Source organism: Pelophylax lessonae (genome assembly GCF_965119305.1).
Source record: "Pelophylax lessonae genome assembly, chromosome: 1".
Classification (NCBI taxonomy): Eukaryota; Metazoa; Chordata; class Amphibia; order Anura; family Ranidae; genus Pelophylax; species Pelophylax lessonae.
This window is the reverse complement of record NC_138768.1, coordinates 558,479,793-558,768,150: the sequence shown is the minus strand read 5'-3', so window position 1 is coordinate 558,768,150 and position 288,358 is coordinate 558,479,793. Positions and strand designations below refer to the sequence as shown.

Here is a 288,358-nt window from a genome sequence, read left to right as displayed (position 1 = left end):
AGGTAGTCCACAGATGGGCTTTAACTTTAGTTTTGGCATCGGTACTAGATTTGTAGGATCTATAACCTGCGGGACAGGTATAGCAGTCATCTCACCAATGAAACTCTGGGTGTTTTTACTGTAGTAGAAAATGGTACTAGATTTTCTTTTAGCTTCCAAGGGGGGTTTCTGTGAATTCATAGGGGAAGACTGCTGTCCCTGGATAGCAGACACCAGTGATAAGGTCCAAGCCCATATGGATAAGGTAACTTCATTGCAAGGCAGAGCCAGAGCTATAGCTAGCGAGGGTTGGAATCCTTTTAATGCTTTGGGAGGTTTTGGGGATTTTATTGTTCTCCATTGGATCTTGGTTGAAGGAAATAGGAGTATATATACTTATGTTCTTGTTTCTATTCCTCCTATACGATCCGGTTGTCTGGTCGACCGAGTCACCAAAGCCCGAGCAAATGACCTTGTCCTGATTGCTGAGACAAGACGCCCCAAGATTCCGCCCCTGCATCCAACGTCAAGGACCCCAGCCCGACCGCTGGTCAACGCATCCCATCATCTCATGCCCTCCCTCTGAAGTCATCTCCCGAAGAGCGGAACCCAAGTGTCGTTTCCTTTCAATGGATTGTTTTTACCCGTTATCTTTTTTCTTTTTATAAACTTTTTGAAATGGATTGTTTTTATGGTGAGAAGAACTGTTCTGTTTATTTGGAAGAAGAAGAAGAATATTCATCAAGGGACACATGGGAGCATATGACAAAGAGGAGGGGCTGTTGTGGAAATTTAATTGTGGACGTTTTCTTTAGTTAGATAGTCATAATGTCTCCCAGTGTCGGTTTTACCGATAATCGCTATTCACAGCGATTGTCGATTTAACTGTCATTGCAGGAAAGACTTGTTAGTGAAAACATTCCATTGGATGAGATGGCACAATACTAGTAGCAAAGAGAGTCCATCGCACAGATCTATATCCGCAATTCGGGGCCCCGTACTGCTGAGTTATGTTTGTGATATGGAAATTCTTATCATTTTACCAAGATTAATAGATGGCATCTTTTAGTCCCATTCGATCCGTGTGACTAAAACTGCTGCTATTATCTTATGCAGATAAAGCCTCATCGACTGGAACAGTTAGAATGGTCACTGTCATATTTGGTTTATATATGAATCATGTCTGATTACACCCACTAACAGGTATGAGTCCATGGTTATGGATTGACATCGGTGAACAGTAGGAAAGCCATGTGCTACAGTTGGGATTTCCTTTGTTCGGCCGTGTCCATTCATGGGCATCTACTCTACAGTTTCTATTGTACTTTTTGAATGTAGACATGTTCTGTGATTGGTGGTCTTGAAGCCACTCCCTGTAACACCCTTTTGTTAAATAAACCTACTGTGTCTTGAAGGAGTCAGTCACTCAGAGGAACCCTCCTGATAGCATCGAATTGACTACAGCAAGCGTGTCTGTTCATTTTCTTTGCTACCGAGCGCTCGCAAAACCTTATACAAAAGAGCTGTACATTTGTAACTTTCAGTACAAGGGTTTAATGGTGTTTGGTGCGTATTAATCTTGAGAGCACTGAGTGGGTTTCTATGCTCCAAGCCCTATTAATTTCCACGACACATTATACAGGCATGCAGCCTGGGTGTTTAGGAAAGGGAGAGCAGCTCATGCCTGTCAACAATAGGTGGATACCTTGCATGAGGGATGGCAAAGCCTTCTCTCCTTAAAATGCACCATATCCAAATGTTGAGGGACAATGGCCTCTTCCCTACATCTGGTACCCAAAAGGATGTGGGGTTTTGTGGAGGAGAGACTTACAGGAATCTGGAAACCCCATTTTATATTAATAGGGTCCCCAAATACCCCCCCCCCCCACAGGTGAATGATTACTAGGGAACATTAGTACCCCTTATTACTCACCCCTCCAAAAAAAGTGCAAATGTATATAAACAAACCAAAATTGTGAGAAAAGTGTTTAATATATTTATATACAAGCTGTAAACAGTACACCCCCTTTAAGTTCATGGTCAATCACATCAACCAGCAATGTACATTCATCATCAATCATGACAACTCGCAGCCACTATGATGACTGGCACAAATTACAACATCCCCAGCTTTGCAGTCAGTAAATACAGCGCAGGGCATCTGAGTAATGTAATTGATTAAATATGGTCAATGATGTTGCCTGAGATCTGTAGGTGCTTTTTTTGCACTGTAGCAGTTGGGAACTTGGGTGGCTGAATCGCAAACAGGCAGGGTTTGGGTCTAACGCAAAGCTTATCCCAATATCTGATTAAAACTGTCCTGCTGGTCAATTTTACACTGTGTATCCTCCTCAGTGTATTTATTTATTTATTGTAGCAAGACCCTAGCCCTGCTTTTTCTAATTGTTCTACTGCTGGCCAATTTCTCACTGCTGTGTCATCCATATGCTTATAGTATGTTTGCTTATAGTAAAACATTCACACAAATCTTTTTATCACATTATTGTTTTAAAAAGCCAGTATAAAGAAAACGTAGTGCTTAAAAAATCCTTTTGGGTTAAGCCAATCATTTGTTCTTTATCAATTCTTCACGGGCCACATAACTTGGGTGGTGGCAGGAGGTGAGTCCCTTGCCTACACCATTTGTGCTAAAGGGTGTTTCTCTTTCCCATTTCAAAAAGTTGAGAGGTATGGTAAATCTACTAGTGGTTGGCCAGAGAGGCATAAATATTTATAACCCATTTGATCTTCTTACACTATTGTAGCACCTAGTGTAGGTGGCTAGGGAAATTTCATTTTTGACTCCTTCTGTAATATAGGGAGCAGTAATTGTTTGGGGTGGTCTGTTTAGGAAAAGCTTGGAGTTTAATTGCTTCCCTCTGCCTCTGGAAGAAGCTTCATAATAACCAGTCTGAATTTTTTTCAGGTTCCAGCCTATCCCTAGAGAGGAGTGTCCAGAAGAGGGTTAGAATGGTGATAAATAGTCTGAAGCAATGGAAAGGTGAGTTCTTTCTACCCAGGAGGGTTCCAGATCTGGGGGAGCTGCTACCCTCAGACAGCCCATGGCCTGCACAGCTGCTCTAGAGGCCACAGTGGTGTCAGGCTGAAGCTGATTGCAGAACCTCACCACAAGGGATCTGGTCTTGAGAGGGACTATTTCACTTACTGGACTGTGTCTGGAGGAAGCTGAAAGGTAGCAGCTGTCCTGGAGCCTTGTCAGTATAGACCCTAAACTGATTGCTGTGACTGTGTAGTGTTCTGGAGCATGCAGTGGGCAGCAGCAGTTGAGCATCAGTGCAAGGTAACCAGATGCCAAACAGACCTGCCTCGTGGTCTTCAGTTGTGAGGCTGTAGACTGTCCAAACGCCCACAATTACTCAAGGACAATATTGTCCTCTAATCAATAAGAGCTAAGCGTTTTGCAGTAACCCATGCCCTGACCCCCTCTCCAAGTAAAGTTCTTTAAACAATAAATTACAAAAAGTCATCCCCTAGACTGATTAGTTACTTGGGGCAGGGTCCCTACAAGTTTATATAGATTTTAGATCTATTACGTGTGCCCCTCCATTTCCTATATTTTGGGCCACTATCACAGTGACTGAAGGAGATAAAAAAAAAAAACAATAAGCACAGGTAATCACATTTTCCTTCATGGCCTTTGCTTTTCTATGTGTTTGAATTTACAGTGTTGTAGGTTAGCCAACTTGCTGAATATTTAATGAAAATATAAGCCTAGGCCAGCATTAAAGATGAGTGGAAAAGTGATAGCTGTTGGACAAGTAATGCCAGAATGGAAGCTTTCAGTTACACTTATTGAGCTTCTCGTACCATCTATTCTTGTTTTCTTTATTTAGAGAGCGGGTTTTTGGAGGGTATACTTAAAGTAGAATAGTTGATTTAATTTTGTGTTCTTCGTATTGCTTTTTTTATGTGTGTGTGTGTGTACATTTGATTATTTTTCGTGTATTGTTGTTTTTTTTTATTGTTTGTTGCTTCTTTAAGCACAAAGGTTGTACAAGAATTATGTTAAACTATTACACTCCAATCTAGAGTATTTTAGCTTATTGACAAGCTTGCCACATGTGAAAAAAAGAACCAGCATCTTTACAACCACTGAATCACTGGGGTTTTTAGCATGGAGCAATTTTTGCTAAATGCGTAGGTACTAAATACCATTGAAAAAAAAAGTATAATTTATCTCCAGGGCAGACACATTTAGGGCTCTTTAAAATTGCAGTGCCTTCTAAAGAGCCATCCCTGTTTTCAGAGGGCATTTGACAGATGGTGAAGAGGTGTAATATCTCCTCCTCCTTACCTTATATATCCTTGTAATGCTGCACAACCACACCACAATCATGTGCATTACATATGTTTGCGGCATGGCCACATTGAAAACAATGGGCTAGTTTGACAAGTGACACTGCTTGCAAAACTCTGCACTCCAAGTTAATTCCCCAGTTGCTGCATGTGTACAGCCCTGTCCTGATGTCCAGGGTGGCAGTAAAATTATGGCTCAGCTGCTTGTTTTTAATGCTCCTTGGCCACCCATCTGAAGGAGCCCTTGGTGAACATGATTTTATTGTATTTCAGATCTGAATCACAATTCTTCTTTTAGAGAAGCATCCAGGTCTTGTTTCTAATTTCAAGTAGTTGATAAGTTATTGGTTATACATTATTGTAAAGTAAATAAGTTATGCCCCATATGTGGTTTATTAAGGTAAAAATAAAGGCAAAACTTGTTTTTCATTTTGGATAGAGTAAGGGAGGGCTATACCTCCTGTAAGGTTTTTTTTTTTTTTGCCTTTTATGTCCCATTGGGGATAATTCCCTTCACTTTCTTTCCCACAGCCAAAACAGGAAGTGAGAGGAAATCCCTCCAAAGTGCAGGAATCCCTAGTTGCCACCAGGGTCACCACCAGAACTAGTGTCCCCATTGAAACTCTTGTGGGGAAAACCTGAAATTTTGGACTTTCTTTCAATTTCACTATTGATGATAATGGTAAGCAAACTTACATGCCATATGGTTAACCTCCCTGGCGGTATGATTGTTTCCGATTTTAGGTGCTGAAAGCGGTACCATTATTTTGCATGTAATTCTTAAGGACGAGCAGCCCAAACCAACTATTTTCATATGATTTTTTTTTACTGTGCGTTCTTCTTTATAACATCTCGGGTATGATAAAGTTTGAAACACAAAATCATAAATTACAATATAATAAATAACTATAAAAAAGTTAATATATATATATATATATATATATATATATATATATAGTACAGTAAAACTGCAGGCAAGGGCACTGGGGTGCAAACTAATGTCAATTTATTTTATTTAGTAATGTAATCCAATAGGATTACAATACATCAGTGTGTTTGTGTGTTTTACTTTTCAAATTTGCCGCCGCTTCCACCCCCCTGCGATGTGACGCTCGCAGGGAACGGAAGCCGGGGCACAGAACATCAGGTGGAAGACCTGGCCGCCGTATGCTGCAGGAATAGATTACAGGATCCTGGGCACAAGGTAAGTAACCTCTCTTCCAGTATCCAGCGATGCTCCCTGGCGGTACCCCGAGTGTGGCTCGGGGTTACGGCTAATGGCACTGAAATTCCACCCCGAGCCACACTCAGGAATACCATGGACTGGCCCAATTTCAGTACATCTAAAGCTGCTCCCTCCCAACAGAAGTCAAACTAAAGCTTCTGATCAATGTATTCTGACAGCAGAGGAGTCTCACTATCAAAATACAATGGCACACGGGAGGATTCCTCCATCCACTTTGCATTGACTGGCTGATCAAAAACAAAAATGCTCTGTCTATGGCCAGCCTTAGTTAAGTTGAAAAATACACAATAAAAACAATCAATAAATAAATAAATACAGTAAATAAATTGAAAACCATCACATACTGAATCCTATACCTACAGTTGACCCAGAGGAAGGCAAAAAAAAAAAAAAAAACCCCTATAAAGCACAGAGGTGTTCAAATCCCATTCCACTCTGTCCAAAACCAAAGAAAAAAAGCCTTAGTTGTACCTTAAGCCAAGGGTCTCCAAACTTTGGTCCTCCAGTTGTTCAGGAACTACAATTCCCATCATGCCTAGTCATGTCTGTGAATGTCAAAGATTTACAATTCATTATGGGACATGTAGTTGGAGATCCATTCTTTAAGGCATTTAAGTTTAAAGGATGTGACACCCTGGTGATTTAAATCATTGAGTATCATTTGCTGAATGCAATAAAATTCAAGAGTTTAAAAACAGAGCACATGGGGATAATAGTGGCATGGTTTAATAATGACAAGCCATAAGGGGATTTAATTATAGTAATACAGTCCTATCAATGATGGGGACAAAAGAATTGCAATTTTGACAACACATAGGGTCACAAACACAGCTCACCAGGTCCCTGAGTCCCCTCTGTTACAGACTGCTGGCAGAGAAAGTCTCTCACAACTTATTTCCTTCACAGCTAATGCAAAGAGCTATAAAGAAAATGAGTAGTGAAGAAATTATTTTCGTGATAGTGGTGAGCACATATCAGCCTGTCCCGATCTGACAAAGGTCTGGACAGGTCGGCATTGCCTAATTTATTTTTAGAAGGGCTGCTTCCATTCCAGTCCACCATGTTGCCCAGGTGCTTCTGCCCCTCCCAGGCGTTTTCAGGAAAACAGTTCACTTGTACCCGTTTTAGTACAATCTTGCTTTATTAATGTTTTATACCATATGTTACATATAAAAAGCAATACGGAAAGTACCGTACAAAGGTGGTTCATTTGAAATCATTCACAATGGTAGAATGTACATTTAAAAAAAATACAAGACAGAAGGTATAATGTGGAAGTACTGCCCTCTCAGGTAATTTAGGGAGTACCTAGGAGTTAGACAGCCCAGGTCGGTTAAGGTCTGCCCACATCAGAAAACCATTGAAAAGGTACAACTATTCTGTTGTTAAGTGCAACCATTAATAGAAACAGGGTAGTTGATTATGTAATACTAGCTTCCAGTAGTGGGTAATGAGGTGACAGGAAATATACAATTTCAAGAGGAAAATAAAAAGGAAAGAGCCAGGGTTTAAACTGAAGGTTGCAGTCACTTCATCATGGCTGGTTGGAAGTTGAGAAGTGTCCTCCAGTATCCAATTCTGAAACACAGGAATAACAAAACATTGACCAGGAGGTCCAAGTAATTTTGAATTGCTCTTCCCTATCATTTTCCTGTACCAGCAAAAGTTCCAGGTCCTGTATGGTATGTTCAATTGCCCATTCCACAAGGGGTGGTATGGTGGTTGTTTTCCAAAAGTGTGGTATAACTGTTCAGGTTCAGCTAAGAAATGTTTTAGGACATCTTTTTTTGCTGTCTTTGGGATCTCCAAACTTCCGCCCTCCAGCTGTTGCGGAACTACATGTCTCATAGTTTGGAGACCTCTGGTATAGGGTAAGGATTTGCAACCAGAATGCATGGATAGAGGACAGTCCCACCATATATGAAGCATGGTGCCTTTGGTCCCAAGGCACCACCAATAGGTATCAGAGGCTGCTTGATTGAAGTGGTAAAGAACAGAGGGGCATCTATACCGCCTGGTTATAGGTTATAACCCTTTTTCTTAAATCTTGGGCACAAGCAATACTTTGTGGGTCAAGACGGATCACTTTTCACAGTCTGCAGGGACAATGGTGAGCTGTAGATGTTTATCCCAAGTCCGTGTATAGTGGGGAGGTCTGGATGTGCAGCAGCTAGGATAATGGAATCTAGTTGGGAAATAGTACGTGTTGGTGGATCTTTCTGGAATAGTAGGGATTTGAATGTTGTTGGTCCAGCATTGCTAACTTTTAGTGGATGGAGAGATTGAATGAAAGATAAGGTTTGTTGCCTCTGTAGTCATTGTAGGGGGGTAAGCAGGGGGCTACTAGGTGGGTCCGACTGGAAGACATGAGAAAGTCGTCTGTGGTCATGTTTTTTGTCACGTCTTTTTTTGTACTGGACTTTCCTCTTTATCTACCTATATTAATCTAAGTGCAGAGTAACAAACTTCAGAAAGAGAAAACAGTATTTTGTCAAGCAAATATTACAATAGGTAGCAGTTGCTGCCTGAGGGGAACATTATGACATTTTCTACCTCATTAATTTGAAGGTAGTGATACCTTGTGACCTCTTGCCTGCAGCTAAATAATCATTGGTAAAGGAGGCTCGGGCACTTAACGCCTGTCCTGTTCTCAGATTTACTGCAGAACAAATATCTCTTTCAGGCATTAACCAACTTCATGGAAGTGTAATGTTGAACAGCATCTCCCACACAATTAAAGTTAACTCAACCCTTTTATAGATTTACCTGTGGACTTTGTTTTTCAACTTTACACTGCAGCATTGATTTTGTGAAAACATTTCTATTACTTTATCTGGTTTTTATAGTTTCAAGCTTTTACACATTTAAAAACTACAAATGATACCTGCTAAAAAAAAACAATTCTTGTGTCCACAGCCATATGGAGGCGGACATAGCTATTGACTGCAAAAATGTTAACTGTGCATGTCTGCAGAGGGAGTATGTGGGTGGATTGACTCACCAGAAACCAGCTGCATAGTTAAAGAGTTTTCATGACATCACTACTGCATGCCCCCTAAAAAAAAAAAAAAAAATCAGACAGCTTAAAGCGGAAGTAAATCCATCGATTTATTAGCTTAAAAAAACAGTTACATTACCGCCATGCCGGAAATGCTATCTGTCACATTGGTTGTGCTCTCAACCAAACTGTCAAACCATCCAATGGCTGGTGTCATAACTGATCACATGTGCACAGTGATGGGAATAACGGGGTTAAAAGTAAACAGCATTACTAACGCCGTTACTTTTGTGGGTAACTAATTGATTACTTTTCCCTCCGCAGTAACGCCGTTCCCATTACTTAAAGCGGAGTTCCGGCCACGAAAAAACATTTTCAATAAAAATACCCCCGGGACAGTCAGGGCTAGTACATTCCACAATGGATAGCCTCTGTACTGTCCCAAGTCGCACTTACCTGCAAGAAGAAATACTTACCTTTAAAATGTCTTCTCCAGCGCTGCCATCTCGGATGTGGGCAGCTGAAGCCAGCGCGATCCTCTTCTGTGTCCTCTTCCGTGTCCTCTTCTCCCAGAATGCACCTGCACCGTCCCCGCTCGTCACTTCCGGTGCGGCGCCGCATTCCTCCACAGCTTCTGGGCATGCCCAGAAGCTGTTTAGCAGGGAATGAGATGCTGCACCGGAAGTGACGAGCGGGGCCAGTGCCGGCGCATTGATTCCTGGGAGCGATGACGTTCAGCTCCCAGGAATCATTGCAAACCGGAAGTGACGGCGCGGGCCGCGGCCGCTGAGGGAGGAAGTGGGAGAAAGGTGAGTATATTTTTCTACAATAACAAGGTAAGTAAAAAAAAAAAAATCGTAACTATCCATTTCTTTTTCAGATGACAAATAGGAAGCGGATGGCCACAAAATCGATTATGTCGATTTTGTGGCCGGAACTCCGCTTTAAGCGGTGTTACCGCAATTACATCTACCACCACTAGAGGGTAGTAGTGTAACTTCTCTCACTCCTCTATGACCCTGCCACTGTCCGCTCCTCGTGGTACTGGCCTGTGGAAAGAGACTGGAGTCTGGAGTTACAGCGCGCCAGCCAGCGCTCAGCAGGTACCCCGGCGATATATAAATATATATATAAATACCACCACTGTCCAGTCGTCCACAGGCTCAGCCACTGCACTCTGCACTGCAGTCAGGAGAAGGACAGTCACAGGAGGGACAGCAACACAGGAGGAGTCAGCCAGAGTACAGTCACAGACAGACAGACCCCAACAATGTGCCACACCACCACCAGCCACCACCCGCAGCCAGCAGGTACCAAAAAAACATAAAATACCACAGTCAGGATTCAGACCCCACCCGTGTGCCACAACACCACCAGCCACCACCCCCACCAGCCAGCAGGTACCAAAAAAAAAAAAAACCAACATAAAATACCACAGTCAGGACTGGAGTGGACTCAGGAGTTAGACTCAGGTCAGGTACCACCGTACCACACTGCCAGTACCCCCACCAGTGCCACACCACCAGCCAACACTGCCCACCACAACCAGTGCACCAGCACCACCAGTCCACCACCACCACCAGCAGCAGCTGGTACCACTAAGTAAAAAAAATAGAAAAAAAATAACACTTAGTCAGGAGCCACTCAGGAGGACTCAGGTCAGTTACCACTGTCAGTATCAGTGTACCACCACCACGCAGCCAACCGATACCACTCAGCGAATACCTACTAAGGTACCACTCAGCAAATACCCACTAAGGTACCACTCAGCAAATACCACTCGGTACCACTCAGCACATACCACTCAGGTACCCACTGCCAGTGTACCACGCATCCAGAATCACTCAGCAAATACCACTCAGGTACCAGTGCTACTCAGCAAGTACCACTCAGCAAATACCACTCAGGTACCAGTGTACCACAGAGGTACCACAGTGCCACTCTCAGCAAATACCACTCAGGTACCACTCAGCAAATACCACTCAGGTACCAGTGTACCACGCAGCCAGCCAGTACCACTCAGCAAATACCACTCAGGTACGGTACCAGTGTACCACGCAGGTACCACTCAGCAAATACCACTCAGGTACCAGTGTACCATGCAGTCAGCCAGTACCACTCAGCAAATACCACTCAGGTACCACCAGTACCACTCAGCAAAAACCACTCAGGTACCATACCAGTGTACCATGCAGGTACCACTCAGTATATACCACGCATACAAGGGGAATACAAGTTATTTGACATATTTGATTATTTTTTTAAAGTAATGCAATAGTTACTTTCCCTGGTAATTAGTTACTTTTTTTACTGATGTAATTCAGTTACTAACTCGGTTACTTTTTGGGAGAAGTAACTAGTAACTCTAACTAATTACTTTTTTTAAGTTACATGCCCAACACTGCATGTGCAGCATCATGGCAGTGGAAGTTTAAACATAGGCCAAGATGTCAGCTTCCTTGGCTGAAACCGCGGTAGGAGAGTTTACTTCAACTTTAAAGTGTATTTCCATTTTTGCAATCATAATAAAATAAGATCGATTTTTTTTTGCAAAAATTGCAGTTTACCTTTTAGAGACTTTCTGTTCTAGAACATCCAGCGCTGTAAAATCCTACTGGTTCTGTTTGTTTATGAGGGGGCTGGGCAGCTGTGTTAGCCATAATTAACAATGGCTGTATTGTTCAGGTAGATATCCTATATCAGTTATAACTAGATTTAAACATTGTCAGTTCTAACTGTAGCACCCTCCTAGCTAGGCTGCTAGGTAAATTTAGTTAGCGGTTCCACTGTAGTGAGCGGAGCAGCGATTTTTTTGGTCCGATCAGGAAGGGAGATTCAAATGATCAGTTGAATATTTATCAGGCCTCAACCAATCACTGGGGAGGTATATCCAGAAGGTGGCTGAGGAGGCGATAAATGTGCTGGGTAAAACCCTCCGAAGGTTAAAGAGGAAGTAAAGTAATTTTTTTTCTTTTTTGTTACCTGAAAAGTAAAGGCCTAATGTGCTAGTATGTATTGTAAACTAGCACATTATGTGACACTTACCTCGAAACAAAGCCCTCGTCGTCCTCGCTGGAGGCCGCATCCATCTTCACCCATCTTTCTTCCGGGTCCAGGGACTCTGGCTGTGCTACAGGCCAGAGCCATATGATGTCACGGCACAAGGCTCTGAAGAAACGGCATGGGCGGCCAATTCTTTAGAGCGCATGCGCTGATGACATCATCGGCGCAGTTGCACAGTTTATTATAGGCTTACCTATAGGTACAAACACACAAGGGGGGTTTACAACCACCTCAAGAGTTATAAAATACGCTGAAGTTTGGATTTTCCAAGATGAGATGGGCAGAAATGTTAATTAATCCTAATAAACAATTTACAATGGGGACTTATCTAAGAGGACATCTGCTTGTTTTTGCGATACCATTTAGCCTTGGGTAGGACATTTTATTTCCTACGTACTCCTAATGGGTTTAATTACCCTGTAAACCATGCACGGCAAAATGAAAATGATTTACAGCTTTACGATGGCTAATTCTAATTCTTATAATCTTCAAATGATTAATGTTAGCAGTCATTGAGATGAGAAGCAAACCCTGACAGAGTGCAGTGTTTTATGCCACACCTAGTGTCCAGACCCCAGTTAGTTTTTAACAGCTCTAGTAAATGCCTGTGTATTAGTCATCTGCTATGTAATGGCCATCAGAATGGTTTCTGCTATTCCTGAGTTGAGATAACAGTTCCTTTGATATTCCAGATCCTTGTAGAAATGTGACCTAAAGCGTTACTAAACCTACAACAGTAAAATCAGTCTGTATATGCAGTGGCGGTTTTAGGCACGGGCGAACGGGGCAGCCGCCCGGGGTGGCATTTTTTCATAACACGTGGGGGGCGGCATGCCCGGGCCGCGGACCGGTACCGGTCCGTGGATCAAATGGTACTGGACCGCCCGAGCCCCGTTCACCCATGCCTAAAACCGCCGCAGCCGAGCCGAGCCGAGGAGCAGAGCATTGCTCCCCCCCGAGCCCGCCCATTGTGTGACAATAGCAAAATATTGTCACACTGATCCTCCTCCTGGCCAATCAGGGAGCGGGTCCTCCCGCTTCCTGATTGGCCGAAAGGCAAACCCCACGCGCCATTGGCCGAGGAGGAGGCGCCGCGGGAGGACTGAAGAGACGTGAAGAGATGTGAGGTAAGTGCTGTGCACGGACGGGTCTCGCGGGGGGGGGGGGAACGCTGGCGCTCTGCATTGAAAAGTGGCACTGTGGCATGGCATCTCTACATTGAAAGGGGGCAATGCTGAGGCGCTCTGCATGAAAGGGGGCAATGCTGTGTCATCTCAACATTAAAGGGGGCATTGCTGTAGCGCTCAGCATTAAAGGTGGCATTGCTGTGGCACTCTGCATTAAAGGGGACATTGCTGTGGCGCTCTGCATTAAAGGGGGCATTTCTGTGGCGCTCTGCATGAAAGGGGGCATTGCTGTGGCGCTCCGCATTAAAGGGGGCATTGCTGTGGCGCTCTGCATTAAAGGGGGCATTGCTGTGGCGCTCTGCATTAAAGGGGGCATTGCTGTGGCGCTCTGCATTGAAAAGGGGCAATGCATTTATTGGGGGCAACAATGCTGTGGCACTCTGCATTTATTGGGGGCAACAATGCTGTGGCACTGTGCATTTATTGGGGGCAACAATGCTGTGGCACTGTGCATTTATTGGGGGCAACAATGCTGTGGCACTCTGCATTCATTGGGGGCAACAATGCTGTGGCACTGTGCATTTATTGGGGGCAACAATGCTGTGGCACTCTGCATTTATTGGGGGCAACAATGCTGTGGCACTCTGCATTTATTGGGGGCATTGCTGTGGCACTCTGCATTTATTGGGGGCAATGCTGTGGCACTCTGCATTTATTGGGGGCAATGCTGTGGCACTCTGCATTTATTGGGGGCAACAATGCTGTGGCACTCTGCATTTATTGGGGGCAACAATGCTGTGGCACTCTGCTTTTATTGGGGGCAACAATGCTGTGGCACTCTGCTTTTATTGGGGGCATTGCTGTGGCACTCTGCATTTATTGGGGGCAATGCTGTGGCACTCTGTATTTATTGGGGGCAATGCTGTGGCACTCTGCTTTTATTGGGGGCAACAATGCTGTGGCACTTTGCATTTATTGGGGGCATTGCTGTGGCACTCTGCATTTATTGGGGGCAATGCTGTGGCACTCTGCATTTATTGGGGGCAATGCTGTGGCACTCTGCATTTATTGTTATGTTGTCATGTTATTTATTTTTTTTTGGGGGGGCGCCGGGAGGGAGTCTTGCCCGGGTAGCAATTTAATGTAGAACCGCCACTGTGTATATGCAGTAACACATTCTTGTTATACTCACTGTGGAACCTAAGAGGTTACTCCTCTGCATTGTTTAAAAAGGCTGTTTGAGCCTGTCTTCTCTGATCCTCCCCTTCTTCAATTGTTACGGGGGGCCGGATTTAAAGAAACTGCAGCTTCAAACATCTATGACGTGTTTCAGTTTCGCCGCGTTCAAATCAATTAACTGGCGCTGCGGCGAATTGGCGAGTAAAACAGCAATAATGAATTCCGCCGTCAGCGGGATTCACTTACGATCGCGGCTTCGCCAATTCGCAAACTTATGTCTTCGTGCTTATAGCAGTTTCACATAGCGATGTGGGCTAGTGGATTAGTGCACACATCACATGTCTGTAATTCATCTCCCTCTGCTGTAGGTTCGAGGCTTACCATCTCCACCTACTTTTTTTATTTTCTTTTTTTGTTTATATTGCTAAAATGTAACGGATTACATCATATATATTGCTAAATAATGTTACACTCAGAAGTGCTTGCAAGCTTACACCATTTTAAGTGTTTTTTTGATCTTGTCTGTGTGTCGAATCGATCTTATGAAGGAAAGTACCAAAGGCAAGTGACCAAACCCCTACCCTACTTCAGGGCAAGATGAAACCTCACAATTTTACCATGGTCTTCTTCCCACATTCCATACAATGTTTAGTTCTTTAGCTATATGTGCTTTTTAGCCTTAACACACTCCTTTTTTTCCACCATACAGCTTTATTCTGCACAATAGCTAAGTGCTTTGCAACTTCACTGCAGTTCACAACGTCATGGGTTCAAATCACATCACTACACTTGGGATCTCTTTTCACTCTCATTTTTTTAAACAGTTTTTTTAAACTATCTTGAATTTGGGGGGGGAGGGGGGTGTCCTACCCAAATTTCAAGCACATCAATGGAAACAACACAATTTTGATTTTATGAGTGTGGTCCTAGTTTTATCGAGATGCAATTCTTTACATATTTACCATGGTTCTTACAATTTCTTGACCAATAAACATAGGTGTCTGATATTGGACTCTCTCCATATTTCAACAACACAGACCCTCATAGTCCAACACTACATTTGCCTCACACCTCAACACAACACTGTCACATCCCTACTCTACATTACAACCCCTCACATCACCAGTACAAGCAGCATGCAAAGTGCAAAACTCCGGCCTTGGCAGCTTAATGGGCCATACACTAACAATTTGTCTAGACTTTTTCCTGTAGACTTAACCAAACCATATAATATAAGCTCAAACCTCAACACTTTCAATTTGGATGCAATCAGGCAGGCCCTTGCACTACATAGAAAATGTCAATCTGAAGGATAAAGTCTTCTCTAAATCTTACAGTGTGGATGGCCCTTTTGTCTGTAGGCACCCACACAAAACAAAAAAACACATGTTCAATTCTAATGTATTTATTTATTTGAGAATGACAGCAGAAGGAGGGATGCAGCAAAAGAATATTGTCACTCTCCAGTCCGTGTGCCTTTACAGCGCCAGACCACGATCTTTGCTCCATGGCTACGGGATTCTGATGTCTTCCACAACTTCCGGCAGAGTTCAGAATCCATTCTGCACCTCTACCAGCTCATAGGGGACAGGCATGGCAAGGTTGCTGGTCAGCTTCCAAGCCACTTTCGAAGTTCCAGGGTGTTCATGTTGGTCATTGGCCATGTGCCTTACCAAATATCCACTGACCACAAAAGAAAATGAGTGGAGTCCATCAAGGTGGGTTTCTACCACCTACACCCGCAAGCAGTACCACTCCTGGAAAAATAAAACAAAGGATAAGACATTTCATAATGAAAATCACATCTTAATGCCTGTTTGCTTCATTCTGAACTTCATTTAATTTCGACATCACGAGTGAAATAACACATTTTATGCCAACTTACACAAACCAGAAATCATTAATGTAAACATTTGAATACACACCTGTGACGCCAGACAGCCCATCACCACAGGCTTCCCATGGTACGTGCCATGATTCCAAGATGTTGATGTTCTGGAAAATTACAACACCATAAGATACCAAGCAGCCGTTCATGTTATCAATAACTACACAGGTGGCATAGACACAAATAAACACCTGCCAGCTCTTCTCAGCCCTTTACACTATTCACAATACCAACATGTTTATGGTTAGAGGTGCATGTTTTTGCTCAAGTAACACAATTTTACCAATGTTGACTACACTTTATCTACAATGGCAAGTGTCATTGGCAGATGATAATCACCCTCTGTCTCCCTGTGAGTGGCACCTCTGCTAACTAGCTAATTAATACACATGCCCTATCTTGACCGGTTACAGTACTTACATGTAAAGTGGCTAGCAACCAGGGTATTCCGGGTGGCCATACCGGCAGCGGTGCTCCGCCGCCTGGGGGCCGCCGGCTGACGGACCTCTGGCTCCCTCTCCTCCGTCAGCTCCCAAGAATCATCCCGGGCAACGCACATGTTGTGCAACACGCAGCACGCCAGGATGATCTTGGAAGCCTTTGTAGGAGAGTACAGGAGTTCACCCCCAGGCCGGGCCAAGCAGAGAAACCGGGACTTGAGAAGACCTATGGTCAACTCAATGATACTCCGGCTTCTCCGCAAGGCCCTGTTGTAATTCCTCTCTGCTGGGCCCTGGGGGTACCTGATTGGAGCCATCAGCCACGTCAGCTGCGGGTAACCAGCATCCCCTGAAAAATAAGAAAAATATACATTAGTTCTTCCTATCATGTGACTTTAGATGACTCCTCAAAATGGGAGACAATTAGGCATTTTACTAAACAACCTGCTCGTCTGTTTGCAAAAAATCATATGAAACATCTCAACTCTGTCTAACTGCCTAAATCACTAATACAAATGGGAAAAAGGACACACAAAGTGGTGGGTTTCTCTTGCAAGTTCCAACTTGGCCCCTATTTTGTTCCTATTACATTAGCCTAGGTCTTACTTCTGGAATATATCTGCAACTAGAGTGAGGAAACCAATATTGACTCACTTATGCAAAGTACTTTGGGGATATGGCAATACCATTGGAATCATTTGTAGGTTTTCTTTGGGTGGCTAGAGGACACCATTTACACATTGGTTAACCACCTTCATTGGACTCAAAGACAACTTTGCAAATCTTTCTTTTGTGAGCTGCTAAGCTGCTGATCTGGTTGTGTGTGAACAGCCTGACAACTCCTAACACATCCATTTTAGGTAGGCTTTGCTTAAATCAGGGTGTACACCGATGTAGCTTATTCCTATGTCTATGTAATCTTACAGTTTATGTTGTTAAGACAAAATACTTTACCAATAAGCCACCCTTCGGGCATTTGTCCACTTTCAAACACCTCGTACAGAGTACTTGTTCTTAACATACTGGAATCATGGCACGACCCTGGGTGACCAGTGTTGACACTCATGATGCGCTGTTTGGCGTCACACACTAATTGGACGTTCACGGAGTGGTACTGCTTGCGGTTCCGGTATTCACTTTCGTGGCTCCTTGGGGGCCTAATGGCTATGTGGGTGCCATCGATTGCCCCTAGGATTTGCGGCATGTGTGCCCGCCGGTAGAAACCCAACTTGACTTCATTCCACTCATTTTCATTCTGTGGCCAGTGGATAAAATTGGGCACTATATCCACTATGGCATTAATGACCAACATGAACACCCTTGAAACTGTGGGCTGGCTAATGCCCATGATACTTCCCGAAGTGGCTTGGAAGCTGCCACGCCCTAAAATATACAAAGTGGCCAGCAATCTGGCCATGCCGGGCACCGCATGGCCGCGCTGTGTGTCCGGGTCAATTTTCTCTGCTATGAGCTGGTAGAGGTGTAGAATAGTTCCTCGCTCGAGCCGGAACTTCCTCCTGACATCAGAATCCCGCAGCTTGTCCAAATAGATCCTTGGAGCAAAAATGCGTGGCTGGCGAGGTAAGGGCACACGGACTGGAGGTGCTGCTGCTGGAGGTGCTGCTGCTGCTGCTGCTGCTGCAGCTTCCCCACCTTCTGCTGCCTCCTGTGCCAGGGCCTCCTCAAACAAGGCACCGATAAATGCCAGCATTGCACCATCTAATGCGTCTGGGATATCGTCCTCCATTTTGAACGCGCAAATTCGCGAATGCGCAGATATATATAGAAACGGCCGCTAATTATCACACCTGTGAGCCAGCTATAAAAGGAGCACATGGCCAATATGGCTGCTGGATGTTATAGATCGATGTTTCTTATGTGCTAGCAAGACCCTGTGACCCACAACCTACATTATCTGGAGGTAAGACAATTGTATCTCTCTCTCCCAAAAAAAAGGAAGGAGAGAATTTGTACTTATCTTGGGTGTGCTTAAGTTGTCTATGGTGAATCCCCTCCAACCCACAATAGCTTGGGAACCCCTCAAGTGTCTTTTAATCATTGGCAGTTGGCCCCATGTGCATGTGGTTTGGACATGTGTTTTCTCATGTTTGTTAAAGGTGTGCAGTCTAGATTTGGCATCTAAACCTGCCCCCTTACCTTCCCAGCTTCCAAAGACACCATTTTTGCTTTCCTGATAACTGTAATTTATTATGTGCACGTATGTAGGTCATGCGATTTCTCATGTATGTTTAATGTTTGCAGCCTCCTTTTGCCTATAAAGGATTACACCACCCCCCCTCCACCAAGTCTGTTTGTGCCATTAGGTAAGTGTTTGGAGGGCCTTGTGTGATTTGTACCCATATGCGTTTTCTTATGTGTTTTTTTTTTACATTTCTTTGCAGCCTCTTCTGCTCTTTGCCACCACCACCACCACCACCACTGTGTTTGTGCCATTAGGTAAGTGTTTGGAGGGCCTCGTGTGATTTGTACCCATATGCGTTTTCTTATGTGTTTTTTTTTTCCATTTCTTTGCAGCCTCTTCTGCTCTTTGCCACCACCACCACCACCACCACCACCACCACTGTGTTTGTGCCATTAGGTAAGTGTTTGGAGGGCCTCGTGTGATTTGTACCCATATGCGTTTTCTTATGTGTTTTTTTTTTCCATTTCTTTGCAGCCTCTTCTGCTCTTTGCCACCACCACCACCACCACCACCACCACCACCACTGTGTTTGTGCCATTAGGTAAGTGTTTGGAGGGCCTCGTGTGATTTGTACCCATATGCGTTTTCTTATGTGTTTTTTTTTTCCATTTCTTTGCAGCCTCTTCTGCTCTTTGCCACCACCACCACCACCACCACCACTGTGTTTGTGCCATTAGGTAAGTGTTTGGAGGGCCTCGTGTGATTTGTACCCATATGCGTTTTCTTATGTGTTTTTTTTTTCCATTTCTTTGCAACCTCTTCTGCTTTTTTTGCCACCACCACCACCACCGTGTTTGTGCCATTAGGTAAGTGTTTGGAGGGCCTCGTGTGATTTGTACCCATATGCGTTTTCTTATGTGTTTTTTTTTCCTTTTCTTTGCAGCCTCTTCTGCTCTTTGCCCACTACTACCACCACCACCACCACCAAGTCTGTTTGTGCCATTAGGTAAGTGTGTTCTGTAACTGTTCACTAATTATACTGTATATGAAGAGCAATCTGCAAATCCTGTTTTTTCTGTTTTCTCTTTTGTCATTTCAGATTTAGGAGTTTGGGGCTCTTTGCTGCTGCTGGACAGCCAGATTCTCTGCCCACCTCGTGCTCCCATGGCCCCACCCACTGGAAGGATGAGAAGGGGCAGGGTGGCCAGGGGGGCCAGGGGGGCCAGGGGGGGCAGGGGGGGCAGGGGGGGCAGGGTGGGCAGATCGTCTGGCTCTGGTGTGAGGGAGGCTCCAGCTGTATCCATGAGGGAGTCCACCATCCCCATCCCGGAGGAGGAAGCCGGGGGAGGTGTTAACACACCAAGTGGACAAGCTGGCTCTTCTGACAGTAGTCCTGGAGCGGGTCCGTCCACCAGAGTCAGCTTGTCCACATTACCCCGGCTTCCCCGTTTCACCCACAATCAGTGCTGTGCCCTGGTCCACGCCTATATGGCCAGATATCAGGCGATACATGGGACCAGGGCCGCGTCTTACTCAGTAACAGAGAAGAACAGATTGTGGGATGAAATCCGGGATGCTGTAAATGCACTGGGTGAAGCACCTCGCCACCGTGACAGTGTGCGGAAGAAGGTCAACGACATCTGTGGGTCCGTTCGGAAGAAGCTAATTGCATGGGCTGCGGAGGGTCTTTATGACCGTCAAGGTCGGCTGGATGAACGTGCACGAAGTTCTCTCTGGGATTATCAATTACCTTTCTTGAACATCATAGGACCCGATACCATCTTTCCCAGAGAGGACTTAGATTCGGATGCTTTGCACCGAGGTAGGATATTATCTTGGATGTCAATTGTGTGAGTTGTTTGGAAAAGATTAACTACTATCCTATGTGTGACATTAAGAGAATGTGATACTTGCCCTTCCAATTGTCCTTTTTTTGTTTTCCCCAACCTGCAATTTGTTCATCTGTAGCACGGATCTCAGCCCCTCCACAGCCCATGCAGCTTGGCGAACCAGACGGACTCACAGGTGTTGACATCAGTGCTGACCCTCCTCCTGGTAGGTCCAATATCATACTGTGCCAAACAATGTAGATGTTTTTTTTTTTCCAAGATAGCTCATATTGCTATGTCCTTTACAGAAGATCCGCAGCAGGGAACACACCCAGTGCAGCTAGGCCTGGAGGAAGGTGTTGGTATGTCTAGTCAAATAATGTTTTTTTGAATCTTATTAACCCCATTAACACACATGTTTTTTCTTAGGAAAGAGTGTTGCCTTTTAGATGTTTACCCTGCAAAACACAGTTGACAGCATTAATGGGTGCCGTCATTAGTAGGCAGACCAAGCCTTCTTAACCTTTGGGAGGGTTTAGCAAGTGTCCTATGAGCCCAGGAAAGCACTTTTGAATGTTTGGCCTCAATGCTTCATTCATGAAGCTAGGAGGGCAATCTGGCCATAATCATTACTGACTAAGGTTATGTACTAAACATGTTTTTTTTTTTTTTGTTTTTAAAAGAACATCAGGCCCCTCTTGACGTTGCAGCTGGAGTTGGATCAGGAGCTGGCGACGATTCTGCATCCAGTGCTGTGGTATGTGATATAAGGGAACAAGGTGCACATGTAACATTTCAATGGTAGCATTGATTTTGGACTAGATGTGGCTTACATTGTGTGTGTTAAATTAGTGCTATGACATTCTGACGATGCACCAGCACAACAAGAGTTCTATCTTGAACATCAGGGAATTATGTTATAATTTGGTGTGCCACTAATGTTCCAAAAACATCCAGGATCTTTAAAGTCCGGCCCGTCTTTGATTTTCCAGGTCCAAATTCATGGGTATCGTTTGGTTGGGTTGTCCTGTAGCCGATTGATGGCAAGATTTTAGACAACATACGTAGATGTATAAAGTCATTGGTGTAGTAACAGATTTACCAAAAGCATAAACAACCTACCACACCAGGGTTAATTGGGAACACCTTCATGTTGAATCTTTTTTGCCTTTGTCATATTAGTCATACCAATATAATATGTACCCATTATCAGAAGTGTTGCTAGCTTGGATAATCTTACAATGAACAAGTACTCATTAGAAGCACATCAAACTTTTCAACGTTCTGCTTGGGGTGTTAAGTTGTCAAACTAATCTGAAATATTTAGGCATGATGTTTGATAATGATTTGGTCTATTTCTTCTGCTTTCAGGTAGCCTTAGATGCAGAGGGATTGTCACCTACCCAACTTCGTCCATCTATGCTGGATGTAGCCGAGAGGCTGCTTGATGAGTATCAGGTCCAAAATGAGTTAAGGAGGCGTACTCAGCAATCTACTGAGGCAGTACGTCTGCTCGGGCTCATACAGGAATCTGTAGCAACAATGGTACAGGTTTACCAGGATATGTTACAGGTTCAACAGGATATGCGTAACAGCTTGGTAAGTTTAGCAGACCAGCATCAACGGGATCGGCAAAGTGTTGACACTCAGGTGCTGGCCACACGCCAATGCCTGTTTGGATCTGAAGATGCCCCATTGGCAGAGCCCTCCCAAACATCTCACTCACCTGCCACTGCAGGTTGTGGTAGTGGGAGGGTAATGCCAGTGTTGGCCACTTGTCAGGCAGCTGGGGATGGGACAATTCCTCCTGTAGCCACTCCTAGCACTTCACACTCCGTTTGGACTCCCACACCCCTCAATGAGCAATCCTCCTGCACAACCTCAATGCGCACTGGTTCCACAGTACCCCTTCCACCTGACTACATTCCCTCCACACCTTTATCACTTCACTCCTCCCCAGGCCGTTCTTCTTTTTTGTCACCAATGCGACATGTCGTTTGCCCCCGCACCGTGGACCACAACAAACAATCAACCACCACTCCCCACACATCTTCACAACCCTTGCACCACCAGCAGCATCAAATAGCCTTGGAGCAGCAACGATCCCATCTCATGGTAATGGCACACGTTGCCCAAATGCTTAGGCTGACCCCAGAGCAGATGACACTATTGGCAGAACATCTTCTGTCTGGGACATTTCCAACGTTCAACACCCTGCATCATCAGCAGCCTCAGACACAAGATATGATCCTAATGGGCCACTTGAGCACAACTCTACAGTTAACCCCAGACCAGATGGAACTATTGGCCCACCATTTGATGGCAGGAAACTTAACAGTGCTCACCACACTGCTTCAGGCACCACCACCAACTTGATTTTTTGTTTTTTTGTTTAATTTGGTTTAGTTTTGTTAATGATTTACATTGGCCAATTTGTTGGGCCATTTTTTTTTTTAATTTGAGGGTGGCACAATATGATTTATTATAGTGCTTCTTTTGGGGATGAAATAAAATTTTATGCAAAATGATTAGTTTGTGTTTGCTCTTTGGTTTTTTAGGAGTGTTGGTGGCCAAGTAATGGCCCTGGTTAATGTAGGCATTTATACACACGTGCTTCTCTATCTCCAAACATATGATTTCATGTAAATTTAGATAACTCAATGTTCACATAACGACCCAAGAAAAGGTCTCCCTTCAAATGTAGCTTCAAAACAAGTCTCAAGGCTAACATAAACCAAAGCCAACATACTAACAATTACAGACCACACCACTCAACTAAACAAATACAACACAAAAGACATTCGATGTGTACACCAAAAAGAAAACTTGGGTAATAAAATAAATGTTTTAATAACACATGTGGGTGTCTACCAACTGTAGCGTACAAAAAATATATTACAATATATAATAGAATGAACTAAATTGCCAATGTAACATTTGTGTTGCAAAGAGCAACATACTTAAATTTAATTTAGATAAACATTTTAAACATTTTTTATGTTTTGACATCATTTTTTGGAAGGTTTTCACAAAAACAATTCTTTTTTGTAAACATTTGTGGTTTTGTCGTTTGCCCTAAAAACAACAAGGCTTTTTTGTAAACATTTTTGTTTTTGTCGTTTGCCCTAAAAACAACAAGGCTTTTTTGTAAACATTTGTGGTTTTGTCGTTTGCCCTAAAAACAACAAGGCTTTTTTGTAAACATTTTTGGTTTAGTTTGTTACCAAAAACAACAAGGCTTTTTTGTAAACATTTTTGGTTTAGTTTGTTACCAAAAACAACAAGGCTTTTTTGTAAACATTTTTGGTTTAGTTTGTTACCAAGAACAACAAGGCTTTTTTGTAAACATTTTTGGTTTAGTTTGTTACCAAAATCAACAAGGCTTTTTTGTAAACATTTTTGGTTTAGTTTGTTACCAAAAACAACAAGGCTTTTTTGTAAACATTTTTGGTTTAGTTTGTTACCAAAAACAACAAGGCTTTTTTGTAAACATTTTTGGTTTAGTTTGTTACCAAAATCAACAAGGCTTTTTTGTAAACATTTTTGGTTTTTTCCGTTGCCAAAAACAACAAGGCTTTTTTGTAAACATTTTTGGTTTAGTTTGTTACCAAAAACAACAAGGCTTTTTTGTAAACATTTGTGGTTTTGTCGTTTGCCCTAAAAACAACAAGGCTTTTTTGTAAACATTTTTGGTTTAGTTTGTTACCAAAAACAACAAGGCTTTTTTGTAAACATGTTTGGTTTTTTCCGTTGCCAAAAACAACAAGGCTTTTTTGTAAACATTTTTGGTTTAGTTTGTTACCAAAATCAACAAGGCTTTTTTGTAAACATTTTTGGTTTAGTTTGTTACCAAAATCAACAAGGCTTTTTTGTAAACATTTTTGGTTTAGTTTGTTACCAAAAACAACAAGGCTTTTTTGTAAACATTTTTGGTTTAGTTTGTTACCAAAAACAACAAGGCTTTTTTGTAAACATTTTTGGTTTAGTTTGTTACCAAAATCAACAAGGCTTTTTTGTAAACATTTTTGGTTTAGTTTGTTACCAAAAACAACAAGGCTTTTTTGTAAACATTTTTGGTTTAGTTTGTTACCAAAAACAACAAGGCTTTTTTGTAAACATTTTTGGTTTAGTTTGTTACCAAAAACAAGGCTTTTTTGTAAACATTTTTGGTTTAGTTTGTTACCAAAAACAACAAGGCTTTTTTGTAAACATTTTTGGTTTAGTTTGTTACCAAAAACAACAAGGCTTTTTTGTAAACATTTTTGGTTTAGTTTGTTACCAAAAACAACAAGGCTTTTTTGTAAACATTTTTGGTTTAGTTTGTTACCAAAAACAACAAGGCTTTTTTGTAAACATTTTTGGTTTAGTTTGTTACCAAAAACAACAAGGCTTTTTTGTAAACATTTGTGGTTTTGTCGTTTGCCCTAAAAACAACAAGGCTTTTTTGTAAACATTTTTGGTTTAGTTTGTTACCAAAAACAACAAGGCTTTTTTGTAAACATTTTTGGTTTAGTTTGTTACCAAAAACAACAAGGCTTTTTTGTAAACATTTTTGGTTTAGTTTGTTACCAAAAACAACAAGGCTTTTTTGTAAACATTTTTGGTTTAGTTTGTTACCAAAAACAACAAGGCTTTTTTGTAAACATTTTTGGTTTAGTTTGTTACCAAAAACAACAAGGCTTTTTTGTAAACATTTTTGGTTTAGTTTGTTACCAAAAACAACAAGGCTTTTTTGTAAACATTTTTGGTTTAGTTTGTTACCAAAATCAACAAGGCTTTTTTGTAAACATTTTTGGTTTTTTCCGTTGCCAAAAACAACAAGGCTTTTTTGTAAACATTTTTGGTTTAGTTTGTTACCAAAAACAACAAGGCTTTTTTGTAAACATTTGTGGTTTTGTCGTTTGCCCTAAAAACAACAAGGCTTTTTTGTAAACATTTTTGGTTTAGTTTGTTACCAAAAACAACAAGGCTTTTTTGTAAACATTTTTGGTTTAGTTTGTTACCAAAAACAACAAGGCTTTTTTGTAAACATGTTTGGTTTTTTCCGTTGCCAAAAACAACAAGGCTTTTTTGTAAACATTTTTGGTTTAGTTTGTTACCAAAAACAACAAGGCTTTTTTGTAAACATTTTTGGTTTAGTTTGTTACCAAAAACAACAAGGCTTTTTTGTAAACATTTGTGGTTTTGTCGTTTGCCCTAAAAACAACAAGGCTTTTTTGTAAACATTTTTTTTTTTTGGTTGCCAAAAACAAGGCTTTTTTTGTTTTTTTTGTTTTTTTGGGTCCCAAAAAAAGGGTTTTTTTTTTAATTTTTATATTTTTTTTGGTTGCCAAAAACAAGGCTTTTTTTGTTTTTTTTTGTTTTTTTGGGTCCCAAAAAAAGGGTTTTTTTTTTATTTTTATATTTTTTTTGGTTGCCAAAAACAAGGCTTTTTTTGTTTTTTTTTTTGTTTTTTTGGGTCCCAAAAAATGGGTTTTTTTTTAATTTTTATATTTTTTTTGGTTGCCAAAAACAAGGCTTTTTTTGTTTTTTTTTGTTTTTTTGGGTCCCAAAAAAAGGGTTTTTTTTAAATTTTTATATTTTTTTTGGTTGCCAAAAACAAGGCTTTTTTTGTTTTTTTTTGTTTTTTTGGGTCCCAAAAAAAACAAGGCTTTTTTGTAAACATTTTTGGTTTAGTTTGTTACCAAAAACAACAAGGCTTTTTTGTAAACATTTGTGGTTTTGTCGTTTGCCCTAAAAACAACAAGGCTTTTTTGTAAACATTTTTGGTTTAGTTTGTTACCAAAAACAACAAGGCTTTTTTGTAAACATTTTTGGTTTAGTTTGTTACCAAAAACAACAAGGCTTTTTTGTAAACATTTTTGGTTTAGTTTGTTACCAAAAACAACAAGGCTTTTTTGTAAACATTTTTGGTTTAGTTTGTTACCAAAAACAACAAGGCTTTTTTGTAAACATTTTTGGTTTAGTTTGTTACCAAAAACAACAAGGCTTTTTTGTAAACATTTTTGGTTTAGTTTGTTACCAAAATCAACAAGGCTTTTTTGTAAACATTTTTGGTTTAGTTTGTTACCAAAAACAACAAGGCTTTTTTGTAAACATTTTTGGTTTAGTTTGTTACCAAAAACAACAAGGCTTTTTTGTAAACATTTTTGGTTTAGTTTGTTACCAAAAACAACAAGGCTTTTTTGTAAACATTTTTGGTTTAGTTTGTTACCAAAAACAACAAGGCTTTTTTGTAAACATTTTTGGTTTAGTTTGTTACCAAAAACAACAAGGCTTTTTTGTAAACATTTTTGGTTTAGTTTGTTACCAAAAACAACAAGGCTTTTTTGTAAACATTTGTGGTTTTGTCGTTTGCCCTAAAAACAACAAGGCTTTTTTGTAAACATTTTTGGTTTAGTTTGTTACCAAAAACAACAAGGCTTTTTTGTAAACATTTTTGGTTTAGTTTGTTACCAAAAACAACAAGGCTTTTTTGTAAACATTTTTGGTTTAGTTTGTTACCAAAAACAACAAGGCTTTTTTGTAAACATTTTTGGTTTAGTTTGTTACCAAAAACAACAAGGCTTTTTTGTAAACATTTTTGGTTTAGTTTGTTACCAAAATCAACAAGGCTTTTTTGTAAACATTTTTGGTTTTTTCCGTTGCCAAAAACAACAAGGCTTTTTTGTAAACATTTTTGGTTTAGTTTGTTACCAAAAACAACAAGGCTTTTTTGTAAACATTTGTGGTTTTGTCGTTTGCCCTAAAAACAACAAGGCTTTTTTGTAAACATTTTTGGTTTAGTTTGTTACCAAAAACAACAAGGCTTTTTTGTAAACATTTTTGGTTTAGTTTGTTACCAAAAACAACAAGGCTTTTTTGTAAACATGTTTGGTTTTTTCCGTTGCCAAAAACAACAAGGCTTTTTTGTAAACATTTTTGGTTTAGTTTGTTACCAAAAACAACAAGGCTTTTTTGTAAACATTTTTGGTTTAGTTTGTTACCAAAAACAACAAGGCTTTTTTGTAAACATTTGTGGTTTTGTCGTTTGCCCTAAAAACAACAAGGCTTTTTTGTAAACATTTTTTTTTTTGGTTGCCAAAAACAAGGCTTTTTTTGTTTTTTTTGTTTTTTTGGGTCCCAAAAAAAGGGTTTTTTTTTAATTTTTATATTTTTTTTGGTTGCCAAAAACAAGGCTTTTTTTGTTTTTTTTTGTTTTTTTGGGTCCCAAAAAAAGGGTTTTTTTTTAATTTTTATATTTTTTTTGGTTGCCAAAAACAAGGCTTTTTTTGTTTTTTTTTGTTTTTTTGGGTCCCAAAAAATGGGTTTTTTTTTAATTTTTATATTTTTTTTGGTTGCCAAAAACAAGGCTTTTTTTGTTTTTTTTTGTTTTTTTTGGGTCCCAAAAAAAGGGTTTTTTTTAAATTTTTATATTTTTTTTGGTTGCCAAAAACAAGGCTTTTTTTGTTTTTTTTTGTTTTTTTGGGTCCCAAAAAAAGGGTTTTTTTTTAATTTTTATATTTTTTTTGGTTGCCAAAAACAAGGCTTTTTTTGTTTTTTTTTGTTTTTTTGGGTCCCAAAAAAAGGGTTTTTTTTAAATTTTTATATTTTTTTTGGTTGCCAAAAACAAGGCTTTTTTTGTTTTTTTTTGTTTTTTTGGGTCCCAAAAAAAGGTTTTTTTTTAAATTTTTATATTTTTTTTGGTTGCCAAAAACAAGGCTTTTTTTGTTTTTTTTTGTTTTTTTGGGTCCCAAAAAAAAGGGGTTTTTTTTAAACTTTTTTTGATTTTTTTGTTAGATTTTTGTTTATAATGGGCAACAATTACAAATGTGACATTTCTTTGTGTTGCAACGTGCAACATAAGTAAACAAACAAAAAAAAAAAATACTAGGATCTTTTTAAAGGTGTGACATTCCTAACGAATGGCTCCTTAGGGTCTGGATCCACGCCACAAAGGTGTTCCAAATAGAGAATTCGGTCTCCGCACCACCTCATATAATCCAGGAGGACCTCGTAGGTGAGGTGGGTGTGCCCTGGGTAGAAAAAAACATGACAATTAGTTTTAGGCAAAATGATCCAAACAAGGATTGTAATTAATGTGCCTCAACAAATATGCTTAGGAGTCTATTGGTTGGCTTTTATCAACACTCTGAAGCAAATATGCTAAATTGCTGTTGTAAACCTTAAACTCAAACTTTCACAGCAAATTGTTCAAAAGGTTACATAAGATGGCTTGGAATGTTAGTAGCAGTTCCACCAAAGCTAAGTAAAATGCTTTTCTGCATGTAAACACAAGCAATGATTTTGAAGAATGTAAGGTGTTTTGGGTTCAATTGGTCAACACGATACATGTGCACACATTTATCTCTATCACCATTGGAATCTGTGGAGCGTTCTCTCTCCCTCTTACTGTCTATAGATTGAACCTGACACATAGTAGAGACTCACCCTTAGGAATTTTGAGGGCCAGTTCTGGACGGAGCAGATGTGTCTGCTCCCCTGATCTCCTTTCCGCCATCCCAGCTGTGTTAAGAGAGAAGAAAAAGTTTATCAACAAATGGACTCACGCTAACTGTAGGTTACGCAGTCATGAAAACGCTCTAACACCCACTCATTACCCCTCCACATTTCCCTGAAAGTTTTATTTAGACATTGATATGGTGGTGATGCAGATTTGTACAGTGCAAGCGTCATTCTTCTGGGTGAAGCTTGTAGCGTTAAGGATACGTACTCCCTGCTTTTGTGCTGATTGTGTTTTTCTGATGTTTTTGGTGCCTCAGCCCTGCCTGTTCTAAGTGTTGGAAACATATCATTTTGGGAGGGCTGCGGAAAACTAATCAGGTTAGACTTACACTCTCTAGGTTTTTGGGGACAAGAGAAATAACAATCCTCCTTTTTACATGGCCCCTGTACACACCTCTAGGCACCTCCCTCCTGTTGTTTGACCCCACAGCAGGCAGCTTGCTATGGAGGCACATGAGATGAAGCCAAGCACCCTGTGCCTGTTCAGGCACTAGGCTGTGAGCCAGCCTTGCCCCCCTCCCTTCCAATGGTCTCAATGATTAGGAGTGACAGCATCAGGAGGCAATATTGGCATGCTGTCACCTCAGTTAAGGAGGAGGGGGAGTCTGTTCCAGACAAGTATTAGTGCAAAAATTTGGACCGTAAAAAATGGTCCCAGTAAGTCTTAGGGGGAATATGCACACCTATCACTTGGAATACTAATGCATAGAATGCATTCACATAAAGAACCCGCTGCCTTTAGAACAACTTGAAGCCTGAGCGGGGACATACACAGTTAGCATTTCTCCACTTACTAAGTAGACACATTACTGGAAAAGCACACAACTTACCATCATCAGGTTTTTTTGGGGCCCCTGAAGTGGATGGCGTGGCTGGCTCTGGAGAAACTGCACAAAAAGAACACAAATTGTGAACTGGAATGTGGTACATTACCGAGGAAGAGTATTTATGAAAGATTGACAAACACACATTTTCAGTGTTGACTAAATCAGGACATGATTAAATTACAATGTCCCCTAAAAATTTACAAGTACAAAGCACACCATTTCCAATGTAGAGAAACTAACACCAATTTAGAATAGGGTGGCTTGAGATAACTTACAAAAGATAACATGTCCTGTAATGCTCCCCAAAACCACCTTTCAAACATGAAGGTTAAGCAAGAGTGTTTCATGACCAACCTTCCTGTCACATATAGCAAAACTACACTTGCTTTGACTCCAACTTAGATTATCCTAGATACACATCATCCTAGCACACACAATTCATGTGAGAATCTAATTTTAGGTACTTACAGACTAGTTCAGGGGAGCCTGGAGTGGGGGAGGATGGGGGAGACCCTACATGGGGGGATGGTGTCCCTTCATGGGGGGATGGCGTTGTATCTCCTAGAAACACAAAGACACAAATACAATCCTTGAACAAAAGCTATTTGATAAAGGCACACAGAAAGTAGTCTGGAAACATTGAAGGTAGTAGTTACAGTGGACTGGGTAAGCAGTGGCCCCTCTTCCCCAGTCCTCCACAACAAACATCCTCAATGTCAGCTGCTACAAAACCCCAATGTCAAAATATATATATTACAGCCCTTATATTTACCAGGACACATTGAACACACAAACACATGTAGAATACTTACTTCCCCTTTGAGGAGAGCCCAGGTCCTCATCCGAGTCGGACCAATTGGCCTCTTCTTGGCCAACAGTTTGTTCCTGGCCCGGATCCAGGCGACTTGGCCCTGCCTGAGGCTCCTCTCTTGCTGAAGTTACATCAACCACAAAAGAAAACAAAACAAACAATCATTCCTCCAAGTTCGACCTAATACACAACACACCAGCACATCCACATTACTTACAGGGGGCCTGAGAAGGCTGAGCCTCCACATCCTGATCACTGGTTTCTAAAATAAAAGAAAAACATTATATATTATTTATGGACACAAATAGGCAGTAACCTCTCATCATGCTAGCACCATACTCAATGCCCCTACAATTCAGAACATAGAAGTGCACTTACACCAATGAGATGCATTGACCATGTTTTAAAACAGGAGGGCACCATGCAAATTAAGCGGGCGCCTAAGGCCTCGCACCTACAGGGGCCTTGCGGCCAGTGGCGGAGCACCAACATTTCGAAGGGCGCAGTCAGGGAAATCTCCCAAGTAAAAGATTGCTTTCAATCCTCGGATCAAAAAGTTGCAGCAGTGTTCTGCAGTCCCTTCACTGCGTCTGCCAGGTGTCTGTTGTCCGCTGACACTTACTCCTCCTTCTCTGCCTGGGGATTGGCCGTCTGATCATGTTATCCTAAGATGTGGAGGAATCGGTAGGTGTGTACCTGCACCAGTAGGAAGTGACTGGCCGGTCAACTCACTCTGCTATCATCAGTTGTTGCTCTGGGAGGAGAGCTCCGCCCTGGACCCGGAACATACAGGTAACCAGGCCCAGACTTGATATTTTGCAGGCTGGTCATAGATTTGTTGTGTCCACTATGCAAAGTGGTTGAGTAGCCCCAGGGAAGTTGGAAGAGTCTGAAAATGGTTGGTGGAGGAGGAGGAGAAGAAGGCCCTGGGTGGCTGGGGGACAAGGAGAGGGCCCCTGGGGGTTTTCTAGAGGAGGAAAGATCCACAATGACGCCAGAGTCAATTGCCAAGGAAGAGAGTGGAGCTGAGCAAGTCCTGCCTATCTGACATGAAAGCCAAACATGGTGTAGATGGAGCCCTTTGCCCTACACAATGACAGCACCAGAGGTGGAAGGTGAGTGGTAGCGGGTCTTTGACATTATAGAGCATATGGACTCTGTCCATTATTGGTAGTTTTGTTTGGAGTTGTCCTTTAGATGTTTAACTGTGTTGTTTTTGACCCGAGCTGTGAGGGACTGAGGTATGACAGCCCACTATGCTGAGACTTATAGTGCCCTAGAATGTTGAGGACTGAGGAATCCTTAGTCCCTAACAGAGGGCACTACAAGTCTTAGCATAGCAGGCAGTATTTCCTCATTCCCCTACAGAGAGGATTACAAGTCCAAGCAGGTAGCCTTCTGCAGTGGGACTTGTTGTGCCCTTGACTGTGGTGGACTGAGGAAGGGAAGTGTAAGAGGGTCTCTGTAAGCTCAGATGTATGGGGGAGCTTTGGGGAACACAGAGTTCCCTTTTACACCAGAGTCCCCAGCTTCCCCCCTCAAATAATGGTTCCCAAACTCTCCTTATATCAGAGTCTTCACACTTCCCTCTTACAGTGTAGTAAGTCTGGAGACTCCGATGTAAAGGGGGCTCTGTAAAATGTGATTAGAGATTAGAAATTTCTATCATTTTTATTTTCTACTTACGATCCACAATTTTCAGCTGCTCAAATGGCTCGCTGCCTCTGATTGCGTATTGTAGTGTGGCCGTCCTCCTCCTCCCCTTCTTCACCAAAAGCACAAGAGGGTGCCGTCCGTCCGCTTTGGCTAGAAGCAGAAGAAAAAAAAGAAACATAAAAAATACGAATGTACATAGTAGTATTAAAGGTTGTGAAGAGACACTTGATGGAGGTAGGAAAGGTAGGAGCGAGAGGGAGGGGGGGGGGGGTGTTGGTATTAGTGTTGTTGCATAGCTAAACACATGTCCACCTACCCAAAAAATTGTAACCTATCTGGTCACATGTAATGTATATTTTTACTTACCGGAGATTTGCTCCACAGCCTTTAGCAGGAGCTTGGGTGAGCGCCTTTTGGCATCACTCCAGGCCCGCTGCAGATCCACTATATCAGGCAGGAACTGAAATCTCCGCTGCAGCCTCATCCGGAGACGACACATCATCTTGTGCTTTTGGTGAAGATGCGTATATACATTATCATACCCCCAGAGGAGGAGGAGCTGTGGAAAGAGCAGTGTATGTTTGAGTCCAAGTATGTCCAAAATAGTACAGTCTTCAAATAACATGCTAGGTCGTCTTTGAGATATTGTAGAACAAAGAATTCCATTTCTGGTGATACATATACATCGATGTCCAAATCTACCTCCATGACATAGGTTGCCCCACACTGGTGATTTCCTCTACATGATATAGCCATTTTCTCAATCGGCCTTTCATAACACACCCAGGGCCGCCATCAGGGGGGGACAGGCAGTCACTGTATTTACAACCTTATTGCTGTCCATTTAGCAGGGTGCAAGTAACTTTACACACATGTAGCATAGGTATCAACTTTTGTCACCATGTTAAAAGGACAGCAGTATGGGTAGCATTCCAGTGACTGTTATTAGTCCAGGCTCACTAAACTAGCCAATGCTTGGAAAAGCAAGCCATGCAGATTGCTTTTCAGGTCCCTTTTAACACGAGCTGTCTGATTGGGTGTGGCTGTTAATTTTTGACGCAGACCTGATAAGCCCCTCAATTCTCCTTTATGGAGTGTTATATGTAAATGGGATTGCTTCATTTGAGATGCAGATTTAAACTGTGTATGGCCAGGCTGAAGGTACCCAAGTTGATTGGTCGATCACCTGGAGGACAACGTACAACCAGTCTGTCAGATTTTACACACACTTATCGCTAGCATCTCTTGTAGCCACTATCAATAATCACTGTGTTTTCCTGGCAGGGGCAACACCAGGAGAACACAATGGCTCCGCAGGAGGGTTTCCCCTGTCTGTGTTGATGGTGGAATCAAGGCAAAATGTTTTTCCTGCAAGCCACGGGACAAACAAAGATAGTTTTTTAATTAATCCATGATTTTGCCAAAATGGAAAAAAAAAGATGTTTGCTTTGTATATTCTTAAGTTTGCTACATAACTAGAACATGTAACAGTGTTATATCATTGCAGGAGATTTCCCTTCACTTCCTGTCTTGGTGTCACCAGGACAGGAAGTGAGGGAATCTCCCGTGGGGATATAGCCAGCAATTCTTTCCTTTTATATATACTATGGACATTATAAGGCAACAATTGCAAGCTATTTCCCCACAGTGATATTCCCCTCACTTCCTGTCTTGGTGACACTAAGACAGGAAGTGAGGGAAAATCTCATGCAATGATATCACCCTACTAGAAATTGTAGTTCCGTCTAAAAAGTATACATAAAGTAAGCACTTGGTTTCCAAAGTGGCAAAATTATGGAGGAGTTAAAACCCCATAGTGTGATCGGGTAATCTGACGGTGTGTTCCTACACTCCTCAATGTGTCTGTTCATTAAGCTGTGCTGAATTATCCTTGATTCACAATTCCTGCAAGAGTTGCACATGGTATGTGGGAGATGCAAATTTAAGGTGGCATAATTATCCACACAATCACACATAATCCTTTTTAAAGGTCCCCAGCAGAATTTGATGGCATAGTGGTTCACAGCAGTGCCATCAGATTCCAGTTAGATCTGTAAATTAACAAAGCAATGTGATCTGGGGGTGTATTTAACTTGCAATGGACACCCCCATTCATTATCATATGGCAGTGTGAGATGGGTGTGTTGGGAATGTGATCCATTGAGACAAGTGATTATACACTCATGTGTTTCTTTTAGAGGTGATTTGTTCAAGGCAATCCTTTGAAGACATGACCATTCCAGATTTTTGTGATCACTGATTCCATCTCAGGTGAACCAATTAGCTGCTGTGTGCAGATCCAGCTTATGATGGTAAGAGTGTCAGACAAGACAAACGGTGCCGAGCTTGCAGTGTGTATGGATGTATGTAAGGCAATAATTTTTGGCATTATGCATTTAGGGAATATAATGTTTCTAATCTTGCATATATGAAAAGGGTCAATACATTTGTCTTTATCGAGACAGATTCCAAAGCGTCAGAGCAATCTGTCACAGATAATTGGGTTTCATTTTGTGTAAAAGTTGAAACGAATCAAATCTATCTATATACAGGCATAGCCCACTTTAAGTACACAATGGGACCAGGGCATGTATGTAAACTGAAAATGTACTTAAAGTGAAGCAATCCCTTTTTTCTTTTCTCGATGCATGAAAATACACCAGCTCCATTGTAAATTTTGGCCACATTGACATAGCCTTACTCCCAAACCATGTGGGAGCATGTTAAGGGGATCCAGGACTATGACATGATAGATTACCTAGGCAAGCTGGCCAGCCACAAAATGGATATGGTGTAGTCCTGGGTACCCTGTCGTTGCTCCCTAAGTTTGTTATCCCTGTCACTTATGGTTTGTGAGCAGTGTCATGGCAAGCTGAACAAGCTGTGTCCTTACTCACAATTGTATATAAAGTGAGTGTACTTAAAGCAGGGTATGCCTATCTATATCTATATAGAAAGTTCAGAGATGTGAACCTGTTCCCTATTATATACACTAATATATGGTATATAACATATTCTATAATGTATCTAATGTATATATATTGTATATAATATATACATAGTATATATATTGTCTAATATATATATTTTGTATAATATATATTTTTTATATACACATACATATATATATATATATATATATATATATATATATATATATATACACACATACATACATACATATACACACACACGTTCACACAGGTTCACATCTAGGAAGTTTCTATAACAGGAAGCTTCTAGATCACGTCTAATAGGCAGAAAGTGCATGCGCAGATCAGCAGACCAAAAGTTTCTTGCACACCCGCTAGATAAGTGACCCACCCATCCCCCATCCCGCACATTCACACCCCCTCCTTACCTTACACACAAATGCCACTATTTCGGCAGTAAACAGTGCAGGAGCCATGATGCACACTTAAGACAGGGCCTGGACAATTTCCGGAAACGTGTGCACGCACCAAAAGTTTCGTTTCCGGTTTCATGTATAAATGTGAGAACGCGGTTTTGTATATTCGCGAATTCGCGAATAGTGAACATACACAACCATTAAGCAGATTTAACTTAGAAAAAGAAATACAAATACATACATTTGTGGACACCAGAAAACTTTATTTAGACACATGAAGACATTTAAAAAAAAAATTGGAAACATGCTGTTTATTACATTTGTATTTTTGAAACAAAAACAACCTTTGTACAACATTTAGACCATATACATCGACAAAGAGCCCATAATCAACAGATGCATGTGCAGATTGACAGAATTATGTTAACAGCAATAAATACTTACAGAGAGTCAACACACAACACAGCCAAATCTCACCTCCATAAATAACAAAGGGCCAAAAATGTTACCCATAAAGCTTGTGACACACAAATATATTGGACCTCTTCGTAGGTCAAATCTTTCCTGATGTCTGAGTGAGCTATATATAATCCAAGCAAACACACCCAGAATGGTAACGCCCAGTCCAAAAATTAACTGTGTGTGTCCTGTGTGTTTTGGAGCATGCTCAGTTGCCAAAACAAGGGAAATAGAAATGAGGAATAGAAATGTATGTAGGTGTGTATAGTATATGTGAATTGAAAAAATTCTCTCTTGAAGTTTGCTAGTCATTATTTAGAATGTTTAGATACAGGAATACATACATATATATACAATTTCGTGAGAGAGAGAGAAATATATATTTAGGTAAACAATTGAAACACACCTTTTGGGATTTGGGAAGTGAGATTGTGACAATTGACCAGATATGTAAGCCAACAATCTGACTCATCACTCATGAACATCCCTAAATTTGGCGTGGCAATTATATCAGGCGTTCTTATGTGCATTTTGGCTGGCGTTTTCACAGGCGTTTTGACATGCATTTTTTGGGCAGGCATTGTTATATGAAATCACCTACAAAAGCCCCAAAAACAGACCACAAACACGTACATGTGAACGTAGCCCGTTTGGGGGCGTTTGAGGGGGATTTGTCCAGCTCAAGGATCAGCTCCCAAAACAGGCAAAAAATCCAATCCTATTCAGTTCAATGGCCCCTGTTCCCATGTGAGCATTTTGACGGCATGAGGAAAACACCCAACGCTCACTGAGAAATAGCACAATGATTAGGGAGTCTGCCTTCCTGCTGTAGGTTTGTAAGTTCGAATCCGGAAGGTGCCCTCTGTATGGGCAACACTTGGATATCTCCAATCCTCCAAATGTTGACATCATTAATTTTGTTCATGTTTGAAAAAGGCATGTGTATCAGCAAACTTTTAATCTAAAGACATGAACAAAATACAAAAGATGCCACATAAAGTCAATATGTAGCAATATTGTGAGCTAAAGCTCTATTTGTTTGTTGGGCATACTTTGCTAATTAGCCAAGTATAAGGGATATATATATATATACCTTCAGTTAAATGTGTAGTAAAATGGTAACACTTGGCCATACCCATATGGAAGAAAAGGTAGTATTTGCAATATATTTCTAAAAACATTCTTTGGAAACACATAAAATATTGTCAAAATTGTGACATTTCCTTGATATGTGTGAAATGCTAATAATCTTTCTTTGAAATATGTTTTACATCTATTTTTTTTCTATCTGACGACCAATTCCCCAATGTAATATTTTGTGGGTTTTTTCAGAGAATGTGGAGGTTCTATATAAACACTGTAGATTTGACTGCTATGATTTCGGAGTTAGCAGGAAAGGTGTATGGAATGTGATGGTGTTTACTAAAGGATCCCTTGTTGGAAGTGTGCATGTTTTTCCAATTCCGCCGGTTTTTGCCATTTTCTATGGGCGAGACAGCGGATTTGCAAGCGGTATTCAAAAAAAAAATTGACCCAAAATCGCGCTGGCGAAATTTTTTGAGCCAATTTGGCGTTGCGCATGCGCACATTCGCGAGTTCGCAGCTCGCGGCTGGAGGAGCTGTTTAACCTTTCCACACTTTCGCAGATATCTCTCTTTCTAAGTCAGTTTTTGAGATTTTTTAAACGCAAGTCATCTCCAAATTGACTTCCACACCTTCCACAGTGATTTGGGATTTTTGGGGGTACAGGGGAAAATTTGGCTAAACTTTAGTCGAGCTTTTAGCTGGCGTGGTTTTAAGTCGCGCTCTGACCATATTGCATCTTAATGAATCTCACACTAGGCGCTATTTTCCGCCCGCCGTTCTTTGAATGCCAATTTCAGACTTAAATAATCGCCGCTTCGCAAAATCACGCCGAAACGCCAATTCGCCGTACTATGAATCAGGCCCATAGTTACATAGTTACATAGTTACATAGTAGGTGAGGTTGAATAAAGAAAATAGTCCATCCAGTTCAACCTGTGTAGGTGTGTGTGGCTGTACTCATCTCACATACCCCTGAATGTTCTGATCCTTGAGATGTAAGTCTAAGAGTCTTTTGAAAGCCACCATACTACCCGCAGAAACCACCTCTTGTGGTAGAGAATTCCACAATCTTGTAGCCCTAACAGTAAAGAACCCCCCACGTTGCCTGTGGTTAAAACGCTTCTCCTCTAATCGCATTGTATGCCCTCGAGTCCTCATGCAATCCCTTCGAATGAACAGCTTTTTTTCTAAGCTGGGATCCCCATTAAGATATTTATAAATTGCTATCATGTCCCCCCTCAGACGTCTCTTCTCCAGGGAGAATAAATCGAGCGATTGTAGACGCTCTTCATAGTCAAGGTCCTCCAATCCCCTAATTAGTTTAGTTGCCCTTCTCTGGACTCTCTCCAGCTCCAACACATCCCTCCTGAGGACTGGCGACCAGAACTGGACAGAATACTCCAGATGCGGTCGGACCAGAGTTTTATAAAGTGGAAGGATTATAGTCTTATCTCTGGAATACATCCCTTTCTTTATGCATGCTAATATTCTGCTGGCTTTGGCAGCTGCCGCTTGACATTGCATGCTGTTGCCTAATCTATCATCAACCAAGACTCCCAGATCCTTCTCCATTTTTGATACCCCCAAGGGTTCCCCTCCTAACGTGTATTGTGTTTTTATGTTTTTAGTCCCCAAGTGCAAAACCTTACACTTCTCCACGTTAAACCTCATTTGCCATGTCGTTGCCCACTCTGTAATTTTGTCCAGGTCATTCTGTAGGATATCTGCTTCATGCTGTGCAGTTATTGCCCTGGCCAATTTTGTGTCATCTGCAAAAACTGATAACGCACTATTGTCCTCAATTTCTCTCACTATTGTCCTCAATTTCTCTCCTGATAGTACAGAGCCTCGGGCTCTCTGCACATGCTCAGTTTGATGTGTATTGCTAGAGAGTTTTTCTTTCTTTGGAGGGTGCATGTGATTGGCTCAGGGACAATCAGTACTGTCCAGACAGAAGGTCAGGAGTCAAAAAAGCCTCATAGAACAGTCAGAGGAGAATGAAAACTCCTCCTACAAGCTTTAACCAGACATTGATAGAAGTCACAAGACTGCTATATACTGCTGATGAGATAAGATATTTAGGAGTTTATATTTACTAAAACTATTGCATGTCCATGATCTGTGTACTGTGGGAGACCAGATATGGTGAATGCAGGCTCCTGGATTTAGTAACACTTTAAGTTAAAAGGCTATGGAGATGCACTCCTGGGATTATAGAAAGGAATTTGCAAGTGTTATGTGTCGCTATTCTACAAAACTGTCACGGCCCACCTAGGACTTATGAACAACATGGTTGCCTGGCCCCCCTCGTGAGCTGTTGGGGTGCCCAGTTTGCATTATCATCACATGTCTTTCTAATGAATGTCTATTATACAACACTGATAAACAATTAAACAAAAACGGTGCACTATTATTTTAAATGTCAATCTGACAACAAAGCAGTCATATGAAAAGCAATAAAATGCTAGTGAAAATTGTGTACTGTTCCTTTAAATCCAAAAGATATGATATACCTTTTAGGATTATTCTAGCTATAGCTGTGGCAACAGTAAAGTGCAAAGTGAAGACAAACATAAAAATTAAAAATACGTATATGAAGCAATCATTCAAACAAATCATAAATGTATATAAAGTCAATTAAAGAAGTGCCCAGAGTGCTCAGTGCTTCATAAACCAAATCAGCATAAAGGTGTTCCAAATGTGGCAAAAGTGCTCCAAAAAGTAAAAGGATGGTCACTTACCACAACACATGGATCTGCATTACAGAGATCTCAGACCTCTTGTATTGTATCTCCACAGCTGAAGTCTCACAAACAGCATGTCTCCAAAGTAAAATATCTCCTTGAATCGCTCACAGACGTAGCATATAAAAGATAGGGAGAAGCCTCATAGTGTAGCCAGTATGATGCATTTATTGTGAATATTAAAAACACACTTACAATGAGGCAGAGAACTCAAACATGTAAGTTGAGCCAGCCGTTGGATCACCCGTGCAGCCAGCACGAATAACGTCACATGTGCTCTCCACCCGACGCGTTTCCCCAAAAATGGCGTCTTCTGGGATTGGAGGATAGCACCTGTGACATCTTTGCAGCTAGCTGCAAGGGTGACACAACGGCTGGCTCAACTTACATGCTTGATTTCTCTGCCTCATTGTAAGTGTGTTTTTAAAATTCACAATAAATGTATCATACTGGCTACACTATGAGGCTTCTCCCTATCTTTTATATGCTACCTCTGTGAGGCACTTTGGGCACTTCTTTAATGGACTTTATATACATTTATGATTTGTTTAAAAGGTTTGCCTCATATATGTATTTTTAATTTTTACATTTGTCTGCACTTTACTGTTTCCATTGTGTTTAGCTAGATTAATCCTTAACAACTTCAGCTCCAGAAGGTTTTACCCCCTTAATGACCAGGCCATTTTTTGCGATATGGCACTGTGTTACTTTAACTGACAATTGCGCGTTACTGCGACGCTGTACCCAACTAAAATGTACGTCTTTTCTTTCCTACAAATAGAGCTTTCTTTTAGTGGTTTTTGATCACCTCTGCGATTTTTATTTTTTACGCTATAAACAAAAAAAGAACCACAATTTTGAAAAAAAAAAAAAAAACATTACTTTTTACTTTCTGCTATAAAACATTCCCAATAAAAACATTAAAAAAATCAAACGTTTTCATCAATTTAGGCCAATATGTATCCTGCTACATATTTTTGGTAAAAAAAAAAATCCTAATAAGTGTATATTGATTGGTTTGCACAAAAGTTATAGCATCTACAAACTATGGGATACATTTATGGACTTTTTATTTATTTTTACTAGTAATGGTGGCGATCAGCGTTTTTTAGCGGGACTGCGACATTGCGGCGGACAAATCTGACACTAAAGCCCCGTACACACGTACTGATCGTCGGCCGAACGATCGGCCGTCTTTTGTCCAGGGCTGTCGTGTCTGTTGAAAACTGCAAAAGACTGCACACAAATTTTGTCAGCCAACAACAGCCGACTGCAGAAGTGATGTCATGTGATGGCTAACTTTCCTTGTCTTTTTTCTTTTCTGAGCATGCCCAGTCTTGCTAATCTGCTGTCTGTCGGCCGAAATCTGTACTGACTGGCGAACAATCGGCCGTTCTGGTGACGGCCAACAAATATTTTAAAGTCTGCACGACAGATTCTGTTCGGCCAAAATGCGCTGTTGGCTGTCGGAAGCATCATACTAACAAGCCTACAATAGGCCGATCGGTCGGCGGCCGAATATTTGCGGCCGACAATCGGTACGTGTGTACGGGGCTTTAGTGACACTTTTTGGGGGCCAGGACACCAAAACAGTGATCGGTTCTAAAAAAAATGCACTGTTACTGTATAAATGACACTGGCAGGGAAGGGGTTAACACCAGGGGCAACCAAGGGGTTAAGTGTGCTTAGTAACTGTGGGGGGAGTGGATGCACTAGAGGAAAACAGAGATCTATGTTTCAGCATAGCTGAAACACAAGATCTCTCGTTTCCTCCCTGACAGAACAGCGGCCTGTCTTGTTTAAATAGGCAGACCGCCATTCTGTCATTCCGCTGAACGATCAGCCAGTCGAACCGCTGACTGGCGCGCCCCCGAAATCTCATGCACAAAATCACGTACATGTGCGTGATTTTGCGCAGCCAGGCTGTACTGCAGCATGCGGTCCGGAAGTGGTTAAAGGTATATCACATCTATTGGATTTAAAGGAACAGTACATTTTATTGCTTCCATATGACTGCTTTGATGTTGTCAGATTGCATTTTAAAAGAACAGCACACCTTTTTTGTTTAATTTTTTCAATCTATCCACATTTCCAGGATTTTTGGTTGCAGCAGTTCACATTACATACAGGGGTCTAGAGCAAATTTTTTTTTTTGTTTTTTTGATACAACACTGATACTCTGTTTAACACATTTAGAATTGATATTTATCTAAACCCAGAAACAAAATTTAAATATATGGCACTTTACCATGTGGTGGCTGCATTTGTGGCTGCATTTGTTTTCATTTTTCAGGCTATGGAAATTTTCAGCAAACAGAGAAATTACCTGGTAATCTTGCCAGAAATGCAGTGTCCCTGTCACTTCCTGTAAACTGAGCTAAATCCTCCATATATAAAAAAATAATTTACTCACCCCCATTCATTTGAGATGAACAAAGGTAGACGTGTTTGAAGAATATATTAGAAATGCATATCAGAGGTTACTTGTGTACAGATCTTCTACCGTCTACCATCTAAATTTGTAAATGCCTGTATATATATTAAGTATGCACTTCCTGCCCCGGGTCATTGGCTTTAAAACCCTGAAAGGAGGAAGTGGGGAGAGACAAAGTCTCAGCTACATGTTCTGTCCATGCTACTAAATCCTGGACCAGAAGAGACTATTATACACTACTAGGAAGGAGCTAAAGGGCTAAGGCTCAGAGTAGATAGACTGACTCTGAGTTCCAGTGACACACCACAGTTCCTGCCGGTGAGAAGTCCCATTCCAGGATTGTTGGACAACAGTTGGAGGAAGGCTACCCCTGTGACTGCTGATCTTGTCTTCAGGTCTACAACACAGATAAAAGCGCATCATCCTCAGGATTCTGCAACTGGACTTTGCTGCAACATTCATCTGGAGGTATCTCTATTAATAACTATATACTACATAACTGAGTATATGTGCATAATTCCACCAGGACCCCTATTGGGCCCTTTGCTGATAATATCTGTTTGATAACATCTGTTTGTACATTGAATGTATTTACTGTTAATAATCTTTTCTTCTAAAAATGTTTTCTCATAAAAAAAGTTTAGCACAATATTCTTCTTGGTAATTTCTCATAACCCCCCCCCCCCCTCAAAAGAGGGCTACACTTGTACAACTTAAGGATGGCTGGATCGGCTCTCCTCTATCTTTTGAGCCTTTCCACCTTCATATTTTGAGTCTTTATATTTGTCCTTTATTGTAATGGGGGGAGAAGGGGTTTCAATTACCAATAGAGGGACTGGAGTGCAGGGTCAACCTTTACTTTCAGGAAATCATAGTAGGCAGGTGAATAGGACCAATGCATCCTCTTTCATAAGCTACGAGCCCCATCTTGGGAGAGCCTGTGTTTAGTTTTGACACAGATCTCTCATGAGATTTTGGTGACCATTATGGGATGCAGATGTGCTATAAAAATAGAATGCAGATAGAAATAAGAACTTGTTTGTGCAGGGGCAGTTAAAGCTGGATTTCTACTCACTCTTTCAACCAGGACAGGTGAAGAAACTGGAGGTTCCTTTGTTATAGTCTCTTGTGTGTCCTGAACACCCAACTGCATAGAGTGGTTACTAGGGAAGCACATGATTTTAGGACACAGGGAGCATGCCTCAGCCCTACCGCCCACTCCTTCCTCACTGACTGTGATTTACACCAGTGGGAGGAGCCATTGGCCCCCACTGCTGCATCCCAGCCAATGAGGAGGGAGAGATCCAGGAGAGGAGAGGCTCTCGTGCACATCCCAGGATCATGATTGGGCTTATGTAAGTATTGGGGGGGGGGGGCTGAAGGTAATGCATGGGGATAAAAACCTTCAGCCCACTTTAAAGACTGGAAGCTCATAGGAGGCATTCTCTGGCAATTCCCAATTCTCTATAGGAACATAGAATTTGAGAGCTATATCTGTTAAACATACTTGAAGTTGTCAATCTACCTTACTGCCCTGAGATCTGTAAATTCTACTGGATAAAGATACATTTTTAGAAAATGAGCTGTCAGTATGTTCTTCTTGGGTTATACATATTCCAAAGCCAGTTACAATGTTGAGCAGCTTTTATCTACTTTTTTTTCCGTTTTTACTCTAGGCACGTCTGTGCAGTCCAAGCGCACCTGGTGTGAACAGGTCCTTAAACAATTTTTGTAAAATATTTACTTTAAAAAATAGTTAGTTCAGCTTAGTTTATTCATGTTTCATTTTAATTTCTTACATAATCATGGAAAATTTGAGTTAGCTGTTTGATGGACTGCAGTAGGTATTGATGTATGGGTAGATTATATAATCGGTTGTAGAATGTTTATTTAACTTTTTGCTTCCTGCTTTTTGTCAGCTTGTGATCTGCAAAGCCATGAGATTTGCTGCAAAGTTAAACACAGGCCAGTTAAGTTCCCACAATCAGTATTGCTGTTGGCCATGTTAATTTGCTAATTATTTCCATTACAGCTATTCTTCTGATTTATTTGACCATAAAAATGTGTAGCAGGACCACTTTTCTATTTTATGCTCTCTGGCAAGATAGCGTACTCTGCTAGTAAAAAAATGTATACAAGTGCAGAGTACATTTTCTGTTATACTTCACACAGTATATTTTGTGCAGTAAAAAACATGTTTCAGAATGTCTAGTTGAAAATCACATCTCTATACAAATAACAGTCCTTCAATAAAGTGTATTTAATGCCATAACTTTTTCTTTAGCTTTGGATAGTGTGGCAAAGTGTTAAGACCCTTGTCTATGACTCCATTGGGTAATTGGGGAGATTTGTATTATTTGTTCTGGAGAAAACTGTCAACAGTCTCTACAGACACAGACAGAAAATTAAAGGGTTTCAATAATTCCCCATTCTATCAAAAAAAAAGGTTTTGGATTTACATACACTTCTGAGTCAGGTTAAAGAAGACAATCTGGTGTTTGACTGTAAACATACAAAGAAAGATGGCACTGGCATATCCACAACTCAACAAGTAGCCCAGTTTATCTTTCCTAAATGGAAGGTTAAGTCCCCTGGTGCCCAAAGTGTGCCCTTTGGCACTTACTCTGTGGCCCTCAGGACCCCTGCAAACAGTATTCTGTGTTTTGGTGCTTACTTAAGCCGATAGAGTTAAAATACTCTTTATAATTTGTGGTTTGATTTTTTTCATACTCTCCTACGTCTGGCTGTCTATCCAATCCTCTGATCTTTTATTATGGATCTCTTATAATGTATGGATGTAATTGACCAAATATACCTAAAATCAAATATTAAAGTGATTGTAAAGTATTGTTTTTTCCTATAAAAATAATAAACACATTATATTTACCTCTTCTGTACAGTGGTTTTGCACAGGGCAGCCCAGATCCTCCTCTTCTCAGGTCCCTTTTCTGTGATCCTGGCCCCTCCCTCCTGTTGAGTGCCCCCACAGCAGGTAGCTTGCTATGGGGGCACCCAAGCTAAGTCACAGCTCCCTGTGTCCATTAACCACTTGACCTCCGCTCACATTGCTACTACTGCAGCAATGTGGCTCGTTATCGTCCAGCGACGTATAATCATTAATCAGAGTATAGCTTCAAGTCAAGTAAACTCCTGGGATATTGATCTGCTCAGTTAAGTAGCAGAGGGGGTTGTTAATCAGTTTCACCTGCATTGGTGCTAATGAAATTAACAACATAGGCACTAGATGGGCAACAATGAGACAACCTCCAAGACAGGAATGGTTTTACAGGTGGAGGGCACTGACTGACCTACTCATTTTTTTCTGACTGTTTTTCACTAGTTTTGAAATTGGTTAGGGTCAGTGTCAATACTGGTAGCATGAGGCGATACCTGGAACCTATAGAGGTTGCACAGACAGTCCAACTCCTTCAGGATGGCATATCAATACATGCTATTGCCAGAAGGTTTGCTGTGTCTCCCAGCAAGAGCATGAAGGAGATTCCAGGAGACAGGCAGTTACTCTAGGGGAGCTGGACAGGGTCGTAGAAGGCCCTTAACAGGACCCAGCAGGACCGGTATCTGCTCCTTTGTGCAAGGAGGAACAAGGTGAGCACTGCCAGAACCCTACAAAATGACCTCCAGCAGGCTATCGGTGCGAATGTCTCTGGCCAAACAATCAGAAACAGACTTCATGAGGGTGGCCTGAGGGCCTGACATCCTCTAGTTGGCGCGGTGCTCACTGCCTGGCACCGTGGAGCTCAATTAGCATTTGCCATTGAACACCAGAATTGGCAGGTCCACCACTGCCGCCCTTTGCTTTTACAGATGAGAGCAAGTTCACCCTGAGCACATGTGACAGACATGAAAGGGTCTGGAGAAGCCGTGGAGAATGTTATGCTGCCTGTAACATCGTCAGTGCCGGCCTTAGGTGTTCAGGCGCCCTGTGCGAGGTAATCCTGTGGCGCCCCCCCGGCGCATTTTCTTGTACCTTTTTTTGCACTTTATTTGACTTTTCTTTTTTATGATCACTTATAACTTAGCCCCCCTTACATCAGAGACCCTCACAGAGGCCCCACTTTACATCACAGACCCTCACAGAGCCCCCCTTAAATCAGAGACCCCCCATAGAACCCCCCTTAAATCAGAGTCCCCCCTTACATCAGAGACCTCCCCACACAGAGCTCCCTTTACATCAGAGACCCCCCCACAGAGCTTCCCTTACATCAGAGACCCCGCTACACAGAGCCCCCCTTACATAAGAGACCCCGCTACACATAGCCCCCCCACAGAGACCCCTTACATCAGAGTCCCCCCCCACACAGAGCCCCCTTACATCAGAGCCCCCCACACAAAGCTCCCCTTACATCAGAGCCCCCCACACAGAGCTCCCCTTACATCAGAGCATCCCACACAGAGATCCCCTTACATCAGAGACCCCCACAGAGTCCCCCTGCACAGAGCCCCCCTCACATCAGAGACCCCCACACAGAGCCCCCTCACATCAGAGACCCCCCTCACATCAGAGACCCCCCTCACAGAGCCCCCTCACTTCAGAGACCCCCACACAAAGCCCCCCTCACATCAGAGACCCCCACACACAGCCCCCCTCACATCAGTGACCCCCCCACACAAAGCCCCCCTCACATCAGAGACCCCCCGCACAAAGCCCCCCTCACATCAGAGGCCCCCCACACACAGAGCCCCCCTCACATCAGAGACCCCCACACAAGGTCCCCTTCACATCAGAGACCCCCCACACAAAGCCCCCCTCACATAACAGACCCCCCACACAAAGCCCCCCTCACACCAGAGACCCCCCACACAAAGCCCCCCTCACATCAGAGACCCCCACACAAAGCCCCCCTCACATCAGAGACCCCCCACACAAAGCCCCCCTCACATCAGAGACCCCTAACATCAGAGACCCCCCACACATAGCCCTCCTCACATCAGAGACCCCCACACAAAGCCCCCCTCACATCAGAGACCCCCCACACAAATCCCCCTCACATCAGAGACCCCCCCACACAAAGCCCCCTCACATCAGAGACCCCCCACACAAAGCCCCCCTAACATCAGAGACCCCCCCACACAAAGCCCCCCTCACATCAGAGACCCCCCACACAAAGCCCCCCTTACATCAGAGACCCCCTCACACAGAGCCCCCTCACATCAGAGACCCCCCACACAAAGCCCCCTTACATCAGAGACCCCCCACACAGAGCCCCCTCACATCAGAGAGCCCCCCCACACAGAGACACCCCTTACATTATTGTAGGAGAGAGACTTCACTTACCTCACGCTGTCTGCAGCTTCTTTCCCGCCCACACATTCCCAGGGAGTGTGGGCGGGGCTGGGCGGGAGGGGGAGGAGGAGGAGCTGACAATCTCTCTCCTCTGGCGTCCCTGCAGAGGAGGAGGAGGGATCAGTCAGCGGCGGCATCTCTGTGGCTGAGCTGTGTGTAGTACACAGCTCAGACTGCAGCAGTAGTAGACCGGGCACAGCTGCACAGCGGAAGGTAAGTGGCGACCGTGGCCTGTGTTAACCCTGTCCAGGCCGCGGTCGCCGCTTACCTCCCGCTGTGCGGCCTGATCTTCTGCGAGTTGTGATGGCCGCACGGTGCCCCTGTTGCCCATGGCGCCCTGTGCGGCCGCACAGCTCGCACACCCCAAAGGCCAGGCCCTGAACATCGTTCAGCATGACCAGTTTGGTGGTGGGTCGGCGATGGTCTGGAGAGGCATATCCATGGAGGTACACACACCCTCTACAAGCTAGACAATGGCACCTTGACTGCCATTAGGTATAAGGATGAAATCCTTGGACCCATTATCAGACCCTACGCTATAACATAATTTATTGAATCAAAAATGGGACATACAGTTTCAGTAAAATTGAGTGTAAACCTTCCACCTCACCACCGGTTATTTTTTTATAGGAATACTTCAGTTTCTGTGGCTCTTTTTGTTAACCGATATATATCTATACCCCTGTAACTCCATTATATGGCGCTTTTTGGGCTATTTTTCTCCTCAGTTGTCCAATTCTTTTTGTATGCTGACTTTTTGCCATTTGAGTTCCGCTCTTTGAAACTCATTTGAGCGAGTGGGTTCTTTTGTAGTTATTTCCAGTACATCGTTTACTTTCCTCCCCCTTTTTGTTTTTTGAGAGCTGGAGCAAGCAGAGGAGTGTATATAGACTGTATATAGGAAAGTTGTCCCTGAAGTTGTTATGAAGATAAGTGGGCATCCCATAATTTTCCAATCCTTATCCAAGTCCTAGACCCTCAACAAAACAAAAAAAAACAAAGTACCGGACTGTTTTCTGACTCTGGAGTAACTGTGAAAATATGGTGTGCCTGGCTGTGCAGGGTGGGGGGTCCCAGTTACTTGGGGCCCTTAAGGTGGTGCGCTACAAGCAAAAAAGACCACTTGTCACCATATTTTCTGTAAACACACTTTTCAGTCTTACTTATCAGCTTTAACCGCTTGCCGACCGCCGCACGACTATTTACTGCGGCGGTCAGCCCCTCACAGGCAGAGCGACGTAGTACTACGTCGCTAGCCTGTGAGGGTCTAGGGAGCGAGCGTGCGCCCCCGGAGGCGCGCTCCCACGCGGTCACGGACCCCCCCGCACGCGTGTGACCGGCGGACCCCATGTCTGCCGGTCACTCGGCGATCGTCGGTGGAGAGGGAGAAAGGCAGGCGGCTGATGTAAACAAGCCGCCTGTCATTCTCCCCTGTGTAGGAATAGTGATCATACGATTCTACTATGTAGGACCGTTGATCACTGTTCCTACACCTCAAGCCACATCCAATCCCAGTTAGAATCACGCCCCTAGGGACACACATAACCCCTCCCTCTCAAAAAGTTAACCCCTTCACTGCCAGTGTAATTTTACAGTAATAGTGCATATGTATAGCACTGATTACTGTAGAAATGTCACTGGTAACCCCAAAAGTGTCAAAAATGTCAGTCAAGGGTCCGATCTGTCCGCCGCAATGTCGCAGTACCGAAAAAAATCGCAGATCGCCGCCATTACACATTAAAAAAAAAAACAACAAAAATGACAAAAAACTTTCCCTTTGTTAGTAAACGCGATAACTTTTGCGCAAACCAATCAAAATACACTTTTTGCGATTTTTTTTATCAAACATATCTAGCATAAAACAAATTGGCCGAAAATGTTAAAAAATTTAGATTTTTACATTTTGTTGGGGGGGAATTTCATATAAAAAAATGTGAAAAATATTGTTATTTTTGCAAACTTTATGCTCTTTTTTTGTTTATAGCGCATGATCAAAAAATCGCACAGGTGATCAAATACCACCAAAAGAAAGCTCTATTTATGGGAAAAAAAGGACATCAAATTCGTTTAGGTACAGCGTCGCACGACCACGCAATTGTCCGTTAAAGTCACGCAGTGCCGAATCGCAAAATAGGCCCTGGTCAGGAAGGGGGTAAAATCTTCTGGGGCTTAAGTAGTTAAAGGATTCAAATAGTTTGCAAAACCCTGCTGCCTCCATTCTCACTGTCACATGCCATATTGCCTCTGGCTTGTTACAAATGAGCAAATCTGACATGAAGCCCAATAATGCATTGGTTCAACAACTCTAAATTGTTTGCATACTTGGTTAGACATGCAATATTAAAAAAATTGGAATGAGGAAGGAATATTGTGGTTTCATAGTTTACACATCAAAGAGATAAATAACCAGCTATTAACAATATATATAAACAAGCAAACTTTGAAAGTAATAATGTAAACCTAAATCTTCCTTTGAATGAGATTTTCCACATACCATCACTCCCATGAGTCTCGTGTGTGTGTGGGGATGGCATCAAGTGCTAGTAAATCTTCTGCAACAATAAAACTTCTCTAATGCCCCATACACACGTGCAGATTATCTGAAGACTTTTGTCTGCAGACTTACCAAAACCATATAATATAAGGTCAAACCTAAACACTTTCAATTTGTATGCAATCCGGTAGGCCCTTGCACTACATAGAAAACGTAAGTCTGCAGACAAAAGTCTGCAGATAATCTGCACGTGTGTATGGGGCATAAGAAGTCAATGTTATGCTTCACAAGATCAATGTTCATCTCCCTGTTGTGATCACTGACAATGAATTTTCTATCTGAAATAGCTCCTACTCCAGCCTAAAATGTAAAATTCACATATGCTCATTGCCTAATAGAAATTAAAAAAGATGTGTTAATGTGAACATCATCAAAAAAGAAAGAAACAGTGGTAATTGATCCTGCAATGACATAAACAAAGGAATTTATTCAACTAGCTCCTATAGGGTACAAAAAGGGGAAGCAGAATATACACTAAATTACCAAAAATATTGGGACGCTTGCCTTTACTCGCACAAAAACTTTAATGGCATCCCAGTCTGTAGGGTTCAATATTGAGTTGGCCCACCCTTTGGAGCTATACCAGTGACAACTTTTCTGGGAAGGCTGTCCATAAGGTTTAGGAGTGTGTCTATGGGAATGTTTGACCATTCTTCCAGAAGCACATTTGTGATGTTAGGCATTGATGTGGACAAGAAGGCCTGACTCGCAGTCTCCACCCTAATTTATCCCAAAGGTGTTCTATCAGCTTGAGGTCAGGACTCTGTGCAAGCCAGTCAAATTCCTCCACACCAAACTCGCTCATCCATGTCTTTATGGACCTTGCTTTGTGCACTGATGCGCAGTCATGTTGGAACAAGAAGGGGCCTTCCCCAAACTGTTCCCACAAAGTTGGGAGCATGAAATTGTCCAAAATGTCTTGGTATGCTGATGCCTTAAGAGTTACCTTCACTGGAACCAACCCCTGAAAAACAACCCCACATCATAATTCCCCCTCCACCAAATGATTTGGACCAGTTCACAAAGCAAGGTCCATAATATTTCCCAGACCTTTGTGGTAATATTGTGTGACATCAAAAATTGGAGCTGCCACTATTTTATTCTCTAGGGTCTGTGTGGGTTTTATGTAATTTTCAGGCCTAAAATTACTTTTTTTTAACATGTGTGCAAAAAAAAAAACAAAATGCATAAACGACCCTGGCAGCGAAAGGTTTAACCACTTTACCACCGGAGGATTTTGCTGTCTTCCGTCCAGGCCACTTTTTGCGATTCGGCGCTGTGCGACTTTAACTGACAATTGCGCGGTCGTGCGATGCCGTACCCAAACGAAATTTATGTCCTTTTTTTCCCACAAACAGAGCTTTCTTTTGGTGGTATTTGATCACCTGTGCGATTTTTACTTTTTGCGCTATAAACAAATAAAGAGCGTTTATTTTGAAAAAATAATATTTTTAACATTTTTTTATATGAAATTCCCCCCCAAAAAAATGTAAAAAACAATTTTTTTAAAAATTTTTGGCCAATTTGTTTTCTGCTACCTATGTTTGGTAAAAAAAATCACAATAAGTGTATTTTGATTGGTTTGCGCAAAAGTTATTGCGTTTACTAACTAAGGGAAAGATTTCTGTCATTTTTGGTGTTTTTTTTTTTTAACGCGTAATGGCGGCGATCTGCGATTTTTTTTGCGGGACTGCGACATTGCGGCGGACAGATCGGACCCTTGACTGACATTTTTGACACTTTTGGGGGTACCAGTGACATTACTGCAGTAATCAGTGCTATATATATGCACTGTTACTGTAAAAATGACACTGGCAGGGAAGGGGTTAATTTTATTGGAGAGGGAGGGGTTAATGTATGCCTGGTGCTTACTGACGTGTGGGGGGGGAGGGGACTGAGTGAGTCATGGACAGATCGGATGTCCAGCTATGCTGAACAGTCCGATCTGTCACTCCCTGTCACTATGGAGATCCGCCCGCTTGTGTTTACACAGGCGGGCGGATCTCCACACTAGATCCCCGACGATCGGGGGAAGAGCGGCGGCGATCGCCGCTGCTCCTCCCCTGGCCCGACTCCCGCTGTGACTGAAAACAGCGGGAGCAAGCCTCCGGCGGCGCGCAAGCGCCGCCCAGAAGGGGGAGTGTCTGACGACGTAGTACTACGTCGTCAGACGATAACGAGCCACTCTGCCGCAGTAATATTACTGTGGGCGGAGGTAAAGTGGTGAAAGGATAAGTTCATCTTCGGGAACATGAGACATGTTCCACCTATCTTTAGGGTGGAACATATAACATGTTTCCGTTCCTGCAGCCACATGGCTGTCTGACAGCAGTATGGGGAGAAGTTCCCCGTACCAGCTGTCACTTTTTGAAAAGAGAGTGGCCATGTGGGGCCCCGCCATTCATTCCTAGAGTTTTGTGAATGAATCAGCTACAAGTATCAACATCCTTTGCGGGTGTCGGATTGTAGTTCTCAATAAATAACCATGGCTGTTAAGAGCTGTGGTAGGTCTTTAAATTCTTCCCATCAGTGTGAAACTGCCTGCCCGTACAATTTTTGTGGCAAGGGGGAGGGGGGGGGTGGGGGAGTTGGGGGAGTTTATGGAGGCGGGGTTGTTACAGCCTGTCAACTCCCTTGTAGCTCAAATGTGCAGCGCTATATATATATATATATATATGTGTATATATATATATATATATATATATATATATATATATATATATATATATATATATATGTATATATATATATATATATATATATGTATATATATATATATATATATATATGTATATATATATATATATATATATATATATATATATATATACTGTGGGAGATTAGCTCAGTGGCGGGTATGGATGACCCCTTGGGGGGTTGCGTTTACACAGGGAGATAGCCGAGAAGTGGTTGCAAACAACAGTTTGGTTTATTCTTGCAATTCACTTCACACAAGTGCAAGCCTCAAAAACATCAAAATAAAAATAAAACACAAAATAAATCCTTGCCACTGTGGGCGGCTACCTTCTCACATACAGGAACCTACCTACGGAGTCTGTCTCCAACCTACTGTTGGGCAAACTTTGCTGATCCTACAGCAGACACTCAATAGTTCATGTTTTTTCTTCACACAACAAATGTCCATTGAACATGTCCCTTTTCCTCTTCACATTGAACATGTCCCTTTGCTTGTCTCTTCACATAGCAAACAGTTCATTTATTTCTTCCACATAAAAATAGTTAATTTTCTCACCTTGAGAAGTCTTCACACTTTTTACCCTCCTCGGCGCACATCGCTCCAGGAGGTCTTCTCCCATGCTCACACAGTGTCGGGAGGTACACATCTGACTGTCCTCCTCTCCCCAGCTTCACACAGCATCAGGAGGCAGCAATCCTTCTCCCAGGCTCACACAGCATCGGGAGGTACACATCTGACTGTCCTCCTCTCCCCAGCTTCACACAGCGTCAGGAGGCAGCAATCCTTCTCCCAGGCTCACACTGCGTCGGGAGGCACACATCTGACTGTCCTCCTCTCCCCAGCTCACACAGCGTCAGGAGGCAGCAATCCTTAGACTTCCTCTGGACAAATTATAGAGGCCTTAATTTCCTCATTCTGAACAGCTGAAGTCTGTTCAACGTCCTTAGACAGTTCTGGCTACCTCTGCAGCCGACACCCTATAGTAATTGGTGAATTTTCTAAACCAGGTGGAAATGTATCCACAGATTTACTTGACTTCCTGTCACAAAATATATATATATATAACCAGTCCAGGGGTATTTGGTTGTTTTGTGTTTTATTATAAATTAGGGATAGGAGAAGGGAATAGTAGGATACTCCAAGTTAACTATGCACAATGTTGCAGGACTTCTATCTTCATGTACAGCCAGGCTGTTGATTCACCCTGCCACTATTGAATTTGGGTTATGTCTCTTACCTAAGATAACTTGGTGAACTATAGGTTATCTTCAGGACACTCTCCTCAGCATCCTCTCTGTCTCCCTTGACTGCCAACACCTGTTCACTGACTACTCTACTCCTGGGATGAGCCTCTCTCATGTTAGGCCCCTTGATATAAGTCCTTGTACTCACGATACTGCTTTTCCAGGGTTGCCAGTGTCTCCCCTTTAGTCAGCTCTTTTGGACCTCTGGGTTCAGCTCCATTCCTCTGGCCCTCAGGACAACCTCCTGTGACCATGTGCCACTGCTACAGAGGAGGGGACAGCCACCCCCCTCCCCTCGGGACTCTGCTCTCCAGCCAAAGACCCCACAGCACATGTGCTACTGGCTTTTATACAGTGTCCCAGAATGCACTGAGGCAACTTGCCACTGCCAACCACCAGGACTGTATCAAAGCCTATGCATTCAATTGTCAGGTTTCCTCCCACTGTCTAACATGCCTCCCTATTGGACCAGTGTGAAACACTCTCTAGACACAATGAATCAGCCATCGGAGATTCTCCCTCTTGATTGGCTGAGACACAGCAGCGGCGCCATTGGCTCCAGCTGCAGTCAATCAAAGTCAGCTAGCCAATCAGGGGAGAGAGGGGGCTGGCCAAGTCAGGGTTCGGTGTCTGAATGAACACAGGGAGCAGTGACTCCGCTTGGGTGCCCTATAGCAATCTGTGAGGGCATTCAACAGGAGGGAGGGGCCAGGAGCAACGAAGAGGAGGATCTGGGCTGTTCTGTGCAAAACCAACTGTACAGAGGAGGTAAGTATGTTTGGTATTTTTATAGGAAAAAACAAGACTTTACAATCACTTTAAAGCACCTCACATTTAAATACAGTTTTGGTTAAAATTAATATTTTTTTATCAGGACAAGTAGATTGTCATGAGGGACAAGTAGATTGTTATGAGGGACAAGTAGATTGTCATGAGGGACAAGTAGATTGGGACCCTGATTTAGTCTCTTGGACAAGTAGTTTTTTAAAACATTTCCACACCCCTGGCTTATTGTTTGACAACCACAAAATAGTCCATTGCAAGAACATGGAGAACTCCCGCTCTGGATTGGAAATGACTAATAATAATATGACAGCTATTTTAAACTATAAAATTATACTTTTTGAAAAGGTCTGGTCCAGCTCTGCTTTTCACCACAGACATTTACACCTCTAATTCTCCTGACTGTTTTTGTCTGTCAAGCCTTACCCTTCCCAGCTGTCAATTCCTCTTAGTTTCTACTTCTTTCTTTTCCTTCATTCTTTCTGCTACTATTCCTATTGCTTTTCCCTCCTTTCCTTCCTAAATGCCCTAATAAATCATTTTCTGAATCAGGCGTCAAGTATGGCTGTTTCATGATGTTCGGCATCCTTTTAATGTGCTTCTTTGTTTTTTACAGTGCAATGTATTGATACGATCACATCTCACCGCGTTGATGTATGTCTTGTTCAGAACACAAAATCTTTAATAAGAACGATTGAACTGAAAAATACCAGTGCACTTCATGTAACTTGAGCTTCGTAGCTGTATATCTACACTGTAAGATCTTGCATGTCATTGCTGCCTGTTAGTCTCAAGAGATTTGGTTTGAGACTTTCAGTGCCGGTTCACACTGGTGCGATGTGGGGAACTCTGTGAATCCCCTGCAGGTTCCTGCATCGCACCCAACTCGCAGGCAGTTCACACCACTGGGAGTGTTAATACAAAGTTAATGACACCCCCAGATTAATCTGCATATCGCAGTGCGGACTGTCAATTCGGACAGGAATCAGATTGCATAGGTGTGAAAACCCATGCGATCCGATTGGTGCTGATCAAAAAAAGAGTCCTGTGCGAGTTGTGTCTGCCATGGCTGAATTGGCATCACACAGACATCGCATGTGATTTACAGAGCAGTGTGGTGCGAATCACATGTGATGTCTTACATCGCTATAGTGTGAACTGGCACTGAGACTGATTTCACTGCTGTTCTTCTCACTGTTTTCCTTGCTAAAAAATATTGTACAAGAGTGAACAGATCTCCCTGGTTCTGCTTCATTCTTTCTCTGAATCCGTGCTTTCTATACCTCTCATCGCTGTTTGATTATTTCTCCATCTGTCATCAGGCCACCAGTCATCAGGGGGGCAGCTTTGAAATGAGAAAACAAAGCAGGCTGCTTCACCATGATGGCTACCTCAACATAGGGATACTGTGTACAACAAAAAATAGCAAGCTACTTACAGTGCTTTGAAAAAGTATTCATACCCCTCGAAATTGAACACATTTTGTCATGTTGCAACCAAAAATGTAAATGTATTTTATTGGGATTTTATGTGATAGACCAACACAAAGTGGCACATAATTGTGAAGTGGAATGAAAATGATAAGTGGTTTTCAAAATTTTTTACAAATAAATATGCATTCACCCCCCCCCACCCCGAGTCAATACTTTGTAGAACCCCCTTTCGATGCAATTACAGTTGCGAGTCTTTTTGGGGGTGTCTCTGCCAGCTTTGCACGTCTAGAGAGTGACATTTGCGCCCATTCTTCTTTGCAAAATAGCTCAAGCTCTGTCAGATTGGATGGAGAGCATCTGTGAACTACAATTTTCAAGTCTTGCCACAGATTCTCAATTGGATTTAGGTCTGGACTTTGACTGGATCATTCTAGCACATGAATATGCTTTGATCTAACCTTTTAAATTATAGCTCTGGCTGTATGTTTAGGGTCGTTGTCATGCTGGAAAGTGAACCTCCGCCCCAGTCTCAAGTCTTTTGCAGACTCTAAGATTCTTCTTTTAAGATTACCCTGTATTTGGCTCCTTCGATCTTCCCATCAACTCTGACCAGCTTCCCTGTCCTTGGACTCACTGCTGAAGAAAAGCTTCCCCACAAGATGATGCTGCCACCACCATGTTTCACAATGGGGATGGTGAGTTCACGGTGATGTGCAGTGTTATTTTTCCACCACACAAAGCGTTTTGCTTTTAGGCCAAAAAGTTCACTCTCATCTGACCAGAGCACCATCTTCCATGCTTGCTGTGTACTCCACATGGCTTCTCACAAACTCTTCCATAAAGGCCAGATTCCTGGACTGCACGACTAATAGTTGTCCTGTGGACAGATTCTCCCACCCATGGGCATCCGCAGGTAGGGAGAATCCCCCTGGAATCTCAACTTCCCCTTTCAAGTGGTTGTTAAGCCACTTTATACCATCCTGTCTGGTCTGTTTAATAATCCTGTGTGCCTGTGTGTATGTGTTTTAAAAAAATAAGCCCAGTTTTCAGAGGGCTGAGCGCTGCTCACGTGATCCGTCGGCTCTCCTCTTACCGTCTGACAGCTGCCTGCAGTGGGCGGGACTGAGGATTCCTCACTGATGTCAGTAAGGAGGGGAGGAGGAGGGGAGGCTTATTTTTTTAAAAGAATTTTAAAGAATGGCTTATTTTTATAAAACACACAGGGGCACACAGGATTATTAAACATACTGTAGACAGGATATGAAACTTTAAATGAAACTACAGCAGCAGGAGGGGGGGGGCAAGCACTGTCAGAGGAGCAGACAGGCATGGAGAGAGGACAGAGGAGCACAGGAGGGCTGCGGATGACGGAGGCATGTAAACTGACCACAGTGTCAGGGCTCAGCGGCCATGGTATAGTGTGATCAGTTTAAAGAGGGAAGGACTTAGCCAGGCAGGATCAGCCAGGTATTTTAGGTGATAGAAGGGGCCAAATTACACAGCAAAGCACTGTGCTGTATAACATGCTTTAAGGGAACAGGATCATTTTTTTTTTTTTTAGGTTAACAAATGCTTTAGAAATAAATACTCAAAATAAGTATAATGATTAAGCTCCTCCCCTTCATGACATTGTTGAAAAAGTAAGTAGCATGGGTGACTTTAAAGTAATGCCCTCCCCCTCCTGGAAAAGGTGCTGCGGACGCCCATACTCCCACCTGAGCTGTGGATCTCTGCAGCTCCTCCACAGTTTTCATGGGCCTCTTGGCTGCTTCTCTTATAATTTCTCTCCTTGCCCAGTCAATCAGTTTAGGTGGACAACCATGTATTGGCAGGTTTTCAATTGTGCCATACTCTTTCCATTTCTGGATGATGGATTAACCACTTCAGCCCTGGAAGGTTTTACCCCCCTTAATGACTAGGCCATTTTTTGCGATACTGCACTGCATTGCTTTAACTGACAATTGCGCAGTTGTGCAACGCTGTACCCAAATAAAATATACTGTATTAGAATGTAAAAAATATTGTTTTTTTTTTTTTTCAAAATTGTCACTCTTTTTTAAAAAAAATTAAAAATGGCACAGGTGATCAAATACCACCAAAAGAAAGCTCTATTTGTGGGGAAAAAAGGACATAAATTTAATTTGGGTACAGCATCCCCACGACTGCGCAATTGTCCGTCAAAATAACGCAGTGCCGAATCGCAAAATATAGCCTGGTCAGGAATGGGGTAAAATCTTCCCGTCTTAAAGCGGTTAAAAATACGCTCATTGAGAATTTTTTTTGTCAAAGACATGTATCTAAATACATTTTGGCCTAAATATATGACAAAAATTGAATATATTGGATATTTTTTAACTGTCAAAGTGGAAAATGTCAATTTTTTTGCAAAATGTTCGCTCTTTTTTTATTAATATCGCAAAAAATGAAAAGCGGAGGTGATCAAATACCACCAAAGGAAAGCTCTGTTTGTGGGGTGAAAGATTGTATTAACATGCCTTATTACATTTCATATATATTTCAGCTTATGCCCATTCCATGATGAAATATGGGCCCTTGCATTTACATAGTAACGAGCTAGACTGACACCCATTCATCCACCTTGGACAGCAGCCAGCTGTATTTTGCATTTAGATGACATGTTAAACCACCTGTCCATTCATTCATTTGAACACTTGACAGTTGGACATTTTGCATAAGAGATTGCTGACGCCACCCATAAACAATTGACAATTGCTTACATTAACACATGACAACTGAATGCAGACGGGGCGACTCTCCGACAAAACACAGATTCAGATACGGGAACACCTCATATTGACACAGATGCATGGCGAAAGCAAAGGCCCTTTCATGTACTGTTCTGTCTGAGATGTGCTATTGTAAATTTGACTGATGAATTGTAAACCAGTTAAAGCAGTTTTTTCCCGCTTAAACGTGCCTTAAATAAGAGCTACACTTGCAATAAAATCAGTTGTGACTGCACTAAGTTTGAGTGCTATGTGTCGTCATAACTCCCGGCCGGACGAGAGGGAATTCACTATCGAGGGGGGTTAGCAACTGAAGGGCTGTATATTGCCTCCTGACGAGATCTGAGCTAACAGTTTTGGTGTCAGAAAAGTGGGATCTGCCAAAACACAGTATGGGGTAAGTAATTATATTTTTTATTATTATTATTACTACCCTATACTGTCAGAGCAGATAAACGGTACCCAGTTAACCGCTAATTTTAGCACCTCCCGGGAATCTGATATTCCCAAAGATGGGATCTGATACTCCAGGGCCTGAAGCTCCAAAGATAAGATGGGGTCTGATATCCCAGGGTTTGGAACCCGTTTACAAAGCAGTACTGTGTGTGATAGTGAATTCTCCCTCCAAAACTTGGATACAGGCATACCCCGCTTTAAGTACACTCACTTTACATACACTCGCGAGTAAGGACACAGCTTGGCATGACACTACTCCCGGTTTTTAACATTGGCGTCTATTGGAAATCTTGGTCAGCTTGACATGGCACTGCTCCCAAACCATAAGTGACAGGGATATCAAACTTGGGGAGCACCTAGAGGGGACCCAGGACTACAACTTATCCTTTTTGTGGCCGGCCAGCTTGCCTAGGTAATCTACCATGTCATAGTCCTGGATCCCCTTAACATGCTCTCCAAGCTTGGTGTCCTTATCACATGGTTTGGGAGCAATGCCATGTCAACCTGACCAAGATTTCCTATGGAGCTAGTGTATTTACATGCATTGAGAAATGAAAAAAGGTATTGCTTCACTTTAAGTACATTTTCGTTTTACATACATGCTCTGGTTCCATTGTGTACTTAAAAGTGGGGTATGCCTGTATATTGCTGTATAGACATTTAACTGTATTTTTAGTCGATATAAGATTGCATGCCATTGTATAGATGTATGTGGAGATTGTATGTGATATTAAGCTGAGCCTGAAGGTATACACTTGCCCACCAAGGATAGTTAGAAAATCATGAGTCGGGTATATATAAATCTGATTAGAAAGTAGCAGGAAACCACATAAGTTGGGAAACTAGGTTTTCCAATAGAGTCAAAATACTGACCTCACCACCCCTATATATATAAATATAAACCTTCAAACTCAGCTGATCTCACTTTGTATTCTGAGCTTAGATAATGGGAAATTCTCAAGGTAATCCCGAAAAAATGATGAAATTTACGTTTGGGAAATTGTATGAAAATTGTATCGTGTATGGGCAACCTTAGATCCATGAATCGTTATGTTGTGTTCGTTTTAACACTATTCCTAAAGGTGCTGTATCAGCAAAGCATTTCATAACACTGAATGAATATTGGTTGCATAATAATTTGTTTTGTGTTTATTACTTATGTTTTAAAGTGATGTGATTTTGCCACGGAAAAAGTAACAAATCCATACTATACTGGCCATTTTTTGCTTTTAGAAGCAAGGAAATATATATTTGGTGTGTAAAGTGTGACCTTAAGGACTAAAATTGTATTTCTATCCTTAAAAAATCGTAAGCAATTTTGAACTTTTATCATTAAGGTTTTGTGTCACCAACTTTTCTTTCTTTATCACTGACTTTTAAAAAAATATATATTTTCTAGTGCCTTTCTAGCAAACAAACCCCCCTCCCCCCCCTCTCCTGTCTGTGACACAGGTAACGGCAGAAGGGACTGTAAATAGTTGTATTGTCATACAAATTTAACTATCAGTTTTGCTTTGTAGAGAAAACCAGTTTTTGAGGAATGTTCCGAATGGGTGAGAAGAATGGTGATGGTGACGTATGGGTTCTTGTATAAATGGGAAATTGCAAATGTTTATTTTTGAGCTGCTCATTTTTTCAACCATGGTGAACAATAATAATTTTTTTCTTTAAGTTTATGGTATACCATAATAATATAAAAAATATATATATAGAAATCCACGTGGTAATAATTGATTTGACGTCAACAATTTTTGGTATTAGAGAAGTGCACTGTTAGGAAGGGAAATGTTTGACATGCTTACTGTATGCTAAATTCCTCTAACCGTTGGTTTATTTTTAGGAGGAAAGGTAAAATGTTTTGTTACTAAACCTTTCTTGATGCTTATTCCTCAGATAAGTGTAATTTGAGACTTTCAGAACGAACAATCACAGCCTTCAACGCCAATGGGAGTATTGCTTACAAATTGTTTTTTTTTCTGATTGATTAGACTGTTTTTATGGGTGTTAGAAAGTTTTTATTTATTGGGTGTCAGATATCTGATGTGTTCTAACTTGACATATATGAGCTGTGGCATTAATGAGGTGCTATGCTTTAGATAATTAAGCATCTCTGGTCTTTTTAAAGTTTTCTTTTAGTATATTGGTCTTAGAGAAAAAAAAAAAAATAGGATGGAAGTGGATGGCTTGTTGATAGTGTGCTAAGAATTATAATGAATTTATGCCAGCGTTACTACTTTGAGATGTTACTACTTTGATATTGTTAAAGATTTAAAATTTTAAGGTAACCTCCTGCGGTGAATTCAATTAGTTGATCTCTTTTCATTCTAAAGGTGACTCATTACCCAGGCTTTGCATATAAATGGTCCTTGAAGTCAGATCCTGTGTCTCCATGGCTATTTGTTTTCAATTTCCTGCTCTGTGTCACTGAGCAAACTGTGCAATCTCTTATAAATTTATGTTTGCATGAGTACTTACTTCTAGCTGTTTTGTGTGTCTCTATGTGTCCATGTACACAAGACAGCTTGAATTTCACTCCCTGCTGTTCAGTGATCACAGCATCTTAGCCATGCAAGGGATTCTCAGTTCTAGGTAGCTGCCTGCTTGGGTGAGTCAGAGGACTGCAATTTAACCCATCTCCACCTTTGGAGGAATACAAGGCAGTTCAACCCCTCCAAGGGCCCTCACCATTGTTGCATGCGTAGACATGCTGTGTTCTCCCAAAATAGTGCCATTAGGTATCCTTCCTGTTTTAAAATCACCTGCCTTCCTGTAGGCCCTAAACCCCAGTGCTGCGAGTAATTTCACTAGCATTTATTTTTGCTGCCTGCCTGTAGGCCAGAAGCCCAGTGGCGCAAAATACTCCTGCCATTCTTGTAAAACTTGTATTCTTGTCTCTGTACTTCCCTGCTATTCTTGCTAAAGTCAGAATGACTCCAGACCCGTCTCAACCCCATGAGTCCATTTATTCTCATATCTAGAGATTTTGCAAGAGGAATATGTGGCAGAATTAATTAATTGAAAAAATTAAACAGTGATTATGGTGATATCTCGCTCTCGTTTCCTTTGCCAACAGGTGAACCAACCCACACATTCAAGCCTGGAGACAGAGTCCTGGTGAAGGCCCCCCCTCCATAAGCTGACGTCGCTAGACCCACCCTATGGACCTCCTGCAATAGTTCAAGCAGTGACCAGAACAGTGGTATTGACAGACGACTCCCCGGTTTGGATCCACGCATCGCGACTGAAGGAAGCCCCACCCCTGGACCCCACGACAACTTATTGGAGATTGTGACGAGCACCAGACAAATTCCAGCTGGATCTAGACAGACGCATTGGTACAATGCCAACGGACACCCCTACTCCTGGAAGACTTTGCATTTGTGCGACAGTGGTACGCTTTGTAGCAAGCTGAGCACTAGTAGCCACTGTCTGGTTACTTGCAACATGTGCTCACCACCCGGTGAACCTCTCCTCATTTTGCCCTTGCTCACCCCAGGAAAAGAGAGAGACATGAGACATTCATGTCTCCACTTTACAGTCGAAGTCAAGCCGATTGGACACAAAGGACATTGTTTTTACGTTGTAGCCGCCAGGGACTTAGTCTGACCGCTCTGATGACGAGGGTTGAAAGGGAATTTTTTCCTCTCATTGAACGGGAGATTTATTTTTTGCCCTTTCCTGGAAAAGGCTTTAGGACATGTTGAAAAATCACATGCCATCGTCAACAGGTGGTATGTGCTGCCATGGTCTATTTGTAGTGACTTTATTGAAATAATATGGAGTTTGGATTTTTCAGGCCATGGATTCTTGCAAGCTATGACCCTCCCCATTGAACATGTCTGTTTTGATTTGATAGAATTCTAAGAAGTTATATCCCTATGTGCACACAACCAAGTCACCAGCCTACATACACCTTGGAATATAATGTCACCTGTTTTGTGCTAATCAGTTACCAATAATATGACATGCACTCATACAAACCCACAACCCAGGTCTGTCAAGAATGTCCAGCTAATTCATAGTTGGAGATATATCCCAGGAGGGCACATAGTGCTATTTAGAGACTCTAAGTGATCCCACCGTTATGAATAAAGTTGGGATCAAAGGTTGGGTTGAAAGATAGTATTAACATGCCTTATTACATTTCATATATATTTCAGCTTATGCCCATTCCATGATGAAATATGGGCCCTTGCATTTACATAGTAACGAGCTAGACTGACACCCATTCATCCACCTTGGACAGCAGCCAGCTGTATTTTGCATTTAGACGACATGTTAAACCACCTGTCCATTCATTCATTTGAACACTTGAAAGTTGGACATTTTGCATAAGAGATTGCTGACGCCACCCATAAACAATTGACAATTGCTTACATTAACACATGACAACTGAATGCAGACGGGGTGACTCTCCGACAAAACACAGATTCAGATACGGGAACACCTCATATTGACACAGATGCATGGCGAAAGCAAAGGCCCTTTCATGTACTGTTCTGTCTGAGATGTGCTATTGTTAATTTGACTGATGAATTGTAAACCAGTTAAAGCAGTTTTTTCCCGCTTAAACGTGCCTTAAATAAGAGCTACACTTGCAATAAAATCAGTTGTGACTGCACTAAGTTTGAGTGCTATGTGTCGTCATAACTCCCGGTTTGGACGAGAGGGAATTCACTATCGAGGGGGGTTAGCAACTGAAGGGCTGTATATTGCCTCCTGACGAGATCTGAGCTAACATGGGGAAAAAAAGGACGTAAATTTAGTTGGGGTACAGCATTGCATGACCGCGCAATTGTCAGTTAAATTTGCGCAGTGCCAATTGCAAAAAGTGGCCTGGATGTTAAGCAGGAAAATCCTCCGTTGGTAAAGTGGTTAAATAATATGCACTGTTACTGTATAAATGACACTGGCAGGGAAGGGGTTAACATCAGGGGGTGATCAAGGGGTTAAGTGTGCTCCTAGGGAATGCTTTGTAACTGTGGGGGGACTGGACTGACTATAGTAAGAGAGAGATCATGTGTTCCTACTATTCAAGAACACCGATCTCTCCCTTCCTGTCTGACAGAACAGCCGTCTGCCTTGTTTACATAGACAGATGGCTGTTCTGTCATTCTCCTTCACAATCGTCTTCACAATCAGGGGCGGCCACCGGACCCACAAACTGGCTCCCGCTGTGTCTAATCACAGCAGGAGCGTGGTTCCGGTGGCGCCCGCGTGCCCCCTAGAGCCCTAAAACAAAATCAGGTATATGTACGTGATTTTGTGCTTAAGGGCCACCCTGCCGCAGTATATGTACGTGGGGGCAGTCCTTAGGTGGTTAACAGTGCTCAGTGAGATGTTCAAAGCTTGGGATATTTTTTTATAACCTAACCCTGCTTTAAACTTCTCGACAACTTTATCCCTGACCTGTCAGGTGTGTTCCTTGGACTTTATGATGTTGTTTGTTCACTAAGGTTCTCTAACAAACCTCTGAGGGCTTCACAGGAACAGCTGTATTTATACTGAGATTAAATTACACACAGGTGGACTCTATTTACTAATTAGTTGACTTCTTAAGGCTATTGATTCTACTAGATTTTAGTTAGGGGTATCAGAGTAAAGGGAGCTAAATAAAAATGCACGCCACACTTTTTAGATATTTTTTTTTAAAAATTTGAAAGTCATTTTTCATTTTCCTTCCACTTCACAATTGTGTGCCACTTTGTGTTGATTTATCACATAAAATCCCAAGAAAATAAATTTACTTTTTTGGTTGTAACATGACAAAATGTGGAAAATTTCAAGGGGTATGTAATGGAATTTAGACCCTCACTGTGCTTGTGGACTTCCATCAGTATACAGCTTCCTCCCAGCCGTAAACATAGATACCAGACTTTCCCAGCCGCCCTACATACAAAGCTAGCCGACAACTTAGCTTGTACTGGAATGTCCTGTTTATTGAACAGTCACACAGAATTTATATACAGCATGGACTTCACCCTCCTGATCAGATTACCACACACAGGCCAGGGGTTGTCTGATTACATTATCATATGCAGATTAAATTGTTTACAGAAATAGAATTAACCTGAACTAATTATCTAGATATCTGGAGGTCATCAACATTTAACAATGGAACAGACAGACTTAACACAATCCAAATCACACCTCAATAGATAGACAATAGGGACAGTCTGCCAGTGACAGTCTGTCGGTCTCCTACATTGAAGTACATGGAATACACATCTAAAGCATTGCTTTGAGTAATTAGGAGTCACAGACTTCATGGCAACAGGCTATAGGTATCACAGTGTAAAGTGGAATCAAGTCTTCATATTTCTTGAGAGATATTGTTGATAAATATTACTCTCCCATTTGAAATTATCCAAACCATATTCTCAGTGTCCATTAAGTATCTGTCTTTCACTCCCAGTGACAGTGAGTACCGTCACAGGGTATGAATACTTTTTCAAGGCACTTTATATGGAAAAGATCCACTGCAGGGATTCTATAGTAATACTGGTGAATAGTCTTCTGCTTGCCTCTTTTTTTTTTTCCACATTTCAGGTTTTCTTCAAGGCATATGTATACCCAAAAGCCCAAAAAAAAAAAAAAGAATATATTGGAACTTACCAGCCCTTATATGTGGTGGCTGCCTTAGTTTAATTCCTATTTATTTTCATCTGGTAATCCTGTGAAGAAAGTATAAGTGGTGGGGCAAGCAGGGGATGCATTTAAAATTATGCTGTGTCCATAGAACAGTATTTAAGACCGCCAGTTGTGTCTTTAAAATGGATGGAGCACAGTCTCTGAACTCAGAGCCAGCATTGAAGGGAGCGGAAACAATCTCCAAACATGCAGGAAAACAAAGAGAACAGGCGCCTCTGAGTATAAACTGTGAATAATTTAATAGTAAAAAGAAACAATAAAAACTCACATAAAGATTAATCCTGTGAATAACATACTTTTTTCCCCAGGTGGCTATGTTCACTCATTCGCTGTATCTATGGAGGCAGCCATGGTTGCCACCTAGGCTAGACTTTTATTATCTGCATTTTTTCATCTCCACTACATGGTGTCCGATGATATTAGTAGTTTTATGAAGAAATACAAAATTTTTTATCTTCAGTTTAGCTCACAGCAAGTGACAGGAACACTGCATTTCTAGCAAAATAAACAGGTATTTTCTACTCGAAAAAGATGTAGTAATGCAGCCACCGCATCTTTGGTCTGGGTAAGGCACATATTATTTTTGCTTTGTTATTGTGCAAAGTTCTTATTTAAATAAAGTTCTCTTGGGTACAGGTTTAATTTGTCACATAAAAAAATAGAGAATATGGTGGAACAAGGAGGAGAGTAAATAAATACACAGAGAGCAAGGTAGTAGGGGAATACGAGAGGAAAACACGTGTATATTGCAGATGTGAGAGAATGTGCACAGTAAGGTAAACAATCAACAATTGAATCCAGCAGGACCCTAACAAAGTGAGAGGGCACAATAAAACCTAGCACTGTTGAGTTGGCACTCATTATTTGAATCTAGTTTAATCACTTCTGGATCGGAAGATTTTCCCCCTTAATGACCAGGCCATTTTTTGCGATTTTTGCGTTACTTTAACAGACAATTGTGTGGTCGTGCGACACTGTACCCAAAAAAATGAATGTCCTTTTTTCCCCACAAATAGAGCTTTCTTTTGGTGGTATTCGATCACCTGTGCGATTTTTATTTTTTGCGCTATAAACAAAAAAAGAGCGACAATTCTAAAAAAAAAAAAAACAATATTTTTCAATTTCTGCTATAAAAAAAAATAAAAAAATTAAAAATCTAATTTTTTCATCATTGTAGGCCAATTTATATTCTGCTACATATTTTTTGGTAAAACAAAATCCCAATAAGTGTATTTTGAGTGGTTTGCGCAAAAGTTATTGCGCCTACAAACTAGGGGAAAGATTTATGTAATTTTTATTTATTTGTTTATTTACTTTGTTTTACTAGTAATGGCAGCGATCTGCGATTTTTAGCGGGACTGTGACTTTATGGCAGACAGATCGGACCCCTAACTGACATTTGTGATGCTTTTGGGGGGACCAGTGACATTACTACAGTAATCAGTGCTAAAAATATGCACTGTTACTGTACTAATGACACTGGCAGGGAAGGGGTTAACCCAGGGACAATCAAAGGGTTAAATGTGAGCCTAGGGGAGTGTTTTCTAACTGTATGGGGTAGGGACTTATGGAATCAACACAGAGACCTGTGATCCTAAATAGGAGGAACACAGGCTCTCTGTGTTCATTCCAGAGAGAACAACAGTCTGCTGTGTTTACAACAGCAGACCATCGTTCTCTCGCTTTCCTGCTGCCTAATGGGGGCGGTCGCGCACCTCCTGCGGTGTGCGCGCACCCCTAGGGGCACTCCAGCGAACCGTCGTAAAGGTACGGTGGCTCGCGCAGCCAAGCCAGCTTGCCGCAGTATATCTGGGGTGGGCAGTTGGCAAGTGGTTAAGAATACTAAGGACCCAATACACCTACAGTATCTGTTCAGGTGTGTTGTGGTGATGAGTGTTACTGCAAGGCACCATAGCACACGATGCACTCATTAGTGTGTTGTGGTGCCAGTCATTTTCATTACTGCCATAGTGGTGCACTGCTCAATGTCTGGGTTTTTGTTTCTGTTATAGTGCATTTGCAGCCCATTCATTAGAATTGAATGCCTTGGAGTGAAACTAAACTTCAGAAGATACTCACCTCCTCCTTCCAGCAATTTAACGGTTACATTTCTTGCTCACAGCTGCCATTTTTATTTCCAGGCTACTTCTGTGTGCTGGGTCTCTGGCCTCTTCATTGGCTGGCAGGGATGGGTCAGTCATTCCAGCGCGGCCACTGTATGTGGAGAATACCCACTAAGCTGTGTATTAGCAGCTCAGTGTATATTCTGTAGAAGACTGTAAACAGGTAGGTAATTGTGTCCTACTGCGAAGGAGACATAGAATGTTTCTTCTGTAATAAAGAGCTGACTACTCACAATTCTAACATTTATATGTGTAGTTCCACTTAAATGAAACATGTTTACATATTATATTATGAATAAACCAATATTTGCCACGCTAAAAAGTGACACAATATATCAAAGTGCAAAAAAATATGAAACCCTATCATGTAATGTATCCAAAAATAAGTCCAATATAAAATGTAATAAACAAAATCTCACATGTGAAAACAGTCCAACTGAAGAAAGTGTCAAAGTCCCAAATTCATCCAAAATAGTGAAGAAATCAAAGATGTGATGTAGCATTCAATTCAGACTGGGAATTACCCAGGTGTGCCATGACAATAGAGTAAAATGGACTCTTACCAGAACACGTGGACCCTTTAACCACTTAAGCCCCGGAAGATTTTACCCCCTTCCTGACCAGGGCCTATTTTGCGATTCGGCACTGCGTGACTTTAACGGACAATTGCGCGGTCGTGCGACGCTGTACCCAAATGAAATTGACGTCCTTTTTTTCCCACAAACAGAGCTTTCTTTTGGTGGTATTTGATCACCTGTGCGATTTTTTTGATCATGTGCTATAAACAAAAAAAGAAGAGCGTCAATTTTGCAAAAATAACAATATTTTTCACATTTTTTTATATAAAATCCCCCCCCCCCCCCAAAAAAATTTAAAAATCAAAATTTTTTTAACATTTTAGGCCAATTTCTTTTCACATATGTTTGGTAAAAAAAAAATCGCAAAAAGCGTATTTTGATTGGTTTGCGCAAAAGTTATTGCGTTTACTAACTAAGGGAAAGATTTTTGTCATTTTTATTGTTTTTTTTTAACGGGTAATGGCGGCGATCTGCGATTTGTTTTGCGGGACTGTGACATTGCGGTGGACAGATCGGACCCTTGACTGACATTTTTGACACTTTTGGGTGTACCAGTGACATTACTACAGTAATCAGTTCTATACATATGCACTGTTACTGTAAAAATGACACTGGCAGGAAAGGGGTTAACTTTATTGGAGAGGGAGGGATTAAGTGTGTCCCTAGGGGCGTGCTCCTAATGCCCCGTACACACGTACCGATCGTCGGCCGTAAATATTCGGCCGACGACCGATCAGCCGATTGTATGCTTGTTAGTATGATGCTTCCGACAGCCGACAGCGCATTTTCGGCTGAACAGAATCTGTCGTGCAGGCATTAAAAATTTTGTTGGCCAACACCAGAACTGCCGATTGTTCGCTAGTCAGTACAGAATTCGGCCGACACACATCTACAAATTGGAACACGCATGATCGGAACCAAATAACGTCCCGGAAGAATATTCTCAAGTAAACTAAACATTTTATACAGAAAGAACTTTCGGCTCGCGGCAGTCCAAAAAATATGTGAAATGCGGAGCACATGCTCATCTTGAGAAATGTGAGAAGAAGGAAGATGCTGCTCATAATCCAATACTTTACAAATAAAAAGGCATGTGTTCTGTTATGATGAAGATAATGCTTTGTCTATTCTATATGTTGTATCAAATTTTAGAATTCAATATTTTAAACTCTTCACCATTATTTTTGTATTTTGACTGCAAAGATCTAACTATTGATATGTCCCTTTATTCTTTTATGAATTAATGTATAAAACATATATTGCTGGTTATGCACAATATTCAACATGTTAACAAATTAAGACATGCCATTTTGAATTTTCAAACTTATTTATTTTTGAAAATAAGAAAAACCAAACAGAAAACATTAATACTCTCCTTATTATAAAAATAAACATAAAAAAGGTCCATTTGGACTAATATAACTTATTAAATTAGAAACAGGGGTAAAATAAATAACAGGGTACAAAAATTATAATTGACTATAAGTATAGTCATGCTGCCATGAGGGCATATTGGCATCATGTTGCCCATATTGCCACTGACTGCCATGTGGCAGTTGGCGAGGTGGTGGCTGGTGTTGTGGAGGTGGAGGTGGAGGTGGAGGGCACGGGTGCTCATCGCACACGTGTGTCTGCTCCTTCAGGCAGCCCCTTTCGGCCTTATGCAGCACCTCCAATATAATTTTTTGAGCGTATTGGTGCTGTAGTAACTCCACTTGCCCTAATGTTTTGCCTGTCAAATTCCCAAAGGATTCATGGCCTTCAGGCTTTCTTCGGAGGGCTATGGTGGCCTCACTTATAAATTGGGTGGTGATCTCATCCACATGTTTAGTTTTTTGCCTCCGTTTGGCAGGAGGTTGAAATGAAACAGAGGGCTCCACAGCCTCATGGCTGCCACCTGCCTCCTCCTCAGTGATACTTCCCTGTTGATGAAATGAACAATTGATTAGAATGTTATAGTGTATATAAAAATTCATGTTTGTTATATTATTGTGAACAAATAGCAGACTTTACATACAGTGGCGTATCTAGGGTCTCCAGTGCCCTTGTTGAGGAGTTGTATTTGGCAACAACCCCCCCCCCCCCCAAGATCAATGTAAAAATATAACCACCAAAAAAAATCTAAAAGGGAATTAAAAGTTTCTGATTTGTCTCTTGTTTGCCCAGTGTAGAGCTCTCTAGTGGGCAATCATTGTCTCAGGTGTGAACAACAAGAAAGAGAGGGGTGAGAGATAGAGAGAGGGAGAGAAAGAGGGGGTGTGAGAGAGAGAGGAGGGGGGTTGCAGAGAGAGAGGGGCCTGAACTTGCAGAGGGCTTGATGTAGGGCATTGAGGGTGAAGCGGTGCAGGGAAACAGGAATAAGGAAGCCACCTGCCTTGCTGACCCGGAGTGAGAGACCAGAGACATGGAAGCAAGGATGGATGTATCATTTGCAGGAGCTGTTCGTTTGTTAGATTTCCAAAAAAAAGGTTGAGCCGGAGGAATGCTGAGGCTACAGCAGTGTTTGTAAGACCATGGGTGTGCTGGGGATGCAGCAGTGTTTGTAAGAGCGGAGGTGTGCTGAGGCTACAGCAGTGTTTGTTAAGACCGGGGGTGTGCTGGGGATGCAGTGAGAGGCAGTCTCAGTCTCCTGGTCTGTTGGCTCAGCTGCTCGCAATGTTTCACACCTGCATGAAGCTGCTCTCAATGTTTTACACCTGGATGAAGCTGCTCTCAATGTTTTAAACCTTGATGAAGCCGCATGCAAACTGGGGGTTCTGGGGTGTGCAGGCTGAGTGGAGCTTTTAAAAAACACTAAAACAATGCCAATGTGTTTGCGCCCCCCCCCTTGGCCTGCGCCCCTGGCGGTTGCCTGTCTTGCCAACCCCTTGCTATGCCCCTGTTTACATAAAGGGTCAATTATGGTTTTGCTTATAATTTTGTTACATGATCACATTTTTAGCAGACAATATATTGCGAAATGCCATACCTGAGTCAACGTCTCCTCCAGGATATCTTCCTCCTGGCTGGGCTCAACTGAGGCCTCTGCCGATGTAGAAGGCAGCGTTGAAAGGGATGGCCTGGATTCCTCAGTGTCTGCCAGGAATCGCAGGTTTTCAAAGTACCACAGCCGTGGTACAGGGACATCCTCTGCAGCAGCTCCAGGCCTTGTGGCTTTGTCAATTTTGTTAAGCTCACGTCTGTAAGCAGTCCTAATACTGTTTATTTTTTTTTTGATGTTCGTTATATCTGCCTTGGGATATACAGGCTTGTAGAAGGCCACTAGGTGTTGATAGGCCTCTTGCTTAATGTGCCTATTTTTGTAGGCTTTGGATTTTGTTTGCCACAAACAGGGCAGTTGTCTGTACTCCTCGATGAACTGTTGCAAAAACTCGTGGGTGGTGAAATTGTCCACCATAATGCAGTACAGTATATGCCTGCAAGACACAACACAACACAAAACATAGTAAAAGAGCATGTATTTTGTGACATAATAAAGATATTCCCAATAAAAGCTGTATAGGGCCAAAAACACCCGCTTTTGAATCAATAGTCGTACCTTTGTTTGTGGTGAAGAGTCGTGATTCGCCGATCGATCGTGCTCCAACAAACAATGTCTTCGATAGCGAATCGTCGACCGAAAGATCTGGCGTCCTTTAAATACAGCGCATGCGTCAATTCCCCCTCCAGTGGCTGGCTTGTGCAGGGGCGTGTACGTGCCGAAGATCAGGCTGCATGCGACACACATACACCTGAGGCCGTGGAAGAATCTTTGCCAAGAAAGAAACATGTCTCAAAGATCTGAGAGTTCAACAAGTGTGGGCCGAAGTGGTTGGGCCACCAAAAAACCAAAGCTACACCCATGACCAAGGGGGAAATGGTGGAGATGGTTGGAATATTTGAAAGGCAGGACTATGATGGCAGGTTGGATCATTATGAGAGGCCCAATGCCAGAAAAGACCGGATTCTGGACAAGGTGGTGGCCTGTTTAAACAGAAAGTATGGTGTGGACCGATCCAAAGACCATATTCGGAAAAGATGGTCTGATCTTAAACATCGTGAGCAAGAACAGCTTGGGCACATACATCGTATTCTGAAAAAAAGTATTTTTTTTTTTTAACATGCAATATGTTTTGGGTTAATTTGGTGTATGTTGTATTAACATGATAGATTATAATGTCTATATAAAAAGTACTATTACTAATTTTATTGGTCATGTCGTGATTAGATAGATCTATTGTTGATTTTTTGGTGTATTACATTAAAAGACAGGAAGCCATAGTTAAAAATATATGTATTGTATTGCAACGAATGTTCTTTCTTGTCACAAATTTTCTCTGCAAACATTCCAATTATTCACATATTATTATTCTAACCTTGAAATAGGAGAAAAAAGAAAATTAAAAGCTAAAGAATGGGAAAGGAGGAGGAGAGGTGCAGGGACTTTGGCAGCTCCATCTACAGTGGAGGAAGAAGCAGAGGACATGGGCCCAGATGCTGGCACAGATTCTCCAAAAGGTAATTGGTTCCTATGCACAGTCAAACATTAATGTACCATATTTTTCTGAGATAACCATGTACATGTCTTAATATTTGTTAATAAAATAGCTATCAAGCAGGGCACCATGTCCTAACAAATGTACCTCTTGTGACTTTTATTATATGCCACATTTTTTGTATTATGTAGATCAATACATTCTTCCCGAGTGCATAATGGTGGAGCCAACAAGTGTGCAGCCACCACAGCAACATGAAGGTTGGTAGGCACAGATTTTTGGGTAGTGGGATAATAGAAATATGTTTATTTGCAATGATTGTTTAACCTTATATTGTTATATTTCCTTAAAAATGTACATTGCAGATGTTCCCTCATGCGAGGATGTGTCATCTCCAGCCGGATCGGATGTTCAAACATCAGAAGAGAAATCTCAGGGCAACTTGACAAGCAGCCTTGCCAGCACATCTGCAACTGTTCAGGATCATGGAGCAAGTGTCGGGGAGCCAGTTGTGTGCCCACGTATGTTTTTTAATAATGATTTTTAAAGTGTATTTGTCATTTGCTGTATTTGATGTAATGCTTCAAAGGAACAACCTGTGTGTTCAATAATGTGAATCAGGTGTGCCAAGCTTTTTAAAATATTTGTCCATTATATAATCATATAGTGGAAATTCGTCATAATTTAGCTTCATTTGTGTAGATTTGTGACTATATGATTATATATTACACACATGATTAAATAGTTTTGTGCACCTGATTCACATTTTACATAAAACATATGTTTTTGACGTTTGCAGGTTTCTAGGCCCTTTGCACACGAGGCATGAGCTAAAACATGTGTCAAAGATTGTTTGGACGCCTGAAAAAGCAGCTGTAAATACGTGCTTTTAGTATTTTTTGGAATTAGCGTAATCGCACGTTTTGCCATGTTGCTTTTATCAGCATTATTTTCAGCCTCCATTTCTAAACAATAGTTCCCTATGGTAGCCTCTTTATTTGAATGGATGTTGCACCGTAAGTCGGATCAGGATGATCTGACTTGCAGGGCCACTTGCGCTGTGAGATTATTGAGGGGGAACTACACTCAAAAATTGGATAAACCGCCGTGGGTGTCCCCCCCAAGTTCCCAAGCAGGCCCTTTGTGTGTGGTATGGAGTTTGAGGGTAGGCAGGCCCACACCAAAAAGACGGCGTGGGTTACCCCCAAAATCCATACAAGACCCTTATCCAAGCATGCAGCTTGGCAGGCCAGGAAAGGGGAGGGGACGAGCAAGCGGACCAAACCCCCCCTGGACCACACCAGGACACATGCCCTCAACATGGGGGGGTCTTGTTGCTTTGGGCCAGGGGGGGGCTCTGCACCCCACAAACAAAAGCACCTTGCTCCCATGTTGATGAGGACAAGGGCCTCATCCCCACAACCCTGTCTGGTGGTTCTGGGGGGTCATGCGGCCAGGGGATTCATAGGAATTTGGAAGCACCCTTTAACAAGGGGTGGCCCCAGATCCCGGACCCCACTCCCTATGTGAATGGGTATGGGGTACATAGTACCCCTACACATTCACCCCATAAAAGGAAGTGTATGTGAATAACGACAGGAGACGTTTCTGAAATGTTCTTAAATATCTTCATCCGGTCTTCTCCACTCTGCTCTTTGGATCTTCTCCTCTCCACTCTTCTGCTGTCCAATCTTCTGCTCTTATGTTGTCTGCTCTTTTGCCCTAGGCTCTTCTTCTTCCTCCTGTCCTCCTCCGATGCTGTTGCCGTTGATTCTGCCCGTCTCTGCAGCTTAATATATATACATTACGGCCATGACCTCTCAATGATGTCATCATGCGTTCACACCCCTAATGAATATATATAGTAAGCTCCGGAGACCGGCAGAATCATCGGCAACAGCATCGGAGGAGGACAGGAGGAAGAAGAAGAGCCTAGGGCAAAAGAGCATAAGAACATTGTAGGTATTAACTCGAGAATAATTTAAGATAAAATGGACACCAAATGTTTCAATATTATGACCTCATGTAGGTGATTCACATTTACTATGTTTTTTTTTTATACAGATCATGTTTTACATAGTTGCACTCTTGCAAAATTGACAACTGAGGCTCTACAATGCTGCTCAGACCTTGAAAAAATTAAGGAGACTGCAACAGCATTACAGAATAAAATGCGAGACTTCGTGGACATGATTGGCAAATTTTAAACAAAAATTTTTAAACGTTTTATGTGTTTTTATTGGGATGTTCCTGTTTGTACCTAGGTTTTGTAAAAGCACTTTACAACACCCTAACCCTGTGAATGTTTTGTACTAAAAATTTTTTACATTCAACAATGTGTGTTAGATTCTTTATTTGACTTTCGTAGGGGGGCCCAGGTCTAAAGCTGTGTAAAGAAGCACAAAATGTATGATGGCTGTCCTATTCACATATTTGCATGTTAATGAAAGCAGTTTTGACACTGCCATATGCGAGATGCTGGGGGTGTCAATGAAATGTTAAAGACCCCCCCAGTTTTATCGCATATCACAGTGCGATCTGACATTTCGCACAGGATCAGATCACACAAGTGTGAACGACTGTGCGATCCAATCCTGATGCGGCTGAATAAATGCATCATGTGCGACTTTTGTGCGAGTGCAGTGCCAATTTAGCCATACAAACTGTTTGGCTGATTTTGCCCTGAACATCCGATCGCATGTAATAAAGGAGCAGTGCGCTCCAATATTACATGCGATCAGATGTGCAGTGTGAATTGAGCCATACACTTTGTATGGCTACATTCGCACTGAACCCGCACACAAGTCGCACATGACCCTTTATTTCTGCTGGATCTGGATTGGATCGCACAGTGCTTCACACTTGTGGAATACAATCCGGTGCTAAATGTAAGTGGCAGGTCACCCTTATGCGATGCAGGAAGGCTGCAAAGTCGCAGCCTTCCCGCATCGCATAAGTGTGACTCAACACTAGAGGTACTAGCACTACTAGGATTCAATATGGCACTGATATTGCCAGTAGCAATCAGTGTAGGGAGATCAGTGTAATCTATAGTGTATTGCTGGTTCTTTGGTCTAGTTCACTTTACATTACCTATATATAACACTTTGAGCTCAACAATGAGCAAGTTTCACATAACACTGACATATCCTAACATTGGTGGGCAGTGAGAAGGATGTCATAAATTAACACAACATAACAGGTGTAGGTACGTTGTTAATATCCTAATGTATTATAAAAAATATATAGTATGGGCACCTTCTGGACAATGACCACCAATGTAAGGTGACATTAGATGAACCTTGGGTGTGACCTAGTTCTCAATGTGAGAGGGTTTGTGGAAATTTAATGGGGTGCAGAAGGCCCTTGTATTTACACCACTGGGTAAAAAATAACACATGGCCATCATGACTTTGGATCAGCTGGGGAGAGACTACAGTAAAGAAACACACTGATGAATGTATTAACCCTTCTAAAGTCACACATATATAACACATGATTAACCCAAAAAATGATGTTTGGGATATGTGCCCAAATGATTAGAATCCACAATACAGAATCATTGCAATTTTGGTTTAATTTGTAGAAAAATATTATATCTCTGACATTTATCTTGTGTCTGGCAGATACTATAACATTAATGGGTGTCTGGCAGTGATTCCTGCCAGGACACAGCTCCTCTCCCCACAAAATATTCCAGATATTCCTGGCGGATCTGACGCGCTCTTTGTGATGCCAATCCGGAACGTCCAACTTCCATTGAGGTCATGGACTCCACTTGCTCACGGGGTTGTGCCTCTCCACTTGTCCCTGGCATAGCAGGGTCAGTATCCAGTTGCTGCATTACATAGTTGTCAGCATTCCTGCGTAGAAAGTTGTGTAAAATGCAGCAACAGAGGACCACGTGATCTACTTTGTAGAGTGCCAGGTGTATGGTCATCAGGAATATCCGGAACTGGTTGGCTATTATCCCGAAGGCATTCTCCACAACTCTGCGAGCTCTGGACAACCGGTAGTTTTAGATCCTTTGCCCGGGGGTGAGGTTCCTCTGAGGGTAGGGCTTCATAAGATGCTCCCCAAGCGCAAAAGCATCATCTGCAATAAAAACAAAGCTCATGCCCTCAATGGTTTGCTCCCTGGATGGCAAGTTCAGAGTGCCGTTATGAAGACGACGAGCGATCTCCGTCTGCTCAATAACTCCCCCATCCGAATTGCGGCCATTTTTGCCAATATCACAAAAGATAAACTCATAGTTAGCATTAACTATGGCTAGCATGACAATACTAAAAAAACCTTTATAATTATAAAAAAAATGAGCCGGAATTCAGAGGGGGGCAATGCGGACATGCTTCCCATCTATAGCACCCCCACAATTGGGAAAATTCCACTTTTCCAGAAATTGAGCAGAAATCTCCAGCCATTGCTCTGCGTTTGAAGGAAACTGTGGGGGGGGAAAAAAAAAACAAGATTTAGTGCTTGAGCACATCACATTATTAATTACACACACAGTTGTCTGTTAAATGCTTATGCAACTTTAATAAGATATAAACAACAGGAAGGCAATCGTTTGGATTTGGGGATGTAACATCTACATACATTTTTTTTACACCTCCTAATGTTATTATATTGTAACTCACCAGCTAGAGCAGGGATTCTCAAACTACGGACCTCCAGCTGTTGCAGAACTACACATCCCATGAGGCATTGTAAATCTCTGACATTCACAGACATGACTAGGCATGATGGGAATTGTAGTTCCTGAACAACTGGAGGGCCATAGTTTGAAGACCTCTGAGCTAGAGCTTTGGTATATGCTGACTTTTAGATTTAGCATGTGGGTGGGGGGACGGGTAAGTAAAACTGTGCATTTATACATCAATAAGGGCTTGTGGTCAGTGAAGGTTTTAACATCATTACATAAACATACACAATCATAGGTGGGAATGGAAGGACTGATGTGTTTAAGATAAATCATAAACTAGGTACTAAAACATTGGCCAAGGAATAATTGGTTCAGGGAAAGTCATAAAAGGACACAGATTCAATATACTGTTAACAGGCAATGCGTTTAGGGACACATAGGAGAGAATGCTGGGGTGGTTAGTGGGTAATTTTACAAATGGTTAAGATAATATACATCTTTACTACTATGTGCATGCGGACAGAGGGTAGTTACAAAATAATGGCCTCTGTAAATTGATGTACATCCAAAAACATCATAATTCGGGTGAGATGACTAATACATGTAATGTAATGTAAAAAATTAAACGTACCTTGATATAGTCCTTCTGCAAGACCTTGATGATAGCAGAGCAGGTCTCAGGGATGATGATACCAAGAGCTTGGGGGAGATGCCTGTGGTGAACTTGAGATCCTGATATTCTCCCTGTTGCATGATATCTCAAAGTCGCAATTAACCTTTGCTCAGGAGTAATTGCAACCCGCATACACATATCCTGCTTGATAATATAGGGGGACACCAGGGCAAGAAGACGGGGAAAGATGGGATCCGTCATCCTCAAATTATTCCTGAAGTCATCAGGATTATTTTCCTGGAGCTCCCTCAGCAAGGACATGTGGGAAAATTGATCACGGTTAAGCAACCAATTTTTCGTCCAGGAGGTCCGCTTCTTCTTTCTCTTGCTCATAACTCGCCTCAGAGCCAAAACTCCAACACTAACTACAGCAAGGGTCGAATCCTCGGTCTCCATAATAAATTCTCGAACGATGTCTCGGAAAATAGCGAAATGTCGTCAACCAAACAAATGCTACCGAAATCAGCGCGAGATGCCCAGAAGGGTCACGGCCAAACACTCACTTCCTCTTTTGTAGCGGCGGACGTGCGTCGAACGTGCGTTGAACATAGTGACGTCATTTTCTGTCGGCCGACAAAAGTCCAGGGCAAGTCTGGAGCACTTTTCAACAGACAACAACAGACACGACAGCCCTGGACAAAAGACGGCCGATCGCTCAGCCGACGATCGGTTCGTGTGTACGAGGCATAACTGTGATTGGATGTGGCTTGTGATGTAACAGCAGAGATCTACGTTCCTACATAGCAGGACCGTATGATCTCTGCTGTTAAACAGGGGAGAATGACAGGCTGGTTTGTTTACATTAGCCACCTGCCTTTTTCCCAGTGTAACCGACGATCGCGAGTGACCGACGGACATCGGGTCCGCCGCTCACACGCGCGGGGGGTCCTTGAGCGAGCGGGAGCAGGAGCGCGCCTCCAGCGGCGCGCGCTCGCTCCCTAGAGCCTCAAAGGCTAGCGACGAAGTACTACGTCACTTTGCCTGTGAGGGGCTGACTGCCGATGTAAATAGTCGTTAGGCAGTCGGCAAGTGGTTAATTACAAAGAGTCAAACAAACTTTATCTGTTAACAGGGCCGCTGATAGGGGGGGCACCACCGGTCCTCTTGTAGGGGCCCGAGCACACAGGGGGGCCCACACAGGGAGGGGGATTAGTGATGGACAACAAATACAGAACTCTTCCTCCGCGTGCTCTGGTAAGCGTCCAATTTATTCTTTTGCCGTGGCACACCTGGGTGATTCACAATCTGGATTGAATTCTATACCACATACAGTATTTGTTTCTTTACTATTTCGGATGGATTTGGGACTTTGACACTTTCTTCAGCTGGACTGTTTCACATATGAAGTTTTGTTCATTACATTTTATATTGGGCTTATTTTTGGACATATAAAATGATGGGGTTTAGGTTTATTTCATTTTTTTTTTTGCAATTTGATATTTTGTGTCACTTTTTAGAGTGACAAATATTGGTTTATTCACGGTTTACAATGTATCTGTTTGGTTTTTGCAAGCTGCTTCTTCTTAGATCTGCCAGCGTGATGCAGTATTTGCATGCTTACCATATTATACTATGCGCATTAACACAGCACAACAGAATGGCAAAGTATAAATAAACCCTTACTAGCACCAGGGTGTTAGTACTATACACTGTAACTGCTCTGTAATCTCTAAATTCAGGGAGGTGGAAGTATATAAAACAGAGTCATATAAGGTGGCAATATACAGGGGAATGGGCTCTGGATACCAGGAAAAGAACATGGTACATTAGACAATAGGCTATTTCTAGGCAATTTCACTTGTTAGCGGCTAGCAATATGGATTAAGACCACATGTTGTAAAAGGCCATTGAGATGTTAAGTGAATATTGTATACCTTAATCAAAGGCAAACATACGACCTGTTAAAGGTTAGTCCTGTCAAAACTGATATTTCACTGGCAGGTAAATTTTAAGTCGAACTGGGATTGCTACAGTTCCCAATAAAAGGTGATTCAAAGTGGTTATATACAGTATGGTCTAGTACTAAGATCATTTTTGGTGGGTCTTTAACCACTTAAGCCCCGGAAGATTTTACCCCCTTCCTGATCAGGGGGTATTTTGCGATTCGGCACTGCGTGACTTTAACGGACAATTGCGCGGTCGTATGATGCTGTACCTAAACGAATTTGACGTCCTTTTTTTCCCACAAACAGAGCTTTCTTTTGGTGGTATTTGATCACCTGTGCAATTTTTTGATCATGCGCTATAAACAAAAAAAAGCGACAATTTTGCAAAAATAACAATATTTTTCAAATTTTTTTTATGAAATTCCCCCCCAAAAAAATGTAAAAATCAAAACTATTTAACATTTTAGGCCAATTTGTTTTCTGCTACATATGTTTGGTAAAAAAAAATCGCAAAAAGCGTATTTTGATTGGTTTTTGCAAAAGTTATTGCGTTTATTAACTAAGGGAAAGATTTTTGTCATTTTTGTTGTTTTTTTTTAACGAGTAATGGCGGCGATCTGCGTTTTTTTTTTTTTGCGGGACTGCGACGGACAGATCGGACCCTTGACTGACATTTTTGACACTTTTGGGGGTACCAGTGACATTACTACAGTAATCAGTGCTATACCTATGCACTGTTACTGTAAAAATGACACTGGCAGGGAAGGGGTTAACTTTATTGGAGAAGGAGGGGTTAAGTGTGTCCCTAGGGGCATGCTTCTAACTGTGCAGGGATGTGGCTTTTCATGTAACAGCAGAGATCTACGATCCTACATAGCAGGACCGTATGATCTCTGCTGTTACACAAGGGAGTGTGACAGGAGGCTTTGTTTACACTTTCTCCCTCTGTAACTGACGATCGCGAGTGACCGGCGGACATCGGGTCCGCCGGTCACAAGCGCGGGGATCAGAGTGAGCGAGCGGGGGCGGGAGCGCGCCTCCGGCGGTGCGCGTTTGCCCCCTATTGGCTCGCAGGCGAGTGACGTACCCATACGTCACTTTGCCTGCACGGGGCTGACCGCCGCAGTATATGTACTTGCGGCGGTCGGCAAGCGGTAAAGTTGAACTCTAGGCAAACAGCTAAAGACGCCATTGACATTAATATTTAGGAACTGTTTTACTTGCTAAATTACAGTCTTTCTAGGCCTAAAACGTACACAGGTTGGTGAGTCGGTAAAGCTAGGCTTGCCACCTCCTTTTTTGCAGGAATGAAGGCAGGTCACCTCCCTGACCTGTGACTGGACAGTAACTGAACAGCAGAAGTCCATCCCACTATCACTCTGCTCTCTTCTCTTGGCAGCATATTTATTGTCAGCAAATGCCTATGCAGAACTAGGGATGATCGAACGGTTCGGGTCCACCATCGGTTCGGCCCGAACATTGGGTGTTCGAGGTTCGGCCGAATTTAGAACTTTTTGCCCAAAAAGTTCGGAATTCGGCAACCAGAACCGCCCAAAATGCAATGCTTCAGGAAATGGGCTTTAAAAGCCCGTGATTGGACCAGAACCATTAGCAAAAGCCAATTGAGGGGGCAGGAGAATGCTAGGAATGTGATTGGAGTGACTAGGGGGTCCCTAGACCAATCATTAGTGAATACGCCCCCCAGTATATAAGATCGCCCCCGCCATATTCCCAGCATTGTTATACTGGACATGGAAGAGAGTGGAAGCAGTTCTGTTAATTTTACTTTAAAAGTGTCATTTAGCTATTTTTAGTGTGAGGAAAGGGATATCTAGTGTAGTTAGAGTGCTCCTTTACACTTAAGTTAGCTTCAAAAATTTAGTTTCTGTAGGGAAAGTGTTAAGTGTCAGGGGACCGTAGTGTAGTGTAGGGTTAACTGACAGTGACTGCTATGGCAGGGTGACAAAACCCTTCCATAGCAGGGTGACCGCTATAGAGAAATGATCATTTCTCTGCTTCGGGACAGGTATGTGGCTTCTCACCAGCAAGCATTTTTTAATGCTGCAGGGGCTGCCACTGCCAGTGCTTTTTTGAGGACATGTTTGATGTCAGACATGACATCTGAATATGTGTATAGGGGGTATATATAGACATATATGTCTGAATATATACCCCTAGACATATATAGGTGTGATAGTAGCAGAAATAAATGCTTGCGCTAATGAAATCATTTACAGTAATATATTTCTGCTACTATCACACCTATATATGTCTAGGGGTATATATTCAGACATATATGCCTATATATACCCCCTATACACATGTTCAGATGTTTTGCCTGCCTCAAAAGAACCCCAAAAAATGCCAAAAAAACGCTAGTGTCAAAAAAAAAATGCCCAGGTGTGTTTTTGCTGGCATTTTTTGGGGGGTTTTGGAGGCAGGCAAAACATCAGAACTTGTGCACAGTACCACTATACACAAGTTCAGATGTTTTGCCTGCCTCAAAAGAACCCCAAAAAATGCCAAAAAAAACGCTAGCGTCAAAAAAAAAATGCCCAGGTGTGTTTTTGCTGGCATTTTTTGGGGGGTTTTGGAGGCAGGCAAAACATCAGAACTTGTGCACAGTACCACTATACACAAGTTCAGATGTTTTTCCTGACTGCAAAGAACCCAAAAAAATGCCTGCTATTAAACCGGCAAGGTGTTACAGCAGAGAAGCCATATTCCTGTGCTTAAAGTTTTCTAATACAAACAATCTTTTTTTTTATGGTTCTGGACATGCTACAGAGCTGAAACTTCACAGGTACACCTTTTAGACCCCCCAGACACAAAATCACACAAAAAAAAGTTCTTAAAAATTGTCATTTTTGATAAAAAAGCCAATTATTGAAAAATTTAAAAAAAAAAAAAAAGAGATTTGATTTTTACTTTGGATTTAGTATCTGGGGGGTCTAAAAAGTGTACATGTGAAGTTTCAGCTCTGTAGCATGTCCAGAACCCCCCAAAAATTAGCATTTTCTTATAATTTTTATTAGAACAGGAATACGGCTTCTCTACGGCGCTTTTTCTTGCATTTATCGGGCATTTTTGGAGGCAGGCATGACTTTTTTTGGATTTAGTGTCTGGGGGGTCTAAAAAGTGTACCTGTGAAGTTTCAGCTCTGTAGCATGTCCAGAACCAGAAAAAAAGATAATTTTTCAGTAGAGCAGGGATGGTGGGACCCCTCTTTTACACTTATATGATCTTTTTTTGGGGTTCTGGACATGCTACAGAGCTGAAACTTCACAGGTACACCTTTTAGACCCCCCAGACACAAAATCACACAAAAAAAGTTCTTAAAAATTGTCATTTTTGATAAAAAAAGCCAATTATTGAAAAATTAAAAAAAAAAAAAAAAAAGAGATTTTTTGATTTTTACTTTGGATTTAGTATCTGGGGGGTCTAAAAGGTGTACATGTGAAGTTTCAGCTCTGTAGCATGTCCAGAACCATAAAAAAAAAAGATCGTTTGTATTAGAAAACTTTAAGCACAGGAATATGGCTTCTCTGCTGTAACACCTTGCCGGTTTAATAGCAGGCATTTTTTTGGGTTCTTTGCAGTCAGGAAAAACATCTGAACTTGTGTATAGTGGTACTGTGCACAAGTTCTGATGTTTTGCCTGCCTCCAAAATCCCCAAAAAATGCCAGCAAAAACACACCTGGGCATTTTTTTTTTTTGACGCTAGCGTTTTTTTTGGCATTTTTTGGGGTTCTTTTGAGGCAGGCAAAACATCTGAACATGTGTATAGGGTGTATATATAGGCATATATGTCTGAATATATACCCCTAGACATATATAGGTGTGATAGTAGCAGAAATATATTACTGTAAATGATTTCATTAGCGCAAGCATTTATTTCTGCTACTATCACACCTATATATGTCTAGGGGTATATATTCAGACATATATGTCTATATATCCCCCCTATACACATGTTCAGATGTTTTGCCTGCCTCAAAAGAACCCCAAAAAATGCCAAAAAAAAACGCTAGCGTCAAAAAAAAAAATGCCCAGGTGTGTTTTTGCTGGCATTTTTTGGGGAATTTTGGAGGCAGGCAAAACATCAGAACTTGTGCACAGTACTACTATACACAAGTTCAGATGTTTTTCCTGACTGCAAAGAACCCAAAAAAATGCCTGCTATTAAACCGGCAAGGTGTTACAGCAGAGAAGCCATATTCCTGTGCTTAAAGTTTTCTAATACAAACGATCTTTTTTTTTCTGGTTCTGGACATGCTACAGAGCTGAAACTTCACATGCACACCTTTTAGACCCCCCAGATACTAAATCCAAAGTAAAAATCAAAAAATCTCTTTTTTTTTTTTTTTTTTAATTTTTCAATAATTGGCTTTTTTATCAAAAATGACAATTTTTAAGAACTTTTTTTGTGTGATTTTGTGTCTGGGGGGTCTAAAAGGTGTACCTGTGAAGTTTCAGCTCTGTAGCATGTCCAGAACCAGAAAAAAAGATCATATAGGTGTTAAAGTTAAAGGAGGCTCCCGAACCACATCCCTGTTCTACTGAAAAATTATCTTTTTTTTTTCATGGTTCTGGACATGCTACAGAGCTGAAACTTCACATGCACACCTTTTAGACCCCCCAGATACTAAATCCAAAGTAAAAATCAAAAAAATCTCTTTTTTTTTTTTTTTTTAATTTTTCAATAATTGGCTTTTTTATCAAAAATGACAATTTTTAAGAACTTTTTTTTGTGTGATTAATAGTTAATGGGGCATGACCCAGAACCCTAGGCACTTTTTAGGGGCATTTATTGGGTTTTAGGGCTTAAAAATGGTGTTTTTTGATTACAGAAGTTCGGGTCCCATTGATTTCAATGGGGTTCTGAAATCCGAACCGAACTTTCGTGAAGTTCGGGTGTTCTGGTCGAACCGAACTTTTCAAAAGTTCGATCATCCCTATGCAGAACATCTGACTGGCTCCTCAGATCATCCCCCCCACTCTCACCCCTGTTGTTGAACATGGGATTGCAAGAGCCTGATACCAGGCCACAACCAGGTACACTAGATGCTTTTACACTATTTGCTTTCGAAAACATTATTTTTGTTCATAAATACATTGTTGCATTAGATGATATTGTGACAGACCCAACCAGGACAGGGGCTTTTGGAGGGGACTACGGGGCACCCTCTTGCCTACTGACTATGGGCCTTGGCTTTTGAGGGGGTTGTATTTTTTTTTGGGAGGGGGGGGGGTTTGCCTAAGGGACCCTTGGAATGGCCTTGCTTCTGATTTGGGTCCGTTTCCCCCCAAAACACACACACTCTAGGAACCTAGGACCTGGATACAGATTTGGGGCCTTTGTGCCCAAATCAGTAATGACTGTTCACCCCCTCCTAGTTAGTGAGACAGATGTTAATATAATGAGCCCAAAACAACCTGATGCTGGGGTCTTCTGATATAATCTGTTTACTAAGATGTCTTTCTCCCATGGTATCATTTCCCCATTGTGTGCCTCCTAGGTGTGAATTCCCATTGTTAATTGAGTCACCTATAGTTTCTATCTGCTAATCCTTTTAGAGATTTGGACAGCACTAGGTCTTCTTACTGGGGAACTGGTGACAAACGGTTTGTCTAGATGACTAGTTAGCTTACTGTTTAATTTGATTACTGTTTCTGTTTATGTTGGCTGTTCCTTAGATATGTTAATCATCTTACTGTTTACAGTTTGCATAATGTGATCAAGCTCTTGATTATGTGTGGTATACAGTATGTGTGAGTTTTAAAATAAAGTGAGTTCCAATTTGCACTTAAGCTAGTATCATCTAGTCCTTGTGTGCAATTTTCAACTGTAATACCTGGTTCATGGTTCCAGATTGGAGGAAGCTGTATACTGACAGAAACACAGAACAGGAGTGCTAAGTGGTCCATCACAGACATTTTTATACCTACCAGGAGTTCAGCTTTAATTTGTATTATTCCCCCCCCCCCCAAAAAAAAATGTCTGTTTTCAATAATATGTACAGTTTTGTTTCCACCGAAGATGGCCTCTTGCTTGAAATTGTGTGCTCTCCCTATATCAGTGTAGGTTTCCCCTACGTGCTTTAGTGTCCTCCCACTATTCATATCCTGTAAACATTTAGTGTAGGTTCACATCTATGCAGGCTGCACTTGATGCATTTTTCAGGCACGTTTTTTGGTGTGTTTTGCATTTTTAAACCTTCGTTTTTGATGCGTTATTGCATGCAGTTTTCATTCATTTTGTGTTTACGTATTTTTTTTCTTTTTAAACACACTGTAAATACACTGTATATAGATGGTAGCTAAGGAGCCCCCCAGCTCCTGAACCATACCAGGCCACATGCCCTCAACATAACATCACTGGATGGCCAGGGAGCAGACACAACAGAGGTAGCCAGCATCGGAAGAAGACCGTTTTTAAAACAATTTTAGTGTGTCAGCCGCGGCGGAGGAAGACATCACAGAAGGGAGAAGAGGGAAAAGAAACCAATGGAGGGAGAAGACAGCTGAGGGATAAGAAACCACCGGAGGGAGAAGACAAGAGGAAGAAGACATGTTGGAACTACGATGGGGGACATTTTTAATTTTTAATAAAGGACTTGTCAAAAACACTACACTGCTTTTTTTTTGGTGAATGGTTAGGGGTACACTGTACCCCATACTCATTCACATGGGGGGGGGGATTCCGGGGGCCCCCTTTTTTAAAGGGGGCTTCCAGATTCCAATAAGCCCCCTGCCCACAGACCCCCCACAACCACTGCCCAGGATTGTCGGAAAGAGGTCCTTGTCCCCATTATTTTGGAGACAAGGTGCTTTTGTTGAGGACATGCAGCCTGGTATGCCAGGCTGCATGCTCGGATAAGTGGCTGGCATGGATTTATTTTCTTTACCTTGGCTTGCGGGTCACCCTTCAATCCATACAAGACCCGAAAAGCCTGGTATGGACCTGGGAGGGTGGACCCTGCGTCGTTTTTTTTTTACGATTTATTTTTTTGCCAGCATTTTTTTTTTTCACCTTTTGCTAAAGGGGAAAAAAATCAAAAAATGCTTAAAAAATTCACATCACTTGCTTTTCTGGTGCGACTTCATTGAAGTCTATTACACAAAAAACACGTTAAATAAAATGCACAGATGTGAATGTGAGCCATGTTGAATGGACTGTAGTGTGTTTCTGCAAACTGCATTAAAAAAACACATACGTGTGAACGTAGGGTCAGAGTCTATTCACATAAGCAATTAGCACACATTGCATATGGCAGCAGCAAGAATATGTGGATTCCTACATCTAGAAGGACAAGTGTGTGTGAAGAGCTGCGGCTGCTCAGCCCATAGAATGCAATGACAGGCTGACAGCAATCGCAGTTATTGATGACTGTTCGCTCAGACGGCAGTTAGTTGCAGTAATTGTGGCTGGATGCAAACAGAATGCATTCAGCTATGATGATTTGATAATCGCTGGTAATTCCTGGCCAGGGCTGGCCCAAGACATTGTGCTCCCTGGGTCCAAGAATTAATTGCTGCCCCCAACCAGCCCCCCCCAAAAAAAAAACTACCACGCCCACAAAAAGGCCCCCATCCATTTTTTTATATAAACATTTTGAAAATAATATATCCACTGTTATCTTCCTCCATAACTCATTACCGGGCCAGTCCACCAAACACCCACTGTCGGTTCTCAGTCCTCCTGTCACTCCTGTGTCTGCCACGCCCACCGCCCTAGAAGATCCAGCCCACCCTGGTGAGATGGAGTGCGCTGATGTCTGATGTCATTACACACACCACAATCTCGTGAGGGACGTTCCCCAGAGGAGACACTCCACCTCCTCATACTCATCAGATTGCACTATGAGCGGCAGTATTGATGGGGAAATGCCGCCCGTAACGCCCCGCAAACTGATAACACACAAAACCACTGGAAAAAAAAATCTTGGGAGTCAGTTTGCTGCCCCTCTCCAAGTGCTGCCTGGGTCCAATGTAGCCAGTGGGACCCATGGTAGGGAGGGCCCTCTTCCTGGCTGCAAAAAATAATCATGAAAAGCTGCAGCCACCATTAGCCTGTCATTGCATTGTCTGGGTTGAACAACGGCAGCTACCCTCACACACTTGTCATTCAAGATGCAGAAATCTACACATTTTTACTGCTGGAATACACAGTGTGTGCAAATCGCCCTTATAACTGTTCTAATCATATTAGACTGCAAGTTCCTTTGGGGACAAGAACTTCTATGAATGGTTCAATGTACTCTCTAGGGCTGTTTAATAGGTCAGCACTTTGTAAATGACTTAAATAAATAACTAAAATCTCATTAATGGAAAAATTCCTGGAAAAAAAACATGTTGATTACAAAAAATGGCATCAGTATTCAAATCTGTGTACAGCTTGTTATGTTAATACCCTTCTCATTTTAAGCTGCTAATGAATTTGATGTGGCTAAATTCCTACACTTTTAGCTTGCTGCACTAAGCAGCTTACAGAGACAATTGGAACATTACTAAGCCAACCAGGTCTGAACAGAGCTTGTAGGAAAATCAGTCTTCAACCACTGAGCATAATGTCAATATTTTATTAGTGCGCTATTTGTATCATTAACATCTGCCTGACAGGAAGCCATTCAAGGAACTGTTTACTTTTATTGTGTGGGATTCTGCTTTTATGGCTTGATTAAAAATGAAAACACAATAAGAGAAGGAGACAGGGAGGGAACAAAGTCACCAATTTGTATCTTTCTGATACTAAAAATGTCTATATTTGTTTGATAGATTGATTGTTATATGAATCACCGTTACGACGCTGTACCAAAACAAAAAAAAAAATGGATGTCCTTTTTTCCCACAAATAGAGCTTTCTTTTGGTGGTATTTGATCACCTTTGCGATTTTTATTTTTTGCGCTATAAACAAAAAAAGAGCGACAATTCTGAAAAAAAAAAACCACAAAACAATATTTTTCACATTTTGCTATATAACATTCCCAATAAAAAAAAAATGTAAAAATCAATTTTTTCATCATTTTAGGCCAATATGTATTCTGCTACATATTTTGGGTAATAAAAAATCCCAATAAGCATATTTTGATTGGTTTGTGTAAAAGTTATCGCGTCTACAAACTAGGGAAAAGATTTATGTCATTTTTATTTATTTTTACTAGTAATGGAGGTGATCTGCGATTTTTAGCAGGACTGCGACTTTGCAGCGGACAGATCGGACCCCTAACTGACATTTTTGACACTGTTGGATGAGATCAGTGACATTACTACAGTAATCAGTGCTAAAAATATGCACTGTAACTATACTAATGACACTGGCAGAGAAGAGGTTAACACCAGGGGTGATCAAAGAGTTAAGTGTGAGACTACGGGGTGTTTTCTCACTGTATAGGGGAGGAACTGGTGGAATCAACACAGAGACCTGTGATCCTAAATAGGAGGATCACAGGCGCTCTGTGTTCATTCCTGAGAGAACAACGGTCTGCTGTGTTTGCTGTGTCGTTTAGTGATGTCGCGAACCTAAAATTCGCGGTTCGCGAACGGCGAACGCGAACATCGGCAAATGTTCGCGAACCGGCGAACCGGGCGAACCGCCATAGACTTCAATAGGCAGGCGAATTTTAAAACACACAGGGACTCTTTCTGGCCACAATAGTGATGGAAAAGTTGTTTCAAGGGGACTAACACCTGGACTGTGGCATGCCGGAGAGGGATCACGCAAAAAAAAGTTCTTAAAAATTATAATTTTTTGATAGAGAGCCAATTATTGGAAAAATTAAAAAAAAATAAAAATAAAAAATTTCTTTGGATTTAGCATCTGGGGGGTCTAAAAAGTGTACCTGTGAAGTTTCAGCTCTGTAGCATGTCCAGAACCCCTAAAAAACAGCATTTTTCTTATATTTTCAGGAATATGGCTTCTCTGCGGCTGGCTTTTACTCTTGCAGGCATTTAGCGGGCATTTTTTTAGGCAGGCATGTCATTTTTTGTATTTAGTGTCTGGGGGGTCTAAAAAGTGTACCTGTCAATTTTCAGCTCTGTAGCATGTCCAGAACCCCTAACAAACAGCATTTTTCTTATATTTTCAGGAATATGGCTTCTCTGCGGCTGGCTTTTTCTCTTGCAGGCATTTAGCGGGCATTTTTTTAGGCAGGCATGTCATTTTTTGTATTTAGTGTCTGGGGGGTCACAAAAGTGTACCTGTCAAGTTTCAGATCTGTAGCATGTCCAGAACCCCTAAAAAACAGCATTTTTCTTATATTTTCAGGAATACGGCTTCTCTGCGGCTGGCTTTTTCTCTTGCAGGCATTTATCGGGCATTTTTTTAGGCAGGCATGTCATTTTTTGTATTTAGTGTCTGGGGGGTCACAAAAGTGTACCTGTCAAGTTTCAGATCTGTAGCATGTCCAGAACCCCTAAAAAACAGCATTTTTCTTATATTTTCAGGAATACGGCTTCTCTGCGGCTGTCTTTTTCTCTTGCAGGCATTTATCGGGCATTTTTTTAGGCAGGCATGTCATTTTTTGTATTTAGTGTCTGGGGGGTCACAAAAGTGTACCTGTCAAGTTTCAGATCTGTAGCATGTCCAGAACCCCTAAAAAACAGCATTTTTCTTATGATTTTTAGTAGAAAACTAATGCAGTGTCTTTCCAGCTGTCTTTTTTTCTTTCTGGCAAGCTGAAATATGATATGCCAAGGCAAACATGCCTATCAGTTGAGCTATGACACAGACAACACTGCACACATGGGGAAATATGTAAAACAAAAAACAGGAAAAGGAAATTAGGTGACGGTAACAAAACATGATATTGTGATTGGCCAAATAAAAAGTCACCTCGCGATGAGGTCGCGCCAAAGTCGCGCTAAGTCGCGCCAAAGTCGCACTGGAAGCGACGCTACTTTAGTGGTAGCGGCAGTGTAAACCAGCACTAAAACATCCAGTGTGTGAATACGATCAGGTATGATGTTTTATCGGTCAAGTAGTGTAAGGGTTACGCCCGTTGCCCGCTTCACAGTGACAGACCAAACTCTGACAGACCAAACTCCCCGTTTAACAGTCAGTCAGTCCATTTGCACAACCGCAAACTCCCAATTTGCACAAGGTTGGATACCAAGCTAGCCATGTCCCGTTCCTTGTCCTCACTGACATCATTGAAGGTCTCTTCCTCCACCCAGCCACATACAACACCAAGGGTCCCCGAAAGGTGAGAACAAGCCCCCTGGGACGCCTGCTGTGGCTGGTATTCCACCTCCTCAAAGCCACCTTCCTCCTCTGACTTCTCTTCTTCAGACTCCTCTCTCTGCGTTGCCACAGGTCCAGCAATTGACAACGACAAGGCTGCTTCTGGTGGTGATGAGGACCACAACTCTTCCTGTTCATGCTCATCTACAGCCTGATCCAGTACTCTTCGCAGGGCACGCTCCAGAAAAAACGCATATGGGATGAGGTCGATGATGTTGCCTTGGGTTCGACTGACCACCAGGGTTGTCATCTCCGCAAAAGGACGCATGAGCCTACAGCCATTGTTCATGAGCATTCAGTAACGCGGCCAAAAAATACCCAGCTCCGCAGAAAGAATGAAAGAAAATGATTGTTTTTTTTTATGAAAAATTATCCTGCGGATCGCTTTTGGTCTGTACACAATGAAGCAACGACCTTATCATCTGGGGTGTGCCAACACAATCCTAGAGGTGATCGCTTCATTGTGATACGCAAGCCCCTTCACCACGACAAGGTAACGATCACGAAGGGGAATTGACACATGTATGTGCCTTTTTTTTTGTTTTTTGTTTTTTTGCAGCCACAGTGTAGCACCAGAGGCCAGAAAAATTAGGCATGTACACATGCATGAAAAAGTAGGTATTGTTGCAGCCGCTGCTGTAGCAGCGGCCTGAAAAATTGAGGTTTTAAGGCAGAAAGTGCACTAAAACATTGCTGCTTGAACCGTAGTTGGTGGCGGAGACGTCACGTAAGTCATCCGGCATGCAGAGAATGATTATATACAGCAGCGTGTGGACCATTTTTAGGCCAAGGCATCTCAGTCATCACCAGGCCTTTTTTAGTCAAATGCATCCCCCACTGTCAGTCCCTTCGGGATCCATGCCTCATTCATCTTAATAAACGTGAGGTAATCAAGACTTTTTTGACCTAGGCGACTTCTCTTCTCAGTGACAATACCTCCTGCTGCGCTGAAGGTCCTTTCTGACAGCACACTTGAAGCGGGGCAGGCCAGAAGTTCAATGGCAAACTGGGATAGCTCAGGCCACAGGTCAAGCCTGCACACCCAGTAGTCAAGGGGTTCATCGCTCCTCAGAGTGTCGATATCTGCAGTTAAGGCAAGGTAGTCTGCTACCTGTCGGTCGAGTCGTTCTCTGAGGGTGGACCCCGAAGGGCTGTGGCGATGCATAGGACTAAAAAAGCTCCGCATGTCCTCCATCAACAAGACGTCTGTAAAGCGTCCTGTCCTTGCCGGCGTGGTTGTGGTGGTAGGAGGAGGATTACTTTCACCTCTTCCCCTGTTGGATTCCCGTTGTGCTGTGACATCACCCTTATACGCTGTGTAGAGCATAGTTTTTAACTTATTTTGTAGCTGCTGCATCCTTTGCGACTGCCGGTAATTGGGTAACATGTCACAGACTTTCTGCTTATACCGGGGGTCTAGTAGCGTGGCCACCCAGTACAGGTCGTTCTCCTTCAGCCTTTTTATACGAGGGTCTCTCAACAGGCATGACAGCATGAAAGACCCCATTTGGACAAGGTTGGATGCCGAGCTACTCATGTCCAATTCCTCGTCCTCACTGATGTCATTGAAGGTGTGTTCTTCCCCCCAGCCACGTACAACACCACGGGTACCAGATAGGTGACAACGAGCACCCTGGGATGCCTGCTGTGGTTGGTGTTCCTCCTCCTCAAAGCCACATTCCTCCTCTGACTCCTCTTCCTCACACTCCTCTTCCAGTGTTGCCGCAGGTCCAGCAATCGATGGTAAGGCTGTTTCTGGTGGTGGTGATGGTGACCACAACTCTTCCTCTTCCTCTTCACGCTCATCTACGGCCTGATCCAGCACTCTTCGCAGGGCACGCTCCAGGAAAAAAACATATGGGATGATGTCGCTGATGGTGCCTTCAGTGCGACTCACTAGGTTTGTCACCTCCTCAAAAGGACGCATGAGCCTACAGGCATTGCGCATGAGCGTCCAGTAGCGTGGCAAAAAAATACCCAGCTCCGCAGAGGCTGTCCTAGCACCCCGGTCATACAAATACTCGTTGACCGCTTTTTCTTGTTGGAGCAGGCGGTCGAACATTAGCAGTGTTGAATTCCAACGTGTCGGGCTGTCGCAAATCAAGCGCCTCACTGGCATGTTGTTTCGCCGCTGAATATCTGCAAAGTGCGCCATGGCCGTGTAGGAACGCCTGAAATGGCCACACACCTTCCTGGCCTGCTTGAGGACGTCCTGTAAGCCTGGGTACTTCTGCACAAAACGTTGCACAATCAGATTCAACACATGTGCCATGCACGGCACATGTGTCAACTTGCCCAAATTCAATGCCGCCAACAAATTGCTCCCGTTGTCACACACCACTTTGCCGATCTCCAGTTGGTGCGGGGTCAGCCACTGATCCACCTGTGCATTCAGGGCGGACAGTAGTGCTGGTCCGGTGTGACTCTCTGCTTTCAGGCAAGTCAACCCCAAGACAGCGTGACACTGTCGTATCCGGCATGTGGAATAGCCCCTGGGGAGCTGGGGGGGTGCAGTTGGTGTGGAGCAAGACGCAACAGCAGAAGAGGACTCAGCCGAGGAGGTTAGCAAAGAGGATGGAGTAGGAGGAGTAGAGGAGGTGGCAGCAGGCCTGCCTGCAAGTCGTGGCGGTGTCACCAACTCCTCTGCAGCAGAGCCACGCATTCCATGCTTGGCAGCCGCCAGCAGGTTTACCCAATGCGCAGTGTACGTTATATACCTGCCCTGACCGTGCTTTGCAGACCAGCTATCAGTGGTCAGATGGACCCTTGCCCCAACACTGTGTGCCAGACGTGACATGATTTCTTTTTCCACAATAGAGTACAGGTTGGGGATTGCCTTTTGTGAAAAATAATTTCGGCCGGGTACCTTCCACTGCGGTGTCCCAATAGCGACAAATTTTTTGAAGGCCTCAGACTCCACCAGCTTGTATGGTAAAAGCTGGCGGGCTAAGAGTTCCGACAAGCCAGCTGTCAGACGCCGGGCAAGGGGGTGACTCTGCGAGATTGGCTTTTTGCGCTCAAACATTTCCTTCACAGACACCTGACTGTGGGCAGGTGACGAGCAGGAACTGCTGAAGGTGAGAGGCGGAGGGGCGGGTTGTTGATAGGGGGCATGGAGGACAGCAGTGGTTGACGTGGCTGAAGATGCTGGACCAGGAGGAGGATGGTGGCTTTCAGTTTGTGTGCTGCTTTTACTCATGTGTTGATCCCATAGGCGTTTGTGATGTGAGATCATGTGCCTTCGCAAAGCAGTTGTACCTAGGTGGGTGTTGGACTTCCCACGACTCAGTTTCTTTTGGCACAGGTTACAAATGGCATCGCTGATATCAGAGGCAGACACACAAAAAAAATGCCACACTGCTGAGCTTTGCAAGGACGGCATTCTGGTGGTGGCAACAGCTTGCGTTGATTGGCGTGCTGTCTGGCTGACCCCGGGTGCCGAATCTACATGCTGTCTGACTGCGCCACTAGCTCCTTGCGATGACCTCCTCCCCCTGCTTCCAACTCGTCTCCTCCTCCTCTCTGTCTCCCCATCTGAACTTTCCCCCTCTTCTTCTGCTCTTCGAGCAGGCACCCAGGTGACATCCACAGACACATCGTCATCATCAGCCGCTTCACTTGACAACTCAGCAAAGGCAGCAGCAGCAGGTACAACATCATCATCATCACAATGTACGTCCATGTGTATAATGCTGCCTGACTGAGACATATCCCCGTTATCTACATCCTCTGGCACTAATAGTTGCGCATCACTTATTTCTTCAAACTGATGTGAAAATAACTCCTCTGACGGATCAAGTGAAGCGGCTGTGGTGCTAGTGTTGGTGGTGGTGCCGGCGGGCTGGCGAGTGGTAAATTGAGAGGTGCCCGAAGCTGAGCTGGAGGAGGATGGTGCATTAAGGTTCCGAGCGGAAGCTGTAGACGATTGGGTGTCCTGTGTAAGCCAGTCAACTATGGCCTCAGAATTTTTTGAGTTCAGGGGCTGTGGTGGCCTCTGAACACTGGGCATTATTCTAGAGCCTAAGGAAATCACAGCACCACGACCACGACGGCCCTTGCGGGGTGGCCTGCCTCTGCCTGTCATTTTTATTTTAATGTGTTGTTACTGTTGTACTATGAGTGCAAGCTGCTGTGCCACCTTATATATCAGTGGTGGGTGGGCAGTGGCACAGTACACTCTCTGTGGACCTGACAGCAGTCACTGGCACCCAGGCAACTGCAATTTAAAAAATATATATATTTTTTTTTACTTTGCAAGCTGCTGTGCCACCTTATATATCAGTGGTGGGTGGGCAGTGGCACAGTACACTCTCTGTGGACCTGACAGCAGTCACTGGCACCCAGACAACTGCAATTTAAAAAATATATATATATTTTTTTACTTTGCAAGCTGCTGTGCCACCTTATATATCAGTGGTGGGTGGGCAGTGGCACAGTACACTCTCTGTGGACCTGACAGCAGTCACTGGCACCCAGGCAACTGCAATTTAAAAAAATATATATATATTTTTTACTTTGCAAGCTGCTGTGCCACCTTATATATCAGTGGTGGGTGGGTGGGCAGTGGCACAGTACACTCTCTGTGGACCTGACAGCAGTCACTGGCACCCAGGCAACTGCAATTTAAAAAAATATATATATTTTTTTTACTTTGCAAGCTGCTGTGCCACCTTATATATCAGTGGTGGGTGGGCAGTGGCACAGTACACTCTCTGTGGACCTGACAGCAGTCACTGGCACCCAGGCAACTGCAATTTAAAAAAATATATATATTTTTTTTACTTTGCAAGCTGCTGTGCCACCTTATATATCAGTGGTGGGTGGGCACACAGTGGCACTGCAGTGGGCACAGTACACTCTGTGGACCTGACAGTCACTGGCAGCCCAGGCAACTGCAATAATAAAAAATATTTTTTTTTTCAATTTATTGCAACAAGATGCTGTGCCAACGTATATATATCAGTGGTGGGCAGTGCACTGCAGTGGGTACAGTGCACTCTGTGGACCTGACACAGCACTCACTGCAATTATGACAGAGAAAAAAAAAATATTTTTTAAAATGCCAGGTACTGTGCCTGTGCCACCCGAAATGAGTGTGGTGTGCACACAGTACAGTCTGTGGTAGGTCTGTGGCCTCTCACACACAGCGGGCAGGCAACTGCAGTGTACAATAGATATATATATATATATATATATATATAAAGAAAAAAATCTATTACCTTACCAGCCCTTGAAAGGGCTTTTGGGGACACTATATATATATATATATGTATATATATAAAAATAAAAAAATCCTCAATTACCAGCCCTTAAAAGGGCTTTTGGGGACACTAGATAGATATAGATATATATATATATGAAGAAACAACTCAATTACCAGCCCTTAAAAGGGCTTTTGGGGACGCTAGGTATATATATATATATATATATATAAAAAAAAAAAAAACACAAATACCAGCCCTTAGAAGGGCTTTTTGGGGTGCTGATATTACAGCAGTAGTGGACCAAGAACACTGCAAGACCAGGAACACTGACTAACTGTCCCTAGCTTAACAGCAGCAGCAGCAGCAGCAGCTCTCTCCCTATTCTCACTACACACACTGCTTCAGAATGATCTAAGATGGATGCTGCCCTTGCTTATTTATAGGAGGTGGGAGGGTGTGGGAGGGAGGTACGCTGATTGGCTGGAAATGTGTCTGCTGACTGTAAAGTTCAGGGTCAAAGTTTGCCTCAATGATGTCTTATGGGGGGCGGACCGAACATCGCATATGTTCGCCGGCAGCGGCGAACGCGAACAAGCTAAGTTCGCCGGGAACTGTTCGCCGGCGAACAGTTCTATACATCTCTAGTGTCGTTCTCTATCCACGGGGAGTGATCGTGGGTGACCGGTGTTCTATTAGATTTCCCTACCCAGTCAGATTTCCCTACCTACGTCATTTCCGACCCGACAATCCGATCTCCATGCCCCACACTGCGCTGGCCCGACAATGAGACAGTGGGCGTGCGCGTGTGGGTAGGGAATAGGATTGTCCCATTGTCGGCTCAGCGCAGTGTGTGCCATGGAGATCGGATGTATGTTTGTTATAAGAGATGCAGCTGCCCGATCCGTTGGTGTGCATGCGCCCGCTCATGCGCAGTAGGACTTTTGCCTCACCCCTTACGATGTTATAAAAATGTCCTACCTATACCGCGCATGCGCAGTAGGACGTGTGACGTGGTTACAGCTGGTGCATTATGAACCCGCACGGAAATTATGTAGGTAGGAAAATCTGACGGGGTAGGGTTTTCTGATAGAACACCGGCAGTAATCACGGCCGCCGGCCCCGTGGATCGGCTTCCCTGCTGCCTAATGGGGACGGACACACGCGTTCCCCCCAGGGGCGCTCACGTGAAGCGACGCACCCATACGTCTGTTCGCGCAGCCGAGCCAGCCTGCCGCAGTATATCTGCGATGGGTGGTTGGCAAGTGGTTAACATGGTTTCCTATGGCACATGTTCACATCTATGCGTTTTTTCAGCCGGTGCCTTTTTGAAAAGTGTTTGGAAACCATAAATATAGGGTCCAAGCCACAGTGCGTACAAGTTGTTACAAAACCAAACCAAAATAACTAAACAAAAGTGAAAGCAGGAGCAGAAACAGAAACTACATTGGTAACATAAAATGAATACATATTGATGGGTGAGACCCCGGTGTATCTGCTGGGAAGCAGCAGTGGCACAATCTCAGAATAATACACAAAAAGCCCCGCTGTCAGCAAGAACAGTGCACATGTTTAAAATTCTAAGGAAACTTCTAGGAGCCCGCAGTTAAAAAAATTAGGGAGGGGAGAGAGAAGGATAAAGTCTCCCGACTTCAGGCGACTTTTAAGTCGCCCGTGCAGCACGACTTCATTGCGGCTTGCAAACGACTTCTCATAATAGAAGTCAATGCAGGTCGCTCCGACTTCACCCAAAAATAGTGCAGGAACCTTTTTCTAAAAAGCTATAAGTAGGAAAGGAAGATGAGTAAAAGTGTCTGTCGTATTCTGTTAGGCCTCGGCGCACATCAGAGCATGAACGGGACTGCGCATGCGCAGTAGGACGTGTGACGCGGCTACAGCTGGTCCATGACAAACCCACACCGGAAAGGACGTAGGTAGGGAAATCTGATGGAGTAGGGTTTTCTGACAGAACACCGGTTCACACTACTCCGAATCAAAGTCACCCCGACTTCAGGCAACTTTGAAGTCGCCCGTGCAGCACGACTTCATTGCGGCTTGCAAACGACTTCTCATAATAGAAGTCAATGCAAGTCGCTCTGACTTCGCCCAAAAATAGTGCAGGAACCTTTTTCTAAGTCTCTAAGTCGGAGCGACTTGAGACGCTCTGATTAGAACAGTTCCATTGCACAGCATGGAGCGCTACTTGTCAGGCGAAAGTCGGAGTAGTGTGAGCTGGCTGTAATACTAATAACAATAAATAAATACAAAATCCTGCCCAAAACATACTGACCCTGACCTTGATGTTTGACCCTTACTTGACCCAAACGCTAACCTTGGCACTGACCTAGATCAAATGTTGATGTAGGTATATTTTCTTTATTTTTTATTAATATTCATAATTTTACACATTTTGTTTCTCTGCAACAAGAGAGAAAGATACATTGTATCTTTCTTCTCCATTCACAGAGAGATAGACACAGAGGCGGGCTGACTGATCACTGTGGTTAGTGATACCTGACAAGAACCTGTCGGCCTCAGCCGTGTCTGTTTCTTTCAGGAATAGACGTTGGTGTAGTAGTCGTCGCTTACCACTTGCATCACAGCCTCCTTCCCCTTCTGGAGTGTTCCGGTCTCGTCCCGCAGCTCCGACAAGGGTGTGTGTCCTGAGTGAAGTTTCCTGAAAAAGAAAGAGTTACATTTCTCACCTTTCTCAAGATTCTCCACCTTGGAACAGAAGACAAGGTGCCTGGATTCTTCCTCGAAGTGTCCTTTCAGGCTCTTCTTGGTGTCCTCCAGGTCCTGCCTAACATCCCAGCCGCAGTGGTGAACCAATTGAAAGCTACCACAGCGATCAGATGTTTTTCCTGGATCCCGATCGTTAGTACGGGACCCAGGGCACTCATTGAGACCCCGGTTTCTGTGCTGGGAGCGCGCTGTGAGGCACGCTCCCAGCACAAAGACAGATATGCATATATGCGTCCCCACGGCAAAAAGCTTAGTCCAGTGAGGCCAAATATATGTGTTATGTCGGGTGAAGGGGTTAAATCAGGAACATAATTAGTTTGTATGCATCTGTGGTTTTATAATGTATCCAGCACGCCCAAGTTGTGGTAAATGGTGAGCTTCTATTTTGGGCTGTCAGGATCAACTCCACCATCTCTTCTAGTCTGTTCAAATGAACAAACCATTCCTTTATGCTAGGAGACAAAGGGGTTGATTTACTAAAGGCAAATAGACTGTGCACTTTGCACCTAGAGCAGGGATTCTCAAACTACTGATCTCCAGCTGTTGCAGAACTACACATCCCATGAGGCATTGTAAAACTCTGATATTCACAGATATGAGTAGGCATGATGGGAATTGTAATCCCTGAACAACTGGAGGGCCATAGTTTGGAAACCCCTGCTCTAGAGCTTAGTAAATGAGCAGAAGCTCTGCTGATTTCCATCATCCAATCACGTGCAAGGAAAAATGCCGTTTTTTTTTTTTTGTCCTTGCACATGATTTAGTATTCTTTTCTAAACCTAGTTTTATAAGATCTGGAGCAACTCAACTTGCAGAGTGCAACTGCACTTTGTAAAGTGCACAGTGTATTTGCCTTTAGTAAATCAACCAAAAGTGTCCATCCAATGTACCTACATGCACAACTGTGCAGAGTTGATCATGTGGATCAATAAGGATTTCTTTGTATGTTTGCACCGAAAGGGCTGTTCTCTTCCACTTACATATCCTCTAAAATATTTCAATGGGGCGGCGCATGCCTCCTTTATTAAACAAATTTTTCACCGCTGAGATGTGTGCAGGCAGCCCATAGAAAGCGAATGGGAGCCCATTGGCTGCATGCCCTCACCCCCACCGCCAGATAAGACAGGCATATACAGGGAAAGCTGCATAGACCTGGATACGCATGCTCTATATCTAGGTCTTTGCACCTGTCCTGGTGTATCTGTCAAACTTGGCTGTGCAGGTGGGTCTCTACAGCTGATGCACTGACATTAAACTTCTAAAGGCCCGTACACACGTACCGATCGTCGGCCGACAGAACGTCCTACAAATGTTCGCGGCTGGCGTGTTTGTTGTTTGTCTGTTGAAAAGTGCTCAAAACTTGCCCAGGACATTTGTCTGCCGACAGAAAATGACGTCACTACGTTCCACGCACGTTCGCCGCTTCAAAAGAGGAAGTGAGTGTTTGGCCGTGACCCTTCTGGGCATCTCGCGCTGATTTCGGTAGCATTTGTTTGGTTGACGACATTTCGCTATTTTCCGAGACATCGTTCGAGAATTTATTATGGCGACCGTGAATTCGACCGTTGCTGTCGTTAGTGTTGGAGTTTTGGCTCTGAGACGACGTACGAGCAATAGGAAGAAGAAGCGGACCTCCTGGACGAAAAATTGGTTGCTTAACCGTGATCAATTTTCTCATATGTCCTTGCTGAGGGAGCTCCAGGAAAATAATCCTGATGACTTCAGGAATTATTTGAGGATGACGGATCCCATCTTTCACCGTCTTCTTGCCCTGGTGTCCCCCTATATTCTGAAGCAGGATACTTGTATGCGGCTTGCAATTACTCCTGAGCAAAGGTTAATTGCGACGTTGAGGTATCTTGCAACAGGGAGAAGCCTGCAGGATCTGAAGTTCACCACAGGCATCTCCCCCCAAGCACTTGGAGTCATCATCCCTGAGACCTGCTCTGCCATCATCAAGGTCTTGCAGAAGGACTATATCAAGGTATGTTTGATTTTTTACATTACATGTATTACTAGTTTCACCCGAATTATGATGTTTTTGGATGTACAGCAATTGACACAGGCCATTATTTGTAAACTACCCTCTGTCCGCATGCACATAGTAGTAAAGATGTAGATTATCTTAACCATTTGTAAAATTACCCACTAACCACCCCACCATTCTCTCCTATGTGTCCCTAAACACATTGCCTGTTAACAGTATGTCGAATTTTTAAAATTTTATTGCTTTCCCTCAAACAATTATTCCTTGGCCAATGTTTTAGTACCTAGTTTATGATTTATCTAAAATACATCAGTCCATCCATTCCCACCTATGATTGTGTATGTTTATGTAATGATGTTAAAACCTTCACTGACCACAAGCCCTTATTGATGTATAAATGCCCAGTTTTACTTACCCATCCCCCACCCACATGCTAAATCTCAAAGTCAGCATATACCAAAGCTCAAGCTCAGAGGTCTTCAAACTACGGCCCTCCAGTTGTTCACGAACTACAATTTCCATCATGCCTAGTCATGTCTGTGAATGTCAGAGAATTACAAGGCCTCATGGAATGTGTAGTTCTGCAACAGCTGGAGGGCCGTAGTTTGTAAATCTCAGCTCTAACTGGTGAGTATAATGGGCCATACACACTAGAAGATTGTCAGAACAATTTATCCTTCCGATTTACCAAAACCAAATAATATGAGGTCCAACAAACACTTTCAAATCCTATGAAATCTGGCAGGCCCTTGCACTACATAGAAAAGGTAAATCTGCACGAAAAAGTCTTCAGAGAATCTTATAGTGTGTATGGCCCTTTACAATATAAGAACAATAGGAGGTTGAAAATAAATGTATGTAGATGTTACATCCCCAAATCCAAACGTTTGCCTTCCTGTTGTTTATTTTTTTTAACAAGTTGCATAAGCATTTAACAGACAACTGTGTGTGTAATTAATAATGTGATGTGCTCAAGCACTAATTTTTTAAATTTTTTTTTTCCCCACAGTTTCCTTCAAACGCAGAGCAATGGCTGGAGATTTCTGATCAATTTCTGGAGAAGTGGAATTTTCCCAATTGTGGGGGTGCTATTGATGGGAAGCACGTCCGCATTGTCCCCCCTCTGAATTCCGGCACATTTTATTATAATTATAAAGGTTTTTTAGTATAGTCATGCTAGCCATAGTTAATGCAAACTATGAGTTTCTTTTTTTGGATATTGGCAAAAATGGCCGCAATTCAGATGGGGGAGTTATTGATCAGATGGAGTTCGCTCGTCGTCTAAAGAACGGCACTCTGAACCTGCCATCCAGGGAGCAAACTGTTGAGGGTATGAGCTTTGTGTTTATCGCCGATGAGGCTTTTGCGCTTGGGGAGCATCTCATGAAGCCCTACCCTCAGAGGAACCTCACCCCCGACCAAAGGATTTACAACTACCGGTTGTCCAGAGCTTGCAGAGTTGTGGAGAATGCCTTCGGGATAATGGCCAACCGGTTCCGGATATTCCTGACGTCCATAAACCTGGCACTGTACAAAGTGGATAATGTGGTCTTGTGTTGCTACATTTTGCACAACTTCCTACGCAGGAATGTACACAATTATGTTTTGCAGCAACTGGATACTGACCCTGCTATGCCAGGTACAAGTAGAGAGGCCCAACCTTCTGACCAAGTGGAGTCCATGACGTCAATGCAAGTTGGACGGTCAGCATTGGCATCACACAGGGCCCGTCAGATCCGCCAGGAATATCTGGACTATTTCGTGGGGAGAGGAGCTGTGTCCTGGCAGCAATCACTGTCACACACACATTAATCTTGTTAAAGATTTGACACACAAGATAAATGTCAGAGATATCTTATTTTTAAACACATTAAACCAAAATTGCAATGATTCTGTATTGTGGATTCTAATCATTTGGGCACATATGCCAAACATAATTATTTGGGTTAATCATGTGTTATATATGTGTGACTTTGGAAGGGTTAATACATTCATCAGTGTATTTCTTTACTGTAGTCTCTCACCAGCTGATCCAAAGTGATGATGGCCATGTGTTATTTTTGAGCCAGTGGTGTAAATACAAGGGCCTTCTGCACCCCACAAAATTTACACAAACCCTGTCACATTGAGAACTAGGTCACACCCAAGGTTCATCTAATGTCACCTTACATTGGTGGTTCTTGTCCAGAAGTTGCCCATACTATATATTTAATATAATACATTAGGGTATTAACAACGTACCTACACCTGTTATGTTGTGTTCATTTATGACATCCTTCTCACTGCCCACCAATGTTAGGATATGTCAGTGTTATGTGAAACTTGATCATTGTTCATCTCAAAGTGTTATATATATAAGTAATGGAAAGTGAACTAGAGCAACGAACAGGCAATACACTATAGATTACATTGATCTCCCTACACTGATTTCTACTGCCAATATCAATGCCATATTGAATCCTAGGACTGCTAGTACCTTGAGTGTTAAATCACACTTATGCGATGCGGGAAGTCTGCGACTTTGCATCCTTCCTGCATCGCATAAGGGTGACCCGCCACTTACTTTTTCCACAGGATTGTATTACACAAGTCTGACGCACTGTGCCATCCAATCCTGATACATCAGAAATAAAGGGTCATGTGCGACTTGTGTGCGTGTTCAGTGTGAATGTAGCCATACAAAGTGTATGTCTCAATTCGCACTGCACTCGCACAAAAGTCGCACATGATGCATTTATTCAGCTGCATCAGGATAGGATTGCACAGTCGTTCCCACTTGTATTATCCGATCCTGTATGAAATGTCAGATCGCACTGTGATATGCGTATAAACGGTTGGGATCTTTAACATTTCATTGACACCTCCAGCAACTCGCTTATGGCAGTGTCCAAAATGCTTTCATTAACATGTAAATATGGGAATAGGACAGCCATCATACATTTAATGCTTCTTTACACAGCTTTAGATCTCGACCCCCCAACGAAAGTCAAATAAAGAATGGAACACACATTGTTGAATGTACAAAATTTTTTTTAAGAAACATTCACAGGGTTAGGGTTAGGGTGTTTTCAAGTGTTTTTCCCAAACGTGGGTACACTCTTAACAACTGAGTGTCATCAAGATATCATAAAAGATTACAAAACATTTGTAATAAAAGGAACCAATAAAAACATAAAAAATGTATTTAAAAATTTTTAAAATTTGGCAATCATGTCCACAAAATCGCGCATTTTGGATTGCAATGCCGTTGCTGTTTCCTTGATTTGCTCGAGGTCTGAGCAACATTGGAGTGCCTCTCGTGTTAATTTTGCTAAAGTGCAACTATGTAAAACATGATCTGTAAAAAAAAATACAACAGAGTCAATGTGAATCACCTACATGAGGTCATAATAGAGAAACATTTGGTGTCCAGGTTATTTTTAATTACTCTCGAGTTAATACCTACCCTGTTCTTATGCTCTTTTGCCCTAGGCTCTTCTTCTTCCTCCTGTCCTCCTCTGATCCTGTTGCTGATGATTCTGCCGGTCTCCTGAGCTTACTATATATTCATTAGGGGTGTGAACGCATGATGACGTCATTGTGAGGGCATGGTCGTAATGTATATATATTGAGCTGCAGAGAACAGAGACGGGCAGAATGCAAGGCAACAGCATTGGAGGATGACAGGAGGAAGAAGAAGAGCCTAGGGCAAAAGAGCAGACAACATAAGAGCAGAAGATTGGACAGCAGAAGAGTGGAGAGGAGAAGATCCAAAGAGCAGAGTGGAGAAGACCGGATGAAGATATTTAAGAACATTTCATAAACGTCTCCTGTCGTTATTCACATACACTTCCATTTATGTGGTTAATGTGTAGGGGTACTATGTACCCATACCCATTCACACAGTGATTGGTGTCCGGGATCTGGGGGCCACCCTTTGTTGAAGGTTGCTTCCAAAGTCCTAGGAACCCCCTGGCCGCATGACCCCCCAAAACCACCAGACAGGGTTGTGGGGATGAGGCCCTTGTCCTCCTCTACATGGGAGCAAGGTGCTTTTGGGTGTGCGGTGCAGAGGCCCCCTGGCCCAAAGCAACAAAACCCCCCCATGTTAAGGGCATGTGTCCTGCTGTGGTCCAGGGGGTGTTTGGTCCGCTTGCTTGTTCTCTTTCCTGGCCTGACAAGCTGCATGCTTGGATAAGGGTCTGGTAGGGGTTTTGGGGGTAACCCACGCTGTCTTTTTGTTGTGGGCATACCCTCAAACTCAATACCACACACAAAAGGCCTGGTTGTGAACTTGGGGGGACACCCACGGTGGGTTATTCAATTTTTTTGTGTAGTTCCCCCTCAAAATTCTTCACAGCGCAAGTGGCCCCGCAAGTCAGAGCATCCTGATCCGACTTACGGTGCGACTTCCATTCAAATAAAGAGGCTCCCATAGGGAACTAGTGTTGACAATTGGAGGCTAAAAATAACACTGATAAAAATCATTATGAAAAAACCTACGTGGGCACACAACTGGCTCTCTGACACTTGGTCCGGGATCCTCAACATTTTGGGAAGTGGCTTCCACGCTGCTTGGCAAGTTGCCAGGAGATCTGGGTTCTGAGCTGGCTGGGGATGCCACATCCTGGCATGACGCAACATCTGCAATGTAAATTTGTAAGGGAATACAAGAATATAAGGTTAAACAATCATTGCAAATACACATATTTCTATGATCCCACTACACAAAAATCTGTGCCTACCAACCTTCTTGTTGCTCTGGTGTCTGGTCACTTGTTGGCTCCGCCAGGATTATTTCCGGAATAATGTCTTCATCTACATAATACAAAAAAGTTGCCATATCATAAAAGTCACAAGAGGTACATTTGTTAGGACATGGTGCCCTGCTTGATAGCTCTTTTAGTAACAAATATGAAGACATGTACATGGTTATCTACGAAAAATATGGTATTGATTAATGTTTGACAGTGCATAGGAACCAATTACCTTTAGTGGAATCTGTGCCACCATCTGGGCCCATGTCCTCATCTTCTTCCACAACTGCCGATGGAGCTGCCAAACCTCTCCTCCTCCTTTCCCATAGTTTGGCACGTAGTTTTCGTTTTTCTCCTATTTAAAGGTTCGATTAATAATCTGTGATTAATAGGAATGTTTGCAGAAAAGATTCGTGCAGGAAAGAACGTTCGTTGCAACACAATACATATATTTTTAACTATGGCTTCCTGACTTTTAATGTCATATACTAAAACATCAACAATAGATCGATCTAATCACGACATGACAACTAAAATGAGTAATCTAACTTTTTACATAGACATTATAATCTAGACATGTTAATACAACATACACCAAATTATAAAAAACATATTGCATGTTTAAAAAAATAAATAAAAAATAAAACTTACTTTTTTTCAAAATCCGATGGATTTGGGAAAGCTGATCCTGCTCACGGTGTTTCAGGTCGGACCACCGTTTCCGAATCTGATCTTTCGAACGTTCCACACCGAATTTTGTTTGCAAACAGGCCACCACCTTATCCATGATGCCATCTTTCCTGGCATTGGGCCGATCGTAATTTGCCAACTTTCCATCATAGTCCATTTTTTCTAAAATGGAGACCATCTCCACCATTTCTGCCTTTGTCATGGGTGTAGCCCTTGATTTTCGGGTGGCCCAATCACTTCTGCCCACACTAATTGAGCTCCCAGATCGTTGAGACATTATTCTTGATTACAAGATTTTTCCACTGCTTCAGGTGTGAGTGTCGCATGTAGGCCTGATCTTCAGCACGTACACACCCCTGCACAAGCCCGCCACTGGAGGAGGAGTTGACGCCTGCGCTGTATTTAAAGGACGCCAGATCTTTCGGCCGACGATTCGCTAGCGGACATATCGAGGGTTGGAGCACGATCGAGCGGCGAATCACGACTTTTCCCCACAAACAAAGGTACGACTATTTTAAAAGAAAGTGTGTGTTTTGGGCCCTATACAGCTTTTATTAGGAATATCTTTATTATGTGCCAAAATACATGCTATTTTAATATGTTTTGTGTTGTGTTGTGTCTTGCAGGCATATACTGTCCTGCAATATGGTGGACAATTACACCAGCCACAACTTTCTAATAAGTTTTATTGACGAGTACAGGCAACTGCCGTGTTTGTGGCAAGTGAAGTCGGCGGATTATAAAAATAAAAAACTAAAAAAACAGGCCATGGACCATTTGGTGGCCTTCTACAAGCCCGTCTGTCCTGGGGCAAATTTGGAGTATGTAAGGCGAAAAATCAACAGCATTCGCAGTGCCTACAGGTGGGAGGTAAAAAAAATAGAAGATTCCACCCAGTCTGGAGCAGGTGCACAGAAGATACATGTACCACGGCTGTGGTACTATGATAACTTGCGATTCCTGTCCGACACCTTGGAATCCAGGCCATCCATATCAACACTGCCTTCTACTTCAGCAGAGGGCTCAGTGTCGGTTGATCCAAGCCAGGATGAGGATTTCCTGGAGGAGAGTTTTACTCAGGTATGGCATTTCACAATATATTGTCTGCTAAAATTTAATCATGTAACAAAATTATAAGCTAAACCATAATTGACCCTTTATGTAAACGGCCATAGCAAGGGGTTGGCATGACAGGCAACCGCCAGGGGCGCAGGCCAAGGGGGGTGGGTCACAAAAACATTGGCATTGGTTTATTGTTTTTTTGAACAATCCACTCAGCCTGCACACCCCAGAACCCCCAGTTTGCAGGCGGATTCATGCAGGTGTAAAACATTGAGAGCTGCTTCATGCAGGTGTAAAACATTGAGAGCAGCTGAGCCAAAAGACCAGGAGACTGAGACTGCCTCTCACTGCATCCCCAGCACACCTCCGGTCTTACAAACAGTGCTGCATCCCCAGCACACCTCCGGTCCTAACAAACACTGCTGGAGCCTCAGCATTCCTCTGGCTCAACCTTTTTTAATACAAAACTAACAGCTCCTGCAAATGATCCATCCATCCTTGCTTCCATGTCTCTGGTCTCTCACTCTGGGTCAGCAAGGCAGGTGGCTCCCTTATTCCTGTTTACCTGCACCGCTTCACCCTCAATGCCCTACATCAAAGCCCTCTGCAAGTTCAGGCCCCTCTCTCTCTCACACCCCCTCTTTCTCTCCCTCTCTCTATCTCTCACCCCTCTCTTTCTTGTTTTTCACACCTGAGACAATGATTGCCCACTAGAGAGCTCTACACTGGGCAAACAAGGGACAAATGAGAAACATTTAATGCCCTTTATTTTTTTTTGGGGGGGGGGTGGGTTACATTTTTACATTGATCTTGGGGGGGGGGGGGTTGTTGCCAAATACAGCTCCTCAACAAGGGCACTGGAGACCCTAGATACGCCACTGTATGTAAAGTCTGCTATTTAATCACAATAATATAACAAACATGCATTTTTATATACACTATAACATTCTAATCAATTGTTCATTTCATCAACAGGGAAGTATGACTGAGGAGGAGCCAGGGTGCAGCCAGGAGCCTGGGGAGCCTGGGGAGCCTGAGGAGCCTGTGGAACTATTTCCACCACCACCTCCTCCTGCCAAACGGAGGCAAAAGAGAAAACATATTGATGACATCACCGATGAGTTTATACAGGAGGCCACCATAGCCCTACGTCGTAAACCGGAGGCCAATGAATCATTTGGCAACATGACGGGCAAAATTTTGGATAAGGTGGACCTCAGCCAGTGTCAGTATGCCCGAAAAATCATACTCGATGTGCTGCAAAAGGCTGAAAACAGCATCCTTACTGAGCACAGCCATGCATGCCAGGAGCACCCGTGCCCTCCACCTCCACAACAGCCACCACCTCGCCAAATGCCACATGGCCAGTGGCAATATGGCCAGCAGGATCCAAACCTGCCCTCATGGCAGGGGGATTACAGTTACCACCAACTTTAATTTGTGTAACCCCCTATTATTTATTTTACCCCTGTTTGGCAGTTTCTATTTTAATTTTGTCCAAATGGACCTTTTTTATGTTTAGTTTATTATACGGAGAGTATTAATGTTTTCATTTCTTTTTTTCTGAGATACAAAAAATAAATAAAATTGAAAATAAAAAATGGCCTATCTGAATTTGTTAACATGTTTAATATTGTGCATAACCTGAAAAATATGTTTTAGACATTAATATATCATATCAATAGTTAGATCTTTGCTGTTAAAAAAATAATAATGGTGAAGAGTTCAAATTATTTAATTATAAAATTTGATAGAACAGATAGAATAGACAAACATTATCTTCATCATAACAGAACACGTGCCTTTTTATTAGAAAAGTATGGCATTATGAGCAGCATCTTCCTTCTTCTCACATTTATCAAGATGAGCATGTGCTCCGCATTTCACCTATTTCTTGGACTGCCGCGAGCCGAAAGTTCTTTCTGGATAAAATGTTGAGTTTACTAGAGAAAATTCTTCCGGGACCTCATTTGGTTTGATCATGCGTGTTGGGATTTGTAGCTGTGTGTCGGCTGATTTCTGTACTGACTGGCGAACAATCTGCCGTTCTGGTGTCGGCATACAAAAATTTAAATGCTTGCAAGAAAGACTCTTGTCCGCAGAATGTGCGCTGACGGCTGTCGGAGGCACCATACTAACAAGCGTACAATCGGCAGATCTTTCGTCTGCCGACGTTTGTATGCTGACGATCGGTACGTGTGTACGGGCCTTAAGGGATGCCTGCACACAGCTCAGCATTGACAAAAAAACAAACCTCTGTTGTAGCTACATGGGTCTGAGCATCCAACTGTCATCTACATCAGCCTTTTTCAATCAGGGTGCCTTGGAAAAATGTCTAAAATTTGCTCTAAAATTGTATACGAGCCGGCGTGTGAATGAAATCTGTCTTTTAGTTTAGTTTTCATTGTACACCATTAAAACCTTCTAGCTGCCAGCCTCCTAATGACCAATGACCTCAACAGTTGATAAGGAGGATGTCAGTTGCCTTCAGATCATCCTTGTTTGACCCTCCTTTACCTCTCTCCATCAGCTTTGGGGTCTCATTAGCTGAGTGATGGAGAAAAACTGAGGGAGAAGCGAAACATTGGAATATTAGTCAGTTACCAGTGTGCAAAATTGTATTTTCTTCCTTAAGAATAAATCACCTTTAACATTTGGCATTCTATGTGTTTTGATGTTGCTGCATTTTGTAAAACTAGCAAAATAGTTTTTACATTTTAGAATGTGGCGCCTCAAGACTGTCCATGATTTCAGAGGGTGCCTCGAGATTGTCAATAATTTGAAAGGGTGTCTTGACTGAAAAAAAGCTTGAGAAAGGGAAATCACTATAGGGAAGGTAATATTGGGCGTATGCTATAGGCCCCCAACCAGAGGGAGGAGGGGGAGGCAGACCTCCTTTTACAGATAGGATTGGCAGCAAGGATGGGAAATGTCATTATAATGGGGGACTTTAATTATCCAGATATAGACTGGGCAGAAGGAACCGCGCATTCAGCCAAGGCTTGGCAGTTCCTAAATGTTTTGCAGGGCAACTTCATGGGTCAGATGGTGAATGCACCGACAAGAAACAATGCGGTACTTGACCTACTGATTACCAACAATACAGACCTGCTCACAGATATAGAAATACGGGGCAACTTAGGAAACAGTGACCATAGGTCAATATGTTTCAGTATTAATTACAGTAATAGGAAACACAAGGGTAATATAAGGACATGGGATTTCAAAAGAGCCAATTTCCCAAAACTGCGCTCTCTGCTAGAAAATATCAAATGGGATAGAACCAGTGGCGGCCCGTGCATAGCGGGCGCCAGGGCGCCGCCCCCCTACCCCTAAAAAAAAAAGAAAAAAAAAAAAGAAAAAATGACAGCGAACAAATAACGTTTTTTTAAAAAAAAAATTGGGTTTGCCGGCCTTTGTAAGGGAAGTGGTGGCTGGGGGGAGGGTGGGGTTACGTCCCAGAAAAGGCGCCGATCGGCAGCCTTCTGGGGGCGTAACCCGATCGCAAGTCCTTGCGATTGGACACCCCCACTTTCGGATATCCTGGCTATAATTGGTCCAGTCTCCAGCCTGGACCAATCATCATCCAGGACATCCGATCCCTGACGTCACAATGGGGGCGGTGCCGGTGCGTGAGTCAGTCACTCACCGTCACCGCCGCTCAGAGGACGAGGGAGAAGCCGCTCTCCTTCCCGCCGCCGCCGCCGCAGAGAGGATCGAGGAGGGAAGAACCCGCCGCCGCCGCCAGGTAAGTGCATTACATTGAAGGGAGCATGCATGCTGCACTCTGCATTGATTGGGGTACAATGCTGTGGGCACTCTGCATTTATTGGGGTACATTGCTGTGGCACTCTGCATTTATTGGGGTACAATGCTGTGGGCACTCTGCATTTATTGGGGTACATTTCTGTGGCACTCTGCATTTATTGGGGGACAATGCTGTGGCACTCTGCATTTATTGGGGGACAATGCTGTGGGCACTCTGCATTTATTGGGGGACAATGCTGTGGGCACTCTGCATTTATTGGGGTACATTGCTGTGGCACTCTGCATTTATTGGGGTACAATGCGGTGGGCACTCTGCATTTATTGGGGTACATTGCTGTGGCACTCTGCATTTATTGGGGGACAATGCTGTGGCACTCTGCATTTATTGGGGTACAATGCTGTGGGCACTCTGCATTTATTGGGGGACAATGCTGTGGGCACTCTGCATTTATTGGGGGACAATGCTGTGGGCACTCTGCATTTATTGGGGTACATTGCTGTGGCACTCTGCATTTATTGGGGTACAATGCTGTGGGCACTCTGCATTTATTGGGGTACATTGCTGTGGGCACTCTGCATTTATTGGGGGACAATGCTGTGGGCACTCTGCATTTATTGGGGTACAATGCTGTGGGCACTCTGCATTTATTGGGATACAATGCTGTGGCACTCTGCAATCATTGGGGTACAATGCTGTGGGCACTCTGCATTTATTGGGGTACAATGCTGTGGCGCTCTGCAATCATTGGGGTACAATGCTGTGGCACTCTGCAATCATTGGGGTACAATGCTGTGGGCACTCTGCATTTATTGGGGTACAATGCTGTGGCGCTCTGCAATCATTGGGGTACAATGCTGTGGCACTCTGCAATCATTGGGGTACAATGCTGTGGGCACTCTGCATTTATTGGGGTACAATGCTGTGGGCACTCTGCATTGATTGGGGGACAATGCTGTGGGCACTCTGCATTGATTGGGGGACAATGCTGTGGGCACTCTGCATTGATTGGGGGACAATGCTGTGGCACTCTGCATTTATTGGGGTACAATGCTGTGGGCACTCTGCATTTATTGGGGTACAATGCTGTGGCGCTCTGCATTTATTGGGATACAATGCTGTGGCACTCTGCAATCATTGGGGTACAATGCTGTGGGCACTCTGCATTTATTGGGGTACAATGCTGTGGCGCTCTGCAATCATTGGGGTACAATGCTGTGGGCACTCTGCATTTATTGGGGTACATTGCTGTGGCACTCTGCATTTATTGGGGGACAATGCTGTGGCACTCTGCATTTATTGGGGTACAATGCTGTGGGCACTCTGCATTTATTGGGGGACAATGCTGTGGGCACTCTGCATTGATTGGGGGACAATGCTGTGGGCACTCTGCATTGATTGGGGGACAATGCTGTGGGCACTCTGCATTTATTAGGGTACATTGCTGTGGCACTCTGCATTTATTGGGGTACATTGCTGTGGCACTCTGCATTTATTGGGGTACAATGCTGTGGGCACTCTGCATTTATTGGGGTACATTGCTGTGGCACTCTGCATTTATTGGGGGACAATGCTGTGGCACTCTGCATTTATTGGGGGACAATGCTGTGGGCACTCTGCATTTATTGGGGGACAATGCTGTGGGCACTCTGCATTTATTGGGGGACAATGCTGTGGGCACTCTGCATTTATTGGGGTACAATGCTGTGGGCACTCTGCATTTACTGGGGTATATTGCTGTGGGCACTCTGCATTTATTGGGGGGACAATGCTGTGGGCACTCTGCAATCATTGGGGTACAATGCTGTGGGTACTCTGCATTTATTGGGGTACAATGCTGTGGCGCTCTGCAATCACTGGGGTACAATGCTGTGGGCACTCTGCAATCATTGGGGTACAATGCTGTGGGCACTCTGCATTTATTGGGGTACAATGCTGTGGCGCTCTGCAATCATTGGGGTACAATGCTGTGGCACTCTGCAATCATTGGGGTACAATGCTGTGGGCACTCTGCATTTATTGGGGTACAATGCTGTGGCGCTCTGCAATCATTGGGGTACAATGCTGTGGCGCTCTGCAATCATTGGGGTACAATGCTGTGGCACTCTGCAATCATTGGGGTACAATGCTGTGGCACTCTGCAATCATTGAGGTACAATTCTGTGGCACTCTGCAATCATTGGGGTACAATTCTGTGGCGCTCAGCATTTATTGGGGTACAATGCTGTGGCACTCTGCAATCATTGGGGTACAATTCTGTGGCACTCTGCAATCATTGGGGTACAATGCTGTGGCACTCTGCAATCATTGGGGTACAATTCTGTGGCACTCTGCAATCATTGGGGTACAATGCTGTGGCACTCTGCAATCATTTGGGTACAATGCTGTGGCACTCTGCAATCATTGGGGTACAATTCTGTGGCACTCTGCAAACATTGGGGTACAATGCTGTGGCACTCTGCAATCATTGGGGTACAATTCTGTGGCACTCTGTAATCATTGGGGTACAATTCTGTGGCACTCTGAAATCATTGGGGTACAATGCTGAGGGCACTCTGCAATCATTGGGGTACAATGCTGTGGCACTCTGCAATCATTGGGGTACAATGCTGTGGCACTCTGCAATCATTGGGGTACAATTCTGTGGCACTCTGCAATCATTGGGGTACAATGCTGTGGCACTCTGCAATCATTGGGGTACAATGCTGTGGGCACTCTGCATTTATTGGGGTACAATGCTGTGGGCACTCTGCAATCATTGGGGACAATGCTGTGGCGCTCTGCAGTGATTGGGGACAATGCTGTGGCGCTCTGAATTGAAAGGGGCATGCACGCTGAACTCTGCATTGTGGGGGCACAGCACAGTGTTTATTGCATTGAAGGGGGCACAGCACAGTGTTTATTGCATTGAAGGGGGCACAGCACAGTGTTTATTGCATTGAAGGGGGCACAGCACAGTGTTTATTGCATTGAAGGGGGCACAGCACAGTGTTCATTGCATTGAAGGGGGCACTCTGCATTTATTGGGGTACAATGCTGTGGGCACTCTGCAATCATTGGGGACAATGCTGTGGCGCTCTGCAGTGATTGGGGACAATGCTGTGGCGCTCTGAATTGAAAGGGGCATGCACGCTGAACTCTGCATTGTGGGGGCACAGCACAGTGTTTATTGCATTGAAGGGGGCACAGCACAGTGTTTATTGCATTGAAGGGGGCACAGCACAGTGTTTATTGCATTGAAGGGGGCACAGCACAGTGTTTATTGCATTGAAGGGGGCACAGCACAGTGTTTATTGCATTGAAGGGGGCACAGCACAGTGTTTATTGCATTGAAGGGGGCACAGCACAGTGTTTATTGCATTGAAGGGGGCACAGCACAGTGTTCATTGCATTGAAGGGGGCACAGCACAGTGTTCATTGCATTGAAGGGGGCACAGCACAGTGTTCATTGAATTGAAGGGGGCACAGCTTCAAAGTCACGCAATTTTTTTACTGCGTTTTTTGGCGCGAAGCAATACCTATTACATTTTTCTTTTTGCGCCCCCCCAAAAATTTTGAGCACCAGCCGCCACTGGATAGAACCCTGGGAACAAAGAACACGGAGGGAAAATGGGAGTGCTTCAAGAGCATACTTGAGCATACAAAGGGATTGGCCAGTACATTCCAAAGGGAAATACATTTAAAAGAGCAAAACTAAACCCTGGGTGGCTAAACTCCAACATAAAAATGTATATTAGAGCTAAAGAAAAGGCCTTCAAAAAATACAAGGCTGAGGGGTCATTGGCAGCATTCATTCATTACAAAGAGTGTAATAAGAAATGTAAAGACGAAATCAAGGCGGCTAAAATAAACACGAGAGACATATAGCGGAGGAGAGTAAAAAGAACCCCAAGAAATTCTTTAAGTATATAAACAGTAAGAAAGCGAGGCCAGAACACATTTGACCCATAAAAGACGACAAAGGAAATTTGGCCACAGAGGACAGAGAAAAGGCGGAAGTGTTAAATAATTTCTTCTCTTCAGTCTTCACAAAAGAATCCGGGGGCTACACTAACCCAGCTTGTAATGCTAAACTAAATAATACACCTCAGGAAGTACCCCCATGACTAACAGAGGATTGACTTAGAACTAAACTAGAGAAACTTAAAATAAATAAAACACCGGGACCGGATGGCTTGCACTCGAGGGTTCTTAAAGAGCTCAGCCAGGTGATTGCCAGACCATTATTCTTGATCTTTAAGGATAGTTTACAGACGGGTATGGTGCCAGCTGATTGGAAAAAAGCCAACGTGGTACCAATATTTAAAGAAGGGCCGAGATATATCCCGGGTAACTATAGGCCTGTCAGCCTAACATCAGTACTCTGCAAGATTTTGGAGGGGATGATAAGGGGCCACATACAAGACTTTAGTAATGAAAACGGTATTATAAGTAGTAATCAGCATGGATTCATGAAAAATAGTTCCTGCCAAACCTATCTATTAACCTTCTACGATGAAGTGAGCTGCCACCTAGATAAAGGTAAGCCTGTGGATGTGGTGTATCTGGACTGTGCAAAGGCCTTTGACACCGTTCCCCACAAACGCTTACTGTACAAACTAAGGAAGGTAGGTATGGACCATAAGGTGAGTACCTGGATAGAGAACTGGCTCCAGGGGAGAGTCCAGAGGGTGGTGATTAATGGGGAGAACTGGGATTGGGGGGTGTGGAAAGTGGGGTCCCCCAAGGTTCTGTCCTGGGACCAATCCTGTTTAATTTATTCATAAATAATCTAGAGGAGGGGATATCCAGCACAATCTCAGTATTTGCGGATGATACTAAACTAAGCATGCCAATATCTTCTATGCAGGATGTGGAAACCTTACAAGGGGACCTGGACAAAATAGTGGGGTGGGCAACTACATGGCAGATGAGGTTTAATATTGAAAAATGTAAAGCAATGCACTTGGGCATCAGAAACACAAAAGCAAGCTACACACTGGGGGGGGGGACCTCTGGGTGAGTCTAGGATGGAAAAGGACCTGGGGGTACTGGTAGACAACAGGCTTGGCAGTGGCATGCCATGCCAAGCCGCTGCAAGCAAAGCCAACAGAATACTGACATGTATAAAAAAGGGGATTCACTCCAGAAGTAAAGAGATTATTCTCCCGCTCTACAAGACTCTGGTCCGGCCACATCTGGAGTATGCTGTCCTGTTCTGGGCACCGGTCCTCAGGAAGGATGTGCTGGAACTGGAAAGAATCCAGAGAAGGGCAACAAAAATAATTAGGGGAATGGAGGGCATCAGCTATGAGGAAAGACTACAAGCACTGGACTTATTCTCTCTGGAGAAGAGACGATTGAGGGGGGATATGATATCAATTTACAAATACTGTACTGGTGATGACCCTAGCATAAGGAACAAACTTTTTAGAGAAAAGAAATATAATAAGACACGTGGCCACTCACTAAAACTAGAGGAAAAGCGGTTTAACCTTAAAATACGTAAGGGGTTTCTTCACTGTCAGAGCAGTAAGGATGTGGAATTCTCTTCCACAAGCAGTCGTATCAGCAGGGAGCATCGATAGTTTCAAAAAACTATTAGATGGGCACCTTAAAGACCACAACATACAGGGGTATACAATGTACGGTTAACAGCAAACACACACACACATCATAGGTTGAACTGGATGGACTGATGTCTTTTTTCAACCTCACAAACTATGTAACTATGTAACTATGTAAGAAACACTGATCTACACTACTCCACTACAATCAATAGGAATCTGCTGACCTGCGTTTGATGTGCACTCCAAATGCATGTCAACCACAGGAAAACAATACCCATGTACACAAGCCCTTATAGTTACATAGTAGTTTAAAGATAGTAAAAGAAATACACTGACACAAAACCATTATTGTTTCCCTAGAAACGTGTATTGTGTAGCACAATAATTGTTTCTATTATATATATGTATACATAGTTAAACAGTTTAAATAGCTATTGTTTACTAGTATAGTCTAGTTGCATCCTGGGGCATACCTAAAGGTCAAGGGTCCCCATAGCAAAATGTTGATTACCACCCCCCCCCCCCCATAGGAATCTCCCTACTGTTATTGATCTTAAAGTATCAAGGACAAATAGCAGAAGAGCTATCAGCGTAGTCATTACACTAATAAGGAACAAAGCGGTGGTCATAATTTGTAGGGGACGAGAAGGGCAGCAGTTCCGGGAATTAACTTTTAACATTGTTACAGAAAGAGGGGATATAGCAATCAGTAAAAATATTTAAAAAATATAAATATTTTTATTATAACATAATTATTAGTACTCCTGTACACAACTATTCAGTAACCCTAATACAAATTATTTCTTACTGTAGTTTTTTTTTTTTTTTACAGAACTACAAACAAGGGACACACTGGATTTTTTGCAGCCTGAGCAAAACTACGTGTCCTTTCGCTTCACAAACGCATCAAAAACACAGCAATAACACAGTGAAAACATTGCAAAAATGCATTTTTACAGCGTTTTTACAAAGGAGCACCATGCAAAAACGCTGTTTAATGCATTTTTGCAACGTTTTCACCACAGTTTTGTTGTGTTTTTGAATAGCGGAAAGGATTGGGACTTTAAATGAGGTGGAAACCAGAACGCTGGGAAATAATATGAGCAATGGAAACATTTTGTTGCTGTACACCAACAATTAACAAAGTACAACATATGAAATGTCAATTCATGTATAGTCAACACAATCAAAACACTTGGGTCAGTCTGATATATGTGCAGGTACACCAATTATATGTATATATCAAGAGTATAGGGACTGATGGCACTCCGTGTATGCCACACAGTCCATAATTACTTTGCCATATTATAGATAGTCTGCAGGGTACACCATAGCGATGATGCTGAATCATAAATTTGCTGCAGCAGTCATGGAGCTAGTTTGTATCGTGTATATAAAAATACACAAACATACAATAAACGTACAAAAGGTAAGTAAGAGTTAAAAAATGACACTTATATATCCCCAATTTTGCAGACATTTCATTCAGACTCAGGATCTGGGACACACCACATGTTGCTCACTGCATTACCACATGAGGCAAATACTTAAGGTAACCACTTCTTAAGCATTTCACTGTATACTTGGATATACTGCACCTACTTTCTGGTTAATCCTAGTGATTCTCATGGAGTATTTCTTCATCCATGCATTTTTATTCTCTCTGTAGCAAGGTTTCCAGGCCTATGGCCTTATGTGGCTCTGCCATTAGTACCGGTAATCTCTCCAGCCCATGTGAGCTGTGACCCTGGGTGTGACAACTGAAGCAGCGACAACTCCGGCACCTTTGTTTGTGGGTTTTATTGGAATTAGGGGATGCGAGAAGGAATGAGTGGGATACTCCTTGAGGCTTAACTAATTACAATTGGGACTTTACTTTTGAAATACCCGTTTGCGCTTCCTTGACGCCAGCCAACGCTCACTGACACTGGGAACACTCTGTAGAACAGAGTGCTGAATCCTCGACTTATAGTTCAGAAGATCCAAGACTGAGAACTGTAGAATTCCTGACACTGTTGTACTGTGAAAGTCACTGAATACTTTACCCCGCCTGGCACTGCTTGAGGTAGTATATAGTAGAACTCTGTATAGCTGTCACTTTATCCACTTGCCGACCGCCGCACGACTATTTACGGCGGCAGTCAGCCCCGTACAGGCAAAGTGACCTAGTACTACGTCGCGAGCCTGCGAGCCTCTAGGGGGCGAGCGCGCGCCGCCGGAGGCGCGCTCACGCCCCCGCTCGTTCATGGACATTCCAGCGCAAGTGACCGGCGGCGCCGATGTCCACTGGTCACTCGCGATCTCCTGCTAGAGAGGGAGAAAGGCAGGTGGCTGATGTAAACAAAGCCATCTGTCATTCTCCCTGGTGTAACTGCAGAGATCATACGATCCTGCTATGTAGGATCGTATGTCTCTGTGGTTACATGAAAAGCCACACCCCTTTACAGTTAGAAGCACGCCCCTAGGGACACATTTAACCCCTACATCTCTAATAAAGTTAACCCCTTCCCTGCCAGTGTCATTATTACAGTAACAGTGCATATGTATAGCACTGCTTTTGAGATGCCTGCTTTTAATGGACTCTTGTGAGTAATACTCTTTTATGTGATATTAAAGATACGCTTATTGCTACCCTTAGATCGGCGCTTGGTTTTCTCTCTCTCTTTTTGGATCCATATAGGGTTGCTTCACCCTTTACAGCCTGCAGCCATCCAAGTGTTCCAGCAATCCCTCTGTCCTGTTCATTTACCTTTGCCCACACTTAGACTATTTTAGCAGCCTGCTCAGTCCGATCGCGCCAATCTCCCCCCCCTTTTCATATGTATAGCACTGATTACTGTAGTAATGTCACTGGTACCCCCAAAAGTGTCACAAATGTCAGTCAATGGTCCTATCTGTCCGCCGCAATGTCGCAGTCCCGCAAAAAAAAATTGCAGATCGCCGCCATTACTCGTTAAAAAAAAAAACAATAAAAATGACAAAAATCTTTCCCTTAGTTAGTAAACGCAATAACTTTTGTGCAAACCAATCAAAATACGCTTATTGCGATTTTTTTTTACCCAACATATGTAGCAGAAAACAAATTGGCCTAAAATTTTTAAAAATTCGATTTTTAATTTTTTTTTGGTAATTTCATATACAAAAAATGTGAAAAATCGTGTTATTTTTTCAAAATTGTCGCACTTTTTTTGTTTATAGCGCAAAAAGTAAAAATCACACAGGTGATCAAATACCACCAAAAGAAAGCTCTGTTTGTGGCAAAAAAAGGACATCAAGTTCATTTGAGTACAGCGTCGCACGACCCCTTAATTGTCCGCAGTGCCGAATCGCAAAATAGGGCCTGGTCAGGAAGGGGGTAAAATCTTCGGGGCTTAAGTGGTTAACTGGCACGCTCTGTGCAATTCAGGGCCCAAACTGCAGGTGCCCACCTTAACCTTGAACTCTTCAGGGTCCACTGACTATGTACACCCTCTGTAGCTTCAGGGTCCTCAACCCAGGTACCCCCTTTACAGCTAGCTGACACTGGATCCCAGAACCTCTTCCGGAGTGGTCCCCTTTAACTTCAGGCAAACCCCCAGGGGCAATCCTCAGGACTCACGACCTGTGTAGGCTTTCCTGGGACTGGACCCCTCTCTCTCCACAGGCTCTCGGCACACCGGATCCCCTCAGCTCAACTCAACACTCTCTGGACACTCGGGGGGCACCCTGAGACTTCCACCTTCCTTGGACAGGAGGAGAGACAGCTGCACTCTCCTTCCTGGGACTCTGCTCCCGCCAAAGACACAGTGCCCCCCAAACTTATACCCACTTCCAGAATCCTTTGCAGCATAATCTGCCTTCTGGGATAGTTACAAGCTGGGATGTGTCCCCTGATTGGGCTTCCCACACTGCCCTATGAGAATCCTCTCACGGAAGCCAGTGGGGATACTTCTCCCCTCAGCTAGCACATCTGGAAGCCCTGACACCCGAGCTAAATAAATCACAGCCCTGCTGTTAGGCAGACAAGGCCCACTATACATTTACCTAGCCCCTACCTGTAGGGTGCTACATCTCTTTTCCACTTTTTTTTCTTATGGGCTGTGGAAGGTTTCACCAATTACACATGCTTTTTTTTACCTATTTTTTGTATTTCAGACACTCAGTACAGTTTTTTGCTTTATCTCAGCAACAGTCACCACTTACTTTCTTCCATCATTGCACTTCGTTTTTATATAGGGATATGTGTGGTGCGTTTTGCAAGACTGTGGGGATTACCACCACAGCTCCTGGGGGAGGCACATGCGATGCCCTGCGTCCACATGACCGCACATTGTCAATGACAGTCATTTTGTAAGTAACAATAGGGTTGGACAACAATTTCCTCACTTTAATTTAAATGTATGGGATTTCAGTTGACCAATGGATTATTGGAACATTTATACTTTTTTACAAGAAGAGTGGTATTAAATCACGAAACGCGTAGAGCTACAAGGATGTCATCAATCTTTCAATCATACAGTACTCCATCGTTACCCAATCATTTTTTAATGCTTACTTACCTTTTGTATGTTTATTGTATTCTTGTGTATTTTTATATACACGATATAAACTAGGTTCATGACTGCTGCAGCAAGTTGATGATTCAGCATTCATCGCCATGGTGTACCCTGCAGACTATCTATAATATGGCAACAATGGAATAATTATGGACTTTGTGGCATACACGGAGTGCCATCAGTCCCTATTCTCTTGATATATACATATAATTGGTGTACCTGCACGTATATCAGACTGACCCAAATGTTTTGATTGTGTTGATTATACATGAATTGACATTTCATATGTTGTACTTTGTTAATTGTTGGTGTATATCAATAAAATGTTTCCATTGCTCATATTTCCCAGCGTTCTGGTTTCCACCTCATTTAAAGTCCCAATCCTTTCCTCTATTCAAGTAATTAGGGATGGGGGCACATTTTTCTGTGCTCCATTTAAAGTCCCAACTTCTCGTTTCTTTTTTTGTTGTGCTTTGGTGCATTTGTTGAAAAAGGACATGTCAAAAATTGCACCAAAAGGCAACCACAGGTTTTTGAAGCAATTTTCATGCACTTTTTATTTATTTAAATGGGGAAGTGCGTTTTTTTTTACCACACCAAGCATGCACCAAAAATGCAGCAAGCAGGAAAAATGCAACTGACCCGCAACTGAACAGTGTGAAGAGTTCCATAGGATTTAATGGTCATGTGTTTTTCTTCTGCTTTTTTTTAAATGTAGTGACCAGTATACATGTCCCCTTTCAATGTAGTGACCAGCGTACATGCCCCCTTTCAATGTAGTGACCAGCATACATGCCCCCTTCAATGTAGTGACAAGTATACATGCCCCCTTCAATGTAGTGACCAGTATACATGCCCCCTTCAATGTAGTGACCAGTATACATGCCCCCTTCAATGTAGTGACCAGTATACATGCCCCCTTCAATGTAGTGACCAGCATACATGCCCCCTTCAATGTAGTGACCAGCGTACATGCCCCCTTTCAATGTAGTGACCAGCATACATGCCCCCTTCAATGTAGTGACCAGTATACATGTCCCCTTCAATGTAGTGACCAGTATACATGCCCCCTTCAATGTAATGACCAGTATACATGCCCCCTTCAATGTAGTGACCAGCGTACATGCCCCCTTCAATGTAGTGACCAGCGTACATGCCCCCTTCAATGTAGTGACCAGCGTACATGCCCCCTTCAATGTAGTGACCAGTATACATGCCCCCTTCAATGTAGTGACCAGTATACATGCCCCCTTCAATGCAGTGACGACCAGCATACATGCCCCCTTCAATGTAGTGACCAGTATACATGCCCCTTTCAATGCAGAGACCAGCGTGCGTGCGTGCCCCCCCCCCAAGACTTCACTTACCTCTGGTGCCACTGCTGTCACCGTGCCTGGCGTACTGCTCGGGACTCAGTTGGACGTCTTCTTCCTCCGAGTCCTCGTCCTCATCCTCGTCCTCGACCTGTATGCGCGCCGCCCGTCACCGTCCCGACTACCTGGCGTGTTGCTCTGGAGTCGACTTCTTCCTCCTCCATGCGCGCCGCAAATCGGTTGGACCAGTGTCCTCCGACCGGACACCGGACATCTTCTTCCTCCATGCATGCCGCCCGCTGCCTCTTCTCTGAACGGGGGCGGGAAGGTGACATTGGGACAGTGCGTGACTAACGCATGCACCGCCGCCCCACGCGACGTCACCGGGGATGTCCTCTATTATTGGTCCAGGCTGGAGACTGGACAAATAACAGCCAGGACATCCTGAAAGTGGGGAGTGTCGGGGCGCATTGCTCTGCGGCCCGATGACTCCCAAAAGGCTGCCAATCGGCGGCTCTGCTGCAAGCACGTGGGGTGCAAAACCCCACCCCCCCATAGCCACCAGTTAGTCCGGCGCCCCTAGTGGGCTAAAAATTGTATTTTTTTTCCTTTTTTTTATTGGGCCACAGAGATTGGAGGGGCGGCGCCCCTGCGCCCCCTATAGACTGGCCGCCACTGTTCAAGAGAGATACAATGCATCCGGAAAGTATTCACAGTGTTTCACTTTTTTCACAATTTGTCATGTTATAGCCTTATTCCAAAATGGATTCAATTATTTTCCTCAAAATTCTACAAACAACACCCCATAATGACAACATGAAAGATGTTTGTTTGAAATCTTTGCAAATTTATCAAAAATAAAAAAGGAAAAAAAAAACCCCATGTACATAAGTATTCACAGCCTTTGCTCAATACTTTGTTGAAGCACCTTTATCACCAATTACAGCCTCAAGTCTTTTTGAGTATGATGCTACAAGCTTGGCACACCTATTTTTGGGCAGTTTCTCCCATTCTTCTTTGCAGGACCTCTCAAGCTCCATCAGGTGGGATGGGGAGTGTGAGTGCACAGCCATTTTCAGATCTCTCCAGAGATGTTCCAAGACTGGGCTCTGGCTGGGCCACTCAAGGACTATCACAGAGTTGTCCCGTAGCCACTCCTTTGTTATCTTGGCTGTTGGCTTTAGGTGGTTGTCCTGTTGGAAGGTGAACCTACCCCCAGTCTAAGGTCCAGAGGGCTCTGGAGCAGGTTTTCATCAAAGATGTCTCTGTACAATGCTACATTTATTTTTCCCTCTATCCTGACTAGTCTCCTAGTTCCTGGCACTGAAAAACATCCCCACAGAATGGTACTGCCACCACCATGCTTCACTGTAGGGATCGTATTGACCAGGTGATGAGCGTGCCCGGTGTCCTCCAGAGATGACGCTTGCCATTCAGGCCAAAGAGTTCAATCTTTGTTTCATCAGACCAGAAAATTTGTTTCTCATGGTCTGAGAGTACTTCAGGTGCCTTTTGGCAAACTCCAGGGGGGGTGTTATGTGCCTTTTACTGAAGAGTGTCTTCTGTCTGGCCACTCTACCATACAGGCCTGATCGGTGGAGTGCTGCAGAGATGGTTGTTCTTCTGGAAGGTTCTCCTCTCTCCACAGAGCAATGCTGGAGCTCTGTCAGAGTGACCATCGGGTTCTCGTTCACCTCCCTGACTAAAGTCCTTCTCCCCCGATTGCTCAGTTTGGCAGGGTGGCCCGCTCTAGGAAGAGTCCAGGTTGTTCCAAACTTCTTCCATTTACGGATGATGGAGGCCACTGTGCTCATTGGGACCTTCAATGCAGCAGAAATTTTTCTGTACTCCTCCCAAGATCTGTGCCCTCGATACAATACTGCCTCTGAGGTCTACAGACAATTCCTTGCACTTCATGGCTTGGTTTGTGCTCTGACATGCACTGTTAACTGTGGGACCTTATATAGACAGGTGTGTGCCTTTCCAAATCATGTCCAATCAACTGAATTTACCACAGGTGGACTCCAATCAAGTTGTAGAAACATCTCAAGGATGATCAGTGGAAACAGGATGTACTTGATCTCAATTTTGAGTGCCATTGGGAATACATACGTACATTGGATTTTTTCTTTTTAATACATTTTCAAAGATTTCAAACAAACGTCTTTCACATTTTCATTATGGGGTATTGTTTGTAGAATTTTGAGGAAAATAAAAGAATCAGGCTGTAACATAACAAAGTGTGGAAAAAGTGAAGCAATGTGAATACTTTCTGCATGCACTGTACAATACTTTGTGTTATACAAAGTATTAGTCCCCCCTCATCTTTAAAATTTCAGTTTTTGGCACCAGTTTACAAAAAGTATGGACAGATGCTAGAAAACCCTTGCTATGAGACACTAAATTAAAAAAAATATATATATATTCTTTTTTATTTATTTCATTTTTTTAATGAAAACCGTTTATTTAAATTTGTACATCACAATATATAAAGGAGATTCAGGAGACTGACATTATGAGATTTGGGCACAGGTGACATATAGACAAAAAAGTGTATCAAAGTATAGAATCACAGCATGAAATTGAAGAAGGATAAAACTCTCAAAGCTAAAGAACTCCAGCATCATAGTGGATAAAGACATGATAGTGTAATACCTTCTTTAAAGAGCAGACTGCAAGGTTACAAGTGAGACACCAAGAGGGTAGGAAGTACCTGCCTAGGTGGGTCACGAGCAAGGTTTAAGTGAAGCACTACATAGGTCAGGAGTGAACACCATCTATATGGAGGGAGCAAGTAGCACTGAGGCCTTAGAGAGCAAACCCATGGCCTTAATACAGGTCAGGAACATGTAGTCACTAACATACTGTAGATGATTTAACGGGTCTTCTAGCTAGAAAGCTTTATACTGTAGGTGATGATGTTTGTGGTAAATCACTAGTTTTTGAGCATAGAGGATAAATGTCCAGTCCTCAGGTCTAGATTCCAAGCAGGGTACCCAGGCCAGGGGTTGGCTCTCTAAGACCTCAGTGCTACCTGCTCTCTCCATATAGGTGGCGTTCTCTCCTCTTTTGTGCCTCTGAAACATAATGATATTGTACACTATAACATGATGGGCAAGAGTACAGATTCTTACAATCTTTGTTTTTAACTGAAACAGTATGTCTACATACAACAACACTTGATTGACTATATGATACTCCTCATACCCCTGATGAAGGAGACGTGAACTCTCCGAAACACATTGGGTGGAGGAAGATTCATCATATTTTCATACATTTCACAGTTGGTATAATAGTAGCCTAGTTAGCCATGTCTCTTCTTTTCATATGTTGACGTACCGATACATTCTGTTTTTACGCATTTCACTTTTCTTATATATTTTTGTAATTAAAAGTACCTTAAAAGCCCCCCAAAAAATAGGGGAATTTCTCTGTCTGTATGCATTTAACTATAGGGATGTGGCACTTTGCCGAGGGTTGTCCCCTTGAGTCTATATATCCATGGAAGAACTGTGGTGAAAAGCCATACCGCCAACGTGGAAACAAGTCTAACAATTCAATCAAGCACAAAAACATAGTAACTAGGGTGCAGAAAAGGGGCAGCAGGTGCTCTGGATAGATTAGTCAAAATCTGAACTATTTGGCTGTAGCAGGGGGCAGCTTGTTTGCTGAAGTGCTGGAGAGCAGTACAATAGTAAGTGTCTGCAGACAACAGTGAAGCATTTCTGCAAATGGAATTGAAGATTTGTTTAGAATCAATGGTATCCTCAATGTTGAGAAATACAGGGAAAATAATTATCCATCATGCCATACCACCAGGGACGCGTGTGATTGTCCCCAAATTTATTCTGTAGCAGGATAACAACCCCAAACATACAGCCAATGTCTTTAGTATCATCAAGTCTGTCTGGAAATACATGAAAAGACAGAAGGATCTGAGGCAGCCTACATCCACAGAAGATCTGGGTCTAGTTCTCTAAAATGTCTGGAACAACCTACGTGCCGAGTTCATTTAAAAACTGTGTGTACCTAGAAGAATTAATGGTGTTTTGAGGGCAAAGGGGGGTCACATCAAATATTGATTTGATTGGATTTCTCTCCTGGTCATTTACTTTCCATTTTGTTAATTACTAAGAATAAACTATTAACACTTCTATTTCTGAAAGTAATTCCTAATTATTTACAGCATTTTTTCATACCTGCAAAAAACGTTTGTATTGTATTGTCTTGTATTTTCATATATATATATATATATATATATATATGTATGTATGTCTGTCAATACAATTTTCCTGGTTTTGATTAAAGTGAAGAAGAGTTACAACTATCCAGTTTTAACTTTTATCCAAGGATAATACCCTCACTTCCTATCTTTATGACAAAAGTTTAACGAGACAGAGAGTAAGGGCTCTTTCAGACGGCCGCTCCGCTGTTTTTGTCCGCTGCGGGACTTTTTTTTTTTTTTACACGGAGCGGATGACATTTGTGTCATCCGCTCCGTATGCCCGCATATCATCCCATCCGTTTGCGGATGATATGCGGACATAATGTAAGTCTATGGGCATTGCGGATGTCAGTGGATGACACCGCTGACATCCGATTTTCCTTCCTTTCCGTTTTTTGAAAGGAGGAAAAATAGGGTTCTGTTCCAAAAAACGGAACAGAACTGAAAGGAAGAAAATCGGATGTCAGCGGATGGTATTTCGCTGACATCCGCAATGCCTTAGACTTACATTATGTCCGCAAATCATCCGCAAAAAAATAGGATGATTTGCGGACATACGGAGCGCCCGTGTGAAAGGGCCCAAAAACAAATCTGGAAGGGTTTCTAGCCCCTAGATCTAGATCTCTAGGTGTTCTAGCTGGATTTACTATTTATAAAGAACCCATTGTGCTTTTGATTGATGAGGCACCTTGTATTTTACCTTCTAAGAATAAAATTAATGACCTGTGTTTAAATTCCAGGCCACTGATAAAGAAATCCCTTCATAAAATGATTTTTTACTAATGGGGCTTCTTTATCAATGGCCTACATGGAAGCATAGCCCCTTGAATACACTCTGAGGAGGTCACAAATACAATGAATGGGTTTGTTGATAAAAAGTAAAATCCATTCATTCAGCTAACTAAAAGAAAAAAATTATAAGTAATAAATATTATAAGCCCCTTCCCCCTTTTTTTTTTTACCAAGTATGTTATGTTGTCATTTGAAGGCTTTTAGACAATAGAGAAAAAAGTGCAAATAGTAACTTTTAAAACCAGTCAGTAAAACAGGCTTTCATCCAGTAATAAAAGTGTAAGATTTGCTATTTTGACCAAGTTTTTCACTGTTGTCTGAAAAAAGCTGAAATAACAAAATACGGTATACTAAAAAAAAAAAAAAAAAAAAGTAAAAAAAAAACAAGTTTCTTGACAGACTCCATGGCAGCATACGTATCGGGTTTAGCCCCGCCTCCAAACCTACCCTATAGGACACCACTCCCATAAATCTTTGCACCTGTTCAGCACACGTGTTCCTTTTTTGTCCTCCAAAGGATTACCTGTATCCTACCTGAAGATGGATCCCAGGACATGGATGACTCTACCATTCGGGTATTGAGTGCTCTCCAATAAGCCCCAGCTGCTGCAGGGTATGGAGTAGGGGTGAAGACGTGTGCAGCCCTTGGCCAAAAAGCCCAGCTTCTGCGGGTGGCCGGTACCCTAAATATATTAAGTCCGGTGTTTGTCCGTCCATCCCTGGTGGCCAGCGGTTCATGAGTACCCCATTTATTGTTATATCTCCATGACAGCTATTGTTTATATGCTCTTATAGTGGCTGTGTGTTACCTTTTTGTTTTCCTGATGTTCCCTGGTGGCTAGTGCTCCGGAACCGGTCAGTGTCTTACTTCCTGACCGGCCGCCGGTTCTTTGTGCTACTGCGCATGCGCGAAAGCCTCCGGAATGGCTTGGTTCTCGCGCATGCGCAGTGGCATTGTGACGCATGCGCAGTGCCGTTTTTTCGGACACCCGCTGATGATGTCACGGGGCGCCATATTTAAATCTCCCAAGCTGTCAGCAGAGTGTGTGTATTATACACTCTGCTGCTGTGGCGATTCCTGCTTGCCAGTTTTGGTGCACTTTGAAGACGCTCTGCTGCATTGCTGCCGCTCTGCATTATATTCCACCTGGTTCCTGGTGAGTACTATGAACCCCAGGGTTGGGAGCCCCCCCCCCCCATATCCACTTCCTCTCTGATATCGTTGTCCGGCTCATCTCTGCAGGTCAGCGCCAGTATGGAAGCCTCTCCGCGCTCCTGTGGTCAGCCCGCCCTTAACAGGTACTCAGGGCTTTTGGGATTTGGGGTGTGTGTAGGGGGTAATTGGAGCAGTTTTTCATGTTCCTAGCTTCCTGTCTGTGTTTTCTTGGTTTTCTCTTGCTTTACAGCCCTTCACGGTCGGATACTCATCACTCCTCTCAAAGGAGCGAAAGTCGTTCAAGCTCTCACCACCGGCACTTGTCAAAATCTGCTCGGAGGTCCCCATCGGGTTCCCAGCATCATAAAAAAGCGTCCACATCAGCTGGCCCCTCACAAAAACCTGACAAAGCGGGTTGTTGGGGTTGTGGCGCCCGGGTCCCTGAATCTAAGTCCATGTGCGATAAATGTTTTTCCCAGGCTGCGGGAGAAAGGGACACCTCTGACCAGCGCCTTGAAGCCCTTGTGAAGAGGGTCGTGAAGGATTCTCTGGCTGAACTGGGTGTCGGTAAGCCCCAGGGCTCTGAAGCAGTTCCTCCAAGCCCTTCCCCTGTGAGGGTACAACCGCAGGAGGACTTTGAGTCTACTCATCCAAGTCATCACTCAGCGCTCCTGTCGGATAGCGACTCTGAGGTAGAGGACCCTTGTCTGGGCTTTGAATTTACCTTGGTCCCTTCCCTTGTAAAGGCGGTCAGGGAGACCTTAAACTGGGAAGATTCAGCTGTTTCTCCTCCCAAACAAAAAAAGTATTTTAAACAGCTCAATAAGGAGGGTCTTAATTTCCCCTTCCTGGGAGAGTTGGGGGGGATCATCTCAGAGGAATGGAGTAAGGTGGAGAGGAAGAACTCCATGACCTCCAAGATGTCCAGATTGTATCCATTTAAAAAAGGAAGATGTCAAGAATCTAGAATCTCCTCCTCTAGTGGATGCAGCAGTCATGAGGCTGGTCAAGCATGTGACCCTCCCCTTAGAAGATATGGTCTCCTTCAAAGATCCTTTAGACCGCAGAATGGATTCGGATCTGAAGAGGATCTATTTGACGGCATGTATGGCCTGCAAACCGGCTCTGGCCTTAGCAGCCCTTTCCAAGGCTATGGAGTCGTGGGCTGATGTAGTGGACGAGTCCGTCAGAGCAGTGTCGGAGGAAGTGGCCAGAAGTTCCCCGATCCAGGAACTTAGGATGGCTTTGTCATTCCTTGGGGGAGGCTTCCATAGATCTAATCCGTCTGTTGGCTAGAGTTATGCTGTCCTCCGTCACGGCGAAACAGGCTTTATGGCTCCGCCCTTGGGTCGCTGACCCGGCATCCAAACAGGTTTGGTGCCGTATTCCCTTTGAGGGGTCCTCCCTTTTTGGGAATAAGCTTGACGAGGCCATAACTTGGGCTACGGGTGGGAAGTCTGGTTTTCTTCCCCAGGATCGGTGCCAGTTCAATGTGAAGAAAGGGCAGCCTAACAGGAAGTATGTCCCAGATCGGGCCAGGGAGGCTTGTGCCTACAGACCTAGATGAGAATTCAGCCGTAATTGGAGGTCAAGGAAATCCTCCAGGAAGACTTCAAAAAATGTTTCCTCTGGTGACCGCGAGCCCACTAAGTCTTTTTGAAGTTGGGCCCGCTCAGGCATGTCGGGTAGGAGCACGACTACTTTGCTTCCGTCATGTCTGGGTGGCTTCGATTCAGGACCCCTGGACCGCCAGGGCGGTGTCATCAGGTCCCAATTGGGTCTTCAAAGAATCCCCCAGATCAAGTTTTCTGCTTACAGCTCTACCATCCCCAGGAGAGAAGCGTCAAGTTCTGCTTTCCTACGTAGAGTCTCTGGTATCTCAAGGGGCTGTCATTTCCGTACCAGAACCCGAGAGAGGCCAGGGAATTTACTCTCCACTTTTTCTGGTCCAAAAGAAAAACGGTTCATGGAGACCAGTTATAGATCTGACTTTCTTAAACCAGTTTATAAAGAAAGAAAGATTAAAAAATGGAGTCCCTGCTATCTATACAACAAGCAGTACAGCCGGCTGATTGAATTGTGTCCATCGACCTAAAGGACGCTTATTTTCATATTCCTGTGGCAGAGGGATTTCAGAAGTATCTCCCATTCGCCGTAGGCGACTCGCACCGGCAATTTACCTGTCTCCCATTCGGGCTTTCCACATCTCCACTGACCTTTTCAAAAGTCTTGTTGGCTGTGGTAGCCCTGTTGAGGACAGGTGGGAATCGACTCCATCATTACCTGGCTGACCTCCTCCTTCTATCTCAAGACAGAGACCAGTTGATAGTTCACCTAAATTAGGTCGTGTCTACCCTCCAGAGGTTCGGTTGGCTCTTGAACGAAGAGAAAAGCCATTTGAGTCCAACACAGTCCCTTGTTTACCTCTGTGCTCTGTTCAACACAGCAAGGGCGACAATCTCTCTTCCAGAGGAGAAAGTCGGTATAGTCAGGGACAGAGTTCACTATGCCCTCTTGTCTTCCCATCTTCAAGCACGCCAATGCCTGAAGGTGATTGGGACTATGGTCACAGTAGTCCCCATGGTGAAGTGGGCCCTGTGGAGGATGAGACCCTTTCAGAAGAGATTCCTACAACAATGGGGCGCATGGCACCTAGATCAGCCTATTTTTCTGACTCCAGCCATGAGAGCGAGTCTTCCTTGGTGGCTGTGCAGAGATCACCTGCTGAACTGCCATTCACTGAGACCAACTCCGTGGGTAGTGGTGACCTCAGACGCCAGCAATACAGGCTGGGTCGCCCACTGTCTTAAGGAAATGGCTCAAGGCAAGTGGAGCTTCCCCACTCAAGTGATAGTATCCAATGTCCTGGAACTTCGGGCAGCATTCCAAGCACTGCGAGCATTCTTCCATCTGACAGGGGGTCTGCCAGTTATGCTCAGACTGGACAACACCTCAGCAGTAGCTTATGTGAGATGGCAGGGGGGGAAGTGGAGCCTATCATGTCTTGGGCTCAGAGGAATCTATCAGATCTGTCGGCAGTCTACGTTCCAGGAATCCAGAATGTCCAAGCCGATTCTCTGTCCCGAGTAGACCTGGACAACAACGAATGGTCTCTCCACGGGCAAGTATTCAGCTGGATTCTGTCGTTGGCATTCTCCCCAGAAGTTGACCTCTTCTCCTCCCCCTGCAACCACAAGTTAATGAAATATTACACAATTTTCAGGGATCCCCAAGCGTTCGGGGTGGACGCCCTCTCGGATCAATGGAGGTTCCACAGAGCGTATGCCTTCCCGCCAGTGCCGATAATACTGCAATTCCTTCGGAGACTCAGGTCGGAGGCGGTAGAGATAGTAGCAGTGATTCCCTTCTGGCCCAACAGGCCATGGTTCTCCCTTCTGACACTTCTCAGTGTTTAAGATCCAATTCCGCTGCCCATCAGACCGGATCTGTTGTCCCAGGGGTCTGTGTTCCATCCATGCCCTGCTCGTCTACATCTGAGGGTGTGGATGTTGAGAGGAGGAGGTTGCAAATGTTAGCTTGCCCTGAAGAGGCAATTTCTAGGCTCCTCAGTGCCAGAAGAAAATCAACAAATAGGGTTTACCAAAGAATTTGGTCAAGATTTTCCTCACAGCTGGCTGCAAGACCTGACTCTCAGTCTTCCATTAAAATCCAGGATGTTCTGAGCTTCCTACAATCGGGGTTGGATCTCCCTCTTTCAGTGAGCTCTCTCAGAGCCCAAGTATCAGCCATTTCAGCCTTCACGGGTATTTCCTGGGCTAGTCATACCTTGGTACGCCATTTCTTTAAGGGAGCAGTTAGAATCAGGCCTCAAAGAAAGCCAAGATTCCCCAAATGGGACCTTCCTTTGGTGCTGGATTTCTTAGCACATCGTATTCGAGATATGTCTGAGTCTCTTACCATCAAAGAGCTGACTCTAGTGACGGTCTTCCTAGTGGCTGTGACTTCGGCAAAGAGAGTATCTGAGATTGGGGCCCTTAGGACTTCCTGACAGAGTGGTACTTATTCCCATGTTGGATGCAAGACCAAAAGTTACATCTGTCTTTCACGAGAAACGTGTTGACTGAGATCGTGTTGCCTACCTTCAGACTGGAGGAACAGCTGCGTCAAAAAATATCTGGATGCCACATCTCCCTTCCGAAAGTCGGAATACCTTTTTGTCGCCTTTCATGGCAAAAATAAAGGCTCAAGAGCTTCTCCAAGGTCAATCTCCTCCTGAATAGGGTTGAGCGAACACCTAGATGTCCGTGTTCGACGGGTTCGGCCGAACTTTAAAAAAAAGTCCGGGTCCGTGTCCCGGACTTTTACCGAACTTTTCCCGGACACCGAACCCCATTGAAGTCAATGGGGACCCGAACTTTAAGGCACTAAAATGGCTCTAAAACACCAAAGGAAAGGGCTAGAGTGCTGCAAATGGCAGCAAAACGTAATTAAGAGCATGGCAAGTGCTCTGCAAACAAATGTGGATAGGGAAATAACTTAAAACAACAAAAAAAAACAGAAAAATAAAACAATGTTCTTCTTCATCTCTGAAGGACGAGGCCCATATGGAGTAGGAGGGAGGTTAAGGTGGTGGTGGATGTGGCGGTGACATAGGCGTGCGCACAGGGTGTGCTGGGTGTGCCTGGGCACACCCTAATCACCTAGGGCACATAGCATTGCCAGTGAGGAGATGGGAAAGATCTCCCTGGGACCTGCTCTGCTCTATTTCTCCTTGCCTACAGGTACATGGCCCCGATACATTACTCTCCCTGCTGGCAAACACATGCATGTGTATTTCAACTTTGGGGTGCACACCTTAATGCAATAGGCTGCGCACACCTATGGGCGGTGTAGGTGGAAGCGGCGGTGGAGGAGGACCAGGGCCGGATTAACAGCATCATGGGCTTGGTGCTGAGGATTTTGAAGGGCCTTAGGGCCGTGCCTTGCCATGCACCCAGAGGAGGAAGGGTGCAGCCATGCATGCCTAATTCAACATGGGATGCTGTCTCTGAAGCCCATAAACACATCCATGCATCGCCAACTGTCCCTCCTTGTCCGGCCTTCACGCTGTGTGGGGAGGTTCTGAGGGTGCTGCCTGGGGAAGCGAGCATAGAAGCCAGACTTCTGTGTTTACAAGTGACAGAAGAGCGGTAACAGTGAATATGGCCAACCCGGGGCCTATATAAAAGGTAGGGGCCTGGAGCTGCAGCTCCAATAGCCCCTACATTAATCTGGCCCTGAGGAGGAGGACGAGGTAGCCAACACTGCTTCTTTTCACAAATTTTAAATGAGGGTACACCCCAAAAGAGTGAGAAAGAGCAAAAATGGAACAATGGGTGGGTAAGGTCGGTATCCATTGCTATTCTGCATAAGGTACGGAAAAGTCCCGTGGGATCCATGCCTGGTTCATTTTAATGAACGTGAGCTTGTCCACATTGTCTCTGGACAGGCGGCTGCGCTTGTCTGTTATAACGCCCCCAGCCGTGCTAAATACCCGTTCAGATAATACACTGGCTGCAGGGCACGCCAGCACCTCCAAGGCGTAAAGGGCAAGCTCAGGCCATGTGCCCAATTTGGAGACCCAGAAGTTGAAGGGGGCAGACCCGTCATTCACTACATGTAGGCGTGTGCACACATACTGCTCCACCATGTTGGTAAAATGCTGCCTCCTGCTAAGACGTTCCATCTGAGCTGCTGGTGCTGCTGTTTGTTGTGGCGTGCTGACAAAGCTTTTCCACATTTCGGCCATGCTAACCCTGCCTTCTGAGGTGCTGGCGGTGCCCTGGTTGCGTTGGCGACCTCCTCCTCCTCCTCCTCTGCCTTGTGCTTCCACTGTGGCCCCGCTGTCAGATGGGAATGCCAGCAGCATGGCGTCTACCAGCGTGCGCTTGTACTCGCGCATCTTGCGATCGCGCTCCAGTGAGTGAATTAAGGACGGTACGTTGTCCTTGTAACGGGGATCCAGCAGCGTGGCCACCCAGTAATCAGCACAAGTTAGAATGTGGGCAACTCGGCGGTCGTTGTGGAGACACTGCAGCATGTAATCGCTCATGTGTGCCAGGCTGCCCAGAGGCAACGAAAGGCTGTCCTCTGTGGGAGGTGTATGGTCCGTGTCCTCTGTATCCCCCCAGCCACGCACCAGTGATGGCCATGAGCTGGCCTGGGTGCCACCCTGCTGTGAACATGGTTCCATCTCCTCCTCCAGCTCCTCCTCCTCCTCATCCTCCTCATCCTCCAGAACTGTGCCCCTGCTGGACAATTGCGTCCCTGGCGTTTGCGTGTGCAGGAACCCACCCTCGGAGCCCCTTGCGAATGACTGCCCTGAAAGCCTTGGAAATGTTACCTCTTCATCCTCCTCCTCCTCCTCATCCTGTGCCACATCCTCTTCCATCATCGCCCGAATTGTTTTTTCAAGGAGGCATAGAAGTGGGATAGTTAAGCTGAGAACGGCGTCATTGCCACTGGCCATGTTGGTGGAGTACTCAAAACAGCGCAACAAGGCACACAGGTCTCGCATGGAGGCCCAGTTAAATTAAATAGCGGAATAGAAAATATGATCCAAAAAAAGTGTATGTATATCACACGTACACAACCACACTAGGCCCCAATTACTATTGTTTGTACCCCTAAAAGGCTAGATGAGGAGTAGGGGGAGTATGGAACAGGCAGCACCCTCAAACCTTCAGAAGTATGAGATGAACCCCAACAACTTGGAAAGGTGGATCTCTCTCACACGTACCGACACAGACTATCCCGCAATTCAATTGATCCTCAAAGGTTTTTATTGAATAGCGGAATAGGAAATATGATCAAAAAAAGTGTATGTATCTCGCACGTACACAACCACACTAGGCCCCAATTACTATTGTTTGTACCCCTAAAAGGCTAGATGAGGAGTAGGGGGGGTATGGAACAGGCAGCACCCTCAAACCTTCAGAAGTATGAGATGAACCCCAACAACTTGGAAAGGTGGATCTCTCTCACACGTACCGACACAGACTATCCCGCAATTCAATTGATCCTCAAAGGTTTTTATTGAATAGCGGAATAGGAAATATGATCAAAAAAAGTGTATGTATCTCGCACGTACACAACCACACTAGGCCCCAATTACTATTGTTTGTACCCCTAAAAGGCTAGATGAGGAGTAGGGGGGGTATGGAACAGGCAGCACCCTCAAACCTTCAGAAGTATGAGATGAACCCCAACAACTTGGAAAGGTGGATCTCTCTCACACGTACCGACACAGACTATCCCGCAATTCAATTGATCCTCAAAGGTTTTTATTGAATAGCGGAATAGGAAATATGATCAAAAAAAGTGTATGTATCTCGCACGTACACAACCACACTAGGCCCCAATTACTATTGTTTGTACCCCTAAAAGGCTAGATGAGGAGTAGGGGGGGTATGGAACAGGCAGCACCCTCAAACCTTCAGAAGTATGAGATGAACCCCAACAACTTGGAAAGGTGGATCTCTCTCACACGTACCGACACAGACTATCCCGCAATTCAATTGATCCTCAAAGGTTTTTATTGAATAGCGGAATAGGAAATATGATCAAAAAAAGTGTATGTATCTCGCACGTACACAACCACACTAGGCCCCAATTACTATTGTTTGTACCCCTAAAAGGCTAGATGAGGAGTAGGGGGGGTATGGAACAGGCAGCACCCTCAAACCTTCAGAAGTATGAGATGAACCCCAACAACTTGGAAAGGTGGATCTCTCTCACACGTACCGACACAGACTATCCCGCAATTCAATTGATCCTCAAAGGTTTTTATTGAATAGCGGAATAGGAAATATGATCAAAAAAAGTGTATGTATCTCGCACGTACACAACCACACTAGGCCCCAATTACTATTGTTTGTACCCCTAAAAGGCTAGATGAGGAGTAGGGGGGGTATGGAACAGGCAGCACCCTCAAACCTTCAGAAGTATGAGATGAACCCCAACAACTTGGAAAGGTGGATCTCTCTCACACGTACCGACACAGACTATCCCGCAATTCAATTGATCCTCAAAGGTTTTTATTGAATAGCGGAATAGGAAATATGATCAAAAAAAGTGTATGTATCTCGCACGTACACAACCACACTAGGCCCCAATTACTATTGTTTGTACCCCTAAAAGGCTAGATGAGGAGTAGGGGGGGTATGGAACAGGCAGCACCCTCAAACCTTCAGAAGTATGAGATGAACCCCAACAACTTGGAAAGGTGGATCTCTCTCACACGTACCAACACAGACTATCCCCCAATTTAACTGATCCCCAGAGGTTTTTGATTAAATAGCGGAATAGAAAATATGATCCCAAAAAAGTGTATGTATATCACACGTACACAACCACACTAGGCCCCAATTACTATTGTTTGTACCCCTAAAAGGCTAGGAGTAGGGGGAGTATGGAACAGGCAGCACCCTCAAACCTTCAGAAGTATGAGATGAACCCCAACAACTTGGAAAGGTGGATCTCTCTCACACGTACCAACACAGACTATCCCCCAATTTAACTGATCCCCAAAGGTTTTTGATTAAATAGCGGAATAGAAAATATGATCCCAAAAAAGTGTATGTATATCACACGTACACAACCACACTAGGCCCCAATTACTATTGTTTGTACCCCTAAAAGGCTAGGAGTAGGGGGAGTATGGAACAGGCAGCACCCTCAAACCTTCAGAAGTATGAGATGAACCCCAACAACTTGGAAAGGTGGATCTCTCTCACACGTACCAACACAGACTATCCCCCAATTTAACTGATCCCCAGAGGTTTTTGATTAAATAGCGGAATAGAAAATATGATCCCAAAAAAGTGTATGTATATCACACGTACACAACCACACTAGGCCCCAATTACTATTGTTTGTACCCCTAAAAGGCTAGGAGTAGGGGGAGTATGGAACAGGCAGCACCCTCAAACCTTCAGAAGTATGAGATGAACCCCAACAACTTGGAAAGGTGGATCTCTCTCACACGTACCAACACAGACTATCCCCCAATTTAACTGATCCCCAAAGGTTTTTGATTAAATAGCGGAATAGAAAATATGATCCCAAAAAAGTGTATGTATATCACACGTACACAACCACACTAGGCCCCAATTACTATTGTTTGTACCCCTAAAAGGCTAGGAGTAGGGGGAGTATGGAACAGGCAGCACCCTCAAACCTTCAGAAGTATGAGATGAACCCCAACAACTTGGAAAGGTGGATCTCTCTCACACGTACCAACACAGACTATCCCCCAATTTAACTGATCCCCAAAGGTTTTTGATTAAATAGCGGAATAGAAAATATGATCCCAAAAAAGTGTATGTATATCACACGTACACAACCACACTAGGCCCCAATTACTATTGTTTGTACCCCTAAAAGGCTAGGAGTAGGGGGAGTATGGAACAGGCAGCACCCTCAAACCTTCAGAAGTATGAGATGAACCTCAACAACTTGGAAAGGTGGATCTCTCTCACACGTACCAACACAGACTATCCCCCAATTTAACTGATCCCCAAAGGTTTTTGATTAAATAGCGGAATAGAAAATATGATCCCAAAAAAGTGTATGTATATCACACGTACACAACCACACTAGGCCCCAATTACTATTGTTTGTACCCCTAAAAGGCTAGGAGTAGGGGGAGTATGTAACAGGCAGCACCCTCAAACCTTCAGAAGTATGAGATGAACCCCAACAACTTGGAAAGGTGGATCTCTCTCACACGTACCAACACAGACTATCCCCCAATTTAACTGATCCCCAAAGGTTTTTGATTAAATAGCGGAATAGAAAATATGATCCCAAAAAAGTGTATGTATATCACACGTACACAACCACACTAGGCCCCAATTACTATTGTTTGTACCCCTAAAAGGCTAGGAGTAGGGGGAGTATGGAACAGGCAGCACCCTCAAACCTTCAGAAGTATGAGATGAACCCCAACAACTTGGAAAGGTGGATCTCTCTCACACGTACCAACACAGACTATCCCCCAATTTAACTGATCCCCAGAGGTTTTTGATTAAATAGCGGAATAGAAAATATGATCCCAAAAAAGTGTATGTATATCACACGTACACAACCACACTAGGCCCCAATTACTATTGTTTGTACCCCTAAAAGGCTAGGAGTAGGGGGAGTATGGAACAGGCAGCACCCTCAAACCTTCAGAAGTATGAGATGAACCCCAACAACTTGGAAAGGTGGATCTCTCTCACACGTACCAACACAGACTATCCCCCAATTTAACTGATCCCCAAAGGTTTTTGATTAAATAGCGGAATAGAAAATATGATCCCAAAAAAGTGTATGTATATCACACGTACACAACCACACTAGGCCCCAATTACTATTGTTTGTACCCCTAAAAGGCTAGGAGTAGGGGGAGTATGGAACAGGCAGCACCCTCAAACCTTCAGAAGTATGAGATGAACCCCAACAACTTGGAAAGGTGGATCTCTCTCACACGTACCAACACAGACTATCCCCCAATTTAACTGATCCCCAAAGGTTTTTGATTAAATAGCGGAATAGAAAATATGATCCCAAAAAAGTGTATGTATATCACACGTACACAACCACACTAGGCCCCAATTACTATTGTTTGTACCCCTAAAAGGCTAGGAGTAGGGGGAGTATGGAACAGGCAGCACCCTCAAACCTTCAGAAGTATGAGATGAACCTCAACAACTTGGAAAGGTGGATCTCTCTCACACGTACCAACACAGACTATCCCCCAATTTAACTGATCCCCAAAGGTTTTTGATTAAATAGCGGAATAGAAAATATGATCCCAAAAAAGTGTATGTATATCACACGTACACAACCACACTAGGCCCCAATTACTATTGTTTGTACCCCTAAAAGGCTAGGAGTAGGGGGAGTATGGAACAGGCAGCACCCTCAAACCTTCAGAAGTATGAGATGAACCCCAACAACTTGGAAAGGTGGATCTCTCTCACACGTACCAACACAGACTATCCCCCAATTTAACTGATCCCCAAAGGTTTTTGATTAAATAGCGGAATAGAAAATATGATCCCAAAAAAGTGTATGTATATCACACGTACACAACCACACTAGGCCCCAATTACTATTGTTTGTACCCCTAAAAGGCTAGGAGTAGGGGGAGTATGGAACAGGCAGCACCCTCAAACCTTCAGAAGTATGAGATGAACCCCAACAACTTGGAAAGGTGGATCTCTCTCACACGTACCAACACAGACTATCCCCCAATTTAACTGATCCCCAAAGGTTTTTGATTAAATAGCGGAATAGAAAATATGATCCCAAAAAAGTGTATGTATATCACACGTACACAACCACACTAGGCCCCAATTACTATTGTTTGTACCCCTAAAAGGCTAGGAGTAGGGGGAGTATGGAACAGGCAGCACCCTCAAACCTTCAGAAGTATGAGATGAACCTCAACAACTTGGAAAGGTGGATCTCTCTCACACGTACCAACACAGACTATCCCCCAATTTAACTGATCCCCAAAGGTTTTTGATTAAATAGCGGAATAGAAAATATGATCCCAAAAAAGTGTATGTATATCACACGTACACAACCACACTAGGCCCCAATTACTATTGTTTGTACCCCTAAAAGGCTAGGAGTAGGGGGAGTATGTAACAGGCAGCACCCTCAAACCTTCAGAAGTATGAGATGAACCCCAACAACTTGGAAAGGTGGATCTCTCTCACACGTACCAACACAGACTATCCCCCAATTTAACTGATCCCCAAAGGTTTTTGATTAAATAGCGGAATAGAAAATATGATCCCAAAAAAGTGTATGTATATCACACGTACACAACCACACTAGGCCCCAATTACTATTGTTTGTACCCCTAAAAGGCTAGGAGTAGGGGGAGTATGGAACAGGCAGCACCCTCAAACCTTCAGAAGTATGAGATGAACCCCAACAACTTGGAAAGGTGGATCTCTCTCACACGTACCAACACAGACTATCCCCCAATTTAACTGATCCCCAGAGGTTTTTGATTAAATAGCGGAATAGAAAATATGATCCCAAAAAAGTGTATGTATATCACACGTACACAACCACACTAGGCCCCAATTACTATTGTTTGTACCCCTAAAAGGCTAGGAGTAGGGGGAGTATGGAACAGGCAGCACCCTCAAACCTTCAGAAGTATGAGATGAACCCCAACAACTTGGAAAGGTGGATCTCTCTCACACGTACCAACACAGACTATCCCCCAATTTAACTGATCCCCAAAGGTTTTTGATTAAATAGCGGAATAGAAAATATGATCCCAAAAAAGTGTATGTATATCACACGTACACAACCACACTAGGCCCCAATTACTATTGTTTGTACCCCTAAAAGGCTAGATGAGGAGTAGGGGGAGTATGGAACAGGCAGCACCCTCAAACCTTCAGTATGAGATTGTGTTCACTGTACCCCACAAAGATTGAGTTCACTGCACCCCACAATGATTGTGTTCACTGCACCCCACAAAGATTGTGTTCACTGCACCTCACAAAGATTGTGTTCACTGTACCCCCCAAAGATTGTGTTCACTGCACCCCACAAAGATTCTGTTCACTGTACCCCACAAAGATTGTGTTCACTGCACCCCAAAAAGATTGTGTTCACTGCACCCCAAAAAGGATGTTGTTCACTGCACCCCAAAAAGGATGTTGTTCACTCCACCCCAAAAAGATTGTGTTCACTGCACCCCACAAAGATTGTGTTCACTGCACCCCAAAAAGATTGTGTTCACTGCACCCCAAAAATGATTTTGTTCACTGCACCCCAAAAAGGATTTTGTTCACTGCACCCCAAAAAGGATGTTGTTCACTCCACCCCAAAAAGATTGTGTTCACTGCACCCCAAAAAGATTGTGTTCACTGCACCCCACAAAGGATTTTGTTCACTGCACCCCAAAAAGATTGTGTTCACTGCACCCCAAAAAGGATGTTGTTCACTGCACCCCAAAAAGGATTTTGTTCACTGCACCCCAAAAAGATTGTGTTCACTGCACCCCACAAAGGATTTTGTTCACTGCACCCCACAAAGATTGTGTTCACTGCACACCAAAAAGGATTGTGTTCACTGCACCCCAAAAAGATTTTGTTCACTGCACCCCAAAAAGATTGTGTTCACTGCAGCCCAAAAAGATTGTGTTCACTGCAGCCCAAAAAGATTGTGTTCACTGCAGCCCAAAAAGATTGTGTTCACTGCAGCCCAAAAAGATTGTGTTCACTGCAGCCCAAAAAGATTGTGTTCACTGCAGCTCACACACAGAAAAATGGATGTGGATCACTGACACCTGCCTATCTCCAATCCCACACCACACAGCAATATCGATTGTAGTTTGTAGAACACAGTTTCCCTAAAATTCAGCAGACTCTGTCCCTAACAGGATTGAGAAGAGATCGTAGATCAGGATTGAGTGCAGACCCCACCCCCCACACAGCAATATCGATTGTAGTTTGTAGAAGACACTGACCCTATATAATTCAGCAGACTCTATCCCTAAAATGCCTACAACTCGCCCTGCCTAAACACTCCGACCTGTCCCTCAATTCTATCCGGACACAAATGGTTTTTTCCTGCCTATCTTTCCCTAATCAGCAGCCAGCACGTTGATGTGTGCTCTGTCCCTGAATCTAAGCAGCATAATGACGCCGCTGCGGCTGCCTCGAACTTATAAAGACTTGGTCACATGCTTCAGACGGCCAATCACAGCTACTGAGACATTTGCAGGCATGGCTGGGATGGCTTAAGGCACACCAGTTAAACGATTGTTGATTGGCTGTTGAAAGCCCGCCATGAAAAGAGCGCCAAAGCATGCAAAACCCGGAAATAAAACGACCGAACACGGATTTTTACCCGAACATACAGTAAAGTGTCCGTGTCCGTGTTCGGGTACAAAAAATCCAATTATTCGGTACGAACACGAATAATACAGTCCGTGTTCGCTCAACACTACTCCTGAATCATTCAGGTCATCAAATGGGCTTACAGGGCGAAGGGCTTGACCCCTCCAGTAGCGGTTACGGCTCACTCAACTCGGAGTGTTTCCACTTCCTGGGCAGTCTCCAGACACGTCGTTCCCGATGTAATCTGTAGAGCAGCTTCGTGGTCTTCTATTAATACCTTTTTATCTCACTATTGTGTTGAGCCAGCGGCTCTTTCTTCTGTAAATTTTGGTTTACAAGTCCTGTCAGTTGACAGAGTAAATTAAACTTTTTGTTCAGCACCTGCCCACCCTGTTGTGTACGGCGAGTTATTTCCCGATATGTATGCTGCTATAGAGTCTGTCAGGAAAACGGAAAATTTATATCAAATACTTACCGTAATTTTCCTTTCCTGATGGACTCCATGGCAGCAGGAGTCCCCTCCCGGATTCTGTGGAGGATAGTTACAGAACACGCGTGCTGAACAGGTGCAAAGATTTATGGGAGTGGTGTCCTATAGGGTAGGTTTGGAGGCGGGGCTAAACCTGATACATATGCTGCCATGGAGTCCATCAGGAAAGGAAAATTACGGTAAGTATTTGATATAAATTTTCAGTTTTTACCTATGTTTGTGGTATTTATAATAATGTTATTTTTAGTGACTAGGCTCGTGCATACTGTGATGAGAAAAAATTACATCCTTACCAAAAAGTGTAAAAATATAAAAAAAAATCATGTGGGGGTTTTCCTTATATTTCTTATGTATTTTTTTTTTTTTTTTTTTTGAGGTTTTAAAGACATGGGGCAATGAAATAGGGTCCATCAAACAATTCAAGAAAAACAATATCAACATAAAAATATAGAACCAAAGAATGTGTACAGTCACTTTTTTATTATTTTATTTTAATCAGACTTTTTTCATGTTCCATAAAAAAAAAAAAATCTAAATCTCAACAAAATACGCCTAAAAGGCAAAAACACTCAAAACACAAAGAAAAAAAATACTTAAGGGCATTTAGATCCCACAGAAGTCCTAAAATGCCCAATAAGGTTATTTTACTTTTAAACAATAGGGAGTGTATCTGGTGCACAATATGCTGCCTGAAAAAGAGTTTCACTTTGGATGGATATGACATCATCAGCACACAGGATACCTATTGCCTGTGAGCAACGTAAGCAATATGTTTTTAATGTCAGTTGCTAGCATTCAGGTCTGTGAAAGATGGCTAAAATTTATTTTTTTATTGATACAGCCTTTTACTACATATACTCAATTGATGTTTCTTCTTGTGCCAGGTGTTTTTTTTTTTTTTTTTTTATATACCAATGTAATCAGGTACGTGCTTATAGTCAGAAGACATGACAATTTTGGCTATCTGTAATTTTATTAAATTACAGATGAAAATAAATAAAAACAGTATTCTTATTGTTTATTGTTCTGTAAATGTAATGTACAATAAAAAAAGCATTAATCAGCATAGCATAGTCACAAAAAAAAAAAAAAAATAAATCAGCTTTTTGTTACCAAAAACAATTGTGAACTCAATCTACAAACTTTACAGGATAAACTTTAGAATGCTTTACATTTGATGCACTATTTTGGAGGATAACGTGCAAAAGGAGCTCCTTCGTTAAAGCCATTCTGTAGGAAATATAGAAACAATAAAAAATTAAATTACATAAATATCACGCATACAGTATGTTGTAGCAGTAGATTATGATGCTGACATGGGCGTCCGCAGAACTTTTTTCAGGGGGGGGGGGGGGGGCAACATTTTTAAGGTCACCCATGTTCCGCCCCTTTTCAACAATGTCATTATACTTATTTTGAGTATTTATTTTTAAAGAGCAAACAGCAGCAATTACAGTATTTATAAAAAAAAAAAATGATCCTGTTACCTTAAAGCATGTTATACAGCACAGTGCTTTGCTGTGTAATATGGCCCCTTCTATCACCTAAAATACCTGGCTGATCCTGCCTGGCTATGTCCTCCCCTCTGTAAACTGACCATGGTATACCATGGTGGCTGAGCCCTGACACTGTTGTCAGTTTACGTGCCTCCGTCATCCTGTGTACCCCCTGTCTCTGTGTTTTATAAAAATTAGCCATTCTTTACAAGTTTTCATAGCGCCACTCGGCGCTCATGTGACCTGCCGCCTCTCTCCTCCTCTCCCCCTCCCGACTGACATCAGTGAAGAATCCTTGGCCCCGCCTGCTGTAGGCAGCTGTCAGATGGGAGAGGAGAGAGCCGAGAGGTCACGTGAGCGGTGCTCGACCCTCTGAAAACTGGTAAAGAATGGCATATTTTTTTAAAACACATACACAGACACACAGGCACACAGGATTATTAAACAGACCAGACAGGATGGTATAAAGTGGTTTAACAATCTCTTGAAAGGGGAACTTAAGATTCCAGGGGGGGGGGGACATTTGCCCCCCCCTGCCCCTACCTGCGGACGCTCATGGATGCTGACACTGGTATTTTTCAGCACAGAATGGATAGGTCTTTGGCAAACAGGATACCGAAACAGAAGAAGAATGTAAGCAGAGGGAGAGTTAGGGTTGGGTTACACACCAGATAATAAGGTTGGATGGATGGACAGCGTTGAATTGTAAGTCTGTTAACTTGCTGCACATTTTCACTGGCAAGTTGTACACTTGCAGAGCACTTGAAGCACAAGTTCTAGTTGACACTTTTTTTGCAGTACATTTGCATATCAAGTCTCCAGCAAGAGCAAAGTTGCAGTGGTGAGTCTACAGCAAGAGCTCTGCAAGTCTACAGCATGGAAATTCAGCCACAGTGACCCCTGTGGTGGGATGACTATAGCACAATGTAACTGGACCAGAACTTGCAGCAGACTTGTAGAATGTTTGCAAAGAAAGTTGATCTGGACTCGAGTCATGCAATGACGACATGCTGCAATTGTGCAACAAACTTGTGAAGCCTGGCAAGTCTAGCAATAGCTTAGCAAGTAATTTCTAAACATGCAGCTCAATTGCTTGGGTTACTGAGAGAGTAATTGTAAGGGTTAAGGTTGCATGGAAGGTTAGTGTTAGGGTTAAGGGGAAGGTTGGTGTTAGCACTAGGGTTCCAAGGAGGGATAGTGTGAGGTCTAATGTTAGGGATACACACAGGGTTAGTGTGAAGAAACCAACTCGTTCAACGCTTGGAATTCCACTGAAGAAATACAAGCACCTATCACCTGGCACAGAAAGCTAAGCATGTACAGTATGTTTATGGATACATGCAGATGACAGCTGAGTATCTGTGTTGGAAATGCTTTTAAAGTTTTCTACGGTAAAAGAGTACTTTTTCAAACAAAATAATGTTCATAACCAAAGATTACAAAAAAAGACCAGAAGCAATCTGAATTTAGGGATGCCCTACAAGTTTCCAGGCTTTTATTATGACCCTGTAGTTTCAACACTTTCTGAATCACTGACTTAGAATAAATGTCCATCCAGCAAAGTCAGAACTGATGACTTTCTTACTTGTTCCGGGTTCAATCAGGTCTGTTAACTTGAAGGAGAAGTATGGAGTTGTACCAAGGTTTCCAGGCCTGTGGCCTGATGTGGGTCTGCCATTAGTACCGGAATCCTCCCCAGCCCATGTGAGCTGTGACCCTGGGTGTGACAACTGAAGCAGCGACAACTCCGGCATCTTTGTAGTTTTATTGAAATAAAGGGGATGGGAGAAGGGAATAAGTGGGATACTCCTTGAGGCTTAAACTAATTACAATTGGGACTTTTCTCCAAAAAATGCCCGTTGGCGCTTCCTTGACGCCAGCCAACGCTCACCAACTCTGAGAACACTATGTGTAGCAGAAGAAGTGTTGAATCCAAGACTAAGAACTGTAAAACTCCTGGCACTGTTGTACTGTGAAAGTCACTGAATACTTCCCTCCGCCTGGCACAGCTTGAGGTAGTATATTGCAGAACTCTGTGTAACTGTCACTGTAACTGGCACACTCTGTATACTTCAGGGCCCAGACTGCCGGTGCCCCCTTTGAGGTTGAACTCTTCAGGGTCCCCTAACTATGTACCCCCTTTGCAACTTCAGGGTCCTCAACCTAGGTACCCCCTTTAACAGATAGCTGACACTGGATCCCAGAACCTCTCCAGGAGTGGTCCCCTCTGACTCTAGGTAGACCCCCAGGGGCAATCCTCAGTACTCACGATCTGTGTAGGCTTTCCTGGGACTGGACCCCTCTCTCTCTCCGCCGGTTCTCGGCACCCTGGATCCCCTCAGCTCAACTCAGCATTTTCTGGACTCTCAGGCGACACCTTGAGACATCCACCTTCCTCAGACAGGAGAAGAGACAGCCGCACTCTCCTTCCTGGGACTCTGCTCACAAGCCACGCACTTCCCCCCAAACTTATACCCACTCCCAGAATCCTTTGCAGCATAATCTGCCTTCTGAGGTAGTTACAAGCTGGGATGTGTCCCCTGATTGGGCTTCCCACACTGCCCTATGAGAAGCCTCTCACAGGAGCCAGTGGGGATAATTCTCCCCTCAGCAGGCACATCTGGAAGCCCTGACACCCTAGCTACATAATCACAGCCCTGCTGTTAGGCAGACAAGGCCCACTATACATTTACCTAGCACCTACCTGTAGGGTGCTACAGAGTTATGAAAAAAACAAACATTCAAACTCACTTTCATGCTGCATTTGTCCCACGTTGGCAAGTCTCTAGCAAGAGCAAAGTTCAGTGGTGAGTCTACAGCAAGAACTCTGCGAGTCTACAGCATGAAAATTCAGCCACAGTGACCCCTGTGGTGGGAGGACTATTGCACAACATAACTGAACCAGAACTTTCAGCAAACGTGTAGAATGTTTGCAAAGTAATTTGATCAGGAGTCATGCAATGCAGATTTGCTGCAACTGGGCAGCAAACTTGTGAAGCCTGGCAAGTCTAGCAATAGCTTAGCAAGTCATTTTCAAACTTGCAGCTCAATTGCTTGTTATCTGGGTTAACATGAGAACAAAAGTAAGTGCACTGCTGTGACCCACAAGAGAAGTATGGCCAAAAAAGCTTTGGCCATGCTTCTCTTTTAAATCTGAGCTCCAGGAAAATGTAAAAAGCACCATCTATTGTGGCTGGTGGCTGTGTATTGCTTTAAAATAAAAGTATTTTTACTTACAACTAGTGTAAATATCTGTTTTATCTCAGCCTTTGTCATTCCTTGCACATCATCACTCAGACAGGAGGGGGGGGGGGGGGGGAACGGGGGGTTGCCACCCTTGGCAAATCAAGTTCTGCTGAATGCCTATGTTCTAACAGGGAATATGCTGAGAGGATGCGATAACAGAAAGAGTAGAGTAGATTACTTATCAGTGTGTTGGGGACATGACACCACTGTATACTTTCAAAGAAAATGCTTTCACCTTGGCTATGCTTTTGATAGAGCAGTACAAATCCTATATGTGGCTGGAAAGAATTAGAAATCCTTTGTCAGATCAGTTCACCGTTGTGTATTTTAATTGCATATTTGGCTGTTTTCTTGGAGTTCTGCTTTAGGACCCATTCACATGGCTTTCTAAAAGGACACATTTAAATGTGTACAGCAAATAGTTTTGTACTCCTCTAAACACAGCACTACAGGAACCAATAGCACCATACATACAGCTGCATCTATAAATGAAAATGTGAGCTGCATTTGGCAGTGTGCAAAAATGCAGGACACAGCTGCGCCAGCCAGCTTTGCAATTTTTATGCGTGTAAAGGCGTTTTAAAGCATGTAACATCTAATGCACCGTCTACAAATGTAACCAGAACCAGAATTGGATTACCAACAAGGCAACTGTCAGGGCACAAACACCAGGAGAAGGGCTCTAGGACCCAGCAGCGCTATCAGCACTTTGGCAGGAGAAGGACTTTAGGACCCAGCAGCACTACCAGCAATTTACCTGGGCCTATTTAAGGAAACCTGCCAGTGATTTTAGTTGCTGGTTGATCTTCAGCTCCTCCAGTGTGTTATCCCTGTGATATTCCAGTTCCTGTCTCCTGTTACCAACCCGGCTTGTCCTTGACCTGTCTCCTGATTGCTTCCTGTGTTTGACCTCGGCTATCCACCTGACCACGCTTGCTCTGATATCCACCTGGCTCCTGATCTCGGCTATCCACCTGACCACGCTTGCTCTGATATCCACCTGGCTCCTGATCTTGGCTATCCACCCGACCACGTTCCAGTCTCAGCATTATCCAAGTCCTGCAAACACCTCACGGGCGCCACCTGTCTGCTGATTCCACTCCAGCACTCCAGCTGTACTCTGGATCCTCCTGCACACAATCCAGCAGGCGACCCGTGCTACTTTGGGCCTGACCTCTCCTGTTCTCATCCTCAGGGGGGTCTGGAACTTAGCCGCAAGGGAAGCCCTCTCTCTCCATTGGCCTCTAGCACCAGGTACGTGATAGTATCAACCAGCCAAGATGTCTGAGGCCGAGAGAGGTGCTTCCGCATTAGAGGCCCTATGTCAGCAGATTACAGTTCTTACACAAGCAGTCCAGAGCTTACAAGATGGCTACTTTCAGCTGGAAGGACGCCTTCACCCTCTCAGTTGTTCTGCTACAGCCGCACCTGCTATGGGTTTACCCCCTCCGGAGCCCAGAGTTCCCACTCCCGATCGCTTTTCAGGTGACCGACGGAAATTCAGAGCTTTCAAAAATGCTTGTGACCTTTACTTTGCCCTGCAACCAAGGACTTTTTCTCTTGAGACTGTCAAGGTGGGTTTCATCATTTCACTCTTATCTGATGAGCCACAGTCCTGGGCTCATAATCTCATTGAGCAAAAGAACTCAGTCCTGGATTCAGTTTTCACCTTCTTTGAAGCTATGGCTACCTTATATGATGATCCACAACGGACGGCCACCGCAGAGTCGGCCCTTCATGCTCTTGTACAAGGCAGACGACCTGTGGAGGATTACATTGTGAAATTTCGCAAGTGGTCAGCTGATACTGGGTGGAATGATGCCGCCCTAAAATACCAGTTCCGGCAAGGCTTATCTGAGTCTCTCAAGGACGAGTTGGCTAGGATTGAGGCTCCCGCCTCACTAGAAAGTCTCATCCAAGTCTCTATCCAACTAGACCGACGGCTGCGGGAGCGAAGGTCCGAACGCACTCAGACCCTTCGACCCACATGGATAATGCCAAAGGTCCCAGGACCAACACTCCCAGCCTCTATTCCCCAGTCCATGAATATGTCCGATGGGGAACCCATGCAAACTGGCCTACTCCGCCCTGCTTTAACCCCTGAAGAGAGAGCACGCAGACGACAGGATAACTTGTGTCTCTACTGTGGGACTTCGGGCCACTTCCTTCGCAGTTGTCCTGTTCGCCCAAGGAAGTCCAGCCTTCCACGCCCCTCTTACCTTCAGTTGTCTGGGACTATATCCACTCATTTAATTCTCCCCATCTCTCTGCAGGTGGATGGAAAGGAAGTAAAGCTGCAGGCGATCATTGACTCTGGAGCCTGTAGTTGCTTCCTGGATATCAACCTAGCCAAGAACTTGCGCATACCCCTGAAACTGAAGGAACAAAGACTTGATGTACATTTAGCAGATGGCACTGCTCCTAGCTCTGGACCAGTCACTCAGGAGACTATCCCTGTCCTTGCCACAACAGAAGCAGGCCATCGGGAATTCCTCCGCTTTGATGTCATCAGGTCTCCTATTTTCCCAGCCATCCTAGGGATACCCTGGCTACGGGCCCACAACCCGCAAATTGACTGGCCCAAGGGAGAAATCATCTTCTCATCTTCCTATTGTCAGCAACACTGTGGCGTCCCCACGCCTGTCAACTCTTCAGTGTGTCTCTCCGTTCAACCTACACCGGATCCCTGTCATGCTGTTCCTTCAGCCTACCTTGACTTCCTTGATGTGTTTGACAAAAAAGGTGCCGATGCCTTGCCCCCACATCGGTCCTACGACTGCCCAATTGAGTTGCTACCTGGAGCAGAAGTCCCCTTTGGGCGCATCTTTCCGTTATCCGAAGTGGAGCTGGAGGCCCTCCGACAATATATAGATGAAAACCTTGCCAAAGGATTCATCCGCCCTTCATCGTCACCTGCTGGAGCTGGCATTTTCTTCGTCGAGAAGAAGGATCGTTCTCTCAGACCATGCATTGACTATAGGGACCTTAATAAAATTACTATCAAGAACAGATACCCACTCCCTCTCGTCCCTGAGTTATTCCAAAGATTCCGAACAGCCCAGGTTTTCACGAAGTTGGACTTGCGGGGTGCCTATAACCTGGTTCGTATTAGGGAAGGTGATGTGTGGAAGACCGCCTTCCGAACACGCTTTGGTCACTTTGAGTACCTTGTGATGCCCTTCGGGCTATGTAATGCCCCCGCCACATTCCAACATTTTGTGAATGATATTTTCAGAGAATACCTTGACCTGTTCTTAATCGTCTATCTGGACGACATACTAATTTTCTCAGCCTCGCTTGAACTCCATCGAGAGCACGTCAGAAAAGTGTTAAAGACCTTAAGAACCCATGGCTTATATGCTAAAGCAGAAAAGTGTGAGTTCGAGAAACAATCTATCCAGTTCTTAGGACTCATAATCTCCACGAAAGGGATTTCCATGGATCCTCAGAAGGTATCAGCAATCTTGGAGTGGCCTGCACCTTCTGACAAGAAAGGGGTCCAGAGGTTTGTGGGCTTCGCTAATTTTTATAGGAAATTTATTCGGAATTTCTCAACTATTATTGCCCCGATCACCCAGCTCACTCACCTGCACTCACGCTTCTCCTGGAACCAAGATTCTCAAGCGGCTTTCGAAAAACTGAAGGCTCTCTTCACCTCTGCTCCAGTGTTGCAACACCCTGACCCAGCTCTTCCCTTTGTCCTTGAGGTGGACGCATCCGAAGTAGCTACGGGAGCCGTGCTCTCGCAGCGTCAGGGCCCAAAGGCCCTGCTCCACCCAGTAGCCTATTGCTCCAGGAAGCTGAATCAGGCCGAAAGAAACTATGACGTGGGTGACAGAGAACTCCTGGCAATTAAAGTCGCTCTCGAAGAATGGAGGTACCTCCTGGAGGGCGCTAACCATCCAATTATGATCGTCACAGATCACAAAAATTTGGAATATTTAAGATCTGCAAAACGCCTAAGACCTCGACAAGCCAGGTGGGCCTTATTCTTTTCGAGATTTAATTTCCACTTGACATACCGCCCAGGTTCCAAAAATGGGAAAGCCGATGCCCTGTCCAGGATGTTCCCCGAATCTGCTGAATGTGCTCCTCCAAGCACTATCTTATCTGCCCAAAATTTTTTGCTGATTCAACCTAACCTAAAGGCATCCATTGAACAAGCTTCTGTATCGTGCCCCGAATCCGAACATGACTCGTTAAGGAGGCAGGGTGGATTACTTTGGCACCAGGACAAAATCTTTGTACCTCAAGAAGCTAGGTCTCTGGTTCTCAGGGCATTCCACGACCACCGACTTGCAGGGCACTTTGGGGCCCGTAAAACTAACGAGCTCATTCAGCGGTCCTTTTGGTGGCCTAACCTCAGTCGGGACTGTAGATCCTACGTCAAGTCATGCACCATATGTCTACGTAGCAAAAGTGACAAAGTCAAAGCCTGGGGTTTATTAAGACCCTTGCCTATCCCTAATCGCCCCTGGGAAATGATTTCTATGGATTTTATTGTTGATCTTCCTCCCTCTGAAAGATTCACGACCATCCTTGTTGTGGTAGACCGATTATCAAAAATGGCCCACTTCATACCAATGATTGGTACTCCCTCTGCAGCGGAAACCGCTCACATGTTTATCAAGGAGATCATAAGACTTCATGGACTACCAAAGAACATTGTTTCGGATCGGGGGGTGCAATTCACCTCTAGGTTTTGGAGAGCCCTTTGTAAAGCCTTGGAAGTGGAACTCTGCTTATCATCTGCCTACCATCCCCAAAGTAATGGGCAAACGGAGCGTACTAACCAAACCCTCGAGCAATACCTCCGCTGCTTTTCAGCTTTTTCCCAAGATGACTGGGCATCCCTGCTTCCGCTGGCGGAATTTGCCTATAATAACTCTGTCCATTCAGCTACAAATCAGTCCCCATTCTGGGCTAATTATGGATTCCACCCTGCTGCCCTGCCTGAAATTATGCCTGAAACTTCTGTACCCACCTTGCAGGACAGACTTGTTTTTATTCAAAACAATTATCAGGTCCTCCGGGAGTCCATACAGAAAGCCCAAGTGGATTACAAAAAACACTTTGATCGGAAACGGAGGGGAAATCCTTCCTTCAAGGTTGGGGACAAAGTGTGGCTGTCTACTGCCAACCTGAAATTGGCCTGCCCTTCACGGAAGCTAGGGCCAAGGTATATTGGGCCTTTTCAGATCAAACGGGAAATTAACCCAGTGGCTTACGAACTATCTTTGCCTGACTCATATAGGATCCATCCGGTTTTTCACACCTCCTTGCTTAAACCAACTGTTCCAGATCCATTTCCAGGGAGAGTGGAGCCACCTCCACCGCCAGTGACGATTGGTGAGGACACAGAATTCGAGGTGGAAGCAATCCTGGACTGCAGGAAGAGAGGGAGACAAACCCAATTCTTAATTAAATGGAAAGGGTATCCACCCGAAGAAAGCTCATGGGAACCCGAAGCCAATGTACATGCCCCCAGACTCCTCCAAGAGTTTAAGGACAAATACCCAGAGAAAATTTCTCAAATAGGCATCCGGAGGCTGCCCGTCAGGGGGGGGCACTGTCAGGGCACAAACACCAGGAGAAGGGCTCTAGGACCCAGCAGCGCTATCAGCACTTTGGCAGGAGAAGGACTTTAGGACCCAGCAGCACTACCAGCAATTTACCTGGGCCTATTTAAGGAAACCTGCCAGTGATTTTAGTTGCTGGTTGATCTTCAGCTCCTCCAGTGTGTTATCCCTGTGATATTCCAGTTCCTGTCTCCTGTTACCAACCCGGCTTGTCCTTGACCTGTCTCCTGATTGCTTCCTGTGTTTGACCTCGGCTATCCACCTGACCACGCTTGCTCTGATATCCACCTGGCTCCTGATCTCGGCTATCCACCTGACCACGCTTGCTCTGATATCCACCTGGCTCCTGATCTTGGCTATCCACCCGACCACGTTCCAGTCTCAGCATTATCCAAGTCCTGCAAACACCTCACGGGCGCCACCTGTCTGCTGATTCCACTCCAGCACTCCAGCTGTACTCTGGATCCTCCTGCACACAATCCAGCAGGCGACCCGTGCTACTTTGGGCCTGACCTCTCCTGTTCTCATCCTCAGGGGGGTCTGGAACTTAGCCGCAAGGGAAGCCCTCTCTCTCCATTGGCCTCTAGCACCAGGTACGTGATAGCAACCTAAGAAGGGCCCAACCTAAGAAGAAGTCTTCCAGGACAGCCGGATTCTCACCCGGTGTTGTCTTGTATTATGTATTTTTTATATATATGTTTTACAGGAATGTCCTACGGTTCTCAAGAATACTGAAGTGTGAGGACCAGAGGCCCGCATTTTATCTGATTGGATTTTAATGTGTTTCTTGTCCTGGTAGGAGGAGCCCTAGGTCTCATGGGCTGTCCTGGAAGACTCTCAGAAAAGGAGTTACCGGTAAGTCTAACTCAGCTTTTTCTGTACTGCTCCGCTATGTGCAAGCAGCCTATTGAAAGGGAACAGGAGCGCATCAGCTGTATAGACTTCCAAGCACAGCCAAGTTTGGCAGGTATGCAGGGATGGGTGCACGCATCTAGACTCAGAGCCTGTGACCGCCCATGTAAATGAGTCCTAAACTTGGGTACCGTAGGTATATATTTTATGTAGGATCCTCCTCTAGCAAGAACCTATGTTCGGGGCACAGAAAACGCGTATGCCCACGTGAATGAATCATTAAATTGCAATAAAGTGCAGTGGTGGGACCGTGGATTTCTGGGATGTCAGGGGACCCAAGCTCCCTAGAAATATGATTTTAATAGGCTAATTAATATATACAGAGATGGCTGCCTGATGTTGGCTATCCTATTTAGGAATGGTTTACATCAAAGCATATTCATGTGTAAGGCCCTGTTCACATCTGAGCGTTTTTCAGCTAGTAAAACGCTCATCCCTGAAGTCTCAAAACGTCCAACAAGCAAAGTTTCATTCATTTCAATGGCCCCTGTTCACATATGAGCATTTTGTCGCCTGAAGCTCATATATTACATGAACTTTTTTTTTTGGCAGATTACAAGCATTTTTTTTAGATATCAATTCCTGCCTCCATAACACCTGCAAAAAACGCCTAAAAAAAGCCTGAAGAACGCCCAAAAAAATGCCTGAAAACAATACACTCAGGTGTGAATGAGGCCTTTAGGTTGCCTGAAATCAATACTTGAAATTATTATTTACAGATTGTCTCCTTACCATAGGAACCTCATCCAGTTTTTCAAATCCTGGCCCAGGTTTCCGGAAGAATTTCACAGTAGACACAACAATAACAATGCCAAGGACAGAAAAAAATATACAAAGTACAGCTATTAGGCCAGGATTATCGGACAGGCCTTTATTTGCTTGAATATCTGTAATTATAGGAAAGAACATTATTTCCATGTATTTTATCAGAACCACAGAACCAAAAAATAGCATGCATATTTTATCATTTAAAAAGCATACCTCCTGGAATGGATGTCGCTAGGAATAAATAAATAAAAGCAGAGATATTAGTACTTTGTAAAAAAAAAAATGACATTTTCAGTTTTGCTTTTTTTTACTTTGTACTACATTGCTGCCACCTTGTGTCAGCTAAAACATACTACAACAATATTTAGGCATGCACTGAAAAAAAATGCATGTCTACAAATGTAACCAGAACCAGAGTTGGATTACCAACAAGGCAACCTATGAAGGACCCAACCTAAGAAGAAGCGTAGGACCCTGTGGATGTCATTACTACAACCTGTAGTTAGTTGGTGCTGTACCAGAAACACAGTGCAAATAGGGTGGCTTCTCTTTGATCAATGTAATCATTATCAGTGTTATTCTAAGGCCTCATGCACACTGGCTCACCTAAGCTACATTTTTCAAAAGAGTTTAGCAGAGTTTAACAGAGTTTGGAGTTTGGGAGTTTATTTATTTAATTGGCCAGAATTCTAATTTATTTTGAACATTGAAATAGATAAACGCTGAAATGCTAAACATGCCCAGAGTTTATGCACGTTTATGGGCTTTAATGAGCGTTTTTCAGCGTTTTTTGTGGTCAGAAGAACTGCTCTTAAACGCAATTTTAGGGCATTCAGACAACAGCCCATAAACTCCCCTGCTGATAAACTGCTCAAAACATCCATGTGTGCATGAACACATAGGATAACATAGAAGGAATTTCTAAGGGCTATTAAAAAAAAATGCCCAAACTCACAAAAAATGTGAGTGTAACAGCACCAGTGTGCAAGGGATGGGGTGGATCCAAAGCTGCTGTGTTTCCAAAGGTACCATTCTACCTTAATTTGTCATGAACCACTTCTGGACCGGAAGGATTTGCCCCCTTAATGACCAGGCCATTTTTTGCGATTCAGCACTGCATTACTTTAACGGACAATTGCGCGGTCGTGCGACGCTGTACCCAAATAAAATTGATGTCCTATTTTTCCCACAAATAGAGCTTTCTTTTAGTGGTATTTGATCACCTCTGCAATTTTTATTGTTTGCGCTATAAACAAAAAAAGAGCGACAATTCTGAAAAAAAAAAAAACTATATTTTTCACTTTCGCTATATAACATCCCCCCCCCCCCCCAAAAAAAAATTTAAAAATCTAAATTTTTTAACAAAATTGCAATAAGCATATTTGATTTGTTTGCGCAAAAGTTATCGGGTCTACTAACTACGGGAAAGATGTCATTTTTTAATTTTTTTACTAGTAATGGCGGCGATCTGCGATTTTTAGCGGGACTGCGACATTGCGGTGGACAGATCGGACCCCTTACTGACATTTTTGATACTTTTGGGGGGGACCAGTGACATTACTACAGTAATCAGAGCTAAAAATATGCACTGTTACTGTAATAATGGCACTGGCAGGGAAGGGGTTAACACAGTGGGTGATCAAGAGGTTAAATGTGAGCCTAGGGGAGTGATTCTAACTCTATGGGGGCAGGGCTTATGCAATGACCATAGAGACCTGTGATCCTATATAGAAGGATCACAGGCACTCTGTGATCATTCCAGAAAGAAGAACGGTAAGCTTTGTTTACAACAGCTGACCATTCTTCTCTCTCAGCGGGGAGTGATCGCGGGTGCCAGATGGCAATCGGAGCCGCCTGCCACATGCATCGCCATAGTATAGTGCTTTCGACAGCCGATTACGGATTTTCGTACGACAAAATCTGGATGTGCAGGCTATAAAATTTTTATCGTACGTCAACACAATGTCCGATTTTCATTTAATTAGTACAGTTTTCGTCCGAAAAAAACCATAAGAGCAAGACTAGGCATGCTCAGAAACTAAAGAATGCATACAAAACAATTCAACACATGACATCACTTCTGAAGTAGAATTCTGCCGTACGGGAATTTTCGTATGAAAGTTACCTCTTCACTTTCCATATGAGACTAGCATGCAACAAAATACTAAAGAAAATTCTTCTGATAATCTGTATATGAGGCTTTAGCCTAAACCTACTCCCACCCCCATTCTAAGACTATTCTATCTACCCTGTAAAATAAAAGATGTCTATACATACCTATTCTAAAGCTGCTCCGTTCTGGTCACATGATCGGGTCCCAGGTCCAGCTTCAGTGTAGAGGAGAGGCAGCGACAATGGCTGCAGAGTATGGGTGAGGACATCATCCTTAGACCTACTATGGGACATCAATTGTTGGCTACGCTATGGAAAAAGGAAAAATGAACATGTATTGCTGCTGCCTCCACTCAGAGCCCACTACCCTAAGGTAAGGTTTAGTTGCAAAAGTTATCAAATGAAGAGTGGATATGACGCTGCCCAATAAACAACCCAGTAGCTATTACCTAGGGCGTAATGCTAATCCCTCCCTAGTTTTACAGACAATAGAGAAGGCAGGTGAGACAGATCTTAAATGACTGTGAAGTAATGTGTAATCTTATTATCCCTACACCACATTTCAACACATAATAAGTACATCACTTACTATCTAAAAAAAAAAAGTACATTTTCCTAAATAATGAAAGTGCACAGTGCTAGGAGCAGCCACTCTTGATGACGTCACTCTGAAGAAATGCATAGGACGGGACTTCTTTCTTCTTCATCCTTCTTCATCCTTCATCCTTTCACTTCCAATTCCGATCCATGGAACGCACAGCGCCCCGGATGTTTTTGATGTTTGCATGCTTGGCTAATTTTAATCAATGCAAGTGGATTTTTATACCTTTCCTGAATAAAACCAAGCAGATTTACATTACATAGCCTGTCTTTGTCTATTCACTTCCTGCATGAGCCTACAGACAGTGGACCAAGAGGAAAGCAAGTGGTTTATGATATCCAGACTGGGGTTCCTGGATGCTGTGTTCTGACCTGTGGATGCTTTTTACCCCTGGACTTTCTAGTGAGTGCAGACCTGGAGGGTGAGTACGAGTGGAGACACCTTTTCAACGCATGTTTTGGATTGCACTAATACGCACAGACAACACTTTTACTAAAAACTGAATTGTTTTATTTATTTATCACTATCACATTGGATTTAGTTGATTGTCATATGTACTTTACACTTTATTTATATAGTATTTTTACTGTATATGTTTTTGTAGCATTGTGAGCTTTCATCATTCAGGATTATTTATTTGGTTAATATATATCAGGGGTGGGGAACAGACGTCCCGGGGGCCGTATGCGGCCCTCGAAGTCATTTGGTCCGGCCCCCCATGCAGCTGAGTCTGTGTGTCTCAGCTGATCTGTCAGAACGGAGCCAATGCTTCCTGTATAGTTCCGGCTCCTTTCTGACAGTCTGAGTGAGTCACAAGCGGAGTGATATCAAATGCACTCCGCCTATGACCGATACAGGAAACTTTGCCACTTCCTCCAGCACGGCGCCGCTGCTAGCTAGCATTTCCCGCCAGCAGCACACACAGCAGTACCAGCCAGAACCAGCAGTACCAGCCAGAGCCAGCAGTACTCACAGCAGTATAAGCCAGAGCCAGCAGTACCCACAGCAGTATAAGCCAGAGCCAGCAGTACCCACAGCAGTACCAGCCAGAGCCAGCAGTACCCACAGCAGAACCAGCAGTACCCACAGAAGTACCAGCCAGAACCAGCAGTACCCACAGCAGTACCAGCCAGCAGTACCCACAGCACATTACCAGCCAGCAGTACCAGCTTGAGCCAGCAGTACCCAAGGCAGTACCTACAGCACAGTACCAGCCTGAATCAGCAATACCCACAGCAGTACCAGCCTGAGCCAGCAGTACCCACAGCACAGTACAAGCCAGCAGTACCAGCCTGAGCCAGCAGTACCCACAGCTGTACCCACCAGCAGTATCAGCCAGCTATACCCACCAGCATTACCCGCCAGCAGTTCTTTTCAAAACTTACCACCACAAAGTCGACTGCGCTCCAGACTGACCGACACAAACCTGGAAAACCAGTTGCGAGTAGCAACATCATCAATACCAGCTAACATCACACACCTCACTAAAGAGAAGCAGTTGCAGCCATCACATTAGGGGTGAGTTAATTAAATTTTTGACCAAATATAACAGGCACATTTTTAAGTTGATAATTTTGTACGGCCCCTGAATGATTTTTATAAATACCCAAATGGCCCTTGGCAGAAAAAAGGTTCCCCACCCCTGATATATATATATATATATATATATATATATATACTGTATATATATTCCATATTTTTTTTTTTAGCACTGTGCACTTTGATCATTCAAGAATGATGAGTTATATTTTTTAGACAGTAAGTGATTTATTTAATATGTGTTTATATGTGATGTAGGGATAAGGTTTCCCTCCCTTTAGATTGTGAGCTCCTTGAGCAGGGCCCTCCTATTCCTTTTGAATTGAAATGTATTGTAAAGCGCTGTGTAAACTGTTGACGCTATATAAATCCTGTATAATAATAATAATAATAGATACACAATACTTCACAGTCATTTAAGATCTGTCTCACCTACCTTCTCTATTGTCTGTAAAACTAGGGAGGTATTAGCATTACGCCCTAGGTAATACCTACTGGGTGGTTTATTGGGCAGCGCCATATCCACTCTTCATTTTATAACTTTTGCAACTAGACCCCACCTTAGGGTAGTGGGCTCTGAGTGGAGGCAGCAGCGATACATGTTAATTTTTCCTTTTTCCATAGCACAGAATTATTTTCTCCTTCTACCATTCATGGGCACTATTATTCAGACAATGATGCATGTTATGTGTTGATATTGTCCTTTAATCTTGGAGGTCAGCCATGATCTGTTTTGAAGTTTTCCTTGGTTTCCTTTTTTCCACCATTCTGTTCATACCAGAACCATACCGTACAGCCACTGATGTTCACTGTGTGCAGTGTGATGTGCTGTGACCAGCTTGTTGCACTGTTTACTTTTTTTTTCTTAACTGTCAAAATACAGTTTATTAAGGCTAAGTTCACATGTATGTATGTGTGCATGTATGCGTTTTTGGGGTGTTTTTCTGCTCTAGGATCAGCTCACAAAACGCCCACCAAGACAAATCCTATTCATTTCAATGGCCCCTGTTCACATCTGAGCGTTTTGACGTTTTAAGCAAAACGCCCAACGCTCAAAAAAGTACATGAGCTTCTTTTTGGGCAGATTACAGGCATTTTTATTTTTTTCCATTGGTCACTTGTCAACCTAAAAATGCCTGCACAAAAATGCCTGTAAAACGCCCATAAAAACGCCTGCAAAAACGCCTAAAAAACGCCTGTAAATAGAAACGCCATGATGTGAATGTAGCCTGAAATCTATTCACCAAAGTGGGTTGCGATGCAGTTTACAGCATCAAGTTGCTCTGTGGTGAAAAAAAATTACTGCATACGATTCTTGACACAATTGGCAGCTGTGGTCACAGGATCATAAAGTTCTTTAGAGATGGATTTGCAAGCTTTACCTTTAATATACCTTTCTATTACCTTTTCCTTTTCTTCTCAAACATCTCTCTGCTTTTCTTTCTTTTTTCTATGTAGCACCACCCCCGCAGGAGCTGCTGATTATGTTATTGGGTCTACACCCTGCCTAACAACCCTATAGAACTGGCTCGATCCCTCCTCAGGCACAACTGACCAGAATAGGACTGGACCTTCAAATGGATACACAGATTGGACTACAATACTTCAATATGCAACAGTGACTTATTACCTTCTTCAATGGTAGTCTTTCTGGGTGACACAATGGAACAGCACACAGGATTGTAATTAACCAAAGCTTAATTTACTGTATATCAAATTAAGCAAGTGAGATACAATGAAATACGGTTATTTTAAAGGGTTACTTAAATCGGCTTTAAAAAGATAAAAGAAATATCCCACACTACTCCCTCATTGATGCTAGACACAGTACAAGATAGATAGGCCTATCTGAGTCCCTTCCCCAAAGTCCTCTTCTTTCTTCTTCTTGAATCTTCGCTAGCAAGATAACTGCGCAGATATATTTGTAATCCGCATTAGGAATGAAGATCAAGAGAGAGAAAAAGAGCAGTGAGCTGTTGGTTGTCACCACAGGGTATCTGTGTAGCTGAGCAATAACTTCTGTGAGAGAGATGGGCCTCTGGCGACTCCTTTACAGATATTATTGTTTGTCTATGAATCTCCTGAGAGAGTATGCTGATCTACCCCGGGGTTTATCACCTTCTGTTACACTATAGCTATCTGTGGATAACGTTACTTCTTTTGGTAGATAAAGTCAGGTTTGGGCAAGTGCCCTCTCACCAACAGGATTTTCCCTTAGAACTCTCCACGGCTGTCTTAGTCTCTGTTCTCTGTCCCCAGCCGCGCGAGGTGTTTGGGGTGGATGGCTCCGGTCTCTGCAAACAGCGATGGGACCTCTGGGAAGGGTCTCTTGCTTTGCATGGAACGTTTCAGCGTCGTCACTTCAGGCCCAGAGGCTTCGGCCTAGCATGCAGCATCAGCCCACAGCGCTGGCTTCCTGCTTGTCTCACTGTGTCTCTCCCAAGAGACTGAGCCTGGCTCCTCCCTTCCTTTATAAAGCTTCCCCCAGAAGGCTGTGCGGTGAAGCAGTGCATCCTGGTAGTCCAAGAGCACTATGGATGATGAAGTCTCTCAACTTCCTGAAAGGAAAATCACATCACAAGAAATTCCATAGTAGCTGCAGTGTGTCGTTTTGGCCACTAGATGGAGCCGAGTTCCTCTCAAATGTCAAACAATCATCTTTCAGGCATATTAAACACCGCTACACACTCCCCCCACTTAAGAAACTTTGGTCCCCAAAGAGGACAACAGCATGTACTCCAGTGCATATGTTGGCAGTACACAACAAAAACATTAACATATGCATAACAGGGAATTATCTTCCTTTTCATAAGCAGAATTCAAACTCAACAACTGCATATTACAACACAGGTTCGACATAGGAACCTCCCACCAATTGTCAGGGGAGGGAAGGTAATTCTGTTCACAGACCCCCGACACTTGGGTGGCTTGTACAGATGTGCCTGGGGGTGAGCTAGGGTTGTCCTCCACCAAATCTGCGGTGGAAGAACTAGGCTGATCAAGAGATCGTTTGGAAGTAAAGATAGCTTCTTCCGAGCATTCACCCAATTGGTCATAGGTCAGTCTTTTGGGTGGGTGAATGACTCTCCTGTCCCTCTGTTCTTTGGGAGGCACGATCTCAGAGGTACTAGGACCAGCCACTTCTGGGGATTCTTCAATGTCCTCCTCCTCATGTTCCAACACACAGGAATCTGATGTTTCAAAAGCGGTCAGTTCTTCTTCAGAGAAAGGTGCAACCTCCTCCTCAGGATCTTCATCATCAACTACTTCTTCTGGAAGCATGTGAAAAGGTATGAATTCGGGGGCTTCTGCCCAAAGGGTTCCTCTTTCAGCCAATTCGGATGAAGACAGGGAGGCAGGTGTGGGTTCTGGTAACTGAGATGACCACATCCAGTCAGGTACCTCCTCTTCATCTTCCAGATCTTCAGATGAAGAATTTCCCTCCCTCACATCTGGGAGTGTCGACTGAGATCTGGTGACTGGTCTGGATAGGCGGGAGGTCGAAGGGGTATCTGGCGAATCTACGACAGGAGGCATGCGAACTGCTTCAGAGAGAGGCAGTAGATGGTTCCTATGCCAAGTCTTCAATGGGCCCACACTTCCTTCAGGCCGAATTTGATACACAGGGAGGTTTGGTAGTTGCTTGCAGATAACATAAGGTTGGGATTTCCAGCGGTCTGCCAACTTGTGTTTTCCCGGGACACCCAAGTTCCTCAACAATACCCTGTCCCCGGGTTGCAAGTCTTGGATCCGAACTTTTAAGTCGAAATTCCTTTTATTCCTCAGTCCACGTTGATCAGATGTGGCCTGAGCTTTATCATAGGCCGATTTCAGACTCTTCCGCAGTCGGTCCACATATCCCTTGTGCGATGCTGAAGAGGTGTGATCGGGCGAGATGCCAAAGGCCAAATCCACTGGCAACCGAGCCTCTCGTCCAAACATTAGACGATAAGGGGAATATCCAGTAGCATCACTGACAGTACTGTTGTAGGCATGCACAATGGCAGCTACATGTTTGCCCCAATGCTGTTTCTTCTCTGAGCTCAAAGTCCCCAACATGTCCAAAAGAGTCCTGTTAAATCTTTCCGGCTGGGCATCCCCTTGTGGATGGTAGGGAGTAGTTCTAGTCTTTTGGATGCCTAACAGATCTAACAGTCTCTTGATCAGTCTGCTTTCAAAGTCTCTTCCCTGATCTGAATGGAGGCGTTGTGGTAACCCATAGTGTACAAAGAACTTTTCTACAAGAACTTTGGCTACCGTTGAGGCCTTCTGATCCTTTGTTGGGAATGCTTGGGCGTATCTGGTAAAATGGTCTGTTATCACAAGGACATTCCCTTGGCCACTCAGATCAGGCTCTAGGCAAAGGAAATCAATGCACACCAGTTCCATGGGTCCCTGGCTTTGCAGATGGCCCATTGGGGCTGCTTGACGTGGCAGAGTCTTCCTTTGTATACATCGGACACAAGAATGACAGTATCCTTCAACTTCGGCCCTCATACAGGGCCAGTAGAACCTGTCTCTGACAAGCTGAAAAGTTCTTTCAGGTCCCAGATGGCCATGATTATCATGAAGAGCAGCCAGAACTCTCTCCCTGTATTTAGCTGGTAAGAACAGTTGCCACTTCTCCTCCAGATCTTCAGATGGGCCTCTTCGGTAGGCCACCCCTTCTCGGATCTGTAACCGGGTCCACTCTCTATGCAACAGGCGGGCCCCCTGAGGAGAATCGGTTAGAAGCAACTCAGGGCGCTGGATCTCCAAGGCTTCCAAAAGAAGTTTTCCCAGAGGGTCTTCCAGCTGCTCCTTCCTCAAGTCCCTTTTGGATAGCCGGGGTAAATCTTCCCCTTCAACCTGGGTCCCCCTGCAATAGTATTTGGGTACCCCGACAGCCGAAACCCCAATCTCTTCGGCTCTTGATCCTCCTCTGGATCGAAGTTCAGTTCCCTGATATAGGGCACGCACCCCTTCTGGAGCCAAATGGGTCCATTCTTCATCAGGTTCGTGTGGTGCATGCAACCTTCTGGATAGGGCATCTGCATCCCTGTTCCCGATTCCTGGCCGATACTTCAGGCTGAAGTTGAAGCTAGAGAGGGCAGCCAACCATCTGTGTCCTGTGGCATCCAGCTTGGCTGTAGTCAACAGATAGGTAAGGGGATTATTATCCGTCTTGACAATGAATTCAGCTCCGTACAGGTAATCTTTCAATTTGTCAACCACTGCCCACTTCAAGGCCAAGAATTCAAGTTTGTGGGTAGGATAATTCCTTTCAGCAGGTAGTAGACTCCTGCTCACGTAGGCGACAGGTCGCAAGTGACCCTCATGTTCCTGGTAGAGTACCCCACCCAGCCCATCTCGGCTGGCATCGACATGCAGTTCATATGGTTTCATGGGGTCTGCATAGGCCAACACAGGGGCAGTGGTTAGATTCTTTTTCAGCTGAATGAAAGCCCCTTCACATTCTGGGGTCCACTGATCCTGGATGGATTCCTTAGCCTTCCGGGGTCCCATGGTGGACTTCGTCGGCTTGACCAGTTCAGGAACGTCATCTTCCTCGTTCTTTAGTAGCTCATTGAGGGGTCGGGCAATCTTGGCGAACCCCTCCACAAACCTCCTGTAATAGGAGCAAAAGCCCAGGAACGACCGAAGTTCGGTCACATTTGTAGGTCTCGGCCAGGAGGAGACAGCATCCAGCTTGTCCGGGTCGGTGGCTACCCCTTCTGCAGACACGATGTGGCCCAGGTAATGGACCGAGGATTGATAGAACTGACACTTCTCAGGAGAAAGTTTCAGGCCTTCTTCGTGTAGCCTCTTCAGGACCTTTTCCAACCTCTCCTCGTGTTCTTCCAAAGTCCTGCCAAACACGATAACATCATCCAAGTATACCAGTACCTCTATCAAATTCATATCCCCAACAGTCCTTTCCATCAGCCTCTGGAAAGTAGCAGGGGCTCCTGACAACCCCTGCGGCATGCGATTGAACTCAAAGAACCCCACGGGGGTTATGAAGGCTGTCTTCTCCCGGTCTTCAGGGTGCATGGGGATCTGATAGTACCCACTCTTTAAGTCCATCAAACTGAACCACTTCGCCCCTGACAGGCTCTGTAGGGCGTCTTCAATTCGAGGAGTGGTATACTGGTCTGGGATGGTTCTTCTGTTCAGTGTTCGGTAGTCGATACAAAGCCTCAAAGATCCGTTTTTCTTCCGGACTACCACTATCGGAGAAGCATATGGGCTCCTGGATTCTCGAATAACCCCAGTCTTCTTGAGTTCCGCCAGCTGCTGACGTAGATCTTCTAAGTCACCCAAGGGAACTCGCCGGACTCTTTCTCGGAAAGGTTTGTCCTCACTCAGGCGGATCTTATGAGTGGCACTCCTGGCGCAGCCCACGTCAAACTCATCCTTAGAAAATATTCCTCGCCATCGAGCAAGTTGTGCCTTGGCCCTCTTCACCCATTCCGGTGGGAGGGCAGCGCTTCCAGAGCAGAGCTCTTCTATGACAACTTCACCACTTCCCTCCTCTTTAAGATCAGATGGGACAACTGGGGTAGCCGGGTTAACTTGGCCCAACAGCAATCTGGCCGGTACCTTCACCGGTGTAGTAGAGGTGTTTCTGACACTCACTAAAACCCTTCCACGGTTTTTCTGTAACACCTTCAAAGGGATCACTTCAGGGATTACTTCTATCCCTCTCTCCTCTTCCTGTGGACCTGATTCAAAGATGATAAAAGGGCCAGGCTGTTTCCATGTGAGTTTAACTGAAGCTTTCAGACAAGCCACCTCTCCTGGCTGCAAGACCTTTTCTGTTCTGTCCAACTTCCAGAGTCTTCCAACTCCTTCTGCAGGAGTCTCTTGCTCCAATACTAGTCGTTGATAGGCCTGCCGTAGCATGGGGTGAATCCTTGGCGCTGGAGAATCCTGTCCCTGGACCAGTTGTGTCAGGAGGCGCCTTACTAGGTCAGTGTTGGTCCCTACAATGAGAGAGCTTTTGTTGGCCCCTGGCGGACGAGGACAGACCACCGCTAGGGTGTCAAAGGTTTCAGCTTCACCAGCCACTGATGGGTCAAAGGTCAACTTGATTGGCAGATACCCGTCATAGGGAAAACTTTGAGTCCCGATACCCCATATCTCCAGATCTTCCAACTTCTGCAGAGGTAGATGGGTAAGGTGTTTATCATAGAAGTCTCTATACAGAAGAGTCACTTGGGCCCCAGTGTCGAGGAGGGCTCTTGTGTAAATTCCTTCTACCTGGACGGAGACTACAGGGGAAGGCCCGACCAAGTTAGTTGGGAATTCTCTTGAAGTGGCCTTGTTGTCTGATTCAGTTCTCTGCACCCAAGCTCTTTTCTTCTTTCTTTTTTTTCTTGGATTCAGTCCCCGCTGGGCACGGTGTGCATTGATTTTCCTCCCCCCAGTAGCCTGGAGTATAGAACGAGGGGCGTTGTACCTAGATCTTACTCCCTGACTCAGTTTCCCTGAACCAGTGAGCCTCCTGGAGTCCCTTGAAACTGGCGGGCACCCGGTTGACTCCTTCACCGGGGGCCCTCTGAAGTTTTCCGCTGGCTTGCGAGGTTTTGAGACAACCTTTCCTGGGCTGGGACATACTCCTCTAACATGACCTACTCCCCCACAGTTGAAACAAGTTAACAATCTTGTAGGTCTCGGTTCCGGATCTGCTCTAAGGTTAGCAGGTTCATCTGGCTTCTCTGATATGTTCCCATTAGGTAGAGTGGATGCCTGACTAGTCAGGATAGACACCATTTCTATCAACTGGGACACCTGGGTCTTTAGGAGTTCAACTTGCGAATCACCTTCTTCTACACTTATCACTCTGACTCGAGCAGTTGAGTCAAACTGCCGACTCTTCTTTTTGTTGTCCAACATGACCTCTTCCTCTCTGACCATTCGAATCAGGTCAGGGTATTCTAGAATGCCACCGTCTTGACGAGTTCGCAACAGTATGGCAATGGGATCTAAAGGTTGAGCCCCTCTCAGCACCTGCCGTGCACGAGTCTCATCTACCTTCCGGGGGTCTATCCCTTTCTTTAACAGGATCTGGTGGATGATCTTATCCAGGCGTCTAATAAATTCGGACAACTTCTCTTCCTCTTCTTGGTAACAGTGGTCTAACTGGTAAAGAAGTTCAGCCACGTTCTCCGTCCGACCAAATACATCTTGTAGAATGTCTAGATAATCCTGTGCAGTACAGTTCTTTTTGCTTAGCTTGAGATTACGTACGGCCTCTAGTGCAGGTCCCCTTAAACTTTCTGTGATTCTCTGTTTCTTATGTTGTTCTGGTACCTCCCACTCTTCCAAAGCCTGAGTGGCGGTATCTAACCACTCTTCAAACCCATCTTCTGTTGAAGGCACAGGCTGTTTCCCAGAGAATGTCCTGAGCTTCCTATATCCAGTCATCAGATAGTTTGGGGAGTCCTTACTACATTTTGCTACGATTTCCCCGAGAACAGCACACAGTTCTGAGCTAAAGGTAGACAAAGGTGGTGACTCTGGACTTCCTTCTTGGACACCTTTTTCTTTGCTGGATCCCCCAGGAGTGGTGGATGAGGGACCTTCAGTAAGGACTTCTGGATGTATTAAAAAAAGTTCTGTTTGGTCAGTAGTCTTTACACTGGTTCCCTTAAAGTAATCGGGGACCCCCTTCCTCCACTCACACAATGCATACGTGTGTGGAACGGTGGTGTCTGTCTTTATGTCAGTCACCCAGAATTTCCTGTCTGTGGACAGTGCCCTTAAAACTGGGAGGAGTTTTTCCTCAGTCCAGACCTCTCCCTTGATTTCAACCACCAGGCCATTTTCCACTACGACATTCTCTTCCCTGCACCACTCGGCTGCAGCGGTAGGATCCATTTCTGCGTTGAGGGGGATTCTGTGGCTGAGAGGGTTGTGTTGCAGGACTGTAGAGATCCCGGACGAGCCCCCACGTGTAGCACCACCCCCGCAGGAGCTGCTGATTATGTTATTGGGTCTACACCCTGCCTAACAACCCTATAGAACTGGCTCGATCCCTCCTCAGGCACAACTGACCAGAATAGGACTGGACCTTCAAATGGATACACAGATTGGACTACAATACTTCAATATGCAACAGTGACTTATTACCTTCTTCAATGGTAGTCTTTCTGGGTGACACAATGGAACAGCACACAGGATTGTAATTAACCAAAGCTTAATTTACTGTATATCAAATTAAGCAAGTGAGATACAATGAAATACGGTTATTTTAAAGGGTTACTTAAATCGGCTTTAAAAAGATAAAAGAAATATCCCACACTACTCCCTCATTGATGCTAGACACAGTACAAGATAGATAGGCCTATCTGAGTCCCTTCCCCAAAGTCCTCTTCTTTCTTCTTCTTGAATCTTCGCTAGCAAGATAACTGCGCAGATATATTTGTAATCCGCATTAGGAATGAAGATCAAGAGAGAGAAAAAGAGCAGTGAGCTGTTGGTTGTCACCACAGGGTATCTGTGTAGCTGAGCAATAACTTCTGTGAGAGAGATGGGCCTCTGGCGACTCCTTTACAGATATTATTGTTTGTCTATGAATCTCCTGAGAGAGTATGCTGATCTACCCCGGGGTTTATCACCTTCTGTTACACTATAGCTATCTGTGGATAACGTTACTTCTTTTGGTAGATAAAGTCAGGTTTGGGCAAGTGCCCTCTCACCAACAGGATTTTCCCTTAGAACTCTCCACGGCTGTCTTAGTCTCTGTTCTCTGTCCCCAGCCGCGCGAGGTGTTTGGGGTGGATGGCTCCGGTCTCTGCAAACAGCGATGGGACCTCTGGGAAGGGTCTCTTGCTTTGCATGGAACGTTTCAGCGTCGTCACTTCAGGCCCAGAGGCTTCGGCCTAGCATGCAGCATCAGCCCACAGCGCTGGCTTCCTGCTTGTCTCACTGTGTCTCTCCCAAGAGACTGAGCCTGGCTCCTCCCTTCCTTTATAAAGCTTCCCCCAGAAGGCTGTGCGGTGAAGCAGTGCATCCTGGTAGTCCAAGAGCACTATGGATGATGAAGTCTCTCAACTTCCTGAAAGGAAAATCACATCACAAGAAATTCCATAGTAGCTGCAGTGTGTCGTTTTGGCCACTAGATGGAGCCGAGTTCCTCTCAAATGTCAAACAATCATCTTTCAGGCATATTAAACACCGCTACATCTATATTCATTGTGCTACACACAGTGTTAAGTTTCTTCACAAAAGTGGGCCGATTGACTGATTGTGAAATCATATCTGATACTAATTATAGTGAATAGTCTTCTTGGAAGATCACCAAAATCCAAAAACATGTTTTAACTTCTAAGGGGTGCCAATAATTATATCCATGTTACTTTCATTTGTCTTATTATTTACAAGAGTCCCTTAGGGTTTAAAGCAAAAGCAATGTGTCTGCTCTGGGGGAAAAAAAAATGGTTGCAAGTTTCAAATTTTTTTTTTTTTCTATTATTCTTATTATGGCAAAGTGTCTCAGAAACAGCAAGTCAGGTCATCACAAAACGCTATGATGTTTTTTTTTTCTTTATTTGCTGATTTTTTTTCCCCACGAAAGTGGAGTTACCCTTTAAACATAAAACAACTACTTTAACCATAGAAGAAATAAGAAATAATGAGTTGGATAGGAACTCCAGTGTACAATAACTTTGTACTATTTATCAGGGGTTGAAAAGAAGGTAACAGGTGAAAGTCCAAACTTCGGAATCCCTGAGTAAATGAATCCTGAGAAAGATTGAATATTCCTATACAATTCCATTATGTTGCCTTGGCACAATATGATTTGTGTGTCAATTGTATACGCTATATTGTTTTTTCTTTATTTGCTTATTTTTTTCCCCCACGAAAGTGGAGTTATCCTTCAAAGGTACTATTCAGTTTCAACTTCTTAAAAGGAATATTGGGATTCTTCAGGAAAAAGTGAAGAGGGTTCCAATACGTAGGGATGCAGCTGTAGAAAATCTTGTTACCCACATAAAATAAACCCAGTTTGTGCAATATGTAAACCAGTAGGTGGACAGCAGGCCTGCACAGTTACAGTGTTTCTGCTTCACTCCTAATAATACCATTAAATAATATACATTGCAGCGCTATCAAATTATGTGCACACCATTAACATAAAATTATTGCATAAAATATATACAGTGCAATCTGTAACCACCACAAAATGTTCTTGTGCAAAAATCAGATGTGCATTAAAAAAAATACATGTGGGTCAATAATAAATATAATTCACATTTACCGAAAATTTGAGCAAAAAAACGACTTTAAAGTGTCAACAGTGACAAGATTTCTCCACTTAAATCAGTGTTGTCCATAAATGACAAGCCGACTTACCATGTAAACCATCCAGTGCTCTTCTAAAATAAAAACACTGTAAAGATCTCCACCCTGTGTCACTCTTGTCTGCTCACTTTCATTAAATGAGTTCCTGCATAATATGAGGTCTCACAGGCTTGTTTCCACAAAGGGTAAAAACCACAGTATGATCTCTCTGCTTTCCTGATTTCCCACTCAGACCACAGGCTCCAAAAGGACAATCCTCATAATGTGCATAGTAATATGAAACACATATAGGCCAACATAATGCTCACTGTGTACTTAATTTCAAAAAGAAGTTAAGATAAAAATGCTCACATAGGAGATGCCAGCCAACCAGTAGCTCTCTCGTTCCAGTTATGGCACTTTTCCACTGCAAGTACCGGCTAGTACCGGCTCGGCTCTACTCGGCCCTGCTTGGCCCGGTTTGCTTTTCCACTGCGGTACCGCATGGTATAGTGTCGGAACGGTTCGGTACGGTACGGTATAGGTTTGCTTTTCCACTAAAGTAGTACTAAAGTTAAGTGGGTGGGATAACAACGGGGTGGGTGTGATTCTCTGACCAATCAGTGGCTAGTAGTGACTGCATGCAAAGGATTGTGGGATATGGTACCAGTTTGGTACCTGTTGGAACCACAATCGAGTAGGTACTGTTTTTTCAGAGCCGTACCATACCGTACCGTTCGGTTCCATGCAGTGGAAAAGCAAACCTATACCGTACCGAACCGAACCGTTCCGACCCTATACCATGCGGTACCGCAGTGGAAAAGCACAAAAGCGTGCCGAACCGGTACGGTTCCATGCAGTGGAAAAGCGCCATTAGTTAGTTATTTTCCCTGCACGGATTCACACAGGAAAGCTCTAATTTGAGTCCATTCAAGATTCCTATTTTAACTGAAGCCCTGGTAAAGGAAGAGATTTTTCTGACCCCTGAAACGCATAGCCTGTTTTGTTTTTTTTTTTAATGCAAACTAATAAATACATTTGGACTCTTTTGGTCTGGCACTTCTCCCTTTGTACATGTTTTTTTTTTTCCTACAAATGTTGGGAAGCACCTTTTCACTAAATACCATTGTAAGAGGTCATTTTTCCATTAACTGCCAACGTAAAGAGATTGGGGTGGTAAAGCACTGGATTCCAAATTTGTTGAGGGTTTTATTAGATTGAATACTTATTGTATTGAGGCTGCTCTTAGGGTAACCTGGCTGAGATCTCCAGGATAGCTTATTTGTGTTAAGAGAAAGGAGGAGAGTGCCAAATTGTAGGAATCAGTCCAGATATATGATCATTTTTATTGTCAAAACAAATGAGTCCTCAAAAGAATGGCATCCAGTTTTTTTGGGGTAACACATCAGGACCCCTTTAATAGGGGTAAAAAAAATAAAAATAAATAAAATGTATGTAGTAGTTATCTTAGTTCTACATAAAAGTTCTATATTAATAACGGTTTGCCAAGGGAACTCCTATGTAAGCTAGGTTCACACTGTAGGGGGCAAAGAACACGTACAAATTGCATGCATTCTCTGACTTACAGGCAAAATACATTCCTCTTCAGCAATTTGTGGGTGTGTTATTGATTCCTAATGGCACCCCCATGCATTGGAAACTGCAGCTTTTTTCAGGTGTGTGAAACTGCATGGTGCTGTAACCCCATGTGGTTCCGTGCAACTTTTTTTTTTTAAAAAGGGTCAGGGACTTTTTCCCTGCATTTCCCACAGGTACAGCAGCCCATTCAAATGCTACAATGTGAACCTGGCTGCAAAAAAAAAATAAGCGGACTAACTTGACTGGCCTGCACAGAGTCCAGACCTCAACCCGATAGAACACCTTTGGGATGAATTAAAGAGGAGACTAGGAACCAGGCCTTCTCATCCAACATCAGTGCCTGATCTCACAAATGCACTTCTGGAAGAATGGTCAAATATTCCCAAAGGCTTCCTCCTAAACCTTGTGGACAGCCTTATTAGAAGAGTTGAAACTGTTATAGCTGCAAAGATTGAGCCAACTCAATATTGAACCCTACAGACTAAGACTAGGATGCCATTAAAGTTTATGTGCCTGTAAAGGCAGGTGTCCCAATACTTTTGGTAATATAGTGCAGCCTTTTTCAACCAGGGTGCCCCAGCACCCTGGGGTGCCTTGAGGCTTCTTCAGGGGTGCCTTGGCAAAACGCCTAAAAATTGCCCAAAAATTGTATAAAAGCTGGCGTGTGGATGAAACCTGCCTTTTAGTTACACAAAGCCACAGGTTTTTATTGTACACCATTACAACCTTGTAGCTGCTGGCATCCTAACGACCAATGGCATCATCAGTTAATAAGGATGTCAGTCGCCTGCATAGCATCCTTGTTTGACTCTCCCCTGCCCCTCTACATGGGCACTAGGGTCACATTAGCTAAGTGATGGAGAAAAAGTGAAGGAGAAGAGAAACATTGGAATAGTAGTACCAGTTTGCAAAAGTTCATTTGCTTTGAAATAAATTACTTCTAATGTTGGGAATCTTACTTGTGTGGATGTTGCTGCATTATGTAAAACTATTAGAATATTTACATTTACATTTTAGAATGGGGTGCCTCAAGATTGTTCATCATTTTTAAAGGGTGCCTTTACTGAAATAAAGTTAAGAAACACTGATATAGTCTATCTATCTATCTATCTATCTATCTATCTATCTATCTATCTATCTATCTATCTATCTATCTATCTATCTATCTATCTATCTATCTATCTATCTATCTATCTATCTATCTATCTATCTATCTATCTATCTATCTATCTATCTGTACATGTATATATAGATATACTGTATATATATATCTATATAGATATACAGTATATGTATATCTATCTCTCTCTCTTTACATATATATATATATATATATATATATATATATATATATACAGTGCCTTGCGAAAGTATTCGGCCCCCTTGAACTTTGCGACCTTTTGCCACATTTCAGGCTTCAAAAATAAAGATATAAAACTGTAATTTTTTTAATTTTTTGTGAAGCATCAACAACAAGTAGGACACAATCATGAAGTGGAACAAAATTTATTGGATATTTCAAACTTTTTTAACAAATAAGAAACTGAAAATTTGGGCGTGCAAAATTATTCAGCCCCCTTAAGTTAATACTTTGTAGCGCCACCTTTTGCTGCGATTACAGCTGTAAGTCGCTTGGGGTATGTCTCTATCAGTTTTGCACATCGAGAGACTGAAATTTTTGCCCATTCCTCCTTGCAAAACAGCTCGAGCTCAGTGAGGTTGGATGGAGAGCGTTTGTGAACAGCAGTTTTCAGTTCTTTCCACAGATTCTCAATTGGATTCAGGTCTGGACTTTGACTTGGCCATTTTAACCACCTAGGCGGTAATCCCGAGCGTGACTCGGGGTGGATTTTTCATTGCAGGAGCGGTAACCCAGAGTCACGCTCGGGGTGGATTGCAGAGAGCGCAGCGGTGTTCTCTTACCTTATCCTGGCGATCCAGCGATGATCTCTCATTGCTGAGATCGCCAGCCGAGAGTCCCGCCGCTCCTCCGTCCACCGTCGGTCTGATCACTTCCTAGTTCCGTTCCCTGCAGCAGCAATGCTGCATGGGAGCGGAACTAGGGAGGGAAATTCAAAAAAAAAAAAAACGTTGCACAAAACACATAACACATTTTATATTATATATATATATATGCATATATATATGCATATATTATTATATATATATATATGCATATATATATATATATATATATATATATATATACCGGTATATATATATATATATGCACACACACGCATATATATATATATATATAAAATTATATTATTGATTCAATTATAATTCATGCGTTATATATTATATATATATATATATGTGTGTATATATATATATATATATATATATATATATATATATATATATATATACACACACACACACACATATATCTATATATAATATATAATGCATGAATTATAATCTAATCAATAATATAATTTTATTATATATATTATATATTAAATAATAAAATAATATTATTGATTCGATTATAATTCACGCGTTTGTGTTTCAAATTTATCACATCTGGGATGTCTACTAGACTCTTGTTTTGGTCAGGTTTAAGTCAGTAATTACTAAGAATTGTAGGCCTATAATACATAACGCCAAATTTCCATGAAAACAATTGTACCGCTTTTGGTATGTAATTCCTGACATAATCATACCGCCAGGGAGGTTAACACCAGGATATGTTTATTTGTGAACCATTCCATTGTAGATTTTGCTTTATGTTTTGGATCATTGTCTTGTTGGAAGACAAATCTCTTTCCCAGTCTCAGGTCTTTTGCAGACTCCATCAGATTTTCTTCCAGAATGGTCCTGTATTTGGCTCCATCCATCTTCCCATCAATTTTAACCATCTTCCCTGTCCCTGCTGAAGAAAAGCAGGCCCAAACCATGATGCTGCCACCACCATGTTTGACAGTGGGGATGGTGTGTTCAGGGTGATGAGCTGTTTTGCTTTTACGCCAAACATAACGTTTTGCATTGTTGCCAAAAAGTTCGATTTTGGTTTCATCTGACCAGAGCACCTTCTTCCACATGTTTGGTGTGTCTCCCAGGTGGCTTGTGGCAAACTTTAAATGACACTTTTTATGGATATCTTTAAGAAATGGCTTTCTTCTTGCCACTCTTCCATAAAGGCCAGATTTGTGCAGTATGCGACTGATTGTTGTCCTATGGACAGAGTCTCCCACATCAGCTGTAGATCCCTGCAGTTCATCCAGAGTGATCATGGGCCTCTTGGCTGCATCTCTGATCAGTCTTCTCCTTGTATGAGCTGAAAGTTTAGAGGGACGGCCAGGTCTTCGTAGATTTGCAGTGGTCTGATACTCCTTCCATTTCAATATTATCGCTTGCACAGTGCTCCTTGGGATGTTTAAAGCTTGGGAAATCTTTTTGTATCCAAATCCGGCTTTAAATTTCTCCACAACAGTGTCTCGGACCTTCCTGCTGTGTTCCGTGTTCTTCATGATGCTCTCTGCGCTTTAAACGGACCTCTGAGACTATCACAGTGCAGGTGCATTTATACGGAGACTTGATTACACACAGGTGGATTCTATTTATCATCATTAGTCATTTAGGTCAACATTGGATCATTCAGAGATCCTCACTGAACTTCTGGAGAGAGTTTGCTGCACTGAAAGTAAAGGGGCTGAATACTTTTGCACGCCCAATTTTTCAGTTTTTTTATTTGTTAACAAAGTTTGAAATATCCAATAAATTTCGTTCCACTTCATGATTGTGTCCCACTTGTTGTTGACTCTTCACAAAAAAATTAGTTTTATATCTTTATGTTTGAAGCCTGAAATGTGGCAAAAGGTCGCAAAGTTCAAGGGGGCCGAATACTTTTGCAAGGCACTGTATACAGTATATATTGTAATTAGTATGTGTAGTTATTTACAATGTATCTTTTTGTTCACAGAAAAAATAAATCATACATTGTTTTTACTATTGTGGGACCTGTGTTTTTAATGCATTTTTCTATTTTTGGATGTTATCTTGTAAAATAAACACTGTAGAAGCTTGTTAAGTTATTAGTGTAACAGAATGCAGGGAGTGTAACATAAAATATGACGCCCCTGCTGATCACTCACCATTTATTGTTTCTGTGGCATTGCCCGAATGCAGGGTGCTAAGGAAGGATGTGTCGGTAACGGTCTTGTTAGTTGTATATGTAGAGCCTGTGTGAATTATTTACATGTTAGAATCCAATCAGTATCTGCATCCATATATATAACTGACTTCTTGGAAAGCTTCAGATATTTCTAAAAAACATTTTTGAATTCCCACATTTTACTTAAAGAAACGTTTCCTACCCCTGTTGCACAATGAAGTGAATTTCTAATATAAAGGGAAATCCCTTACTCCTTTTTCTCTCATTTCCTCTTCCCCTTGCACTCATATGCTGACATTGTGACAACAAACAACTTATGACCTGCGGATGTGCCCTGTTTTGTAGTTAGTAGGAGTGTTGGTGTTCTTAGTTGAAGTTGGTGCACACTTTCTAATGTAATAGTTAATAATTCTACAATCATCTTTGAAGAACCCTATACTCTTGCACTAGAAGTAAGGGCAGGGAATCACTGCATGGAGTGTGTTGACGAAATATTCTATTACATTTGAAAATCCCTTTTAGGATGTTATGCAAAACTGTCACCTAAAGGAGTGTTAAACCCAAAAATATATATATAATACATTGCAGCTTATCAATCTGATGGTGGCTGCATTTGTTTTCTTTTTTTTTTTAGGTTTTTTTTTTTAGGTTTTTTTTTTTACTCCGTTTTGCAAGTAACACATACAGTGTTTCCCCCGCAAATAAGACCGGGTGTTATATTAATTTTGGCTACATGTAGCACTGCCTCCTTAAGCCCCGGTTCACACTTGTGCGTGTGTGGGGTTCGCATGTAATGTCGGAGCGCACTGCTCCGACATTACATGCGATCAGCTGTGCGGTGCGAGTTTAGCCATACAAACTGTATGGCTAAATTCGCATCGCTCCCGCAGCAAACACGCACAGGAGGCATTTTTGCAGCCGCATCAGGATCGGATCGCACAGCGGTTCACACTTGTGCGATCCGATCCTGTGCGAACTGCACGATCGCACTGCGATATGCGATCAAACTTGGGGTGTTGTTAAGATTACATTGACACCCCCAGCGTATCGCATATGGCAGTGTGAACTGCCGGGGGTGCGTGTGCGATGCGAATTCGCAGCCTTCCCGCATCGCATATATGTGAACCGAGCCTTAGGGCTGCTGGATTTCTCACGTTTTTGGGTCCCTCTGGGTTACCAATAGCAACTGCATGCAGAAACGTAACACTTTACTTTCCGGCTCAGTCAATTATCAGTCTAGGGGTTGTTGTTTTTGTTGTTTTATTTTATATGGGAATGGGAGAAGGGAAGAGTGGGATACTCCAGAACTTGAACTATTCACAATGCTGAGGACTTCTATCTGAGGATGCGGCTAGGTCGCAGTTTCACCTTGCCACTAGATGAATCTGAGTTCTTGAATAAACACTTGCTTAGTACTTATCTTCAGGGTACTCGCCTAGCACCCCCTTTCACTCCACCAGATAACACCCATCCTCTAACTACTCTACTCCAGAGAGTCACCCTTCCTGGTCAGGCCCCAGTGGCGTAACTTGAACCTTCAGGGCCCCGGTGCAAGAAACTATGAAGGGCCCCCCAGACCCTTCGCAGCCTGGGGCTCTTCCCACTGATGCTGGGGCCCTTTACTATCATTGCGGGGGTCTTTTATTATGGTCCCGCAGCGGGACCCTTTCACAAGTTCTGCAGTGGGCCCCCTTCCTGCCATCTTGGGGCCTCCCCATGGTGGTGGAATGCCAGAGCCCGGTCGCAAGTGTGACCTTTGGGATCCTGGAAGTTCACCCACTGGTGTCAGTAGTTTTTATTTTTTGGTACTTTCATTGTATTATTTTTTATCATTTTATTTTATTTTTTTACAATGTCACTGACTATGACTCTGTCCATTCAGAAAAGGAAGGAGCTGGTAAATATTTACTGACCCCTTCCTGGTTCTCTATTGTGACACATCCCCTGCAGCAGCCAGCAGGAGACAGGAGGGAGAACAGGGGGGGGGGGCAGCACAGTGGGGGGGGGGGGGGGCAGGGGAGCACACAGGGGCCCAGAGACAGCAGAACACAAGTGAACTGGATAGGAGGAGTGGTGGGGCAGCATACAGAGGAACCAATCTCCTCCATTTTCCTCCTGCAGCTACAGGAGGAAAAAGAAGGACAGTGATTTCTCTACATGCTGCCCCTCCTATCCAGGTGTACAGGGGAGCCACACAGGCCCCCTGGAGCATGGGGCCCGGTTGCAATTGCAACCCCTGCAACCCCTGTAGTTACGCCTCTGTCAGGCCCTTAGACATGATCCTCTGTACTCACGATTCTGCTTTTCAGGTTCTCCAGTGTCTCAACTCCTTTAGTCAGCTCTTCTGGACCTCTGGGTTCAGTTCCTCACTTCTGGCTCACCAGGCCGACTGCCTGTGACCATACACCAACCGCTGCAGAAGAGGAGGCAGCCGCCACCCTTTTCAGGGGACTCTGCTCACCAGCCAAAGACCCCGAGCACATGTGCTCCTGGCTTTAATACCACACCCCACAAGGCACAGAGACAGCAGTCTGTGCCAATCACTGGGGCTGTATCAAAGCCTATGTACCCATTGGCCAGGTTTCCTCCACTATCCAATGTGCCTCCCCATTGGACCAGCGGGTACACTCCCCCAGACCACATGAATCACACACTGAACACATTGAGCAGACCTAACTCACAGCCGTCTGCGGCGTCCGCCCGAGGATCGCGGGAGCGGGCTGCAAACCTCTGCACCTTCCTGTTGAGCCGAGATGCCAACAGATCCATGTCCGGGGTGCCCCAATGAAGGCACAACTGGTGAAACACCTCTGGATGAAGAGACCATTCCCCTTGATCCAAGGTAGGGAGAAAGTCCGCCTGCCAATTTTCCATGCCCAGAATGTGAACTGCGGAAAGAGCCGGAACAAACCGTTCTGCCCGATAAAGAATGCCGGCCACTTCTATGGCCACCAGAACACTCTTGGTGCCCCCCTGGTGATGGACATAAGCCACGGCCGTGGCATTGTCCGACTGAATCCGAACCGGGTAGCCCCGAAGATACTCGATCCAGTGAACCAGGCAAAACCTGATCGCTCTCAGTTCCAACACATTTATCGGCCACCTGGATTCTTCCAGGGACCAGAGTCCCTGAGCAGCCAGAGACTCCCTGGTCCGCTCGCTCAGCCGGATCCGATTGTCCAGGGAATCGGGATTCCGGTTCCATTTGAGAAGAATCTCCTTTTGGAGAGTCCGCGTATGAAACTGAGCCTGCGGAGACTCCGTACCAAGAAGGAGGTCGTCCAGGTAGCCCAGGACCGATATGCCCTGCAGCCGCAACAGCACTAGAACTGGGGCCAAAACCTTTGTGAAAACCTGGGGAGCAGAAGCGAGACCAAAGGGTAACGCCACAAACTGATAATGGTCCTCTCCCACAGCAAAGCACAGAAACCGCTGGTGTACTGCGTAAATGGGAACATGAAGATAGGCATCCTTGATGTCTATGGACGCCAGAAAATCCCCCTGATGCAGGGAGGCCACCACTGTGCGAATGGACTCCACTCCTTGTTGCATCAAGTCCTGCACTGCCCCCAACAGAGCCGTTAGGCGATTCGGGGACAGTCGCATATTGGAAGGGAAGAACCGCACCGGTGGAAGCGATCGAAACTCGATCTTGTATCCCGACCGCATGACCTTGTGAACCCATTTGTCTTGAATCCTGGAGAGCCACGGGTCCGGGAACCGGCGAAGACACCCCCCCCACCCCTGATATGGGTGGGGGCGCACCTTCAGGCTGAAGCGGTCTTATCCTCAGATCTGGAAGGACCGTATTTTTGCTTACCAGACCAGGGTCTCTTGAAACCCCCCGGGGGGGCTTTGGAGGGCTTCGCCTTGTCGCCCGCCCCGGAAGAGCGGAAAAATCTCGATAATCTCATCCAAGGTAGCACCAAACAGGCAATCCCCCTGAAAAGGGAGATCAGTCAAGGCTTTTTTGGAAGCCTGATCCTCCGACCAGCACTTCAACCATAGCATGCGCCTGAGGACCACCGTCGAGATCGACACACGCCCTAGCAATGGAGCAGCGTCCAGTGCGGCGTCACAAACAAACTGTAGCCCCTGCACCATTTGCTCCAGCAACTCCGCCACGGCAGGGGGGAGACTTCTCCCCTCCAGATCATGGCGTAAAAGCTTGGCCCATTCAGTCAACGTCTGTGAAACCAGAGCAATGGTAGGAAACCAGCGGATCCACCGAAGGTGGCACCGTCCATTTTTTAAGGAGGGACTCTTCAAACGGGTAGCGCCTAGCAATCCGTTTGGGCATCCCTGGGGTCGTTTTGGATGGACCCACTCCTTCTTAATGATATTGTCAAAGCATTTGGGAAAGGGAAACACCTTTGCCACCCTGGAGGGCTTGCGAGTGCCAAAGGCAACTTCCGTATGAGCTGCATCAGCAGGTGCAACCTCCAGTTTTAGGGTCTCCCGGACAGACACAATCAGTGCGTCCACTAGTGCCTTGTCTTGCGCTATGGCGGAGGCAGAGAGGTCATCCTCACTATCAGAGGAGACAGGGCTCGAGATAGCAGCCCCAGAGGAGGAACCCGCAGCAGCAGCGACTGGCTCAGGATCAGAATCTGAGGCATCAGACAAGACAGGGGTAGGCGTGGGTCGCTTTTTAGCCCCCCGTCCCTGACAGGCCACCTCCACCCGGGACACAAATTACTCCAGGACCGCCGAAGCGGATCAATGGTGAGCGGAGAATCAGAGGGCCCTGCGGCCACCTCGAGGGGATCAGGTGGTGACACATGTGCAGCAGGGTCCATGGTAACACCAGGGGAACCCGTCAGCAAAGTATGACAAAATTGAAAAAAAATAAAAAAAACTTTTTTTTTTTTAGAAATGTCACCCAGCGCTACAGCGCCCCTCAATGAGACAGCGTGCCTCGAGACCCCTGCAGAGAGGGAGAGACCCCCAAAAGGCTCACCATACGATGCACCAGAGTCCAACAGGACTGCTCTCATCGTTGTCTACATGACAAGGAAGTCCTGTGGAGCGATCTTCCCGGGCCTAGGGAGGGGCTCCGCCCCCTCACACGCCCTCAGTAACTCCCACAGCTGTACAGCTCCGCAAACAAAACGAGCTGGGTGTACCAAGATGGCCGCCCCCATGAGCCACATGAGGGACTCCAAACAAACGGCAGCCCCGCGCGCTGTGGTGGGAAGGGGGGGCCCCACATCTACTAACAGACGATCGATCGGCAGGTAGGCCCTGGGAAGCCAGGGAGGAAGCCCCCTGCACAACAGCCGTCCGCACTCGGGACCCCCCCCACCCCCCGCCCCCTTAGCGGCTTGCATGAACGGCTAGCCACCCCACACACACACACACACACACACACACAGACACCCCCCGTAGGGGGGAAGGGAGGGGGGAGAGGGACACCACAGGGGGAGGGTGCACAGGGGAACAGAGGGGAACCCAGATTAGTGTGGGTCCGACCGTCCCAGGGAGGGGCCCGGGTCCACCCCAGAGTCAGCCATGAGGAGCAGGGGGGAAACATTTACTCACCATACCGGAACAGAGCGGGCGCCACTCCAGACAAAACCCCTCGCCGCCCAGTGGGGGGGGGTGTCGGCCAAAAGAGACGCTGCGACTCGGCCGTCGACCAGTCGTATGCGACTCGGCGGGACGTTTAACCCGCGGGCCAGTCCCCGTCCAGCGGGACTATGTCGCGGCCGACCCAACGTGGAGCTAGGGCCTGCACGCGCTCGTAGGCCGGCTGAGGTGACCACTGGATTTCAAATCCAGCCCGTCGCCCAGATCCGGCATAATTGCTTGAAGATCTCACAGGAACAACTGGAGAAAAAAGCTAACTAAAAAAAATGTATCTAAAAAAGCTTGCCAGGACCAGAGATCCCAGCAAGGAACTTGGGTCCTTACTCCTGACTAGGCAGAAAAAAACTGACATCTTATGCAGGGAGAGAGAGGAAATACCCCCTGGGACTGCCCATAGGTGTGGCCAGAACTTTTTTCCTGCCTAGTGTCCTACTCCTGTAGGGGGCAGTATAACCCTACGGATATCAAGATATCAGTCCTGCGTCTGTCAATGAGCGACAGAGAAAAAAGGTTTTGCCTTTAGTTCAATTTTTAAGATTACTTGAAAAAATCCACTTTCATGTTGGGAGTGCTGCCTGTCTGCTGTTCATCTCTTTTCCACAACTTCCTGGATTCCCATGGAGGACTACATATCCCATGGTACATTGCTGCATGCAAGAAGTGATTCCTGTACTGACTCCACCTCCTAAAATGCCTCCTTTCAGCATCTCTAGTTCAGATGGAAGGCTTTGTGAAGTGTGTAACACAGCAATGCCAACTCATAGGGCATAGTAAATACGTGTCACAGAATTCAAGGAATTAAATATGCACAACTTTAAAAACCTCAGGATTAAACAGATTATTAGGAGGCGGCTAGAAACAATTGAATTACAATGTTGAAATCATTATATCATTTTACATTTTGACCATCAATACGCTTTAAGATTTTAGTTTTTTTTTTTTTTTTTTCACTAATTTGTAAATTCTAGAGACTGTACTGGGAAACAATCCCAGGAGGCAACCAGTTTCTGTCTGTATGCTTTATCTATTCAGGTGTAATTCAGTGGTGTACATATGGCAATTTGATACAGTATATCTTATTACAAGTTTACTGTTGCTACAATTAACTGAAAAGAAGATTTTTTTAAGCTGGTTTTTGTTACAGTATAATCAATGTTTCTTTGTTACTGTACATGTGCATTTCAAAAAATTTGAATATCATCAAAACGTTTATTTTAGTAATTAAATTCAAAAAGTGAAATTCATATACTATATAGATTCATTACACACAGAGCGAAATATGTCAAGTATTTCTTTCTTTTAATTTTGATGATTATGGCTTACAGCTAATGAAAACCCAGAATTCAGTAGCTCAGAAAATTATAATATTACATAGGACCAAAAAAAAAAAGGGATTTTTTAAACAGAAATGTTGGCTTACTGAAAATTATGTCCATATACAGTATAGTATGCACCTAATACTTGGCCGGAGCTCCTTTTGCATGAATTACTGCATCAATGGCATGAAGGCGATCGGCCTGTGGCACTGTTGAGGTGTTATGGAAGCCCAGGTGGCTTTGATAGAGCCATCTGCATTGTTGAGTCTGGTGTCTTTCATCTCCCTCTTTACAATACCCCAGAGATAGTCTATGGGGTTTAGGTCAGGCGAGTTTGCTGGCCAATCAAGCACAGTGATACTATGATCATTAAACCAGGTATTGTTACTTTTGGCAGTGTGGGCAGTGGCCAAGTTCTGCTGAAAAATAAAATCTGCATCTCCATAAAGCTGGTCAGCAGAGGGAAGCATGAAGTGCTTGAGAATTTCCTGGTAGAGGGCTGTGCTGACTTTGGACTTGATAAAACAACAGCAGATGACATGGCTTCCCAAATTATCATGGACTGTGGAAACCTCACACTGGACCTCATACAACTTGGATTTTGTGCCTCTCCACTCTTACTCCAGACTCTGGGACCTTGATATCCAAATGAAATGCAAAATTTACTTTCATTCAAAAAGAGGACTTTGGACCACTGAGCAACAGTCCAGGCCTTTTTCTCCTTAGCCCAGGTAAGACGCTTCTGACGTTGTCTCTAGTTCAGGAGTGGCTTGACACAAGGAATGCAACAGTTGTAACCCATGTCCTGGATACGTCTGTGGTAACAATTGAAGCACTGACACCATCTGTAGTCCACTCCTTGTAGATCTCCCCCAAATTCTTGAATGCCCTTTGCTTTGCTTCACAATCCTCTCAAGGCTGCAGTTATCTCTGTTGCTTGTGCACTTTTTTCTACCACACATTTTCCTTCCAATCAACCTTTCATTAATATGCTTGGATACAGCACTCTGTGAACAGGCAGCTTATTTAGCAATGACCTTTTGTGACTTACTCTCCTTGTGGAGGGTGTCAATAATTGTCTTCTGGGCAACTGTCAAGTCAGCAGTCTTCCCCATAATTGTTTAACCTACTGAACCAGACTGAGAGACCATTTAAAGGCTCAGGAAACCTTTACATGTGTTTTGAGCTAATTAGCTGATTAGAGTGTGACACCATGAGTCTACAATATTGAAATTTTTTTCACAATATTCTAATTTTCTGAGATAATAAATTGTGGGTTTTCACTAGCTGTAAGCCATAAGCATCAAAATAAAATAAAGAAATGCTTGAAATATATAATTCTGTGTGTAATGAATCTATATAATATGAGTTTCACTTTTTGAATTGAATTACTGAAATAAATTAACTTTTTGACGATATTCCAATTTTTTTGAGATGCTTCTGTATGTAATAGGTAAATGCCAGGAGGGCTTTTTTTATTTTACAAATACAGCATGCTTGATGTTGTGCCCTCCTGTTATTAAGTGTCGATGGGGGCAAATGGCTTTGCAATATTCCTTACCTGTACTGCTGGTTTTATTAGTGGTAAGTTCAGATGCATGTGGACTTGTTGCAGTAATATTACTATTGGTGTATTCTGTCTGTATCCCTTTGGATGTTAGGCTCGTAGCTGCACAAAAACACAAATGGTAAATCCATGAATAAACTTGCCAGGCCCTGAATAAAATATCGCTTAAACGTTTTGACGATTGGTAAAGACAGGGATTGACAAACCCCAGGTGCCAGGTCGACTAGAAAATGCGGACTGGCACCTGGGCTGCTTTTAACCCCCAGTGGCTAGAATAAGGGGAGCAGCCGGGGGCACCATTTGCGCGCTTGCTTTCCAATGTCAGGGGTGGGGAAGGGAAGCACTGTGAAGCTAGGTTAAAGGAGCAGAGGGGCGGGACTGTGAGGGGCGGGTTAGAGCAGACGAGGGGCTGTAAAGTAGTATGAAGGGTGGATTGGGGGAGCTGACAGGGGCAGAGTTGGGCCCCTGGCAGGAAGTGTGCCCTGTGCAGCTCTCTCCTCCATCCGCTGGGTGCACGTCTAGATTAAGCTGTCCCTAGAGCAGGAACCGACAGCTCTGAACAGGCTCAGCAATGGCCCCGAGCTGGACACCACCTCGCAGGGATCCCCAATCTGGACAGTGGGTGTGGCCAACTATTATCAATGCTGCCTTATCAGTGCAGCCTCATCGGTGCCCATATTTGTGTCCATCAGTTCTATCTTATCAGTGCAGCCTCATCAGTGCCCCTATTAGTGCCTATCAATGCTGCCTTATCAGTGCAGCCTCATCAGTGCCCATATTAGTGCCCATCAATGCTGCCCTATCAGTGCAGCATCATCAGTGCCCATATTAGTGCCCATCAATTCTGCCCTATCAGTGCAGCCTTATCCGTGCCCATATTAGTGTCCATCAATGCTGCCTTATCAGTGCAGCCTTATCAGTGCCCTTATTAGAGCCCATCAATTCTGTCTTATCAGTGCAGCCTCATCAGTGCCCCTATTAGTGTCCATTAATACTGCCTTATCAGTGCAGCCTCATCTGTGCCCATATTAGTGTCCATCAATGCTGCCTTTTCAGTGCAGCCTCATCAGTGCCTCTATTAGTGCCCATCAATGCTGCCCTATCAGTGCAGCCTCATCCTCATGGATTTGTTTATAGGAATTAGATTGCCTTTGTAATAACTCATTCTTAGACATCACAACCAAGATTCCCATATTGTTTGGGTATTTCAAATGTTTCTTTAAATGCCTACTTCTCAGTAAAACATGTTATCTCTGTATCTTACAACAGACAATACCTAGCCTCATAAATACTTTTATATAATATATGTCTTAATTACATTTTTTTTTTTTTTATTGTACTTAAAGCCCAACTCCAGCCACAGACAGAAATTTACCCATCTCACCCCTTTAACCCATCATGTAGGGTTAATTATTTGTGTTACCTGGTGAAGAAAGATATACTCACCTACCGTCCTGGTCCCACTGCGGCTCTATTTCCTGCTGTGAGCACCACTTTTTCAGTAGGAATGGGCTCGGGTGAGTTCAGGATCCCACTTGCCCCATCCTGCCAGGAAGCCAACATTGCACACAGCTAATAACAGGCAGTGAGACTTTTCCTGATCCTCATCTGCACAGATTAGGAAATGTCTCACTGCCTGTGATTAGCTGCGTGCAGTGTTGGCTTCCTGGCAGGATCGGGCAGGTGGGATCCCGAACACACCTAAGTCCATTTCTATTATCCAGATGTGCAGGCTATCTGTCCCGGTCCTCCACCTTCATGTCGTGATGATGTCACACCTCTTGTGGATCTACATCACGCAAGCAGTGATTGTGACATCCGAAGAAGCACCCCACCAGTAAAAAACAGAAGAGAAGTAAAGAACCCGGGACCTGAAACCCCAGTGGGTTTAGGTAAGCAAAAAAGGGTTTAGGTTTTTTTTTTTTCATTCCAGCATTCAGCTACAGGGTAGTGGGAATGAAAGGTGGGAGGTTGTTGTTCTTTGCCTGGAGTTTGGCTTTAGGCTGGGTTCACATATATGGGACCTGTGATGTGTCCCTGAGGGCTGCAGACAAGAGGAGGGGGCTGAACTTCCACTTGGGTCACCTAGGCCAGTGGTCCTCAACCCTGGTCCTCAGGGCCCACTAACAGGCTAGGTTTGCAAGATAACTGAAATACATCCCAGGTGATATAATTTGCTGCTCAGTGATGGCAGTACTCTAGTCTGCATCTCCCCAAGGTAATACTTAAAATCTGGCCTGTTAGTGGGCCCTGAGGACCGGAGTTGAGGACCACTGACCTAGGGGATGGGAACTGGGAGCAGGTACCAGTCAAAACCAGGTACGCACTTACCCCCCCCCCCCCCCCAAAAAATGTATCTAAAACTCATAGTGAAGGGAGAGGGGTGGAAGCAGTACTTAGCCTTTTGGGCCACTTTAAATTAGGCAGACCATGGTAAAGTCCTAGTTTATGTGGAAAAAAGACATGACCACTCCAAAACTACTACTTAATAAGTAAAGTGCATTTTTTTTTTTTGCTTGCTGATGGAAGATTTGTATTTGTACTCCCAAAACATGTTTTTATCTTTATGATATGCACGTGCCATGTTTTCATGTTAAAAGTATAGAGAATCCTTTTAAAGTAAGAGTTATGTAGATAACAGTAGCTGTCTATGCGAAAACACATCATTTCAGAAGCATCTGGCTTAAAACTGAAAGAAGATAAACATGAGAGAAAAATGCTTTTCTTGTCTCTGATGCTTTTTGGTTCTGTTCCCACAACCTAGCAGCCAAGCAGCTGTGGGAACAAGAAATCTACATAGATCTAAAGAACTGCTCCTTTGCACATTACCTCTCTTTTGGTTTTCCCTTGCCATTGTGTAGACTATGAGGAAAGAGGAGCACAAGGTTTCAAACTTGACATGAAAAATGAAGCCTTTTCCTGGCTTGCGTGGCTGCATGCTCAGATAAGGGTCTGGTATGGATATCTTGGGGGACCCCATGATTTATTTAAAAAAAAAATTTGTATCGGATTCCCACCTAAAATTTATGCCAGAAGCAAGAGGCCTTTTATGTAATTTGGATGGACTCAGGGCCGGAGTGGGACTCATTTTCAGCCCTGGAGTTTCATGCCTTAGACCGGCCCACTTTAGTTAACGATTGACTATATTAAAATAATGTAATTATTTTTACATTATTATAATAACTTGTGCACTGTTCTCTACAGCCTTGTAATTCATTGTATTTTTCAAAAAATATAATAATTTCCAATTCAATGCAAGTACAGTAGCTGTTCCCCTCTGTACCCTCCCACAAATCTGTTCTCCTCTGTAACACCAACCCCCATGCACATCTGTTCCCCTCTGTACCCCAAACCCCCTTCTGCACATCTGTTCCCCTCTGTACTCCCAAACCCCCTTCTGCACATCTGTTCCCCTCTGTACCCTCCCACAAATCTGTTCTCCTCTGTACCACCAACCCCCCCCCCCACATCTGTTCCCCTCTGTACCCCCAAGCCCACCCCCCCACATCTGTTCCCCTCTGTACTCCCAAACCCCCTTCTGCACATCTGTTCCCCTCTGTACTCCCAAACCCCCTTCTGCACATCTGTTCCCCTCTGTACCCCCAAGACCACCCCCCACATCTGTTCCCTTCTGTACCCCCAAAACCCCTTCTGCACATCTGTTCCCCTCTGTACTCCCAAACCCCCTTCTGCACATCTGTTCCCCTCTGTACCCCCAAGCCCACCCCCCCCCACATCTGTTCCCCTCTGTACTCCCAAACCCCCTTCTGCACATCTGTTCCCCTCTGTACCCCCAAGCCCCCCCCCACATCTGTTCCCCTCTGTACTCCCAAACCCCCTTCTGCACATCTGTTCCCCTCTGTACCCCCAAGCCCCCCCACATCTGTTCCCCTCTGTACTCCCAAACCCCCTTCTGCACATCTGTTCCCCTCTGTACTCCCAAACCCCCTTCTGAACATCTGTTCCCCTCTGTACCCCCAAGCCCACCCACATCTGTTCCCCTCTGTACTCCCAAACCCCCTTCTGCACATCTGTTCCCCTCTGTACTCCCAAACCCCCTTCTGCACATCTGTTCCCCTCTGTACCCCCAAGCCCACCCCCCCACATCTGTTCCCCTCTGTACTCCCAAACCCCCTTCTGCACATCTGTTCCCCTCTGTACCCCCAAGCCCACCCCCCCACATCTGTTCCCCTCTGTACTCCCAAACCCCCTTCTGCACATCTGTTCCCCTCTGTACCCCCAAGCCCCCCCACCCTCCCACATCTGTTCCCCTCTGTACTCCCAAACCCACTTCTGCACATCTGTTCCCCTCTGTACCCCCAAGCCCACCCCCCCCCACATCTGTTCCCCTCTGTACTCCCAAACCCCCTTCTGCACATCTGTTCCCCTCTGTACCCCCAAGCCCACCCCCCCCCCACATCTGTTCCCCTCTGTACTCCCAAACCCCCTTCTGCACATCTGTTCCCCTTCTGCACATCTGTTCCCCTCTGTACCCTCCCACACATCTGTTCTCCTCTGTACCTTCAACCCCCCCTGCACTTCTGTTGCCCTCTGTACCCCCAACACTCCCCCCCCCCCTGCACATCTGCTACCCGCTGTACCCCCCAAACCCCACTGCACACGATCATGCACTATAAACTTGACAGCAGATTCAACATTTTTTTTTTTTTTACTTCAGGTGACTAGACTGGGTGCAGCACTGAGTGTGTTGCAGGTTCTGCCACTACCTGAGCCATGAACGGGGGGACCGCGGCGCTGCTGCCTATCCTACTACAGATCCCCGATGGTCCAGAAGGAGTAGGGAGGGGAAATCGCTGCTAGCTCCGACTTGCATGCAGCTCTGATGCCCACAAAGGATCTCCTTCTAGCTACCAAGTCACATCCTTGTATACAGTGGAGAGGGGAGGGGCCTCTGACCCCGGCAGCTAATCGGCTTCAGTGTACAAGTGAATTGCTTTGCTTGTACACTGAAGAGAGAAGGTGATTAGCTGCTTGGGTCAGAGGCCCCTCCCCTCTCCACTGGACACAAGGAAGTGCCCTGCTAGCCGGAGGGCGATCCCGCAGCATGTTTTCACAGCCGGAAATGTCGCCTATGAGTGACCTGACAGCTTGCCCAGCTCCAGAACACCGGGACAAAGCCATGACAACGGCCCTCGCGACCAGAAAAACTGACCAGCCCACCGGGAATTCTCCCGGTGCTCCCGATTAGCCAATCCGGGCCTGGATGGACTCCACACTTTTCTGGTGGATTCTTGCAAGGGGTCCCCCTTAACATCTACACCAGACCCTCATCAAGAATAAGGGAGTGGCATGTATTTTAGCAAAAACCCCACACCTTTATTTGTGCGTGGGTCCCTGATTAACATGCTAGTAGCTTAATTGGCTCATGTCTAAACTGACCCTTGTATGTGTATGTATCACATACAAGGGTCAATTTAGACATCAATCAAACCTACCAGCATGTTATTCAGGGACCCACGCACAAAAAAAAAGGTGTGGGGAGTTAGGAACATTTGATTGTAAGCTCCTTGAAGGAAGGGACTGATGTGAATTTTACAACATATATACACTCTATTGTCAAAAGTATTTTATTAATTAATAAAAATAAATTAATATCACTTCTATTTCTGAAAGCATTCCTAATTTAAAGCATTTTTTTCACACCTGCCTAAAACTTTTGCAGAGTACTGAAGATGCAGGGAATCCGTGGCTGCTTGTAAACAAACAATCAAGTGGCCAAAGCTGTCATACTGTAACAAATAAAACAGCATTTTCTTCTTTGTAAAAATGTCAGTTTTGCTGTATTAGGTTGTGTACATTGTACAGAGGCAGGTTCGCAGGCAGGTTAAGGTCTACCCCCCAGGTAAATTATTTACATAGAATGGGTCGGCAGATGAGAACCATTTGGCCCATCTAGTCTGCCCAATATATCTGAATCGTATGAATATTCCCTGGCCCTATCTTATATGAAGGATAGCCTTATGCCTATCCCATGCATGCTTAAACTCCTTCACTGTATTTGCAGCTACCACTTCTGCAGGAAGGTTATTCCATGCATATACTACTCTCTCAGTAAAGTAATACTTCCTCATATTACTTTTAAACCTTTGCCCCTCTAATTTAAAACTGTGTCCTCTTGTGGTAGTTTTTCTTTTTTTAAATAGAAGATTTAAAATACATTTTTCATTTTGGATTGGCCTAAAAAAAAAAAAATCCTACAGGGCTGTGCCCAGCCTCACATGCCTTTTGTTTAGTAATCCCATGCCCATTAACCTACAACATGGCCAGTAGTGTTTTTTTTTTTTTTTTTGTTACATTAGAATGCATTTAACAATGTCAGGAGCTGCAACATTTGGCCGAAGAACTGAAAATGACAACATACAGTTCTTAAAAAATGGTTTAAAAGTAAACTAGTCTATAAAGGAGTCACAGGATGCCATTGCTGTATTTTAACATTCAGCTCCCAATGACTTCAATGGTGTTCAGATTCAGCACCCAAACTTTAACCGTTTTTTCTGCAAACTCACCTAATACTGAACCCACATACATTTGACTCTCTATACATGAACTACAGCTTCTTCTGAGAGCAAGAGCAATAGTTAGTACAATTTCTGCACTCCTTGAAGAGAAAAATAAAATAATATTTTTGCGGAAATGGGAGGTGGCTTTGCACAGAACTTTCACTCTGGCCCAACACAGGTGTATTAACCATTTTGCGCTAAAGTCCTAAATCACATTGCGTCGATCAAAGAAGTTGAGTGCACGTGCTCAGCGTCATATCCAGAGGTTGTCTTTGGGAAATAGATGTATGAGTGCTGCCAGCACTGCTATAGAGGTTGAAGGGGTGGGGGGGGTCAGGCTGTCAGTGCGCAGACCATACGCCGCACACTGCATTAAATTGGTCTGCATGGCTGTCGTCCCAGAAGGAAACCTCTTCTAAAGATGATGCACAAGAAAGGCCGCAAACAGTTTGCTAAAGACAAGCAGACTAAGGACATGGATTACTGGAATCATGTCCTGTTGGTCTAATGAGACCAAGATAAACTTATTTGGTTCAGATGGTGTCAAGCGTGTGTGGCGACAACCTGTTGAGGAGTACAAAGACAAGTGTGTCTTGCCTACAGTCAAGCATGGTGGTGGGAGTGTCATGGTCTGGGGCTGCATGAGTGCTGCCAGCACAGGGGAGCTACAGTTCATTGAGGGAGCCATGAATGCCAACATGTACTGTGACATACTGAAGCAGAGCATTATCCCCTCCCTTCGGAAACTGGGCTGCAGGGCAGTATTCCAACATGATAATGACCCCAAACACACCTCCAAGACAACCACTGCCTTGCTAAAGAAGCTGAGGGTAAAGGTGATGGACTGGCCAAGCCTGTCTCCAGACCTAAACCCTATTGAGCATCTGTGGGGAATCCTCAAACGGAAGGTGGAGGAGCGCAAGGTCTCTAACCTACACCAGCTCCATGATGTCATCATGGAGGAGTGGAAGAGGACTCCAGTGGCAACCTGTGGCTCTCTGGTGAACTCCATGCCCAAGAGGGTTAAGGCAGTGTTGGAAAATAATGGTGGTCACACAAAATGTTGACACTTTGGGGCCAATTTGGGCATTGTCACTTAGGGGTGTACTCACTTTTGTTGCCAGCGGTTTAGACATTAATGGCTGTGTGTTGAGTTATTTTGAGGGGACAGCAAATTTATACTGTAATACAAGCTGTACACTCACTACTTTACATTGTAGCAAAGTGTAATTTCTTCAGTGTTGTCACATGAAAAGAATAAAATATTGACAAAAATGTGAGGGGTGTACTCACTTTTGTGAGATACTGTAAGTACCATCTATTTAAAATCTTCTGTGTGTTGTCACAAGGTTCAATGCAAGAGGAAGCTTTACTTGCAATCTGTATAGCTTTCTGCCATTGACTCCAGGAGAATTCTTGTTTTAGATATACTTCTAATTTATTCATATGTGAGCTTTTACTGTCATTTGAATGGGATAACAAGTCATAAAAAAAAGGCTGTTCATTATAGTTGGTCATGTAATGCCGAATTGCAGTAGGTATTTCTATAGGTTTACTGGAATAGAAATTTTTCAACCTTGAATATTTATTAAATTTGTTCAAAATTATATTTTTAAATTGTAGAAAGGTAGATTGTTATAAATGTGGTAACCTGTTGGATCCAGTCACAAAAAGAGAAGCATATTTTTCAGTAATCTAAAAGTATTGTTGTAGTGGATACTTTGGATCTGTTTTCCATGTTTCTGGTTTTGGATAAAATGTGTTTCCATGCCATTTGTGTAGATACTGATGATTGATACTCAATAAGTTTGGTGGGTTAAAGGAAGAGCATAACTTGCAATAGATAAAGCCGCTAAATCATGGTCTAAAGTAATCTCTTTTTCAATATTTAGCCAGAGTTTATCTTCAGGTGAGGAAAACCAGACTCTCATCTGATCAAGTAAGGAGGCATTATAATAATCTTTGATGACTGGTAGCCCCATGCTACTTGATGATTTAGCGCTGGTCAATACTGAAAACGCTAATCTAGATTTTTTCCCATTCCAGATTAAATTTTTAGGTTTCGTGTTTATCTGTGTAAGAAATTTGGAAGGGATTGGGATAGGTAGGAATCTGAAATAATGTAGAATTTTGAAAAGAATTTGCATTTTAAATGCAGCAATTTTCCCTACCCATGAGAGTTGTATATTCTGCATATTTGGTAAGTCTTCATTGATTTGATTTACAAGGTTGGGAAAATTAACTTCATATAATTTGGAAGGTGGATAGGTAAGATGTATTCCTAGATATGATGTTGAATCCTCATCCCAGTTGTAGCCATAATTACTAAGCAGATTATAGTAAAGTTCCTTAGAGAAGTTCATTGGTAAAGCAAAGCATTTGTTTTGATTCATTTTATAGTGTGATACTTCACCATAGCTCTCAAGTAGTTTTTGGACTATAGGTAGTGAAGATGAAGGATTAGTTAACGGTAAGAATAATATCATCTGCAAATAGACCAATTTTATGTTCAAAGTGGCCAACACTAATACCATTAATTTCAGGATTTGAGCAAATATATTCTGCTAGTGGTTCTATTGCTAACGAAAAAATGAAAGGGGATAATCGGCATCCCTGTCTAGTACCATTCGTTAAATTGAAGCTTTTAGAGATTGTGCCTGATGTGAATACTTTTGCCGAGGCCTGTGTGCATAATGACATTATTGCCAAATGGATAAAGCCATTAAACCCAAATTTTAGTAACATCATGGATATATATTCCCACTGCATTCTATCCAATGCTTTTTCAGCATCTAGTTAGAAGAAGAGATGTATTAACTAGTATTTATTAGTATTAATTTGATTGATTAGGTTCACCATTCATCTGGTGCTATCTGGGGCTTGTCTTCCTTTAACAAATCCAACTTGGTCGGGGGCCTATAAGAGAGGATGTAATGGTTATTAACCTCTTGCCGACCGCCGCAAGTACATATACTGCGGCGGTCAGCCCCGCGCAGGCAAAGTGACGTATGGGTCCATCACTCGCCTGCGAGCCAATAGGGGGCGAGCACGCGCCGCCGGAGGCGCGCTCCCGCCCCCGTTCATTTACGGACACACCCGTGCGTGTGACCGGCGGATCGTCCGTTACAGAGGGAGAAAGGCAGGCGGCTAATGTAAACAAAGCCACCTGTCATTCTCCCTGGTGTAACTGCAGAGATTATACGATCCTGCTATGTAGGATCGTATATCTCTCTAGTTACACAAACAGCCACATCCCTTCATAGTTAGAAGCACGCCCCTAGGGACACACTTAGCCCCTCCTTCTCCAATAAAATTAACCCCTTCCCTGCCAGTGTCATTTTTACAGTAACAGTGCATATGTATAGCACTGATTACTGTAGTAATGTCACTGGTACCCCCAAAAGTGTCAAAAATGTCAGTCAAGGGTCCGATCTGTCCGCCGCAATGTCGCAGTCCCGCAAAAAAAATCGCAGATCGCCACCATTGCTCGTTAAAAAAAAAAAACAACAAAAATGACAAAAATCTTTCCCTTAGTTAGTAAACGCAATAACTTTTGCGCAAACCAATCAAAATACGCTTATTGCGATTTTATTTACCAAACATATGTAGCAGAAAACAAATTGGCCAAAAATGTTAAAAAATTTAGATTTTTACATTTTTTTTGGGGGAATTACATATAGAAAAATGTGAAAAATATTGTTATTTTTGCAAAATTGTCGCTCTTTTTTTGTTTATAGCGCATGATCAAAAAATTGCACAGGTGATCAAATACCACCAAAAGAAAGCTCCGTTTGTGGGAAAAAAAGGATGTCAAATTTGTTCAGGTACAGCGTTACACGACCACGCAATTGTCCGTTAAAGTCACGCAGTGCCGAATCACAAAATAGGTGCGTAATAATGATTTAGCTCTATAATTCAGGGGGGATGAAGCGTCTGTGCCTGGCTTTGGTATCGTAATAATTATAGCTTCCAATAATTATTTAGGAAAAGTTTAGAGTTCGTTACTTGGTTAAACATACTAGTCAGGTATGGGGCAAAAATGTCAGCAAAGTCTTTGTAATATTCTCCTGACAAGCCATCAATACCTGGTGATTTATTTTTTTGTAAGTGCTCTAATAACTTTTAGTTTCCCCCAAAAATATTGGTTTATTGAGCATTTGTAGGGTATCAGGGTCGATTTGTGGTAGTTTATTTTATTTAAAAATGTAGTTATAATATTATAGGAGGGTTAAGGGGTCTTTTTATCCTTCTTGACATTATAGAGCAATTTATAATAATGTGAGAAGGCATCCACAATTTCTTGTGAGTTGTAAATTACCTTCCCAGAGGAATGGTGCGTTACCTTGTGAATTTTGTTTTTATTTTGATGTTGGCGTAATTGGGAGGCTAATAGCTTCCCTACTTTGTTGCTTTGGGAGAAGTAATTCAATTTAGGTATTTATCATGATATGTTATTAAAACAGAGCGTAATTCAGATCTAAGGTTACCAAGTTGTTGTGTTAGGTTCAAATTATTAGGGTGCTTTTTATGAGTTTCTTCCAGTTTAGCTATATCTTTTAGTAATTTGTTTATAGTATTTGACTTGTTCTTTTTCTCTCTGGCGGCCATTTGTATATGTAGCACTGCCCCCTTGGGAGCTGCTGTGTACGGATTCCCCTGGGTTACCCTTAGCAACAACTTGTAAACTCTCGGCTCAGTCAGAAAACAGTCCGGGGGATTTGGTTTTTGTATTTTATTTGACCTTGGATGGGAAAAGAGATGAGTGGGATACTCCAACTTGAACTCTGCACAAATGTTGAGGACACTAACTGTAGAATGCAGCAAGGCCGCTGCTTCACCTTGATACTGCGGTGAAGATAGTAAATGTGATCCTGTTGTGTTGAACCTTCAGGGTCCTACCTTGGCACCCCCTTTCTCTACTTGCGGTGTGTGCTAGCCCCTGTGCACTGACTCTCCACTGGAGTGGTCTGCTTCCTGGGCAGACCCCTGGCAAGCTTCCCAGTACTCACGGACACTGTTTTTTCCTGGGTAACTCTGCCTTCAGCTCCACTGTCAGTATCCTGGACCTTCTGGCTCAGCACCACACTCCTGTTCAGTAGGCCGACTGCCCGTGACCACCTTCCTTGCTGACAGAAGGAGAGACCAATGTCACCCTCCTCCAGGGACCTAGCTTCCCACCCAAAGACACCCTGTCACATGTGCCCCTGGCTTTTATAGCCTATCCCAGGATGCACCATTCTTGTGCCTTCCCACTGGGATAGCCATAAAAGTCTGTGTGTCACTGGCTAGGTTTCCTCCACTGTCCAACGGGCTCCTCTATTGGATACAGTGGGAACACTCCCTCAGACCAAGTAAATCACACATGGACACATGTAACAGGCAAAACTACTGATCAGGCTCCCCTGATAAGGAGATGGAGCAAAACAATGCCTTTTACCTAGCACCTATCTAGGAGGGTGCTACATATAAGTAGCCCTCTCCCATAGGCTTTATGTGTGCACCATAGTGTAGTACAGTTCACAGAATCATTATCATTATATGCAAAAAATTCTTCAATATTGTTTTTCAGTACAGACAAATATCTATCTTGAGAAAGGATAAAGGTGTTGTTTCTCCATAGGGTAATATTGGCACTAGGATGACTAGATTTGATTTCAATTGTGATTGGTGCATGATCAGACCGTGTTATGTTATGAATACTTGCATTTACAATTTTGTGGAGTAGAGATTTGTCTGTGATGAAATAATCTATTCTAGAATAAGATTTGTGAACGTGCAAGGAAAATGTATAGTTCCTTTCTGTAGTATAGAGGCATCTCCAGGGATCGTACAGATCTTCTGTGGAAAAGATGGTGTTTAATCCAGTTCTAGATAAGTGAGCATTTTTGAAGGTGTCCATAATAGGATCCAGTGGTGCGTTGAAGTCCCCGCATAAGATGAGGTGTCCCTTCTGAATTTTCTTAGTTTTCATTATGATCTTCCAAAGAAATTGATGATGGTTTTTGTTGGGAGCGTAAATATTAATAATTGTGTAGGTTGTGTTGTCAATAGATACAACTAGAATGATATGTCTTCCTTGATTGTCCTTTTTTTTTGGTCTATTAGTTGAAATGGTACAGTGTCTTTAATTGCAATATTAACTCCCTTCTTTTTTTGATATTGTTAGAGGCAAAAATTGAAGGAAATTTTGGGTGATTGAATTTTGGTAGGTTATCTTTTGCAAAGTGGGTTTCTTGAATGCAAATGATGTCACTGCTGAGTTTTAGGGCTTCAGACCGAAGTGTTTTCCTCTTGTATGGGCTGTTCAGACCTTTTAAATTTAATGATAGTAGTTTAAGAGTCATGTTGCTAGTGTATGTACTTGCTTTTAACTATGTAATTCTTGTATATGAAAGGATTGTTACTGTATTGAGACTTTTGATGTAATAATACGTTTTCTCCATTAGAGGGCAGAAGATCTCCTTAAACATAAAACAACTGGTTTAACCATAGAAGGAATAAGAAATAAGGCGTTGGATAGGAACTCCAGTGTACAATAACTTTGTACTATTTATCAGGGGTTAAAAGGAAGGTATCAGGTGAAAGTCCAAACTTCGGAATCCCTGAGTAAATGAATCCTGAGAAAGATTGAATATTCCTATATAATTCAATTATGTTCCCTTGGCATAGTAATATATTCAGACTGGATTTTCCTGATTAGGGTATAGGAATTTACCCATGGCTCGTGTGCCATTGCTGAGGAATTTTTCAAAATATGCTTTTATCCGGGAGAGTTTCATCATTATTGGGCAGAAGTTTCCATGAGCAGTAGAATTTTCAAACCTTGTTCTAAGGAAGAAATGGAGTATGAGGTGCCATTGTAATCAACTAGTATCTTTGCTGGAAATCTCCACTTATAAATTATACTGTGGTTCCTGAGGATTTTGGTGATGGAATTCAGATTTTTGCGAGCTAGAATTGTAGATTGTGATAGGTCAGAGTATAGAAGGATTCCCGCATAGGGGTCTTGCAGAGGCGAGTGTCAGTGGGCATACTGCATTCGTTGATCTTTTACTTTGTAGTAATGTATTCTGGCAATTACATCTCTCTAAAGTTTTTCAGGGATGTGAGCAGGTTTAGGGAGTCTATGCGCTCTAACGATTTCCAACTCATGCTGTGCAATCGTGGGTAACAGCTCTGAGATAATTTCTTTCAGAAATCACTTTAGTTCAGGCGGTTTCACATTTTCAGGGATGCCCCTAAATTTCACGTTATTACGTCTGGATCTATCTTCTATGTCCGTTACGTTCATTTTAAGTTGTTTGACCTCTTCCTCTTATTCAAAGTGAGAATTAATTAGCTCATTATGTGCTGCAGTAAAATCACACATTTTATTCTCAACACAATCCACTCTGTCTCCTATTGCATCTATTTCCATTTTGGATTTATGCATGAAATTTCACCCAGTTTTCTAGGAGCCTCCCTGGATTTCCGTTTCCCGGGTCATAGTATTCGGGTCCCTACCGCTTCTGGAATTCGTCTGAGGTATCAGGTTTGTAGTTGCGCTGGATGTCGCTCAGGGGATTCTGTTGTATCAGAGCTCAGCCAGGAAGCTTCAACGTGCCTCGGCTGCCGGCCACGCCCCCCCTTACGATACTGTAGCATTGCATTGAGATGGAAAGACCCGCGCCCTCCCTCTATTTCACTCTGGCTTTTGAACGTTGAAGAACTGCATAGGATGGAAGACCTGGTACTATCAGCCCAAAACAAAAACTTGGATGCATTGGAACATGTTCACATTCTCAGAGAAGGGCAAAGATCTTTTGGAGTGAGCACCCAGTAAATGACCTAGTCTCAGCTCTCTTCTTCCAGTGAACCTTCTTCCCCCTTCCCCCCACCAATCCCCCTCCCCATAATGCCCATGCACCCCCCCCTTTTAAATTCTCTCTACCCCCTCCATGCTTCCTCTTTTTTTTCTCTCCCCACCCTGTCCCGCTCCCCTTCTGCATTTCTTCCCCCGCACCTCACTCATGTATGTTCATGTTTAGAATTAGTCTGGTCATGTGACTGCATTGAAGGATTTCCGGTAGCCATATTGCAGCCGGATCCTACTATTTGGATATTGGTGTACACTGTGGTTTCTGTATTTGATGTTTTACTATTATGCCAATGTTGTTATAACACTCTTACGCAGGCATCACTAAATGGCGGACCCCGGGCCAAGTCGGGACCAAGTCAATGCTCCGTCTGGCCCTGCCATGGTCGCACCATTTCTAATCTGCTTTTTTCCCTCCGCTGCCCGTTAGATCTGTTTTTTTTACAGCAGCAGACATCGGAGGAGCAGCACAGTGATGCATGGAGGGCGGGGGCTGGCCCAGAGGGCACTGCTGATGTAAAGGAGGAAAGAGGGGTGATAGAGGCAGGGCAGAAATGTAAAAGGAGTGATATGAAGGGGGATGGGATTCTACAAAGAGGGTGAGGACAGAAATGTAAAGGGAGCTGCGGTGTGAAGGAGGGGTTCTAAAAAAAGGGGGTAAGCACAGGAATTTCAGGGGGGGGGGTTCTTTAAAGCTAATGACAGGAATGTTAAGGGGGGGGGCTGGGGACAGGAATGTGAAGGGGGGTGCTATAAAGAGGGTGAGGACAGTTATGTGAAGGGGGTTGCTATAAAGGGGGTGAGGACAGTTATGTGAGGGGTGTGCTATAAAGGGGATGAGGACAGTTATGTGAAGGGGGTGCTATAAAGGGGGTGAGGACAGTTATGTTAAGAGGGGTGCTATAAAAGTGGTGAGGACAGTAATGTGAAAGGGGGTGCTATAAAGAGGGTGAGGACAGGAATGTGAAGGGGGGGTGCTATAAAGAGGGGGAGGACAGTTATGTGAAGGGGGTGCTATAAAGGGGGTGAGGACAGTTATGTGAAGGTGGGGTGTTATAAAGGGGGTGAGGACAGTTATGTGAAGAGGGGTGCTATAAAGGGGGTGAGGACAGTTATGTGAAGGGGGTGATATAAATGGGGTAAGGACAGGAATGTGAAGGGGTGCTATAAAGGGGGTGAGGACAGGAATGTAAAGGGGGCTGGGGACTGCAATGTGAAGGAGGGGTACTATAAGGGGGCGAGGGCAGTTATGTGAAGGGGGTGCTATAAAGGGGGTGAGGACGGTAATGTGAAGGGGGATGCTATAAAGGGGATGAGGACAAGAATGTGAAGGGGGTTGCTATAAAGGTAGTGAGGACAGTTATGTGAAGGGGGGTGCTAAAAGGGGGTAAGGACAGTTATGTTAAGGGGGGTGCTTTAAAGGGGGTGAGAACAGTAATGTGAAGGGGGGGTGCTATAAAGGGGATGAGGACAGGAATGTGAAGGGGGGTGCTATAAAGGTAGTGAGGAAAGTTATTTGAAGGGGGGTGCTAAAAGGGGGTAAGGACAGTTATGTTAAGGGGGGTGCTTTAAAGGGGGTGAGAACAGTAATGTGAAGGGGGTGCTATAAAGGGGATGAGGACAGGAATGGGAAGGGGGGTGCTATTAAGGGGGTGAGGACAGGAATGTGAAGGGGGTGCTATAAAGGGGGTGAGGACAGGAATTGTAAAGGGGGCTGGGGACTGCAATGTGAAGGAGGGGTACTATAAGGGTGGCGAGGACAGAAATGTGAAGGGGGGGTGATATGAAAGGGGCTGGGAACTGCAATTTAAAGAAGGGGGTGATATAAACGGGGGCCGCAGAAAAGAATGTGCAGGGCTGAGGACTGTAATGTGAAGGGGGGTGATGTGCAGGGGGACTGAGAACACTGGTGTAATAAAAAGGATAGTGATGTGAAGGATCTGAGACTAAGTTCACAATTTTGCTTGATGCATGTAGGTGGCCCATTTATTTCAGTGGGCTGCTTTATAAGCAGAAACGCAGAAAAATAAGTCCCTGACCTTTTTTTTTTTGCACCGTACCAAGCTGCATGGTACTGTGGCACCATGGGATGTGGCACATGTAAAGACGTGCCACATTTGCCCATTGTACAGAGGTGCCATTGAGAGCCAAACATATAATGCGGACCTCGGCTGGAAGAAAATTTTACTGACTGGACCTTCATGAATTTTAACTCAATACCCCTGCTCTATCGCATTGCACGTTGTATATGTATACTGTCATTGTTCTTTGTTTTTCAATGAGTTCTGGATACTCAAAATAAAGAATTTGCAAAAAAAAAAGGTAGAACTGAGTTCTGGATACTCAAAATAAAGAATTTGCAAAAAAAAAAGTAGAACTTTTTTGAACAAATATATTATTTTGGTTTGTTATAACATGTCAGGAAAGTTATCATACAATACGTAAAGGTATGTATTAAGATTTGTTCAAACAGGACACAGGCTGACAAAGAATGAAGAACTGAGACTTCAAAATGAGTCCCGTGTAAATTACCTCCACTTGTTAAAGTACTGGAAGCATGCGTTGTGGTGTTTGTTGATGTGGTAGAAGAGAATGTTGATGCTGATGTTTTATCTGGTTCAAAAAAAAAAATATATATATATATATACATAGATGTTTATACTCCTTTCAACGCAATTGTCATTAATTAGCTAAATAAGATAGCAACAGGTTGGACTTGTGTAAAAAGTATAAGGGTCAGTGGCGCTGCCTAAGGAGTTTTTGTCCCTCTCTGGGTATCTGTTTTATGCTGTTTCATTCCTTGAGATTAGAATCCTCCTTCTCTTACACTTTTTTTTTCTTGGTGCTTAGAGTGCAAACTGTAAAAAGCATTCAGTCCTCACAGTGTGGGTATAAGACAATCAGACAGTATTACCACGGTATGATCACAATGCATGCCTCAGCATGACGACAGATTGGCCCCTCCCGTACGCGTTACGCCACAGGGTCAAATGGCTTTCTCGGGGGGATATGAGTGGGAAACAGCAGTACACTGATTTGGGGGCGGATGTCAGCAAAGTTTGATCAGTGGAGGACAGGCAGGCTGTTCTCCCAGCAAAGCCAGAAAACTGACCACGCTGGGAAGAATGCGCTCTTATGCCTTGCGTAGTCAGTTTAAAATAGGAAAGCATTGGATAAAATAGGAAAACACTGGATTTGGCAGGAACACCAGGTATTTCACACAAAGGATGTAATACAAACAGAAAATACCACAAGTACGTGGTAAAGCAGACACATGTCAGGAATATGAAATGTTGGGGTAACATATGTGACATATTCTTTAAATAATTCTCTTTTAACATTAAATAAGACCTATTACCCTCCCCCAATAAATGAAACTACAAATACCAACTCTCTGAAACAAAATCCCACTTTTCTTTAACCACCTCAATTCTAAACAATTTACCCCCTTCCTGCCCAGACCAATTTTCATCTTTCACTACTCTCACATTTTAAATGACAATTACTCAGGCATGCAACACTGCACACAACTGACATTTTTATAATTTTTTTTGAGACAGATTAAGCTTTCTTTTGGTGGTATTTATTTACCATTGTATTTTGTTTTTTTTGCTATATAAGCAAACAAATACCAAAACATTTGAAAAACAATTTTTTTCCCTAAGTTTCTATTATAAAATCTTGCAATTAAATAATCTTTCTATGTAAATTGAGGCCAAAATGTATTCTGCTACATTTCTTTCCTAAAAAATAGCCCAGATCAGTGTATATTATTTAGTCTATGTGAAAGTTATAGAGTCTACAGTATAATCTATGGTACAAATATTTGAAAATTGATCAATCCTGATGTACTGATCTAATTTCTTGAGGCCTTAAAAGGCACAACAGTACAAATACCCTGTAAATTACCCCATTTTGGAAAGTAGATAGTCCAAGGTATTTAAAAAGAAGCATGGTGAGTTTTTTAAAGTTGTAAACTTTTGTCACAATATTTTGGAAAATTAACCAATCTCAGCTTAATTAGATGCTTTTGAAGGCAGAGAAGAGAACTGGGGTCTCTCTGTCACTGGGAACAGTGAAAAAAAAATGTAAAAAAAATTCAAGGCCCCTGTCTCCCCATGCTCATGTGCAAATGTGAGCATCGGTTCCGCACGCACATGTAAATGAGGCTAGAACCACGCAGGTGAACATCAGAACGAGACCAATAATTCTAATTCGGTGTAACTCTAAACTTGTAACCCTTAAAGGCTTTTACAGTATCTACTATGCAGATTTTTAGGTACTGTAGTTTGTCGCCATTCAACGGGTGTGTGCAATTTTAACCAGGTCCCGCCTGCCCTATAGCAATTTGATGGCCGAGCCGGACTTTTGTTGTTCTGGGTGGACGCCATATGACATCCTTCCAGAACAAGCCTCGTTCAGCCGATAACTGATCAGTGTACCAGCCTACTGCTGGTACCATGTGATAATTGTGACCAATCACAGCAAATCACATGACAATTGTTAACAATGAATGGCATTGATTCATGCCATTCATTATTACAATTGTGTTGTTAGCTATTATTGGTCACAGTGATCGAAAACAAACACAAGGGCGCAACGGCCTAGTGCATTAGCCTCCACAAAGGTTTTATTGAATAAAAAGATATAAAAATACTCACAAGCGAGTTCTTGGTACATGCATATATCAAAATAATAAATTGCCATCAGCATCAGAACCTGAAGATGTACCGTCCTCTAGAGCTTGAAAAGGCTTACCTGTTTTGAGGCTTAGCCTCTTCCTCAGAGCCTACAGACCATATCTCAGTGATCACATGGTACAGACAGGGCCAATCACAACCCATCTGTACCATGTGCTTAGCTGTGGCCAATCACAGCTAATCACAACAAAGCAAATTAATTAAATTCAGTAAAATTCTTGCTTATAGCAATTAAATTCACTGCTATAAACAATCATAATGTGTAAAAAGAAAACTCCTGATCACTTCCCCAGAGTTATACAATGTTACTATGGTAACATTATATTGCTCAGGTCACATTGTGTCAAAAAAATTGTAAAAAAAGAAAAAAAAATGTAATAAAAAATAAAATAAATTGAAAAATTATATTTTTCTTCCCGCGCTTTCACCAGTCAGTGTTCTTGATCACCGCCACACCAGTTATATGATGACGCTGTATTGCACTGGTGACAGTATGTAAAAAAAAAATGCAAAAATCTTTTTTTTTTATTTTATTAATTAAATAAAAAAGATGACAAAAAAATTACAACTTCAAAACACTTGCTATGCCTCTTACTAAATACCTTGGACTGTAGACCTTTCAAAAAAAAGGAGTAATTTGGGAGATATTTGTACTGTCCTGACACTTTTGGGCCTTAAGAAATTAGATAAGCCATCAGTACATCAGGATTTATTGACAAACCATCGTTTGTGGACTATCGACATCGACAGACTAAATATTATACACTAATTTGAGTTATTTTCACCATAGAAATGTAGCAGAATACATTTTGGACTAAATTCCTGAAGAACAATTATTTATTTGCTAAATTTTATTTATAAACTAAGAAAAATCTGTTCTTTTTTTTTTTTTTTCAAAATTGTCGTTCTTTTTTTGTTTATTTAGCAAAAAATAAAAAACCCAGTGCTAAAAAAATACCACCAAAAGAAAGCTCTAGTGGTGTGAACAAAATGATAAAAAATTTAGTTTGGGTACAGTGTGGCATGACCGCACAATTGGCACTCAAATTGCAACAGTGCTGAAAGCTGAAAATTGGCCTGGGTAGGAAGGGGGTAAAAGTGGCTGGTATTGAAATGGTTAAAGAGTGGCATGTTAGGTATCTATTTACTCAGCGTAACATCATGCTTTATATCTTATCAAACTATAGAGTATTATTTTGTGTTTGTGCGCACTAAAATGAATTAAAGTGTATTTTTTTTTTAATTACGTTTGAAATACTGATGTGCGAATATCTTGTGACATAAAAAATTCCAACAACCAACATTTTTTGGTACTATGGCCAAAAAGGAAGCAGTTAATGATAAAAGGTAGAGATTGTTTGAATAATTACACTATTTTGGTTTGATTTAACATGTCCGAAACGTTATGCAAACATGTAAAATTACTTAATGTCTGGTTTAGGATTTTGTTCAAACAGGACACAGACTCCCAAAGAATAAAGAATTGAGACTTCAATAGGAGTCCCATGATCAATATAAATTACCTCCACTTGTTAAAGTACTGGAAGCATGCGTTGTGGTGTTTGCTGTGGTAGAGGAGGACATCGCTGTTGATGCTTTACCTGACAAGAAGAAAAATAAAATATAGGTTTATACTTCTTTCCAACACCATTGGCATCGTGAATTAACAAAATAAGAGTGGACATAAGATAGCATCAGGTGGGACTAGAATCAGTGATGGCGAACTTTGGCATCCCAGATGTTTTGGAACTTCATTTCCCATGATGCTCAACTACACTGAAGAGTGCATGAGCATCATGGGAAATGAAGTTCCAAAACATCTGGGGTGCCAAGGTTCCCCATCACTGGACTAGATCATAGATCAGAAGTGGAGAGAGGTATCAGGAGGAAATCACAGACAGCAGAGGAGAAGAGGGTCAGCAGGAGCAAATAGTGGTTGGAGGATGGAGAAGGGAGGGAATACCAGCTGATCGTTGATGTGAGGACGAGAGGAAGCAGCAAAACATCAACAGACAGAACCAAGTGGACACCTTAACCTATGTAGGAACCCCTGTTCCTTCTCCCCAAGAGCAGGAACAACATTTCATACATTTCCTCCACTTGCGTAAGGTAGAGGTCTTATTTTCTGTACCATCCAAAACATGTACAGGAGGTGGGGCCTAGTAGGAAGGCAGCCGCTGAATTTAGAATAATTAAAAACTCCAGCACATTACTTATAGGGCATAGTTCACCTTTACCAAAATACTGCCAATGCAGTTAAAGTCGGCCATAGACAATTCAAATCGGTTCAGCAGGGACTGGCTGCGATTCGAACCATGTATGGGCAGGCTGATTGTACCAAAGTTGATAAGATTTTTCATGCGATTATTAGCTAATAGGTAAACTTTTGTAAATAAAGGCATAGGATGGCACTGCCATGAGGGCATCTACCAATGACAAAGAAATAGCAGACCGCTGGTGAAACAATAGTGTAAAACTGGCCAGCAAGAGGGAATTGCCCAAAATGTACTAAAGACACAGAGTGTAGGCAGATGTTTTCCTGCAAGAATTAAAGTGATACTGAAGTCTCTTTTTTTTTTCTTTAAAAATAATAAACATGTTATACTTACCTGCTCTGTACAGTTGGTTTTGGACAGAGCAGCCCGGATCCTCCTCTTCTTGGGTCCCTTGCTAGCGCTCCTGGCCCCTCCCTCCTGCCGAGTGCCCCCACAGCAAGCAGCTTGCTGTAGGGGCACACAAGCTGGTGCGCTCAGAACACGCGGCTTTGTGTGTCCATTCACACAAGGAGCCGTGACTTGACCCTGCCCCCTCTGTCTCCTGATTGACTCACTAGCTGTGATTGGCAGTAGTGGGAGCCAATGACTCCCATTGCTGCCAAAAGCCAATCGGGAGTGTGAGTCCCCGGAGAGGCAAGACTCTTGTGGACATCACTGGATCGAGAGGGGGCTCAGATAAGTATTAGGGGACTGGAGGGGGCTGCTGGACACAGAAGTTTTTTACCTTTGTGCATAGAATGCATGAAGGTAAAAAAATTGTGCCTTTACAACCAATTTAAGAAACTGCAGGGGTGTAAAATTGGGCAGCAGCAGGGTTATTTTATTCAGCTAAACTAGGGCCAAATGTACTGGAGGCAAAGAGTGCAGGCCCAGGGGTCCAACAAGAAGAATTAAAGTGGTTTTAAACTCTAACTTTTTTTTTTACCTTAATGCATTCCCTGCTTTAAGGTAAAAAATGTTTAGATAACAATATGAGTCTTCCTCACCTAAACCAGCACTGTGGCCATCTGTAGCGGGTCTCTTCTCTCACCTCCTGGCCTCACAGACTTTGCTGAGGCAGCGAGAGCTATTGGCTGTTAGTCAGTCCCTGTGATTAGGGAGTGGGGGACAGGGCCGTGCTGCACTGTCTGTGTCTTTGGAAGCAGGCAGTGCGGCTCAGGATCGTGATTGTGCCTGCACGTGCCACCCAACTGCAGTATTTTTACAGTGGCTGGTCGGCAAGTGGTTAAGATACCGTAGAGGATACAGCAGTGTCAACTTGGTCAGCAGCAGGACAATTTGTATCAAGGATAATAGGCCTAACCGGTGTATGCCTTTTTTCTTTTTTTTACAGTGGGGAAGAGGGCTGCTGTGAATGTGAGTGATATAATGTGGGGTGGTTTAGGTGCACACAGTTCTTGAACTTTTTTTTTGGGTTCAAATGATGCAGCAGGGATGGAGAAACAGCAGTACAATGATCTGGAAGGGAGGGGGGTCAGCAAAAGTTTAATCATTGGAGGACAGGTAGGCTGTTCTGCCAGCACAGCCAGAAAACTGACCATGCTTGGAAGAATGTACTTGCATGCCTAGTGTAGTCAATTTGAAATAGGAAAGAAGGGAACGCCAGGTATTTAATACAAAAGAAGCAATACCTTTTAACACAGTACATGCTAAAGCAGGCACATATTAAGAATATTAAATGTGTTGGTAACATATTCTTTAAATATTTCTCTGTCAACGTAAAGTAAAAACCAATAACCTGTCCCCAAAAAAAACTAAAATTAAGGCTATAGCAACATAAAATAAAAACCAATATATCTGCAAAGTAAATGAAAACCCCCACATAACATCCCCTTAAACAAAAGCCTATTTTTTTTTTCAAGTAGAGCTTTGCCCCCCTACAACGTTTTCTGTAACCACTGACCTTATATCAATCACAAAGTAAAAAATTAAAGACAAAAAATCCCTTAAAAATTTCTAATATGAATAAAAAAAGGGTTTATTGTCCAAGGAAAGGAGCTAACAATTAAACTTAAAGTAGAATTTCCCAACCGACCCTAATCTCTCCCTATGCAGTTTGTGTGTTATTCCTATCCTTTTATAAGCAGCTTTATTACACATTCACTACGGTTGCCGTTTGCTCACCTTTTATAATAAGGGGGGTCTGGCTCATAGGCATGCGCACAGAGTGTGTCATGGGTGTGCCGGGGGTGCCTGTGCACACCCTAATCACCCTGTGTAGTGCTGATTTCCCCTGGTTCCTGGCACCCCTGTCTCCCCCCTGCATTGCTGCCAGCTTCCCTCCTCTCTTCTCACGTCGGCTTCTGCTGTGGGGGATGTGTCAGGATAGAGAATGGGGGAAGGGGCCAGTAAATATTTAATTTACTGGCCCCTTCCTTTTCTGAATGAACACAATGAGGGATTTTTACTGGTCGCTCCTGTGTTTCTTCCTGACTGAAGCATAGTACACTGTGTTTTCTTTTCTATGCTTCTGTTTGTAAATGAACAGGAAGCCACTCAGCACAGAGCACTTCATATTAGTTCTCTGTCCAGTGCGGCTGAGGCTGCAGGGAAAGGGACTGAGGAAGCTCTGTCCTTAGTGCTTTTCTCTGTCTCTAAAGTGAGAAATCTGAGGTCTGTTTAGACCCCTAATATTTCACCAAAGCCCCGCCAACGGGGCTCCTAAAAAAAAAAATAAAAAAAAAAAAAAATAATAATATTGTGAAAATATTTAAAAAAATAAAATTGTAAAAAAAAAAAAAAAAAAAAAACTATTGACACAAATCTCTGCTCTAATGACACCGTCCACTACTCTGCTGATACACATAGATGTGTTTTTTTGCTCTAGGGAGCACACCCTAATGCAATAGGCTTGGCGCGCCAATGGTCTGGCTGATTAAAAACCCAACTTATTGACCATTCTAAAGGCCCGTACACACGATATGAAAAATGGAAGGAAAATTTCGCCCAACGAACAATCTGCCGATTTTCTGATTGTTAGTATGGTGCTTTCGACAGCCGATTACGGATTTTCGGACGACAAAAACTGGATGTGCAGGCTACAAAATTTTTATCGTCCGTCAACACAACATCCGATTTTCATTTAACTAGTACAGTTTTTGTCCAAAAAAAATCGTAAGAGCAAGACTAGGCATGCTCAGAAACAAAAGAATACATACAAAGCAATCCAACACATGACATCACTTCTGAAGTAGAATTCTGTCGTACGAGAATTTTCGTATGAAAGTAACCTCTTCACTTTCCACATCAGACTAGCATGCAACAAAAAACGGACGACAGATCTTTCGATAATCTGATCATGTGTACGAGGCTTTAGTCTGCTGGTCATGATTCAAAGGTTAGGCAGTGCATTATGGTTCCACCGGATTCTGTGTGCACCAATTTATAGTAAATAAATAGTAAATAAAAAGTAAATAGTAAATCTCCCCCACTGTGTGATGAGGACAAATTCAATGATATAGAAGATTCAATTTAGAACTTGCATATACGTGTACCCCAAATGAAAGGGACTTGCCTGCACAGGGATGCATGAAACATCTGTACATACAAGTGTAGGAAAACATTGCCCTCTCAGATGTATTAACGTGTAAACAAGGCCTAACTGTTATATCAGTATATAATGCACCTGGTATTATTATGCACTTCATGGGTTTGATTTACTAAAGGCAAATAGACTGTTCACTTTACAAGGAAAGTTGCACTTTGGAAAGGAATTATCCCCAGAGTTTAATGAATGAGGTGAAGCTCTGCTGATTACCATCATCCATTCATGTTCATGTGGGTATTTTTTGTAAAGAGAAATGATGCCCTATTTACTAAGTTCTGGGGGCAATCTTCTTTACACAGTGCAACGTCCTTTGCAAAACAGCCTATGTGCCTTAGTAAATCAAGCCCTCTATGTCTATAAGTATATTGAATACATGTTTAAAAGCAAAAAAACATGTTTTATTAGAAAAGTCCATCAAATATATCTGTTTGGAATATCTGTATTTCTAGAGGTTTCATTTATTGTAAGTGTCCATTACTTGTTTTTGTTGAGCTCGTAGTCTGCGTCTTGGAAGCTTGTGGAGTGGTTGTTCTAGAAGAGTCTTGACCTGCAAAAAAACAAATAGAACATTAGCAATAACTAAAATGGATCTAACACAGGAAAATAAAAAATAATGCATCGCTAAATACCAATAAAGCAGTGGTGTTCAGCTCACCTCTTTATTTTATATTTGACCTGAATTTGGCTAAAGGATGGTTGGGGCAATGGTAAAGGTGGCAAACATTTCATAAAAAAATTCAAAATAAAAATAACAAGCCAAAAACCCTCACCAAAAGGAGAAATGTTGTCTGGGTTATGTCAGTTTTTTATGTGAGCCCATTAAATTAATCTTCTATCCACTGTTTGATGTGATATATGGAAGGAGACAGCACAAGCCATTACTGTACAGAAGCCATGCTTTACTGAAGTAAACCAACAGGAAAGAGGAAACACAACACAGGAAGTAGTATAACAGAGATGCACCATAGAGTTGCATTTAAAGAAACATATCATCCATAACATTTCCCCCTTTTAGTATTAATAAATGAACATGTGAAATTCAATAGAGACACAGTAATAACACATTCTATAGGTTAAGTCTCATAGGTGGTTTTGAACATCTACCACTACGGGTGAAGACTGGCCCTTGTGCAAGGATTTCTTTAGCCCTCTCTGAATTTACTGGGCTTCTCTCATCAGGTACTGGTATGCTCTGCGCTTGACGGTTGTCGGGCATACTTGCTTGCCCGGAACTGTCATTGCCGTTGGTATGAGGCTGTGCCTCTGTACACTCCTCACTGTCAATGGGTGAGTATGTCCTTGTGATACTGGGTGAGTCTGAACTACCAACGGGATACTGAGATTCAGGCTGCTCTGCCACTCTCAAATCCACTCGATTGCGGCGATAACGAGTACCGCCAACGTCCACAAGATAGGAGCGTGGTGCCACCTTTTGCAGACAAGTACCTATTCTCCAACGGCCTGTACGATCGCCAGGCAATGGCTTCATACGGATTCGTTCCCCCATATTCAATTCTGGCAAATCTCTGGCCGACGTGTCATATCGTGCCTTAGACACTTGTCTCTTAATCCTTAATTTTTCTGGAACACCTTGTATGATAGAGGGTTCAAGTAGCCTATTTGCTACTGGTAAGGAGGTCTTCAATCTCCTTGACATCAGTCTTTGTGCCGGACTACTATCCATGCCTTCAGTTGGAGTGTTTCTCCAATGTAAAATGGCTTTCCATGGGTCTTTACCATCACTTTGTGCTTTCTTGCATAAATTTTTAACAATCTTTACAGCTGATTCTGCTTTGCCATTAGCCTGTGGATGACGGGGTGAGGAGGTAACATGCTCAAACTCCCATTCAGTAGCAAATTTTCTGAATTGTAGGCTTGCAAATTGAGGGCCATTGTCGGAGATCACTGTATCTGGTTGGCCATGACGTGCAAACTGTGCCTTGCACCTCTTAATTGTAGATTCCGTGGATAAGTCGGGAAGAAGGTCTATTTCCCAGAAGTCTGAATAATGATCAACTAATAGCAGGTATTCCTTGCCTGCGTAGTTGAATAAGTCCATACTGATAATCTGCCACGGACGTGTAGGTATCTCATGTGACATCATGGTTTCTTTTTGTTGTAAGTGGGCATATTCATTGCAGGTGGGACAATTACTGACAAAGTCTTTGATCTCACCATGCATGTTGGGCCAGTAAAGGGTATCATGAGCTTGTCGGTAGCATGCTTCACCACCAATATGGCTGGAGTGTATGCGCAATAACATTTCTGCTCTCAGTGACTTCGGCACGATGACTCTTGGACCTTTGTACAAGATACCATTTTGTATGCTGATCTCATCTCTAAAGGACCAATATTCCCTTACAATTCCAGGTACTGCCTCTTTTACATCCGGCCACCCACTCAAAACAATAGACTTCAAAGCTTGTAAAGTTGCATCCCTGTCAGTGTGCTGTATGAGTTGATGTAATCGCTGATCTGTGACATTAAGATAGTCCGCTTGATTGATATCAGCAAAGAAATTTTGTTCCCGTTGCAGCAGACAAATTGTACGATGCTCATGCTCACCTCACCTCCAGGTGCCACATCATCTGACGTAGCTCTGCTCAGGGTATCGCTGATATACATATCACATCCTGGCTTGTAGACAACATTGAGGTTGTAATGCTGCAATGTAAGCATCATGCTCTGCAAACGCTTGGGAGCACACAAAAGGGGCTTTTTGAATATGGTTATCAGAGGTTTGTGATCAGTTTCAGCTGTAATTGAATCCCTTCCATAAAGATAATGATGGAAACGCTGGCAAGCAAATACAATGCTTAAACATTCCTTCTCAATTTGAGCATAATTTTGCTCAGCTGATGAAAGAGCTCTGGATGCATATGCAACTGGTTGACCTTTTTGCAAAAGGCAACAACCTAGACCATTTTTACTGGAGTCACTTTGTATTGTAACAGGCTTTGCGACATCATAGTATTTTAACACTGGGGCAGAGGTGACCAAGCGTTTTAGGTCCTCTACTGCCCGGTCATGCTTGGGAAGCCAGTGCCAAACTGCATCTTTGTCCAGAAGTCGTCGTAATGGCTCACACACCTCAGATAAGTGTGGGAGGAATTTTGCTAGGTATGTAACAAAGCCAATAAATCTCTGTACTGCTTTGGCATCAGCAGGCAGGGGCATGTCCACAATGGCTTTAATCTTATCCGGGTCAGCTTTTAAGCCTTGTGAAGACAGGATATGTCCATGGAAACTAACTTCTCCCACCTTGAACTGCAATTTCTTTACACTAAGCCTCAGCATCAGCTGCCGACAACGATCCAGTAGCGCCATTAACTTTTCATCATGGTCATGCTCAGCCTCCTTATCAGTATTACCGCAGCCAACTATAAGAATGTCATCAGCTATTGGCTCAATTCCATGAAGACCACCTAATAGTTCATGCTGCTTTCGCTGGTATACCTCAGGTGCTACAGAGACTCCAAATGGTAGTTTGAGCCATCTCTTTCTACCCAAGGAGTCCAGAACGTGGTCATGTAGCTACTCCTTTCATCCAGTTTGCACTGCAAAAAAGCATCTCTAGCATCAACAAGTGTGAAGACACGTGCTCTAGGAAGCTTGTGCAAAATATCATCGAGCGTTGGCATTAAGTAGTGTGACCGTTTCAGGGCCATATTCAGAAACTTGGGATCAATGCATATTATGATCTTCTCAGGCTTTCTGATAACAACCATGTTACTGATCCAATCTGTAGGCTCTGATACTGAAGTTAGATGTCCTTCAGCTTCATATTTATCTAGTTGAGCTTTAACCTGTGGCTTAATGGCGATAGGCACATTGCGAGGGGCACATTGTACAGGTTGAATGGTAGGATCCAGTTCAAAACGAACCTCTCCTGGAACAGAGACTATCGGGCCCTCAAACACATCACTGTAGGCGTGAAGAATTTGCTGTTTTGTCAGTGGCCTAGTCAGAGATTTTGCAGGCTGCTTATCCACATTATGTAGCTCAGCAGGAATGGTGAACAGCATCAGTCCAAGGCGTTCACATGTTGAACCCGATAATAGAGGATGCTGATCCGCGTCTACAATCTCAAAGTTCAGTTTGTGTATACAATCACGTATGCTGCATTCGGTTTGGAATAGCCCCAATGATTCCATTAGTTCCCCTGAATACAATTTTAGTTTGGTGCTACTAGGCTGAAGGGGTGTTCTGGGTGCCAGTTTCATTTTGTCCTTTATACTCATGACATCACACGTTGCACCCGAGTCCAGCTGGCACGGTTGGATTATATTGTTTAATCTGAGGTTTACAAACCATTTTTTGTCCTTTGTGTTTACAACACCAATGCATTCTGAGGAGTAAACCATATCAGTGTTAAGCAGGTGTGCATCCTCCGGATCGGATATTTGCTCAATTATGTGCAGCTTCCTTTACTGGAGAGACACACCCTTGCAAAGTGATTTGGTTTACCACATGCAGTACAAATTTTCCCATATGCAGGACACTTTTCTTTCTCTTGTACATGCACATTGCCGCAATACTTGCATGATGCAGGCTTCCTCCCTGGTGAGTTGTGTAGGTGACCCTTGTGCTGAAACTTATGCTGGTGGTTTCTGAAGTTTTGCTGTTGTTTAGAAGCTGCATGGATATTGTCAATCAGTTTATCCTGCTCCATAGCTTTCATATGTTTGTCAGTAATTTCTGCAGTGCGACATATCTCAATTGCTGTATGTAGATCTAAATCATGTTTCCTCTACAGGTGGCGACGTGTGCTTTCACTGGTGATACCCAAAACTATTTTATCACGAATAAGTTCATCTCTCAGAGAGCCATACTCACAGCTTGCAGCTTTTTCTCTAAGCCGTGTGACAAACCTGTCTATTGATTCACAGTCTTCTTGCTCACAGCAGCCAAATATATATCTTTCATAAATGACATTTCTAGAGGGTCTGAAGAAAGCTTCCAATGCATCCAGAATGGTTTTGGTGTCACTCTTTTCTTCCTCTGTGAGGTTCAGATTATGCTTGTACACATGGAGGCATTCACTGCCCATCACCCTCCTCAATGTGGCTGCTTGCACTGCTGCAGGCTTCTCATTCAACCCTGTGGCTAGGGAGTAGTCCTCAAATTCAGCCCTGAAATTGTCCCAGTTACTGCTGACATCTCCACTCACCCTCATTGCCTCAGGCAGTGGAATGCTGTTAGCTGCCATGATGCTGTTCTCCTTGCTGCAAATACTCAGTATCCAGGACAGGACTGCAAGTGTTAGAAAGCACTCACATCAAGGCTAGCAGGCTCTCAGCATCAAATGTGTAGAAGGAGTATGGATCCAGAAATCTTCTGACACCACTGTTTGATGTGATATATGGAAGGAGACAGCACAAGCCATTACTGTACAGAAGCCATGCTTTACTGAAGTAAACCAACAGGAAAAGGAAACACAACACAGGAAGTAGTACAACAGAGATGCACCATAGAGTTGCATTTAAAGAAACATATCATCCATAACATCCACTGAGATTGAGTTTTAACCAGTTGGGAATTAAGGCAGTACTAAAACTTTAGTGAAGCCTATATAACTATTATGTCAGTCCTAGACTACCACCACCACAACCGCTGCTGCTTATATTATTTTGACAGCCAATGTCATGGCCTGTATAAAACATCCAGTAGCTCTCTTTGATTATCAATGTAACAGCCAGCTGCACTGATAACTGACAATGGGAGAATAATTAAAAAGTGTCTGATGTGATGCTGGCCTTAGAAGAGTAGAAAAACAAACAAAAATTTGAACAAAAATTGAAATATTCTTTTGATCTAGCATTCGGTGACCCAGTAATTAAATGGGCACTTTTCCAGCGAACTTCAACATTTTTCTGATCCTTATTAGCATTAAACATTGCTTTTTCCTGATCCATTTCTACTACTATCCCTTACTTTTTTTTTTAACAATTGACCTACAAACAGTTAGAAAATTATTAAAGGATAAGTCCACACAAAACTATAATCCTTGCATCTATAGATCTCCACGATCTAACACTAACCTATCTAGCCCTGTAAAGAAGAAATCAGTATACATACCTTTTTAAAACCAATCCAACCCGATCTCCAGCAGCGGAGGAAGTTCTGCAGAGGACACGGCCGACAGTGGCTGTGATATGAATGGGAAGAGACGTCACCCATATAGTTACTATGGGGTTTCCGTTGTCGGCTGTGTCCTTTGCACCCGCTTCCACAGTGAAGCCGCCGCTGACAGCTCAGCGTAGGATCAGGTCGGATCCGCTTCAAAAAAGGTATGTAATTATACTGATTTCTCTTTTACAGGGCTAGATAGGTTAATGTTAGATCATGGAGGTCTGTAAATGCAGGGATTTTAGTGTTAGGGTGGACTTATCCTTTATTTGAAAACAATTTTCCATTATTTTCAATTTTCCTTTGTACCATGAAACGTAAAAAGACTGTCACAGTAAGCACACTAACTATTCGAACATCGATTGGCCTAGCAAGCCGATTTTTCATTGGATTTTCTATCCATCTAAAAACTTTGCCTCAACTATGTCCCAACTCAAGCAGTCAGTCACCTTTTAAAATATTTATTTTCCAAGCTGGTCGAAAAAAATGAAATATAGAAGCTGAGTTAAGATAGAACACTCAGACACTTTAATATGATATTCCATCCAGATTTGTTGCACTTGTGCTTGATCAGCTGTTTACCTGGCATTTCAGACTGAATTCTGACAGCTTTGATCCCAGAATAGCTCACAACTGAACCCTTATAGGTTCATTGATGCTTGCCATCATTTACTGTGATCGTGTTCTCCCCAGAGGAGTGGGAGAGCCCAGAATCCATGGCATGGGGAAGGGGGGGGGGGGAGGGTTGGGGTGTAGTGTGCGAAGGCCACTCCACAGTACCGCAGAAGTGATTGGGCTGCTCTTTTACTGGATAGCCAGGTTTCAGCTAAAAAAAAAGAAAAAAAACAGTATCAAGCTCAAGGCTGCTGCTGAAGCTGTTTAATTGTTTTACCCATTTCAGTTCCAGGCCATTTACTAAGGTTGTGGACAGCAAGTGGTTAAAGTGGTTGTAAACCCTTCCATGTACCCAGTAAAGTGACAAGCCTCAGTTATAAAACAAATCGTCCTACATAAGTTGTACTTTTTTTTCTGCAATCTTCTCTACATATGTTCAAAGTCGACAGTTTATAAAGCTTGTCTAAGCTTTCATAAAAAAGGGGGTGGAGAGCTGAAATTATACACTGCAGACCAGTGGAGGGAATGGGGCACACCCCCCTTTACACAGCACACAGGAACAGAGCCAAGGTTGTCAATCAGCTAGAGATCCTCCCCCCGTCACCTTTTTTCTCTTGGTGTCAGGAAACTAGTCAGAAGTGATCAATGGTGATAGCAGAGGAACAAAGCAGCAGACAGAAATGACACTAAAGGCCCGTACACACGTACCGATCGTCGGCATACAAACGTCGGTGGACGAAGGATCTGCCGATTGTACGCGTGTTAGTATGGTGCCTCCGACAGATGTCTGCGCACAATCCGCAGACAAAAGTCTTTCGTGCAAACATGAAAATATTTGTATGCCGACACCAGAACGGACGATTGTTCGCCTGTCAGTACACAATTCGGCCGACAGACCGCAGATTTGCAAGACTGGGCATGCTCAGAAAATAGAAAACACAGGGAAAGTTAACCATTACATGACATCACTTCTGCAGTCGGCGGACAAAATTCTTGTGCTGTCCTTGTGCTGTCTTTGCACTTTTCAGCAGACACCGACATCCCGGGGAGAAAAGAGGAACATTTGTAAGCCGACCATCGGTACGTGTGTACGGGGCTTTATGCCCCATACACACGTGCAGATTATCTGCAGACTTTTGTCTGCAGACTTACCAAAACCATATAATATGAGGTCAAACCTAAACACTTTCAATTTGTATGCAATCCGGCAGGCCCTTGCACTACATAGAAAAGGTAAGTCTGCAGACAAAAGTCTGCAGATAATCTGCACGTGTGTACGGGGCATTAAGGCCCGTACACACACGCAGATCGTCGTCATACAAACGTCGGCGGACGAAAGATCTGCCGATTGTATGCGTGTTAGTATGGTGCCTCCGACAGATGTCTGCACACAATCTGCGGACAAGAGTCTTTCTTGCAAACATGAAAATTTTTGTCTGCAGACACCAGAACGGACGATTGTTCGCCTGTCAGTACAGAAATCAGCCGACAGACCGCAGATTTGCAAGACTGGGCATGCTCAGAAAATAAAAAACACAGGGAAAGTTAACCATTACATGACATCACTTCTGCAGTCAGCTGAAGTCTGCGGACAAAATTCTTGTGCTGTCCTTGTGCTGTCTTTGCACTTTTCAACAGACACCGACATCCCGGGGAGAAAAGACGAACATTTGTATGACGACAATCTGCGTGTGTGTACGGGGCTTAAAGGCCCGTACACACGTACCGATCGTCGGCCGACGGAACGTCCTACAAATGTTCGCGGCTGGTGTGTTTGTTGTTTGTCTGTTGAAAAGTGCTCCAAACTTGCCCAGGACATTTGTCTTCCGACAGAAAATGACGTCACTACGTTCCACGCACGTTCGCCGCTACAAAAGAGGAAGTGAGTGTTTGGCCGTGACCCTTCTGGGCATCTCGCGCTGATTTCGGTAGCATTTGTTTGGTTGACGACATTTCGCTATTTTCCGAGACATCGTTCGAGAATTTATTATGGCGACCGTGAATTCGTCCGTTGCTGTCGTTAGTGTTGGAGTTTTGGCTCTGAGACGACGTACGAGCAATAGGAAGAAGAAGCGGACCTCCTGGACGAAAAATTGGTTGCTTAACCGTGATCAATTTTCTCATATGTCCTTGCTGAGGGAGCTCCAGGAAAATAATCCTGATGACTTCAGGAATTATTTGAGGATGACGGATCCCATCTTTTACCGTCTTCTTGCCCTGGTGTCCCCCTATATTCTGAAGCAGGATACTTGTATGCGGCTTGCAATTACTCCTGAGCAAAGGTTAATTGCGACGTTGAGGTATCTTGCAACAGGGAGAAGCCTGCAGGATCTGAAGTTCACCACAGGCATCTCCCCCCAAGCTCTTGGAGTCATCATCCCTGAGACCTGCTCTGCCATCATCAAGGTCTTGCAGAAGGACTATATCAAGGTATGTTTGATTTTTTACATTACATTACATGTATTACTAGTTTCACCTGAATTATGATGTTTTTGGATGTACAGCAATTGACACAGGCCATTATTTGTAAACTACCCTCTGTCCGCATGCACATAGTAGTAAAGATGTAGATTATCTTTAACCATTTGTAAAATTACCCACTAACCACCCCACCATTCTCTCCTATGTGTCCCTAAACGCATTGCCTGTTAACAGTATTTTGAATTCGGGTCATTTTATTGCTTTCCCTCAAACAATTATTCCTTGGCCAATGTTTTAGTACCTAGTTAATGATTTATCTAAAATACATCAGTCCATCCATTCCCACCTATGATTCTGTATGTTTATGTAATGATGTTAAAACCTTCACTGACCACAAGCCCTAATTGATGTATAAATGCCCAGTTTTACTTACCCATCCCCCCACCCACATGCTAAATCTCAAAGTCAGCATATACCAAAGCTCAAGTTCAGAGGTCTTCAAACTATGGGCCACCAGTTGTTCACGAACTTCAATTTCCATCATGCCTAGTCATGTCTGTGAATGTCAGAGAATTACAAGGCCTCATGGGATGTGTAGTTCTGCAACAGCTGGATGGCCGTAGTTTGTAAATCTCAGCTCTAGCTGGTGAGTATAATGGGCCATACACACTAGAAGATTGTCAGAACAATTTATCCTTCCGATTTACCAAAACCAAATAATATGAGGTCCAACAAACACTTTCAAATCCTATGCAATCTGGTAGGCCCTTGCACTACATAGAAAAGGTAAATCTGCACGAAAAAGTCTTCAGAGAATCTTCTAGTGTGTATGGCCCTTTACAATATAAGAACAATAGGAGGTTGAAAATAAATGTATGTAGATGTTACATCCCCATATCCAAACCTTTGCCTTCCTGTTGTATATTTTTTTAGCAAGTTGCATAAGCATTTAACAGACAACTGTGTGTGTAATTAATAATGTGATGTGCTCAAGCACTAATTTTATTTTTTTTATTTTTTCCCCACAGTTTCCTTCAAACGCAGAGCAATGGCTGGAGATTTCTGATCAATTTCTGGAGAAGTGGAATTTTCCCAATTGTGGGGGTGCTATTGATGGGAAGCACGTCCGCATTGTCCCCCCTCCGAATTCCGGCACATTTTATTATAATTATAAAGGTTTTTTTAGTATAGTCATGCTAGCCATAGTTAATGCAAACTATGAGTTTATTTTTTTGGATATTGGCAAAAATGGCCGCAATTCGGATGGGGGAGTTATTGATCAGACGGAGTTCGCTCGTCGTCTAAAGAACGGCACTCTGAACCTGCCATCCAGGGAGCAAACTGTTGAGGGTATGAGCTTTGTGTTTATCGCAGATGAGGCTTTTGCGCTTGGGGAGCATCTCATGAAGCCCTACCCTCAGAGGAACCTCACCCCAGACCAAAGGATTTACAACTACCGGTTGTCCAGAGCTCGCAGAGTTGTGGAGAATGCCTTCGGGATAATGGCCAACCGGTTCCGGATATTCCTGACGTCCATAAACCTGGCACTGTACAAAGTGGATAATGTGGTCTTGTGTTGCTGCATTTTGCACAACTTCCTACGCAGGAATGCACAAAATTATGTCTTGCAGCAACTGGATACTGACCCTGCTATGCCAGGTACAAGTGGAGAGGCCCAACCTTCTAACCAAGTGGAGTCCATGACGTCAATGGAAGTTGGACGGTCAGCATTGGCATCACACAGGGCCCGTCAGATCCGCCAGGAATATCTGGACTATTTCGTGGGGAGAGGAGCTGTGTCCTGGCAGCAATCACTGTCACACACCCATTAATCTTGTTAAAGATTGGACACACAAGATAAATGTCAGAGATATATTATTTTTCAACACATTAAACAAAAATTGCAATGATTCTGTATTGTGGATTATAATCATTTGGGCACATATGCCAAACACAATTATTTGGGTTAATCATGTGTTATATATGTGTGACTTTGGAAGGGTTAATACATTCATCAGTGTGTTTCTTGACTGTAGTCTCTCACCAGCTGATCCAAAGTGATGATGGCCATGTGTTATTTTTTAGCCAGTGGTGTAAATACAAGGGCCTTCTGCACCCCACAAAATGTACACAAACCCTGTCACATTGAGAACTAGGTCACACCCAAGGTTCATCTAATGTCACCTTACATTGGTGTTCATTGTCCAGAAGTTGCCCATACTATATATTTCATATAATACATTAGGGTATTAACAAAGTACCTACACCTGTTATGTTGTGTTCATTTATGACATCCTTCTCACTGCCCACCAATGTTAGGATATGTCAGTGTTATGTGAAACTTGATCATTGTTCATCTCAAAGTGTTATATATATAGGTAATGGAAAGTGAACTAGAGCAACGAACAAGCAATACACTATAGATTACACTGATCTCCCTACACTGATTGCTACTGGCAATATCAATGCCATATTGAATCCTAGGACTGCTAGTACCTTGAGTGTTGAGTCACACTTATGCGATGCGGGAAGTCTGCGACTTTGCAGCCTTCCAGCATTGCATAAGGGTGACCCGCCACTTACTTTTTCCACAGGATTGTATTCCACAAGTGTTAAGCACTGTGCGATCCAATCCAGATACATCAGAAATAAAGGGTCATGTGCGACTTGTATGCGTGTTCAGTGCGAATGTAGCCATACAAAGTGTATGTCTCAATTCACACTGCACATCTGATGGCATGTAATATCGTAGCGCACTGCTCCTTTATTACATGCGATCAGATGTTCATGCGAAAATCAGCTATACAGTTTGTATGGCTCAATTCGCACTGCACTCGCACAAAAGTCGCACATGATGCATTTATTCAGCCGCATCAGGATAGGATCGCACAATCGTTCAAACTTGTGTGATCCGATCCTGTGTGAAATGTCAGATCGCACTGTGATATGCGTTAAAACTGGGGGTATCTTTAACATTTCATTGACACCTCCAGCAACTCGCATATGGCAGTGACCAAAATGCTTTCATTAACATGTAAATATGGGAATAGGACAGCCATCATACATTTAGTGCTTCTTTACACAGCTTTAGACCTCGACCCCCCAACTAAAGTCTAATAAAGAATTGAACACACATTGTTGAATGTAAAAACGTTTTAGTATCAAACATTCACAGGGTTAGGGTTAGGGTTAGGGTTAGGGTTAGGGTTAGGGTTAGGGTGTTGTAAAGTGCTTTTCCCAAACTTGGGTACACTCTTTAACATCTGAGTGTAATTAAAATGCCCTAAAACATTCTTAAAAAATTGTAACATCAGGAACATCCCAATACAAACATTAAAAACCTAGTAAAATTGTGGCTTAAAATTTGCCAATCATGTCCACAAAATTGCGCATTTTGATTTGTAATGCCGTTGCAGTCTCCTTTATTTGTTCCAGGTCTGCGCAGCATTGGAGAGCCTCACGGGTCAATTTGGCTAATGTGCAACTATGTAAAACATGGTCTGTAAAAATTAAAAAAAAATGAGTCAATGTGAATCACCTACATGAGGTCATAATAATAGAGAAACATTTGGTGTCCAGGTAATCTTAAATTCCTCTCGAGTTAATACCTACCCTGTTCTTATGCTCTTTTGCCCTAGGCTCTTCTTCTTCCTCCTGTCCTCCTCCGATGCTGTTGCTGATGATTCTGCCGGTCTCCTGAGCTTACTATATATTCATTAGGGGTGTGAACGCATGATGACGTCATTGTGAGGGCATGGTTGTAATGTATATATATTAAGATGCAGAGACCAGAGACGGGCAGAATGCACGGCAACAGCATTGGAGGAGGACAGGAGGAAGAAGAAGAGCCTAGGGCAAAAGAGCAGACAACATAAGAGCAGAAGATTGGACAGCAGAAGAGTGGAGAGGAGAAGATCCAAAGAGCAGAGTGGAGAAGACCGGATGAAGATATTTAAGAACATTTCATAAACGTCTCCTGTCGTTATTCACATACACTTCCATTTATGTGGTTAATGTGTAGGGGTACTATGTACCCCATACCCATTCACATAGTGATTGGGGTCTGGGATCTGGGGGCCACCCTTTGTTAAAGGTTGCTTCCAAAGTCCTAGGAACCCCCTGGCCGCATGACCCCCCAAAACCACCAGACAGGGTTGTGGGGATGAGGCTCTTGTCCTCCTCTACATGGGAGTAAGGTGCTTTTGGGTGTGCGGTGCAGAGGCCCCCTGGCCCAAAGCAACAAAACCCCCCCATGTTGAGGGCAAGTGTCCTGCTGTGGTCCAGGGGGTGTTTGGTCCGCTTGCTCGTTCTCTTTCCTGGCCTGACAAGCTGCATGCTTGTATAAGGGTCTGGTAGGGGTTTTGGGGGTAACCCACGCTGTCTTTTTGTTGTGGGCATACCCTCAAACTCAATACCACACACAAAAGGCCTGGTTGTGAACTTGGGGGGACACCCACGGTGGGTTGTTCAATTTTTGGGTGTAGTTCCCCCTCAAAAATCTTCACAACGCAAGTGGCCCCGCAAGTCAGAGCATCCTGATCCGACTTACGGTGCGACTTCCATTCAAATAAAGAGGCTCCCATAGGGAACTAGTGTTGTAAATTGGAGGCTAAAAATAACACTGATAAAAATCATTATGAAAAAACCTACGTGGGCACACAATTGGCTCTTGGACACTTGGTCCTGGTTCCTCCACAGTTTCGGAACTGGCTTCCATGCTGCTTGGCAAGTTGCCAGGAGATCGGGCTTCTGACCTGGCTGGGGATGCCACATCCTGGCATGATGCAACATCTGCAATGTAAATTTGCAAGGGAATACAAGAATATAAGGTTAAACAATCATTGCAAATACACATATTTCTATGATACCACTACACAAAAATCTGTGACTACCAACCTTCTTGTTGCTCTGGTGTCTCATCACTTGTTGGCTCCACCAGGATTATTTCCGGAATAATGTCTTCATCTACATAATACAAAACATTGGCCATATCATAAAAGTCACAAGAGGTACATTTGTTAGGACATGGTGCCCTGCTTGATAGCTCTTTTAGTAACAAATATGAAGACATGTACATGGTTATCTACGAAAAATATGGTACATTAATGTTTGACAGTGCATAGGAACCAATTACCTTTAGTGGAATCTGTGCCACCTTCTGTGCCCATGTCCTCATCTTGTTCCACAACTGCCGATGGAGCTGCCAAACCTCTCCTCCTCCTTTCCCATTGTTTGGCACGGAGTTTACGTTTTTCTCCTATTTAAAGGTTTGAATAATAATCTGTGATTAATAGGAATGTTTGCTGAGAAGATTCGTGCAGGAAAGAACGTTCGTTGCAACACAATACATATATTTTTCACTATGGCTTCCTGACTTTTAATGTCATATACTAAAACATCAACAATAGATCGATCAAATCACGACATGACAACTAAAATGAGTAATCTAACTTTTTACATAGACATTATAATCTAGACATGTTAATACAACATACACCAAATTATAAAAAACATATTGCATGATTAAAAAAATAAAGAAAAAATAAAACTTACTTTTTTTCAAAATCCGATGGATTTGGGAAAGCTGATCCTGCTCACGGTGTTTGAGGTCAGACCACCGTTTCCGAATCTGATCTTTCGATCGCTCGACACCGAATTTTTTGACCAAACAGGCCACCACCTTGTCCATGATGCCATCTTTCCTGGCATTGGGCCGATCGTAATTTGCCAACTTTCCATCGTAATCCATTTTTTCTAAAATGGAGACCATCTCCACCATTTCTGGCTTTGACATGGGTGTAGCCCTTGATTTTCGGGTGGCCCAATCACTTCGGCCCCCACTAATTGAGCTCCCAGATTGTTGAGACATGGTTCCTAATTAAACAATGATTATTCCACTGCCTCAGGTGTGAGTGTCGCATGTAGGCCTGATCTTCGGCACGTACACACCCCTGCACAAGCCCGCCACTGGAGGAGGAGTTGACGCCTGCGCTGTATTTAAAGGACGCCAGATCGTTCGGCCGACGATTCGCTAGCGGACATATCGAGAGTTGGAGCACGATCGAGCGGCGAATCACGACTTTTCCCCACAAACAAAGGTACGACTCTTTTAATAGAAAGTGTGTGTTTTGGGCCCTATACAGCTTTTATTAGGAATATCTTTATTATGTGCCAAAATACATGCTATTTTAATATGTTTTGTGTTGTTTTGTGTCTTGCAGGCATATACTGTCCTGCAATATGGTGGACAATTTCACCACCCACAACTTTTTAATAAGTTTTATTGATGAGTTCAGGCAACTGCCCTGTTTGTGGCAAGTCAAGTCCGCAGATTATAAAAATCGAAAACTCAGAAAACAGGCCATGGAACATTTGGTGGCCTTCTACAAGCCCGTCTGTCCTGGGGCAAATTTTGATTATATCCGCAAAAAAATAAACAGTATTCGCACTGCCTACAGGCGGGAGTTAAAAAAAATAGAAGATTCCACCCAGTCTGGAGCAGGGGCACGGAATGTATATGTACCACGGCTGTGGTACTATGATAACATGCGGTTCCTGGCAGACACCATGGAATCCAGGCCGTCAATTTCTACACTGCCTTCTACATCGGCAGAGGGCTCAGTGTCGGTAGATCCAAGCCAGGATGAGGATTTCCTGGAGGAGAGTTTTACTCAGGTATGGCATTTCACAATATATTGTCTGCTAAAATGTAATCATGTAACAAAATTATAAGCTAAACCATAATTGACCCTTTAGGTAAACGGGCATAGCAAGGGGTTGGCATGACAGGCAACCGCCAGGGGCGCAGGCCAAGGGGGGTGGGTCACAAAAACATTGGCATTGTTTTATTGTTTATTTTAACAATCCACTCAGCCTGCACACCCCAGAACCCCCAGTTTGCAGGCGGATTCATGCAGGTGTAAAACATTGAGAGCTGCTTCATGCAGGTGTAAAACATTGAGAGCAGCTGAGCCAAAAGACCAGGAGACTGAGACTGCCTCTCACTGCATCCCCAGCACCCCTCCGGTCTTACAAACACTGCTGCATCCCCAGCACACCTCTGGTCCTAAGAAACACTGCTGTAGCCTCAGCATTCCTCTGGCTCAACCTTTTTTAACACAAAACTAACAGCTCCTGCAAATGATCCATCCATCCTTGCTTCCATGTCTCTGGTCTCTCACTCTGGGTCAGCAAGGCAGGTGGCTTCCTTATTCATGTTTCCCTGCACTGCTTCACCCTCAATGCCCTACATCAAGTCCTCTGCAAGTTCAGGCCCCTCTCTCTCTGCAACCCCCTCCTCTCTCTCTCACACCCCCTCTTTCTCTCCCTCTCTCTATCTCTCAACCCTCTCTTTCTTTTTCACACCTGAGACAATGATTGCCCACTAGAGAGCTCTACACTGGGCAAACAAGGGGCAAATTAGAAACTTTTAATGCCCTTTAATTTTTTTTTGGGGGGGTGGGTTACAGTTTTACATTGATCTTGGGGGGGGGGTTGTTGCCAAATACAGCTCCTCAACAAGGGCACTGGAGACCCTAGATATGCCACTGTATGTAAAGTCTGCTATTTGTTCACAATAATATAACAAACATGCATTTTTATATACACTATAACATTCTAATCAATTGTTCATTTCATCAACAGGGAAGTGTCACTGAGGAGGAGCCAGGTTGCAGCCAGGAGCCTGGGGAGCCTGTGGAGCCTGAGGAGCCTGCGGAACTCTTTCCACCACCACCTCCTCCTGCCAAACGGAGGCAAAAGAGGAAGCACGTGGATGACATCACCGACGAGTTTATCCAGGAGGCCACCATAGCCCTACGTCGGAAACCGGAGGCCAATGAGTCCTTCGGGAATATGACTGCCAAAATCCTGGATAAGGTGGACCTCAGGCAGTGTCAGTATGCCAGAAAAATTATTCTGGATGTGCTGCAAAACGCAGAAAACGGCATACTTACTGAGCACAGCCACGCATGCCAGGAGCACCCGTGCCCTCCACCTCCACCTCCACCTCCACCTCCACAACACCCACCACCTCGCCAAATGCCACATGGCCAGTGGCAATATGGCCAGCAGGATCCAAACCTGCCCTCATGGCAACCTGATTACAGTTACCAGCAACTTTAATTTGTGTAACCCCCTATTATTTATTTTACCCCTGTTTGCCAGTTTCTAGTTTAATTTTGTCCAAATGGACCTTTTTTATGTTTAGTTTATTATACGGAAAGTATTGATGTTTGCTTTGTTTTTTTTTTGCTGAGATCCAAAAAATAAAGAAAATTTAAAATAAAAAATGGCCTATCTGAATTTGTTAACATGTTTAATATTGTGCATAACCTGAAAAATATGTTTTAGACATTAATTCATACAAGAATAAAGGGTCATATCAATAGTTAGATCTTTGGTGTGAAAATACAAAAATAATGGTGAAGAGTTCAAATTATTTAATTCTAAAATTTGATAGAACAGATAGAATAGACAAACATTATCTTCATCATAACAGAACACATGCCTTTTTATTAGAAAAGTATGGCATTATGAGCAGCATCTTCCTTCTTCTCACATTTATCAAGATGAGCATGTGCTCCGCATTTCACCTATTTCTTGGACTTCCGCGAGCCGAAAGTTCTTTCTGAATAAAATGTTGAGTTTACTAGAGAAAATTCTTCCGGGAACTCATTTGGTTTGATCATGCGTGTTGGGATTTGTAGCTGTGTGTCGGCAGAATTGTGTACTGACAGGCGAACAATCGTCCGTTCTGGTGTCGGCATACAAATATTTTCATGTTTGCAAGAAAGACTTTTGTCCGCGGATTGTGCGCAGACATCTGTCGGAGGCACCATACTAACACGCGTACAATCGGCAGATCCTTCGTCCACCGACGTTTGTATGCCGACGATCGGTACGTGTGTACGGGCCTTAAGTGTCGGTTCACACTTTAGCAATGTCAGGCGTTGCATGTAATTCGTAACGCACTGCTCTGCAAATCACATGCGATGTCTGTGCGAGGCAAATTCAGCTATACAGATTGTATGGGGGATTTGCATCGCATTCGGGCCAAAGTCGTGCAGGGCCCTTTTTTTGGTCCGCACCAGAATCAAATTGCATGGGTGTGAGCACCCATGCGATCCGATTCCTGTACGAACTGACAGTTCGCACTGCAATATGCAAACTAATCTGGGGGTGTCATTAACTTTGTATTGACACCCCCAGCGATTCCCATATGGCAGTGTGACCTGCCTGTGAGTTGAGTGCGATGCAGGAACCCGCAGTGGATTCGCAGGGTTCCCGCATCGCATATGTGTGAATTGGGATTTAGTGTCAATGTATTTTAGGTAGGATAAAAAAAAACTAAATATGTACTATGGTTTCTGGGTTCTACTAGGAGTATAAACAACAAATAAAATACACATATGTGCTAAAGCTGCAATCAGTAGTAGAAGAATTTATTTTGCATTGTTCTTTGGTGGTGGTAAATGGCAAGAAATATACAATAGTTTTTAACAATTTTGAGTCAGGTTTCCTTGGAAAAAAAAAAAAAATCAGGAACTATTCATTTCTGTTCGCATTACTAACTCATGCCAAAGTTGCAAAACTGGTTTCAGGTATTAAAGTATAACCAAAGGAAAAAAATCTATTTTTAGTTTTGTATAGAGTGGAGAAAGATTAGAACAGCTGTGAGATTTTTTTTCTTTATTGCTGTCCCTGTTAGGGAGACTTGTCGTCTTTATTTTTTCTGTTTATCATTACCACTAAAAGTGAAAGAAAATCCCAAATTTTGTCCCCAAACAGTAATAGAAGGGAAATCCTTCAATGAGAACACTAGTTCTGGTGACAACTACGGATTCCCTCCCTTTGGAGGAATTTCCCCTCATTTCCTGTTTTGGCTAAGGGATCGGAAGTGAAGGGAAATCTCCCCTATACTATATCCCAACTCTAAAATGAAAAAAAAAAAAAAAGTTTTGCCTTTAGTTCTACTCTAATTTTTACAGTGCCTTGAAAAAGTATTTATACCCCTTCAAAATTTTTACTGTGAAACATGGTGGTGGCAGTATCATGTTGTGGGGATGCTTTTCTTTAACAGGGACAGGGAAGCTGGTCAGAGTTGCTGGGAAGATGGATGGAGCCAGATACAGGGCAATCTTAGAAGAAAACCTGTTAAAGTCTGCAAAAGATTTGAGACTGGGGAGGAGGTTCACCTTCCAGCAGGACAACGACCCTAAACATACAGCCAGAGCTACAATGGAAAGTAGGCCCGGAGTAAAAAAGAGAAGCCTAGATGTAGAGCCAGCATGACTGGGTTAAAAGTGGTTTGGATTTAAGAGGAGTTGTGGGAGGAAAGGTAATTAAAGTGGTAGACTTACCCGATTGGTAGAAAGTGCAGAGCAGGAGGGGCTTCAGGAGTAGGGAAGATCGAACGGTTTGGGTCGACCATCGGTTCGAAATTCGGCCGAATTCTGAACTTTTTGCTGTAAAAGTTCAGAATTCGGCAACCAGAACCGCCCAAAATGCAATTTGACAGGAACTGGGCTTTAAAAGCCAGTGATTGGACCAGAAACGTCAGTAAAAGCCAATTGAGGGGGCAGGAGTCTGCTAGGAATGTGATTGGAGTGACTAGGGGGTCCAGAGGCCAATCAGTAGTGAATACGCCCCCCCAGTATATAACATAGCCCCGCTAAATCTCTAGCACTGTAATAGAGAGGCTGTGGAATAGAGTGGAAGCATTTCTGTTACTCCTGCTGCTCCAGTGACATTTTGCAATTATTAGTGTGAGGAAAGGGATATGCAGTGTAGTTAGGGTACTATATACCACTATAGTTAGATTCAATAATCTAGTTTCTGTAGGGAAAGTGTTAAGTGTCAGGGTGACCGTAATGTAGTTTAGGGTGAACTCACTCTGACTGCTATGCCAGGGTGACCGAACTCAACCATGTCAGGGTGACCGCCAGAAAAAAAAGATAATTTTTCTTAGAATTTTTAGTAGCGCAGGGATGGGGTTCCGCTCCTTTCACACCTGGGCGTTTTTGTTTCAGGCGTTTATTGGGCTTTTTTGTGGACGTCTTTGGAGGCATGCATGACATCTGAACTTCTGTATAGGGGTATATACACACTTTTTAGACCCCCCCGACACTAAATCCAAAGAAATCTAATTTTTTTTTCAATAATTATTTCAATAATTGGCTCTTTATCAAAAACGACAATTTTTAAGAACTTTTTTTTGCCTGATTCATAGTCCCTGGGGCATGACCCAGAACCCTAGGCACTTTTTAGGGGCATTTATTGGGTTTTAGGGCTTCAAAATGGTGTTTTTTGTTTACCGAAAAAAAAAAAACATTGGAATCCATGCGTCTGGAATCCGAAACCCGAACTTTCGGGAAGTTCGGGTGTTCTGGCCGAACCGAACTTTTCAAAAGTTCGATCATCCCTATTCAGGAGTTGGGAGAGTAGAAAGTAGTTGGTAGGAGTCAGGACAGAGCCTAGACAGGACAACTTCCCACCCTCCCTCCCTTAGAGTAAACAGTTTTTAATGACAATTCGGTCTTTTCTATTTATCAGTTATGGGTTTTGGCGATTTGGTCATAGCGGCTGGTGGGGCACGAGGTCCTTGGATGTGTTATAATTAGGTGCAAAAAGGTATGTTTTGTAGGGACCCGTCTTGGGTACGGCTCCCATTATTGTGGCTGGTGGTACCTGTGATACTGGTTTGTCTCTAAGCCGGTGTTTTCTGCGGCTGGAGGCCTATAATTGTGTTTCACAGGTACTTGAAGTGTATGCACACAAGGACCTTGGGACCCCTGGGAATACCGTCTGTGTGTTAATAGGTTAAAATGTTAATATTTTTTAATATGTTATTTATATTTGGTTAATAAAAGGTTGATGTGGCCATTAAACTCCAGTTGGTGTCATGTCTGGTTAAGAGAGTGGTTAGTGGAATGGTGGTCAGGCAGTTTGGGAAAAGCATCTTTTGTACCTAGTCATGAGTTAGATCAAAGCATATTCATGTGTTAGAATGGCCCAGCAAAGTCCAGACCTAAATCCAATTGAGAATCTGTGGCAAGACTTGAAAATTGCTGTTCACAGACACTCTCCATCCAATCTGACAGAGCTTGAACTATTTTGAAAATAAGAATGGGCGAAAATGTCACTCTCTAGATGTGCAAAGCTGGTAGAGACATCCCCAAAAAGACTTGCAGCTGTAATTGCAGCGAAAGCTGGTTCTACAAAGTATTGACTCAGGGGGGTGAATACAAATGCATGCCACATTTTTCACATATTTGTTTGTAAAGACAACTTTGAAAACCATTTATTATTTTCCTTCCACTTCACAATTATGTGCCACTTTGTGTTGGTCTATCACATAAAATCCCAATAAGATATATTTACGTTTTTGGTTGTAACATGACAAAATGTGTTCAAGTTCAAGGGGTATGACTATTTTTCAAGGTACTGTATTGGGACCATCATCATTAACCCCTTAAGGACCCCCTCACGCAGATATACTGCGGCAGGGTGACCCTCCTGCGCAAAATCACATACCTGTAAGGTGATTTCGTGCAGTAGGTCTGGGGCGTGTGCCATCGGCGATCCACTTCCACTTTAATTGGACCCGGCGATCGTTCTCCGGAGAGGCAGAATGGCGGTCTGCCTATGTACCCCTGGCAGACCGCCGTTCTATGAGAGAGTAAGACAGAGATCTTGTGTTTTTGCTAAGCAGAAAAACAGATCTTTGTCTTCCTCCAGTTAAAGAATCCCCCACACAGTTATAAAGCACTCCCTAGGAGCACACTTAACCCTTTAAACGCCCCTGATGTTAACCCCTTCCCTGTCAGTGTTATTAGTACAGTGACAGTAAAAAATGTTTTAGCCCTGATTACTGTAATAATGTCACTGGTCCCAAAAAAGTGTCAGTTTGGTGTCCAATTTGTCCGCCGCAATGTCACAGTCCTGCTAAAAATCACTGATTGCCGCCATTACTAGTAAAAACAATAAATAAATAAAAATTCCACAAATATATGCCATAGTTTTTAGACACTAAAACTTTTGCGCAAACAAATTAATATACTTTTATTGTTTTTTTTTTTTTTTTTACCAAAAACATGTAGTAGGCCTAAATTGATGAATAAATTAGATTTTTAAAAAATTTTTGGGAGGTATGTTTTATAGCAAAAAGTAAAAAAACATTGTTTTTGTTTTTCAAAATTGTCTGTCTTTTTTTGTTTATAACGCAAAAAAAAGCTTCAGAGGTGATCAAATACCACCAAAAGAAAGCTCTATTTGTGGGGAAAAAAAGGACATCAATTGTATTTGGGTACAGCATCGCACGACCGCGCAATGTCAGTTAAAGTGCCGTATCGCAAAAAAATGGCCTGCTCATGAAGGGGGGTAAACCTTCCAGGGCTGAAGTGGTTAAAAGGTCAACTGACATCACCAGAAAGAAAGAAATGATACATTTCAGGTTTCTTAACCATCTTTTTTCCTTTCTTTGCTAGTCAGAATAAATCTCCTTGTACCTGGCACCCTTCATTGCAGGTACATCATATTCTCAGAGCCCACTGTGGGACACTGTTTCAAGCTTGTTTTCAGAGATTGGTGCAATGAGTAGAGTAAACCAAGTGGGCTGTATTGCAGTGGTGGCTGGTGCTCAATGGGCCGGGGGGTGGCAGACGGACCACACCATACCCCCCCGGACCACACCAGCTTGCACACCATACCACCCCCCGTCGCCGGGTCACTCACCCTGGACTGAAGTGAAGGGCAGGCAGCGGCGACTTCCCCTGTGTCTCCTCCCTCCTCCTCCTCCTTGGCCAATACCATGGCCTCTACTTTCGGCCAATCGGAAAATGGGTCTCAGGACCCGCTTCCTGATTGGCTGTGAGGAGCATCAGTGTGATAATAGCGAAAATGAATTCGCTAATGTAACACAAATGGGTGGGCTCCAGGCGTAATCCATCTCCGGCATATGATGTTGTAGATGATATTGGGAAAAAGGGTTTTTGGTCTATGGGAAACTTGAAAGCTAAAGAAGGGCACCTCTGTTACTACAAGGGGCCTCATCTTTACCTAACCTGAACTCCAGGCACAAAAACTTTCCTATAAATATGGATTGGAAAGTGGAACTTCACTCTCCCAATCAAAATTGATTATTTTGAATCCTCATGCTGCTAGCATTAGTAAATAGATAAGAAAGCATATCATATTAACTTGTTTTAAACTTTTTTTTTCTTACATTTCTTCAGTTACTTCCTGGTTTTTTGCCTAGGCAAAAGATGCCATACTTACCAGGAGTCTTCAGGAGGGGTGGAGAGGAGGAGGGGTCTTCCCAGCTAAGCACGCTCTCTTGCATGCATGCTTTAGCTAAGGGCAGATGAATTCCAGGAAGTAAATGCTACATGAATCATTTGCCCTTACTCAAGATGGCCATGGCTAGAAATGCTAGTAGGGTGTTTTCCTAAGTGATTTCTCAACAAAATAAAGTATGGAGACCTGGGCGGATGGGGGGTTTGCTTTGAATATTAAAAATGAATCAAATAGTGTTTTTGGTTTGCAGTGCTCAGATGTAGTGAAAATCCATTTTAATAGCCACAAATCATATAAAACCCCTTTGTGTGCACTAAATGCCTTTGCAAACCTGGATATTATCTTGTAAAAGTAGCAGTGGCATCATCATTGTGCTGTTCATAGCCTGAGTAGAGAGCTGTGGGAGGGGTCCAGCTCTCATTCCAGAAAACTACAGGAGGGGGCGGAGACAAGACCGGTCACCCTGCACAAGGAGAGGGAGCAGCAGTGACCAGTCTTTATCACAAATATTTCCTTAACCACTTCTGAACCGGGCCTTTTTCTGACACTTGATGTTTATAAGGTAACATCAGTTTTGTTTGTTAAAAAAAAATACTTAGAACCCCCAAACATGATATATTTTTTTTAGCAGAGACCCTAGAGAATAAAATGGGAGATCATTGCAATATTTTATCAAATCGTATTTGCGCAACGGTCTTACAAACGCAATTTTTTTGAAAAAAATCACTTTTGTGACTTAAAGAATAAGAAAACAGTAAAGTTAGCCCAATTTGTTTCTATAATGTGAAAGATAATGTTACGCCGAGTAAATAGATACCCAGCATATCATGCTTCAAAATTGCGCACGCTCGTGGAATGGCGACAAACATTGGTACTTAAATTGGTACTTAAAAATCCCCATAGTCGACACAGTTTAGAGTTATAGAGGAGGTCTTGGGCTCAAAGTACTGCTCTTGTTCTAATGATCGCTGCAATACCTCACGTGTGGTTTAAACACCATTTACATATGTGGGAGCAACTTGCGTATGCGTTCGCTTCTGCGCGCGACCTAACAGAAACGGGGCACTTTCATTTTTTTTTTCCTATTTATTTTATCTTTTATTTTTACACAATTTTTTGATCACTTTTATTCCTATTACAAGCAATGTAAACATCCCTTGTAATAGAAATAAGCATGACAGGACCTCTTTAATGTGAGATCTGGGGTCAAAAAGACCTCAGATCTCACATCTACACTAAAAAAGAAAAAAAAAAGTTGTTTTTTTCCATGATGAAAAAAATGGGACTCTTTAAATTAGGGATCGACCTATTATCGGCAAGGCCAATATATAGAGGGCCGATATGCACTTTCCCCGCTATATCGGTATCAGCCCCGGAGGTTACCGATATTGCCAATATAACGGATCAACCGGCACCCTGACCGGTTACCTCAGTTGACGAATGCTCCTAGTGCTTCCCGAGGGCTCCAAGCACTCCACCAGACATCATAACAACCACAGACCCCCACGAACCGCCGCAGCTTGGTTGGGGTCTCCCTGTCTCCTACCCACCCTTGACCTACGACAAGGCTCCAGTGTGTGAACCTCTCTTTCCCCAGAGAGTGAAACAGGAAAAAGCTCTTACAAGAGCTTAGTGATTATTCAAGGGAGTATGAAGAGCATAGCAATCCCTTGTAGCAAATTCCCCCAATGAGAGACAGGACTCTAGATTGAGGGTGAAGTAGAACTCAAACTGTTTATTCAAACACATGCACAAAGAGATATACACTGTTTGTTTCCCCGTTTGGGAAAGGGAGCTGCGCTGAGAACCCCAAGGAGGAGATATACAACTAAGAGGTCGCATTCAAAGGAAGGTACTAAAGGTCCCCATAGACACCACAACATCGGGAAGGAACAAACGGATCCCTGGGAGGAGATTGTGGCTCTCAGAAACCACGCTGGAATAGAGGAGGGAGAGGAACAACCACCAACCCCGGCTAAATAATACAGGCGTATTATTGTCTTTTTTGAGGTGAGAATATAGCACACCTAGAAGTGAAATCACTGAACAAGGTTCACACCAAGGAGAGTAAAGGTGGAGGAAAAGAAATTGCACAATCAAATCACCATTATTTATTTATTCGTATATAAAGCTATTTATTGGATTTGTTATAACCAGATAATATTTGGAACTGTCTGGCGCACCATCTGGATTGGACACATATTGTTACATTTATTTGTTTTTTGCACATATGTGATATATATATATTTTCACTGTTGATGAGATATTTATACTGGCACTGGATGCACAGAGCACTTTTATTTTTATAAGAAGCACTTATTCACTTTTTGGCAATGATAATATCTGAATGGGATATCTACACAAGCACTTTATATTTATATGAACTAGCGATGTATTTATTAATTTTGGAATGAAACATATGTAATAGCACTTTAGAATAATAATTTTGATATATATAATTGATTACTAGGTGGATAGCTACACAGAAGCACTTTATATAATATTCACAATACCCCTGAAGCGCATCACACTCCCCCATAACTTATATCTGCCTCCATAACCCCAGGTATTTAATGCCAATGTACCAACGTAAATACACAATGGGCGGTCTGTAAGTGGTTAAAATGTCCTTTTATGCGCTATATAATCTGTTCTAAGCCAGATGATGTCCTCTTGCCTACACATATAGCATGCTAATTAAATAAGTGAGATGTTTAATAAAAGACAAGAATATTTTCCCACTTTTTTTTCAAACATATTGGGTCTCTTTAAGCCTTCGTTCATATTGGAGCGATTTGTCTTGCGATTTGATAGGTCAAATCACATGACAAAGAGAAGAGAGTTTGCAGAGGCAGAGCAGTGTAGGACTGGCCATAAAAGGGATTACTTTGATGCAATTGGGACAGCTTAAACATGTATGTGTGAACTAAAAAACCCCTGTTTTTCATTGCATAGTTTGCTGGAAAGGGAGTATACTAGAACTAGATGAGGGTACGCTTCTCTACACACCAAAAGGCCACTTAACTAAAACTTAACCTTATTGTAAATCATCAAAGGTATGCAATTGATCATAACTAGGGTTGAGCGGACACCTAGATGTCCGTGTTCGACGGGTTCGGCCGAACTTTAAAAAAAAGTCCGGGTCCGTGTCCCGGACTTTTACCGAACTTTTCCCGGACACCGAACCCCATTGAAGTCAATGGGGACCCGAACTTTAAGGTACTAAAATGGCTCTAAAACACCAATGGAAAGGGCTAGAGTGCTGCAAATGGCAGCAAAACGTAGTTAAGAGCATGGCAAGTGCTCTGCAAACAAATGTGGATAGGGAAATAACTTAAAACAACAAAAAAAAAAACAGAAAAATAAAACAATGTTCTTCATCTCTGAAGGACGAGGCCCATATGGAGTAGGAGGGAGGTTGAGGTGGTGGTGGATGTGGCGGTGTCATAGGCGTGCGCACAGGGTGTGCCTGGTGTACCTGGGCACACCCTAATCACCTAGGGCACATAGCATTATCGCTCTGTTTGCCAGTGAGGAGATGGGAAAGATCTCCCTCGCACCTGCTCTGCTCTATTTCTCTTTGCCAGCAGGGAGAGTAATGTATCGGGGCCATGTACATGTAGGCAAACACATGCATGTGTATTTCAACTTTGGGGTGCACACCCTAATGCAATAGGCTGCGCACCCCTATGGGCGGTGTAGGTGGAAGCGGCGGTGGAGGAGGACCAGGGCCGGATTAAGAGCATCATGGTCTTGGTGCTGAGGATTTTGAAGGGCCTTAAGGGCCGTGCCTTGGCATGCACCCAGAGGAGGAAGGGTGCAGCCATGCATGCCTAATTCAACATGGGATGCTGTCTCTGAAGCCCATAAACACATCCATGCATCGGCAACTGTCCCTCCTTGTCCGGCCTTCGCGCTGTGTGGGGAGGTTCTGAGGGTGCTGCCTGGGGAAGCAAGCATAGAAGCCAGACTTCTGTGTTTACAAGTGACAGAAGAGCGGTCACAGTGAATATGGCCAACCCGGGGCCTATATAAAAGGTAGGGGCCTGCATGGAGCTGCAGCTCCAATAGCCCCTACGTTAATCTGGCCCTGAGGAGGAGGACGAGGTAGCCAACACTGCTTCTTTTCACAAATTTTAAATGAGGGTACACCCCAAAAGAGTGAGAAAGAGCAAAAATGGAACAATGGCTGGGTAAGGTCGGTATCCATTGCTATTCTGCACAAGGTACGGAAAAGTCCCGTGGGATCCATGCCTGGTTCATTTTAATGAACGTGAGCTTGTCCACATTGTCTCTGGACAGGCGGCTGCGCTTGTCTGTTATAACACCCCCAGCCGTGCTAAATACCCGTTCAGATAATACACTGGCTGCAGGGCACGCCAGCACCTCCAAGGCGTAAAGGGCAAGCTCAGGCCATGTGCCCAATTTGGAGACCCAGAAGTTGAAGGGGGCAGACCCCTCATTCACTACATGTAGGCGTGTGCACACATACTGCTCCACCATGTTGGTAAAATGCTGCCTCCTGCTAAGACGTTCCATCTGAGCTGCTGGTGCTGCTGTTTGTTGTGGCGTGCTGACAAAGCTTTTCCACATTTCGGCCATGCTAACCCTGCCTTCTGAGGTGCTGGCGGTGCCCTGGTTGAGTTGGCGACCTCCTCCTCCTCCTCCTCTGCCTTGTGCTTCCACTGTGGCCCCGCTGTCAGATGGGAATGCCAGCAGCATCGCGTCTACCAGCGTGCGCTTGTACTCGCGCATCTTGCGATCGCGCTCCAGTGAGTGAATTAAGGACGGTACGTTGTCCTTGTAACGGGGATCCAGCAGCGTGGCCACCCAGTAATTAGCACAAGTTAGAATGTGGGCAACTCGGCGGTCGTTGTGGAGACACTGCAGCATGTAATCGCTCATGTGTGCCAGGCTGCCCAGAGGCGACGAAAGGCTGTCCTCTGTGGGAGGTGTATCGTCCGTGTCCTCTGTATCCCCCCAGCCATGCACCAGTGATGGCCATGAGCTGGCCTGGGTGCCACCCTGCTGTGAACATGGTTCCATCTCCTCCTCCAGCTCCTCCTCCTCCTCATCCTCCAGAACTGTGCCCCTGCTGGACAATTGTGTCCCTGGCGTTTGTGTGTGCAGGAACCCACCCTCGGAGCCCCTTGCGAATGACTGCCCTGAAAGCCTTTGAAATGTTACCTCTTCATCCTCCTCCTCCTCATCCTGTGCCACATCCTCTTCCATCATCGCCCGAATTGTTTTTTCAAGGAGGCATAGAAGTGGGATAGTTAAGCTGAGAACGGCGTCATTGCCACTGGCCATGTTGGTGGAGTACTCAAAACAGCGCAACAAGGCACACAGGTCTCGCATGGAAGCCCAGTTATTGGTGGTGAAGTGGTGCTGTTCCGCAGAGCGACTCACGCGTGCGTGCTGCAGCTGAAACTCCACTATGGCCTGCTGCTGCTCGCACAGTCTTTGCAGCATGTGCAAGGTGGAGTTCCACCTTGTGGGCACGTCACATATGAGGCGGTGAGCGGGAAGGCCGAAGTTACGCTGCAGCCCTGCCAGGCGAGCAGCAGCAGGGTGAGAACGCCGAAAGTGCGCACAGACGGCCCGCACTTTCTGCAGCAGCTCTGACATATCGGGGTAGTTTTTAAGGAACCTCTGCACCACCAAATTCAGCACATGCGCCAGGCAAGGGATGTGCGTCAAACCGGCTAGGCCCAGAGCTGCTATGAGATTTCGCCCGTTATCGCACACCACCAGGCCGGGCTTGAGGCTCGCTGGCAGCAACCACTCATTTGTCTGCTGTTCCATGCTCCTCCACAACTCCTGCGCAGTGTGTGGTTTGTCCCCCAAACAGGCAAGTTGTAAAACTGCCTGCTGTCGTTTAGCCCTGGCCGTGCTGAAGTTGGTGGTGAAGGTATTACGCTGTCCGGATGAGGAGGCGGAAGAGGATGAGGTAGCGGAGTAGGATGAGTTAGGAACAGGAGGCAAACTGAAGCGCCCTGCAATCCTCGGTGGTGGAAGGACATGTGCCAAATTGCTATCCGCCTCAGGCCCATCCGCCACTGCATTTACCCAGTGTGCCCCTGACCGTGCTTACTGGTCCACATATCGGTAGTTAGGTGGACCTTGGCACAGATGGCGTTGCGCAGTGCACACCTGATTTTTTCCCCCACTTGGTTGTGCAGGGAAGGGATGGCTTGCCTGGAAAAGTAGTGGCGGCTGGGCACGACGTACTGTGGGACAGCCACCGACATAAGCTTTTTAAAACTGGGCGTCTCCACCAGACGGAATGACAGCATTTCAAAGGCCAATAATTGTGAAATGCTGGCATTCAGGGCCAGGGATCGCGGGTGGGTAGGGGGGTACTTCCTCTTCCTCTCAAGTGTTTGGGAGATGGAAAGCTGAACGCTTCCACGGGACATTGTGGAGATGGTTGTTGGTGACCCAGGTGGTGGTGTTGCTGACAGATCGTCTGTTTGCGGGGTGGCAGGTGCCGGTATGACTACAGAGGTGGCTGGAGCGGCCGAGACTGCAGCAGAAGAGGAAGCAGGATGAGCCAGAGACGTTTCTTGGTTTTGAAGGTGTGTACTCCACTGCAGCTCGTGCTTTGCACTTAGATGCCTGATCATGCAGGTTGTGCTCAGGTTGAGAAGGTTTATGCCTCGCTTCAGGCTCTGATTGCACAGGGTGCAAACCACTCGTGTCCTGTCATCAGCACATTTTCTAAAGAACTTCCACGCTAGAGAACTCTTTTGAGCTGACTTTGGTGCGCTCGTTCCCTTGCTGCGTTGGGCAGTAGCAGGCGTAGTGTCTAGGGCACGGCCGCTCCGCTTCTGCACCCTGCTCCCTCTTCTGCTGTGCTGGTGGCTCTGTGCGACCACCGCCTCTTCCTCCAAACTACTCAGGTCACCTGCATGACCTTCATTCCATGTGGGGTCGAGGACCTCATCGTCCTCCACATCATCTTCCACCCAGTCTTCACCCCTGCCCTCCCTGTCGGTCTCCACAATGCTGAACGCCGCAGCAGTTGGCACCTGCGTTTCGTCATCATCGGAGACGTGCTGTGATGGTCCTTACATGTACTCATCTTGAGAAATAAGTGGTTGGGCATCGCTGCACTCAATCTCTTCCACTTCTGGGGCAGGGCTAGGTGGATGGCCCTGGGAAACCCTGCTGACAGAGTCCTCAAAAAGAATAAGAGACTGCTCTATGGCTTGGGGCTCAGACTGCTTGCCTGATTTGCAAGGGGGTGAGGTGAAAGACGGTTGGACATTGGCTGCAGGTGCCAACTCTGACCTTTCTGCAGTAGACTGGGTGGGAGACAATGTGAAGGAACTGGAGGCACTGTCAGCAGCAAACCAATCTACTATCGCCTCTCTGTGTTCTGGCCTCATCACTTCTAGAGGCGTATGATGCCCTACCAAATACTGATGCAGGTTCTGTCGCCTACTCACACTTGAGGAAGGTGTTTCACTTGTGCGTGTAGCTGGCACAGATCGACCACGTCCTCTCCTTGCAACAGGAGCTCTAGCAGCAGCACCACCACGACCCAGGCCACGGCCCCTATTTGACGCTCTCCTCATATTTCTGAAATTTAAGATCTTGCCCTAGAAAGGTCTTTATTGAATAGCGGAACAAAAGAACAACAGTATCGCACGGGTGTATCTCACAGTCAAATATGCAAACTATGCCGCAATTTAATGTTTTTTACACCAAAAGGGTGTGTATTGAATAGCGGAATAGGATAAAAAACTGTGTATCTCACACGTACAAACACAGACTAGGCCCGATTAAATTTTTTCCTACCCTAAAGGGAGGATGAGGAAGAGGAGTATGGAACAGGCAGCACCCTCAAATCTTCAGAAGTATGAGATGAACCCCAAAAACTTGGAAAGGTGGATCTCACACGTACCGACACAGACTATTCCGCAATTTAATTGAGCCACAAAGGTTTTTATTGAATAGCGGAATAGGAAATATGATCAAAAAAAAGTGTATGTTTTTCACACGTACAGAAGCACACTAGGCCCCAATTACTATTGTTTGTACACCTAAAAGGATGGATGAGGAGGAGGAGGAGGAGGAGTATAGAACAGGCAGCACCCTCAAAGCTTCAGAAGTATGAGATGAACCCCAAAAACTTGGAAAGGTGGATCTCACACGTACCGACACAGACTATTCCGCAATTTAATTGAGCCCCAAAGGTTTTTATTGAATAGCGGAATAGGAAATATGATCATAAAAAAGTGTATGTTTTTCACACGTACAGAAGCAAACTAGGCCCCAATTACTATTGTTTGTACACCTAAAAGGATGGATGAGGAAGAGGAGGAGGAGGAGTATAGAACAGGCAGCACCCTCAAAGCTTCAGAAGTATGAGATGAACCCCAAAAACTTGGAAAGGTGGATCTCACACGTACCGACACAGACTATTCCGCAATTTAATTGAGCCCCAAAGGTTTTTATTGAATAGCGGAATAGGAAATATGATCAAAAAAAAGTGTATGTTTTTCACACGTACAGAAGCACACTAGGCCCCAATTACTATTGTTTGTACACCTAAAAGGATGGATGAGGAGGAGGAGGAGTATAGAACAGGCAGCACCCTCAAAGCTTCAGAAGTATGAGATGAACCCCAAAAACTTGGAAAGGTGGATCTCACACGTACAGACACAGACTATTCCGCAATTTAATTGAGCCCCAAAGGTTTTTATTGAATAGCGGAATAGGAAATATGATCAAAAAAAAGTGTATGTTTTTCACACGTACAGAAGCACACTAGGCCCCAATTACTATTGTTTGTACACCTAAAAGGATGGATGAGGAGGAGGAGGAGGAGGAGTATAGAACAGGCAGCACCCTCAAAGCTTCAGAAGTATGAGATGAACCCCAAAAACTTGGAAAGGTGGATCTCACACGTACCGACACAGACTATTCCGCAATTTAATTGAGCCCCAAAGGTTTTTATTGAATAGCGGAATAGGAAATATGATCAAAAAAAAGTGTATGTTTTTCACACGTACAGAAGCACACTAGGCCCCAATTACTATTGTTTGTACACCTAAAAGGATGGATGAGGAAGAGGAGGAGGAGGAGTATAGAACAGGCAGCACCCTCAAAGCTTCAGAAGTATGAGATGAACCCCAAAAACTTGGAAAGGTGGATCTCACACGTACCGACACAGACTATTCCGCAATTTAATTGAGCCCCAAAGGTTTTTATTGAATAGCGGAATAGGAAATATGATAAAAAAAAAGTGTATGTTTTTCACACGTACAGAAGCACACTAGGCCCCAATTACTATTGTTTGTACACCTAAAAGGATGGATGAGGAAGAGGAGGAGGAGGAGTATAGAACAGGCAGCACCCTCAAAGCTTCAGAAGTATGAGATGAACCCCAAAAACTTGGAAAGGTGGATCTCACACGTACCGACACAGACTATTCCGCAATTTAATTGAGCCCCAAAGGTTTTTATTGAATAGCGGAATAGGAAATATGATCAAAAAAAAGTGTATGTTTTTCACACGTACAGAAGCACACTAGGCCCCAATTACTATTGTTTGTACACCTAAAAGGATGGATGAGGAAGAGGAGGAGGAGGAGTATAGAACAGGCAGCACCCTCAAAGCTTCAGAAGTATGAGATGAACCCCAAAAACTTGGAAAGGTGGATCTCACACGTACCGACACAGACTATTCCGCAATTTAATTGAGCCCCAAAGGTTTTTATTGAATAACGGAATAGGAAATATGATCAAAAAAAGTGTATGTTTTTCACACGTACAGAAGCACACTAGGCCCCAATTACTATTGTTTGTACACCTAAAAGGATGGATGAGGAAGAGGAGGAGGAGGAGTATAGAACAGGCAGCACCCTCAAAGCTTCAGAAGTATGAGATGAACCCCAAAAACTTGGAAAGGTGGATCTCACACGTACCGACACAGACTATTCCGCAATTTAATTGAGCCCCAAAGGTTTTTATTGAATAGCGGAATAGGAAATATGATCAAAAAAAAGTGTATGTTTTTCACACGTACAGAAGCACACTAGGCCCCAATTACTATTGTTTGTACACCTAAAAGGATGGATGAGGAGGAGGAGGAGGAGGAGTATAGAACAGGCAGCACCCTCAAAGCTTCAGAAGTATGAGATGAACCCCAAAAACTTGGAAAGGTGGATCTCACACGTACCGACACAGACTATTCCGCAATTTAATTGAGCCCCAAAGGTTTTTATTGAATAGCGGAATAGGAAATATGATCAAAAAAAAGTGTATGTTTTTCACACGTACAGAAGCACACTAGGCCCCAATTACTATTGTTTGTACACCTAAAAGGATGGATGAGAAAGAGGAGGAGGAGTATAGAACAGGCAGCACCATCAAAGCTTCAGAAGTATGAGATGAACCCCAAAAACTTGGAAAGGTGGATCTCACACGTACCGACACAGACTATTCCGCAATTTAATTGAGCCCCAAAGGTTTTTATTGAATAACGGAATAGGAAATATGATCAAAAAAAGTGTATGTTTTTCACACGTACAGAAGCACACTAGGCCCCAATTACTATTGTTTGTACACCTAAAAGGATGGATGAGGAGGAGGAGTATAGAACAGGCAGCACCCTCAAAGCTTCAGAAGTATGAGATTGTGTTCACTGTACCCCACAAAGATTGTGTTCACTGTACCCCACAAAGATTGTGTTCACTGTACCCCACAAAGGTTTTGTTCACTGCACCCCACAAAGATTGTGTTCACTGTACCCCACAAAGGTTTTGTTCACTGCACCCCACAAAGATTGTGTTCACTGTACCCCACAAAGATTGTGTTCACTGCACCCCAAAAGGATTGTCTTCTCTGCACCCCACAAAGATTGTGTTCACTGTACCCCACAAAGGTTTTGTTCACTGTACCCCACAAAGATTGTGTTCACTGCACTCCAAAAGGATTGTCTTCACTGCACCCCACAAAGATTGTGTTCACTGTACCCCACAAAGGTTTTGTTCACTGCACCCCACAAAGATTGTGTTCACTGTACCCCACAAAGGTTTTGTTCACTGCACCCCACAAAGATTGTGTTCACTGTACCCCCCAAAGATTTTGTTCACTGCACCCCACAAGGATTGTTTGTCTTCACTGCACCCCACAAGGATTGTCTTCACTGCACCCCACAAGGATTGTCTTCACTGCACCCCACAAAGATTGTGTTCACTGCACCCCACAAAGGTTTTGTTCACTGCACCCCACAAAGATTGTGTTCACTGCACCCCACAAAGATTGTGTTCACTGTACCCCACAAAGATTGTGTTCACTGCACCCCAAAAGGATTGTCTTCTCTGCACCCCACAAAGATTGTGTTCACTGTACCCCACAAAGGTTTTGTTCACTGCACCCCACAAAGATTGTGTTCACTGTACCCCACAAAGGTTTTGTTCACTGCACCCCACAAAGATTGTGTTCACTGTACCCCACAAAGATTGTGTTCACTGTACCCCACAAAGGTTTTGTTCACTGCACCCCACAAAGATTGTGTTCACTGTACCCCACAAAGATTGTGTTCACTGCACCCCACAAAGATTGTGTTCACTGTACCCCACAAAGGTTTTGTTCACTGCACCCCACAAAGGTTTTGTTCACTGCACCCCACAAAGATTGTGTTCACTGTACCCCACAAAGATTGTGTTCACTGCACTCCAAAAGGATTGTCTTCACTGCACCCCACAAAAATTGTGTTCACTGTACCCCACAAAGGTTTTGTTCACTGCACCCCACAAAGATTGTGTTCACTGTACCCCCCAAAGATTTTGTTCACTGCACCCCACAAGGATTGTCTTCACTGCACCCCACAAGGATTGTCTTCACTGCACCCCACAAAGATTGTGTTCACTGTACCCCACAAAGATTGTGTTCACTGCACTCCAAAAGGATTGTCTTCACTGCACCCCACAAAGATTGTGTTCACTGCACCCCACAAAGATTGTGTTCACTGCACCCCACAAAGATTGTGTTCACTGTACCCCCCAAAGATTTTGTTCACTGCACCCTACAAGGATTGTCTTCACTGCACCCACAAGGATTGTCTTCACTGCACCCCACAAGGATTGTCTTCACTGCACCCCACAAAGATTGTGTTCACTGTACCCCACAAAGATTTTGTTCACTGCACCCCACAAAGATTGTGTTCACTGTACCCCACAAAGATTTTGTTCACTGCACTCCAAAAGGATTGTCTTCACTGCACCCCACAAAGATTGTGTTCACTGTACCCCACAAAGGTTTTGTTCACTGCACCCCACAAAGATTGTGTTCACTGTACCCCACAAAGGTTTTGTTCACTGCACCCCACAAAGATTGTGTTCACTGTACCCCACAAAGATTGTGTTCACTGTACCCCACAAAGGTTTTGTTCACTGCACCCCACAAAGATTGTGTTCACTGTACCCCACAAAGGTTGTGTTCACTGCACCCCACAAAGGTTTTGTTCACTGCACCCCACAAAGATTGTGTTCACTGTACCCCACAAAGGTTTTGTTCACTGCACCCCACAAAGATTGTGTTCACTGTACCCCACAAAGATTGTGTTCACTGCACTCCAAAAGGATTGTCTTCACTGCACCCCACAAAGATTGTGTTCACTGTACCCCACAAAGGTTTTGTTCACTGCACCCCACAAAGATTGTGTTCACTGTACCCCACAAAGGTTTTGTTCACTGCACCCCACAAAGATTGTGTTCACTGTACCCCCCAAAGATTTTGTTCACTGCACCCCACAAGGATTGTCTTCACTGCACCCCACAAGGATTGTCTTCACTGCACCCCACAAAGATTGTGTTCACTGTACCCCACAAAGATTTTGTTCACTGCACCCCACAAAGATTGTGTTCACTGTACCCCACAAAGATTTTGTTCACTGCACTCCAAAAGGATTGTCTTCACTGCACCCCACAAAGATTGTGTTCACTGTACCCCACAAAGGTTTTGTTCACTGCACCCCACAAAGATTGTGTTCACTGTACCCCACAAAGGTTTTGTTCACTGCACCCCACAAAGATTGTGTTCACTGTACCCCACAAAGATTGTGTTCACTGTACCCCACAAAGGTTTTGTTCACTGCACCCCACAAAGATTGTGTTCACTGTACCCCACAAAGGTTGTGTTCACTGCACCCCACAAAGGTTTTGTTCACTGCACCCCACAAAGATTGTGTTCACTGCACCCCACAAAGATTGTGTTCACTGTACCCCACAAAGGTTTTGTTCATTGCACCCCACAAAGATTGTGTTCACTGTACCCCACAAAGATTGTGTTCACTGCACTCCAAAAGGATTGTCTTCACTGCACCCCACAAAGATTGTGTTCACTGTACCCCACAAAGGTTTTGTTCACTGCACCCCACAAAGATTGTGTTCACTGTACCCCACAAAGGTTTTGTTCACTGCACCCCACAAAGATTGTGTTCACTGTACCCCCCAAAGATTTTGTTCACTGCACCCCACAAGGATTGTCTTCACTGCACCCCACAAGGATTGTCTTCACTGCACCCCACAAAGATTGTGTTCACTGCACCCCACAAAGGTTTTGTTCACTGCACCCCACAAAGATTGTGTTCACTGTACCCCCCCAAAGATTTTGTTCACTGCACCCCACAAGGATTGTCTTCTCTGCACCCCACAAAGATTGTGTTCACTGTACCCCCCAAAGATTTTGTTCACTGCACCCCACAAGGATTGTCTTCACTGCACCCCACAAGGATTGTCTTCACTGCACCCCACAAAGATTGTGTTCACTGTACCCCCACAAAGGTTTTGTTCACTGCACCCCACAAAGATTTTGTTCACTGCACTCCAAAAGGATTGTGTTCACTGCACCCCAAAAAGATTGTGTTCACTGCAGCCCACACACAGAAAAATGGATGTGGATCACTGACACCTGCCTATCTCCTATCCCACACCACACAGCAATATCGATTGTAGTTTGTAGAACACACTTTCCCTAAAATTCAGCAGACTCTGTCCCTAACAGGATTGAGAAGAGATCGTAGATCAGGAGAACTAAGTGCAGACCCCACCCCACACAGCAATATCGATTGTAGTTTGTAGAACACACTGACCCTATAATTCAGCAGACTCTATCCCTAAAATGCCTACAACTCGCCCTGCCTAAACACTCCGACCTGTCCCTCAATTCTATCCGGACACAAATGGTTTTTTCCTGCCTATCTTTCCCTAATCAGCAGCCAGCACGTTGATGTGTGCTCTGTCCCTGATCTAAGCAGCATAATGACGCCGCTGCGGCTGCCTCGAACTTATAAAGACTTGGTCACATGCTTCAGACGGCCAATCACAGCTACTGAGACATTTGCAGGCATGGCTGGGATGGCTTAAGGCACACCAGTTAAACGATTGTTGATTGGCTGTTGAAAGCCCGCCATGAAAAGAGCGCCAAAGCATGCAAAACCCGGAAATAAAACGACCGAACACGGATTTTTACCCGAATATACAGTAAAGTGTCCGTGTTCGTGTTCGGGTAACAAAAATCCAATTATTCGGTACGAACACGAATAATACAGTCCGTGTTCGCTCAACACTAATCATAACAGGTAAACCTATAGGATGAGGTCAATGCCATTATATACTGTATGAATCAACACTCTATCTATATGTGGTAATATCAACATCTACCAAGGTTAAATGGTGAAATTTCTATTGATATATACATATAGGCAATATGAGGGTTATAAGCTCCTCCTACGTTCAATATAAATGCTGTTTAGAGGCTATACACTGCTCAAAAAAATAAAAGGAACACTTTTTAATCAGAGTATAGCATCAAGTCAATTAAACTCCTGGGATACTGATCTGGTCAGTTAAGTAGCAGATGGGGTTGTTAATCAGTTTCAACTGCTTTGATGTTAATGAAATCAACAACAGGTGCACTAGATGTGCGACAATGAGACAATCTCCAAAACAGGAATGGTTTACAAGTGGAGGCCACTGGAATTTCTTTGTCCCTACTCATCTTTTCTGACTGTTTTTCACTAGTTTTACATTTGGCTGGGGTGAGTGTCACTACTGGTAGCATGAGGCTATACCTGGACCCTATAGGGGTTGCAAAGGCAGTCCAACTCTTCCAGGATGGCACATTAATATGTGCTATTACCAGAAGGTTTGCTGTGTCTCCCAGCACAGTCTCAAGAACATGGAGGAGATTCCAGGAGACAGAGACAGACACTAAAGGCCCGTACACACGTGCAGATTGTCGGCCGAAAAGCTTCGGCCGACGACCGATCGGCCGATTTTCGGCTTGTTAGTATGATGCTTCCGAAAGCCGACAGCGCACTTTCGGCCGAAAAAATTCTGTCGTGCAAGCATTAAAATGTTTGTATGCCGACACCAGAGCGGCCGATTGTTCGCCAGTCAATACAGAATTCGGGCACAACATCCTCTAGTGGGCCCTGTGCTCACTGCCTGGCACTGTTGAGCTTGATTGGCATTTGCCACTGAACACCATAATTGGCAGGTCTGCCACTGGCACCCTGTGCTTTTCACAGAGGAGAGCAGGTTCCCCCTGAGCACATGTCACAGATGTTATAGGGTCTGGAGAAGCCATAGAGAACATTATGCTGCCTGTAACATCGTTCAGCATGACTGGTTTGGTGGTGGGTCAGTGATGGTCTGAGGAGGCATATCCATGGAGAGACGCACAGACCTCTACAGGCTAGACAATGGCACCCTGAGTGCTATTAGGTATCTGGATTAAATCCTTAGACCCACTGTCAGACCCTACACTGGTGCAGGGGGTCCTGGGTTCCTCCTGGTGCATGATAATGCCCGACCTCATGTGGCGAGAGTTTGCAGCCAGTACCTGGAGGATGAAGGAATTGATACCATTGAATAGCCCCTACGCTCACCTGATCTAAATTTAATAGAACACCTCTAGGACATTATATTTTGGGTCATCCAACGCCGCCAGGTTGCACCTCAGTCTGTTCAGGAGCTCAGTGGTGCCCTGGTCCAGATCTGGGAGGAAAAACCCCAGGACACCATCTGTCATCTCATTAGGAACATACCCCAACGTTGTCAGGCATGCATACAAGCACGTGGGGGCCATACAAACTACTGAGTACCATTTTGAGTTGCTGCAATGAAATTTCAGCAAAAACGACTAGCCTGCTGCATCATTTTTTCACTTTGATTTCCAGGTGTCATTGAATTCAGCCCTCTGTAGGTTGATAATTTTCATTTCCATCAATGTGGCATCCTTTCATTCCTAACGCATTACCTAGTCCATATAAGTATACAGTAGATATCCAGCATATTTTTTTCCCATTGAGATCTGATGTGTTTTCAAAGTGTTCCTTTATTTTTTTGAGCAGTGTATAAACTCAAAGTCTACTCACCAACACCAACTGGTATAAAGAGATGGGGGTATATCTGTCTCTCCTCCCATCTATTGTTCACATAAAAAAATGAGATGAACAGAAAAGAGAAAGTATACTAGTAAATAATGTCTTATAGGACCTGCTGTTGAGGAAGGGGTCTATTGATGCTGGCTGCTGGGAGATCTGTGGTTCCTGGAGAGGGTCTGTTGTTGGTGGTTGCAGGAGATCTATTTTACTGCTTTTCTTGCTATCATTACCAAATTCCATACAAATTACTTAGCACCACAAAATGATACCTAACTCTGTATTCTGTAAAGGGGGGACACTTAGAGGTAGAAGGGGTTGAATCAAATAACGGTGCTTGGAGAAGGTTAGGGGCAGAGACAAGAATTGACCCAGAAAGGGGGAGTTCCTGCACCTATTCTCTGAGAAAAAAAGCCCTGGACACGAGGCATATCTCACCCTACAAAAAAGAAAATTGAGAGAGATATCTAAAGAAATACCCGTAGTATACACATATGGCATCAATAAATATCAAAATGACTGGATTTCACGGGTATCTCGGAGGATCACAGTATCGCTGTGCATTTCACTTGTAGCTGGTATTGACAGGGGATCCTGTCAATACCAGCTTCCAAAGGGAAGAAGGAGAGTATGGAGCATCTGGACCTCTAGGATGGAGAAACAAAAAGAGGGGGGGGGGGGGACCCGGACACACCTGTACTAATCAGAAGGAGGGCCGAGAGCCCACACACCACAGATGTCGCTCTGGTGTCTCCAAAATACAGGGTTCTCTGTCACAAGCCAATAACACCTATTTTGCGGGTGCTGATCCCTCATGCAGCCCCCCACCAAAGGGAAGGATCCAATTGATATCCAACCTTTTTTTTTCTCCATCCTAAAGCTCCAGATGTTCCATACTCTCCTTCTTCCCTTTGGAAGCTGTTATTGCCAGGATCCCCTGAAGAAGCTACAAGTGAAATGTGTAGCGATCCTGTGATCCTCCGAGATACCAATGAAATCCAGTCATTTTGATATTTATATATGCCATATATGTATACCACGGGTATTTCTTTAGCTATCTCTCTCACACTACCTAGGAGAGAGTTTGCATTACAATGGGAAGATATGTATGTTCTATGTATTGATTTTATGTAAATCTTTTAATGATGTTTCAATAAAATGTAAAGACTTTTTATCAAACACTTGAGTTTTTTTTTTCTCCACGGGTTATAGGTGGCTACCTTCAAAGTCCCATTTTCTGCTTTTCTCCTATCAGTTAGGTTATGAGCAGGGTTAGGTTATAAAAAATATCCCAAGCTTTGAACCTCTCACAGTGCACTGTTCAATTCATCATCTGAAAATGGAAAGATTGGAAAGCACAACTGCAAACCTACCAAGACATGGACGTCCACCTAAACTGACAGGCTGGCCAAAGGGAGCATTAACCACTTTACCACCGGAGGATTTTGCTGTCTTACGTCTGGGCCACTTTTTGCTATTCGGCACTGTGCGACTTTAACTGACAATTGCGCGGTCGTGCGACGCCGTACCCAAACGAAATTGACGTCCTTTTTTCCCATAAATAAAGCTTTCTTTTGGTGGTATTTGATCACCTGTGCGACTTTTACTTTTTGCGCTATAAACAAAAAAGAGCGTACATTTTGAAAAAATAACAATATTTTTCACATTTTTTTATATGAAATTCCCCCCAAAAAAATGTAAAAATCAAATTTTTTTTACATTTTTGGCCAATTTGTTTTCTGCTACCTATGTTTGGTAAAAAAAATCGCAATAAGCGTATTTTGATTGGTTTGCGCAAAAGTTATTGCGTTTACTAACTAAGGGAAAGATTTATGTAATTTTTGGTGTTTTTTTTTTTTTTAACGAGTAATGGCGATCTGCGATTTTTTTTTTTTTTTTTGCGGGACTGCGACATTGCGGCGGACAGATCGGACCCCTGACTGACATTTTTGACACTTTTGGGGGTACCAGTGACATTACTACAGTAATCAGTGCTATAAATATGCACTGTTACTGTAAAAATGACACTGGCAGGGAAGGGGTTAATTTTATTGGAGAGGGAGGGGTTAATGTATGCCTGGTGCTTACTGACATGTGTGGGGGGAGGTGACTATGTGACACAAGGACAGATCGAGGGTTCAGCTATGCTATTCTTGTCACTTAGGAGATCCGCCCGCTTGTGTTTACATAGCCGGGCGGATCTCCACACTCGATTCCCCGACGATCGGGGAAGAGCAGCGGCGATCGCCGCTGCTCCTCCCCTGGCCCGACTCCCGCTGTGACTGAATACAGTGGGAGCGAGCCTCCTGCGGCGCGCGCGCGCCGCCTAGGAGGGGGAGTGTCTGCCGACGTAGTTAATACGTCGTCAGACCTACAAGAGCCACTTTGCCGCAGTACAGCTCTAGTGAGCAGACGGCAAGTGGTTAATCAGAGAAGCAGCAAAGAGGCCCATGGTTACTCTGGAGATGCTGCAGAGACCCACAGCTCAGATGGGAATATCTGTCCACAGGACAACTAATAGTCATGCACTCCACAAATCTGACCTTTATGGAAGAGTGGCAACAAGAAAGCCATTGTTAAAAGATAGCCATTAGAAAGTCCAGTTTGCAGTTTGTGAAAAGCCATGCGGGGGACAAAGCAAACATGTGGAAGAAGGTGTTGTGGTCAGATGAGACAAAAATTTAAGGTTTTGGTCTAAAAGCAAAATGCTATGTGTGGCAGAAAACTAACACTACACATCACCCTGAACACCCCATCCCCACCTTGAAACATGGTGGTGGCAGCATCATGTTGTGGGGATGCTTTTCTTCAGCAGGGACAGGGAAGCTGTGCGGAGTTGATGGGAAGATGGATGGAGCCAAACACAGGGCAATCTTAGAAGAAAACCTGTAAGAGTCTGAAAAGGTCTGGAGACTGGGGCGGAGGTTCACCTTCCAATAAGACAACGACCCTAAACATACAGCCAGAGCTACAATGGAATGGTTTAGATTGAAGCATATTCATGTGCTAGAATGGCCCAGTCAAAGTCTTGAAAACTGCTGTTCACAGACACTCTCCATCCAATCTGACAGAGCTTTAGATATTAAGCAAAGAAGAATGGGAAAAATGCCACTCTCTAGATGTGCAAAGCTGGTAGAGACATCGACCAAAAGAATTGCAGCTGTACCTGCAGCAAAAGGTGGTTCTACAAAGTACTGACTCAAAAAAAAAAAAAAAAAGGGCTGAATACAAATGCACAGCACACTTTTCATATATTTATTTGTAAAAAGCATTTATCATTTTTCATCCACTTCACAATTATGTGCCACTTTGTGTTGGTCTATCACAAAAAAACCCCAAAAAATTAATTTACGTTTTTGGTTGTAACATTACATAATGTGGAAAATTTCAAGGGGTATGAATACTTTTTCAAGGCACTGTATATCTTTTCTATGTTGTAACGCAGGTCAGTGACCAGACCTGAACCTAGTAGCTCTACCCCCACCTTGTGTCTTTATGCCCCATGTTGGCATGGTGTCCACCATAGAATTTGCAGTGGCAGAGCAGTGTAGGACTGGCCATAAGTTTAAAGCAGTGGGCCAGCTTAAACATGTATTGCAATATTTGTGAACTAAAAAAATCCTGTTTTTAAATGCATAGTTTGCTGAAAAGGGTGTATAGTAGTGTGCAGTGGGTCCATCCAGAATTTGTAAATCGCATGACAAGTTGCACCCTATTGCCGGCAACCACACTGTTATAAACGGTGCCGCACCAATTTGAAAAAATAGTTCCTGCACTGCTTTTGGTGATGTTGGGGGCAAATTGCATAGACATCTGTGCATGAAGCCACATGGATGTCTTCCAATTTTTAATTTAACTTAAAGCCCGTGGTGTGTGAAACACACTCAAAAGACTTAACACCCGGTGCATAAAAAAGTGCACACACGCAAACGTGAGACACGCAAAACGTGCACAAGGCGTACACATGGCCCTCCTCCGAAAAGGAAGGGCCCTGACCCTGATCCCCCGGGGCGCGAAGCTCCTGACAGGGACTGAGGTACTCACTTAGGTCCGCCCAGCTGAAGCCGGGCAGACCCCATTCTTCAGGGGGACTGCCGAAACAGCCCACCCCAAGTACTAGGTGGGGCTCCCCCGAAAGGAGACCCCATGAGAGAGGGCAAACTAAGCCAGAAGGCCATATCCACCCCCTCCCAAGACTTTCAGGGCAGGCCCGAGGACCTACGCCGTACTAATCGTGCAAGTGATCAACCAAAAGGGACAAACGTGACACACAACAAAGAAAAACAGAGTGGGGAAAGGGGAAGTGGAGAAGTGCTGGGTAGTGCCAAAGTGCAGGACCTTGGCAGGCCCCCCGGCCAGGAATAAAAAATTCCTCTGGTGCTGGCCAAAAGGCCCGCCCCAAGAGGCAGGTGCTGAAAAAGTGTGATGGTGCAGTGACCAAGGTGCCACAAAAACTCAGGTGAGCTGCCCCTCACCAGTGAAATTGAGGCACCCCTGGGCTGCCACCCCAGGGGCACGTACACCACGGGCTTTTCCGGTCTCGGCCCCTGGCCAGACCCAGTGTAGCCCTTGCCTACCAGGAGGCTTGGAACGTGAACAGCATTAGGGAGAGCTTGCCTTCAACTGGGGACGAGGCCCTCTATCCAAAGGCCAGGCTCAACCCAGGAGGAAAAAGCCCCCCCCTGCCGCCATCCAAATTCCTTACCAATTACATCCAGTAGCAATACTAACCGTGGTCGCCCGGCTTTCTCGCTCCCTTCAAACTGATAGGGGCGGACCCATTCAAATCAGGAAGGCAATGGAACCATCCGGCTTTCTCTGGTTTGGCCTACTCCGGTCCTCCAGTTACGCCCAGAGCGCCCCGGTTAACTTCGGCCACCACCGATACTAACCTTCCAGTTCCATACCAACACTGATAAGAACAGATACTACACTTGATCTTAGCCAAAAGGCCGAGAAGCCAAGTTGCACCCAAAGTCACACTGACATGCGGCTTTGAAATTGTGCGATTTCAGATGAAGTCGCAGGATTTCAAAGCTGCAGTCGATTTAAATTAGGGCTAAAGCTTTGACAACCTGAGCTTGAAATTACACAGTCTAGACAAAGTGGCTATTTGGCTAATGAAAGTGTTGACACACGTTGGTTGTACCTCAGAGCACAATAACATGAAGAGTAGTTCTTGTACATTTAATTGCAAGGAGTAGTTTTCAGTTTTATTTCTGCAAGCAAAGTCTCTAGTTACACCCATAGCCCTAAACAAGCATGCACACCCTCTTTTTAAATAAGAACTTTATAACAGCCCAGGTAGTGTAAGCCTGTGCACATACTTACAGGGAATATAAGGAAGGCAAATACTTGCAGAATTTAAAGAGGAAGTAAACGGCTTACTTTTTTTTTTTTTTATGTCTGACCTGCAAAGCAAAGGCATAATCTATAGTATGCATCTCATGCTAGCATATTATGTGAAACTCACCTGCAAACAAAGCCTTCGTTGTCACCACTGGAGACCGCATCCATCTTCACCCTTCCTTCCGGGTCCGCAGACTCCAGCAGTGTGACTGGCCGGAGCCGCGTGTTGTCACTCCCGTGCTAGCGCACAGGAGCTGCCGGTCACGGCACAGGGCTCTGATAAAAAACGGCATGGGTGGCTGTTCCTTCAGAGCGCATGCGCCGATTACATCATCAGCCGCATGTACAGTAACTATTTCCTAAATGGTGCAAGTTTAGGAGATATTTACAGTACCTATAGGTAGGCCTTTTTATATGCCTACCTATAGGTACATACAACAGATGGAAGTTTACTTCCTCTTTAAACTAGGACTGACAGTCTATTTTATTTACAATATCTCCATTTCTCATGTACAATAAATATACTGAATTGTTATTCCAGGTCTGTTTAACCACTTTAGCCCCGGAAGGATTTGCCCCCTTTCTGACCAGGCCCTATTTTGTGATTCGGCACTGGGTTATTTTAAAGGACACTTGCGTGGTCATGTGACGCTGTACCCAAACAAAATATATGTCCTTTTTTCCCCACAAATAGAGCTGTCATTGGTGGTATTTAATCACCTGTGCGATTTTTAATTTTTGCGCTATAAACAAAAAAAGAGCGACAATTTTGAAAAAAAAAACATTATTTTTCACATTCTGCTGTATGACATTCCCAAAAACAAAAATTTAAAAATCTAAAATTTTTAACATTTTAGGCCAATTTGTTTTCTGCTACATTTTTTTTGGTAAAAAAAAATTGCAATAAGCTTATTTTGATTGGTTTGCGCAAAAGTTATTTCGTCTAATAACTACGGGAAAGATTTGTCATTTTTATTGTTTTTTTTTTTACTAGTAATGGCAGTGATCTGCGATTTTTTGCGGGACTGCGACATTGCGGCGGATAGATCGGACCCCTAACTGACATTTTTGACACTTTTGGAGGGACCAGTGACAATACTACAGTAATCAGTGCTAAAAATATGCACTGTTACTGTAATAATGACACTGGCAGGGAAGGGGTTAACCCTATGGGTGATCAATGGGTTAAATGTGAGCCTCATGCTTACTGACGTGTGGGGGTTCTGTGACAAACAGAGAGATCTCAGTCTCAGCTATGCTTAATCTGCTGATCTCTTCCTGTCTGTCACTGAGAAGATCCGCCTGCTTTGTTTACATAAGCAGGAGGGTCTTCTCTCCGTTTCCCTGACGATCGTGGGAGGGCAGCGGCAATCAGAGCCGTTCCTCCCGCGGCTGGACTCCCGCTGTGTCTAAACACCCCACCGGAATCACTAGCAGTTCAGTGACGTAGGTCTACGTGGCTGAACCCAAGGGAGCCGCACTGAAGCAGTAATATTACTGTAAGCAGTCGGCAAGTGGTTAAAGGCAAACTTCACCCAATTTTGTATTTTTTGGGGTTTTAAATTTGGAGAAGTGTGGAAGAGGAGCATGGCCCAGAAAGCACATGTGCTAGGGACCTTGCAGATGTTTCTGCGTGGCTTTCAAATTGTGACATGTGGCTGTGTCTGCATCCAGCCCCCATAGAATGCCTGCAGCTAGGGGCGGATGCAGGTGCAAAAAAAAAAATAGGCAATAATGTCTGACTGAACCCTTAGGCTAAGTTCACATGTAGGCGTTTTGGGGCATTTTTCTGCTCTAGGATCAGCTCAAAAAACGCCCAACAAGACAAATCCTATTTATTTTAATGGCCTCTGAGCGTTTTGATGTTTTAAGCATAACGCCCAACTCTCAAAAAAGTACATGAGCTTCTTTTTGGGCAGATTACAGGCGTTTTTATTTTTTCCATTGGTCACTTGTCAACCTAAAAACACCTGTACAAAAACGCCTGTAAAAACGCCTGAAAAAACGCCTAGAAAACGCCTGTAAATAGCAACACCAAGATGTGAACATAGCCTTACAGATAAAGCAGAGAAACTCTCCCTGTCCTGCAGAAAATTGTTTATCTTCTAATGTCATTAACTGCTTGCCGACCGCCGCACGACTACTTACTGCGGCGGTCAGCCCCTCACAGGCAGAGCGACGTAGGGCTATGTCGCTAGCCTGTGAGGGTCTAGGGAGCGAGCGTGCGCCGCCGGAGGCGCGCTCCCGCGCGGTCATGGACGCCCCCGCGTGTGCCCAGTGGACCTGATGTCCGCCGGTCACTCGCAATTGTCCGTTACAGCGGGAGAAAGGCAGGCGGCTAATGTAAACATGCCATCTGTCATTCTCCCCTGTGTATGAATAGTGATCATACGGTTCTACTATGTAGGACTGTTGATCACTGTTCATACACCTCAAGCCACAGCCAATCACAGTAAGAATCACGCCCCTAGGGACACACATAACCCCTCCCTCTCAAAAAAAGTTAACCCCTTCACTGGCAGTGTCATTTTACAGTAACAGTGCATATGTATAGCACTGATTACTGCAGTAATGTCACTGGTAACCCCAAAAGTTTCAAAAATGTCAGTCAAGGGTCCGATCTGTCCGCCGCAATGTCGCAGTACCGCAAAAAAAATCGCAGATCGTACGCCATTACGTGTTAAAAAAAACAACAACAAAAATGACAAAAATCTTTCCCTTAGTTAGTAAACGCAATAACTTTTGTGCAAACCAATCAAAATACGCTTTTTGTGATTTTTTATTTACTAAACATAGGTAGCAGAAAACAATTTGGCCTAAAATGTTAAAAAATTTTGATTTTTACATTTTTTTTTTGGTAATTTCATATAAAAAAATGTGAAAAATATTGTTATTTTTGCAAAATTGACGCTCTTTTTTTGTTTATAGCGCAAAAAGTAAAAATCGCACAGGTGATCAAATACCACCAAAATAAAGTTCTGTTTGTGGGAAAAAAAGGACGTCAAATTTGTTTAGGTACAGCGTCGCACGACCGCGCAATTGTCCATTAAATTCACGCAGTGCCGAATCGCAAAATAGGCCCTGGTCAGGAAGGGGGTAAAATCTTCCAGGGCTTAAGTGGTTAAAAATTTGAAAAAATCCCAGAATCATTTTTTTAAAGCTGTTTATTTACAGTAAGTAGCACTGAGAAAATCAGACAAGGTTTGATGTAACCCAAAAAACCTCAACCTCAACCGCAAAAAAAAACAAAAAAAAAACATTTGCTGAACCTAAACTTAAAGCGTAACTCCACTTTTATTGAGAAAAAAAAACCATTCCCCTCTGGGTGATCCGTGTGCTTTGCAAGGATTTTAACAAACTTTGTTACAGATTTCTACCTTTTGTTATTCTGAAGAAATCACTGTGTGTTTGTCTGTATACATGTGGAAAGTGAATCTAATGGGAGTGGTTTTATAATTATCAATCAGTTGCTTCACCTGCAGGGCACTAATGAGGAAATCTGCTGGGCCTGCATCCCTTTAGATGTGTTCCTACTGGGAGTAGCTCACCAAATATTACATTTTTTTTTTGCAGGGGATGCCAGAAATCTGACTTGTATTTTAGGCAAACTTCTAGGAAAATCAGTGAGCCAATCACACAAGCAGGAAATGATGTTTCTAGGGTGTGGTCAGTACATATTCTGTGTACAGAACACCAACAAGTAGCCATATTGCATTGCATTTTCAGAAAATTACAGAGTTTAAGATTGAAAAATTGTATACACTAGATTATTTTTCTTTTTCTTTATTTGCTATTTTTTCCTCACGAAAGTGGAATTACCCTATAAAGTGTTTGTAAACCCTTACATATACTCAATGAAGTGACTAGCATCAGGTGTTTCACAGAGGTGAAACAAGTCCTCATATGTAAGTTGTACCTGTTTATTTGCAGTCATTTTCCCTGTATATCCTTAATAAAATAAGATGAAAAGGATTTTCCACAGACCCTCAAAGCAGGGGGAAGAGAGCTGCAGTTACAAACTATACAAGAGCTCTGAGAGCTGATTGGAGGGAAGAGACACATACACCCTCATACAGCACACAGAAAAGGAGCCGGGGCTGTCAATCAACTGGAGCTCCCTCCCCTGTCACCTTTTTTCTCTTGGTGTCAGGAAAACTTGTCAGAAGTGTAGCAAAGAGAAATTACACTTAGGGGTTGATTTACTAAAGGCAAGAAGACTGTGCACTTTGCAAAGTGCAGGTGCTCCAGAGTTTAGTAAATGAGGTAAGGCTTCAATATGCAAACAATACCCAATCACGTGCAAGGAAAATAAAAAAAACAGCATTTTTGCTTTCACATGATTGGATGATGGAAGTCAGCAGAGCTTCTGCTAATTTACTAAGCTCTGGAGCAACTGCACTTGCAGAGGGCAACTGCACTTTGCAAAGTGCACAGTATACTTTCATTTAGTAAATCAACCCCTTGGTGCTTTGGAGAAAGGCAAGTAACCACTATAAAAATATGTGCTTTGTTCAGATTTCATATCGGAGCTTTAAACCACTTTAAGGGAATCCACTCTTTCATATATTTTTAATATAAGGTAATAGCATAGATAAATTCCCTGTGCTGGTAAAGTGGTTCTAAAGCCAAAACTTTTTTTATCTTAATGCAGCTCCATAGACACACACAGCTCAAGAGCAAGCACGCAAGTGTGCCCCCATAGCAATCGGCTTGCTATGGGGGCATATGGAGAAGAGGAGGAGCCAATATAATTGACGGAGGACCCTAAAAAAAGGTAGTTTGGGGCAGTCTGTCCAATACCATTGCACGGAACAGGTGAACATACCATGTTTATTGTTTTCATTTTTAAAAATTGCTCTCAGTAATCCTTTTACTTTTAATAATGAGCTCATATGTTGTGGCTGCAGTGTGTAGTGCCATGGCTGATCAAATTCATTATGTCCATGTACAGTGCTTTGCGAAAGTATTCGGCCCCCTTGAACTTTGCAACCTTTTGCCACATTTCAGGCTTCAAACATAAAGATATAAAACTGTAATTTTTTGTGAAGAATCAACAACAAGTGTGACACAATCATGAAGTGGAATGAAATTTATTGGATATTTCAAACTTTTTTAACAAATAAAAAACTGAAAAATTGGGTGTGCAAAATTATTCAGCCCCCTTAAATTAATACTTTGTAGCACCACCTTTTGCTGCGATTACAGCTGTAAGTCGCTTGGGGTATGTCTCTATCAGTTTTGCACATAGAGAGACTGAAATTTTTGCCCATTCCTCCTTGCAAAACAGCTGGAGCTCAGTGAGGTTGGATGGAGAGCGTTTGTGAACAGCAGTTTTCAGTTCTTTCCACAGATTCTCGATTGGATTTAGGTCTGGACTTTGACTTGGCCATTCTAACACCTGATTATGTTTATTTGTGAACCATTCCATTGTAGATTTTGCTTTATGTTTTGGATCATTGTCTTGTTGGAAGACAAATCTCCGTCCCAGTCTCAGGTCTTTTGCAGACTCCATCAGGTTTTCTTCCAGAATGGTCCTGTATTTGGCTCCATCCATCTTCCCATCAATTTTCACCATCTTCCCTGTCCCTGCTGAAGAAAATCAGGCCAAAACCATGATGCTGCCACCACCATGTTTGACAGTGGGGATGGTGTGTTCAGGGTGATGAGCTGTGTTACTTTTACGTCAAACATAACGTTTTGCATTGTTGCCAAAAAGTTTGATTTTGGTTTCATCTGACCAGAGCACCTTCTTCCACATGTTTGGTGTGTCTCCCAGGTGGCCTGTGGCAAACTTTAAATGACACTTTTTATAGATATCTTTAAGAAATGGCTTTCTTCTTGCCACACTTCCATAAAGGCCAGATTTGTGCAGTATACGACTGATTGTTGTCCTATGGACAGAGTCTCCCACCTCAGCTGTAGATCTCTGCAGTTCATCCAGAGTGGTAATGGGCCTCTTGGCTGCATCTCTGATCAGTCTTCTCCTTGTATGAGCTGAAAGTTTAGAGGGACGGTCAGGTCTTCGTAGATTTGCAGTGGTCTGATACTCCTTCCATTTCAATATTATCGCTTGCACAGTGCTCCTTGGGATGTTTAAAGCTTGGGAAATCTTTTTGTATCCAAATCCGGCTTTAAACTTTTCCACAACAGTATCTCGGACCTGCCTGGTGTGTTCCTTGTTCTTCATGATGCTCTCTGCACTTTAAACGGACCTCTGAGACTATCACAGTGCAGGTGAATTTATACGGAGACTTGATTACACACAGGTGGATTTTATTTATCATCATTAGTCATTTAGGTCAACATTGGATCATTCAGAGATCCTCACTGAACTTCTGGAGAGAGTTTGCTGCACTGAAAGTAAAGGGGCTGAATAATTTTGCACGCCCAATTTTTCAGTTTTTTATTAGTTAACAAAGTTTGAAATATCCAATAAATTTTGTTCCACTTTATGATTGTGTCCCACTTGTTGTTGATTCTTCACAAAAAATTACAGTTTTATATCTTTATGTTTGAAGCCTGAAATGTGGCAAAAGGTTGCAAAGTTCAAGGGGGCTGAATACTTTCGCAAGGCACTGTAATGCTTTTTCTATTGCAAAGGCAACTTCCTATTCACAGGTTTCCGGTGCATGCCTTGCCATCCACTACTTATGGCATCTCAAATGTGGAAGTGGTAATGTAAACAGAAAACATCTTCCAGTTGCATGGTGAACTCTCTCTATGTCTGCGAGTCCTTTGCCTGTTTGTGTCTGTGTCAGATCTTTGCCTGTTTGTGTCTGTGTCAGATCTAATTACTGTTTAGTCCCCACCTGATCACTACACAGGCCAATAGAGAGACTAGGGACCCAGAAAGACTCAGGGATTGTGGGATACAGTAGGTAGTTTCTTCACAGAAAGTGTTGGTTCTCACACTACAGACAGAGGTCATGTAATAACATGTGCAGAGCTATGCGTATAGTTCATACTCATTTCTACTCAAACAGAAACTGCTGTGAAAACTGATGTGAAGATTTACTCTACTATAGGCTATGCCTAAAGCATAGCTCCCAACTGTCCCTCATTTGGATGGACTGTTTCTTTTTTTAGATCAAATCTCTGTGTCTCTAGTGCAGTTTCAGATGTCCCTTCTTTTAGTCTGATGTGTACATTTCTATATGAAATGTACTATTTTACTACCAAAAATGTTATGCTGCGCTAAACTTCATATCCAACCTCTATTTTACTGCATTTTTTATTTTGAAAAGCCAATATAAAGGAAAAATAGATAAAAAAAAAACACTTGTGTAGTGTAGCCAATTATTTTCTGCATATTAGATCTTTGAGGTCTGCTCAAACTGTGTGCTGAAAGGTGTCCCCCTTTATCCTTTCAGAAAGTTGGGAGGTATGCCTACGGGGCAAATGACACCATGAATCTACATGATCAAAGCACATCTTATGCAAGTGAAAAAGACAAGATGCAGGTAGGAATGTTTACAATGCCTTTAAACTCAAATTGCATTACAGTCAATGATAGATGGACTTTGATGGTCGCTTGTGCCCCTTTGAAGGACTGCTAAGCAAGTTAATGTCACCTAAATGGTACGGAGGATCATGGTTCCATGATCAAAGTGGCAGACCAATCCAGCCACAACATATGGCAATATTGGAAGTCTTGATTGAAACATTTATAAAGCCTGTGTCATGATCCTCCCAGGCATGGAGCAGCCACTATGTAGCTAGTGTTGCTAATGCACTTTCTTCCTCTGCTAATCCTGCCATATGTCCTTGAAATGGCAAGTAGGCAGCATAATTGTGTGCCAGAGAAACAAAAAGAATCAAAACTGGAAACAATACAGATGTCGGTTACAAAATTTTGCAAATAAATAACCTTTCTTCATAAATTTAAGCCAAAATACCCCAAATCAGTGTATATTATCTAGTCTGTGTGAAAGTTATAGAGTCTACAAACTATGGTATACAGTATATATTTGAAAATTGATTGATCCTGATGTACTGACTGCATGATCTCATTTCTTGAGACTCTAAAATGGCAGGACAGAACAAATACCCCCCAATTTTGGAAAGTAAATAGTACAAATTATTTAGTGAGAGGCATGATGAGTATTTTGCAGTTGTATTTTTTTTTTTGTCACAATGGTTTGGAAAATGAAGAAATTAAATAACGTGTTTTTTTTCCCACAAAGTTGTCATTTTAACCAGTTATTTCTCACACATAGCATAGGCATACTTATAATTACATCCTAAACCACATTCTGCTAGGCCTTCCGAGTATGGGGATACCACATGTGTGAGACTTTTTCACAGCCTAGATGCATACAGGGGCCCAGAATCCAAGGAACAACTTTGGGCTTTCATTACACAATTAATTTCTCAACTACCTATCAAATTGGAGGCTCTGGAGCACCAGGATTGTCCTTAGGTAACAACGCTGCTCCCATCTGGCCACTTATTGGCAGTGGCTGAGTGATAGGCAGTTAAGCTGTACATGGCGTGAAGGAGCAAGCACTCTTTTCAGGAATTGCATACTTTGGCAGCAAACATTTGGCTGCTTAATTTATATTTTGTTATTTTACAAAAACTGTGCTTACAGACAACAGCCTAATAAACCTATAGCTATAACCCTCCCATATTTTGATGATAGAACCAGGAGGCCCAAACATGGTGACATTAGCTAGAAGGATGGCAGTGTCAAGAGGCTTAAATTCGCAAACACTGGGCACAAGGAGGCCACTGGCCTTCCCATAGAATTAGAGTTGCAGCCCTCTGGTATTTTGATTGCAGCATCAAAAGGCCTAAATTTGGAGATAATTGTCACGGGGAGGTGTCTGTCTTCCCTTAAAATTAGGGCAACTGCCCTTAGGTATTTTGATTGCATCTCCAAGAGATAAATAATAAAGAGACACTAGACACAGGGAGGTGTGTGTATTCCCATAAAATTAAAGCTAAAGTCCTCTGATATAAATAGGTAAAGTATTGGTCAGTGGTAGGACAGTATTATGACACATTTCATGCAGTGGCAGTGTTTAAGTTTGTCACAACCCTGTTTCTGTCACTTTGTTCTGCATATAAATGTGCAGAAAATATAAGGACATGTGATATAAAAAAATAAATATTCATTATATTAACTACATGCAATTATTAAAATATATTAACAGCAACATTTACAGACTACAGGAATAAAATACACTGTATGAACCTGTACATTGCTATTACAGGGCTTAAAGTGAAGGCTTGAAGGCAAATATTTTTTTTTTTTTTTAGTGGAGAGGGACTAAAACACCTGCCATGTCAGGTTTGTATTGCTGTCTGTGACATTGTTAGGGATATTCATCCTCCCTATATGTCCTGGTGACCTTTATCATTGAAACTGAAAGAAAATCCCAAATGATGGTGGTCACCAGAACAGAAATAGTGGACATTTTCCAATGGGGATACTGTCTGGAGACACTGGTGACTACTGGGGGTTTCCATCAATTTGGAGGGATTTCCTCTCACCTCCTGTTGTGGCTATAGGACAGGGGATTAATAGAAATCTCCCCAATGGGAAACAAAAGAAAAAAAATGCCAAGGTTATAAGTTTTGCCTTCAGTTCGACTTTAAGAGAGAATTTATAAATGAAAGCCGGCATTTATCATCACTAGACAGTCTTTAATTTTCAGTCTTTTTCTGTACATATTTAAATGACAACGTATGCACACAATGGAAATGTACATTTCACGCTTGTATACCTGTAACTGTAAAGAGATGTAAAACAAGTTCTTCGCCTTGACGCCACTATTAATACTCAGACAAAGAACTTCCTGAAAGATTTCTCTATCACACTAGCGGAACAATCAATGTCTGTTTTTCAGACGGACCCGATTTGACCACCCATTGTTCTCTTCGGGGCGGCAGAGGTCAGCAGACATGTGTCCACTGATACCTGCCGGCATCCGATCTGATAAAATCGACTAAAAACAGACAGATCAGGATATGTTCGCCATCCACCCGGTGGATCAGATGACAATCGGATGGAAACAGGCATACAGTTTTTTTTCCATCCGACTGCCCCATAAAGAGCAGTGGGCTGTGTCTGTGTCCGATCTACATAGTGAAACAGACATGGACCTGTCATCTGCCTTCTCTGCAAGGAGCTGTGGAGAAATCCACTGCTGAGCAGGCAGATTCCCTTGGACGGTTCCGCTCCGTGTGAAAGGGGCCTAACATGTAAGCTTACATTAGGGCATTTTTTTACATAGTTTAATACTTAGCTAACTAGCAATGATTCCAAAAAAATGGAGACTGCCATGGAACCAGATTAAGAAGTAGGGGCAATAGAGGCTCTCTCTCAGCAAATATCCAAGTGGCACAGAGTTGTACTTTTCTTCTTTTATATTCTAAACCAGGGGTATGCAACTCTGGAGCAGTGGAGTGACATCTGGCACCATTCAGTGTGGTGCAGAGAAATGCAGGCACTCTGCATTTTTCTGCACTGCAACACACTGCACTGGGCACAAAGAAAACAATTGTGCCCAACAGAGACCTATGTTTATCCTGTGTCTCTTTTATGAGTTCTGTTATGTCCTCAGTTGCCCTGTCCCTCAATTTCTTCCTCCCGTATCTGCTGGTTTTGGGGTGTCCATATCAGGCACTGGCACACTGCTGGCAGGACACTCACTCTTTATCCCTGGCTGCACAGCGGAGAACACAAAGTGGATTCTTTCAGTAATACTGACAGATGTCAGAACAGGTTGTGAAGCCCTCCTGAGTCCGGTGCCCTTCGTAAGCAGAGCAGAAGAGAACTTAAGAGGGCTGCTGCAGCTGTTCTGACTGCTGGAAGAATCCACTTTGTGCACAGCGCCCACAGCGGCCTTGGGGGCACCACTGAAAATCTGTAAACAAAACGGGACCTATCCCAACCCCCACCTGGATCTGAACTTGGTGAAGCTGTCAGAATTATGCAATGTATAATAAAGTGTTACTAAACCCACAACAGTAAAATCAGTCTGTATATGTAGTAAAGCATGCTTGATATACTCACTGTAGAACCTAAGGGGTCAATCCTCTGCATTGTATAAAAAGGTTGTTTGATCTTGTATGCTTAGATCCTCCCCTTCTTCCACTGACTCCAGAACAGGTCCGGATAAGAGAGAGCCTTTGGATTCAAGCTGCACATGCTTAGTTTGTTTGTTTTTTAATTGGGAGAGTGTATATGATCAGCACAGGGCCAATCAGCACTGTCCAGACAGAGGGTCAGGGGTCCTGGATCCTGATAGGACAACTCAGTGCAGTATGAAAACTCCTCCTACAATCTTTAACCAGACACTGGAGTCACAAGACTGCTAGACTGCCATATACTGCTGATGAGCAAAGGTATTTAGCAGTTTATGTTTACTAAAATAATTGCATTTCCATGTTGTGTGTACTGTGGGAGACCTGATATAGTGAATGCAGGGTACTGGGTATAGCAACACTTTAAATACTCCTGACCACCATAGTCTGTATGCTGTAGTGTATGCTACATACCCCTGACTGCCATACTCTGTACACTTGACCCTGTAATTTCAAAGCAATTTTTTCAAAATTTTAGAGAGCCTTTAATTACTAGCATACCACTAGATTAGCACAAAGCCAATGTGGTTCCTATATTTAAAAAGGGATCAAAGTCTTTACCTAGTAATGAACAAAGGAAAAAAAAAAACAACATAACTGACAGGCGGGGAAAGGGACAAATGGGTTTTGTCCCCCTCTCCTGCCTGTCAATTATGTTGTTTTTATGGAACATATGAGTTTTCAATAAAGCCGGTATTGCACAGTGTGGGAGTGCTGCCATCCGATTTCCTTTTGTTCATTATCCACCTCTGCAGCAGTGACAGGGCACACACCCCGCTTCATGCTACTCATCATCAGGATCACAGCCGTATGGACTTACCTTGAGCAGTGGGATCTCATTATCTTTACCTAGTAACCACAGACTTATTTGGAGAGCATTACGTGGTATGCACTTTTTTTGAGCGTGATCCTGCAGCCCTCAGATTGGTCTTAGACTGCATTCACACTGGTCATTTTTGCAGGCTGTTTCTAAACTTTTGTACAGGCATTTTTGAGAGTTTTTGCAGGCATTTGTTTATTTTTTATTTTAATAGTTTTATTGGGTTTTCATAAAGAAGGAATACAGAAAACCAGCAACAGTGTTACACACTGCATAAGTAGAGTATATACAAAGTCATATGTAATCTTGAACTAGGAGATAACATCAGTTCTAGACTGATAGTTGGGGTGCTATTCCTTATCCAGGATACTCCATTTGGGAGCAAAACTGTATCATGGGAAGGGTGGCAACCAGTGCTTTAAGTGGCCCAAAAGAGGTGCTGGTACTCTATTATAGCCTATAAATTCCCACCCCCCTACCCCACATCAAGGTCCCCACAGAGCACCCCCCTCCTGGCCTGGGCTGGGACTCCGGAGCAGGGGGACTCACTGGTGGTGACTGGTCTGGCTCTGGAGTGGGAAATATTCTTGGGGGGGGGCAATTGAGGGCGCAGATATCCAAAATGAGCGTACTGGTACCCTAAGGGGCACGGAGAGGTGGCGGTATGCTCAAGAGCCATATTTGGAAGTGGCGGTACTGAGTACCAGTGCATACCGGCCCACTTAAAGCACTGGTGACAACACAGTCAACCATAGCTAGGTGTCAAAATTTTATGTTCAAAGATTATTATTTCTTTTAGGAACAAAAGAAGTATGCCAAGATAAACAAGTCAATGAAAACAACGTGAGAAATACGAACTTGCATATCCAGACTACCAGAAACAACAAGGCTTATAGCTGTGTAACTCCAAGGGATCAAGAAAGGTTAAAAAATACTCTTGATGTTATCATGGTAGATCTGCTTTATACCCGTTAGTCTGGTATGCTTAAAAATGTTGCCCCATATAGGGGAAGAATAGGAAGGAATCGCATGTTGTTTGATGTTGACCCAATCGGGACGTTCCCGTCGCGAGTATACTGCAGATAATTGTGTAAGTTGTGCCACCTTATAATATGCCCAGAAGTCTGGGACCCTCAATCCTCCCTTGGTTCTTGGCGTGTATAGACTGGTACTTCAGGACTCTAGATTGGAAATTAGGTAAGTCAACTCTATTAAGGGGGATAGGTAGGGAGCAGAACAAGTAGAGTAATTTAGGTAATAGAGTCATTTTGACTGCCGCTATTCTACCCAGCCATGAAATGTCATGTAGTGTCCAGCCGGAGAGTAGGTCATCTAGGCAATGGTAAAAGGTGGGGAAATTAGCTGAGTATAGTGATGCATAGGATGTTGTAAGAGAGATTACCAGATATGGCAAACCCCCGACCTGCCATTGTAATGGGAAAGCTTCCCATATACACGTCATCAGCTGTTCAGGGAGATTGATATTAAGGGCCATCAACTTCGTCTCATTCACTTGAAGTCCCAATACACTTCCAAATTCTCTTAGCGTTCGCATCAGGTTGGGGAGAGAGGTAAGAGGGGAAGTGATGAACAGGAGGATGTAATCCGCAAATAGCAGGCACTTATGTTACCGTGCTCCGCATGTAACACCTTTGATGTCCAAATTATCTCTAATAGCTGTTGTTATCGTCTCTATCGGAATAGCAAAGAGCAAAGGGGACAGGGGGCACCCCTGAGGAGTACCACGCGAGATCTCAATTGGGAGTGCATATTTTTTTTTTTAAATTAAAGTGGTTGTAAAGCCTGAGGTTTTTCACCTTCATGCATTCTATGCATTAAGGCAGGGGGTCTCCAAACTATGACCCTCAAGTTGTTAAGGAACTACAATTCCCATCATGCCTAGTCATGTCTGTAAATGTCAGAGTTTCCGCAACAGCTCGAGGGCTGTAGTTTTGAGATCCCTGCATTAAGGTGAAAAGCATTCTGTGCTGCAGCCACCTCCAGACCCCCCCCCCTTTTCTTACCTGAGCCCGATACAGCTGCTGTTGCTCTCCTCATTGGACAGATTGATAGCAGCAGTAACAATTGGTTTCCGCTGCTGTCAATCAAAAGCCAAGTCCCACCTTCTGTGTCAATGGATGCAGCAGCGGGACTCATGAACGAGCACACACGGGTGCCCCCATGGAAAGTGGCCTTCCGTGGGAGCACCCGATGAAGAGGAGGAGTCTGGAGCGCCGGTGGGGACCCCAGAAGAAGAGGATCAGGGCTGCTCTATGCAAAACCATTGCACAGAGCAGGTAAGTATAAGCATGTTTGTTATTTTTAAAAAAAATTACTTTAATTTTAGCCAATGGAAAGCTGGTTACGTGGGGGAAAAATACATGTTTTTTTCCCCCATGTTTTAGGTATTTCCACTGTAGTCTACTGGGGCCACTGTAGTCTACTGGGGCCAAAAGCTCTTAAGAAGCTCATCACTAAACTTTTTTGAGCTACAAGCTTCAAGTGACACAATCCACAGGTTAGGGTGGCAATTGAAACACACTGAATTTTAAATGTTTGAGCAAAAAAAAAAAACACTTAGGTGCGGATGGGATCTTATTGGTTGTGACAGCTGATGTGTTGGTAGGTAACTGAAGTGAAATATTGAGACCACAAGCAAGTATGTAGTCTGTAAAGGAGCTGTAATTCATGCTGTGCTGAGCCACACAATGGCAGAGGTCAAGCTGTAGATAAACAAACAGCAGGATCCAGAACACAGAAGGAGGACACGCTTTACGCTTACAAGCTCTTTGAGTACAAAAAAACAAACTTACAACATGAAATGTCTACCACACGTAAAACAATCCTTCTCACGCCTGATCCCTTAACCCTGTTACCCCTGTCAATTTATATATATAAATTATATATATCTATTATACCTTAACATGCTCTTAAAACCATACCAAAAAACAAAATAGCAGATCTGTGTAAAAAAGGATAATTTAAAGAGGAGCTCCAGTCTTCCCCAAAAATTAAAAGTCAGCAGCTACAAGTATTGTAGCTACTGACTTTAAAAATAAGGACACTTACCTGTCCAGGAGGTCCAGCGATGTCAGCACCCGAGCCAATTCTTCAATCGGCTTTGGGTGCAGGTATCGGGCATCCTAGGTAAGGGAAACCCGCAGTAAAGAAGTTTGGCTTCACAGCCGGTTTCCTACTGCGCATGCACTAGTCACGCTGCACTTTCTGAATGGTCTTGCAGTCTTCTGGGACCTGTGTGTGTCACAGAAGGCTGCAGGGAGAAGGAGAAGGGGCAGGACATCGTGAAAGATCGCCATGGCGATCTGACCTGGAAGTGGGAACGGGTACCTGTTAAAATCAGGTACCCACTCCCCCTTTCCCCCAAAAAGTCACAAATATGGCAGTGGAGGGTGCAAACAAGTGGAGCTTCCCCTTTTGAGTGGAACTCCACTTTGAGTACCATGTACAGTATACATCAGAAATTGGGTCACCTTCTGCACAGTTGATCAAACATTTTGGGTGGAGATCTGCTGCATAAGATGAGAAATGCAACGCCTTTTGTTCTTGCCACCAGTTGTTTTTGTATTTCTGATATTGTCCTTTCTGTCTAATCCATTGAGGGACACAGGAATTGCAGAAATTCTTAAACATTGGGTTATGCTGCCACCTTTAAGAGGTTAGGGCACTGGCGAACAAAAAACATTAGGCCAGCCTCCATATAAATCCACCTCCAACCACCGAGCCCCAGTTTTTTGCTAGTGTCCTATGACAGTTTTCCTTAACTTTGATGCCATTTGGGTTCCCCCCGGGGTGCTGTGAGCAAAGGACCAGACCTAGTTTTGCCCGGGATCAGCATCATGACCTGTCATGATGTGTCTCAGGTCTAGTAAGACTCTGGTATATTTCCACTGTCAACCTTCAGTGACTAGGTTGCTCGTGGCTGCCTTTGGCTCTCACCAGCTCCTACTGCTTGGGTTTAATGAGTTTGCAGGGCCTTTCATCATTTTGGGCCTAGTTGTTTTCCTCTATTTCCTCTAATATTTTCTATGCAAATTTTATTTTCAAAGAGAACAGTCCTGCTGTACCTTTAAATGCTTATACTCAAGATCCTGGGTCCCTTATTACCAAAGGATTGTCCTCATTAGAAACTTTTAGAGAGTCATATATTTATGGGAGGCTGAGACCTTTCCTGTGCTCACAAGACTCCTTATAGCGATTTTTTTATTTGTTTGCATACATTTAATGGAGCAATCTGCTTGCACAATCCCTAAGTCCACACCAGCTCCATTCTTGGAGGAACCTAATTCTGATCCTGCAGGGTCTCTGTCTCTAAGCATGTCTGATTCAGATTGATGGCCTTTACATTCCATTCCTGAAGAGACTGTATTTCAGAAAATTTTATATGACTTTGTTTTTTTTATCTGATTGATGAAGAGTGTTCTACCATGCAATTAGAGGATCTGCCTACTGTTCCAGTCACAGGTTCTTTTGGAGCTCTTATGTCTGCAAAGACCTTCCTAATACCTCAGTATTTAAAATATTACTCTGCGAGGACTGGAAACAACCCATGGAGTCATAAGCCTCTTTTGGCAATGTGAAGGAGCCCTCTCCCATTGAAAGCAAATTTATTGATAAGTGGTGCCTACCCGCTATTGACACATCAGTCATTCACTTTAATAAGCATACGGCAAAACACGGTGTCTGTAACGTCAGGGATCTCACTGTCAGACAGTTGGACTCCCTGTTTAGCTCTCACTTTGAATTAACTGGAGTAACTCTCTGTCATCTGTTGGTGTTAACTTTGATTTGTGAAATCATGTCACAATGGACCATCCAGCACAAGGTCAATCTCTTGTGTCCTGGAGCTTTTGGAACAAATGTGTGGAGCCCTATGCTTCAGCTGAGAGGGCTAAGCTTGTGAGTTGCAGGGGGTTATATCTGTTCACAGCTCCTACTGCCTAGCATCCTAGGGTGCTAGAACGCAGGCAACTCCTGCCACTCAGTGTCTTTGGTTGCTAGGATGCAAGCAGCTCCTGCTTTCTAGCATCCTAGATTCCTAGGATCCAGGCTGCTCCTGCTACGTAGCGTCCTTGGTTACTAGGAGGCAGGTGGCCATTGCTACCTAGCGCCCTAGGTTGCTAGGACACAGGCAACCCCTGCAGCCTAATGTCCCTGGTGTCTAGGACCAAAACAGTCATTCAGGGCAACATACAGTGCCTTGCGAAAGTATTTGGCCCCCTTGAACTTTTTGACCTTATGCCACATTTCAGGCTTCAAACATAAAGATATAAAACTGTAATTTTTTGTGAAGAATCAACAAGTGGGACACAATCATGAAGTGGAACAAAATTTATTGGATATTTCAAACTTTTTTAACAAATAAAAAACTGAAAAATTGGGCATGCAAAATTATTCAGCCCCCTTAAGTTAATACTTTGTAGCGCCACCTGAGTGACACTAGGACAGATCGCATGTTCAGCTATGCTGAACCCTGCAATCTGACCCTGCCTGTCACTTAGGAGATCCGCCCGCTTGTGTTTACACAAGCGGGCGGATCTCCACACTCGATTTCCCGACGATCGGGGAAGAGCAGCGGCGATCGCCGCTGCTCCTCCCCTGGCCCGACTCCCACTGTAACTGAATACAGTGGGAGCGAGCCTCCGGCGCCGCGCACGTGCCGCAGAGAAAGGGGAGTGTCTGGCGACGTAGGTCTACGTCGCCAGATGATAACAAACCACTTTGCCGCAGTAGTGCTCGAGTGAGCAGACGGCAAGTGGTTAAGAAATGGCTTTCTTCTTGCCACTCTTCCATAAAGGCCAGATTTGTGCAGTATACGACTGCTTGTTGTCCTATGGACAGAGTCTCCCACTTCAGCTGTAGATCTCTGCAGTTCATCCAGAGTGATCATCGGCCTCTTGGCTGCATCTCTGATCAGTCTTCTCCTTGTATGAGCTGAAAGTTTAGAGGGACGGCCAGGTCTTCGTAGATTTGCAGTGGTCTGATACTCCTTCCATTTCAATATTAACGCTTGTACAGTCCTCCTTGGGATGTTTAAAGCTTGGGAAATCTTTTTGTATCCAAATCCAGCTTTAAACTTCTCCACAACAGTATCTCGGACCTGCCTGGTGTGTTCCTTGTTCTTCATGATGCTCTCTGCGCTTTAAACAGACCTCTGAGACCATCACAGTGCAGGTGCATTTATACGGAGACTTTATTACACACAGGTGGATTCTATTTATCATCATTAGTCATTTGGGTCAACATTGGATCATTCAGAGATCCTCACTGAACTTCTGGAGAGAGTTTGCTGCACTGAAAGTAAAGGGGCTGAATAATTTTGCACGCCCAATTTTTCAGTTTTTTATTTGTTAACAAAGTTTGAAATATCCAATAAATTTCGTTCCGCTTCATGATTGTGTCCCATTTGTTGTTGATTCTTCACAAAAAAATACAGTTTTATAGCTTTATGTTTGAAGCCTGAAATGTGGCAAAAGGTCGCAAAGTTCAAGGGGGCCGAATACTTTCGCAAGGCACTGTATAAACATCAAGGGTATAATCAGTGTCTCAGGCGCTGCTGCTTACACATTGTCGATATTTTCGATACTGGTTGGAGACAGCTAATAGGCTGCACAAGTATGCTGTTATGCATGTAAACATTAGCACAAAACACAGTGGTACATTATGCTTTCTAACACAGCTGTGTGAATGGGCACAATCATATACAGTACATAATGCCAGGGCCAGGACAAGGGGTGGGCAGAAGCAGCGGCTGCCCTGCGCACAACATGTATTGTAGGGATGGGGATGCTGCAAGTTCCATCTGCTATAAGGCTAAGAGAAGCAGTGACAGCAGCATCACTACTTCTGTCAGGCCAGCACTGGCACTGGAAGCTGCAAGGAGAGGAGAGGAAAGCTGAGAGGAGGTGTAGGCTGTGCTCTCTCTCCCCCTCTTACTCAAAAGTTCACACATAATGAAGGGAGGGGGCACAATTTGGCAACTTTGTCCTGGGCACTGGATTATCTTGTCCTGGCACTGTATACTGCTGTCTACAGTTGCACTCAAAACAAGACACTGTACTTGTCTGTACACAGTATTTTTCACACTCATTGGAATGAGGCCTAAACCTAAAACAGAACTGAAGAACCCAATACAGACATTATTACAAATAAGAAACTAGTACAACTATTCACAAATGAGTGCTTGAGTATGTAGAAGTATATACCGTGTTTCACCAAAAATAAGACCTACCCTGAAAATAAGACCTACTGTTATTTTCGGGGAGGACTACAATATAAGCCCTACCCCGAAAAAAAGCCCTAGTTTAGTGTTTATAAAATCCTAGCATCCACTCTATTACTGTGTTATATAAATCTCCAGGGTGTTTCTGTAATCTAATTGTGTGAAATACCTTCAGTACAGCGGTGCTCGGCGCTCAGCTGATCTCCCGTTCTGCTCTTCTCCTCCTCTCATAGCTGCCAGTAGGGGATCTCAGACCCTCCCCTCTGCAGTGCTCAAAACGGGTCACGGAAGCACACATTCCTGTACCTTGACTCTCTCATGTTACCAGTGGGGTCATGTTACCAGTGGGGTACCTCAGGGATCTGTACTGGGACCAATTTTGTTTAATATCTTCATAAGTGATATTGCAAAAGGCCTCGATGGTAAGGTTTGTCTTTTTGCTGATGACACAAAGATATGTAACAGGGTTGATGTTCCTGGAGGGAAACGCCAAATGGAAAAGGATTTAGGAAAACTAGAAGAATGGTCAGAACTCTGACAACTGAAATTTAATGTGGATAAGTGCAAGATAATGCACCTGCGGCGTAAAAACCCAAGGGCAGAATATAGAATATTTGACACAGTCCAGACCTCAGTATCTGAGGAAAGGGATTTAGGAGTAATTATTTCAGAAGACTTAAAGGTGGGAAGACAATGTAATAGAGCAGCACGAAATGCCAGCAGAATGCTTGGATGTATAGGGAGAGGTATAAGCAGTAGAAAGAGAGAAGTGCTTATGCTGCTGTACAGAACACTGGTGAGACCTCACTTGGAGTATTGTGCGCAGTACTGGAGGCCATATCTCCAGAAGGATATAGATACTCTAGAGAGAGTTCAGAGAAGAGCTACTAAACTAGTACATGGATTGCAGGAAAAAACTTACCAGGAAAGGTTAAAGGACCTTAACATGTATAGCTTGGAAGAAAGAAGAGACAGAGGGGATATGATAGAAACTTTTAAATACATAAAGGGAATCAACTCGGTAAAGGAGGAGAGCATATTTAAAAGAAGAAAAACTACCACAAGAGGACACAGTTTTAAATTAGAGGGGCAAAGGTTTAAAAGTAATATGAGGAAGTATTACTTTACTGAGAGAGTAGTGGATGCATGGAATAACCTTCCTGCAGAAGTGGTAGCTGCAAATACAGTGAAGGAGTTTAAGCATGCATGGGATAGGCATAAGGCTATCCTTCATATAAGATAGGGCCAGGGACTATTCATACGATTCAGATATATTGGGCAGACTAGATGGGCCAAATGGTTCTTATCTGCCGACACATTCTATGTTTCTCTCCTCCCTCTGGTGGCCGCTTTCGGTATCGCGCACATTCCTGTATCCCAGCCCTCTCCTCCTTCTGCTGGCCGCTGTCGGTATCGCACACATAAATGTACCTCGGCTCTCTCCTTTCTCTGCTGGCGCTTCAGTGACCCCCAGCATTTAGCGGGGGAAAAGAGAAGGAGAGCAGAGATGAGCTGAGCGCCGAGCGGCTGTACCGAAGGTATTTCACACAATTAGATTACAGAAACACCCTGGACATTATATAACACAGTAATAGAGTGGATGCTATGGTTTTACAAACATTTTTACTAGGTACAGGCAGGGAGGGAGAAGACAGCACATTACAGATAAGACCTACCCCAAAAATAAGCCCTACTGTGTGTTTTGGTGCTAAAATTAATATAAGACCCGGGCTTATTTTTGAGGAAACACGGTATGCATAAAGAGAACTCAGGATATGTAATGTTAACATTTTTTTTTCTTTGTGATACATCCTATTTCTTAAAATTAACAGACATTTCATGCAGAGGATATATTGAACTACAGATTTCTACAGTAGTATTTAAATGGATTAATGAAACAGATGTAGGCTGTGTGAAGCAAAAATATCTTCTCAATAACTACAACCTCATTCTCAAATCAGTGTGGTTTCTAACCTCCTAAAACTTTTAGATATAGAGTACTGCTGAAGGTGCTACAGATGTTGTCCCTCAACATTCACATGCTGAACTACATCAACATGCACAGCATGTACAACAGCTATATTTCAAGATCTTAACCGATTAATGGGAATGAGTTTTAAAATGGGAACTATCAAACAATTTAAAAATGTTGGAATGTCAATGTCATGCCTGGAATGTACTTAGTTCATTTCATTGAAAGTTCAATGGTTTAATATTTCAAAGCTTTAAAGTGGTTGTAAACCCTAGGAAGAAAAAAAAAACAAAAAACCCGCAAGACAAAGGCATAATGGGCTAGTATGCATCGCATACTAGCCCATTATGTGTAACTTACCTTAGAACGAAGCCCCCACACGGACCCCCGGACATCGCTGCGGGCGCTGCCATGATCCCTCGCGCGGTGATTGGCCGGAAGAGACGGCTCTGGCGCGATGATTGGCCGGAGCCGCATGCGCGCGGGAGTGATTTTCCGGCAAGCTCCCGGCAAATTAATTGAAGGTCCCCCCGGACCTTCAGAGCGCATGCGCCGCTCGCGAGAGCGGCTGCATGCACTGTAAATATCTCCTAAACCATGCCGGTTTAGGAGATATTATTTGTACCTACAGGTAAGCCTTATTATAGGCTTACCTGTAGGTAAAAGTGTCAAAAAACTGGATACTACCGCTTTAATAGATTGGTAGTGCTTTAAAATGTTCTTGGTTGCATAGGAAAGTGTTTAATAAAACAAACAACACTTGCATGTTTTATCTGTACGAAATCGTGATTATATCAGGTCCCAACCCTGACTCACCCAGCATGTAGCTACTCCCGTAAAGCTCGTTTTAGGTAACATTATTAGCACTAGAAGCTCTAACGACTTTATACTACTGTACATGCAACACACAATGCTACACTTCCTTCTGCCTAAACTTTTTCCTCTTCTTTAGAGATTTTCCACAATGCTGCAAATACAGTAACCTTTTCTCCTCTGTTAGGATGCCATACAGTGCTGCTAGTATCCTTTCCTCCTCTGCTGTAGAGATGCCCTAAACAAGTCATCATGTGCCAATATACACTATATTGTCAAAAGTATTGGGATGCCTGCCTTTACATGCATATGAACTTTAATGGCATCCCAGTCTTAGTCCTTAGGGTTCAATATTGAGTTAGCCCACCCTTTCAAGCTATAACAGCTTCAATTCTTCTGAAAAGGCTGTCCACAAGGTTTAGGAGTGTGTCTATGGGAATGTTTGACCATTCTTCCAGAAGCACATTTGTGAGGTCAGGCACTGATATAAATGAGAAGGCCTGGCTCGCAGTCTCCGTTTTAATTCATCCCAAAGGTGTTCTATCGGATTGAGGTCAGGACTGTCAAGTTCCTCCACCCCAAACTCGCTCATTCATGTCTTTATGGACCTTAATTTGTGCACTGGTCTAAATCATTTGGTGGAGGGGGGATTATAGTGGGGGGTTGTTTTTCAGGGGTTGGGCTTGGCCTCTTAGTTCCAGTAAAAGGGCACTCTTAAGGCGTCAGCATGCCAAGACATTTTGGACAATTTCATGCTCCCAACTTTGTGGGAACAGTTCGGGAATGGCCCCTACCTGTTCCAACATGGCTGCGCACCAGTGCACAAAGCAAGGCCCATAAAGACATAGATAAATGAGTTTGGGGTGGAGGAACTTGACTGGCCTGCACAGAGTCCTGACCTCAACCCGACAGAACACCTTTGGGATGAATTAGAGTGCAGACTGCAAACCAGGCCTTCTCTCCAACACTAGTGCCTAATCTCGCAAATGCACTTCTGAGAGAAAGGTCAAACATTCCCATAGACATACTCCTAAACCTTGTGGACAGCTTTCCCAGAAGAGTTGAAGCTGTTATAGCTGCAAAGGGTGGGCCAACTCAATATTAAACCCTATGGACTAAGATTGGGTGCCATTAAAGTTCATGTGCGTGTAAAGGCAGGCGTCCCAATACTTTTGGTAATATAGTGTAGTTATTCTGCATGGTGCAAATTAGATGGTTACATAAGGGTTTGTCACTTTCATTTGTGTGATTAATATGAGGCACATCTAGTGCTTTGCACACATGCTAGCTTTGTATGTAAGTAAGGCTGGCCATACATTATACAACTTTCTTGTAAAATTTTCCTTTAGATTTACCAAAACCATATAATATGAGGTTAAACCTAAACACTTCAGTTTGTATGCCAACAGACAGGCCCTTGCACTACATAGTTGAAGGTAAATCTAAAGGAAATTAAAAAAGAAAATTGTATAATGTTTGGCCAGCCTAAGGACTGTGCATGATTTAGGTACACAGGGGTTGATTTACTGAAAGTAAGGGAGGTTGCACTTTACAAAGGAAGTTTCTCCAGAGCTTAGTAATTGTGGTGAGATTTCACTTTGCAAAAAATACCCAGTTATGTGCAAAGAAACAAAAACAAGAGGGTTTTTGCTTGCACATGGCTGGATAATGGAAGTCAGCAAAACTTGCAAAATAATTTTCTCCAGAGCTTAGTGAATGCGGTGAAATTTCTTTTTGCAAAGATTACCAGTCATGTGCAAGGAAATGAAAAAGAGCATTTTTGCTTTCACATGGCTGGAAACTGGAAGTCATTGGAAGTTAATCTCATTCACTTTAAAGAGGAAGTAAACCCTCCTCTGCAAGTTGTACCTATAGGTAAGCCTATGATAAGGCTCACCTATAGGTACTGTAAATATCTCCTAAACATGTACCATTTAGGAGATATTCACCTTACATGCAGCCAGCGACGTCACTGCCGCATGCGCTCCGAAGGAGCGGCCGCTGGTGCCGTTCCTTCAGAGCCCCATGCCGTGACCGCCGGCTCCCGCGCGTGTGCACGGGAGTGACGGCACCGCGGCTCCGGCCAATCAGATGGCCAGATGCCGCGATCCCGGAAGACGGGCGACTGGACATGTCGCCCTTCATAGAGGTAAGTGGGCGGCACGGCGAGGGCTCATTCTAAGGTAAGTATTTCGTAATGAGCTAGTATGCGATGCATACTAGCTCATTATGTGTTTCTCTTTCAGGTTGCGAAAAAAAAAAAAAAATCTATGGGTTTACAACCTCTTTAACTCTGGGGCAAATTCCCTTGCAAAGTACACCTTCCCTTGCAAAGAGCACAACCGTATTTACCCTTAGTAAATCAACCCCACAGAGCTGTTACTGTTAGAGCAATGAGGATGTGGAACTCTCTTCCACAGTTAGTGGTGTCAGTGGTGAGTGTAGATGAATTAATTAAAATTTTTTTTAGATGTGTTTCATAGTGAATGAAATATACAGGGATGTAGAAAATGAAAGTGACATAAACGCATAAAGACATACTCAGGCTGAACTGGGTAGATGGGTGTCTTTTTTCAACCTTCTCAACCTTACCGACTACATAAGTAACTACTATGTATGTATTATTTTTTTTTTGTTATGTTGCTTGTGCTCCTGGCTAATAAATTAGGATAGTGTGGACCCATTCAAAAACTGTGAGTTGAGGTTTTGGCCAAACACCCCACAAGATAACTTGGTTAGCTAATTGATAACACATGCCAAGACAGAGCAGGAAGCATTGCACAATTGATTGCTTGTACTTATACACAATTGATTGCTTGTACTTATGTAAGGGTCCATGCACACTGGGCTTAAAAAAACACCAGTTATATAGAACGTTTTTGTACAGGAGTTTAGGAGAATTTAGAAGCCTTTGGGAGAGCCTAGGAGTGTTTTTTTTTCTGCCATAAAACAGCTCTCAATAACGCTAAACAGAGGGGTTTTTTCTGCCTCTAACCGATGAGCTTAAAATATGCCTCTAATCATCCTAATTTGCATGGACACATAGGATAACATTACACAGTTAGCCAGGTTGAAAAAAGAGACAAGACCATCCAGTTTAACCAACTAAAAAAAAAATAAAATTATACAATCCCATATTTACAATCCTATGCCCACAGTTGAGAAAGGTGAAAAACATGATCTACTTTGTTACAGCAGGGGGAGAAAAAAAATCCTCCCTGAGCCCCTAAGAGGCAATTGGATATTCCCTGGATCAACTTTACCTATAAATATTAGTACCCAGTTATTTTATGTACATTAGGAAAGAATCCACTGAGCTAGCCATAACCAGCTCTTGAGGGAGTCTATTCCACATTTTACAGCTCTTACTGTGAAGAAACCTTTCCGTATTTGGTGATGAAATCTCTTTTCCTCCAGACATAAACAGTGCCCCCTTGTCCTCTGTGATGACCTTAACCCCTTCCAAACTACCCCGCACAGATATACTGTGGTAGGGCGGCCCTCCTGCATGAAAACACATATGTGATTTTGCGCACTGGGTCTGGGACATAAGCACACTGCCGGGCAACCCGCTCCCGCTGTGATTTGACACAGTGGGAGCCAATCATTGGGTCCGGTGGCACACGGCGATCATTCTCAGTAAAGGCAGCGCGGCGGTCTGCCTATGTAAACAAGGCAGACCGCCGTTCTGTAAGAGGGGAAGATGGAGATCCTGTGTTTCTGCTAAGCAGGAACACGGATCTCTGTCTTCCCCCCAGTCAAAGCACCCCTCACACAGTTAGCAACCACTCCCTATGAGAACATTTAACCCTTTGATCGCCCTTGATGTTAACCCCTTCCCCCGGTGTCATTAGTACAGTAACAGTGCATTTTGTTTAGCACTGGTCTCCAAAAAGTGTCACTTAGGAGGTTATTTACTAAAACTGGAGAGTGCAAAAGTTGGTGCAGCTTTACAAAGAAACCAATCAGCTTCCGAATGTTATTGTCAAAGCTTAACTGAGTGAGCTGAAGTTAGAAGCTGGTTGGCTACCATGCACAGCTGCACCAGATTCTAAGTGCTCCAGTTTTAGTAAATCTCCCCTATAGTGTCAGATTTGTCCGCCGCAATGTTGCAGTCCCAATAGAAAATTGTGGATCGTCGCCCATTACTAGTAAAAACAATAAAAAGAAATAAAAAATTCTATAAATATATTCTATAGTTTTTAGATGCTATAACTAATCAATAGATGCTTACTGGGATTTTTTTTTTTTTTTTACCAAAAACCTAGCAGAATACATATTGGCTTAAATTGATGAATAAATTTGATCTTTTACTGGATATGTTTTATAGTATAAAGTAAAAAATATTGTTTTTTTTTTTTGTTTGAAGTGCAAAAAATAAAAAATTGCAGAGGTGATTAAATACCACCAAAAGAAAGCTCTATTTGTGGGAACAAAAGGAAATCAACCTTAGATTGTGAGCTCCTTGAGGGCAGGGACTGATGTGAATGTATAATATATATGTAAAGCGCTGCATAAATTGTCGGCGCTATAAAAGTATCTATAATAAATAAAAATAAAATACATTTGGGTACAGTGTCGCACAACCGCACAATTGTCAGTTAAAGTAATGCAGTGCTGTATTTCAAAAAATGGCCTGGTCATGAAGGGGGGTAAACCTTCCGGGGCTGAAGAGGTTAAAGTGAATAACTCAACACCGAGTTCACTATATGGACCCCTTATGTATTTTACATGTTGATCGTATCCCCCCTTATTCTCCTCTTCTGAAGAGAGAATACATTTTGTTCCTCTAATCTTTTCTCATAGCTGAGCTCCTCCATGCCTCTTATCAGTTTGTTTGCCCTTCTCTGCACTTTCTCCAGTTCCCCGATATCCTTTTTTTTTTTTTTTCTTATTGAGCTGCTTCTACAGGCAAATCACATACCTCCTGTAGAAGCAGGATTTTTTAACCACTTCCGGCCCGCGCTATAGCCGAAGTACGGCTACAGTGCGGACTCAAATTTCCGGGAGGCCATCTTTTAACGGCCTCCCAGTAACAGGCTCCCCGCACGCTCCCGCGAGCGCGCATCGGGGAAAATCTGTATTGGCCGTGTCCCTTGGACACAGCCAATCACAGATCGTGGCGAATGGCCAATCACAGCGGCCAATTACCACGTGATCGGACCGTGCAATGAGAGATGATCTCATATGTAAACATATGAGAACATGTCTCATCGCCAGCTCTCTTCCTCACACGGAGACTGCAGTGTGAGGAAGAGGAGAGCCCGATCACCGTTAAGGGGACACAAAGGAATGTAATCAGGGCACTGATCACCAGTTCCCCTTATTACAGAAGAGTGGAAAAAAATGCCACAACTGCCCACAGTGCTCGCCATCAGTGCCCACAGTCAGTGCCCATAGTGCTGCCAGTCAGTTCCCATCAGTGCCTGCTCATCTAGGCACTGATGGGCACTGACTAGCAGCACTATGGGCACTAAGTGTGGGAACTGATGGTGCTGCCCATCAGTGCTGATCAGTGCCACCCATCAGTGCCCATCAGTGCCGCCGCTCAGTGCCCATCAGTGCCGCCTCTCAGTTCCCATCAGTGCCGCTCGTCAGTGCCGCCTCTCAGTTCCCAGCAGTGCCACCTCTCAGTGCTTATCAGTGCCGCCTATCAGTGCTCATCAGTGAGGCATATTAGTACCTCCTCATCAGTGCCACCTCATCAGTGCCCATAAGTGCCACCTCATCAGTGCCCATAAGTGCCACCTCATCAGTGCCCATCAGTGCAGCCTATCAGTGCCCATCAGTGTTGCCTCATCTGCGCACATCAGTGAAGGAGAAAAATGTATTTATTTTCAAAATTTACTCACAGAAAATAAGAAAAACTTTTTTTTTTTTTTTTCAAAATTTTCTGTCTTTTTTCTTTTGTTTTTTGTAAGAAATAAAAAAGCCAGAGGTGATTAAATACCACCAAAAGAAAGCTCTATTTGTGTGAAAAAAATGATAAAAATTTCATATGGGTACAGCATTGCATGACCGCGCAATTGTCATTCAAAGCGTGACAGCGCTGAAAGCTGAAAATTGGCCTGGGCAGGAAGGGGGTATAAGTGCCCAGTAGGCAAGTGGTTAATAGACCCAAATTCTTTATTCTACATTCTGTTTCTACTATAGATAATACGTCTATGCTATATTCTTTCCAAATCCAGGTAAAACTAGGTAAGAGTTTCTTTCTAGCAAATGTCATTCGATGTACAAATAACTGTGTGAATCCATATTCTGCAAAGTGCTACCTATTCTATAGACGTGACACAATCTGTTTCACAAATTGTACTACACACACACACACACACACACACACACACACACTTGTTACCTCGAACAAATGGGGCACTCAGCAGAACTAGCAGTAAAAAGGAGTAGAGATAGTGAGGTTCCGCCATGGTAGAAAGGCTTAGTCCGGGCACCTGCTTGACAAATACAGTCTCACCACGTCTGTGTATCCTACTGGTAAGGATATGAACAGGTGTAATCTGAGAATAGGTAAAACCTACTCTTAACTCTTTGTAAAGTACACAGTAGTTGCATCATGCGAAAAAAGAAAAAAGAATAGAAATGTCCATGTAAATATAAAGACAGCTGTTTTTTTTTTTTTTTTTTTTTACAGTGGAAATTCGTTTCCATTCATTTAACTTTTTCTTGACTCTGCTTAAAAATTCAACAAGATGCTGGAAAAAAAAAAAAAAAAACCTCTAGGACTTTTCCAGATATACTATAGTAAAGACACATTCCAGGCAACTAAAGCCCCGTACAGACGAGTGGAAATTCGGCCGTGAAATTTTGTCCGACGACCGATCTGCTGATTTTCGGCTTGTTAGTATGATGCTTCCGACAACCGACTCCGACTTTTCGTCCGAAAAAAATCCTGGTGTGCAGGCTATAAAATTTTTGTCCACCATCAAAACACGTCTGATTTTTATCTCATTAGTACAAATTTCGATGGGGAAAAATCTTATGAGCAAGACTAGGCATGCTCAGAGATGAAAGAACACATACAAAGCAACCCAACACATGACATCACTTCTGAAGTAGAATTTTGTCGTGCGGGAAAATTTGTGTGCAGTCTAGAGCACATTCCAACCAACAAAACACCACTCTGGACAAAAGACGGACGACCGGTCGGTGGAAATTCGTTGCGTGTGTACGAGGCTTAAATCAGTTAGGGCCAGTTCACACCAAGTGCAGTCCAGTGCGTTTTTTTTTTTTTTCTGCATAAAAAATGCATCATGGATAGTAGGTTGTATGGGGCATAGTTCACACCAGTGCGGTCAGTTCCAAAGAAAAAAAAGGTTTTGCGGATGCGTTCTGGATGCTTTTCTGCATGTGCGTTTTTGGTGCGTTCCACTGCATTTTTTTATACTTTTTGGTGCATTTTGAGGCAGTCTAGGCATTTTTCCCTCTCTTTTTTCTTAACCTTAAGGGCCAGTTCACACCACATGCAGTCCAGTGCCTTTTTTTCTGTATCAAAAAAGCATATAGGTTTTAGGGTTTCCAATGGTGTAGTTTACACTACTGCTTGCAGTTCCAGCGTGTTCCAGTTCCAGAAAAAAAAGTAGAAGATGCTGCATTTTTTTTCTGCACTAGACTGTACTAGAATGCGGTAAAACGCGTCAAAAACACGCTGGAACACATGTCCCTATTTAGGACCAGTTCACACCATAGAAACGCAGTCCAGATGCGTTCCAGATGCTTTTCGGCATGCACATTTTTTACGCATTTTTGATGCGTTCCAGTGCATTTTTGGTGTGTTTTTGATGCAGTCCAGTGCATTTTTTCCCCCTTACATAGTTACATAGTTAGTGAGGTTGAAAAAAGATATCAGTCCATCCAGTTCAACCTATGATGTGTGTGTGTGTTTGCTGTTAACCGTACATTGTATACCCCTCTATGTTGTGGTCTCTAAGGTGCCCATCTAATAGTTTTTTGAAACTATCAATGCTCCCTGCTGATACGATTGCTTGTGGAAGAGAATTCCACATCCTTACCGCTCTTACAGTGAAGAACCCCATGCGTATTTTAAGGTTAAACCGCCTTTCCTCTAGTTTTAGTGAGTGGCCACGTGTCTTATTGTATTTCCTTTCTCTGAATAGGTTTTTCCATATGCTAGGGTTGCCAGTACAGTATTTGTACATTGATATCATATCCCCCCTCAATCGTCTCTTCTCCAGAGAGAATAAGTTCAGTGCTTGTAGTCTTTCCTCATAGCTGATGTCCTCCATTCCCCTAATTATTTTTGTTGCCTTTCTCTGGACTTTCTCCAGTTCCAGCACATCCTTTCTGAGGACCGGTGCCCAGAACTGGACAGCATACTCCAGATGTGGCCGAACCAGAGTCTTGTAGAGTGGGAGAATAATCTCTTTATTTCTGGAGTGAATCCCCTTTTTTATACATCCCAGTATTCTGTTGGCTTTGCTTGCAGCGGCTTGGCATTGCATGCCACTGCCAAGCCTGTTGTCTACCAACCCTCGGGTGCAAGCCATGTGGTCCCGGTGATTTATTTATGTTAAGTTTCTCTAGTTTAGTTGTAAGTCTATCTTCTGTTAGCCATGGCGGTATTTCCTGAGGTGTGTTGTTTAGTTTGGCCTTACAAGCTGGGTTAGTGTAGCCCCCCAATTCTTTTGTGAAGACTGAAGAGAAGAAATTATTTAACACTTCCGCCTTTTCCCTGTCCTCTATGGCCAAAACTCCCTTATCGTCTTTTATGGGGCCAATGTGTTCTGGCCTCGCTTTCTTACTGTTTATATACTGAAAGAATTTATTGGGGTTCTTTTTACTCTCTTCCGCTATATGTCTCTCATGTTCTATTTTAGCCGCCCTGATTTTGTCTTTACATTTCTTATTACACTCTTTGTAATGCTTGAATGCTGCCAATGACCCCTCAGTCTTGTATTTTTTGAAGGCCTTTTCTTTGGTATTAATATGCATTTTTATGTTGGAGTTTAGCCACCCAGGGTTTAGTTTTGCTCTTTTAAATTTGTTTCCCTTTGGAATGCACTGGCCAATCTCTTTGTTTAGTATGCTCTTGAAGCACTCCCATTTTTCCTCCATGTTCTTTGTTCCCAGGGTTCTATCCCATTTGATATTTTCTAGCAGAGAGCACAGTTTTGGGAAATTGGCTCTTTTGAAATTCAGTTTTCTTATATTACCCTTGTGTTTCCTATTACTATAATTAATACTGAAACTAATTGACCTATGGTCACTGTTTCCTAAGTTCCCCCTCTTTTCTCTTAACCCTAGATAAGGACATGAGTGTTCCAATATGTTTAGGTGTGTTCTAGTGCATTTTTTATGCGTTTTACAGCGTTCCAGTACAGTCCAGTGAAGGAAAAATGCAGCATGTTCTACTTTTTTTTCCTGGAACTGGAACACACTGAAAATGCAATCAGTAGTGTGAACTATGCCATTGGAAACCCTAAAACCTACTTTCCATGCATTTTAGATGCAGAAAAAAAAGCACTGGACTGCATGTGGTGTGAACTGGCCCATAAGGTTAAGAAAAAATGGGGGGGGGGGGGGGAATGCCTAGACTGCATCAAAAATGCACCATAAACACATAAAAAGTGCACTGGAACGCACCAAAAATGCATCAAAAACGCACATGCAGAAAAGCATCCGGAATGCATCTGGACTGCGTTTCTATGGTGTGAACTGGCCCTTAGTGAAATACGAATGCATTGCAGGCAATATTGCTAGTGTCTGAAGATACAGTCTTTCGGGTATCTAAGTCCATGCAGCTTGTGGTGACATAGTTATAGGCGAATGTGAAAAAATAAAAATTGACTCACATTTTTTACAATCTACACTCTTTAATTTTGCACTGAAGTCAATGGGAGAAGATTTCTGTTTATGAAAAGTGCTGATATACAAATTCGGGTCATATTCATGTCTCAATTCCAAAGTTTGAACTCAATCCAACTTCAAATTTCGAATTACATAGAAGGTAACGGGATGCCGTTTTAATGGTCCATTTGTTCTTAATCTGAATCTATTGAATAGAAATGTTTTTATATACAGAAAAATCATATACAAATTGTACTTATGTACCTACACGAACAATACAAACATAGAGTGAGACAATAAACAATACTTTTAGAAAGCCCCTAAAAATGAAGGTGCATCTGCTGTATAACATATACGCACCCCACAGAGGACATAGCACGTGTCTTATATAGGCCGATGCTGGTACAAAAATTGACCAATACGGTTTCATAGCTATAAGGGAGAAACACAGCACCAATTGCTGGGTCTAAGGGAGCAGCATGCCAAACCCCCCCAATACTGATGGAGGTTATGATCCATAATACATCAGTCTTTAGCATTAAGCTACAACTGGCTCCATTCACACCTGGGCGTTTTTGAGTGTTTTTCAGCTCCAAAAACGCTAAAAAAAAACGTTCCAAAACGCCCAACAAGTAAAACCCCATTCATTTAAATGACCCCTGTTCACATCTCAGCGTTTTGCAAAACGCCTGTAGCTGAAAAAAGTACATGAGCTTCTTTTTGGGCTGATTACCAGCGTTTTTGATAGATGTCAATGCCTGCCTCCAAAAACGCCTGAAAATCGCGGTAAAATCGCGGTTAAAAAAACGCGGTAAAACGCTATGCTCAAGTGTGAATGCAGCCTCAGAGAGGATATTAATAGCAACAAACAAACAAAAAAAACCTCTACAAATAAAGAAAGGAGAAATATAACACAAAAGAAGGGTAATGCAGTCAGGGGTGGACAACTATACAAAGCTTCACAAGACCTAAATAAGGGTCTTACAATGGTTGCGCCAGGAGATTTCGCATTTCAGTTGACTCCCTAAATATCTTCCAAGAGAGCCATATTTGATGACTTTGTTTGTATGTACTGGATCTTATTCGTTCACCAAAAGATACTCC

At 43.5% G+C, this 288,358-nt stretch overlaps 1 protein-coding gene across 1 annotated transcript; it reads right to left on the bottom strand.

The window, feature by feature from the left end:
* Nucleotides 1–144,553: 144,553 nt before the first annotated feature.
* Nucleotides 144,554–283,926, bottom strand: CIST1 (colon, intestine and stomach enriched 1). The gene is made up of 7 exons (XM_082243506.1): nt 283,791–283,926; nt 210,768–210,836; nt 185,385–185,492; nt 176,899–176,985; nt 155,893–155,910; nt 155,644–155,798; nt 144,554–144,908 (listed from the first exon to the last, which is right to left on the bottom strand). Exons 1-7 carry the CDS (start codon nt 283,855–283,857, stop codon nt 144,861–144,863), a joined length of 552 nt encoding a protein of 183 aa, XP_082099632.1. The 5' UTR covers nt 283,858–283,926; the 3' UTR covers nt 144,554–144,860.
* Nucleotides 283,927–288,358: the final 4,432 nt, after the last annotated feature.

Coding starts and splice junctions, on each gene's coding strand:
- CIST1 (XM_082243506.1), bottom strand. CDS start 283,857: ATGGCGGAACCTCACTATCTCTACTCCTTTTTACTGCTAGTTCTGCTG. Junction 185,493..210,767: donor TACGAGCTCAACAAAAACAA/GTAATGGACACT, acceptor GTTTTTGTGCAG/CTACGAGCCTAACATCCAAA. Junction 176,986..185,384: donor TAATAAAACCAGCAGTACAG/GTAAGGAATATT, acceptor TAATTCACACAG/GCTCTACATATACAACTAAC.